The sequence below is a fragment of the Podarcis erhardii genome (genome assembly GCF_964252035.2).
Source record: "Podarcis erhardii genome assembly, chromosome: 2".
Lineage (NCBI taxonomy): Eukaryota > Metazoa > Chordata > Lepidosauria > Squamata > Lacertidae > Podarcis > Podarcis erhardii.
This window is the reverse complement of record NC_138498.1, coordinates 59,339,652-59,628,009: the sequence shown is the minus strand read 5'-3', so window position 1 is coordinate 59,628,009 and position 288,358 is coordinate 59,339,652. Positions and strand designations below refer to the sequence as shown.

At 42.2% G+C, this 288,358-nt stretch overlaps 8 protein-coding genes and 4 long non-coding RNA genes across 23 annotated transcripts; 4 read left to right on the top strand and 8 right to left on the bottom strand.

The window, feature by feature from the left end:
- Positions 1 to 15,028: 15,028 nt before the first annotated feature.
- PITX1 (paired like homeodomain 1) lies at positions 15,029 to 58,233 on the top strand. Of its 3 annotated transcripts, XM_081850429.1 has the most exons (5): positions 15,029 to 15,433; positions 18,387 to 18,440; positions 41,860 to 42,009; positions 47,181 to 47,386; positions 56,272 to 58,233. In XM_081850429.1, exons 2-5 carry the CDS (start codon positions 18,395 to 18,397, stop codon positions 56,803 to 56,805), a joined length of 936 nt encoding a protein of 311 aa, XP_081706555.1. In that variant the 5' UTR covers positions 15,029 to 15,433; positions 18,387 to 18,394; the 3' UTR covers positions 56,806 to 58,233. The 3 variants fall into 3 exon arrangements, with proteins under 3 accessions (XP_081706555.1, XP_081706557.1, XP_081706556.1); XM_081850431.1 differs by lacking the exon at positions 18,387 to 18,440; XM_081850430.1 differs by lacking the exons at positions 15,029 to 15,433; positions 18,387 to 18,440 and having other exon boundaries at positions 41,539 to 42,009.
- A 14,662-nt stretch (positions 58,234 to 72,895) lies between these two features.
- Positions 72,896 to 82,211, bottom strand: LOC309335416. The gene is made up of 3 exons (XR_014153488.1): positions 82,170 to 82,211; positions 74,330 to 74,526; positions 72,896 to 73,178 (listed from the first exon to the last, which is right to left on the bottom strand). It is a non-coding gene; the product is annotated as an uncharacterized lncRNA (long non-coding RNA).
- Positions 82,212 to 98,454: 16,243 nt separating this feature from the next.
- On the bottom strand, positions 98,455 to 120,661 carry CATSPER3 (cation channel sperm associated 3). Its single transcript, XM_081850397.1, has 8 exons — positions 120,521 to 120,661; positions 117,459 to 117,612; positions 113,912 to 114,151; positions 106,342 to 106,524; positions 104,590 to 104,730; positions 102,400 to 102,519; positions 100,157 to 100,314; positions 98,455 to 98,742 (listed from the first exon to the last, which is right to left on the bottom strand). The coding sequence occupies exons 1-8, from the start codon at positions 120,637 to 120,639 to the stop codon at positions 98,646 to 98,648; spliced, it is 1,212 nt and encodes a 403-aa protein (XP_081706523.1). The 5' UTR covers positions 120,640 to 120,661; the 3' UTR covers positions 98,455 to 98,645.
- A 118-nt stretch (positions 120,662 to 120,779) lies between these two features.
- Positions 120,780 to 123,167, top strand: LOC309335397. Its single transcript, XR_014153470.1, has 3 exons — positions 120,780 to 120,869; positions 121,546 to 121,653; positions 123,031 to 123,167. It is a non-coding gene; the product is annotated as an uncharacterized lncRNA (long non-coding RNA).
- Positions 122,120 to 158,944, bottom strand: PCBD2 (pterin-4 alpha-carbinolamine dehydratase 2). Its single transcript, XM_081850448.1, has 4 exons — positions 158,791 to 158,944; positions 152,433 to 152,564; positions 125,074 to 125,154; positions 122,120 to 123,122 (listed from the first exon to the last, which is right to left on the bottom strand). Exons 1-4 carry the CDS (start codon positions 158,884 to 158,886, stop codon positions 123,027 to 123,029), a joined length of 405 nt encoding a protein of 134 aa, XP_081706574.1. The 5' UTR covers positions 158,887 to 158,944; the 3' UTR covers positions 122,120 to 123,026.
- Positions 125,161 to 130,092, top strand: LOC309335410. Its single transcript, XR_014153483.1, has 3 exons — positions 125,161 to 127,099; positions 127,237 to 129,902; positions 129,989 to 130,092. It is a non-coding gene; the product is annotated as an uncharacterized lncRNA (long non-coding RNA).
- Positions 158,945 to 160,788: 1,844 nt separating the features above from the next.
- On the bottom strand, positions 160,789 to 167,287 carry TXNDC15 (thioredoxin domain containing 15). 3 transcript variants are annotated; one of them, XM_081850424.1, is made up of 6 exons: positions 167,014 to 167,152; positions 166,305 to 166,687; positions 164,933 to 165,420; positions 163,793 to 163,956; positions 163,072 to 163,202; positions 160,789 to 161,049 (listed from the first exon to the last, which is right to left on the bottom strand). In XM_081850424.1, the coding sequence occupies exons 2-6, from the start codon at positions 166,375 to 166,377 to the stop codon at positions 160,853 to 160,855; spliced, it is 1,053 nt and encodes a 350-aa protein (XP_081706550.1). In that variant the 5' UTR covers positions 166,378 to 166,687; positions 167,014 to 167,152; the 3' UTR covers positions 160,789 to 160,852. The 3 variants fall into 3 exon arrangements, with proteins under 3 accessions (XP_081706550.1, XP_081706549.1, XP_081706551.1); XM_081850423.1 differs by having other exon boundaries at positions 164,933 to 165,423; positions 167,014 to 167,150; XM_081850425.1 differs by lacking the exon at positions 166,305 to 166,687 and having other exon boundaries at positions 164,933 to 165,423; positions 167,014 to 167,287.
- A 6,122-nt stretch (positions 167,288 to 173,409) lies between these two features.
- LOC309335372 (UPF0461 protein C5orf24 homolog) lies at positions 173,410 to 186,244 on the bottom strand. Of its 4 annotated transcripts, XM_081850399.1 has the most exons (3): positions 185,952 to 186,244; positions 177,622 to 178,051; positions 173,410 to 175,781 (listed from the first exon to the last, which is right to left on the bottom strand). In XM_081850399.1, exons 2-3 carry the CDS (start codon positions 178,046 to 178,048, stop codon positions 175,741 to 175,743), a joined length of 468 nt encoding a protein of 155 aa, XP_081706525.1. In that variant the 5' UTR covers positions 178,049 to 178,051; positions 185,952 to 186,244; the 3' UTR covers positions 173,410 to 175,740. The 4 variants fall into 4 exon arrangements, with proteins under 4 accessions (XP_081706525.1, XP_081706524.1, XP_081706526.1 ...); XM_081850398.1 differs by having other exon boundaries at positions 173,410 to 178,051; positions 185,952 to 186,241; XM_081850400.1 differs by lacking the exon at positions 185,952 to 186,244 and adding an exon at positions 185,790 to 185,933 and having other exon boundaries at positions 173,410 to 178,051.
- A 6,880-nt stretch (positions 186,245 to 193,124) lies between these two features.
- Positions 193,125 to 230,407, bottom strand: DDX46 (DEAD-box helicase 46). 4 transcript variants are annotated; one of them, XM_081850312.1, is made up of 24 exons: positions 230,263 to 230,407; positions 227,881 to 227,913; positions 226,371 to 226,559; positions 225,927 to 226,094; positions 221,083 to 221,179; positions 220,400 to 220,565; positions 219,133 to 219,290; positions 218,872 to 218,985; positions 217,574 to 217,739; positions 216,892 to 217,012; positions 216,195 to 216,370; positions 215,003 to 215,124; positions 213,224 to 213,302; positions 210,804 to 210,886; positions 209,493 to 209,657; positions 208,719 to 208,881; positions 208,430 to 208,623; positions 206,878 to 207,015; positions 205,705 to 205,854; positions 204,475 to 204,675; positions 200,360 to 200,578; positions 199,416 to 199,560; positions 196,401 to 196,474; positions 193,125 to 194,767 (listed from the first exon to the last, which is right to left on the bottom strand). In XM_081850312.1, exons 1-24 carry the CDS (start codon positions 230,277 to 230,279, stop codon positions 194,720 to 194,722), a joined length of 3,186 nt encoding a protein of 1,061 aa, XP_081706438.1. In that variant the 5' UTR covers positions 230,280 to 230,407; the 3' UTR covers positions 193,125 to 194,719. The 4 variants fall into 4 exon arrangements, with proteins under 4 accessions (XP_081706438.1, XP_081706439.1, XP_081706440.1 ...); XM_081850313.1 differs by having other exon boundaries at positions 204,499 to 204,675; XM_081850314.1 differs by having other exon boundaries at positions 225,927 to 226,067.
- Positions 230,408 to 230,518: 111 nt separating this feature from the next.
- On the top strand, positions 230,519 to 234,909 carry LOC309335418. Its single transcript, XR_014153490.1, has 2 exons — positions 230,519 to 230,655; positions 232,656 to 234,909. It is a non-coding gene; the product is annotated as an uncharacterized lncRNA (long non-coding RNA).
- CAMLG (calcium modulating ligand) lies at positions 233,141 to 244,557 on the bottom strand. Its single transcript, XM_081850426.1, has 4 exons — positions 244,027 to 244,557; positions 239,959 to 240,410; positions 238,609 to 238,674; positions 233,141 to 236,394 (listed from the first exon to the last, which is right to left on the bottom strand). Exons 1-4 carry the CDS (start codon positions 244,337 to 244,339, stop codon positions 236,212 to 236,214), a joined length of 1,014 nt encoding a protein of 337 aa, XP_081706552.1. The 5' UTR covers positions 244,340 to 244,557; the 3' UTR covers positions 233,141 to 236,211.
- Positions 244,558 to 248,091: 3,534 nt separating this feature from the next.
- Positions 248,092 to 282,277, bottom strand: SEC24A (SEC24 homolog A, COPII coat complex component). 2 transcript variants are annotated; one of them, XM_081851165.1, is made up of 23 exons: positions 282,081 to 282,277; positions 272,180 to 272,698; positions 271,033 to 271,170; positions 269,598 to 269,675; positions 268,161 to 268,312; positions 267,459 to 267,631; positions 266,955 to 267,057; positions 265,357 to 265,483; positions 264,964 to 265,073; positions 262,857 to 262,969; positions 261,943 to 262,061; positions 260,999 to 261,054; positions 259,421 to 259,627; positions 259,090 to 259,210; positions 258,597 to 258,755; positions 256,948 to 257,121; positions 256,303 to 256,413; positions 255,777 to 255,952; positions 255,115 to 255,252; positions 254,272 to 254,376; positions 254,031 to 254,123; positions 252,603 to 252,706; positions 248,092 to 251,225 (listed from the first exon to the last, which is right to left on the bottom strand). In XM_081851165.1, the coding sequence occupies exons 1-23, from the start codon at positions 282,160 to 282,162 to the stop codon at positions 251,111 to 251,113; spliced, it is 3,273 nt and encodes a 1,090-aa protein (XP_081707291.1). In that variant the 5' UTR covers positions 282,163 to 282,277; the 3' UTR covers positions 248,092 to 251,110. The 2 variants fall into 2 exon arrangements, with proteins under 2 accessions (XP_081707291.1, XP_081707290.1); XM_081851164.1 differs by having other exon boundaries at positions 271,033 to 271,188; positions 282,081 to 282,276.
- Positions 282,278 to 288,358: the final 6,081 nt, after the last annotated feature.

Below are 288,358 nucleotides of genomic sequence, written 5' to 3'. Positions count from 1 at the left end.
GCAAAACTTTCCCCCCCCCATTTTATCTCCTGGAAATTGGAATAGTAAATGGAATATCGTTTGGGGAGGTAAATCCACAAATATCCAATCAGTCCTCTGCCATATATCTGTTTTAAAATATATAGATATCTGTAGGGGAAGGGTGAGGAACTTGTGGCCCTCCACAGGTTTTGGAATTATACTTCCAATCATCCCTGACCATTGTTCATGCTGGCTGGGACTGATGGGAGTTTGAATCCAGCAACATCTGAAAGGCCATGGACTTCCCCTGCTTTTAAAAAATCCTGAATGTTGCTTGATTAAAATATATTCTCATATATTTTACTTGTCTCGTTCTTTTCCCCTCATGGGACTTCACACAAATGACATCATAATTTGTACTCAAGTTTCATTTTCCAAAGTAAGGACATAATCATAGGAGGGGGATCTCATTCAGTTCATGCTCAGATATTTGGCAGAAATTTTTAATTGTATCCATTGTTTCTCTACAAGACAATACTGGATCTACAGCTGGGATTACCACATCATCAGCGTACAGAGTCGGTTTATGTCTGCCCTTAAATGTCTATCTCCTTTCCAAAAAGGCTGTTTATTTTAAAGAGGAATAGGTAAAGGCCCATTTCTGCAAAAATGATGTTATGCTCCTGAGGGTAATGAAATGTGGAGAAATCGAAAACAGACTAATGGGATAAAGATGCCGTAAACTTCTTTTGTTTAGTCAGGAATCACCATTCATATCCAAACTGTCTAATTTTCATAAAGTGCTCAAAAGAAATAAGGTTCAACTAAGTCCCGTACACCAGGGATTCCCAATCTGATCCATGAAGCACCATTGATCCACAAGCATCATTCAGAGTGTCTGTGGTGCATCTGTGGGTTTGTGGCTGAAGACAGGTGAGACAGCACCACCATCACATTAAATACAGGTGGCAACCATTTTAGGCTCATCCAACTGATGTGCAATTGCTTACGCGTGGGTCCTTTTGGATCCAGAAGAAGGCGGAACAGGGGTGGAACAGGGGGTGGAACAGGGTGGAATGGGGGCAGGGCAGGCAGTAATGGGGCAGGTGGAACTGATACCTGCTGTACTGACATGGGGGGGGGAATGGAACCCCTGAGTGAAATGGTTGCCACCTGTCTTCATACAGATTTTCATTATAATTTTATTTCTCCTATTATGTATTGTATTTCATTGTATTACAATTTGAGTTAAATTGAATTCAAACTATGATGCAATAAAATGCAATACTGTATATATGAAATATAAGAAACAATACAAATGCAATTAAAAATAACAAAGTATCTAGCACAATTGCTACCACAGGCAGAAATGGCATTAAGTTGTCTGGAGAGACCCTCAGCAATTTTCAAGTGGTCCATGGAAGGAAGAATTTCCCTACACCAGTGGTTCCCAAATTTGTGGGAGGGGGCACTCCCTTCCTTGGATTCATAAACTCATCCCCAGTGCCCCTTAAAAAGCTTAATTTTAAAAACAGTTTGCACAACCCACTAAGGAAAATGATAACACAATCACATTAAAAACAATTAATTGCACACATACTCAAAATCCAATTAAAACTACAGTGGTACCTTGGTTCTCAAACTTAATCCGTTCTGGAAATCTGTTCCCAAACCAAAGTGTTCCAAAATCAAGGCGTGCTTTCCAAAAGAAAGTAATGCAAAATGGACTAATCCATTCCAGACTTTTAAAATGAACCCCTAAAACAATAATATAACATGAATTTTACTATCTAACAAGACCATTGATCCATAAAATGAAAGCAATAAACAATGTACTACAGCCACACAATCAATCAATCAATCAATCAATAGCTGAACTGGGTTCCACACAGTCACAAAAACAAATGACAAAAAGAGCCGCAAAAACACAAAATAAATAGCAAAAACAGACAGACCTCAGTGTAACACTAAAACTGGAAGCATAACATTCAAAATTGAGCCTTTTCAGCTTCTGAAAAGAGTTTGCAAACCGGAATACTTACTTCCGGGTTTGCAGTGTTTGGGGTCCAAGGCGTTTGAGAACCAAGGCGTTTGAGAACCAAGGCACCACTGTATTTGGTTTAATTAACTCAACAAAATGGATGAACTTTATCCAGTGATACCAGCTTCTCAAAGTCTGATAGTCATTTACCTCCAGCATCCCCCTGCTGCCCTCTTGCCTCTTAATGCCCCTAGGACAACCCACTGCCCCCCAGAGGGTGGCACCGCCCACTTAGGGAGCCACTGTCATATCATGCTGAACTCCCTGAGCCTCCGCCTCCTTCTCTCCCTCCCAAGAACCAGCAGCATTGATGCTCAGTGTTTGGAAGGCAGGTGAGCAAGGCAGTCCTGCCGGTACCACGCCTGCTACTGATGCAGAGGAATCCAGAGGCCTCCCCCCACCCCACCCAAAACTGGAAACCTGAATAAATAAGGCTTGGCATACAGCACAATGATAAGACCTACAAATATCATTAGGATTAGGGGAGGCAGACAAAGGGATAACTCCTTTATTGCAAAATAGAGTTTATTTATATCTTGTTGGAATGAAAGAACGCAAGATGCCTTCAATCCTTAGGCTTCACTAGGGGAGATATAAAATTAGAAGCTGCCTGATTTATTTGCTGGAAACGTATTTATTTTGTTGGAAACCTCTTAAAAGGGTTTGAGTTTAAAGAACAAGATGAATTGTAAAAAGCAGTTTATATGCATACATACATATTTGTGTGTGCGCACGCGATACAGAAAATATAACTGTATTACACACATACACACATAAACTGTGTGTGTGTGTGTGTGTGTGTGTGAGAGAGAGAGAGAGAGAGAGAGAGAGAGAGAGAGAGAGAGAGAGAGAGAGAGAAAGCAAAATATAGCAGTAAAAACCATATCATTAAAGCAGCAAGAAACATCAGTATCAATTACAGTAGATGGAAATGCCAGGAACTGGTATTACAAGTCAGAAAAAGTTCAGGTAAAGAGGTATGCTCTGGTGTAGTGGTAGAGTGTTGGACTGTGACCTGGAAGATGAGGGTTCAAATCCCTATTTAGCCATGCAGGTGAGTGGTTGTCCTTGGGTCAGTCACCAACTGTTAGCCTAACCTCCCTCACAGGCTTGTTGTGAAGATAAAATGAAGAGGGGGCAGATTCATGCATGCTGCCTTGAGGTCCTTGGAGAGAAATTAAAAGTTAAATAAATCAAATGCATTGTTGGTATTCAAGTTTAAAAGGTATATTAAATATTTATATAAATATTTAATGTTATTGAATATTAAATGTAATAATAATTGTCAGCAGAAGCACCCAGCGATTCCTAAACCCATTATCTGGATGTAACTTCAAACATTTTTGGAAATCACACATGGGTTATGATCAGGATACTAACATCCTAGTAAGTACACAGCATTCAAGTAATACTAGCGTAAAACAACTGTGCTTTTGTGAATTGTTTTCATGACATTAATGCTTTTTGAAATGTACGGTGGTTGTTTTTACATGGTTATCAAATGTAATCAGGCCACTACTACGCACAGCATTTGAAAGTAAAGGAACTCTATATCCAAATGCTATGATATGACATTTTATATAGACAGATCAATGTCTACGCTTGACTACTTCAAGCGAATGCCCAAATCCCTCAAATCCTATTCTTTGTCAGAAAGTCAGAAGGAGACAGAGGTCTGAAAAGTTATTCCCAGCACGGCCCCTGGGATTGGTGGTGATGGGAAACTCTCCATTCCTGCTGCTAATAACCACGTATTAGTATATCACGCATTTCATGTGTTCAAAGTCTTTCACATAATTAGCTCAGTACTTTGAAGAAGGAAACCATTTAGGGAGGTAGACAAAACAGAAAATGCTATAATAATAGTTTGCTTCAAATACTTTACATTTACTGGGACCTTAATTGAGCAACAAACTGAAGCTGTATCTAGATGTTCCAAATGCGTGTGGTTTAGAACAGCCACAGAAGTGACACTTACCTTATTCCCAAACGGTGCCCAATAATTGGTTTAAGACATAAGAGTCACTGAACCACTCAGGAACAATAATCAGTGCTCTTAAATTCAACAAGGGCGTAGCATTTACTGCCAGCTTCCTCTTTATTTCCAGTTTTGCCCTTGTAGAACCCTCAGTGGGTCGAATGGAGGCAAAACTGGAATTAGTTGGGGCTGCCTGTGGCTAGCGCTGTTGTCCTGTCCAATTAGCCTCCCTCCCTCCCCCACTACCAATCCCAGTGGCCACTAGCCACCACTGCTCTGACTGCATGGGGGGGATTCCCCTGTGCCATGCCACACTGTACCTTCTTGGATGAATAACTTTATATCTTGGTATGGTAATGAATAGTCAAAGTTCAAAGTTTATTAAATTTGTGAGGTCCATGCCTTATTAAAAAGATAAACAGTAAAATTATAAAAATAAGCTAAAATTCATGCCATGCTGTCCCAGCAAAGGAAACTACTGGTAATGAGTCTGAGAGAGGGGAGAAAACATTTCATTCATTCATTCATTCATTCAATTTATAAGCCGCTGACTCATTAAAAAAAGATCACGGCAGTGTACATGCTATATTTTGATGCTCGTTCCTGTAAAAATTACCGTATTTTTTCGTCTATAAGACACTCCCATGTATAAGACGCCCCCTATTTTTGGGGACTCAGATTTAAGAAAATGGGGGGGGGAGATGTATCCGTGTATAAGAAGCCCCCTAATTTTTGACATTATTTTTTAGGAAAAAAGCCTAGTCTTATACAGGGAAAAATATGTCTATTTGGCCCAGCCTTGAAATATGCAAAGTACGTAATGGTTTAAAAAAGGAATTGCTAATATTGCCGCAGTACTTTTATTTCCCCTAACCACATCCAACCCCCAGATATCTGGGATTAAGGGGAGAAAGATCCCTAGGCAAAAGGTGTGCAGCCCAAGTAAGCCTTAGTTTACGCAAAGCAAGGTTTAATTTCTAAAGTGAACATATAACTTCTAAAATTACTTGAGTTCTCTCAGCTATAAATTCCAAGGTTTTTGGGTGAAGGCTATGATGACTAACCCATATTGTAGTTGCAAAGGCCACATGTCCTAAACTTTAACTAGCGCAAACATGGATATATACGAATGTGCTTGCAGATTTGATTAGGGTATGCTTGTACGCAGAGCTGTGTGTGCTCTGGCCAAAATCCAGAGGAACTTATTCATGCTTCACTCTCATTGAAACCAATGGAACACCTTGTTGGATAGCTTAAGATAATAATTGATTTTAATGGGGTTTGAATATGACTAAGTTTCCCTAGATTTTGGTATCTATGTGCTATGCTGCTGGGGATATAAATAAGTAAATTTTAAAGAAATTACAAGCCCACAGCCAGAGGTGGATCTACTATGAAACCAATGATGCTTAAGCTTCAGGGGCCCTAATCCTGGAGGGGCCTCAGAAGCGACTTTAGTCCACAATGCTTAAAAAAATTAGACCCAGTTTCATCATTCTATGATGCATCATGCATGTACATACCTAACTATCACCACCCCATAACTAGAAAACTGTAAGGCATATGATTTTTTTTTTTATTTACACCAGTGACTTTGGCATGTGAGATAATCCAGTACAATTTTAATCAAAATCTGAGATGTAGTAGTTAATTTTTATTTATTTTTTCAGTGTGGCAATCTGTTATGGAACAGCCCTGTTGAAGAAGATAACAGTGGTTTCCCGGACCTCACTGCTGCTTGCAAAGGGGGTCCCATAACAGTTCAAGCTTCAGGGGCCCCAAAATGTAGGTCCACTACAGTCCAAAGCTGTATATAATAGCAATGTTTAAGTGCAGTGTGTTGTGTTACATTCATATTAAGGGTCAACAGGTCTCCCGAGTTGTTTTCCCCACCCCATGTATATATCAAGCGCATGTACGCTGAGCACAAAACAACTTTAAAATAAGCAGATCTCAGGATGGAATCCTTAGAATGTAAGGCAGGAATTCTGCTGTTTAAATGGATATGCGGTTGCGATCTTGCCTTAGCTGTAGCACCAAGCACACCACACATTCCCCTTTTGGAAATGCACCTTAACAACCAATCATTAGGCTGGTCTTCCCTAGAGCTAATTTACGGAACTTCCCATGCAGCACGACTGAGACAAGAAAAGGCAAATTTTCCATGAGCCATTAAAGATCCTCAGGGGGGGAATGAGGATTACATCCCTCATTATAGACAAGGAGTAGGAGAGCAAGAAAAAAAGGGTTATTAAATGGAAGTGAAATACCCTGGTGTGGCATATTGTCTTCATTTTCACACTACCCTTAATTGTATCATCAAACCAAGCACATGTTAAGCAGGCAGGTTAGGAGATACATAGACTGCTCATCTTCTGAATCGCTCCAATGACTGTGTGGCAAATCTGAATCAGTGTGCTGAAAGAAGTATTTGCTTTGGTACGAAGAGTGTGGGTGGTTGGCCCTTTGCAGTGTAGGAAAACCGAGCTAAGGGGATTAATAGCTGTATAGATGGGATTAATCAGTTAATGTATACATTACAGAATTATCTGGTAAACAGCCATTAGAGCCACTGCCGACAAAAGAGGGTTCAACAGCAATACCAGGACGGCAAGACAGTACCTGTCTAAAATGTGGCATGCTGTGGAAAACACTGGAAACCTATCCACAGAGCCTGCAATGTCCAAGAGGATCTTTGGAGACATGACAGTTTGCCTGGCCTAACTGTCATGTCTCCAAACACGTATCAATCTAACTGAAAATTAATGGCTGGGGTCTGGCACTGACAACAATGCAGTAACAGAAGGCTAAGAAACCTGCATAGACCCCCATAGTGCATAGTAAGGTATGTAGGCTTGGTTTAGTAAATGCCTCCGTCCGAAACTTGTTTTACTTCAAGGCAAGGACCAATGTATATGGGGAGGCAGGGAGCAATCTTCTTTCTGGAATGGTAAGGTAAAGGGACCCCTGACCATTAGGTCCAGTCGTGACTGACTCTGGGGTTGTGGCACTCATCGTGCTTTACTGGCCGAGGGAGCCGGCATACAGCTTCCGGGTCATGTGGCCAGCATGACTAAGCCGCTTCTGGCAAACCAGAGCAGCACACGGAAATGCCGTTTACCTTCCTGCCAGAGTGGTACCTATTTATCTACTTGCATTTTGATGTGCTTTTGAACTGCTAGGTTGGCAGGAGCAGGGACTGAGCAACGGGAGCTCACCCTGTCGGGGGGATTCAAACCGCCAACCTTCTGATCAGCAAGTCCTAGGTTCTGTGGTTTAACCCACAGCGCCACCCGTGTCCCTGGAATGGTAAACTTTGCTAAATTTCACACAAATGTCTCCCCACAGGCAGCAGGACAGTATGGTTCCTCCCGCATCACCTACTGGTTAGCATCCACCTGTCTCAAGAGACAATGGAGTATGCCTACAGGGGTGAAGTCAAACAGCTGCATTAACAGCTCTGAAGTGACCTCTGCAAGACACAAGCCTGGGCAGTGTGTATGGAGGTCCTGGGCTGCCCAGATGACATGACACACACACCCAGCCTCACTGATATGGTCCAAAGGAAAGCAGAGCTTGGCTACAGGAGTTGCCGGAAGGAGGCGTACAAGGTGCCATCCAACCGCCTTAGGGAGTCCACTACAGATTTGTGTAGGGCAGAGCTTTTCAACTTTTTTGAGTCCCTTGACCAACTACATTATCTCAAGAGCGCAGTTACGTCACCCCTTGCCTGCAAAGCTGACAGCCTCTCACCTTTTTTCGAACACCTTCCCTTGTGAAGTATTCCCTCAGCCTCCTCTCCTCTCCCCCTCACCTTGGGAGTCCTCTGAGCAGCTAATACTGCTGTCCCTGGTCTTTGAACTGCCCCCCCCCCAAGAGAGGTACCTCCCAGAAGCACCATTCACCTGTGGAGCTTATGGCCAGGGATGCTGCAATAAACAGCTCTGCAAGCCTTTGGGAATCAGAGACGCGAGAGGGCATCAGAGGAGGGAGGGAAGGAAGGAAAGACGGCCAGTGTTGCCCACAGCACCTCATTCAAGGCACCCCAGGGTGCCATGGCACACTGGTTGAAAACCACTGGCGTAGGGTTTACTCCTTAGCCTTTTCTTCTCCTGAAGATGTCCCACAAGGCAGAGGAGGGTTAGGATCAGAGTTTTCCTTCTCCTAGATAAGCTACCTTCCCAGGTTGACAAGCCCCATCTGCCCCTCAATTCCCCCTACAGCGTGTGCAGAAACCACCTTCTCAATCCGCCAGAGCCTGTCTTGGCATTCAGGGGAAGTCCCTAAATCACCCCTCCCCTAACACCCCATACACCCCGCATCACCTATACAAACTCTGAAATACAGGTGTGAGTTGGCTCTGAATAACCTGGAATTTTGCAACAGTGGAACTTCCTCCTAAGTGTGCTTACAACTGACATCATAGCAGGGGTGAAGGGGAACTGAGCTAGACCACAGACCTCACTTAGATGCCTCAACAATCATCTCAATCTAAGTAAAGAGTGAAGGAGAAGAGGTGGGTACATGGGCTGTAATTATTGTTTTCTGCCTAACTTTCTGGGGTGTTTCTCTCCTGGTGGCTTTTCATTCTCACCACATTCCTAGGAATCCAACCCACACCAGGAAGTGCCCCCTTCTCCTTTTCCATTTGGAGGATGTCTGTGTATGATCCGTTTGAGGGGAGTTTAAAGAAAGGGGGGGAATAAAAGAAGACTTCCTAATAACACTCTATTAAGCACTGATTTAGGGACAGTCGCCTTTTGCTCTCTTTAATTTCACATCCCCTTTAAAACAGCTGCCACAGTGCAATGGAGACTCCCAGCCAAACAGGAAACACATTGTTAGTTGCCTGCATTAAACCAGTAAAATGCATTAATTTATGAGCTCCCCAATGAGTTTTTATGACCTTCATATCACCTTGTTGTATTGGGTAGACTCTTGTGCCAAAATGTCTCCCACGTGTGTGTGTGTGTGTGTGTGTGTGTCATCCCATATTAACCCCACCCTTCTAGTCCCTTTCAAAAGCTCAAGCAACCCATAAAATATTAACATTAATATTATCATACCATCTAAGAATCTTTTTTTTTTTTTTATAATAATTTTTATTGATTTTACAACATAAAGAAAAAACAAAACAAACATAATGCGACTTCCCCAAACCTCCCCTTCACTGCATCCAAATTTCAAAATTTTTAGCAATTCTTCATCCCATTTTTATATTTAATTCTCTTTATATTTAATTCTCATGCCAGGCGTTAGCCGATTCTTAGATGGTATGAGAATTAAAGAGCATACCATCTAAGAATCGGCTAACGCCTGGCATGTGAATTCCATTTACTCTTTCTCTGTTGAACAAATGGTGAGCGTGCAGTTGGACTGTTCCTCATTTAATGCTATTCATCTTTATGATCCTTTCCATATTGAATACTCTCATTTTGCTTTATATGCAGAACAAGAGGGAAGCTCAGGTCAGGTTTTCCCATGGACCTCAGTGATGTGCTTGAAAAACTCCAAAAGATGCCCTTTCTTGCATACAAACTGAAAAACTTACTCCCTCCTTGGGATATTAAGTGCCCAGGCACTTGAGTGGTGCTTGAGAAGGAAGGAAGCAGGGACATTGTTAGAAAGTGGTTGTGGGTGTCCAAGCCCTGTGTCCTTTCTGGTTTCGAATCTCCTGCCCTTCCTTAAAAAAAGAAAAAACCTTTGTTTAAAACATTTGCTTCTAGGTGGCTGATTAAATCCTAGCCACCCTTCTTCTTAATTTCCCAGGGGCAGCTACATATAAGAAACAGCATAAACAAACTATATGCAAATTTGTGAATATGAACTGAATCCTTTCAGCATCTAGCAACATCCTGGCTGGCTAGAAGGAAGAAGTAGTGGCAAATGTGAGTACTGAATGCTGCTTCTACAGTCTTGGAGACTGAGATCAATATTAAATTAATAAATAAAGGGCACAACTTGTTAAGCCTATTATTTCTGGATCATACTCTTCTTCTACTGGATAAACAGGCTCCAAGGAGCAGGCATCTTTTTCCTAACCCATCAATTCTATACACCTGGAATGGAGAACGTACTCATTCTGCTCTCCTTAGTTATACAACGGTATTTTAAAGCTGTCCAGAATTGGAACCTGGCCAATTTTCCCCTTGCTACGGCTGCACTGTAAGGAATTTTCCAGAAGTCCTGCTCATATTCTCCATAGGAAAGCACTGCCCAGTGATTGCATCATAACAGGACTCCCAGCTTAGCTAGGCCTTGGTTTATTTACCCTCTGAATTCCATAATGTATCTTGCGTAACTGTCAGATCCAGACCCAGTTCCGAGATTGTTTCACTGAAGTTGTATTCCACAATCAAAATGCAGAATTACAAGACAGCATGAAACTAAGGGACATAGGAAGTTGCCTTATATCAAGTCACACCATTGGTCCATCTAGCTTAGTATTGTCCACACTGATTGGCAGTGGCTCTCTATTATTTCAGATGGGAGTCTTCCTCAGCCCTATCAGGAGACAAGGATTGATTCTGGGACTGCTTACATGCACAGCTTGTGCTCTACTACTTTCCCCAAATCTGTACCCTTAGCTGTACACTAAATATGCTCCTGACCGTGCACTATAAATCTCTTCAAAATCTTCCTTACAAATCTCTGCCACTCTAATGGTGCAGTTCTCTTATTTGGAAGCAGCTCTCTTGCAAGCTCTAATGTCTAGATCTGATGGAAAGATGCAGTCATTAAGATATACATATAGATTTCAGAGACCAGAGTTCTCTGGGAATAGGGATTGTTAACACCACTCTGCGAACTGTAGCTTGGGTGGGGGGTGAATAGGGGTCTCTTAACAAAGCTCAACACTCTCCACAAACTACAATTCCCTGGAGTCTTTGGGGGAAGCCATGACTATTTAGTGTTATGATGCCGCTTTCAATGTGTAGTACAGATGGGGTCTGCCTCTCTTGTATCATAGTATCTCTCTACCACCTCTTTCTCGGAATTACTATTCAGTTAATGTACAGTATTACTTATTTCAGATAAAAGCCTTATCTTACTATATTAAAATAAGTAAGAAATCAAAGCCCAATTACACATACAAGCTTAATCCAATCATATTTACTTGGAAGTAACTCATGCATTGGACTGCAAGAAGATCAAACCTCTCCATTCTGAAGGAAATCAGCCCTGAGTGCTCACTGGAAGGACAGATCGTGAAGCTGAGACTCCAGTACTTTGGCCACCTCATGAGAAGAGAAGACTCCCTGGAAAAGACCCTGATGTTGGGAAAGATGGAGGGCACAAGGAGAAGGGGACAACAGAGGACGAGATGGTTGGATAGTGTTCTCGAAGCTACCAACATGAGTTTGACTAAACTGCGGAAGGCAGTGGAAGACAGGAGTGCCTGGCGTGCTCTGATCCATGGGGAAGAGTCAGACACGACTAAACAACTAAACAACAACAACTCGTGCATGTCTTCAATGGGACTTACTCCCAAGTAAATATGCATACTATTGCAGTCTTACTGTACAATCAACACATCAACTCAAAAGCAAGTCCCATTGACATCAATAATGTTTACTCACAGGTAAGTGAACAGAAGATTGCAGCCTTCCGTTTTTAGAAGTAAATTAAACTAGGCCTTCATCCTAAAGATTCAGCATAGCTTAGGCCTGCTTAACTAATTGATTTCAATGGGTTTATGTGTACCTAACTCTGTGTTGGATTGTGCCTATGATGTGCACTAACTCCTTCTTCTTTAAATGGGCCCACACTCCAGTGATTGGTACAGTCCAGTTTTTCCAATTTTAGTGAAGAGTGGATAGCTTGCACCTAGCATGGCAGCCCCACTAATTTCAACAAGTCTGACTTTAAATCCATATTTTGTTGAACAGAGGGCAAAGAAGAATAGAAGTAACAGCACTAACGCTCAATTCTCCTGAAGCTTGCATGGAAATAAATCCAGTTATGTCACTAGAGCCTGTCTCCACATAATGGATTCAGGGTTCTTTAATATAGGTATTTTAGTTTGCAATTAGTCCACTTAGACCACTACGAATTCTATGCTGTTTGGGGGGGGGCAGGGAATGAGAGAATTCCTGGATGCCAAAATCCAAGTTTGGAAAAATTACTGCTTCGTGAGAGAACCCCAGCAGAGATTTAAAGTCACAAAATATGCAGCAAGTAAAGTGTGGAAATATAGGGTGTTAGACCTTTAAACTATGTCCTTTCAAGTACTGTAAGTTCCCTTCCAGCAGCATAGGAAAAGACCACACGTTTGGTAAGTTAAAAATTGGTTTATTTACAAACTCTTCAAATATCTGGTTCGTGTACTTTTCCATACATCAGTCAGAAAACTTGCACAGGCAGTAAAACTTAGCTTAGTTACAAAGTGGTAAAAATTCCTAGATTATTGGTATAGGAACTCAAGAGTGGTTGGTGAGAGCCAAGCAGTTGAGCTGCATCAACCAGTTCAAAACTCCTCACACAGTGAGTTTCTCAGGTAGACTAGGGGCAATAGGAATGATTGCCTCTTTCCTCCCAAGATGAGGGGAAGTGACATAGCTATGCCTGGTGGGACTGCATACTCTATGGCATTAACCCCTTCGTGTATTAATTAGACTGGAGTATGTTGCTTGCTGGTTACTGGGGTGATATGATAGCCATGTTCAAATATCTAAAAGGATGTCACATAGAGGAGGGAGAAAGGTTGTTTTCTGCTGCTCCAGAGAAGCGGACACGGAGCAATGGTTCCAAACTACAAGAAAGAAGATTCCACCTAAACATTAGGAAGAACTTCCTGACAGTAAGAGCTGTTCACCAGTGGAATTTGCTGCCAAGGAGTGTGGTGGAGTCTCCTTCTTTGGAGGTCTTTAAGCAGAGGCTTGACAACCATATGTCAGAAGTGCTCTGATGGTGTTTCCTGCTTGGCAGGGGGTTGGACTCGATGGCCCTTGTGGTCTCTTCCAACTCTATGATTCTATGATTCTATGATTCTATGATTCTATGATTCTATGATTCTATGATTCTATGATTCTACCTCATTTTCAAAACATTTCTGCTGCCATGGCTTTCTGGAGGAATGCAGGCATCATGGTTGACACAACAAATTTGGGGATAAGGGTGTAATTGTTTTAAATCCATTTTTAATTAAGTAGCTAGTGAAGGAAACTAGTCCACCCATAATCCTAAACACGTTTACGCCAAGTCCTAAATTAAGGTTACCAGACGTCCCCATTTCCCTGAGGACACTTCCCGGATTTACAAATCAGCCCCCATACAAAATCCATTGAAGTTGAAAAGTGTCCCCAAATTCATTGAAAAAAATCTGGTAACCTTATCCTAAATTCATCTCGCAGAGTTCAATGGCACTACTTCCTAGCAAGTATCTTGAAGACTGTAGTGCATATTATGAACTGTATGTATTATGAACTATGTATTTTGATTGTAACCTGCCCTGAGGCCTAAGGTGAAAGGCAGGAAAATCATCATCATCATCATCTGCACTTAAAATGGTTTGGCACAAAAACTGCATTGTGCACACCTGTTCTTAAGAATCAGATTTGTGATGAATCCAGGTTCTCAACTGCAACAACTTTTCTAAACCACTGCCCCCCCCACACGACCCTGTTTTCCAAACAGGCCCCTAGCTCCTCTGCATCCCCCAGTTCAGGAGGGTCAGTCTTGACTTGACTGAAGTTGCCTTGCCTTAAATCTCACGAGACCAGGATATGTGATTTATGTACAAAACCTAGAATCTGGTGGTTCTTTGTATCATCAGCTCCAAAAGAGGGGAGTGGAAGACTCTTAGGCTTAAAGCCATTTTGTCAAGGCAGGCTAAGCTCCCCCCACCAACCCCCTGCCAACTTTACCAATCATTCTTAAGCTGCCTCCATAAAGTAAAAGGGAAACAAGGTATAGTTTTCTTCACCACTGCCCCCTTCAACCCAAGAAATAGGGGAGGTTGGGCCAAGTCTATGCAGAAGGAAGCTCTAATGTTTGTGATGGGTTATCCTCCCTAGCAAAGAGTTTAGGGTTGCTGCCTTGGCCACAATGGGATGATGGAGAGAGCTTGCTTGCTCTTTCTTCAATAAGGAAACAGCAAGCTAGCAACACTTCTTACGCACCCCCACCAATCCACCACGCCGACCCCCACCGGCCTATTAGTCCTTTCTTCGGCTGTGTGTTGCTGTATCCTGTTATTCAGCGATTTAATAAAAGGCCTTGCTAACTTGAGAAACTGGAGGATTAGGCCTAGCAAGAGAAGGGAGTCCTGCTCCTGTAAATCCCCAGGCAAAGACCTTGTTATCCACTGCCAGGGTGAGGGTCTCCATAATAATCATCCCCTAGAAGGCGAGGAAAGAAAAAGGAAAAAGGAAATGTTAATGTTGTCTGTCGCTGGCAGTGGCGAGTGAGGAACGAGCAGGAGGCTGGGGGTGGGGGCTGCAAGGGGTGGAAGGGGGCAATTTGAGAGAAGGAAACGAAGGCAGCCAATTTGTAGGCCCTGTGCCTCATCAGGGCCGCTCGGGGCCTCCGCGTTTTGCTCCTGATTGGGGAAAGGGGAATAGGCGAGGGGGGATCAAGGAGCCTTGCTGGAGGAGGGGGGCCGAATAACAAGCGATAAAGGAGGTCGCCTTTGCAAGAAGGAGGTCTTCTCTGACAAAGCGTGGCGAGGCAGGGTCTCCAGCCAAAGGTGGGCCAACAAACCTGCCCTCCTCTTTCCAGGATCTCCTAGCTTTCGCTCTCTCCATATATACATAAAGGCAGGGGGAGCTTTCTCCGTGGCCGCCTCCTGCCTCCTCGGCAACTGGCACCAGCCCTCTGCTAGGGCAGACACGCACCGGAAAGGGTGATCCCCTTCGGGAAGAGGGGGGTGGATTGGAAGGATCACGTTCTTCGAGGCCGCCGGCACTGCAGGAAGCGGGAGCCGGGGTCGGAGAGAGAAACCGAGGGCGCGGGGCAAGGTACACATACGCGGCGGAAGGCTCAGCTCTCCTCTGGAGGGGTCTCTCTCTCTCTCCCACCCCCCACCCCCCACCCCCCCCTCCTCGACCGTGTGTGCTGGTGGTGGGACCCTGGGTGACTGACGTCAGAAGGAGCCGGCGGGATCGCCGGGAGAAAACCTGCCAACCCCCCGGCTGCTCACAGCTCCCTGCTGGGCCCGGGGACCAGAGCAGGCGAGGGGCGGGAGGCGGAGGGCTGCTGCTGCTGCTGCTGCTGGGCCGGAGCGCCCTGAAGGGAAGGGAGGAAGGGCCTCCCTCCGACGGCTTCCCGCGAAAGGCTTGGAGAGCGGAGTCGACATGGACCCTGGCAGGACGCTGAGAGCGCGCTGAGGAGGAGCAGGAGGAGGCCGCCCCCGCCGCCGCCGCCGCCGCCGCCGCTGCTATCCTAATTTTAGCAGCCCGTTCTCTGCTGGGATAACATACGAGGCGCTCCAGAAGACCGGGGCGCGAGCAAGGGTAAGCGCCTCGCTACTCGGGTCGCGGGGGCGGGCCGGTGTCGCCGCTTTGCGGATTCCACAGAGCTCCTGGTCTCGGAGTCTGTTGTAGTCCAAGGGCAGCTCGAAGCCTCCTTCCCTCTATAGTTTTGGGAGACTCGGGGAAGGCTTCCCCTTTGCCCCCGCCCCCAACCCCACGTTGTTTATATACCCCCTTGATTCTCCTCCACCACCACTCTAGAGGGCAGTGCTTAAATCTGGAAAGGGGGCGGGGGGGCGGAATCTGGAGTTCCTAAGCCCACATCCAAGGGCATTTCTCTTGCGAATGAAAAAGCGAGGTTATCTGCTGGCCCGCAGAACGATCCGTCCGGCGGAGTCGCCTTGACGGATCGCCCGTCGGGTTTTGTCAGCCTGGAGGGATCCTGTCGCTCGCCGGGCAACCCCGGCCGGGCCCCGCCCTCTCTCTCCTTGGCTGCCTCGGCCTTTTCCCCCGTCGAAGTCGCCGCCGTCCCCGCGGCTTTCCTAATTGCAGCCTGGGCTTAGCCTTGAAGTTGCAAGTCCTTGACTTCTTTATACCTTGTATAAATTCTCGAGGGCTCCTGCGCTTCGTCAAATCTGACAAATATACCCGAAAATATAATTCCAAGGGGGTTACCTCATTTTGCATACTGTGAAGATGGAAATCAAACCAGAACTTTTTGCCAAGGGGAGACAGTTCTCGGGGCTGTCTAGTGTCAAGGCTGCAGGGACAATTTCGTCTCCTGCGCGTTGTGGATCAGCATGACAAGAAACACGTCGGAACGTCACTAATAAATGTTATATTTTTATGGAATTCGATTTTCTTTTTATAGCTGCAGCTACTTGATCCTGAAGTATTATTATAATATATATATGCAGTTGAAAAGGCTAACCTAATATTTCACAGGTGTATTTTTCTAGAGGTCATGTGACAAGAGCTTAAGGTCCAAATGATTTTTTCAGAGCGCTGATTTATCCGCCAGAACTCGAATAATTTGCCAAAAGTCTAGGAGGACTTTAGGAAGAACAAATAAAACTAAGAATGCATTACTCCAAAGAGAAATCAAGTAGGAAACCCGATGCCTTAAAAAGACGATGTCTTTTTTCTTTTCTTTTTTTACATAGACCGAAATAACTGTTGGTTCTAGTTATTAAACTGCAAACAAACGGTTTAATAAAATAAATAGGAATTCAAACTGTCCACATTCAAAACCTAAATGGAAGCTATTTTATTAAACTGGAAATATCCATTTAAATAAAAATATATACACGATCAAAACTGTCCTGACTTAAATCCTAAATGAGATTTGTGTTATTGATAATGAAGCATGTACCTTCATTTCCCGTCCATGTACAGTAATTGCTGCCCTAGTTAAACGCTGAATATAATCCTCAGTTCCTCTTACTAGAAATTAGTTCCTTGGCTTTCTTTGCACTCCTTGCACAGCTTAAGGCAGACTACTTGAGTTTATGTAAGTTTCCAAGTATTAAAACATAGAAGAGGCTACATTATTTAAACAGAACTGACATCCAAGTATGTTTGTTCAGGACTGGAGTTTTACTTGGAAGTAAGTTCTATTTCTATCAAGGCTGGTTACTTTTTAAAAAAATAAATCAAAATCTGGGTGCCAGTCCCATAATCATTTTAAACCCAAACAACACTGCGGTTTAAAATGGATTGTAGATTAGAGTAAAATAAAAATAAATAAAACAATCAGCCAAGCATTTGTCAACAGTTGTTGCCTTTGTGGTGAATAAGGCAGTAGCACCAAAAGAGAGAGAGAAGCTACCTGGTGTACACTTCTGTATATGTGTGTTCACACATCTGTGTCAAGGTTCTGAATCTGTTCCTGTCTAATTTGAGGTTAGACTAATATCTTTGGTTTCTTTGCATGTTATCCACCCTGGCAATTCTTGTTACTATTACAGTGAGGGGAGCCGGGAATAGATAGGTGTTGATTGTGTGGTTTTCATTTTAATCTACACACACTCCTGAGATACAGTCCTAAACATACTCTGGGAGATATATTCCATGGCACTTACTTATGAGTAAACATATTAAGATTGAGTGGCAAACTACTTCTGTTTAATAGTTCCAGTCTGGATAATACAGTACTATGTGGACGGGTGAAATTTTCTTTTATTTGGCTTTTTAAAAATTTAATTGCCTGCTAAGATAAGAAAGCGCCCAGCTGCAAATTCCCATAGTTTCCTAATCTTGTGTTTTCGCACTCCCGTTGCCCCCACCACCCCGCCCCATTCGGGAAACCTCGATCAGGTACGAGGAGCCCCGGGGAGAATCGGGAAAACGGGATATTCAGCTTCTGTGGTTTTGAATTTGGGGTTGGCATCGTGTCCAAGTCAGTAGGAAATCCACTCTTGGCTCTAGATTGCGCCAGTGCAACCCGACTCTGTATGTTTACTCGGAAGTAAATCACACCGTGTTCAGAGGGACACAGAATAAGTGGGAAATAGGACTGCATCCGCTGGCTTTATAAAATCTCCCTTTCCAGTTTGCGGGAAAGCAGCTTTTTGCTAAAATACAGCTTTCCATGAGTGACTGTCAAACACTTGCCGCTGCCATTTGATTTTCTGTTTGGAGGGGAGCTATATTAACATACATTGGGACAGAAGAGCCGACTTACCAATAAATCCCAGGCGTGATCCGCCAAACCTAATTCCTCCATTGATTTCCATTAAAGGGAGCTAAGCACGTGCCTAAACAGTGAAATCAGCGGGACCTAAGTGTCCCCTATTTGCAAGGGGTGGCTTGGGTATAGGCCCTTAAGAAAAGGCATTCAGCTGAAATATTGGGTGTGGATTTTTCCATTAAAAAATAATAATCGTGGTTTTTGTATAAATCTTATCTGTTTCACCCTTCCAGCATGCATGCATAGATACACACATACAAGCATCCCTATGCGATTCATTTACGGTGTGTTTTGTTGTCTACACAGATTGTATTATGGAACTGGGTCTGCCCAAGAGTATCCCTCCCTATGTGGATTTAGGTAAGACAGTGTCTATTCGCTAGAGAAATTCGGAATAGCAGGGAAGCGGGGGAGGGGAGAGGGGGGGGTCTTCCTGGGCATTAGGCTCCGCGTCGCTTTTAATACTCTAGTAAAGTCCATTGAGCCCTTTTTTAGTTGGGCGGATTTCTATAGGCACTAATTGAGGCGCGTTTCTTTTATTTACTCTTGCCTCGCTATCTCCAACTCTGCGTGTGCTGCTGATTAACTCGGCTCTCTCTCTGCCCCCCCCAAAAAAAAGACTTTAAGGGAATATTTGACACTCACCCCCCATCAAGTTGCTACTAGTGTTAAGATAAAGCGGGAGGTTTTTCCCCCCAAATACAACTGCAAAGGCATCACCAGCCTTATCTGAGCTATTCCTCTCCTACGTTGTTTGCTCTCTGGACCCCATGACTGCAGGGAAGATAATGGATGTTGCTGGCACACGCTGATAAGAACTTGGAAGTATAAAGTCCCGTGGCTTTCTGACTTCCAGAGAAACATGTTCAAGGTGGGGGTGCTGTTTGGGTGCTGCGATCCTGCAAGTACTTGATCTCAAGGGGGAGGGGGAATCCAGCGGGGTTTTCATCAGGGCCAATATGTGCAGGGTCGCCTTCTACGAGGCTCACTTTCCATAGAGTTTCGACTCGGGGAGAGTCAATGAAAACAGTTTTATAATGATGATTTGATTTTGATTTTTTTAAAAAAAAAAAAACTCCTATAAAACTTTCTAGAGTGAATATACATACGGATCCGCAGCCAAACTCAGAACCAGAAAGGATTTTAGCCGATGTCGTGGTTAGCTCCGCTTAGCTGACTTGAGGGTTGCACTTGTCTGGGTTCTGTTTTTCTTAATGGGGGTTTTATCGGGCTCGGACGAAGTTCTTGAAACGTTTATAATTACCATTATTAAATATTGGTCGTTGACCGTTCTCCTCAGCAGAGTCACCGGGTTGTCAATTTAGCTGTGTTTAAAGGCATCTTGGGTTTGTTGGTTCTCCACAAAGGGTAATTATTTGTCTGATTTTTTTGTCGTTTGAAACAGGAAACATTCCTGGCTGGGTTTGCTCTGAGCACATTAAAAAGCCCCGTGCGTTATTAGAATACTTCAGCCTTTCAGGAAATGTCCCGTTTGCTGGGGGGGGGGGTGTTGTTTTTTTTCTCTCTCTCTCCCCCTCCCTCCCCCCCCTCCCTTCCTCACCAAGCAAAATACTGCGAGCAATTAAGAGGCTTGCTCGAATGAAACAAGGACAAGGAGGGGGGGTTGGAATACATGTTGGAAACACAATCCCGAGTGGCTCCGATTGCAGCTTCTTTTCAGCTTGGGAAGGCTCCCTAACGAATGAGAGAGGCTAGTGGTTCCTGCGCTTTTGATTACACTGGATCAGAGGCATATTTTTTAATTCCGCCCTAAAGAAGAAGAAGGGGAAAAAGCACCAAGTTCAGATGAAGAGATGCCCTGAGTAATATGAGCAGCCTGGTTAACAAACTCCCCTGCCCTTTTCCTCCATCAATTAATCTGAAAAGCATGTTCCCAGAGGGAGCGAGCTAAGGAACGATATTATAGTTCCTTATCCTGCCCCTCCGGACGCTTCCGAAACTTCCCTTCTCTCCTGCTCTGAAGATAGTCAGAGCTATTAAAGAAGACAGCAACCCGCAGCTCGTGGACTCCAGGGCCCGCCTAAGATCAATAGATCTGCTCTGGTGTAAGTGCCCAGCGCAGCCTAACAGGGAAATTAGGTGCGCGTTTTATTTCCCCCTGGAAAGCGAATCCTATTCCGTGTCTTCAACATGCACAGGACCGGGCTGTAGCCGAAGTCGGAATGCAGCACGTTCTACTGCAACGAAGCATCTCGATTTTGCAGCAATAAAGTCCCAGGCCAGCCAAGGATTGAGTGGTCGCCTTGAAGTGCGACCTAGAGCCGAGATTCGGAGCGCGTCGACTCAGAAGCCACTGAGTCGGGCGGGGTCCCTGCTACGTGCCTTCAGCCTCACGGTGTCCAAAATGGGATTCAGTGTAATTGTCCCGAAAATGAAGTGCCAGGCTGTCACTGGTGTATTTCTGCCCCAAGGGCTGCTTCTTTTAGTAGAAACTGAAACTGGGGGACCTCTTTCTTTTTAAACGAATAGCAAGACAGACCACTATTGTCTACACCAAGGATGAGGAAACCGGTGGGACCTCCAGATGTCGCAGGAGTACAGCTGTCACCCTCCCCTGGCTGTCTGGACCCATCAACATCTGGAGGGCCAGAGGTTCCTCGTGGCTGGCCCGGCAGCGGCTCAGACAGGGGCTTTTGGCAGCCCTTGCCTGGCGATGGCGGGACTTGAACCCGGGACTGCATGCAAAGCAGATGCTCTGCCCGCTCTTACTATCTGATACTTCTTCCCACACGCGCTCTGCAATCCTCTCCTTTTCTCTTCCTCCTGGAAACGTCCAGGATCAGGGCTCAAGAGAGCCTCAGCATCCGAACAAGAGGCGGAGGCCCCCGGAGAGAGGCTCAGCCATTGCGCTCTGGCGGCCTGGGGGCCCCGCAGTCACCCAGGCGCGCCTTAGGCAGGCAGGCAGGCAGGCCGGCTGTCCCGGTGCCAAGCGGAAACCCAGCTCGCTTTGCTGTAGGGGGAGGGGGAGGGGGAAGGGCTTTTCTTTCTTCCCAGCTTTGGGAAGCATGTTCAAGCGGCGGGTGGAGGGGAGCGGGAGAGATCAGCGGCGGTTCCGGCAGCCAGTTGCTGCTCTTCGAAAAAGCCTTGGGGTGTCATTTGTATCTGTCAGGGAAAATTAAGCTTTCTGTTTTTTAGCCCGCGTTTTTGTCAGCTCTCCCAACGTTTAGTTCAGGGCCGCTGCCTTATTATTAAAGTCCCATCATCTGTTTGGACAGTAATATATTAAAGACGTTGCATCTGCGCAGCGCGCGATGCCTCATCCTATTACAGTCAGAGCTCCACACGAGTCCACACACACGCACGCACTCTCTCAAATCCGTGCAGGTAGATCCCTGATCTGGTGCTCCCACACTGGGTCCCAGTGCTCGCGAAAGAGCGCATTTGCCATGTCTGAAGAGAGAGGGTGGGGGGTGAGACAGAGAAAGTAGGTGGTCCTCGCCCATTTATTTAACTAATCTGGGTTTTCTAGCTTGAATTTATCCACTTCTGAAGCTTAAAGCTGGAATGTCACTTGAATAAATAGATCGCCCAGAGGCAAGTTTTGCAGACCAAGCTCCCGAGCAAATTCTTTTGTGTGGCTGTATGTCCCCCTTGCAATTTTTTTTAAAGGAGGAGAGTGGGATCCCGTCATGGAGCTAAAGGAGGGATTTTGCCCGAAGACAAGGATGACTGTGAATCAAATAACAAGGCAAAGCGAGAAGGTGGGGGGTCATGCACAGCCCCCCACCTCTCATGGATTGCAATAAGGCAGTGGTGGTAGTTGTGAGGGAGTTGCTGAACTCCACACAGCGGAGTGGATGTTGCTTGTAGGGCTGTACGTGTCAGGATGCGCTTTGATCAGCGAGGAGATTCATTTTTCTCTTCTTGTGCACCCCCAAGAGAGGGGGAAGTCCCTCAGTGCTTGGAGGGAGGAGGGCCTGTGGCTTATTGCTGTAGCCCCTGTAACTTTCCATTTCCTCCTCCTGGGCGACCCCCGCATGCCTGGGTTGGTCCTCGGATCTCTGGGACGCCTCTCCAAGTGCTGACGCTGCTTGGGCGCCGGTGTTGACCTGGCAGTGGTTTGTGTAAAGGGCCAGAAGTTGACCCAGTCCTGAGGGCCGCCATGCGCGAGGAAACGACCAGCCTGCTTGTTCTCCCAACACTCCCTTAATAAAAGCAGCCTCGCGCTTAAGTGCGTAAACGTCGTCGAGCCATGTCAAGCGCACACGGAGAGAGGGAGAGACTGTTTCTGGGGTCCTGAACCACCCCCCCCAAAAGTGCCTCCTTTTTCTTGAATGCTCCCCCTTTTCCTTCTTGCTGCGATCGCTTTCCAAGCCCAAAGCGCGTTGCCCTCCGCTTTGCATTGGCACCTCCGTCGTCGAGGGTGTTTTTATGTTGGCAAACGGCTCAGGGAGCTGTTTTATTGTCCCGTGTAAAATAAAAGGCTCTATAAAACCTGCCTCGCTCTGGATGGCTGCCACGGTGGTGGACGCTAGGGGCACCTGGAGCGGGGCAGGCGCCTTCTGCTCCTTCTCCGCCCTGGCTAGGACAGACCAGCCGGCGAAGGATCTGCCTGCGGGGCCCAAAAGCCACGGGTCCGCTTCCAAGGACAGGGCCGGTGTGATTCCCGCCCCCCCCCCCCCCCCGTGGCATCCTCCGGGTCACCACAAGCACACCACCACCGCAGAGACGGGGTGGCGGGGCTGCAGGCCCAATGCTGTTGGTGGAGGGCAGAGGCAGCTGAGCGGGCAGATCCGACGGCAACGCGGCGCGATCACGCTTCTATAACGCTTTGGGCAAGTGGGAGAAAGAGGCCTGGAGGAACCGCGCCCCTGGGACTCCATTAGCCTCGGGGAGGCGCGCAGGGACTCGCGGCTTTAAGAAGAAGCAGGCTGCTTGCAAATCCTAAGAGCCGCCGCTCCACCACAAGGGTTCCCCTTCCCTAGGCTTCGATTTCAGCCTATACTGTATCTACGTCCCCATCCTTAAATGCATTTATTTCCCCCAATAAAGGCGCTGGGCATTGGTTCAGTTGGCTTTGGTGGGACTCGCGCCCTCATCCGACCGAAACAAATGGTTTGGAAATACAGTAAGTCCCCGTGGAACTGGTTTTCTAGGGTCACCTATACCTCGCAGCACGTATGAGGTCGGGAATCGGAGAGCTGCCTCTTGTTTGGCGTGGCTCTGCAGTCCTCTCCAAGGGTAGCAGGGAATGAAGTCCCGCTTCACCCTCCCACGGGGACGGACTTCCAGATTTAAAAGGGCGCAAGATTTGGACCGACTTCGCCGATCTCCTTATGGAGCGCTCCTTGGCGGGGAAATGCAGGCAGATAATGATCCGCAGATAATGGGCGTCTTGAGCTGTCGCGGTGCTCGCATAAGTGTCTTTGTCTCCTGGGTTTGGTGGCGCGAGATGCGAACTTCTCCCCCCCCCCCCACGCGGGACAGATTAAGTTTCAGTGCGCGCAATGGAGAGTCTCGTGGCAATCCGTGGGGTTAGTTTCCTGCCTTTCGGGCTTCGGTGAGACGTGGCTGGCGCTCACCCTCCCCTGGGACGCAAGGTTTGAACTGTGTGCTTCGCATTTGAGCGAGGAACTGCATTTAAACCACGCGGAGGTCTTCCTTGGCGATTTAAGGCTTTAATAATTGATATTAGCTTTTGTCTGCTTTTTATGAATTCAACACGTACCAGTCGCGTCCTATCCTACGCCGTTAGTGTGCGCACCATTAAATGTTTTCCACCTCCCTCCTGGTTTCATTATTTGTGTTCTACAACTCTGAGCAGACAAACCAGTTAATCCGAATTCCTTGTGTACAAAGTGAATTGATCCCATGCACATTTACCTCGGAGTGAGCGCCGTTGAATTCAGTGAGACTTACTTCTGCATAAACAGACCTAGGATTGCGCTATTGGTAGGTTTCAAAGTCGAGGGTACAACCATTTAACCTCAAGCCAGCAGTGTGCTGTTTTATATTAATTTATGTAACTCTCAAATTAAAAAAAAAAATGCAGAAGCAGAAAATATTCCCCCCAAAACAGAATACGGTACTACTGATGCGAATCTTAGAATAGCACCCCCCCCCTTATAGATCAGAGAACGGTTATATGTAAACGGACAAAAAATGAGGAAGACCAGGAAAGGGACACAGCTACGTTGATGCCTTGCTTACAAGCTTTATCCTTCCTGCATTGGAGGGGGTTGGACTAGAGGGCACTTGGGTTCCTTCCAGCTCTGAGGTTCTATGACCCTAACCCCACCGGGCTTACTTCGAAGTCACGTGCACAAGAGTGGTCTGTTAGGGGCCTGTCTAATACTCTCTAGGGAAAAATAGAGGACTCAAAAGCGAGTCGTGTCCCATATTTTAAGATTATGAGTGCAATCGGAGAATAATTTACAACAGGTTTTTTCAGATTAGGTCATGGGCGTAGCCAGGATTTTTGTTGGCGGGGCGGGACTTGGTATGGGTGGGCAGGACTTTCGTTAGGGGGGCAGAGCCGACGTGATTGGTCAGTTAGTTAAGTATTTCTATTGTTTTACTTGATCTAGGGGGCAGCTGCCCCCCTGCCCCACCCTTGGCTGCACCCATGGATTATGTAAACGCACAGGTAAAATAAAGACTGCTGTCCTTAAGGAGTAAATTAAGGAGTAGCTCAATACATTTAGGAAGGCTTACTCCCATGCAAATATCCATAATTTTAGAAGGCTTCTCTTCCTTTTGCGCAGTTGTCTTCCTGCTGGCAAAATGGAGGTTGTAAGATCCTTGGGGCAGGAACCCTTTATTTAGGTATTTATTTTGTTTGTCGCTCTGTAAAATCATTAAAAATAACAAGCAAGCAAGCCTTAGTTTAAAAGTAAAAGGTGTGCCTTAATAGTGAACAGAATGATGTAGGCCAACTCAAGCGCAGCTTGAAGCTTTATTCTGCCTTTCGATTTTTTAGTATCTCCCTCCTCCCTCTCCTTCCAGCCATTTTCCGAGATGCACCTTCTTGTGCAGATAGAACTTATCTCTCCTGACGAGATAGAAATGGCCATTGTTCTTGTTTGTTGTCTGGAAGAGGAGAATGGGCACATCATTCAACGCCACCCGCAGTCTCATTGTCTTCTTGATAAAACAGTTACATATTTTCCTTAGAAATCTTGGGGCATATTTTGCTTTGGCAAGCAGCGCACATACAGCTGGTGAGTCTGAAATGAGGGGGCTCAAGTTGCATAAATAATAATAATAAAAAAAATGTTTCTCCCTAATTTCCTAACTCTCTGCTTCCTCCACGGGAGAGAGCACAGTTCCAAGGCAACCAACGTCCAAAAGTCTTCCTACGAGTTTTTTTTTGTCAGAACTTGCCATCCACGCGTACGTGTTTGTGTGCAATGAATTATACCGTAATAAGGATGCAATCCCGCTGGGAGAAAGTCCCATTAAACTCAGGGGGACTTACCTCTGAGTAGACATACATAGGCTTACCTTGTTATCCATTAACCAACTGTCCTCATTTGGAGACATATGCAACCAGAGCCTGTGCATTTAAAAAAAAAAAATGCACGGATGTTAAGTCGCACTGAACCCAATGAAATTTACTCCCCAGTAACTGTCCATAAAGCATAACAATTTGGACAAGTTCTGTCGAGAGTTACGTATCGCGCCCCCTCCCCCCTTTCTCCTTTCTTGGCTGGAAGCGTTTCTTACGGAACGCAGTTGGTCTTGGCAATGTCTTGGGCAACCCAACGCAACGCAATACTCCTGCCGGGAAGGGAAACGCCCGACCAGGGCACAGGATTGCTTGCCGGAGTGAACCGGCTCAAGGACCATTTAAAACCACCTGATTAACTTGCACGTGTGAATTCGTCAATCGATTGTATCAGCCAACGATTACTCTCAGCCCTGTTCCGGGCGCTTAGATTGTATCCAAACCAAAATCTCGCCCTTGAGGTTCATGCAGCCATCCAACGATTTGCCCTACTGAAAGCACGATGGACTTACTGAGAATATCAGTCAGTTAAAATATTGCTTGCTAAACGTCTGAGGAAATAAGGAGTTTTTATTGTTTTTAAAAACACAAAATAATATCCATGTCGTCCTAGGAGCGTTTGTGGAGCTTGTGCGTCAGAAGACTGCCTAATATATAAACTAGTAGTTCATTATAATAGGCTTTTCCTTGGAATTTGAGAGGAAACGGTGTCACTTACTCTTTAACGATTTTCAATAATTTATCGGCGAAACATGAGTCTGTTTAGCGCTAATAAACCTGCAGAAAATCGAGCGGGGGGTGGGGGAGGCGGAATTCCACATTTTTCTGCCAGGTGGCTTTTAAGTGAGTTCTAAGGGTTACTGTCCTGTGCATAATACCCTGTTTAGTAATCAGCTCTATATTATAACTTAACTGGTTTATGGATCGGGCTGTACAAGGTGGGCGGGGAGACTTTCTTTAAAAAGGAATCATCAAGTTTAAAAACACACACACACACACACACACATTGTGGGCTGCTAGTTTGAACATTAGAAAACAACTGAGAAATTAGCCGTCGCAAAACGACCAAGCGGCGGAGGGAAATCGCCCAGTCTGAACATTCATGGGATCCGAGTTAGACTTTATTGTAAAAACCCACAAATACATAGGCATACGGATCCAGAGCGCATAGGAGCTCCTGGACGTACAGATCCAGCTCAACAACTCTAGGTATTTTTCTTGTGCACAGATAGAGGGCGGGGGTCAGGCGGGGAAGCCTATTTGCAGCCTTCCACAATTTTGGCTCCAAGCAGCGCCATCCGGAAACCCCAAACCGCGTTTCACACGTACCACTTTTAAGCCACCGCGTCCCACCATTGGCAGGTGAACTATACAAATACCTTTGCACCGTGTTTTTAATTGATTGATGGCCAGGTAGGAAGCTTGATTTACAATCGCATTTCAGCCTTCTCGTGAGTGTGTTGTGATGAACTTTATGTCCGCAGCACATTTTTGTTCCCAGGGGAATGCAGGCATTTGGGAATAGCTTCTTGCGACGTTTAAACCTCCCTGTAGGAACGAGGCTTGTAGTAAAAAACGGTGCAGTCCCGTTGTCGCAAGACCAACATACTGCGTCCCAACCACACATTCCCTTGCATTTTCAGCCAAAGCAAACATGCTTGCAGCTTCGAAATTTAGGCTTAGATCCGGATTTATAGCCAGGTTTTAATTGGAGGAACTCCTTCTAGCCTGATCCCAGACTCGGGAAAGAAAACAAGTCGTGTAGAAGTTTACTGCGCAACTTTCTACATATCACTGATAAAGCAAGTCCCATTGTGTTCAGAGAGACTTGCTCCCTAATTTAAGGCCGCAGATTTGGGCCGCAATCCCTATACACCTTTTCCTGGGAGTAAGTCTCTTACCGAGCTCAATGGGACACTTCTGAGGAGGCGTGTATAAGATGTCAGGCCCGGGGTCCTGGTTCTGGACAGCATTGTTGCAGATGGGCCGTTGCAACCATTCTGACACCGGGACCCTCAACACATTGAAAGAAAACAGGTTTGTCGTCGTGGATTTACTTACTTCCACTTAAGCGCCTTGGCACTTTTCGTGAAAGGAAAGTTACCTGCCGGGAAAAAGGCCTTCAGATGTGTGGTCGCCGTGGGAAGCAAAGGGTTAATCGGTTCAGGGTAATTTCGGTCTTCAGTAGGAAGGTTGCTGGAATTCCTTGAGCGCAAACAAACCTCAGACCTTTCAGGAAAGCGAGAGCTGGGCTGCACTGACCTTTTAAAGCGCGGCTCTGGCCCACAATCTGGTTCAATTCGGACTGGTTTGTTCGGTTTATGCCGCCTTGGCTGGAACTGCGCAAGCCGAGTACTCCGGCTTAAGGGTTTCGCTGGTCGGTTCCCCTGTGCAGGCCGCCCTTGCTGCTGTTTCCCCTAGTCACCAAATCTGGATTTAATAATCACAAGAGAGATAAGTGAGAACTACACTGCGGCTGTTAACGCACAACCCTGCTTGCATCCCTGAATCAAATCCCATTTGCCTCTGGGAGGAAGACCCGCGCCGATTCCAACAGAATCTGCTTCTGCCCGATCAGAGTAAGGAACCCGTGTTGCCTTCAGGGCAGAGGTCTCGGGGCTCTAGAGGTCTAGGATCCCACTCGGCAGAATCAGTAGCAGGGCCCCCAAATGCAGCCTGACTGGCCTATCAAGTCAGGGAAGTGAAACACTCTGCCATCTGGGGGGGGGGGACAAGAACCCCAAAGCCGTTTAGGCTGCAACCCTGTACACTTCCCATTGAGTTCGGTGGAGTTTACTTCTGAAAAGTCATGTATGGAGTTTCACTGTCAATCCAGAGCCTGAAATTGCCTCACTGCGCCATTGAGCTGAGCCAATGGGAGAAAGATCCACGGTGTTCAATGACACGACTTCATGTTGGACTTGACTGCTCTGTCTAGCTATCCCCCACAAGTGATTTAGGATTGCTTCCCACGTCTTTCAGCCCGATCCTAAATCTACTGAGTGGGCCTAGGATTAATGTGGGGAATGGCAGGGCATCTGGTTTGCGTGCAGAAGAACCCAGGTTTAATTCTCAACATCTCCAGGTAGGGCTGCGGGAAGCCCCCGTCTGACATCCTGGAGAGCAGCTGCCAGCTGGTGCAGAGAATACTGAACCAGATAGGTCTGACCGTATCCTGTGTTCTTGTTAGTCTTGAAGGGAGAAAGTGCTACTGAAATACAAGCAGGTGGACCTTCTCCCCCCCCCCCTCTCTCCGCCCGCCAGGTTGGTTTGCTCCTGCCGTCTTCATTCACCCTCTATAGTACACCCTCAATGATGTGCAGGTTCTCATCTCTGACACCTGCCTTCCCATCTGTGTCCATCTTTCTCCTTTCTCCTTCTGGCTCACTCCCAACCTCTTGCCTCCTGTGTTTGGCCTTCCCAAACCTCTTCGACCTCTTTTGCTGGATATAGGCCCTGCATCTCTCGCCCCACCATATCCTCCTAAAATTGACTCTCTGTTCCCGAACAAGCCAACAACAACAAAAAGGCTTCCAACGAAGCTTTTAAGGGTTGCCATCTGTCCTCTATCTCCAGGACATGTCCTGTTTTTCATGGATATGTAAAATGAGAGTCGTCATTGCGATCCATAGTTAAGAGTAGGAGTCGCAAATGTTTTCTCTTTTTTGCTCTCCAAAATACGTGCATTGGAATTGCTCTTAGTTTTTTTTTTAAAAAAAAAAATGTTTTCGGGTGTTTTGATTGTTTTATGGTTTCTGTCTTTGCCGCCCTGGGCACCTTTAGGAGGGAGGGCGGAATATAAATTTAATAAATATATCTATAATAACATAAGAAAAAAAGCTCCGGTTTGGCACACCTTCCCATAAGGCGTCTAACGCATTCATAGGAGAATTTCCCCGTGGAAAATCGAGCTAGCCCCCTCAAGACGTCCTGACATAGGACGATCAGTGGACGCTATCGAGGGCGCCAAGTTGAGAGCCCTCTGGACCGGGATTAGTTGCAGCCTGTGACGTCATGCGCATGCATTAAAGGAGCTTGGTGACATCACCCTTCAGCTGCAGCTTCCAAATGATAGACACGTGGGGCAGAAAGAGCGTCTAATTAAATAAGAATTAAAAAATAACCTACTAGGATTAAAGAAGAAAACCCACTTTGAACATAAGTTTACCATTAATTGCGCGGCAAGATTAATTAAGCACAAACGTGAAATCTCTATATTCTACTGGCGAGTGGGTTAGATGTTTCTCGTGGACTCAAATAAGAGCACCAACAACCAGACAGGTCTCTGTAAGGCCTTTATTTCTGATATCCTACGTCCACACATGTTATACGGTCGCCATTCCAGATTGAAACGTATATCCTGCGTGAGTGTGCGTCCTTTGATGCTTCTGCTTTAAAAGGGGAAAAAGGCAAACCTATCAGAACCGTTTAACTAATGAAATCTTGCTCATCTGCCATCCTCTCCATCCATTTCTCCATTTGAACCGGCGCGCTTCTGTCATACCAACTAGTATGAGTGGGAAAACATATTACAAGAGATAAGGTCCATTACAGTGGTACCTCGGCTTAAGTACTTAATTCGTTCCGTAGGTCCCTTCTTAACCTGAAACTGTTCTTAACCTGAAGCACCACTTTAGCTAATGAGGCCTCCTGCTGCCGCCGCGCCGCTGAAGCCCGATTTCTGTTCTTATCCTGAAGCAAAGTTCTTAACCTGAAGCACTATTTCTGGGTTAGCGGAGTGTGTAACCTGAAGCGTATGTAACCCGAGGTACCACTGTACTTCACTGGACCCCCTTACTTTATACAGATGAAATGGCATGGGAGAATACAGGTTATGGGCTGTATCCAACAAAGAGTAGAGACATTAAAGTCAATGGAGGCAAATTAGTGGTGCTCATCCATAGTCTAGCAGGACTAGCACTGGTTAGCTACAACAAATTTCCTTCTAGAGGGTTTACAAATTCGTAAAAGAGACTGCCACTTGAGGAAATCCTGTAATCCTATTCATGCTGACCTGGAAGAAAAATCCCAAGGAAACCAATGGGAATAGCTTCCCAAATATGCTTAGGAATGCGTGTGAAACAAAGGCAGGACTTTTAAGCGCGCTTCCTTGCAAGCCCCATCGAAAGCTACGGACGGCCTCCAAAGCAAGGCAGACACATTTGGGATCGGCGGTCATGTTTTTAATAACGTGCGCCGCCTTTTACGACAACAACCCTGTAAGGTGGGCCAATATCTCCACTTTCCCTATTGGCTAGATATAACAAGCGTCGCTTGGTGAAATTCGAACCCGCCACCTCCTGGTTCCCAGCTCCGCCGCACCAAACTGCTCTTGGCTGGCGAGAGAGGCGAGACGGGTTGACATCGACCGCGGTGACAATCGCAGGCTGCCTCGGTAGTTTTTCCACTCGGCTAAGGCTGCTAACCAACCGACGGCGGTTGTTTGGTTGTTTGGCTTGGAAGATCCTCCAAGCCACAAACCCCGGAGGCTCCGCTGGGAGATTTCGTTGAAAGCCACGGGTGGGTCTCTCTCCTCTCTCTCTCTCTGCAATGGAAAAGGCTGGTGTAAGTTTTGACAGCTCAAAGAGGAGGGAAGCAGGAGCTCTGCTGGCACCAACCGGCTGCCTCCGGATGCCCCTCCGCGCTCGGAAAAGATGACAGGCCGACACGGATCTATTTGAAAGGCGCCAGGAGGGGAGAGCGAGCGCCTAGCACCGGCCGGGGACCCTTTGGGTTGCGGAGTCGCACCAGCCACTTGGCAGAGCCCAGCGCTGGGTGCCGCTCTTTTAAGGGATCGAGGGTTTATTTCAGACTTCTAGACCCCTCTACAGGAGCTGACGGGGGCGGGGGGACTAAACGCACCCAGTTTAAAATATCACTTTTACGCACTCGGAGATTCAATACCATTGCCCCTCTTACAGCTGATCTGTGCCTATGGACGTCTGTGTGGGGCGGGCCCACATCAAGGCAGCCCTCTTCCCACGTCCCCAAGTATGCATCTGCCTGCGCCCATCAGTTGCTTGCAGTTTGGGGTTTTCAGACACCACCAGGCCTTGTAGCTCACGCATCCAATCCCCTTCAGTGAAAAGAAACTGATTTCCAGAAGGGGATAATTGGGGATGAGGGGTTGCTTCTTTTGGAAACAACCCCCCTTAGCCCATGAGAACGTTTTCCTGGCCAGGAAACTCAGGCAGCCACACTCGATCGTGAGCATCGCTCCTTGAGAGTAAGCAACGCTGCACAGAATCAGTAGTGTTCCAAATAAATGTCTCCCCCCCCCCTCAAGGAGGGCTGAGGTGTTAAGCAGATGCTATTTCGAAACTGAGCAAAGAGTTTCATATCAAAGGGTCAGCTGGAAAATGGGTCAGGGAGGAAGAGAACAGAATAGTTAGAAGTCGATGGATCTTCCTCTTGGCGTTCAAACATCCTGCAGAACTTCGCATTCAAAGAGATGGTCCTGCAGTGGACTGTGGGGGCTGTACTTGTTCTGGTGGGACCAGCGCCCAGCCACTTTACAAGACTGCAATTCTCCAGGCCTCTTTGGACAGGCTATGATTTTGAAGCTGGTTTTAAATTGGCTGCAGGAGTGTCAACACTGAAAGGCAATTATGCCAGAAGACCCTGAGCTGTTGCATCTTTGGCACAGGAGGTCGTGGTTTCAAATAATTCTCTCTTAGCTTCTGAAAGTTAGTTCCTCTTGGTGGCTGCTTTGGCTACTGACTATGCCCTATTAAATAAAGGAGTCCAGTCGGTCCCTCTAACTACTGATTGTAACACTTAATACAGGGACTGGCGATTCTGATTTTAATTGTATTTTATATTCTCTCTGACACGGGCTGCTGTATTTAAAAATGTTGTGACCTGCCCTGAGGTTCCCATGTGATAAGGGACGGCATATCAATCCTATTAATAGATATGGTAAAAAGAAGTGACCTTAGGCAGACAAAAGTTCTGATTCCATGAGGACTGTCAGCCTTTCAGTAAGCCACCCAGAGTGGCTGGGGAAACCCAGCCAGATGGGTGGGGTATAATTAATAAAATGATGAAGGTGAAATAATGGTAGGAAGGGGAAGGGATGGAGCTCAGCAGCAGAGCAGCTGCTTTGCATGCAGAACTTCAGTCCCCAGCATCTCCAGGTATGGCTGAGAAAAGAATGCCATCTGAAACCCTGGAGAGCACCTCCAATCAGCATAGACAGCACTAAGCTAGATGGACCAATGGACTGACTTGGTGAAAGGCGGCTTCCTATGTTCCTAGGAAGACTTGCCTCTTCCACTGTTTACTTATTTCATTATTTATTTATTTATTGCATTTATATTCCATCTTTCCTCTAAAGAGCTCAATGTGGTGTATGTTGGAGCCCCCTGCTCATTTAATCCCCACAACAACCCTGCGAGGTACAAGACGGTAACTGGCCCAAGGTCAACCAGTGAGCTTCATGGCCAAGTGAGGATTTGAACCCCAGAGTCTGGCACTCTAACCACTGCACTATGCTGCTGCGCACGTTGTGGCATATTGCAATTTCAAAGTCCTCAGTTCTTCCCTGTGAAGATTTAAAATGCCCTAGAGATTTACATTTTCCTCTATGTTTTCTTGATTCTGTTATCTCTCTATGCTAGGAAATCTATTCCACTGGCATGGCTCCCCACCCCACAGCAGAAGTTGTCTTTCATTGAGTCACACCACTGGATAATCAAGCTCCTTGGGGGTGTGGAACCTGGTGCCCTCCCTAAGTTGTTGGGCTGCAACTTCTATCATATTTAACCATTAGTCATGCTGGCTGAGGCTTATGGGCCACTGGTTCTCCACCTTTTACCTGCTCTGTCCCCTAACATATCCACACGGCCTCAAAAACAGTATGCCACAGACTTGTTTCGTCCAGATACAGTGGTACCTTGGGTTACAGACGCTTCAGGTTACAGACTCCGCTAACCCAGAAATAGTACCTCGGGTTAAGAACTTTGCTTCAGGATGAGAACAGAAATCGTGCAGCGGCGGCAGCGGGAGGCCCCATTAGCTAAAGTGGTGCTTCAGGTCAAGAACAGTTTCAGGTTAAGAACGGACCTCCGGAACAAATTAAGTATGTAACCAGAGGTACCACTGTACTTGGGTTGGAAATGCTGGCAACTAAACCTAGGAATATATGCTCTACCACTGACCCCTCCACAGTGCCTATATTAGGATCTCTTAACCCTAAAAGGTCACAAACTTTCAAATTTAACAGAACTCTTTGTCAGGCTGTATGCCAAGCAAAAAAAAGGGGGGGTTGAGGAACATATCATGGTTAGAGAGCCCTAAGTTGTATGTTTAAAACACAAATTATGAACAGGGCCTTTTGCAAAACACCCTGCAACTTCTTATTTTCTCTTTTCCTCTGTTTCATTTATTCTTTTTTGCTTAACATCCAGCCCAAATAAGAGTTATGCTGAACTCAAACTCTTTCTCATTGCTTTCTGATGACATGGTTGAAAGGTAACATAGGATTCACAGTTACTTTTTGCAAAAGTTGCAGAGAGAGAGAGAGAGAGAGAGAGAGAGAGAGAGAGATAAAGCTTCCTTGTCCTTTGCACCTACCCAAATGCCATCTTCTGTGACTGTCACAGGCCCTGTCTCCCTTTGCCACAGCAGCTTCCCATATCAGGCTTTCTAACACAGACTGCAGCCTCCCTCCCTCCCAGTCCACTCAGCTGATCATTGAAGAAGAGATAAGGGCAATTCAGTCCCTTTGTGTTAACTTTCAGTGAAACAATGCAGAGGGAGTTCCTCAAGAAAATAAACTTCGAAGTCTCAGGTTGCTTGCCCTGAACATTTTCGGTGAAGTCTGTCGATGTTGATTTTGCAGCAAATGAGTTGCGACCCTCTGATTTCGACTGGAGACTTGTCATTTCCCCACCACAACATGCCATTTTTCTAAAAAAGAAAGGGGGGGGGAGTGGTTGATTCAATCATATTTCTACCGGCAAGCAAATTAAGAGAAAACATGGATTTTAACTGATTGATGCATTGTGCAGTGATAAACACAGACACTGGAAAATTATCCCCTTAGATTTCAGATGAATGCTCTTTACACTTTGATTGCCAATACCAGGGGACAGACTGTGGCTGAGGCGTCAAGAATCTGTCTTGCAGGCAAGAGGTCCCACCTTCAGTCCCTGGCTTCCCCAGGTACGACAGAGGAAAGAGCCAGCGTAGTGTAATGGTTGTAGTGCTGGACTAGGACCTGGGAAACCAGGGTTCAAATCCCTGCTCAGCCATGAAGCCATGGGTGACCTTGGGCCAGTCACTCGCTTTCAGCCTAACCTACCTCACAGGGTCGTTGTGAGGACAAAATGGGGAGAAGTATTGAGTTCCTTGGAGGAAAGGCGGGATATTAAAGAAGTAAGTAAAACTCCCACCTGAAACCCAATGTAGAGCCTGAAATCCAGGAGACTGCAGCCGACCAATACTGATTTAGGCAGACCAGTGGTGTGATGGCAGCTTCCTGTGTTTCTGTAACTTCCGTTTCCCAGCTCGTCCAACCAGCTCATGGGTAGTTGTCTCAATGGCACTTTGCCATAACCATGGAAGATCAGAAAGCGAGGGGATCCGCATCCCTTGGAACCAAGCAGTGCCTCGATCATCCCTTTGTAAAGCTAATATAAAATTTAAATTAAAAAGGGAATAAATGAGGGCTGGGGAGATTAGAACGTATTGTGTGTTTTTTTTATGCTGGATTTCATTTCCGAAACGAAATGAGCCTGCCTTGGAGGTTACATCCGCTGACCCTTAACTTGTAGGGGGGATGCGTGCGAAGCCAAAGACGCACCGAACATGGTTAGGGACCCCGTTGTGGCTTCACACAGGAGACAAGACAGCGCGCTAATTATGACACTGGATTATGTGCCGAATTCAATGCATGCCCTCGAAGAAACGAGTTCGTTTTCCAGGTGCCACAGCACTCTTGGTCTGTTGGCTGCTGCCGATTGATAAGCCTCATATGGGAGAAACCCAGCTGTGTTTTCTATTAGCTTCCGACGTGAATCAGGGGAGGAAGGGGGTTTCGAGACCTAGTTTGTTTGGGGAAATCGATGTTCTTGCTTTAGGGTGCATCCCTTCTGAGGGAAATTGGGATTTAGTGAAAGAAAGGGCAGGTTGCATTTGTGCAGCCGAAATCTCCAGGCTTGGTTTCACACCTTTCTCGCCCATGCGTTGCTGCTGGAGGGGCGATAAGAGGGGATTAACTCAAGGAGACGAAATTGCCGTGGACTTTGGGAGTTTCGGTTAAGCAAACTGACTTCTGGAGCGCTTGTCTTTTATTTTCTTTTGGAAAACTCCACTCCCAGTCCACACACACACACACACACACACACACACACCCCACAAAACAAACTGGGCTCCTTGTATCTGAAATCAGCACAGGCAAATATTTTGTCTCTTTAAAACACAGTCCAGAGGTCGTAGTTTTGGGACTGGACTCCGGGGGAGGAAGAGACGCAGATAATAAAAGAATAAATACCCCAGTGGGGTGTTTCTGAGAGCTCCATCCCAGAGCTCCGTTGCGCTTTGTCAACAGAAACCGTCATAACGATGGCAGAGAATGCGGGTCACTGGCGGTGCATTTGTTTAACAGATCACCCGCACCATTGCACCACTTAGGGAAGGGCCGTGGCTCAGGGGCAGAGCATCTGCTTCGCATTGCAACAGGTCCCGGGTTCAATCCCAGGTGGGGCTGGGAATGTCCTGTTCCTGAAACCCTCGAGACGCTGCTGGACTCATGGTCTGACTCAGTAAACGGCAGCATCCTATGTTCATGAAAAATTGTTTCAAAGCGGAGCCACGGAGGAGCTCAAATTTTGAGTTCCTTCACAGCCCATGATGCAGCTGGAGTTAAACTGCTGGGTCCTGTTGGCCTCAGGAACGGATGTCAAGAGAAAACACTCCGTATAGCTCAGGTTCTTACAGCATGGTGCTGATAACGCCAAGGTTGCGAGTTTGATCCCCATATGGGACAGCTGCATATTCCTGCACTGCAGGGGGTTGGACTAGATGATCCTCAGGGTTCCTTCCAACTCTACAGTTCTATGCTTCTATGGATGATTTATCCCCACCCGCCACTTCAGCTTGGTGGATCCGGCTTGCCAGCAGCCTCTGGTGACACAACCCCCGGGCAAGTCTCTTCTTGACACTCGAACCGCCTTTGGCACCTGATTCCGGAGTGATCCTGGTGTAGGCCACAGAGTTTGTTCAGAGGGCCTTGTAGAGCGCAGGAGTTTCCCCGGGCGATCGACGCAAGGTTGTCCCGGCCACCCTGGAAGTTTTTTGCCCCTGTGATTTGAAGCGCCTTTCTAAGCTGCGGGTTTAGGATCCGAGCCTAAAGCAGCTGAAAAACGCAGGGATGTTGGATTAAGGCTGGAATCCTAGGCGCACTTACTTACAAGTAGCTTCTAAGGAAATCGGCGCTTTCAGAGCAAGTGGGTGGGTCGGTGGTTTCAAGAGAAGTGAGAGTGAAACGCTGAAGGGCCATTTTAACCGGGGAGTGGTTCGGCGGCCCTGAGTCAGCGTTAGAGCTGTGCGCTCTGGGGTTGTCTAGGAAAAGTCTGTTCAAGACAGTTCTCCAGTCTTCCTTTCGCACATTGGTTGGGGAGGGTGCGATTAAAGAAGAAGAGAGCCCAGTATAGGAATTTAGGAGTTTCCTAAACAGAAACTGACCTCCTGGGGCTCTTTTCCCTTTTTAAAACTCCCTCCAGTGTCATTTCCCCGCAACATGGAGCATGAAGGTTAACCACAGATTTCTTCTTCTCTCTGAAAGTATTTTGGGCCGAATCGAACCTGTTTTGAACCTGGGAGCTGGGAAACGAAGACACCCTTTAGCTCAAGGGGGGAGGGAACCCAGGAACCTTCGGGTATTGTTGAACTATAGTTTCCAACAACCCTAGCCGGCATGACAATGGCAAGGGGTGATGAGGGCTGTTCCCCACTCTTGCTTTAGATAGTTGTCCATGATTCTATGTAACCCACACAGCCCTTTAAGACACACACATACGCACAGAGGTTTGTCTCTGATTTCAGTCTGTTGGGGAGACCATCCTTTCAGCATAGGCACTCGGCTTAGACCAGGGATGAAGGGAACCTGTGATCCTCCAGATGTTGCGAAACTCCAACTCCCATCAGCATCCCAGGCAGCCAATGGTCAGGCATGATGGGAATTGTAAGTCAAGCAACATCTGGAGGACCACAGTTTCATCAGCCCTGCGAAGCAAGCAAGATCTTGCAAGGAGTGGCCTTCTCGGCCCAAACCACCTCTATTTGGAACAAGGCCTCCTGATTGCTTTCAAGTGGAAAAGTTTCCAAGGAATTGTGCTTAGGCTTGCTGAAGCACTCCCGGTGTTCCTTTTTCCGGGGTTACAGGAAGGATTTGGGATGCTCCACAATGGGGGGGGGGGGGAGGAGGCTTCCTTAAACAGGACACAGGGAAAGGTCCGGCTTCGAAGCTGATCTCTTTGTGATGCGATTTCTTTCTTTAACATCCACACTCGGCATTCCTATCCAAAAAAATGCATATTCTGTCCGCAACAGACAAGTTGTAAAGAGGAAGAATGCTAAATAACATTATAGCCTGCATTTATTGTTTAGCGTGGGTGAAAGACAAGACAGAGTTGATAGGGGATGGGGAAAGATTCTGATCCTGAGCACTCTCCAGTGTATAGACGCGGAATCTATCCCCAGGCCCACATGCCTCAATCCCAGGTTTCTGCAAGAGCTCTTCCTAGGTGAAGGTGGAATTTAATATGCACCAACACTAAGAGTTATATACAGTGGTACCTCGGGTTACAGACGCTTCAGGTTACAGACTCCGCTAACCCAGAAATGGTACCTCGGGTTAAGAACTTTGCTTCAGGATGAGAACAGAAATCGCGCAGCGGTGGCAGCAGGAGGCCCCATTAGCTAAAGTGGTGCTTCAGGTTAAGAACAGTTTAGGTTAAGAACGGACCTCCGGAACGAATTAAGTTCTTAACCCGAGGTACCACTGTATATAGCCAACTAAAGGACTTATAAATGTAAGGAGATTCTATGAGAGGTATCAACTGGTTTATTGCTATCCGCTGATACCTTTAGTAATGGTGCATGTGCGAATGGTATTATAACTAGGTAGGCATCAAACCACAACCGAGCTACCGAGCCGGCCTCCTGGAGAGAAACATTTCAACATTGGTTGCCAGAGGATCTGAAAGTGGCGTTGTCTCTTTTTTAGTACTGAGTGGGAGGAGGGAGAGCCAGGCTTTATATTCTGCCCTTGAGTCCAGTTTGGAGAAGAGATTTCAAGGAGTAGGAATAGGAAGAGCCTCTCCCCCATTTGAAATGGGCTTGCAGTCGGATCCAGAAGTTGGCCTCTCGGGCTGAGATGTGTGTGTGAATTCAGGGTGGTCGACAGATCTGTAAACAACTCATTAGGGAGTCACCAAAATGTATACGCGCGCGCGCACGTGGCAGCTACGACCTTCCCATCATCATCCAACCTGCCCCAAAAGTGGCACCGGGCTCCAAAATGGGGCGAGATTAGGAGGCCAGTTTTAAGACAACCGAGAGGCGAGTTTTAAACCACATGAGCAAAAGGGATTATTATTCCAAACTGTAATCCACAACCAGTTTCCCAGGTAGTCCTCCCGAAGTTGCATGGAATGAGAGCCTCGCACGTTGAGGCAATCCCTAATGGGCCTCCCGGTTGACTTGAAGAACGAGAATCTCATGCACGTGGGCTGCGATCCAAATGCCACGGGAAGGTCGGGAGACATTCCACGGAACGCAAAGGCTGCATCCTGAAGCGGTACTGTTTTCGCCTCGCGAGGGAAAACTCCCCAAAGGCTCTACTTTTTAAAGAGATCAAAGGGTCTCAGAAATGAGTCCATCGCTCAGTTCAGCAACACTGGGGGCACCGCAACTTACCCAGGCAGGTGATGGTAGGATCCCGCCAGAAAAGCCTCTCTTTTAACCCAAATAAATCCGCATTAAGGAAATCTCCGGCTGGCCTTCAAGAATAACAATTGGGCAGATTCTTATTCAGCCTCACGGCAATGCGGGCTGGGGGGGCTGGGGCATGGATTCTTATACCTTCAGCCCAAAGGCTCCAGAAATGGCCAGGGGGGAAAGGCGTCGCCTTTCTTGCCGCATGAAAACAAATTATTTCCCGACTCCGCTCCCAGGTCGCCAGTTTACAGGCAGCTAGGCAAGTTCTTTCACTGATATATTTAAGGATAATATGTAACAAACTGAAAACTTTCCTATGTTCAACCTTTTCACGCCATCATTACAATGATACCGCGGGTTACAGACGCTTCAGGTTACAGACTCCGCTAACCCAGAAATAGTACCTCAGGTTAAGAACTTTGCTTCAGGATGAGAGCAGAAATCGTGGAGCGGCAGCGCGATGGCAGCAGGAGGCCCCATTAGCTAAAGTGGTGCTTCAGGTTAATAACAGTTTCAGGTTAAGAACGGACCTCCGGAACGAATTAAGTACGTAGCCAGAGGTACCGCTGTATAGCAGTCCCAGAGAGAGTGTTTGGCTGGGGTGCTTTATCCTGCAAAAGGGGTGCGGGTCCTAATTAAACCTTTAATTTGCTTTTTCTTTAAAATGTATTGAGTATCACTGTACTTGGATTTTTCGATGGGGATTTATATCCAGGGGTGAAATATGTTCTCCGTCGCTCTTAAATTGGTGGAGGGGCGCGGAGGGACCGCCAAACCCCTAGAAGAAGTTAGAACATCATGCCACCACCCTATCCGAAACCAGAGCAACTCGGCTGAATTCATTCTGTGCTCCCCCCCCCCCCCTTTGACCTTACACCATGAGCCCTAAGCAATAGCACACCCGTTTTGCACAACGCCATTTAATCCGAAAGATCTACACACCCCGGCTGGTTTTTGCGGCTTATGTCCTGTGCCTAAAAGTCGTTTAGGCTTGAGCAATCCTATCGGCACAGAAAGTTCTATTGGGAAGGTGAGACATAATAATCCCGAGCAAATCCCCACGTGAGCATCGAAATGGTGTTGGGAGCTCATCCCATGCCCCCACTTTTTTATCAGCAATCCTGTGCCGGTTTGCTCAGCAGCAAACCCTTTTGTCTTCAGTAGGGCTCACTCCCAAGTTTGGGGAAGGAAGCCTTAAGGATCAATTTGGACTATCCCATCCCCGCCGCCGCCCCCCCCCCCAAAAAGCCGCACAAGCCGATCCTATGGCCGGTTTACTGGCGGCTCAGCCTCTCGGTCTCCAACCAGCCTCGTTTACAGGTAAATTGGGACAGAAGTTCTTAGGAAGGAACTAATCCCCTTTGAAGTGGAGCATGCGCACATGCAACCAAACAGTGGGCGCCGTATGATGCCACTGAAGTGGGGTGGGAGGCTTCGTGGATTCCAATAGGATGTGGTTAAAAGCTCTGGCCGTTCCCTAGAGGAAAACCTCCTGGAGACTGGCGGGGGTGGGGTGGGGGCGATCTACCTTTCCCCAGCCCCTCTCCTCCTCCTCCTCCTCCTCCCTCTCCGGTGATGTCAATGCCAGAAGGTCCCCTTTGGCTGGAATGGGACCTTGGCTTGCGCCATAAATCCTGGCAGGAGGCAGGCGCTGATGGAGAGGCAAGAGGAGCCACCTGATTGGCTCCAGGCTGCTCCGGGGCCTCGGTTCTTTTAAAGCCAAGCGAGGGGAGGCGAGGCAAGAGAGCGAGAGCAGCGCCAAGCCACCCGGGAGAGAGGCGAGAGCGCTCCTTCCCCGGCGCGGTCTCTTTAAGAAATGCGCCCCGCCGCCAGCCCCCGAGAGCGCTCGCCTGGGCCGCCGGCTCGCAGGCAGCTCCCTTGAGGCCGGCCCAGCGTGGAAGGGAAGGCATCTCAGCGCGAGGAGGGACGGGGAGGTCTCGAACCTCGGCGAGGGAGGAGCTACGAGACAGCTTACAGACCTACGGGCGCGGGCAGCGCACTCGGAGCTCCCTCGCTCGCCACTGCGCTCTGCTGCTGCTGCTGCTGCTGCTGCTGCCGCCGCCGCCCTCGGCCCCCCTGCTCTCCATCGAAGGGGCTGGCTGGCGCGGGGGGCTGCTGCCACTGCCCCGCATATGCAGCCACAGCCCGTCGAGGCTTGGCGCCGCCTGTCCCGCAGCGAGCCAAGCCCAGCCCGGAGCCGAGTGGATTTAACCCGTCAAAATCAGAGCAAAACCCCAAAGCAGACTTCTCCTTTTGCAACCACTGTGGAATAACCCTCGCCCTGTCTTGGGAAAGCAGCGCGCGCGCCTCCCCGAAGGCACAGGCGGGCACAACTGAGTCTTCTTCTTGCTATGGATTCCTTTAAAGGTGGGATGAATTTGGAAAGGGTTCCCGACGGCTTGAGAGCTCCCCAGGCGCCCCACGACATGGCTTCCAGCTTCCATTTGCAGAGATCGTCCGAGGCCAGGGAAGCGATCGAGAATTCCGCCAGCGAATCGTCCGACACCGAAGTCCCAGGTAAGGGCTGACGTCCTACGAGTGGCGTCGTTCTTGGGGTTGTTTGCGTCACGTAAGAAAACAGGGCAAATGCCTGCTTTCCTTACTAAGGGAAGATACACCGGAGGACTTATGTCTTTTAACCAAATAGGTGAATGCAGAACTATGTTAATCACTGAAAGGGAAAGAGGCGCGGAGGGATTAAAACTTTCTAACATATAGTCGTATATTGCTCTCCACATCCAAGCGAACTATTGGCGTTGCACACGCACATAAATTTATGTGCTATAAATTTATTTGAGAGCTGCCATTCCGATTGCGGTTTTTGTAGAATGTTTCTGAAAGCATGTCAGCTCTGATGGGTTTATTTTCCATCCTGGAAACCGTACAACATGTAAAAATATCTCTCTGTCAAAATGGGTGAGCACCCATCAAAAATCAGGAGGGGGTGAAGGGTGGGAATACACGAGAGAAAGACTGAGAAATCCAGACATTCAGAATCTATATTATTCCATAGGCTGCCCATCACGTAAAACTTGGATTATGTTACAATACATCTTCGTAAAGGGAAAAATCATTTTTAGAAGATGCCAAAATAAGGGGACGGGTGTGTGGTTCTCTCTCTCTCTCTCTCTCTCTCTCTCTCTCTCTCTCTCTGTGTGTGTGTGTGTGTGTGTGTAGATGCTTATACTGAAACTTACTCTCAGGTAAACGTGCGTAGTATAATCGCAGCCTTAAAGTTAATGCTTAAAGTTATTTTAAGGAGACTTTCGGATTTCTTTTTCTCCCCGCTCCAAACTGTCTGCCTGTTTCAATTTTGGCGGATGTCCCGCATATAATAAGGCCCCTCCGCTGAAAAGGTTATCTTTTATTTCAACACAAAACAGAGTCACAGACACCCAGGCCGTGTCCCTCAAGTCGGTACATACGGCCCTATTCCTTGCCTTGCCATTTAATTTCCAGAGCTCTGTAGTTAAGATCCGGGAAACCCTAAACCACGATTAGAGGCCTCGATGACAGATTGTAACCTGGAAGTGAATGGGGAGGGTTGGAAGCTTAAAAGAGCACAGGAAGAGGTTATGGCTGGGATACTGCGTGCACTCTTGGAAGGGAGATCTACGGAAACCTTTGGGACTTACAGCCCAATTTCATACATATCTACTTGCGATCAAGGTTCATTGTGCAACACTTCTTTCTGCGTAAGAGTGCCCAGGATCGCAGCCTCGTTTACCAGGGCAATACATATATTGGCTTCATTTAAATTTAAGTATCTTTTTATAACTCTCGAACAACCTCCCCACCCCCCGTTCGTTTTCCTTTGCATAGACAGTTGTGACTTTCGACGTACGGATCTGTAAGACACACGCGCAGCCATCTACACAATATAGATATACCGAGAACGCATATACACTGCATAAGCTCCGTAGACAAAGGAAAATGGATCAAGAGAAGCAGGAAACTTAAAACAAACCTAATTTGTGTAACAAAAGCAGTAAAAAAAAACAGGGCTGGGAATGGTCATTATTGCCTCTAGATTTCCCCGCGGAAATCGATGATTCTGGGCGCTTTGACGAGGTCTTAAAATAATAGGGAGCTTCGGTTTTAGCAGCTCCAGTGTAAATGAGGCGCCTTAAATCCAAGTCACGGAATAAAGAAAGAAACCTCCTTTCCCCTTTTTGTTTTCCAAAGGCAGTTTGAAAGCGGCCGGGCCTAGGCTGAAAGGCCGATGTGTCTTGGTGCGGGGAGAGGGAGCTGTGGGAAAGAGGAGGGGGGGGGACCTCTCCCAGTGGTCGCTGTCCCCCTAAACTGTGGCTCATAAATCCCAAAGCGGTTCAGCGAGCAGGGCCCGCGCTAGTCCACGCCAAGGCACAAAGTACCTCTCACTTCTTCTAAGTGGAAAAATGTGCTAAGACCAATTAAGCCTAATGTGTGTTATGATTTGAAACTGTATCAGAGGCCCGTTGGAGAAGGCAGACCCCCCTTTTTTTCCTGTAATGAAACGGGCAAGAGGGATAAATCAAAGGCCAAGATCTCAATCGCCTTGATGGATGGCGGTTCCAAAGATTTATATATATATAATTTATATGTATATATAGTGTGTGTGTGTGTGTGTGTGTGTGTGTGTGTGTGTGTGTGTGTCGGAGGCAGCTCTCCTGCCCTCTACCAATTCGAGGAGGCGTCCCAAAGTGAAATCTTCTCCCTGTGCTGCTAGCCAGCCGGACCCTCTTTCCAGGGATGGCGAGCTGGAGGAGCCCAGCCGGGGCTGGAGTGGGTGGGATCTGGGTTGCGATGGGTTTCTGGCTTGAACACCACCAAGGAAACTTTTAACGAGGCGAGCGCGTTCCAGGCCTTGTTTGCTTTGCAAACCGCTTACTGGAAAGAGGGCTATCACAGGCTGCAATAAGGTCATTTACCACTTTGGGGTTTGAACCGTGTAACCGTTTGAACTCGCCTCTTTGCTTTCAGAGCTCCCAGATGGACGCAGGAGTCATTTTAAGCACAGCCAGAGCGGGGGATAGGCATTAATCGGTGACTTAAAGGGAATTGAGGGGTGTTGTTTTTTTGCAGGAGTAGATCTCGTTTATTTAGGATTTTCAGATCCTCACTGCCCGATACATAAAACGACGTTTCAAGGAAATTAATTCAGTACTAAGCATTGGATTTAGGATAAACATTCCAGATGCGAATTAAAGCGCATTCACTCTTGTTCGCGTGAGTCCTTGAGGTGTATGCGTGCGCGTGTTTGTATGTGTGCTGTGCGTGCCCTACACACACTGATACCAGCACACGGAATTCTTCTCGCTCTATAGAATGGCACATAGTTCCCGATCCAAACAAAGTGTGTGGGGGGAGATTCTGAAGCCCCCCACATCCCACTGATTAAAGTGTATGCTTTAATCTCACCTTTGAAATCAATGAGAGGAAAGAGGTTGCTGTTTGATGGATCCTGTGCTATGGTTTGGTTTGGTTTGTTAATTACATAAACACTGATGTGTTGTACATATATTTACGCACGGATTCAATTACAATTTGTGCGTTTCAATACATAGAGAAATTAGGTGACAATCCTAAGTCAATGCCATAGAACTGGGACTTCAAATAATGTTGTTATACATCAGCCTGTTTAAAAAAAAGCAAAGTTTTATGTACGTGAGAACAAAATCGCTCTCGTTCTGCACACACACACACAACAGCCTATGGCTGAGATCCATAGTCCCTTTGTTTTAAAACTTACTGTAATTATTTTGAGGATGTTACTTTTTTTAAAAGCGTTGTCGAGTAAAATGGGTGGTTTTCATAATATTTGCTTCGTTTGCATAGTCGATTATGTGTGGAGTACACATAATCCCACCTGAAAAGATTTGCATATGGACTCCTGTTTGCATACTACGATTGACACGCGCAACGCATCATCATCGGTTAACACACGTGTCTATTGCTATTGATAAAATACTTCGTAAAATATGAGTTTAAAAACCGGTTTGCAAGCCGGTAAAATTGGAGCGGCTCTGCAATGTATCGATGCAGAAAAACAGACCACTGGTAACCCAACCCTAAACGTTTCTACTCGGAAGAAAGTGGTTAATATTTGCTGCCAGGGATTGCAAGCTGAATAGCTTCAGTTAAGACGAAATGATTAGTGATCTCAAAGCATCACCTTAGGAGGCAACCCCTTGGGAGCAAGTCCCAGTAGGACTCTGAGATTTTCTCTTGAGTAAACAAGTAGAGGATCGTGCTGCATGATAGAAAAAGTTTGCCGGTCTGAAATATGTTTCTGCTACATATTGTTATGTAGTATGTTAGCACCGTAGTTCCGGTGAACCACGAAATTCACTGAAATCAAATTGCCCTGTCTAGGTATTTCCTCTTATATTGCTTTTAAAGAAGTAAGAAGCCATAGATTTCCCCGCCGCCGCCGCCCCCCCTCGCCCCATTGTAGAATGCATTGCTATAAAATGAACGTTGTATAATTTAAGTAGATATACTAATATTATTAAGCAGGAATAAAAATATGGAGACATCGAACCAGCAAAAGGCAATATATTTAATCACTGCCCAGGCAGCACGATCCTGTGCGTATTTATACGGAAGCGAGCCAATTGAAGGCGAGGATACTTGCACTCCAGGGTGCATACCTATGACATCTTGAAAGTGCTATGGATGTCAGGCAGAGTTCAGAATATGATTAAATTTTGCCCGTTGAAGTCAATGGTCCTCTTGCCCTCGATATCTTCCTTCATTGACTTCAGAGGGTCGTAGAGTGAAGCCCCGGTCTTGATGTAATGTGCCAATAGAAGCTTGTACCAGTTGTACATGCTGTACTGTAACTAACTAGCAGGTATTATGTGTTGCCTTAAATTGTGTGTGCACATGCACACATCTTGCACTTCGAAACTGAAAATAATTCATATAATTTCCATTTTTGAAACTTGTAGGTGGGATCAAATGTATTTTGTTTGTGCTGTTGTTGTTTTACTTTATTTAAGGAACCATAGAAAAATGAGGTTCTAAATTTTACCTAACTGAAAAATCATTTGACTGTCAAAATACAAATGCCCAAAGTAGAAATTTAATCCAGTTGTGTGAAAGGCTTCGTTTTCGGGTTAAGTAAATTCAAACTTTCTCCTTGTGGGGCGTATATTTTGTGTCCTGGTGCCTGCTAGGAAAATATCCAAAAACAACAACAACAAAATCGATGTGAATTCTTCATTGTTTTTAGAGACTTTTAAAAAGTGTCTAAAGAAATGGCTTGTAAAGGTGTCCCACGCCTTTTTAAGAAATGTTTTTCCCACCTTGAATCTCTTAAAGTCCATTATGAAAACAAAAACAAAAAAAATCTGTTGTCATTTGCGTAAAAGGAAGACTAGGTCAGGATCCGGGCTTGATTGGCCTTTGCTTTTGTAATGGAAAATCCTTCGTTCTGGGTTGTGTTTGATGAGGCTTTCTAAAACAGACGCGATGGTTCCAGTCCAGGAGCTCTCGTTGCTGTGCTGTGCAAAGATGCATTTGAGGAAGATTTGGGCCACAAATCCAGACCTCATTCAGATTCCCTTCCGAAGGAGAGTTTGGTGGCGCTGACTTAGGCTAGGGAGTTAGGAGAAGCAGTTTGGACATTTTTATCCCCCCCCCCCAACCTTTCTAATTGTAATTCTTTATTTCGCCTCGTTATGCCCGGCCCTTTGCCTTTGCAGAAAAGGAGCGAAGCGGCGTGCAGAAAAGCGACGACGGGAACGTGGATGACCCGGCGAAGAAGAAGAAGCAGAGGCGGCAAAGGACGCACTTCACCAGCCAGCAGCTGCAGGAGCTGGAAGCCACTTTCCAGAGGAACCGATACCCGGACATGAGCATGAGGGAGGAGATCGCGGTGTGGACCAACCTCACGGAGCCCCGAGTCCGGGTGAGCCACGCTCCGCGCTCTCCTCGGGCGCCCGCCTCCCAGGGTTAACCAACCCAGCCACTTCCCAGGCCTGCCTGAAGACAACTCCGAGGCAGCCCGTAAGAGCCCATCGCCAACTCCCCTGGGCCCTCCCGCCTCTTGGCCGGGCGCGGATGGAGCCCAGGTTGAGAAACAGCTTTTCTCGGAAGTAAGCCCCCCCATGTGCGCGTCCCAGGGGACGGACTGCCAAGTAATTTTGTTCCAGAGGTAGCGCGGCCTTCTCCTCCCGGGTAGGTGCGCCTGTGCGGAGAGGAGCGCAGCCTCGACCCTTATTTAGACACTGGTCTACCAAATAGAGGAGTCCCAGGTGAAATCCGAGGAGAGGGAGCCACTCGGGCAGGAGGCGGTTAAGAGGAAGCGCCCGTTGTTGGAAGATGAGGAAGAGAACCGGGGGATCTGGCGCTGGTGGGGCTGTCCAAGGGTGCTTTATTTTTACAGATCCTAAGCCATCTCTGGTCGATTTCACTTTATGCTAGGAAGATCTACAGAAAGAGAAGGGAAGTCCTATAGTTTGTAATTAGAATTAGCTCCTTCCTAGCGAAAAAAGAGAAAGTATTTCAGGAATGGGGGAATCAGCTTTACGCAGCAAAATGCATAATTTCATGCAGGTAAACAAGGCTGAGCTGGGCCTGACCTGCTCTGTGCTTGCCATCTCCTTAACCAAGGTAATTTTTGCAGCCCTATATTCCCACTTGCTCGGAAGGAAGTCCCACCGAGGACAGCGAGACTAGCTTCAGAATAAACGTGCACAGAATTGGGTTGCATGGAGGAGAAAGTCCCCGTCGAATGTCGTGTAGGAGCCGCGCAACTCATTCCTTAGACGCGCGCCTCGCTGCTTACTCCCAAGCAACGGGCTCGCACGCAAGCGGCCTCAGCTTTACTCGGGAGTAAGAAACCAAACGGGATTTACTTCTGAGTGGACTCGGCTAAGCTCCAGCTCCAAGCCTGCTTTAGGAAATTCGAGGAGGCACCCTATACGCCAATGGTTGTGGGGGTCGGGGAGGCTGCGATTTGGGGAGCAAAACCCGTACTTGGCGGATCGGGCCTCACTTGGGCGCCTGAGGACCAATGAATCCACGCGCAACAAACTTTGCGCGTCGGGCTCCCGGCGGAGGGGAAATCCCGGGGCGAGTTCAGGCCGCGACCACAGGGCTGGAGTCAGTTCCCTGGAGGCGCATCAGAGGTGATTTCCCGCAGAAAATCAGGATCCGCAGAGTGCAGGATCCAAGCAGCCCCGAGGCCTTCCGAGGCGTCTGGGGCCTCCCGGGCCCAGGGGTGGAGAAGGCGGCAGTGGAAAGGCGCCCTTCCTGGCACGTCGTTGGCCCTTTAAAGCCACTAGAGAGACAGGCCTCCAGAAACGCGGGCGAGGCTTTATTTAAAACAAAATCCCTGCTCCATTGCACTGCTGAAGGCGCAATCCTACGAACGTTGAGGAGCAAGCTGAACCGAGCAAGCATGCCCAGGATTGGGCCGTAAACAAATAATAATCTTGAAATCCTTGAGACCGCCCCAGATCATTGTCCTTTTCCGTAGCATGGGAAAAGCGGGTCTTGGCCAGGAGAGCCATCTTTCAGAATTTACTGTTCTCTCCTGCATTAATTAAATGCAGCCATTTAATACCAAGCAGGAAATCTATTTTCTCTTCGGGCGATTGCTGGGGGGGAGAGAGAGGGAGCCCAGGCATCCGGGTAGAAAGTCTTTATGAATGCGCTCTTTTTCATGGGGCCAGGAAAGGATCTTTCAAAACAAAACAAAAACAATTGTGCCGTCTGATCTAGAAGTGAGGAAGTTGTGGGTTTCTTTTTCTTCCCAGGGGAGTCTTGGCCCCGGCCGCTTTCATTGGGTGGTGCTTCGCTTGCGCGGCGTTTCCTTGGCGCATTTCCTTAGATGGTAGACTGCAGCTAACTTGGTCAGTGAGACCGGGAGACACGTCCAGGACAGAACCCTGCACTTCAGCTCTAAGTTTAAGCATATTTAAACAAACCGGAGGCGGGAAAGAATAGGAGACACCCTCTGAAATGCCTCGTTTCTTTAGCCCTCTGTATAGCGCCGGCCCACATTCTGGCGTCTACGCATTCTACGTAGGGGAGCGACCACACTGCTCCTTTAGCTAATGTAGGAGAAGGCAAGGGCAGCGCTCGTTTGCACGTGCTGGGCATTGTGAATGGCGCTGGCTGGACAGAACGTGGCATTTGTACTTAAATTACTGCAGAACGCAGAGATTTTAAATAAATTAAGAGGCTTGTCCTGGAGTGCCCTGGAGGAGAACACTGGACATGATCCAGCCCAAAATAAGCACTTCAGAAAGGTGCGTTGCTGTGGGTTCAGGTTCACCTGAGCTCACTGAGACTTAATTCCAAGCAACGATGCCCTGCTTTGGCCTGGAAGGTCACATTGAATTCAGCGGCCTAGCCAAGTACCTGCTTAACTCTCCCCAGGAAACATAATCCGCGAGGGTGAATTACATAGCGCTCAGTCGGACTTCTCAGTTAAACATAGCTAGGGTTTGTTGCTGGATGGTGCCCACTGGTGAAAGTAAATCCCGGTGAAATGAAATGCCATTTGATATGTTGCACTGAGGGTGCTCTGTGTGTGTTAGAGAGAGCTGTGCAAAATCCCTAAAACCAGCAGGGAACCATATATAAAAGGCCCCATTTCCTGTGCGGTTTGTTTTGTTTCGCTTTGTTTTGGCCACCCCTTCCTTATATTCGTGTACATATTGTTTGAACGCCAACAGCCTGATTCACAAAACTGGTTTGTTTTTTTTTAAGCGGATGGCTCTGTCTCCCTGACTGCGCGCAACCCGCTTTCGGTGAGAGTTCATTTCAAGCGCGTGGCCCTAAAACGCTAAATTCCCCTGGAATTAAAGAAACTACAATTTCAGTGTTCGGGATCGGAGTAACAATCCCATTGGTGTTGACTTTATATGGACTGGGCCTTGTGGGTGTGGGAATGTTGAGGGTGGCAGGAGAGGATATATTGATTATTAATATCTTTCCTAACTTGTAGCTCTAACACACCCCAAAGCACACTTTCGCTTCAAGAGATTTCGTTGAAATCAAAGGATCCGCGACTTCCAAGTCTGTGCGTAGGTCAGAATCTCTAGCGCAGCAAGGACAGGATCCGCCAAGTAAACTCGGCTACCAGGGCTAGTTGCATTGGGCTCCCAAGTCAACAAATCGTTATAGTCCTAAATCAGTACAGAAATGTTCTCTTACGCCTCTCTTGCCTACAGCTGAAGAGGCTGTTTCTGTTTGTTTGTTTGTTTGTTTGTTTGTTTGTTTGTTTGTTTGTTTGTTTGTTTGTTTGAAAAGTTTTTCCTGCCCCAACCGGTAGGAAAAAATATCTTGCCGTAGGGAGAGGATTAGTATTTTATTAGACTTTCTCTTTGCTTGTTTTTAACTTTGGATTTTTAGTTTATTGGACTTTTTTGGAGGTTCTCTCTCCGCCCTCTTTTCTTTCTCTGTTTCTCTTCTTCCACCCCCACCCCCAATTTATGAGCCCAGGATACTTCCTTACACTATAGGGAGACTGAATCCTCCTAGCGCCAGAGCTGCGGGTGCGTTTAATCCCCGCTGAGGACAGTTTGCGACATAACTACAGTGGGCGGAAGCGAATGTCGAGACGCTCATTCAGTTCAATGGTTATGCGTTGCATCCTCTTAAAACCGCGTCATCATGGGCTCCAGCTGGCGACCACCCCAAAGGGGCTTGTACACCGCAGTGGGGCAGGAGAAGCGATCGGGGAGTATATGCGTAAACTCAGATCGGGAAAACGTTAAGGGAACTGCTTTCTTCGATGGAGGTTAGCTTGGAGTAGTGGGGTTTTTGAAACCGCGGTGAAGCCGGATCCGATGCACTTTTACTCGGGGGTAAATCACACCAAGTCCGGAGTGACTCTCAAGTCACGCCTGCATGGGATCTCAGCCTCCTCCTCCTCAGTCTGCTTAAATCGCCCTGTTAGGCTGATATTCTGACCCCAAGTGGCACTTGCAAAGGAAGGAAGCCCCGCTAATTTATTTTCAAATAAATAAATAAATAAACGGGCACTTAACCGGCTTAGGGATCGGGCTATTAGAACTGGGAAATCCGCAGAGGTTTGATATTTATTTCAGAAAATGCAATTAGGCAAGCTCTATCTCCTCAAAAGTGAATCCCGGCTTAATCCCTGGGAACTGCGCACGAAATGGCAGCCCTCCTTGTGAAAAGCAAAAAAAAAGGGCTCTGGGACGTTTTTGCATTGAAGGAAATTTAAGCAGCAACCCCGAGGCTCAGTGACTTGAGAGGAAGTATCCCTGAGGTCAATGGGACGTGTGTCTGAAATAAAGCATGGGCAGGATCCGGGAATATGCTGCATTTTTGCAGGGATGCGTTTAGTCTAGTTTTGGCGCGATCCAGCCGAAGTGGGTCACCCGAGGATCACTAGAAGGCGAGGGACACCTTCCTATATTCTTGCCAAGGGGTGTCACTCCCCACGGGTTCTATTTCCCCCTAAGCGAGATGTAAGACTCTAGCCTCAAACTCTAGGAACTAGCCCCGTTTGTAGGACTTCATTCGGCTGGAATCGCCCCGTCCTTATTTCTGCCCAAATCTAAAAGAAAGGCCGTTTTCGGAAATCCCACTTTGGCCTTAGTAAATCACTGAGACCTGGACAAAACAAACCAATAAAAACGTCGCTTGCAGATGCCGCTTTTAACCTTTCAGGGGCAGCCAGAAAAATCAGGTTTCCTCCCAAGTAAATTTTGTGATTGCGCTTATACTTGTAAACAGCTCAGAAGCCACTTTGGCAAGTAAGAGGTAGATAAATCAATCAATAAATAATAATAGACGTGTCGGCAAGCTGAACATTTGGTGAGGAAAAATTTCGGGGAATTCATTCCCATTCGTTGCAATTCTTCTCCTCCTTCAGCCTTCTGTAGATAATACATATATATTTAGAAGCAGCCTTATAACTCAGTTTTGCCAATCCACCCTTAATTTGCTAAGAGGACCTTCCTTTAAAACGTCTAGAAGCCATCATTAAAACTATTAGCCTCATTTTCAGGAAATTCCTGTCTGGAAGCACCTTCTGAAAAATGAATTACAGGTTTTGAGTGTGTCGCCTTTCTTCCTTTCCTCTTTTATATTTACACCGGATCCTTCCTCCTCCCTGGTCCTTTTCCCCTCACAATTTGCCTTCCTGTTCTCAATGTAGCATTCCAGTTTGTTGCCCCTAAACTCAGACACTGGTGAGCATCAGCTACATGCATAATTTTGAAGTAGGTGGCTGAGTCTGAAAGGCCCCCTTGAATGACACAGCAACCATTCCACTCTTTGGAAGGACCTTACTTAAGGAAAACTGGCTTCTGTTAGAAGGAAGAGCTCACTTTCTAAGAGGCCAGGTGGATGTGATGTCGTCTCACATCTGCTTGCTTTCCCTGACTCTCCTTAGCCGGGACCTGTACAAAGACCACACAACCCACCAGTAACACAGGCAGTTCCGGAGGCCGATATTTTCCACCAAGGGAGGGGAAGATATTTTAACCTGTAGCAGAAACCACGTGGAAGACATACCTCCCCATTAGATCTGCCGTCTCTTAACAGGACGCTAAACCAGATCCGGCTGTGTCCTGCTTCAGGTTATGAGTTGGGTGTCTTTTCCTGTTCTCTGAGCCCTGGATTTTTATGAAAGGGAACTCAAAGCATTTCCCAAAGATGCACTTTCCACAAATCTGCATCAGATCCCTCCCCCCTCCTCTTTCACCGGTTTTTACATTAAACCCCAGGAGCAACCAGTCTCCTTTTGCTCTCCAGCAGCAAAGCTGTAAATTCTGAATATTAAACGCAAAGGCAGATGCTGCATCCATTGAAAGGCAAAGGATGTAGGGGGTGGTTGGCTCTGTGTTTACCTTAAACCTACTTGCCCAGTCCCACTTTTTATGATCTGTAAGGAGGGTGTTTTTGGTGTGCTTTTTGTTAAAAGCGTTAGCATTGGACAAAGCAGACCAGCCGCCATAGCCAGGGCCTGATCACAACAAGAGTATGGTCAAGGGTAGTTAATTCTCTGCAGAGAAAGGAAGCGAGGGTTTGAAATTTTGGAGATCATCGAGAGGAGAGAGATCGGATGCCCGTCCAAAGCAGCAGTCTGCAGGAAGGGATTTATGCAAGGACAAAAACAGCTTACATGTCTTATTGCATGGAACCTCAAAGACATCATGCTTGGGAGAGGGGTGGCAGATACAGAATTCCTTTCTGAGGAAGTGTGTTCTTCCTAAGACAACTTTCTCCAGGGCTTTTTAAAGGAGAGCAGGAAAAATTGATAAGGGAAATCTATAATCTGGCATAAGTTCAGACTGGGCACAAATAGATGGACAATGTATTTTCTTCAGTATCCCCAGAAAGGCACCTAGACTGAGGTTTCGGAAATTGGCATATTTATTTATATTTAATTCATTTGCTGATTAATCAATTAAAAGCCCTCTTAAAGCCAACGTTATTTAACTGGCTCACAGCCATAGTTTTAAGGATAATTGCTCCCCAGAGACAGGAACTGGACCCTAGCTGAGACCCAGAAACAAATTGTACTCTACTGGCTTCTTGGTTCTACTCAATTGACTTCAACTCCAGCTGTTCCTTTGGGAGGGCTGGGGGTGGAGGCGGAGGGAGGCTGAATGGCCTCTCTGGCATAATAGATTATCCACAAACAGCTTTCCCAGTGGAGTGGAGCAGCATGAATATGAGAAATATTGCAAGTGACAGTTCAGCTTTTAAAAAAATCCAGACCAGCAATCATGCTAGCTTGCAGCAAAAAAATGGTCAAAAGTACCATGGCCCCTTTTAAAGCCGGGACAGGGAACTCCTAAGGCCCTCAGATGTTGTTGGGTGCCACCAGCCCCAGCCAGCATAGCCAATGGTCAGGGATGATGGGAACTGTAATTCAGCAATATCTGGAGGGCCACAGGTCCCCACACCTGTTTTAAAGGCTGACATTGTTGTGCAATCTTTTAAAGGCAATAGCTTACTTTTATCAAATGCATAAGTTGGGCTGAGAAACTGGTAGGTGTCTATATAAAATGGAGGTGTCTACATACAGTGCCCATAGGTGTCTATATACAGTGGATAATTTTTTAAAAAACAAAACAGTTTAATGTGCTGATCCTGCATGTTTTTAACATTCCGGTCACCCTCTGCCATCCATTTTTTTAATTTATAAACAGTGTTTCGACACTATTGTATCATAAAACATCAAGGCAACATACACATGAAATACCGTTAAAAATAAATAAACGTCATGTTTCCATATCCACTTCAATAAACTTAAGAGGTGGCCCCAAACCTATTTTTAGTGCCAGGGTTATATTGCTAGATCAGGTGAGCAATGCATTTGGGTGCAATAAGCTAGTAGAATAACTCATAGATTTCTTTCATATTTGGAGGATTAAAGGAGAAAGAAATAGCAGAAATCTATTGAACATTGATGGCTCTTCTTTTAGAGAAAGAAAAGCTATTTTGAACATGCTCGAAGTGTTTCTCCCTTTACTTTGGTTGTCCCTTTTTTCCTTTCTAAATAGCTCAGAAGCAACTATTACTTTTAACCATGTTGCACCCTTGCAAAGCATTTGGCAGAATACTTCTACGGTAGTTTTCAGAAAATATCCATCCTGCTACATTTTAGCAAGGCCTCCAGAAATTCCACCAAGTGATTCCATAATCTGGCATGAAGATGCCACAACGGAGAGATAGTATATTAGCTGTTAACTAAACGGCATCTTTAGTCGAGCTTCAGTTGAGCGGAGACGCTTTCCGAAAGCATCGGGCTGGCCAGTACGCAACTAGCTCCGGCGTTGCCAGGGTCGTATCCTCCAGATATTGTCTACCCCCCGTCAGCCCCAGCCAGCATCAGCAAAGGCCAGGGATGATGGGAAGTGGACGCCCACGGCATCTTGAAGCGCACCCATCAGCTGGCCATCCCTGGAATCTGATGCTACCCTTCTTGGGTCCTTCAGTTTCATCTGTTGAGCGCTTCCCATTAAAAAGGCTCCGACCGCGTAGCGGCGGGGGCCACAGGGAGACGTACTTTAGGGCAGCAGGGCTGGCAGCCAACTCTGAAGCCCTCTATGCTATTATTATTATTATTATTATTAATTATTTTCTGTACCGCTTAATGGTGACATGTAATAAAGGGGGGGGGGCGCAGGGGAAATAAGGCCATTGAAATCAGAATCGTAAGAGCTGGAAGGGATCCCAGGGCATAGCTGTCAACTTTTCCCTTTTCTTGCGAGGAATCCTATTCGGAATAAGGGAATTTCCCTTTAAAAAAGGGAAACGTTGACAGTTATGTCCCAGGGTCATCTAGTCCAACCATAGGAGCCAACTTCTAGCCTTTTGCCCCCCCATAAAATATTTGAGGGAGCCCCCCCCCCCCCGTTGATGGGTCTTGCAATTCAAATGGCGTGTGCGCGCCACTTCATGTGATCATAGAATCATAGAGCTGGTTGTGAGCATTAAACGCCTGTTTGCAGATAGTAAACTCAAGGACCAATGCAGGACTATGCAACTGTTGCAACCTTGGCATTATCAGCCCCACGCTCTGACCAACTGAGCTATCCAGGCTCAATGATCAATTATGCGGGGTGTGACTTGCCTTCCTCCCCCCCCCCCCCCCCGGCCAATATTCAAGTTGGCATCCCCGAGTCCAACTCCTGGCACGCTGGAATATTTTGCCCTACCCCACGATCCTGAGATGACGATTCTCCTGCCTTGGCGAGGGTGGGTGGGTGGGTGCGTGGGGGAAAGGCGTGCCTGGCTTGGGCCGTCGCTGGAGTTGGGCCGCCCCCTGCTAAGCCCTGCTCTGTCCGCCCCTTGCAGGTGTGGTTCAAGAACCGTCGCGCCAAGTGGCGGAAGCGGGAGCGCAACCAGCAGATGGACCTGTGCAAGAGCGGCTACGTGCCGCAGTTCAGCGGCCTGATGCAGCCCTACGAGGAGGTGTACGCGGGCTACCCGTCCAACTACTGGCACGCCAAGAGCCTGGCGCCGGCGCCGCTCTCCTCCAAGAGCTTCACCTTCTTCAACTCCATGAGCCCGCTCTCGTCGGCGCAGTCCATGTTCTCGGCGCCCAGCACGCTGCCCTCCATGAGCATGCCGTCCTCCATGGGCCACTCGGCCGTGCCGGGCGTGCCCAACGCCGGCCTCAACAACCTGAGCGGCTCGTCGCTCAACACGGCCATGTCGTCGCCCGCCTGCCCCTACGGCCCGCCGGGCTCGCCCTACAGCGTCTACCGGGACACTTGCAACTCCAGCTTGGCCAGCCTGAGGCTCAAGTCCAAGCAGCACTCGAACTTCGGCTACAGCGGCCTGCAGAGCCCCGGCTCCACCCTCAACGCCTGCCAGTACAACAGCTGACGGGCCGGCGCCTCCGCACAGGGACCGCGGCGGCGGCGGCTGCGCCAAGGGAGCCCCGCAGGAGGAAGGGCGCGGCGGGGCGGCGACGACGGGAAAGGAGAGAGAGAAGGAGAGAGAGGCGGGGGTTCAGACGACGCCCCAGCCCGGCCCTGAAACACGGGGATGAGTTGCAATGTATTTCGTTCTCCTCTGGATGATGCGGGTTTTGTATGCGTGTTTACTTGAACTTGCACAGGACTTCCTCTTCTAAGCGTCCACTTTATTCGAGGAAATACGGCGGGGAGGAGAGGGGGCGGGGCGGGGGGAAAGAAACCGCGCCAGCGAAGAAATGCGCGGGTCGTGGGCGGGGCTTTTTGTGGTAGAGGGGGGGAGGGGGGAAGAGGCGTGGTTTCCGGGGTGGGGTTTTGCTTGCTTTTCCGGCCGCTTCAGGAGAAGGGGCGGGGACTCTGGCGAGAGGGGGCGGGGCTCCGGGTCAATGGAAAGATGGGAACTCTCCAGCGGAGCAAATGTCATCCTGACAAGGGTCAACCACTTCAGGGAGGGTCTGTTTGTCTTTTCGCCTTTCCCTGCGCTTGGCCGTCGGGTGGGCGGCGTTGCTTTCCACGTGCATGAGTGACTCTCGATGGGGATTTGTTTCTTTAGCTGAAAGCGGTGGAGAGCCGGCCATGCCGAGCACTAAGCGGCTGGAAAGGTTCCTACCTCTCTCTCGTTTATTCCCTCCCAAGACGGCAGTATCTCCCCCCCCCCCCAACATCCCTCTTTAAATCGCCTCCCTTTAAAAAGGAACTTTGCAAAACCCCAGCCCTTCCCCTTTGCAAAGTCTTACCCCTGATAATCAAATTATCGTTCATCCTTATTTAAATGGCTCTTTTTTTAATTAAGAAAGAATTCTCCTAGAGAATCTAGGGACAGAAATGTTTAAAATACGGAAAAGGACTATCCTGAAACGTCGATACTGCATCTTAAAAGGAAAGGAGTATAGTAATCTCGTGGTTGGGGGAAATGTTTGGAAAAAGTGACTTTGCTTTTCCAGCTCTGAACAAAAAGCAAGGAGCCCAAACAAGAAATCTTAAAAAGGTGTTATGATGTAAATGTAGATAATACTTAAAATGACTATGAAAATGATAAATATGATCTTTAACTATTAATACGCATTAAAAACGCATATGAAGTTTTCCTGCAGACATATTTGTTGCTTCTTTCTGTCAGTACTTATTACCTGTAGATGACAAAGAAACGTAATATAAAATGCACAAGGTACTTCTTTCCCAGTGTATTCCCACCTGTGGTAACCGTTACGCTGGATGTTTCAATAATGCTGTTGTGGAGGATGCAGTATATATATTGTTTTATAAGTTATGTTTTTGTGATTTTTTTTTTCAAAATTAAGAGCATGGGAATAATAATAATAAAAAAAACCTCTTCAAATGCTTTCGGTCTTCCTTTCTAGCTATATTAATGTCTAGATCCACTAATCTAAAGAAAATATCCCAGAGGATATTTTGAATATTACATTTAATACTTCAGTCTGGTAGTGGTGGGCTTTTCCTCCTTTGTCTTCTTATATAATGAGCCCCAAAATGTAAACATGCTATGAGACCAAGTGAAAGAGTGGCCTGTGCATAAAATGATCAAGTATCACTATAACTTTGATACTGAACATTGCAATTGAGTCCTGTGGACTTTACCGTGGGATTTGCCTCAAAGCCATTGAATTAGTCCCCTATATTAAGTGCAAAGATTCCAGTGATATTGTTTCCAAGATTGTGATCTCCGTGCTACAATATTAAATACAGTACACTTAACTTTGAAGTGACTACAATGAAATCAGTAAGAGATGATTTCCTGGTTGAAGTGATGGGGCTTGCCCTTAAAATCAGGGTCTTTCCCATATACAGAGAAAGTACATGGGAGAAAGTAGAAAGAGAAAGAAAAGGAACAGAGGGGCTTTTTGCTCCTTCCATTTCTGGAAAATGGAAAGGGTTGGGTTTTGTTTTTTTTACTCCTTGTTAATAGAAAGTAAGCTCTACAGTTTCCAAAGAGATGTTTCCAGCATCAGAGCTCCTGGCTGAAGCCTGCAGTTTTGGGTACAGACAGTCAGCAGGTTAATTAAGAGCGGAACATAGTTTTGATAAAGCCATCCCATTTTTTGGTGTCAACCTTTTTGGCCAAATAAATATTTGAAACAATCTGAGGCCAGTTTTCCAGAAAAAAAGTGAGAAGATTGTGGACCAGCACCATCCCTCTCTTGAACCTTTTCTGAGGGGGAGTAGAGGACACACTCCCTTTTCCAACCTAACTAACAATACTCCTGGTGTATACCCCATAGACTTCCAACAGCTTGATGGGAAAAAACGATACTGGAGAAAAAGCATGGTACAACAGTAGGTTTTTAATACTCCACTTTAGGCCAAGAACAGAACTGGAGTCCCTGACACCCCCAAATATAAACAGCTGAAAGCAAGCTTGCAATACTCAGGCAAATATTTAGCCATGATTACAAAAGAATCTTGTCAGAAATAAGTTCTGAGTTCTGAGTAGAACTTGAGCTCAATGGGCCTTGCTCTTAGGCTGCAATCCTAAACACACTTTCCTGACAGAGAGAACCTTTTATGGACTAGAATCCCCCTTTAAGTGTTAGTTTCAGTTGCTTGAGATGTACACAGCATGAATTCAAAGAGGGGTGATGGTACTGGAGGAGGGATAAGGTAAAGGGACCCCTGACCATTAGATCTAGTCGTGACCGACTCTGGGGTTGCGGCGCTCATCTCACTTTATTGGCCAAGGGAGCCGGCGTACAGCTTCAGGGTCATGTGGCCAGCATGACTAAGCCGCTTCTGGCGAACCAGAGCAGCACATGTTTACTTTCCCGCCAGAGCGGTACCTATTTATCTATTTGCACTTTGATGTGCTTTCGAACTGCTAGGTTGGTAGGAGCAGGGACCGAGCAACGGGAGCTCACCCCGTCGTGGGAATTCGAACCACCAACCTTCTGATCGACAAGTCCTAGGCTCTGTGGTTTAACCCACAGCGCCACCCACGCCCCAGGAGGAGGGATTGGGGGGGGGCAAATAGCCATGAAATACAAAGGTGGCTGTAGGTCTTTGGCTTTCCTGCACAGATCCCAAATCTATCCAAGATGAGAGTAAAGTGAGACATTCACAGGAACAGAAACGATAATTCTGATTCCTTCAATAGGGTTTGAAGTGCTCCCAATATATCTCTATAGCTTCATTTATTATTACATATCAAAGCCATGCAGAGAAGGATAACACTACTGAGACTGTTGCTGAGGGCATTGCTAGGGAAGAGGTTACATAAAGCCACTAACACCCCAAGCCTAAGAATACTTGGAAGCCCTTTTGAAAACAATTAGACTTTCCTAGTAAATGTGTTGGATTGTGAATTGAAAAGTAGAGGAGAATCAAATTGTCAAAGAAGGTCAAATTTGCGACTATACAGTAACTGTGAGGTTAGGTAAACATGAGCATCAGGAAACCCCCTTTCTGGAACAAAGGGGTTTATTTAATTATACATACATAAGCCTGGTGTGTTTGTTTCATGGCATACTATCTTACGGTAAAACTAGCTTTTCCCACGTGCTGTGTTTTTGGCATTCTTAAAAAAAACCCACCTAGTTCACTCCAACAACTGTATGAAAAAATTGGCTATTTTGGTGACTACGTGATTTGCGGTAGCCATTGGAACTATTTTCAGTCTCATATTTTGAACTTGATTGCTGGTTAAGGGGTGGGGAGGGAGAGAGAAATCACATGGGATGTGATATGTGGAGAACTGCCATATTTTCTGCATAAATCTGTGTCCAATATCCTAAGACTTCAGCCAAGTTGACAGATCCACAGCCAGGAAAGTGGCCTCAATGTACTATTTCTGTGCGAAGATGCTCAAATGATCTCTCCAAGAGCTCTTTTCGCTCCGTTTATCTGGCATTGTTGTTATGGTGAAGTCAAAGAAAGGCAGCCTGAGAATGAGGAGAGGAAAAGCTTCCTGACTCCAATAGGATACTAGCAAGGCATCAGATTAGGAAGTCAGCCCTGTCAACAGGGACTTACTTTTGAATAAATGCTCGCATAAACCAAGATATTAATACATATGTCCACTTCCGCCTTGAAGCCAATAAATTTAGATGCAGCCCTATAGCCATTTATGTGAGAGTACACCCATAGAACTCGATGGGATGTCAGGCAGATCCATACTACACATTAAAAGGACATTCAGAGGACATTTAAAGCCCATAACTACTCTCAAGGAATCCTGGGAAGTGTAGTTTGTTAATGGTGCTAGGAACTGTAGCTCTGTGGGGAACTATGGTTCCCACAATTCTTTGGGGAAAAGTCACGTACTTTTAATGTGCATTCTAATTTTATTATTGGCCCATTTATTTTCCTCTTACACTAGACTGGCCATTGAGTGAGTCTAGGATTTAGTCTTCCTCTTTATTGTCCCTGTATCATAACATTCTTATTCCTACTCAAAAGTATGGTAAGTCCCATTGAAATCAGAGGATTTTACTCTCAGGAATGCAGCCTAAATCATCTGGAGCTCGGTGTACAACTGTGTGTATTTTGATGCATATGGGAAGCCCAAAAGCAGGCAGGATCTGACATTATGCAAATTTGAATTTTTTTCATTATTTTGAGTAATTTACCTTGCCTCTGCTACATGTGGGCACAACTGTCTAATTAATTAAAAGTCTGCTGAGTCTTCCTCAGGACTGAGATGTCTCTGTTCATATACCTTCCAAGTTTCATCTTTACGTTAATTTGCTTTTTAAATGATTATATCCTCAGAGCACAAAGGCCACATGGTACTGTTTTTAGGTGCACTTCTAACGTTTTCCAAGGATACACCCAAATATGTAAAGTGTGAATGTGATGGATATGATATTTATTATTTATTTATGTAAACATTTATAGACCTCCCCATAGGTTTTATAGACTTTGCTATAGGCAAATATCTCAGGGTCAGTAACAGCAAATACAGCCTTAAAAATATAAATCCATAGCAATGTAAGAGCAGAACAAAAAACAATTACCCTAAAAAGAGGAAAAGAACATTAAACCAACACACCAGCTTAATATTAATAACTTCAAAGACTCTGAGTCAAGTTTAACCAGGGTTTTGGCTAGCATCTGAATGAAAAGAGAGTAAGGGGCCAGCCAAATTTCAGAGGGGAGAGAATTACAAAATCAATGTGCCACTATGGAGGCTGAGACCTGCATAGTATATAGCTCCTGATTAGGCCTGGGCGGCATATAGCTATATCACCCAGGACCGGAATGTGGGGACAGACCGCAATGACAGCTTCACTCAGTGGTATATTGCTGGTGAAACAGTCACCACACTTGAGTCCATCTGCCTCCAGCACCCAGCATGCTGAGGAAGAAACAAACTAGCTGGCACTGGAGGCAGAGGGACTCAAGTGGTGGCGGTTTCACCAGCAATATACTGGGAAGCTTCTGCTTCCCAGCTGAGAGTTCCCTGGCCTCACCTGGCTGCCTTCTCCTGCTACTGAGCCCTCCCTCCAGTGGAAGGCAGCCAGGCAGTGTAGAGGCTCTTTGATGATGGCAGCCCCAGCGCTTGCTAGCAGCCTCCATCAGCCCCTCTCTGGCACAGATAGGGTGGCTTTGCACCCTGTGTCTTGTGGACAGGAGGGTGGGCTGCATCGTTTCTCCTGGGGTGAAGGACCCCCCCCCACCAGAAGAAAGAGACAGCACACCTGAACATGGAGGAGGCAAAGGCAGTCAACCACACTGACAGGTTCCGTGCTCTTGGCTACTGCTGCTTTCAGGGAGTGTGGGTAAGTGCGTAAGGTAGGTTGCCCGCTCCCCATGCCAGCAAAGGCAGAGGGAGCTTGGCCAAGGAGCCCCAAGGTTCTTGCTGCTCCAGCATGAGCAGCAGGGGACTCGAGGCTGGCTCCTCTGGGCGCAGAAGCCTTTCCGCCCCCCAGCTGAGCAGCAGGCTGGGGCCAGCTGTATTGGTCATAGCCCACAAGGCACTAGGGCGAAAGCACCTCAGCTCCCACGATGAGAGCTGTGGCAGTTTCACCTGCCAGCTGGGGCCAATGCATCTTTTTTCAACACTGCGGTATATCACCAAACCACGGTGTGTGGCTGACGATACACCACAATGTTGAAAACCCAACACTGCCCAGCCCTATTCCTGATTGACAAGCATTAAAGAGAGTCCCTCTGGCAGATCTTAACACTCATGTGGGGATAGGGGAAAATTCAATTTGGTTCACACTGAAAGGTAAACATGCCTCATTTGTGCACACGAACTGAAACTTAGCCATCACGCAAAATTCATGCAATTTTGCAATGTAGCACTCCAGCCAAATAATATGTACAAAAATGCACATACTAGGGTAAAGTGTGCATGAAAATGCATCTTTGTTAAAATAACATTAAAATATGCATTCTATTGGGCAGATTACTTTTCAAAAATGTGTTTATTTTCATGTGAGTATCACAAACTGGAGAACTCAACTGTAAAATGAGGCACTAAGATAAATCAAAATTTCCCCATCCTTACACCCAGGCTGGTTTATATAGGGAGATGACTCATTCAAAGTCATTGAGGCATTTGGTATTTGGAAACTTGTCTATCCTACAGCAACACTCATTGGGGAGCTTGAATTCCCAAGAATTCCCAACTGAATGAAGACTTGGTGGCAAACTCAGGTATGTTGCTGTATAATGTGTCAAACATCTTTGAAGTTTCCACCTAATGCTACATTCTGCATTTACACAGACTCCCGTGCCTTAGACTGCAATCCTAACCCCACTCACAAGGGAGAGCTCCATTGAATTCTGAATAGACATGGTTAGGATGGCACTGTAAATCTGAAATTGCAGGGAGATGCATGTAGCATCACATACACCCAATCCCCTTTAAGTTACTGGTTTATCTATTAATCCAAATTTTGACTGGAAAGATCTGTGAAGTGGCTAGCTACATGTGTAAAAACTATAGAGCAGTTTTAAAAACAAAACCAGAGACAGACTAATCAAGCAAAAGAAACATCATAGCTAATCTGAGCAGTGTGGGGGGGCAGAATCAGTATAGACAACATTTAAAGTTCCACTCAAGCATTTAAAATAACCAAAGAGTTTCAAGGTCACCTTCTAGCTATCAGTATTCTGTGGGAGCAATTCAGCTGCATACTGGAAATTGAGGTGTGCAAAATTAAAGCGGATTAAAGTGGTCTGGCACAATAAATCCACATTTTTTAAAAAAAGAAATAGACTTTTGTCGTCAGGAAAGTTACATGGCAATGTACTTAAAAGAGGGATAAATGATTGATGGGAAGATGTATAAATTCCGCATAAGAACATCAGGATGCATGTCATTGTTGTATAACCTCCCACAAACAAATAAGGAAGAATGCTCAATAAAGAGCAGGCATCATATAACGTCTGTGTAAGCTTTGCACAAGCAAAGTGGGACAAGTGGCTGATAAAAAAGGTCACTGGAAATAGCCCTAAAAGTCCCACAAAAAGATCTATCCTTGCTTGCCCTCTGAAAGCTAGCAGAGAGGGTCTCAAAGAAGAATTGACTCTCAATCAATTCAGAAATTGTCGTAATTTAGCAAGTTAAATTAATTAAATAAATAAACTCGGGACCATTTTTGAAGCCCGCTCCTAGATAACCACTCTCTGTAACCTCAAGGTAGTGAGGAAGCCCAGAGCAGACCATCTGGAGAAGATTTTAATTGGTGAATAGGCTTATATGTGAGAAGGCAGGCCTTGAGGTATCCTAGCCTGGAACCATTTAGGGCTTTAAAGAAAACCAGAAATTGGAATTGGGCCTAGAAACCAACTGGGAGCCACAAAGTTGTCTTAAAATCAGCATCATATGTTCCCTCTGGCCTGTCCCAGATAACACACTGGAGGCTACATTCTGGACTAGCTGCAATTTGGGAACACAATAACCTGTATTATACCTGGCCAGGCTATTTGTCTATCTATCTCAAGGGTTGAGAACCTCAATCCAGCCCTCAGGACTCTCCTCAGACTACACTTCCTCCTCAGCCACACTTCGCACTCTCCTTGAGTATTTTTGCTTGGCTGGAATGTATTCACAATGTCCAATAATGCCTCTTGCTTGCCCATCCCCTCCAATATTTCTCGGATGAAAATAGGGACGTCCCATTCGATCATAATAATTTTACTATTTATAACCCACACATTTTACTGGGTTGCCCCAGCCACTCTGAGCAGCTTCCAACACATTCGAAAACATAATAGAACATTAAGAAAACTTCCTTATACAGGATTGCCTTCAGATGGCTCGGGGGTCAGATAATGCCATACCCGCCAACGTTTCTCCAGTGAAAATAGGGACATCCTAAGGAAAAGTGGTACATTCTGGGATCAAATCAGAAACCGGGGCAGCGTCTCTAAATCAGGGACATCCCTGGAAAATAGGGACACTTGGAGGGTTTGCTTGCCTGGATGGAAGATACAGAGGAGAGTGCAAGTATGTATAGAAACTAGCTGACTGTAAAAAGGTAAAGTTAACATTTGTTCCTCCACCCTCAGTCAAGCCCCTATTCTAACTAGCAACAGGTCTACAAGGTCCTGTCCTTTGCTATCACCAGTTTCTAAGGGCTCTTCTGTGGAGTGCATTATGGTTTGGTTGTTGTTGTTGTTGTTGTTGTTGTTAATTTGTATCCTGCCCTCCCCGGCCAAGGCCAGGCTCAGAGCGGCTAACATCATAAAAACAACACAATATGCATAAAAACAGACTTCAATTAATTTTAAAAATCTAAAAATTAATTCAGGCAAGTTAAAATTTGGCAGGTGGCAATTATCAGGTTGGAGTTGAGAGTGGTTAAAAGCCATTTCTAGATTGGGACTGGAGAAAGTGGAGGGGAACCCCTTTCAATGCTTACTATTTCCTCACATGCACCCCGGGCAGATTGTGTCCCTAGATTTTTCTAGAAACTCTTGGGATATGGCTGGCTATATCTGCAGGCATCTTTTGGCATTCTCCATTCCTGATTCCTGCTTGAGCAAGGCCACATTCTGGACTGTGAAAATTTATTTGAAGGAGGCAATATGTGAAGACTTCTGTTTTAGGGAGGTGTTTTTGATAACTTTTGGGTTCTTGTGGTTTTGTGAGTCACCTCAGAACAAAAAGAGCTATGAAAAAACCATTAGACCAGGCTGAGGAAGGCAAGAGAGTCTCCTTTAAAAAAGTGCCTGGGAATAAAAATGAGCAAAAATAAAAGAAAGTATACAATTTGGCAAGTTAAACATAAAAGTAAAATAACACGCCAAGAAGGAATTTGAGGAGCTACTAAATTAAAGACAGCAACACAAACAGCAACAATAAAGTTTCTTCCTCTCTCTCTCTCTCTCTCTGGTCAAAATAAATCACAACAAGGAAGTCTGCCAAAGAATCGCTATAGACCACCCAGGTGAGAGAGAAGTACTTAACTATACTCTCTCTGAGTATTCCTTAAGTGAATTCTTTGCTTCCGTCTTCACAAAAGAGGCTGCTGGGGAGATGCTTGTGTTGTCTAAGCCATTATTTTCGGTTGGTAGACCCAAATAATTGCCACAAATTGCCCATAAAATGGGTTTGAATTGCCCATAAAATGGATTTCAGTTTAGAGCGCATTGGTAGATTAAGCTATGCAAGTTGGCTTTTGCCAAAAATTGACTCTGATGTTACATAAGAAGTAGCAAATGTAGCAGCAATTTAAACAAAACAAAACACAATTCACATCCTAGAAGAAAGTAAACATGAATTCTGCAGCAGGCAAAATTGATAGAAATGAAAATAATAATAATATTATCTTCATGGACAAAAGCTGTCTAATCCTAGAGTGGATTTTTCCACCACAAAAGAGAGATCAAACCTTCCAAGTTCTTTTATTGATGATATTAATGTGGAGATGTAAAATCTTTGACTCAGTGGTTGATTCCCAACAAAGGAGATGGCCAAATTGAAAGCACTGTCCTCTAATCCTAGATGCTTGGTGGTGAGGATAGTTCTGAGGAAAAGGAACTCTGCACATGCATTGAGGATCTTCTGCATGCACAGCATGTGCTCTGCCATTGAACAATGGCATAAAAGTCTTTTGAACTTACTGACACCACGTATAGGCACAGTTTCAGCATCCCTGGCTTAATACATTCTACTTCCAGAAAACCTTGTTGCCACTGACTTGCATGCTGAGGATCCTCAGTGCAGGAGTTCACAGGGGTCCGATGGCAGACACAAACAGGGCCGTAGCTAGGGGATGTTGAGGTGGGCCCCCGCCAGGGGCGCAGGCAATGGAGGAGCACAAAGTTGGCTAAAAATATGTCCATAAATATAAATCTTGATTATTGCCACATAAGAAATTGTTTTAAATAGAGGGTGAATTGAATGAGTAGAAGGGCCCGGGGGGGGGGTTAGAGGAGAAGCAGAAAGAAGAGCTAATTTTCCATGGTTGGGGGGCGCAATCTGCACGGTTCTGCCAGGGGCGCAAGATCACCTAGCTACAGCTCTGGACACAAATGGTTCAGCACCTTCAGCTGTTTGTTCATAGGGGCACTAATCTGACTTGGTGGGGCTTCTTGTTTTGCATAAGCTGAGAAAGTTGGGGATAACATAGACAGAAATTCCCAGGTGTCAAAAAAGGCTATTTATGTCTGCCACTGCTGCGGCTTGTGTTTTGTTAGCCCCCAAATGGAAAACGAGCGAAGTCCCAACTAAAGAAGAATGGCAACTTAAACTGATGAAATATGCACAGCTTGAGGACCTAACATATAGAATAAGAGAACAAGAAGAACATACGTTTAAAGAAGACTGGAAAATTTTTATTGAATATGTAGAGGAAAATTGTGTATAACTGAAAACGTGGGCAGCATTAAGATAAATTCAACAGTGTAAATAATTTTTGATGGATGTTATAATGGAATGCTAAATTGTTTAATTTATATAAAATATGCAGGGATTTATGTTGTGCAAAATGAACCATAGAAAGAGAGGAAGGGAAGCTACTGATATTGTAAGGTTGTTTAACTGAATATTCTAAAATGTAAAACAGAAATCTAATAAAAATTATAATAATAAAAAAGAGATAATGTCAACACAACTCCCGATGCCTGCCTACTGTGAATGGAAGACACCTTTCACACGAGGGCACTTCCAGATCTAGTTCTTTTAAAGCAGTAATAACATCTTGCTCCAAAAGCAGCTGCAAGTTGGAAAAGATTAGGCTGGCGAATTAGACTTTTGCTGCTAACTGCAATGGCACCAGTTCTATTTTCAAATTATATAAGTCAAAATGGCTTTACTGATTAAAACAAGATTTTCTCTCTAGGTTGGCAAGCTGCATGTGAAACATGAGTTTGATACCTTCAAAGCAACTTGAGGTCCTGACTCCTAAATCAAGGTTTACTCATGTAGTTTTTGAAAATTAAATTACATGGTGATCTTGCAAACAAAAATGGTGTTTAGCAAACAACATTAGGACCAGCACTTCCTACACATGCTTCATATATCAGCGCATTAACGGAAGCATCTTAATCTTGGGCTGTTCCCAAACATTTCTCTTTTCACACCCTGAGAAGGCATTGAAAACAGCCTTGAGATGATAGAGAGATGATAGATAGATATAGATGATAGATAGATATAGATGATAGATAGATGATAGATAGATAGATAGATAGATAGATAGATAGATAGATAGATAGATAGATAGATAGATAAGAGAGAGAGAGAGAGAGAGATGATAGATAGATAGATAGATAGATAGATAGATAGATAGATAGATAGATAGATAGATAGATGATAGATGATAGATAGATGATAGATAGATTGATAGATGATTATAGATAGATAGATAGATAGATAGATGATAGATAGATAGATAGATAGATAGATAGATAGATAGATAGATAGATAGATAGATAGATGATAGAGATTTGAAAACTACTTTCAGTTAAGACAGCTGTAAAATAAAACAGCTTCAGCTGCATACCTCTCTTTGCTTTCCAGTCTTGCAAAAATGGCTAAAGGGGGGGTGTTATGTACTGAGTTGAATAGGATCCAAAATGCAGCAGTCTGATTGGTCCTAGAAAAATAGGATCCAAAATGCAGCAGTTTGACTGGTCCTAGAACAATAAGATTCAGAATGCAGCAGTATGATTGTTCTGATTGGTCCTAGAACAATGCAGCAGTATGATTGGTCTGCAGGAGCCACCCAATCCAGCTCCAGGTGGAAGTGAATCCACAACCTGATTGCCCTACAGGAGAATCCCAGAATTAGCCAATCACGTGCAGCCCATTGTGTAAATAATGTATATAAAGCAGATATTGTGGGGGAACTTCCATTCCTCCTCAGCACTATGAGCTGAATAAAGAGAATGAAAGCCACTCTCGACTCCGGGGGTTACACAGAGTTCTTTCCACATGGTCAGAAACTGTATATAAAGAATGTGTAGAGATGGAGCAGGATGCCTTGCTGCTCCTGTCCCAGATTCCAGGAATTAACTTATTCTGTGTGCAGAGGGCTTACATACATTCACCAGCTCTGTCCATACTCAGCGCAGCTCAAGGGCAGGGATGCTGGTATGAGCCTGGTCTCCCTCCACAGTTCCATTCTCCTTTTCTGGATGCCTCACAGTCTGCTGTCATCCCCACAAAGTACCCAGCTGCCTCAGGTGCTGTGGAGGATGCTCTCTTGTCCCAATTGTTGAAGCAAGACTCCATTGCAGAGCCAGTTGGCTTCTGTACATGGAATGAGAGTACCTCTAAACATTTTATTTAGAAAAAAGAAGAACTGTTTAGGAGTATGTGGCACTGGAACAGAGTCACTCTAATGCAGCTATGCGAAGGGGTTGCTTTTTTCGATTCTGAAAACCAACAATAATTTTTAAAAAGCAGGGGAGCAACTGCCACTTTTTTACATTTTAGGATAACCACCAGTAGCATTTTAAGGATTCGAAAAAGAGGCAGAGGATGACACTTTAAAGCATGGGTGTGAAACCTGTAGCCCTCCAGATGTCTCTGGGTTCTAGGATGGACACAAGGCCAGCCTAAGACCTTTTGCTCCCTGAGGCAAGAACAAGATGGCACTTCTCCCTATTTTGACTCAAGAAAACCACCATTTTACAGTTCAAATCGGGAAAAATAAATACAGCAAATGGACAACAGTACAAAGATCCACAAAACGTTTAGGGGTATGTGTACCCCTGCGTTCCCCCAGAAAAAAAGCACTGCTCCTAAGAAATTGCGTACATCTGGGTCATCTAGCTCAATGTCCTCTCTATGGCAACCGTCGGTGCCTGATAGTTCAGTCCAATGATGGAATAATCCATCCCTTTACATTTATTCATCTCTTTTACAAAGCAGACATTTCCAAATACTTGACTATGAAATTGCATCCCCCAGTCATCTTGGCTCTCTGCCAATGAAGGATTTAATCACGAAGAATTTGTTTAAATCTGTGTTGAATTGAACGATACAGCCTTGACAACATCTTTTGACAGTGGGTTCCCGAAGTGTTCACAGCACGGAAAGGTACCTAATTATATTAAACCCAATACATATTAATGTCATCCTGCCCTCTCTAGTTCTTGCTTTACAAAAAAGGAAAAATAAGAGTTCCTAATTCATGTCTTCCATACCGTTCTTGATCTTTTATTGCATTCTGTCAAATTTCCAAATTGATGAAGGCCCCTTGTAGGAAGACTCCTGAGACATGAAATTCAGCCCTATAAAACTGTATAATTTTATTCTGCATTCCCGTTACATGGTAGTGTAGCATATCCTACATAAATCCAGTCGCTGAATAATATAGATGCTTGCTAGAAATCTCTTAGGAGAAATCCCACAATGAATCTTTCTGCAAATGTTAATTGACTACAAAGAGTATAACCTTGAGAAGGTCAATTAAGATGTTTTGAGCACGCTGCAAGGTTAAATGTGTTGCATAGAGACAGTAGAAAGCAGAGAGCTAAGCAGTACCTCTTTCAATTAATATGCCTTCTATGTCAAGCGTGGGCAGAAGGTATATTGAGGTCAACCGGAAGATCTCTTGATGATTTGCAGTGCATTACCATAGGTCCTTGACTACAGTTGTTTACCATTAGCAATTATCTTTGATCAGAAGCCAGCAGCTGGGATAGGCAGTTTCAAGGAGAAAGACGAGGGAAAGAATCAAGAACATTCATTGCTTTCCCGCTTTAGGTCCCCTTCTCACTTTATACCTGTTCAGTGTCGTTCTTCTCAGAGTCCTTCATGTTCTGCATCGTCTAAAGAAACAGGGAAGTTTGAAAATACCCAAAGAGCTGTGACAAAAAGCAAATGCACCCCCCTCCTGCACCCTCAGCAGTCACCATGCATTGTGCCAATCAATAGTTTTGGTACCTGATGTAGAAAATAGAACAAGTATTTCTTCCTGAGAGTAAAAACACAACAATAATAAATGAAACAAGTATTTGCTGCCCTTTCATGACACCCCAAAACAGTTGCCAAAGACAATGCCACTCTATTTAATGGCTGGACTAGCCCTGAATCGAACAGTTTCTTTCAGTTTATGCAAAATCTCAATTTTCTGAATTATGTAATGTTCAAAGTGAAAGTTTGGAAATGGAAGCATTAAAGCTTGCACACACTGATCAGAGAAATAAGCGGGAGTGAAAATATATTTTAAAGAATACTGTTTATCGAGATAGAGTAGGATCTACTATGTATTTTGGGAAGCTGCTTGTCTGCGTTGCATTTGGACACCTCCTAAAATATAGTAACCAAATTTTGATTCATGAGACCAAGGAGCAGATTGCCATCTTTGTTTGGATACAATTGGACATCATTTGGAATCAAGATGATGGGCCGAGCCTTTCAAAACTGCACTGATTTTACCCATTGATTTTGAAACATTTTTTATTGTTGTTGTTCTTTTCCGAAACAGCCTTCTGCCAGTGGCAGCGCCAAGAAGAGGAGGAGCCACCGGCCACTGAGCCATATGGGCAGCATGTTCAGCTCTGCCCCCAGCTCCTCCCAATGTCCTGATGTCCTGTGCGGGATGTCGGGACGTCACACACACGACATTGCCCCTCCCTTCGCTCTTGCAAGTTGGTGCCTCTGCTGTACAGGATATTCAACACTGGCCATGGGGCCACATCCTCCAGCCAGTTGGTCCTTATCTTGTCTTTCATTTGTCTGTCATAAGAATGGTCTCAAGATCCGTATGTGGGATTAATCCATAACCAAGTTCCCAATGGGTGAACTCTTAATACAGTGGTACCTCGGATTACATACACTTCAGGTTACATACGCTTCAGGTTACACACTCCGCTAACCCAGAAATAGTGCTTCAGGTTAAGAACTTTGTTTCAGGATAAGAACAGAAATCATGCTCTGGTGGCGCGGCAGCAGCAGGAGGCCCCATTAGCTAAAGTGGTGCTTCAGGTTAAGAACAGTTTCAGGTTAAGAATGGACCTCCGGAACGAATTAAGTACTTAACCCGAGGTACCATTGTATGTCCTTTCTTCATAATGGTTAATTGCAATATTAATTCCAGCCCTTCGTCTCTCCTCCAACCAGCAGCAATAAAAGAAGCACTGGGATATAGTAGTACAGAGGGCTTAAGAATAGAAAAAATCCCTTTATTTTTACTGATAACATGCAGCCATTCAACACTATTTCAATGTTAAACAGAGATAGTGTTGTTGGAACTTACCAAAGAGATATTTGTTATTGCATGAATAGCCCTAACCTTGTGCATCAATAACTGTCATTGCAAAGGACCACGGCAAGGTCTGAGGTGGAAACGTCTATGTTGAGTCACGAATTTATGGCATTGGTCCAGAATCCATTTAAATCAATGGCAGGCCTCTGACTCGTAAGGCCATTAGTGCTTTGAAAAGTCAAACAGAAGAGAGAACACATGTTGTAGCACTTGCCAAACAGATATCACACATGTTGTCTTGGAACGGAGCTGGTGCCTTAGTGCTTCCCGTCACTTGCAAGTACAGTGTGTGCAAAACCCTGGCTCTTTATTGGTGATGTTATTGTAACAACAAGGAAAGCCCTCCAGTTTTCCAGAGTCTGCCTGTTGTGAGAACACTGCACCCATCAATTACCCTCATTACTCACAGTTTGGCATTTCAGGTGGTGCCGTAACCAACATTCTTCACGCAGAACTTGACCTTCACTCTGCGCAGAGAGCTTCGTTTTTGCCATTAGTATTAGTGTATTAAAAAATTATTATGGCTCAAACTCTTTCTAAGTCAGTGGGCTGGAGCCAAGTTCCATGAGCAGAGTTTCGCTCATATGATGGTGCCCTCAGAACAAAGAGTCTGCGCACAACTCCGTTCTTCTCTGCCCGTTTCATTTCTCTGCATGTTCTAGGAGAGCAGGGAAGAGGGTAGCTGGTTACAACTGGAGGGGTAGACCCCTTGGCTTCTTCCACAGCCAGCCTCTTTGCCTCCTGATCCCACTCCTCCCCAGCCCTGCTTCTGCCTCGGACTGCCCTCTACCTCCTCCTCCCAGTCTGCTCCTTCTTCTCCCTCTGACCACTCATCATCATCATCCCACCACCAGTCTCCTGGCTCTGAGCCTCCTCCCACTGGGAGTTCCCTAAGTGATTCCCTGGCTGGTGCCTACCACCCCCCTTCATCCAGCCAGTCCATGGCAGGTTGTGTTTAGATCCTCAAGTTGTTTTGGAAAATGCAAATTATGAAGCTCCCCTTTAAATGTGAACTGAATCAAATTCCTCCTCCCCTCCCTTGCTACAAGACCAGAAAAATAATACCCCACCTTTTTGTTGCCATTATCTAGCATCCACTAAGCTGTGGGTTAAACCACAGAGCCTAGGACATGCCAATCAGAAGGTCGGCGGTTCGAATCCCCACGACGGGGTGAGCTCCCATTGCTTGGTCCCAGCTCCTGTCAACCTAGCAGTTTGAAAGCATGTCAAAGTGCAAGTAGAAAAATAGGTACCGCTCCGGCGGGAAGGTAAACGGCGTTTCTGTGTGCTGCTCGGAAGCAGCTTAGTCATGCTGGCCACATGACCCGGAAGCTGTACGCCGGCTCCCTTGGCCGGTAAAGCGAGATGAGTGCCGCAACCCCAGAGTCAGTCACGACTGGACCTGATGGTCAGGGGCCCCTTTACCTTTAAGCTCATGTAAACATCACAGAACCATTATTGCTCAGTATAAATGAGACATGTGCATGAGCTATGACCCTCCATTTCCTGCTTCTGTTTTTCAGTTTTCAGTTTTTCCTCTTTTCCAGGCCAAAGAATTCTGTTTGCTAATTTTTTATTATTTTTTTGCCTACATATGCAGGGGTGAGGGGATTAGAAAAAACACCCAAACCCTGCATTTGAAAAGTGTCATAAAACTGAAAATAAACCCTAAAAGCTTTTGGACCAATGAAGTATCAAGAGGCCAAGCAGCTCAGGTAATTCATCACACAATGAATAGCTGCTGATTCAGTTGCTATAACACCAAATGTAAAAGGGCAAAGAACAGCCTGTAGAATTCCTATCGCTTACCCGCGTTTGGAAGGATGGAGCTGGAGAGAAATCCTATGGGAAACACTTAGGAAAGGATCATAAATTCTTCTTGGGATACATCTAAAGGTAGCAGAGCCTACGACATACATGGCTGTTTAGGGTTCACAATCAGAACCGTGTGTGAAACTTGGCTTGCCAGTCAGGTTGATGCCCGAGCTAAACTTCACTGCTATAAGCTGAAACAGAAACCAGAAACAAGGTCCTTGTTGTCAACAGCAACAGAAAGATGACTACTTAGTGAAAAATCTCAAAGCTATCGATTGTCTGTTTAGAGTAGTGGACTTTGAAAGCTCTGCTCTTAGTGCACTTATGTGAATTGGATTCTGGGGGCTCTCCCCTTAAATTGAAAGGAGTTTTACCACCTTGGGAGTGGTGGAGAGGTGAACCTCTTCCTTCCCTGTTCCCCACATCCAAAGCCTGAGGCTCAAAGCTTGGTGTGTGTGTGTGTGTGTGTGTGTGTGTGTGTGTAGATTGAATTTCAGCTTGCAGGATTACAGAGAAGACTTTTAGGGGCTCTTTCTGGGGGCAAAAACAAAGCAAAGCAGCTGGGAGGGATTAGGCCAAGCCGGTGTCTACATTTCCAAACTGATCCACATCTTTGCTCCACAAGATATTGTATCTGAGCCATTCTGAAACCTATTCAAAGCAAACGATTTTCATTTTGCAATGAGACAAGTGTTCAAGGTCTATTTATAGCGTGTTTGAGAGATCATTTCTGAAAAACCAAAAAATGCATATTCTGACACCCCCCCCCCCCGAAAAAGCTTGGATTCTACAATTGGAGGCATCAGGAACAGACACTTTCCAAAGAGGTATGTGTTTCATTGTATAGTAGGCTTAATTTTTAAAATGCATGCCTTGTTTCAAGTTGGAAAAAAAATAAGTGAAATTCACACTCTTAGGCTGGCTGAGCACAGCTCTATTAGCTCAGAGGAAATTTCCTCCCTTTGGATTCAAGTTAAAGGTTGGTCCTATTTTTAAGGTGGAAACATGGAGGCAGCAGTGAGCCACACACAAAAAACAAACAAACCCAAAAGGCATATTGCATTTTGCAACATCCCCCCAAAACCTTTTCATCCCCAAAGCTTTCACTGCTTACTTTTTTAAAAATAATTTTTATTATTGAAATAATTCAACATTAATACATATATGTTACAAATATACAAACATACATTTCATACAATCCTTAAGAATATTCAGACATACCCACACTCAGTCCCACAAGTACTTCATTTTCCCACCACCATCCCTCACCCCTCACCCCATCGTGTTGCAAGCTTTCACTGCTTACAGTTTGCAGCTCTGGTGGGGACTTCCAGGTCCATAGTTCAGGCTTTTAGCCACTATGCTGCATTAGCTATATTAACTACCGTGTCCTCATATTTGGTGTAGACTCTAGGAAAAGGGAAAATTAATCAAATGTGTTCCCTCACTCAATACTTCATTAATAAGGGATTGCAGTAAGATCTAAAGAGCTGTTTGACACCCATGGTTTACCTCAGAATGTCTGACCCGCAATCTCACCTCAAACATCATCTGAACACAGAGGCATTATGTGGTGACTTAAAAATAAAAAGAAGCCAGTATGAATTGAATGTAAAGGCAATGAGTGGAGCAAGCAATGCCCACCAATTCTACTTTAGCCTCAGAAATAATACACTCATACTCTACCACCTCCATATTCAACAATCTGCTTGTTACAAAATGTCGTGGCTTGAGCATCAACCTGGACAGAGCCGTGTATGAGTCAGGCCTGACATTTAACACCGACAGCTGGCTGCTAACAGGGCAAAATGAAGGAAACAAGCGCTCTCTGTCTGAAGAAGAGTGAAAGTGAGTGAAGAGAGATCAAATAATGTTTTTAAGCTAGTCAGTCAGGTAATTCATGAGCTGAGCCCTAGGAAGGGCGAAGGACAGTAAGTCATTGATAGAGGACATGTGTTGCATTCAAGAGGTACAAGGTTCATTCAGTCCCTGGTATTTCCAGATAAGAGATGGGAAAGGCAGGTTACTGTCAGTCAGCGTAGACAACACTGAGCTAGATAAATCAACAATACGACTTGATATAAGGCAGTTTCCTGTGCTCCTAAAAAGAGGCCTGTGTAGCTAGGCAGGATGGGTGCATTTGGGGGAAAAGTTCAGAGTTGTGAGCAGTTCCAGAGATTCACTGTGACCATCGCTCATATTTCTGTGGCTGAGCTTAGAGTACTAAAGAACTGCTAGAGTGTACCAACTGGCCATTTTAGGTTAAGGGCAGAAGAATCAATCCTGTGCTCATTTGTTTACTTTATTCAGGTTTCCCTTAAAAGAAGCACTGCCTCTGAAGATAAGAGAGAGGCTGCCTGCATGTGTGGACACACTCTGTGGCAGACTGAAGTTGCTCACATGTTTGAAATTTGGGAGCTTTATAAACATTATAAGCCAGCAAGCTCCTCTCCCCACAACATCCACAACCCTTCTACCCCTTTGAGAGGGAAGAACTGTATCCCACAGTGCACCGTATGTCTAGTATGGAGCACATGAAGACATAACAGCATTGCTGAATTTCAACTGTGTGAATCAGGCTTTGATGAGGCAGAAGGTGGCAGTCTCAACCTTTATTTTACTTTACAATCATTACCGCGGAGAAGTTGTCACTGCTGAAAGTGAACAAAGTTAGGAAGAACATTTTTTTGTAAGTCTTACGAATACCATCAAATTCAAATGGATGATTAATCGGATAACGCAGTCTCGTCAGTAGTTTTCCTTGTTAGAGTTTTTTAAAAAAAGAAGTTTGTATAATGGTTTTGATCAAGTTCAGCGGACGTCTTTTTCTGGGTCTGATGTAAGCCCCAATTTAAATTTAGGCAAATAACTAAAACTCCTGTTATGGTTAAACTCATATCTGATTTAATAGGGAGGGATCTCCCTCTAACTGCTTGTTTTCAAGTCTTCCCAGACATTTTGTGCGAGACATTTTGTTTGTTTAATAACAGCACGATAGTAGATTTGACTGCTGAATGGCTCCATAAGGAATTAATGTGGTTTAACTATACATTTTAAACATGTCAAATAACACTCGTAGGTAGACAGGAGTTAACACATATTTAAACATGAATTAGTTTACTTTGACCATACTTCTTACATAGGATAAGCCTACATCACTCTCGTACATCCCAGCTAGGGGACTTCCATGCAAATACCTGTCGCTGGATGAAAAACTATGTGCACAAAGGGGTGCTGTGTGTATAGTCCCTGCCCTGATTCAGCTGCCAGGACACAGCCTTGGCCATAAAATAAGTGACACTGTTGATCAGCTGTTAGGGAGTGGGAAACAGAAGGCTGGATTTAGTCCCCTACCCCAGAACAGCTGATCAGGGCTCTTGCCAATTATTTGACTAGAAACAGGCACATAGACCCATCAGCTGTGCATGCATTTTACTAGTTCAGTGTGCATCACTGGTAAATGAATACATGTTTACTATATCATATCACTTCAGACAAGCTCAAAGATTCTGGCAATCTTGCTCCCCACCTTAGATGGGAAAGTCTGGGGTTTTAAAATATATATTTCTATCAATTTGGAGGAGAAAATGTAGGGTGTTTGGAGTGAAATTTGGAACCGTATTCACTTACGATGAAAAACAACAACCCCTCAATGGATTTTCCCCATGACCAATATTTGCTATCTAACAGACCATTGCTCACTCTGGAACTAGAATTCTTGGGTTTTGTAGTGTTATGATTTGCGGAGGGTGGGGGGTAGGTTATATACCAAGACTTTTCTAATTCCTGGAATAGCCAAACTGCTGCAGAAAACCGGAGAACTCAATTTAAGATTGGAAAATTAGAAACTGACAGAACTGAAATTAACAGATTCTTTGTTCCCTACTTAGGGGCCATCCTATCAACAGTGTTTTCCATCTCTTCATTCCATAGTGAGGTCAGAGCCTTGATGGGAGCATCAGACATGCAACCAGAAAATCTCCGGAGCACACAGGAATCCTTGGGATCCCATTAATTTCTAGGGGCTGACCGCAGTCATCGGTCCTCCACCCCAACAGGAAAAGATGCTATCATCAGATGAAATCTCACCAAGGGAAAATGTTACATGTAACCAGGGCTTTTCTTCAGCTGGAACTCACAGGAACTCAGTTCCAGCACCTCTCAGATGGGTGTCATTGCCATTCGAAGAGAATGAGGGAGGTGTTAATGGTGAGTTCCAGCACCTCTTTTTCTAGAATAGCACTAAAGTAACGTATGATTGCTATTATACTGACATAGCAACAGAATAATAGAATCACAGAACTGGAAGAATAGCTACAGAGAAGACATGTGCTTAGCTCTATCAGCCCAGGGTTCAAGGGGACAATTTTATTATGCTAAGCATGGCCATTGTCTCAAACAAATCATTAAGATCTATCTATGAACAAAGACCAGTGCTGTTAGATGAAAGTAAGGATGGGATAACTGGCCTTTATCTGAAGGACAGGTAAGATAAGAAAAAGAATATCCCTTGATTATGAAAGGGGCGATGAACTTAGTCCATACAAGCATGTATTTTAAATTGTAGATGGCTGGGCCGCTTATTTGACAAGCATTGTGTTGCCGCAACAGCTGAGACAAAGAATCAAGGGTAGAGACTTCATAAAGAGATAGCAGATAAGGCATTTAAGGCTTGTTTAAAGGTTTTGTAATTTAGATACAAGTTATTACTAATACTTGGTATGTTTCTAGCACTTTCCCAAGGCGTTCAAAGAGCATCCCAGTTGGTTGGAGTGTGGTACTGATAACACCAGGGTTGCAGGTTTGATTCCCATAAGGGACAGCTGCATATTCCTGCATTGCAGGAGGTTGGACTAGATGACCCTCAGGGTCCCTTCCAACTCTATGATTCTAGGATACTTAGGCCTTCAGCTGGTGTGACTGCTGTGGCTGCTCCAAGGGTTGGGATAGTTTGACCGCAGATTTCCAAATTCATGGCACACATTTTTAGCAACTGCCAAAACAGCTACAGTAGTTCTTCCTAAATTAACATAATTTAGTTTTACAGAGGAAGATTAAAAAGCAGTGAGTATTTGGATAATGGAGATAGTTGCAGAATATGCAGAGTTGCACATAGATCCCCAGCCGCTCTGGGGTTGCGGCACTCATCTTGCTTTATTGGCCGAGGGAGCCAGCATACAGCTTCCGGGTCATGTGGCCAGCATGACTAAGCTGCTTCTGGAAAACCAGAGCAGGAAACGGAAACGCCGTTTACCTTCCCGCCAGAGCGGTACCTATTTATCTACTTGCACATTGAGGTGCTTTCGAACTGCTAGGTTGGCAGGAGCAGGGACCGAGCAACAGGAGCTCACCCCATCACGGGGATTCGAACTGCCAACCTTCTGATTGGCAAGTCCTAGGCTCTGTGGTTTAACCCACAGTGCCACCCACTATTCATCACAAACAACAGCATAGAATAAAACCTTGTATCCAAAATGAGAGATGGTATTGGAGCAGGTTCTGTGAGCCCCGGGGTATTGTTAAGGTTAAGGTAAAAGGTGAATGACTCCTGGATGGAACCACTGAGCCTCTTGGGCTTGCTGATAGGAAGGTCGTTGGTTCGAATCTGTGTGACAGGGTGAGCTGCTGTTGCTCTGTCCCAGCTCCTGCCAACCTAGCAGTTCAAAAGCACACCAGTGCAAATAGATAAATAGGTACTGCTGTGGCGGGGAGGTAAACGGTATTGTTAACACCACATGTTTAAACATCATATCTCAGGCTTTCAAATATCATGAGAGTAGTTACAGCAGTACACAGAATTTTCAAAACTAATAAACTCATTCCCTCCCTTCAAATTTACCTTATGATTTTTAACAACTTTTAGAGGACCCTGAAGCCACGTTTATAAGCTTTTCTCGGAAAATATGGTGGTTAAATGAGCATTTGGAAGAAAATTTCAAGTCCTCTCTACATAGGCAGATGGGATTCTAAAGATAGTTGCTAAGCCCAGCGCCAACTTCTCCTTCTCCTCCTCCTCTGCCTCCTCCTTCTTCATCCATGGCAGCCACAAGATCGGAAGTGCAGATCCCAAAGGACCAGACTGATGGAAGAAGACATAACTACTGAACCTCAGATTCCCTGTCCCAAATCTATCAACAGCTAGGGAGAAACACACACCCTTACATTAGGGGACTAGATCTAAAGGGTGTGGGGTTTGGTAAAGTTAATTAACAGTATAAGCCTAACCATGCCTATTTGGAAGTCAGTTCAGAAGCACTGGGGATTAATCCCAGGTAAGTGGGGTACCAAGTAAGTAACTTCTGCATATGTGGGAGATGGTTTACTACTAAGCTACAACTCTACCCTTGAATGTCACTTAAACAAGACATAGTAAGGGAGAGATTGGCACATCAGAAGCAGTTGTGAGGCTGGGGGCAGAGCTGTGGGAGGGAAGGGAAGGGAAGCAAAACTTGTTCTTGTAAAAGGTTTATAAACTACTAGGTAATGCTTACGTGCAAACTATGAGCACCCCTGAGCACCCATGCACAGAGCTTTTATCCATGCATCTGCAGTGCAGATCTGAGCATGCAAGGCACACTGCAGCCCCCTAATAAAGGCAGGCGCTTTTATATGGAAAAGCACTGGAACAAAGGACAAGCTCAGCTTAAAAAGATGATGACAGAAGGCATAAGCTCCGCCATGTTCCCTTTCAGTTGCAGGGGAAAATACAGTAAAGCAATTTAATGAAAACACTTAAATAAGCAAACAGGGACGTTAATTGAACCCATATGTATGAGGAAGGAAATCTAAAGTATACTGATTCATTAAGTTTTATATAACTGTAAACCCTCATACCTAAGAAAGTGCAAGAAGCCATGATGAACTGCCAGCTAGGCTACCAAACTCTCTCCAAGCTGGTTTGTTTTGACAAAAACAAGTGGTTTTAATGAGTACTGCAAGCAATAGATTCACCACCATTTTCAGATGCTTAGATCTGGAGAAAATGTGTATTTGTTCCCACAAAAGTGAACAACAAACACGAATTGAGGAATATAGGGCATGTGTTAAACAGATAAAATGTGAGGAAATTTCTCCACCTCCCCCCAAGTAAGCTTTTAATTCTGCCCAGTTTATATGCTTTTCATGTTCTTCTCTAGAATGTGTGATTAGGATTTCTTTTAAGGAAAATCTATGCCTACACAACCCATATGGCTTTATTATACTTGAATGCCCCAACATTTCTCGGATGAAGGCTGCCTTCACATGTCTTCCAAAGGTTGTATAGTTACTCATCTCCTTGACTTGGGGTGTTGTATAACTCCATACCCTCCAACACTTCTGCGATGAAAAAAGGGACGTCCTAGGGAAAAGTGGGACATTCCAGGAACAAATCTGTAAATCTAGGACTGACCCAGGAAAATAGGGACACTTGGAAAGTCTGTTAGATATTCCAGATTTTCAACTTCACTGGCGCCAACTATAGGGAGCTCTAGGTGCTCAGGCACTCACAAAATTTTTGTTGTGGGTGCTTGGCATTTGCCCCATGGGGCCTCAGACGTGACTTCCAGGTCCTTGCACAGCACAGGAAGTCGTGTCTGAGGCCTCACGGGGCCTTGGACGTAGCCTCGGATGTGGCTTCTGGGGCTCCCAAGTGCCACTGGGCAGCCATAATCTGGGGTCCCACTCAGTGCCCCATTCAAGTTATTGTGTGCTGGCTTAGGGTAGGGGCAGGAAATGCAGAAATGAAGGGAAGAAATCTTCCAGGGCTTTGGAAGGCATTTTGGCTAGGCTGCAGGAGTAGACATCAGGCAAGGCCCAGGCTGCCTGTTTATTTTAAAGGGTTAGCCCTATTTACTTAGTTATTATATTTGGGGTCTCTCAAATCCATATTGAGGGAACGGCATCCTTAACATTAATTTGTGTGTCTTTAATTTTACTGTTTATAGAATTTAATAGGGCTGTGAGTCAGGAATGCCATTTTCCATCAGGCTGTCTTGTGAGGACTTTCCTAGTAATACTACCTTTTGGGTTAGGAGGGTTGGAGAAGAAAATGGAGGTTCAAGGTCCTGGATGGAAGAACACTTCAGCTTGGGGAAGTCTGTGGTTCTTTCAGTTAGAATTTTAAAAGCCTGCATTGAAAGACATTGGGACTTTGATCCAGATAGGTGCCCTACTTTTTTGATACTCCAATCTGGGAGACCATACTAAATTTCAGCTTTTGGAGTATCAGTCCTTTGCATGCTTTGGTTTGTCATTGCCACACAAGATAAATTCCTGTCTAACCTGACAACCACCACCATGCTATAGCTATAGTGTGTGTGTGTGTGTGTGTGTGTGTGTGTGTGTGTGTGTGTGTGTGTTCTACTAGCCACCTAGGGCACTCTTCCATCTACGAAACAGTATTATATAAAGCCATTCTCCCTATAGCTACCTGTGGTTCCCTTCAAGCACATTATGCACTACAGTGGTACCTTGGGTTAAGAACTTAATTTGTTCTGGAGGTCTGTTATTAACCTGAAACTGTTCTTAACCTGAGGTACTACTTTAGCTAATGGGGCCTCAGGCTAATTTCTGTTCTCACCCTGAAGCAAAGTTCTTAACCCGAGGTACTATTTCTGGGTTAGCGGAGTCTGTAACCTGAAGCGAATGTAACCTGAAAAGTCTATAACTTGAGGTACCACTGTATAGGAATTAGGATAATACATTCTGTCATGTGTCATTGACACAAACTCTTATCATTCAGCAGACAATGCATTTCTCTGTTTAATTTAATCTCTTGAAGGTAGATGTGGCTTACATCTTGTCTATATCTTCAGATATAAGTCTTCAAAAGTGAAGAGCTACAGATATTCTATAGATAGAGTGAAAATATCTGTATTTATCATGGTTCATCCATTTTAAAGTGGTATTTGCTACTAAGCAAAGATACTACAGTCTAAGTATTAATGCTCTGCTTGCCTCCAACCTTGATAATTGGTCTGCATGGCCCTGTGAGAATGCTTGCCAAGAATGACAGGCCACAGCTTAAAGCCGAATTACTCTAAGCAAGTCCTCATCAGGATTTGATTGGTAAACATTTAACAAGAGAACTCCCTATCCTCTCCTGGTACATATTAAACTAATGCCTTTATTTTAACAAGGGAAACAGTTTCCTCAGGCCCCTGCTCGGTCTGCGCCCTGTGAACAGCTAAACGAGAGAGGCTTCCTGGAGTGTTGTAATTCACTGGGACAAAAACAAGAAATGACTATGAGCCGAGAGGTTGAAGCAGTTTGAATTTGATGAGGACCTCCCTCAGGCTCAAGTCACACAAATTTGGACCCTCCACCAACCCATGATAGACCAATGCAAAGCAATATCTGTCATGGCTAAGTCATTTCTGACCCATAGCTTCTCCCCACTCTCCCCATTGTCCCTGTGGGCTAGACCTGCTATCATCATGAGATGTCTGCTACATGAGGCACACTAACCTGTCAAGAGTATGCAATTTTGCACCTATCCAATCACAAGTATATCCACTTCACCAGGACGCCAGTTGAGAATCAGGCAAATGTTCACATATTGTGAGTTTTGGAACTGTGCTATCTGGCAAAATCCAAGTGTACAAAACAGAAATCTTGCCTCAAAGTTTACAACTAATATAGTAATAGGAATGACCACTCAAAACAGCCAAATGATGTGGGTTTCTTTCCCATAATTGTTATGGGACAGGGAGTCCCTCCCGATAAGGTTGTTGCAATTTAGTTCAGCCGCAACTAACTTGAGATGACTGACAGCAGGTCAAGGGCCATTAAAGAATGTTTAACCTTTAAACAGCTAAATTACACATGAGCATTCCCAGATCAGCGCTTGTTCTGTAGCATTCCACACAATGCCCCCGTGCTCTCTTCACTTATTCTGCCTCAGCCTGCTTGTCAGAAGCTGTCTGCCTTCTTTTGGAAGTGATTTTGGATAATGACCAGTCCGACAAACACCTTCGTATCAAGGGGCAGCTCTCTGACTCTAGAACAATATGGTCCAGGTGCCTTTCATGGCTCATTGGACACGGTACACTGGCCTGGGATTCACCTGTTCCACCTGCTGTTGCCCATTAACCACACAGTTGCAGTTCCTGCCTGTAGCTCATCAACGTTAAAAATGCATTAACTATTCATCACTTTGCAAGGACTCCTTCCTCTCTGCTAAGCCTCTGATTTTCATCCAGCATGTGGCTTGTAAAAATTCTGCCACCTCTCCCTTATTTCCCAATCACACTTCACACAGGTCCCATGCTTCAAAGCCAGAGGAACACACACCACCCCTAAATATCAGGGATGTGATAGAACATCCTCAACTGACTCTGGCAGAGTGAAATTGTTGTGGGTTTTGAAGGGTTCCCGTGGTGGAGAGAGCCTGGAAGGTCCTTCTCTTCTTGCTGTTGAGCATGTAAAACCCCTTAAGCAATTCTCAGAATCTCACCGAAGGGAACAGCAACACAACATCTGTTTTTCTTACACTGTTTGATGGAACAATGTCAACATCATGAATGAAGACAATGATCATTGTTTATAAGAGGGGTGGGGAACCTGTGGCCCTCCAGGTGCTATTAGAATCCATCTCCCATCAACCTATCCAGTGATCAGGGATTATTGGAATTGTAGTCCAAGAACATCTGTGAGAGCCACAGGTTCCCCATCTCTGGTTTAAAGCCTTGACCTGACTTTGCTACCCATGAGGTGCTGCAGGATCCAAAATTATTAGTCGGACTGATCTTAACACTAATTAAACAAGCTTTTTCTATTCATAACATGACCTGAAAGCAGACACACCTCTCACACTGTTACCAGGCAACTCTAGGCATTTTTAGAAGCCATTATTGGGATCCATCTCAACCTGGCACACTTCTGCTCCCGAAATAGTCTTGGCCATTCTGATGGAGGATGATCCGTACTGTAGTAACATCCAGATGGTGCTATTGCAGTGTAGGGCGCAGGTGGTCTGCTTCTGAGCACAATTTAAAGTGTTGTTTTTATCTTGAAAACTTAATGTATATTTAACAAACTAAGCCTACAATCCTATAACAATTTACCTGGAAATAAGCCCCATTGTGGTGGTGGGCACCCACAATCTTGAGGGCGAGATGGCACGCTGAAAGTTTCCCCACTACAGCTGAGCCTTGCTAATTCATGACAGACCAGTATCCATGGACCAGCCCTGACCAACATGGAATGTGGCAAAGCTACAAAATGTCCGTAACCCTAGGAGCAGCAGAAGGTGGTGTGTATTCTACTGTGCCTATGCATGAATAGTGGTCGCTCCATTAGTTTTAAGACATATGAGGATTTGATTTTGCATGGGGGCAAGAAATGAAGCTGTGCATAGTATACACCAGTGCTCAATGCTCCCCTCTATAAAACTAAATCCACAACTGAATGCCTGATTGGGAATAAGATTGCATTTGTTGCACCACTGGTATATAACACTGTTTATGAAATTTCACAACACCTGGTCTAATTTTATTTCATATGCTACCACCCAGAACATGGTAACAGGCTGTCAAAAACCCATAGGAATCTATGCACTGATGTTTTCATGTCACTTGAAAGTCACCTTTTTTCTTCTTCTTTTGTATGCATTTGTATCAATGGGCTAAGTTTGAGTTTTGCAAGGGGAGAAGGGGAAAGGGGGGACTCAAGTCATGTCAATGTTTGTAATATCTTTCCTCTTTTTCCAGGAAACATCCTCTTTTTCATGGGTGAGTCCTCATAGCGCTCCATAGTTGAAAGTAGAAGTTGGAAAAGGTAACCTCTTTTTTGCTCTTCAAAATACAGCAACCTCATGTTTGCTGTATTATTCTTCTAAAACTAATGTACATTTTTAAAAAAAAATCACTATGCTATTATGAATGAAATCTATTTAATCCTAGCTGAGTTTATGTAATGTGTGTTTTGAAGCTGTTGTTCTATGTACTGTTATATACTTGTATGGATTAAGATTGTTCATTGGCATATTAAACTATTTACGTGTGTGTGTGTGTGTGTGTGTGTTAAAAAAACCTAAGCTTCTATTTATGCTCATTGCATAAATAAATAAATATACAACTTTCTTATTTACTTATTTGTAACCGGATCTATGCTTCGCTATGTAACCTGATATATTAATGCCAAATGCAAAATAAATACAGAACCAGAAAGATATACACTCCATTAAAATGGCATGTTATCAGCTTTGGAAAACAAAAAAATTATTCATCCAGCACTGAAAAGACTATTAAACTAGTGCCAGATCATTCTCCCCAAGAAAGGCATTCTAAAGATTGGGCAACTGATGCCATCACTACCAAAAAAAAAACCCGTCTGGAGGTCACCATCCATCTTACCTCCAAAACAAGGGGACCTAAAGAAGGGCTTCTGAGGCAGATCTCTGCACCTTAGTAGGTTCATATGGGAAGAAGTGTCCTTCAGCAACACTAGTCCTAAGCCACAAAGGGCTTCAAGTGGTCAGTACCAGCACTGTGAGTTTTATTTACCGTATTTTTCACTCTATAGGACGCACCTTTTCCCCTCCAAAAATTAAGGGGAAATGTGTGTGCGTCCTATAGGGCGAATGCAGGCTGCGCGGCTAAGCCCAAAGCCAGGAAACAGGGAGACGGAGCGCTGCGGAGTGCTCCGTCTCACTGTTCTAGCTTGGGGGTGGCTGCGCGCAAAGCCTCTGCAGGGCAGCGGGGTGCCTTCACCCCGCTGCCCTGCAGAGGCTACAAAGGCTGTCCCCGAAGCCAGAACAGCGAGACGGTCTCGCTGTTCTAGCTTGGGGGTGGTAGCCACCTAAAGCCTCCAGAGCACAGTGGGAACTCCCGCTGTGCTCTGGAGGCTTTGGGTGAATGCACCTTGAACGCACCTTGATTTAGAGGGAGAGAACAAGGGGGGGAAATTTCCTCCTGTTCTCTCCCTTCTATGGTCAGGTGCATCCTATGAGCCGGTGTGTCGTATAGAGCGAAAAATACAGTATTTAAAATGTCTACCCACTCCACTTAGGGGGGCTTTCAACAGTTTTAAATCACAATACAATAAAATATATCAAAGCACAAAATATTTTAAAAATGCATAAATATACAACATATGTGTCTGGAAGTGAACCAGGAACTAGTGCAACTGCTTCAGAACTGGCAAGACCCCAATCTGAACCTGCCCAATCCCAGCCAGCAATTGAGGAACAGTATTTATTTTTTGCACCAACTGAAGCTTCTGAGCAGGTTTCAAAGGCAGCCCCATATGCAACACATTATAGTAATCCAAATGGGATGTTACCAGAGCAAGGATAACTGTGGACAGGCTATATAAGTAATACGATGCTTAGAAATCAGGGGGTGGTTTCTGGTAATTTTATATAATTATGGGTAGCATTGTGCAGGCACCTGTAGCTAAAATAGCTTTCTGTGTATGCAAGGTATTGGTTCGTATGCTCTATTTTATCTATTTATGCCTCACTTTTCAGATCCTTAGTGGAGCCTCTAAGACCCCTAACAACAGTAACAAAACCTATTTAAAATAACAATTCATCAAAAGCTGAAACTCACCTAAAAAGCACAGGCAGTGCATAGTGGCAATAACACCATTAAAAACAGAAAACAACCATTATGACCCCTAATAAAACAAATCATTGGAAGGTGTACCTAAAAAAGAATGTTTTTAATTGGGGGCTAAAAGCAGGAGGAAGGGGCTACCCCAATTTCTTGAGGCAAGACGCTCCAGAACTTTTGGGCACCATGACTGAGAAAACCCTACCCCTTGTTGCTCACCAACTGCAGCTTAGATGGAGACGGGATATGTAACAGGGGGCAGGGGCCAAACTTCCTCTGAAGAGAAAAAAACATGACAGCTGAAGCAGTCATTCAGGTATCTAGGTCCCAAATCATTTATGGGAAGCTGTGCCCCGCCCTCCGGATGTTGCTGGACTACAAACCTCAACACCCATGACCATTGTCTGTGTTGAACACAAAGACCACAGCCTCCCCTATTCTGTTTGTAAAGGCTAAGACAAGCACTTAGAATGAGGCCCAGAAGCAAATTGGAAGCCAAATGGAAGTTGGTACAACCTGTTACATGAACCTGAATATGAACTCCTATTGCAGTCTAGCAACTATGATTTTTGTCAGCAAAGGTTTCTAGAGTCTTTTCAAAGACAGCTCCACAAAGAATAACTTTCATTACTATAACCTGTAGGTAGCTATGACACACATAACTGTGGCCAGATCTGCCTTTACCAGGAAAGGATTCTGTTGATGCACTAGCCACAGCTGTGAAGAAGAACAACAGCAGCATCATTCCTGGATAGAGTGACCCCCTTTTATTGAGGAGCAAACATGACCAAGCAGCACTACCAAATTATGGATTGTTCCTTATAGGGGAGTGAAAACCTACCCTGAACTGGCTGAATACCTATTCCCAGACTGTCCTCATGCCATCCCAACATAATCTCCATTTTGTCTGGCTGAAGTCTGAAAGAGGGTTTAAAACTAGAAGGCTGGGTTTCTCCGCATAAGCATTTAATTACATTCTAATGGCACATAATTACACTGCAGTGAAATGTTTTGTAGTCTCTTATGTTAATTATCTCTTCCAGCTGAGGAAATATGGAAAGTCATGATTTCACAGGTGTAATGGCCTGGATCCAAGAGGTATGGAATCTAGAATTAATCATGCACAAGTTACTTGCTCCGCAGGTTCCATTCAGATTGAGGCTGGATGCAGAGCATCGTCTGTTTTGGAGTCACTTTTTTTGAGACACAGTTGAAGGCAATTTGAAAGCAAGGCCACTGCTCAAGGTATGTGTAGCTATCTCACTTTTGACTCTGATAAACAGGTTTTCCAGATTTTTGATGTCGTTTCAAAGCTTGATTTACCAGAGGCTGAGCCTTCATCTTCTTCCATCTCAATGTCCTTCTGTTTCAACAGCATCTCACTTTATACATTTATTTCTGCTTTATTTAGTTCTTTGGATATTGTACACTCCCACCTTCTCTGAATGTGGGAGTACCCAGGGCTGTTTGGTTTGTTCAAAGCAGCAAACAACAATGCTACCTTGAGCCCACATTCATAATGCAGATTTGTTATCATGCCAATTAGCTCTAGGACTCATGTTAGCATGAATATAATGATGGAAATAAAACATGAGGTTTAATCTAGAGAAGATAACAGATGAACCCAAGGCATCCAGCCATTGACAGAGAAGACTGTTGTTGCCCATGTGCTCCATCATTCTGTTCTCACTGTGACCAAACGGATGCCTATGGGAGCCCATAAGAATGAAAGAAGTTCAATAGTACTCTCATAAAAACAGGAAGCACAATTCATTTGTGACACTTCTTAGAATATTTGGGGCTATTTTCCAACCTGCACTGATTATGCCAACAACTTTTCCCACACACATTTCTATTCTAATGGCAGATATCATATTCCTCTTCCAGCAGGACATTTTAGCCTTATAAAGCCTCTAATAAAACTCCTTTCTGTATCACTTATCATTGGATCTATTTGTAACTCATAAAAATATACTCTGTTTTTCAATGTTTGAGATAAAGTGCTTTATGTGGGTTTGTAGTGTTTCTTATTAGTTCTGAGTTCTTTTCTTTTCTTTTCTTTCTACATGTTGAATAGCCAGGGATGAGCTACAGCCTATAACTATTAGACATCAAATAAATATTTGCCCATTTGGGAAGACTGATGTATTTCATATCCCAAGTGAATATTTCCTCTTAAATTGCTTTCTCCCCCACCTCACATTTTGGCTTAAAAAAACCCAAAACCTTTGTCATTTTGCATTCACTTTGTAAACACAGAGTAACAACAAACTTATTTCAGTTGGATCAAATATAACAGTAACCTACAATAATGCTTACCATCCAGTAATGCCAGAATGCCTTCAATCATCTACATAATCTGCTGTGTAAATCTGACATAGTAACGCTAACTGTTGCACTGAATGGACATGTTTCAAGGAATATCAGTGTTCTGATTTATTTTTCATATTCCTTTTGACTGGGAAATCAATAGATCTTTGACACTAAGTAGAATAATATTTTTGAAGGAAGGCCTCCAAGGAAAACTCAGGATGCCCTAGGAACTGAAGTCAGTGCTTAAGCAGGTAACACCTGTCACTCTGTTAGCACACAGCACCATTAATGAAACCAGGTGGCAGATTTGAACAGACACCTGAAACCACTGTTAGAAGCTCCCGTAGAGCATAAGCAAATGGAATTAGAAACGTCTCAACTGTGAGGAATGGAAAATTACTTGGTACTGAGAATTTGTGGGAACTTTTTTTTTATTCTCAAGAGCTGCAGAGAGAGGCAGTATGTGACACAGGAGGAGGGAGGAAGACATTTGTTTCACATTAACAAGTGATACCACTTACTATGGGAAACGGATGGTGGACTCTGCCAAATAATTTTTTTAAAATAGTCATTTCAGAATATATTCTTTCATGATCCATACAGGGGTTCCCAAAGTGTGGTCTATGGACCATAAGTGGTCCATGAGCTTTATTCAGGTGGTCCATGACTCTGTGGAGTGGCGGGTACAGAGGGGTTATGTGTGTTTGAAGAACAGTGTTCACAGCAACTGCTCCATCATTCTTACGACTCAGGGGTCTGCCCAAAAGGTGAACAGGACCAACCAAATGTGTTGATGGAGGATGAGACTCTGCCTTGTTTAGAGGAATAAATTTGGTGCTGGCAGTAAGATGGGAGAAGGTCGTGAGTGGGGGAAAGAGGCTGAAAAGGTACTTCAGTGAAGTGGAGAATCAATGCATGGGAATGAAGGAAGCAGTGAGAAAAGGAGGAAGAAGCTAAGAGACAGAGCATGCGAAAGAGTGACTCAGGGTGGGAGTTGTTGTCAGTTTATAAAAAAGGAGAGTAGTCCACATCGAAAAATATTCACATTTATTTTTAATTATATTTTTATTGCAAGCTTTGTTTCTTAATGTATTACACTGTATTAAAATTAGAATTCATCTATATATAACCTAATACGGCACATTACGATTGCTGAACACTAGGCAGAGAAACCATGAAGTGGTCTGCCAAGACATTCAGCCATTTTCAAATGGTCTGATGGGGGGCGGGGAGGTAGCGGACTTTGGGAGCCACTGCAGTAGAAAGTTTAAAGGTTGCAGCCTTTTACAGGGGCAGCTTCCTTTTGAAGGAAAGTATTGGTGTATCTGTGATGACACTTTATTTGCAATTACAAGTCACTGCTGAATTAGAAGCAAGCTCATGTCCCCAGTAGCAAACAGTAGCCTTGAAGGTGCTGCCTTTTTTCCCCAAGGACCCTGCCAAGCGGGTGTGGTGCATCAAACCCAGCAGCCACCTGAAATCAAAAGTCATTGGAGAACATCTGCTGTCCATTAATGCCTTTTAAGGAAACCTCCTCAGCCATTAGACTAGATAAAAGTTTGTACATGACAACCGAACATCTCTCTACAGTTCTCTGCATGCATTTTGACATTACAGTGTCGTAAATGTACGTGTGTTTTATCACACTTCATCTCGTGCCTCAAATATGAATATTTTCAGCATTTGAAAATTCTGCACACACTCGCAATTTACATCATTATGGATTTCTCACACCGGTCTATCTTAATAGGCAAGTGTCATGGGCAAGGAAACTGCTATTATGTACAACAGACCTATGGCCTCCAGATATTGTTAGACTTCCCATTGGTCATACTGGCTGGGGCTGATGGGAGTTGGAGTCAAACATCTGGAGGGCCACAGGCTCCCTGCCTCTGGACTAAAGCAAGCTCATCAACCTCTGGCTATTCAAAACCCTTACTTGAATGCACAGTTTAATCAACTCTTAAGGTAGGGCATGGAAGCTTAGTGAGACATGTGGTCTTTGGGAAGGAGTGTAGCTCAGTGGGATGCATGCAGAAGATCCTAGGTTCAGCCCCTGGCATTTCCAGGTAGGGCTGTGATAGACTAGGGTTACCAGACATCCCTGGTTCCCGGGGACAGTCCCCGGATTTGCAAATCTGTCCCCGGACAAAATCTGTCCCCAGAATGTCCCAGATTTCCAAATCTGTCTCCGGGAAACATGGCAGCGGCAGCCTCAGCAGCCTGGAGACAGCCTGTTAGAGCAGTTGGGTTTGGCTGGCTTCAGGAGCTGCTCACTGCCGTGGAGCCCACCATTTTTCCTGCACCACGCCAGCGAGCAGCTCCTGAAGCCAGCCAGAGCCAACTGCACTACCAGGCTGGCCCCTCCTGGGCAACGGCCACCCGCCCGTGACTCCCGAGCCTCCCCTGATCTGTCAAAACAAAGGGGGAAGGAGATCAGGGAAAGTTCAGGAGTCACAGGCGCAGGGCACACCATTGCCCAGTCTCTGCGCATTTATGTTTCAGAGGGTGCAAAAGAAGGGCTTTGCACCTTTATACAATATGCATGTATCCCCAATACTGACTCCCTGTTGCTACTCAGCTTCAAAAAAAGTGTCCCCAGATTCATTGGGGGGGGGAATCTGGTAACCATATGATAGACCCCTGTCTGAAATGCTGGAGAGCTACTGCCAATCAGTGTACACAACACTGAGCTAGAAGGACCAATAGTGTCACTTGATATAAGGCAGCTTCCTATGTTGAAGTCATGGCCCTTCCTTCCATACAGATGGGTGAATAAATAGCCTTATTCTTGCAAGGACTGGAGATGCTGAGAACATCTGTTCTCCAGGAAAGTTATTAAGCACACTTAAAAGCTGGTCCATCCGTCCCCATCTTATATGTCCCTTAACCTTTCTGCTTTTCAGCATATTCATTTATATTTTTTATATCTGGAGGTTCAGGATCCAAGGGTATAAGAGCATACTTCAAAATATTAACACTTCTGCTAAGAAAGTCCCCCAATCGGTCACTTGCCTGGATAGAAAGGGCTTGCATATATAACATCTAAAGGCATCCCACCTCCACCCCAAAAGGTATGGAAAGTAGACTGACAAAACCAACATTACCTTGCTAAGTAACTTTGGAAGTAATTAAGAGCTGCTTTATAAGTACAAGAACCTGCTGTGCAACAGAGTAGTAAAACTGGTTTTGAGTCTTCTGATCAAGGTGTGCACAAATGCTTGTAACAGATGGCCATACAAGCTGGGGCGGGCAGGGAGTTAATATTCATCCAGTTGAAAAGATCTGGGTTCTGGTTCCCCTTTCCTATCTCCTAGTTTCAAACTATTTTTGATCTACCCTGTCTGAAACAGGAAGCCTTTTGTTTCCATGGAGGCTCCCTCCACTTTTTAGTACCCTGCACTTGTTCCCATTCCCCCTCCCCCTCTCCCCACCATGATCCAGTCCCCTAATGGAAATGCAACACAGGGCTATTGTGAAAGTAATGTCTAGACCAGATCTCAGACATCAGACACATATTTTTTTTGTAGTTTGTCTTTTTATCTCGCAGGAACATATTAGCTGGAGGGCATGCTTACTCCTAGTCTTTTATCTCCCAGAATTTGATAGGCATCTTCTAATTTTTCTCTGACACTACATAAGCGATGAATATTTAATTCCAGGTATAACATTTTCCTCTGCAGAGGAGTATTTGTGGAGAATTTTCTAAGAAGAACTGTTGTAGAATTTCACCTATTGCCATCTAATCACACACACCCCATTTTACCTCCCAATTTTGGGAGTACATTTCTGTTCAGCCCTGTACAACACAATCCTACTCAGAAGTAAGTTCCACTGAGTCCACCGGGTCTTTTTTCCAGGCATACTTAAATTGGACCCAACTAGGGTTCCATGTCAAACTCATATAACAGAGTGTGTATCTGAAGAAGTGTGCATGCACACGAAAGCTCATACCTAGAACTAACTTAGTTGGTCTTTAAGGTGCTACTGGAAGGAATTTTTTGTTTTGACTATGGCAGACCAACACGGCTACCTATCTGTAACACATATAACAGAGGTTAGGCAAATCTGTTCTAAAAGAACTGCATTGTTTGCCACTTCATTCTGGGCCTAATTTAAGGTGCTCAGACTATCTGAGAAACCACCTCTTTCCCTACAGATTCTCTTGGTTGGTAAAATTAGCAGAACGGCCCCACTTGATAGTTCCACCACCCTCAGATGTTTAGTTATCCATGCTCTGGCAAACTCCAAAGTAGTCAACAATCAACACAAACTAGGCAATACAATAATTTAACACTAGTCCAAATAAGACCACTGCAGATGGTGACAGCAGTCATGAAATTAAAAGATGCCTGCTTCTTGGGAGAAAAGCAATGGCAAACCTAGACAGCATCTTAAAAAGCAGAGACATCACCCTGCCAACAAAGGTCCGGATTGTTAAAGCTATGGTTTTCCCAGTAGTGATGTATGGAAGTGAGAGCTGAACCATAAAGAAGGCTGATCGCTGAAGAATTGATGCTTTTGAATTATGGTGCTGGAGGAGACTCTTGAGAGTCCCATGGACTGCAAGAAGATCAAACCTATCCATTCTTAAGGATATCAGCCCTGAGTGCTCACTGGAAGGACAGATCCTGAAGCTGAGGCTCCAATACTTTGGCCACCTCATGAGAAGAGAAGACTCCCTGGAAAAGACCCTGATGTTGGGAAAGATTGAGGGCACAAGGAGAAGGGGACGACAGAGGATGATATGGTTGGACAGTGTTCTCGAAGCTACCAACATGACTTTGACCAAACTGTGGGAGGCAGTGGAAGACAGGAGTGCCTGGCGTGCTCTGGTCCATGGGGTCACAAAGAGTCAGACACGACTAAACAACTAAACAACAACAGTCCAAATACAACATAATTTATCTCATTTGTTGCATATTTCTTATTATTTCACATAATTAAAAATTATTAAATCATAAATTATTCCATCTAGCATGTACATGGCCACAGTAAAAGTGAGAAGTTCTATGCTTAATAGTATTCTTTCCCATTTGTTAAGTCTCGCTGAAATGTGGCCCATATAACTGTCAACAGGGAAAAAATGAGGTTTTGATATAATCTCTCCATGAAAACGGTCACATATTGTCTTCTAGATCCACATATGTTTTCATTATGCTGCGGAAGTTTGAGGAAGTGTTCTTCGTAAAACATTACATTGCTACAAATGACAACATGAAAACCAAATTTAGTAGGAACTTGTATGGTTGGTTCCGCTCTAGGGCTTTTATGAGGAGCTTCTGTTTGCAGTTGGAAATGTCTATCTAAAAGTAAATGGTAGGGAATGGGCACATGCAGATGGATTTGTCCTTAAAACCTTTGAAGTTGAAAAGTTCTACAGAATGACACTGTAGGTCTGACCCAGCAAAGGAGATCTGTGTGTTGGAGAACAGGCTCCCATTTATCGGGCCACTTGCATATAAAGAGATGCTGCAAGGGGTAAACGACAGGTACCCACTAAATACCTGTGCTCAGTGCTGTTAAGGACAGTTCTGTTCACCTCTCCTGAGGTAAGGAAACTGATTCCAGTCACCTCATTTCTGTACACACAAGTGAGCGAGCTCTGTCAATGCTGGTGTTGCCAACCATCTTTTCAGCAGAAAGATTCTCAAATACCAGAAGCTACTACTTGCACAGGGTTTTGTTGTTGTTTAGGACCTTTTACGTGTATGCATATTGGCTTTCAACACACTTCAAGCTCTCATTGGATGTTGTTGCATGCTGCTGCTCTTTGTTTATAATTTTTATGGTGTTCATTTTTTATTATTGTCTTTTTGTGTTTAGTTTTATGATTGTATAGATTCTAAGGGTATGTCACTTCGAAAATAGCCTGCTCTGTGCATCAGGATTGAGACGTGTGTGGTGTGTGTGTGTGTATGTGGAGAGAGAGAGAGAGAGAGAGAGAGAGAGAGAGAGAGAGAGTCCATCACCAATGAAAAGAAAAAAATCCATTAAAAATTATCAAAGACTAGGAAAAATGTTGCTGAAATTCTCAAGGGTGGTGTGCAAGGTTTGGGTTGTTTCTATATCTTACTTAGGGGCTGTGATCAAAAGCAATGCAAATAATTGTACTGAGTGATTAGGCTACATTCTCCAGTGGAATTCAGACACTTTAATGCCTACTCTCCAATGCAAACTGTGTGTGTGTAGCTAATACATAACACAAAATATGTTCACTGTGTGATACTGATATATGAAATAGCCTCTCAAAACTAATGGTCCATGGAGAGGAATTTGTTGTTGACAATGGAAGAACTAGCCCCGAAATGATTTAGCTGTGTGTGCAAACCAATACCCAGTCTGGTGGAGTGAGTTGTACTCAGAAAAATAACTGCAGAAGGATAACTCAACTTGCTCTGTTATATATATTTAAAGTCAGCCCATATCTCTCTCAGAAAGTGTCAATAGTTTTTCTTTATGAGCATCATTTTTCAAACATTTTTGAGCCTAGAATTAGATACTGTACACGTCTGTTTCTAATTTATTTTACTACTAAAAAGGCATAGGGTGACCCAGTCTAACCACTTACTATTATAAAGGACATTTTTCAAGTGGTTCTTTTTGTAATATTATACACCAATCCACTACATATAATCATAAAGTGCTTTGCAGCTGTAAAATAAAAATGATACGCGAGTCAGAAAACTCAGCACCAAATATTATCACCTTTTCCCCCCTTGGGAGGGAAATTCCATCCATGAAATTCTCAAAATACTTCAAGAACGGAACAGTTCTCCATCCAACAGTGTCTCTAGGCTGTTTCTCATAGTTTGGGGCTAATTCAAGAAGGGCATATGCTCACCATCTGATACATCCTTTGTGTGAATGGGCTTTGTGTCCCATGGCTCCAAAATAATGGACTTAATCACTAAAGAGAATCTTTTCCATCTTGTCCAAAATGGCTAAGTGTATAATCCCAAGCATGTGTTTCAGTGGATTCCCTTCCAAGTATAGCATTGCCTCTCAAGATAGCTGGGAAGTCACAGTATATCAGCTAGACTCTTTCTCTGCAGTAGCGCTTGCTGTAACCCAGGGGAAGCACAACTTGGTGCCCTCCAGATATTATGGATGACAACTCCCATAATTTCTGACTATAGACCATGCTGGCTGGAGCTGATGAGAGTTGGGAGTTCAATAGCATCTGCAAAGTATCACATTGACCATCCCCGCTCTAAATATGCTGTGCACATTTTCCTTGTGGGATAAAGGATACGTTTGGAATAGATATGGTATAGGCCCCTGTGTATATACACTACATTAAGACTGAGTTGCTTCCACCAGCCTCCAAGGAAACAGAATTCTCTTGTATAAACAAACACAAAGGATCCCAGCCTTTACAGAATCTTACAACATAAGCTGTTGTTTCTGAAGCATGAAATCTTCATTAGTAATCAGATGCAAAGTATGGAGATTTGAGATATTGGAAACCCAAGACTGGCTGTTATTTGAGTAATAACCTGATAAAGTTGAAATGGATGTATATGTGTGTATGCGTGTTTTCCCTTTAAATGAATGTGAATATATCCACAGAATTATTTACCTTGAAAGTTCCAGAAAATATACATGTATGTTGAGGAAGTCACAGAAACGAAGCATCTCACCTTGAGGGCAATTCATGGCTCCAACTGTGTTGACATAATCATCTCCATTGTGGCACCAAGAATCCAGAATGTAACCATTCACATCAGTGCCCAACCCATGTCAGCTGGGCAAATAGTAAATCAAATGCGCTCCAGCTTAAGTGAAGTTTCAGGAGACAACATGCATTCAGGAACCCAGATTCTACCATGCATTCCAATTGTTCAAATGTGTCCTTTAAGTTGAGTAAGTCTTCCCCATCCTGGTGCCTTCCAGATGTTTTGGACTACAAGTCCCACCATCCCTGACTGTGACCCATGCTGACTGGAGCTGATGGGACTTGTAGTCCAAAACATCTGGAAGGCACTAGATGTTGGAGAAGGCTGCTATAGGTGGTGGTCATGGCCCAGGCCATTGTTTGAGCTCTGTGCTGTGAGAAACAAAATTGCACACAATCATGGGATCCTTCCCCTTCCCCATAGCAACCAAAAAACTCTCCTACACACACAGAATGACTCCATTAGTTTGCAACCCATCTGGGTTTACCAGTTAAAAGCTACCACATGGCCTCAGGAAAAATCACACGATATGATCTAACAGTTTGACCTAAGCCTATAAAGATGGAAAGAGATACAGCCGCAAACACAAGGATGCATTAGCAAAGCAGCCAAATTACGTTTATATTTCCTAAGATGTGAATACAAATGAAGTAAAACTCTAGCTCTGCTGGAAGTTCGTGGAAGTTCTTCCATTCATTTTGCTAATTGCTAAGGAGCGTGCACGAGATTTTTTCAAATGGGAAAAAAAACACTTTTTCGTTAGGTAGCAGGAAACTCAGGTCTTCACCTATGAGTCTGCAGGCTCTGCAAAGGCTTTTCGTCTGATTCTTGCAGCATATTAGTCAAAACGGCAACGATTTCATAATACAATTTTTGCAGCCTGGAATGAGAAAACAAGCAAAACACGTGCAATGATCATTTCATGATGCTACAACAGGTCTTGAGAACATAAGAACAGCCTGCTGGCCCATCTAATCCAGCATCTTGTTCTCACAGTGGCCAACCAGGTGCCTGTGTTGAAACCCGCGGAGTCTGAAACCTGAAACATATGTAACCCAAGGTACCACTGTACTCAATTTGGAGAGGGCATTTGGGAACTCTTCACATTGGTCCATGTTTTTTGGTACGGTCTACATTGACTGGCAATGGCTTTTGGGGGTTTCAGACAGGAATGTTTCCCAGTCCTACCTAGAGATCCCAGGGATGGAACCTTAGACCTTCTGCATACAAAGCAGATGTATTGTATGGATGGTGTGGGTTTATATATTGATCCCCTCAATCTAAAATTTTATTTATTGCTTCTTTCTGCTGCTTTGAGTTATAGTATTGTTGTTTTTAGCAAGTCAGTTGATGCATTTTCTTAAATATAAAAGCAGCTTAGAATTATTTTAAAATTAAGAACAATATAGCATTCATCACACAGAGATTTACACGATCACAGATTTTTGGATCCTGGAAGCAATGTTTCCAAGGTGCAAGAAACAGCCCCAGTGGCTTCTTACATTCAGCCTCTAAAGTCTCTTCCAAAGGCCTGCCACATTTTCATCAGTAGGAACAAATTATCACAAGAACCACATGTATCAGTTGGCAAAACAGAGTTTAAAATGTGACTAAATATTCAAGCGTGATCTTTAATCATTTCCAAAGCTTCATTCTTCTAATTCTAAATGGCCACCATTTAGGTATTTTTGTAGGGCTTATTCAGGAAGCTGTGCCTTCTATACTGTTCATGCACTAGTTAGGAACAAGAGTCTACAATGCAGTTTTTCCTTCATTCCTTGTTTTGAACAGAAATTCCCTAACTGGGAAGCTTCTGTTCTTGCAATTTTTACATGTTTGAAATGGTCCTGACATTGCAAAGCTGTTAAACATGGTTTTCTCTCAGAGTGCTGATCCAAACACAAAAAAACCAATGTTTTACACCTCTCCTAAGGCAAGACCATTTCAAACATTAGACTGCCTTCCATTTCAAAAATTCCTTGCATTTGGAAAGATTGGGAACATTATCCCAGAACCCATCTTCTTGAAGTTCTAGCTTTCTACATGCAAGGAATGCTTTTGCCCCCTTGGAAGCATTCAATCATACCATTGCCCACCAACATTCAGAATTCCTTAACTTCACAGTATTTAGGAAACAATGCCACACACTTAAAAAAAACATTTCTGTTAGATCTCAGTACAAACAGCACAGGAGTGTTAAGGATTTAAAATAATTAGCGTTGGCTGCAATGAAATAACTATTAATATGAACATGATCTAACCCTTATACGGTTGACTTAGGAAGTGTTGCATACTTATAAATTGTGCGGTCCTGACGATCCAAAGATGACAAATATAGATCGATGAACGGCAGGCTGCAACAAAAATCTTCTAAGATCATGGGATCTGTGTGAAGCAGGGTTTTCTTGAAGCTTTCCACCATTTCATCAAAGGTTCTATATTCTGTTGATTTCTGGTGTGAAAAGACAGGCAACCGGTTTAATGCCAGTGCTACAATGCCACATTCGGCTTCACAGAGCTGGTTATACTCCCAGCAACTTCCACAAAAGGCAAATAAGCAACATTGGAAAGGGGGTGAGTTTTTTATGCTTTAAAGCTGGCAGAGGTGTAGGGGTGGGACATTTTTTAGCCCAGGGGACAACCTTCTGGTACCCATGTGACAGTGATGGGCAGGGCCAGAGAGGAAAGGAGGTAGAGCAACAAATGTGAATGCTTACCTTTGAATGGGAGGCGAGTTTCTACACACACTCACAGATCCCCTATATGTCCTCCATAGAGACAAGCACGAGGCATTATCAGAGTTCAAGAGCACATACTAGTCAGGCACAAGCATTCAGGATACAAAAGGTGGCCTGGGAGGAGTGTGGCCTGGAGAATGTTCTGAGGGCCAGATAGTGATAACTTGAGGGCTGCATGTGGCCCTCAGTCTTGAGGTGCCCCACCTATGTTTTAAAGTAACAGAAGTCACATCCAGATCAGGACTGGTCCATCTTATCCTTGAATTTCTGGGAGAAGTTTTGTGGGATTTAAAAAGGGCACCATATGGGTAGCCCTTTAGAAACTGTATGAAGTTTGTCCATATTCCATTACTGAGACTGTTTGGGTTTTGTCAGGGAGGAGTCATAGACATCTAGGAAGTTGCTGAGCACCATGTTTCCCAAGGAGCTCCTCGCATCCCTGCATGGCCCCCTTTCTGCATGCCTTCCAAAATCTGTAGGATCTGTGCTTTTTCTCTAGAAAAAGGTGCCTGGATGCATGCTTCCCTTGTTCTCTTATTAACGGCAATGGTGCCCACCTGAGAGGTGCCAGAACTGAGCTCCGGTTGGGGGAAAAAAGCCCTGTGTAGGATCCTTCAGATTTCAAAAAGGGTCAACGGAACTCTGTTGCATATGAGTGAATGTGTGAGTAAGGGATGTGTATGTATAAATTATAAGAAAGCTTAAGAAATACACTTCCCAATTTATGGAACTTGATTCTAAGTGAGGCAAGTTCTATCCACGGGCATCTGCAGGAATGTTTCATGTGTGGGGCAGGGGATAAATAAACATATATAATTAGCATGAGATAACAGGTCTACCATTTCTGGTAGTTCTGGAGACTTAATGGTGGTAGCTAGCCTTCTCTTTGTCTAATTGTCTAGATCTGGTTTCTTAAATGTCACTGCTATGACTTCATTCATTGGCCAAAAACCCCTAGAGGTGGGAGCAGGTTAGTTTCTCACAAAACAAAGGAAAACACATGTTGCATCACATCTCGGGTTTTACAGATGCCTGAAACAGGAAAAAATAAAAATAAAAGCTGGGAATTGGATACTACAGTTCATCCAACGGCAGAGGGGACTTGCCTTCCTTGCTCTCTGCCACAGATGCCCAAGGCTCCATCCCTTGTTAATTTTAAACAGGCCTTAATAACCATTTTCAAATCTAGGATAATGAATGCTGTTTTTCAGAGTTAGGTAAGCCCCTTCTTTTCTGGTCTGCAAACTAGTATATTTTGGGAATAGAACTGGATATCTGCATTGTTTTAAATAGTTTTGTTCTTGGGTTTTATGGATATGTAGTTGTATATCTGCTTTGGGATGCAATATTGCCTTAAAAGCGGTCAAAAAGCCTATTAACTAAAATTAATAAGCCACAGCTAGTTCATTCAGGGGATGTAACAATCCCAGCCCTAACCAGCTACAAGACTAACACTTGAATATGCTCGGACAATTTCAATAGTCTATTTAGATTTTATAGCTTGAAAGGTAGGTATAATGTTCTCTCTGGACCCAATATTCTGTACAGCGTTGGGCTCTGTGGCCCACAGAGTGGAGCACAGCTGTGGCTTTTCCACTTTATAAGCTAAATGAACAACTTCAGTCTGAGCATTAAATGACGTGAAAATCTACAACTTGGTTTACTTTTAAAATTCTCCACAAGTGGGTTATTTTCTTGGTCGGTTATTCATTCATTTTGAATTAATGGAGACTAACTGAAGGGGAATCATCTACTAAAAAGTATGCCCTTATTGCAATGTAACATTATGATGTGCTAACCTGCTGATTCAGTAATGCCTTTATTTCGTCCTGTTGTCTTTTCAGAATGGACTGCTTTTTTGCCATCAGAGCAGCATGCCTGTCTGCTTTAAGCTTTTGCTCATATTCATCAGTTGTCCCCTGGTTGTATCAAAACAAAGGGTGATAGAATATCTTGAGACAAAGCTCCTGTTCATTTACTACATCGTCAGGAAATTTTATTTTCTCAACCAGTAAAAGAATAAGGTATGTGTAATCCCTCTCCTTACACCCTTCCCTGCCTCCTTAAGTACAGAGCCAAGGTGATCCTCTGCCTTGGATATCCCATTAATCAGCATTTATTACTGGTAGACAAACTGTTCTAGAAACTTTGTATAGTAGAGCAGCCCAGTTCATAACCATATCCCTTGTACTTCATGCCAAAGTAGTGATATATCATTCTGCAGAAGTAACAGCATCAATATATTTGAAGTAATTGTTTATACAGTCATACCTTGGATCCTGAATGCCTTTGTACTCGGACATTTTGGCTCTCGAACGCTGGAAACCTGGAAGTGAGTGTTCTGGTTTGCAAACGATCTTTGGAAGCCGAACATCCAGTGGGGCTTCTGTGGCTTCTGATTGGCTGCAGGAGCTTCCTGCAGCCAATCAAAAGCCACGCTTTGGTTTCTGAATGTGTTGGAAATCGAAGAAACTTCTGGAACGGATTCCATTCAACTTCCAAGGTACGACTGTATACACTTTTGGTGTTAATGTTCATCCCACAAGACTTTTCAGCTTGCAGTAGGACTATGACAGATCTAACAGATCTAACAGAACAGTGCTGGGGGCACTGTTATACGGTGGTTCCGCTCCTTTCTCCTGGGCTGTGTCCAGAAAGTGGTGGGGGGGGATGAGTGTTCAGACCCCTGGGCTCTCACTTGTGGGGTGCCTCAGGGTTCCTTCCTCTCCCCCATGCTTTTTAATATCTATATGAAGCCGCTGGGAGAGATCACCAGGGGGGTATATGGCTGGGTGTTCATCAGTATGCAGATGACACCCAGCTCTACCTCTCCTTTAAATCAGAACCAGTGAAGGCGGTGAAGGTCCTGTGTGAGTGCCTGGAGGCAGTTGGAGGATGGATGGCGGCTAACAGGTTGAGGTTGAATCCTGACAAGACAGAAGTACTGTTTTTGGGGGACAGGGAGCAGATGGGTGTGGGGGATTCCCTGGTCCTGAATGGGGTAACTGGGAGTCATTTTGGACTCACAGCTGTCCATGGAGGCACAGGTTAATTCTGTGTCCAGGGCAGCTGTCTACCAGCTCCACCTGGTACGCAGGCTAAGACCCTACCTGCCCGTGAACTGTCTCGCCAGAGTGGTGCATGCTCTAGTTATCTCCCGCTTGGACTACTGCAAAGCGCTCTACGTGGGGCTACCTTTGAAGGTGACCTGGAAACTGCAATTAATCCAGAATGTGGCAGCTAGACTGGTGACTGGGAGTGGCCGCCGGGACCACATAACACCGGTTCTGAGAGATCTGCATTGGCTCCCAGTATGTTTCCGAGCACGATTCAAAGTGTTGGTGCTGACCTTTAAAGCCCTAAACGGCCTCGGTCCTGTATACCTGAAGGAGCGTCTCCACCCCCATCATTCAGCCCGGACACTGAGATCCAGTGCCAAGGGCCTTCTGGCGGTTCCCTCATTGCGAGAAGTGAGGTTACAGGGAACCAGACAGAGGAACTTCTCGGTAGTGGCACTCGCCCTGTGGAACGCCCTCCCATCAGATGTCAAAGAAATAAACAACTACCTGACATTCAGAAGACATCTTAAGGCACCCCTGTTCAGGGAAGTTTTTAATATGTAACGCTGTACTGTTTTTAACACTTGATTGGGAGCCACCCAGAGTGGCTGGGGAAACTCAGCCAGATGGGTGGGGTATAAATAAATTATTATTATTATTATTATTATTATTATTATTAATCACGTGTGTCACTATACACATTTTGCAGTATATAGATAAAAGATATGCCTAAATTGGATGAAAATTAGACATAGGATTTAGACTAAAATTCACTAATCAGAGCAGACTTTCAGGCACAAATAGTTCACATGCATAGCAGTTTTGTGGGAACTCAGTAAGTGCTGGTTATCAAACAAATCAATTTATACAGAGATAAATGAATTTATACAGAGATAAAATTGCTATCTCTGCCACACAAAGGCAAGTTACCTGAATATCCATGATAACAACTGCAATAAACATGTTGAAAAACACAAAAAATCCCAGGAGAATGAACACTATTGTGAATGTCCGGCTTGAAACAAATTTTTTGGCATCCAGTTCATCCTGCAAGTCTGTCCAGCCATCAACCTGAAAGGTCATCAGATCAATGATTAAACTCTAAAGAAGAATCAACCAAGTTTCATATAGATCATAGTGATTTAATTTGGGGTTTTAAGACTCCGATTGTAAAACAGTTGCTTAGTGTTGGAGGCTTTTCTGGACAAGAGGGGTAAAAGTTCTGAATAATGTTAAATGTGCGCGGGGAAGCTCTGCACAGAGGAACCTGGCAATTATGGAAGATAGAAACTTAACCAGGAATCTTCTCTCCTTCCAATTGGCTAAAAGATTGGGAAGAGGCGTGAAAATATTGTGCATAAGTTGAGTTGGAAAATAGCGTAGTTAACTGAAGAGATGATAAGATGAGATGAGATAGAGATTTGAGAGCAAAAAGGCTGAAACACTAACAGTACTGGAACACTAGAAAATGTTTGGCAGCTCAAAGGGTCACTACAACAAAACGAGTCAGCATATGAGGAACCTATATAAGCAGGGGGGTACAGATTCATAAGCATTGGCTTGGTTGGGGAAACAGTCTAGAACAGGTACATTTATCTCAGGTGCATTTATCTCTCTCTATATATATTTTAAAAATCTAAAATTATTTCCTCACAAGCTGTTTAATGTTGCTTTACTAAAACCTTAATTAAAGGTTGGGGGGGTCAGTGAGCTTGTTATTCACCCCAAGCTAAGTGCCAAACCACTCTATGGTAGAGGGGAAAGCTTAGGAGGCTGTTTAGTGCAGGCGGCTGAGGGCCCGTGGTGGTAGAAGATATTGACCTGGTGGCAGCAATGAAATTAACAAGACTGAAGGCTTGGTTTGGTTGGTTTTTTTGCCTTTCTGCCTTCCTCAGTGCAATACATTCTTCCCAACGCACACACACACAAGCTGACCCATGCCTATACTTTCAGATTTAAAACAACTGCTCTTACTAATTAATAGTAATTTCATAGAATCAGAAGATCCTTTGGCGGTAATCAGCCCAACCCACTGCTTCATGCAGGAATTGTTTGAGGCAATCAATATTGTCTCTGAGATCTTGATCATGCTGTTGTCCTTGTCCCATTTCACATTATTATCCCTCTTTGTTCTGGGGCCCATCTTGGTGTGTTTGCACTATATGTGCACAAAGATAAACATTGGGGTGGGGAACAATTGATTATGGGGGGAGGGAAGCCACAAAACTGTTCTCAGTGTTTGTCCAGATATTGTGGGGAGCATTGAAGGAAAATTAGGTTCATTGGCAAAATACTTATCTGGGATAACGATGGGGATGAGATGCAAACTGTACCCACTCTACAGTCTTCTGAAAAATAGCTGGACTGAAGACACACTCAAGTGTTCAATGGCACAGTGTGATACCAGCATGTTTTGCTTTATGGGGCAAACAGCATCTCTAGGGATGATTTTTGAATGAGTGAAACAATGGCAAGGGGAAACTTAAACAACCATCCCAAGAACCATGTTCCTCATCTTAAGTAGACCACTCCCTGAAACTACCTTTGTCCTTAAAATAAGAAAAAACCTTGAAACATAACAGATCTAGACCTAGTTACACCCTGAAATAGTTTCTATTCAAATTGATTTTGCCATTATATAAAAGCAATGTGGGACAGAGCTAACCGAGAATGGATAATTACCGTCACTAAACTGAAAAGAGTGAAAAAGGCAGCTGCTAGGGTGCCCCAGTTACGTGTGTCTCCGTGGTCAGGGTCTCCATACAAACCCTGACCCAGAATTGCAAAGATAAACATGAGCAGGAACAACAGCACGAGAACGTAGATCACATTTTTGGCAGTTTCGGCCAGGGCTGCCACCAGGACCTGGGCAGAGTGGAAAGAGAGAGAAAAGAAAAGCAAGTGAATCTAAATTTACATTATGTGAAGAAAAAAGTTTTTTAAAAAATAATCAGGTAGGAAGTAGGGTTGGGGATCTTCCTTTCCATTTCAATCAGGGCTTCTGTTTCATGGAGTGAAGTCATCAGTGGCAGGGCATGGGTGGATACACTCAAAAAGAACCAGCAGTCCTAAAATTTATTACAGGCCTTTCGTCCCCTTTTGCATTTGATAACTGATTCCAGAGGAACAAAATAGCAGCACACATAGCATCATTTGTGAATGACTTCCACTCATCTAATGGGGTAGCTTTTGCTTGACCCATTTCCAGATACTGACCACAGCTTGGATCCTAACTAGGCTTCTGCAACGGAAGAGATCCTTTCATTCATGGATGGGACCAAGATCCAGCAAAGGATCTCACCAATGGGAAGATCCAAAGTCTCACCAGCATTGCCCTTCCGCTGCAACCCTCTGTGCTGTTTTCTCCTGCTGCTCTGGAGGTGTCCCCCAGTCCCCCTGAACAGAGCTTTGGGGCCACAAGAGCTGCAGGGAAACAAGAGAAGAGCCCAGCCTTTCTTTATTTGCTAGGCAAAAGTGACAAAATTCATCCATGGGGATCATTCGTAAATGACGCCACATACTTGTGTTTTGTACTGAAGAATGGGTTCCCAGGTACAGCGTTCTGAGTCTGAGACACGGCTGCATCTGGAGTTACTGACACCAGTTACAAGTCCTTCTACTAGGCATGGGAACTGCCAAACTGACTATAGCCTTGATCTAACGGCACAAAGCAAATTCCTTTGCCACGCAAGAGAGGCAGATGAGCATCTTATTCTGGCTTTGCACAAACCCACTAACCAGGAACTGACACCTGAACAGACCAACAAATGGATTTGGGATCTGAAGTATGAGACAGTGTTGGCAGTCACAGATGTTTGTCTTAAAAGGACCAGCAGATTATATAAGAACCCCTTTGGCATTTGTATTTGGCATCGGTATGCTTTCTGTAGTGAAAGGAAGGCAGCCAGCCCATTCTTTAGTCAGTCTCTGGAGTAATATAATACTCAAGCAGTGCAGAGTCTTCTGTAGTTTTGAGTTAATAGAAATGTTTGTGATCTTGGCCAAGATCCATGACCAACAGTCTGACTCAAGCGGTATTCCCAAGTCAGTATTCCCATCCGTTCCTCAGAGAGTCTAGTGTACATTCTGATGTAATTTGTAGCACTTTATATGAGTTCATTCTGTTTAGAGTTCTTACCCAGTGACCCTGTGCTTTTCGGTGCTTCCTCTAGGGGCATATTAAGCAGGAGTTCTCGTAGTGCAAAAGACCAACAAGACCCACATCTGCTTCATAATAAACATTACTGATGCATGCAGTCAACAGTACTGTAGTGGCTTTGTTAGGGAAGGAAGGTTCCTTGAGAAGTAACTACTTCCCTTTTGATTGTGACAACTCTATGTGGGATTGAGAAGTTATTACTTCCCTTCTTACTGTGACAAGCCTACACGGGGTTAGTAATTCAGGTTAGGGAAGCATCAGTTACTCCAGCTATACTGCTGGTGCTAAGCATGACACCTTTCTTTCAGAGAACCGCAAGCAGATTTCTGCTTGCATAATGGGCCTTGCCTTTCCCACCTCCGTTGTGTTGATTGTGCCGAAATCTACCTATGAGGGTTCGGTGACTTTCAGGAACAGTTCATGAAGTGGTGTAGTGAGAGGGGGGATTATCAGAAATTGCACAAACAGAATTGTCTTCCACTCATGCCAGTGTGTCTTTTAGATTCAAGCCACTCTATAAAATATTGGCTACCTCCACACAATGGATTATTTAGATTATATTCACACTCCCGGTAACTGATGGCCAAGGTGAAGGGAGCTAATGTCTCCCACTTTCAAGCTGTTGTTGGTCTAGCCATTTATTACTCTAGATCAGTGTTTCCCAAACTTGGGTCGCCAGATGGTTTTTTTTGGACTACAACTCCCATCACCCCTAGCTAGCAAGACCAGTGGTCAGGGGTGATGGGAATTGTAGTCCAAAAGAATCCATAATGCTGGACTGGTGTAGTGACCAAGGGTATGGGCGCAGGAGAAAGTTCTCTCTACCTGGACACAGGATCAATGCAGGGAAGGATAATGGCTTTAAAAGTGATATGCAAATAAATAAATAAATAAATGCCCCCACAAAAAGGAAGGGGGGCTTAGCACCTTGCACGATCAGGCTCTTAATCATGGCAATAGAACTGGCCCTCAAAATGAGAAGGAACAAACCCATTTACACTCCACAGCATGGGACATTTTTATAAAGCGATGTAATGGTGCTCCAGTCAATCAGGGATTTGGATACAATCTTTAAAAAATCAGCCTCCCTTAAGGAGAGCTGTAAAATGCCGGTGGTAGCAACAGGCCAGCAAGCACCCCTTGAATACCGGCATCCAATAACTTTGCTACCCTCACATCCATCTTTACATTCCTCATCTACGCCTTCAAAAATTCACAGCGGTTCCTGTCGTTAAGAAGAGGCTTTGTGCCTCTCAATCTTGTAAACTGCATGGAGATTAATCCTCAGTACATCGTCCTAAAAGGTCGTTTTCAGAACTGGGCATTCTAAACGTTTAATTTCAAACCAAAAGGCAGATAAACGGAGCATGCATCCTCATCAGGATTGTTTCTTAACATAACTTCTCAGTGTGAAATACCAATGAGGAAATTATATCCTCAAGGTGGAAATTTATTGCACCAAGGTGGGAGGCAGAAAATTGTAATGAGTTTGGTGGTTGTTGTTGTTGTTTTAATTAATAAAAGGGAACCAAACTAAGAAGGTGTTGCGTGCTTTTCATGCCTTAAATTCCATTTCTTTGCTAAGAAGTAATTTTCGCAGCAGTTAATAAACTATAATGCACACACAGATATATGCAACCTCCTACATCTTCCGGGGCAGGGGCAGTATTGGTAAAACACAAATATTTTTTTGGGGGGGGGGATGACTGCTTTCCTTAGCAACACAGGGAATTGTCACACTACTTTGGGCGAAAATCCCAAGTCTAATATTTTACCTGTGTTGTGGTCAAAGGCAGAGGATACAGAGGACCTTACAAAGAACCTCTAATGATTCCTCAAAAGAGGAATCTTTAAGCACTTGGGGGGTTGCCTGGGCCTAAGGTATGAGTGGTCTGCTGTTGCATTTATAGAGTCACAGGTTACATGTCTACTCAGAGAAGTAAATCCTATTGACTTCAATGGGGCTTACGTCAAGGTAAGTGTACACAGAATTGTAGCCTTAATGTGTCTATTCCCCCCAAATACTAACTTGACTTCAAGGTTATACAATTCTGTATGCTCAGATATGCATCAATGAAGTGGCTGTTTACTTCTTTATAAAAGTATTTGTATTGTGCCATCTCATGTTAACTATCGAGGTGGTATACAATATGCACAAATGCAATGTACAGTGTCAATTCAACATGGAAAAAAGAGGCTTCCACCAGTTAATTATACACTGCATTAAATCAGTTTTCTCTCTTCCCAATTTTATATGGGGTATCCCTTTCTTCTAGTATTATTAGCAAAGATAAATGGAAATGCCTGATTTACCTTCTATAAATTGCTGGTAGTTTTATATACCCCCGTCCCAACCTTGTCCCCCAGAAACACTGGATAATTAGCATATAAAAACCTGGTGATAACTGAAGTCCAAGATCAAAAGTAGAGGGATAAAGGCTCAAAAGTGATCATTATAAGAGCTTTGTGCCTATAAATGTCCCACTTCTTCCAGCCAATTAATGACAAGCAGAAACTTGCGGCTGAGCAGCCACTACACACATTAGCTCCCCCCTGAAAACTAAACCTCCAAGGTTGCCAGAGAAAACCATGAGTCAACAGTATTTAGGCACACAGTGTGTTAGAATTTATGTGCCTATATATAAGCATATATGTGCACTCCTGCATACATTTATAATGGCTAAATATTGCAGATTTGTAAGTAAACAAATTTATGGATTATTTATTTATGATTATATCAATACGCAAAAAGGGACGGGCAAAGTTGATTCGGTTTTTTATTCTGACCTAATTTGCTCCCCCAAAAACTATACGCAAACCAAAGTCCTTCAATTCACCACTTCTCTGAATTTTGTGATCCCGTTATCTAACCAAAAAACGGGCACATAAATGCATATATTAGGGGGAAATAAACATGCAAATATTTCAGTGAAAATAACTTACAATAATTGCTTGGGGAAATTTGTACATTAGGCTAAATTGCATAAAAATGTATGTATTAGGAAAATGCACACTAAAACTCCCAACAAATTTTCATGATGTAGAAATGTGGTGAGCCAAACCTAATGTTGGAAAAGACGAAACAAGAAGAGAAACCAAATTTAGAGCCAATCTTTACTACACATTTTTAAAAGTACAGTGGTACCTTGGGTTAAGAACTTAATTCGTTCCAGAGGTCCGCTCTTAACCTGAAACTGTTCTTAACCTGAAGACCACTTTAGCTAATGGGGCCTCCTGCTGCTGCCATGCTGCTGCTGCGCAATTTCTGTTCTCATCCTGAAGCAAAGTTCTTAACCCGAGGTAGTATTTCTGGGTTAGCAGAGTCTGTAACCTGAAGCGTCTGTAACCTGAAGCATATTTAACCTGAGATACCACTGTATCATACTTCTTTAAACAGTCATTGCTTCCCCAAAATAATCCTGGGAGTTGAAATTTGTTAAGGGTAATGAGAATTGTTAGAATATCCCTCTTCCCTCATAGAGCTCAGAATTCCTTGGGAAGGGGAGCTGATTGTTAAACCATTCTGAAAAGAGTAGCTCTTTGAGGAACATAGAGATCGCCTTTTTTGGCCAAATTACGTTGCAAAAATTAAGGTGCACATTATATTCGATGGCACATTTACTGTACATACGCCAGCAAATACTTTTTTTGGTTTCAAGGATCTGAAAATTGAGGTGCACATTAGATTCAACAGCACATGAGAGTCGAGTAAATACGGTAGTTGTGTAGAAAACTGCATGATCAGAGGGTTTAAATCCACAGGCACAATAATACACAGTGCAGCAGAAAAAAACAGGGCTCACAAAAGACGCATGACTCACTTAGCTTGTAAATATAAAAAGAAGTTTTGAAATCTGACTTTAAAACCCCAGACTTCATTTATTAAAAGAAACTATACACACACACAGAATTGCAGGTCTTGGGAAATTAAAGTCTATTTCACATTTTTAAGACCTTGGAGGTAAGTGACCTCATAAGACCTCACCATGTTAATCAGAACAAATCAACAAAAAGAAGGAAGTTTCCCCTAGTTGCAAACTCTAAGTGAAAATTTATCTGCCAAGCTTAATCTGAGTCCTGACTGCCTTTCACTAGCTTTGCTTCCCGCCCTTCTGTACAATGTTGATTGATCCATGTCAAGAGAGGGTGAGTTGCTGTCATCCTTTCTCTCTTCCCTGACAGCATGAGAACCCACTGGTGATGTAAAGCCATCAAGGTTGTTCGGGAGGGGAGGAGGCAAGGCTTGTGAACAATGCTGATTGATCCGCATCCCCAGAGGTTCTCATGCTGTCAGGAATGAATGAATGAATCTTTATTTGCGTCAGCCATCAGCCATAGCAAAAAGAAATAAAAAGTCAATTATATAAAATACATTTTAGGGTTTTGAATCAGTAGTCAAATACAATGGTACCTCTGGATGTGAACGGGATCTGTTCACATCCTGAAGCGAACGCAACCCACATCTGTGAGTCGCAATTCGCCGCTTCTGCGCATGCGGTGACGTCATTTTGAGCATCTGTGCATGCACGAGTGGCAAAACCTGGAAGTAATACGTTCCGTTACTTCCAGGTCGCCACGGAGCGCAACCCAAAAACGCTCAACATGAAGCAACTACAACCCGAGATCTGACTGTAGTGGATCTTATTCTGATTGCGCCAGCTAAAAACCTTGCAACCTTTGCTGTCACCTGCTCATCTTGATCAGTCAAGAGAAAGGACACTGTGGCAGTGGTTAGGCAACCCAGAATGGACAATAAAAGAGGGGTGATGATCTCATTCCTCAAGTCTCTATAAAGAGGGCAAGACAGAAGGGCATGCGCCACCGATTCGTTACTGCCATCTCCACAGGGACATAAGTGTTTTTCGTGTGGAAACTGTTGGAATTGCCCCTCAAGTACAGCTGAGGGCAGTACATTCAATCTTGCAAGAGTAAAAGTTCTCATGCTGTCGGGATAGAAAGGATGGCAACAAGCCACCCCCTGGTGACATGGATCAATCAACACATAAGGGCAAGAGGACATGCTTGCAAAGAGCCAATCAGAGCTCAGGCTGAGGTTGACAGATCTGCTTTCACTTAAGTGTTTGCAACCTCAAGGCATTTCATTTTGTTCAAGAGCGATTCAAGGGAGGGTTCTGCCAAGTAACATCTCAGTAGCATTTTAAATGCTAAAAACACAAGGCCAGACAAGCAGAATCCACAAAACAGGCTCCCTCTACATGGCAAACACAATTCAGGCAGGAGAAGGGAACACACAGTTCATACCATCTCCTAGAATCCTTTGCCAATGGATTTTAACATCTTTTGTAAAATGAAAGCTGGTCATGTGGTATTAATAACAGCCATTACAGATTCTGTGTCTTGACATCATTAAACTACAGATAAATGTTATGCTATTATTGAAAATTTGCATTGCCTTTGTGAAAAAATGAAACCAAAAGAATGCAACACTTCATGATAATTAATTCCTTTTCCAAATCTTCCTTGCATATTTTTAGAGTTTCAGCTGTAAAAAGGACAATCCCCATTCGTTGAATTTACTTGCACAGGTTAACCATGTTAATAACTAGGAATATTGCCTGATCCTGACAACAGATGTCAGCAGTGAGTATAGCACACAGTCCAGAACAATTTGAGCTCAATGGGGCTTACTTCCGAGTAGAGATGTAAAGGACTGTGCTGTTACTCTGAAACAGAGACTATTTGTTTCCTTCCCTGCTGATGAAACTTGGGGCTAGTTTAAATGTATGAGAATTAACATAAGCTTCCCCACGTTTAAAATAAGTGAATAAATCCCTGTAATGGAAAATTGGCATTTAATAGGGCAAATAAAATAAAATTCATGGTAATATTCGGGGGGGGGGAGGTGTTCAAAAGCAAAAACACTGGGGAGCATTCAGAAATGCAGCCTGAGATGGTCCAATTCAGGAAGAACTCCTTCCTGTGTGCTTTTCACACATTTGAATCACCCTCTGAGCAAAAGAGAATGGAATTAATCCTCAGCGGGGGAAGGAGATGGCAGTTTGGAAGAGGAAAAATCAAGCTGTATTTACAGCTGACATCTTTTTCACCGCTCATGAAACCACATCCACTTACCATCATCCCTGGGCTGTAGAAGAGGAGTTTGAGAACCCGGAGTGACTGGAATCCTTTGAGCATCATTGCAGTATGGTGCATTTGCGGGTTGCTTCTATTAATGGTGTATGGGAGGTAAGAAATGAAAAGGACAGTCGCATCAAATCGCTTATAACCATCCTTCCAGTAATTAATGGGATCCAGGTAAAGGTTCATCAGAAACTCTGCTGTATACATGGCCACAATAATCAGATCTGCTACCTGAAAAGGGAACAAAGGTGCATTGTTAGGAGGAGTTACGGTATTTTGGTGATTGAACCACAAGGGAAGGTGTAGTTGCTGCTGAAATGGCTTTTGCTAGGTAGACCACAGGCTCATTCTTACAGAAATAAAGAACTTCAGATACATGGCCATCATCAGGCTTAATCTTATGTAGGGCCATGCTGAATATTTCCCAACAAGCATTTTCAGTATGAAATATTATTTTGAATTGAATTGAATTGCTGCCTCTCCACCAAAGGCACAGTACAGAGGCCTAGGATGTCAGAAAGATAAGGGACAGGGAAATCACATTTGCCCTAAAAGATTACCCATGGGGTGTGGTCTATTTACCGCATGGGAAAAGTACATGTTTGAAATTTATTTTGGGATGATGCATAAGTAATAATAATAATAATAATAATAATAATAATAATAATTTATTTATACCCCACCCATCTAGCTGGGTTTCCCCAGCCACTCTGGGCGGCTTCACATGAATGTGAAGATGATAACAGGCAAAAGGATCAGCCGAAAGGGGAACATAATAGCAAAGACACATTGACATTGGTTTTAAGGCTGCTGTTTCATATATGGTGTAAACAATGTCTTTCTTTTGGGAATGTAGCACAAGTAGGATAATTAAAGTGCAAAATGCGTGCCCATCTCCCACAATGCCCAAGGTGCAGGTAGGGCATGCAAACTTATTGATGTCCATTCTCAAAACCTTGACATTAGAAGGGGGAAAATGTTTCTAAGTGCTGAATGGACTTCTTGACAGTAGCCAGACTTCTCTTTCTGCTACCACGTCACAGGGATATATAATTAAAGCCCAGAGTTTGTGTACAGTAGCTAACTTGACTTCATGTAAGTTAAGACATCCAAGGTGTGTGAAAAATAAGTGTTTCTCAAGAGGACATCTAAATCATGAGAGAGCAATTATTAACCGTGTGCTCACTTCAAGTTCAAAATGTTATTCAGCCTCAATTGTAAAAGAAGAGTCCTACAAATGCAATCAAAACATCAGCAGGTGGGCAGATCACGAGCAATACCGAATACCAGTGTGGGCAAAAGTAGTTGTCAGATAAAAGGTGCTTCCATCATACTAAATGTGAAGTATATTCTAGAAGCAGCTTTAGGGCTATGTGAGATTTGTGATATCAATGAAGAGGAAAGAGAGTATGACAGAGAGACATACAGCACATGGTTAACTTATGGAATTTGCCACCAGAATATATAGTGATAACTACCAACATGGACAACTTTAAAGGGGATTAGAGAAATTAATGGAGGATAAGGCTATCAGTGGTACTAGTCATGATGGGGTGTGTGTGTGTGTGTGTGTGTGTAGCTTCTAGTGTTAGCTAGATGCAGTATGGCTCTGATTACCAGTTGCTAGGATCATGAGTGTTAGTGTGGTTATGTCCAGTTTGTGGGTTTCCCATAGTATCCTGGTTGGCCACTGTGAGAACAAAATGGTGGACTAGATAGGTCTTTGTTTTGATCCAGCAGGGCTCTTACGATGTTCTTATGACACAATGAACATGTCAGGATTGGATAGTATCAGGTGACTTGGCAAGGCAGTATCATTGGCAAGAAGCCAGCTATTCCAATTGCACACCCAATGTGATAAGTCCTGTCGTTGAACTATGATGCCCTTTGACGGTCTATCTAGAAATCCCAGGTCTTGCAAAGGTATACATACTGCATGTGCATGGTTGCATTTATAGCTACTCATAGATTTCCTCTGTCAGATAGTGCTGATAGTAAATTCAAATATTTGGTAAAGACAATATATATTTGTAAATACACATACATTTGGCAATCAGTTGCATTTCATGAGCTCATATAAACCTTCTGACAAATGTCCCTAGCTATTTTACAGACAGGAGATATCTTGAACCACATGTGCAAAATGTTTAAACTTTCAATGTATTAGAATGGGTGCAGGATAGTTTTATCAGTATTTATAGTATAGGCTCAGACTTGCTCCATTACATCACCATTAAGTTTTGAAACCATGTTGATAGGGCATTTGTGACTATTCTAAGTTAGATTCTTCTCCCAACATAAACAAGATTTTTCAGTAATGTAAAATATTAAAGCAGCCAAAGCCAGCACAGGAATATTTTGGAATTCACAAACAAGGACAGCAATAATAATAATAATAATAATAATATTTCTACGCCACCTATCTGGCTGGGTTGCCCCAGCCACTCTGGGCGGCTTTCAACAGAACATTAAAAACAGAATAAAACTTCAAACATTAAAAACTTCCCTAAACAGGGCTGCCTTCAGACATCTTCTAAAAGTCGGATAGTTGTTTATTTCCTTGACATCTGATGGGAGGGCGTTCCACAGGGCGGGTGCCACTACCAAGAAGGCCCTCTGCAGGGTGAAAGGCCAGGCTGGAAATATTATTGTGTAATAACCTTATTGTTATTTTTTAATATTTTCGACTCTTGCACTCATTTGTTATTCCTTATTCTCTGTTTTGTCCTCTCCCTTCAACCTCTTCTCGACTTACCAGTAAGCTCTCTGAGCAGTGAATGTGTCACTTCTGTGTTCAATGCTAGGGTCAAATAGTTGCAGCAGAAATGATGGTAATGAGAGTAAAAAAGCTGACATAATATAGTGGTTAAGTGCATGAATGGAAAATCTATGACTCAGATCGATCTGAGGAGCATTAGAGAAACTATTATCTGAGAACCATCAGTGTTTAGGGATAATAATATTGGCCTACCATAAAGGGTATTGTAAATATTGTTGAGATTACGTATGTGAAATGTTTTGAGTACTGAGACCCTGATTCAGCTGGTCATGACTAACAGTGAAATTCTGTAGGGTTCAATGGTACGTACTCACAGGTATAAAGTTCTTTCAACATTTGAAACTCTTAGTCACCGCTGACTTGAGGCTTTCGTTTGAGCTCTAACACAACAAACGTAAGCTAAATTTTGGCCTTAGTATTTATCCTACACTTTCTCCAATTCATACTTTATGGAGCAATACTAATAGTGGACCTATTCCTAAATTCAAGCTCGTGTCAGGTATAGTGAATAAGGTATTCCATCCATTTAATGCTTTTGCTTGACAAGAGCATAATATAAGGCATTACTCATAACTTGACTAGAAGTCAAGAAGAAAAGGAGAAAGGAATGAGAGAGCCAGGTAAACTCTGTACTTGACTCTCCCCCTGCCCCCTGCCCCTGCCCCCGCCCGTTTATTCCTTTCTTCTTCTGGAAGAGAGAAAGTGGCTTTAGAACAATAGAGAAAAATGAAAAGTTCAGGCAATCAAGAGTCTTGTTACCTCCAGGAAAAAGTGTGACTCATAGCGAACTTTGTAATCTGTTTCTATGGCCAAAAATATTGCATTGATTGTGATGGTGCTGATCATAACTGATTTGAACAGAGGATGGTAGAATAATGTTTCAACGAACTCATATAGCTCTGTGTCTTTTCTCCTGGAAAGAGAATGACAAATTTGTAAAACAGAACATTCTAAGTTATCCAAACTTAAACCGAGCCTGCTGGATCAAGCCAGTGGCCAATCTACTCCAGCATCATGTTCTCACAATGGTCCCCAGGACGCTTCTGATAAAATCTCAAGCAGGACCCAAGTACAAGAGCACCCTCCCCTCCTGTGGTTTTCCAGCAATTGGTATTCAGAAGCATTACTGCCTCTGGCTGTCACAGCATAGCAACCATTGCTAGTAGCCACGGATAGAGCCTCTCCTCCTTCCAGAGGGGAGGGGTTTTGAGCGGGACCAGAACCCCGCGTCATGCAAGGGGCATTCTGCTCCCTGCCCTGCCATCATCGCTGGCGCGCCACGCCTCCCAGCTGGGCACCCAATCGGGAGACACTGCGGGGGGGCGTGGTTTAGCCGCTCAAATGCGGCCGCGCCAGCTCCCCCCGCCATTGCGCTGCCAATTTTCGCGAGTCACCCACCCGCCACTCCCTCTAGTGCGCAGCTTCTCGCTTGACCTTGCTATGGACCCATGGTTGGTCATCCTGGTTGCCCAGGGGGCAGGATAGTTTTTTTCCAATTGGCAAATTGGCACCGGCCTCTTGGTTTTTTTCACCTACCTCATAGCAATCATCACAACTTTCCTGGTATTTGGCGGTTAGGCATTGGAATGTGTTGTTGGTGTTATGGAAGGGCAAGGTCTGGCCATCGCCTACCCCTTCACTTATGGGTATTCTGTTAAAGGAATCCCGTGGTCGTGGATCCTGTCCGAAGTCCTGTGTGGCAGGGGGCCATGGCACAACCTCCGGTGACATCAGGGGAGAGCTTATAGTTGTATTGGCATCAACAGGCTCCCCCTACTGGTAGTTAACTCCTCGTCACTCACCCCTCTCCGAGTGGGTGGAGTCAAATTTGCTCATCCAATGCCTAAGCCAATACCTTCTCACATGCTGTAATCAATAAAGTTGTGGCCTTTTCTAGCCCATTAACCCAATATACCGTGTCCACGCGTCTTTATTAACCCAAAGCGGGTGACAGGTACTCGAATCACAACTTTATCCTCCATAGGTTTTTCTGTTTGTCTTTTAAAGCTATCCATGTTGATGGCCATCCTTGCCTCCCGAGAGGAGTCCCTTAGTTTAACTATGCACTAAATGAATGAATACTTTCATCTGTCCTGAATCTTCCTACATTCAGCTTCATTAGATACCTATAAGTTCTGGTGTTCTGAGGGAGAAAAACTTTTCTCTATCTGCTTTCTCCATGTCATGCATAATTTTATAAGCTTTTATCATGTCACCTCTTATTCACTTTTTCTGTAAACTGAAAAGTCCCAAACGCTACGCTACTCTATCCCCATGATCAGTTTGGTTGTCCTTTTCCAATCCTTTCCCAACTCTTCAATATCCTTCTTGAGGGGAGGTGACCAGAACTGCAAACAGTATCCCACCATCGATTTGCGTAACAGCATTATGACATCAAGAGTTTTGATTTTCTATTCATTCCCTGATAGCATGGAATTTGCCTTTTCTTTTTACAGCTGTACACTAGGTTGACATCTTCATCGAGCTATCTGCTATGACCCCAAGGTGTAAGCAGTCCAAGAGATGTTAAAACCACTTGCTCATTTCAACAAGCAATATCTAAACTAGTTGTTCATACCATGCCCCAGTAGTACCTATGAGAAATCCATTGGATTTAGACAGGATTGCTGGAACATTGCTGGCCATTGGATAGGGAGAGATATCAAAGCTATGTCCTGAGCAGGGCAAGATTTGTCGGATTGTTGTTTTATTGGGTTGACCCAACAAGTTTGGTAATAATATTTCATGTTTGCATTGCTCAGATGAGCATCTGTAACAATAGTTTTATAGATCATCTCCGTCCCTTCCTCCAAAAGTAAAGCCACTTCCGGAGAGAACTCAGAAGTGGCAAAGGTGATTTGAATCCCATGTAACATAGAAGGGGTGTTAAGCACCTCCATACACTTCTCCGCCCTTTTTTCTCTCTAAAAAGGGAGGTGATCACTGCATACATTTAACAAGTAATTTGGCCTTTAAGAGCTCATGCAGATAAAATGCATGTTTTCTCGCAGCAGTCGCACCCCACACTTGGCAACAGACCCCCATCACTGGCCTTAACCTCTCAACACAGCTTACACCTCCAGTGTTCATCCATGAACACTGGCCTTGCTGACAGCAGCTGGTGGGAATTGTATTCCACCACAGGTTTCTCCACCCTTGAATTAAAGCCTCCTGCGAGCCCAAAGTACCCCCACACAGAAGAAGCTGTCCCAGTATGATTTACTGTTCTGGCCTTGTCTCCTTTCAGTAAGTCTTCTTCGAGGCATGTGATTCAATGTCTCTTTCTACTGGGTGCGATTGGGTCATTCAATGTTCCAAATTCCAAGTACAACAGAACAACCTGGCCCCAGAAGAGCTGTCCTGCTGTGCTTGGGGGAGAAGCCACGCAGCTCAGTGGTTGAGAACATGCCTCCAAGTTCAATCCCTGCCATCTCCGCTTCAAAGGATCCCGTAAGTAAGAGATGGTGCCCAAGATTCTGGAAAGCCACTGCCAGCCAGAGGCGGCAGTATTTGGCCAGATTACATGCTTCAACATTTGTGGAACCTCTTCTGAAGAAAAAGCAGCATGTGAACCTTGGGTTACTGACGCTTCAGGTTACAGACTCCACTAACCGAGAAATAGTAGCTTGGGTTAAGAACTTTGCTTCAGGATGAGAACAGAAATAGTGCAGCAGCGGTGCAGCAGCAGCAGGAGGCCCCATTAGCTAAAGTGGTGCTTCGGGTTAAGAACAGTTTCATGTTAAGAACGGACCTCCGGAACGAATTAAGTATTTAACCCGAGGTACCACTGTACAGCTAAAAGGAACCAACTGAAATCTTACCTGAATCCCCACACATAGTGTTTCACATCAACGTCAGATTTGGACTTAAAATACTCGTAAGATAGCTCGTCAATAAGCTGATGTTCTTCAGGCAACTCTACAGCCATCTTTTCAGCCATCTTTGTAGGTGCTGTTAATCCCCCTGCCCCTTAAGGAGCACTGGAGATTTGAACAAGAAAGTCTAGTGGAAAAAGAATGAAATGTTCTATGTGGACTCACTCCCTTTATGAGATCACATACAGTAAACAGTTCTAGAATGGCATGTGCAAGATCTGGAATATGCGGTCCCATTTGAAACAGATGTAGGGAACAAATTTATGAACTAGGAGAAAACTACCACTTGAAACAGGTGAGGAACAATAAGATGAATCCAAACATTTTGGATCCAAACAATTCAGAAATCCTAAGCACTGTTACCTATAAGTCCCAGCTTGCTCAGAGTCAGGACAAATACTTCCCCGCATTCAGGGAATGATTGGAGGAAATTTAGCTCAAATGTACTAGAACTGTTTCCTACTGAGAGCCTGGCTCTATTCTGCTAGAGAACAGGATGTTGTCCACTTAGTTGAACTGCGCCAGAAATTGGCATATTTACTGAAATACATAGGAGCATAGTGTCACATTAGATCATTTAAGGTAGTGGAGTGCCCTAATTAGGTACTCAGGGGGCAACAGAGACTGGCAAGAGGGTTGCCCCCTGCTCACCAGGTGTACCCTCTTGAAAGTTTGACTCCCTGCCAGTGGAGAGGTGTTGTTGTTGCTGTTTAGTCGTTTAGTCGTGTCCGACTCTTCGTGACTCCACGGACCCCCTTCCTCCATACAGAGAAGTAACTTATCGTGAAAAGAGCCAACATTTGCTTTTCTTCCCAATCTCTCACCTTCTACTGAACACCAGTGTGGTTTGCAACAATGTCCTCATAACATATGCAACAATGGCACCTGAGATGCAACTATTTAGTTCGCACCCAATTCTTGTGACTGTAATTGGTTCTAAACTGATTTTAATATTGTATTTTATTGTGAAGGGGCAGGTAAACAACTGAAATGATGATGATGATGATACCCACTGAGCACAATTGGGCTTCCACAGTGACATAATAGTTTTGAAGATCAGAGACAAAGCCTTAATTCAGGTGCATTAGGTGTTTGCATACTTTCATCTTCTATTAGTTTTCATAGTAAGTAAATGGCTTACTTTATCATGGGAGGCAATAACATCTCAGTTATGTATTCTTTCTGGACAATCTAGTTTGTCTTCCTGTATCTTCAAAAACTAAGAAGTGGCAATCCCGAATGTGCATATTCACTTTGTACTCCCCACATACCCACCTATTATATATTAAGCCATATTATCTATGTAGTTATTGCTGCTTATTTCTCACTGGATGAAACATAAAACAGTCTCATGCTAAAAGCAAATAGCCCCAAGGCTGTAAAATATGGGACATCTGGCAACAATACCATAGGAATTTGTTTTAGGCAGACATATATAAAGATGAACATTATAAATCCAAGAATTTCCAATAAGAATATACAGTTTATGCTAAAGCACTTTGTTACTATCACAATTATACAGAATAAAAACTACACAGAAACAAATTACAGAAGAACTCCATTTACTCATTCCAAATGTTCACATGATTTTTGCCTTTCATAACACAAGTTGTCTTTTTCGGTCCCCCACCCCCCTGAAAAATACTTTACTGCAATGCCCTGCTTAAAAACCACACAAATGCCTTAAATACCTAACAGGTCTTTTAAGAAAGTCATCTCAGACTGCAGTCCCATCCAGGGAGTAAGCCCCAATGAACAAAGTGGGACACACTTCCAAACTCTGCCAGCATAGCATGAGACTCTTAATCTCAGGGTGGTGGGTACAAGTCCCACATTGGGCAAAAAGATGCAATCAACGTGACTTAAAGGAACTTAACCCTAAGTGGATTGTGGCCACAATTCTTTAAGTCCATAAACCATTATGATTTTCAAGAATGCAACATGACCTTTGAGCACAGAATTAGGTCATGTGTAATGGCTGGTATCCAACAGTCCCATGCATGAGGATGGTGAGTCTTCTTTTTGGTGGGGTGAGGGGGGTGTCATGAGGAGCTACAGTGTGAAACGGGTGAGCCTGAAAAGCATCAGGATTTCCATAGAAATTGCAACGGGCCTTTTAATCTCTCAGCCTTTGATGCGCAAGTTACTACAGGTCAGTTATCAAGCAAAAGCTGCAGTTACAAATAAAGCTTATCACCATTCAATGCAGTATCAGAAATTTGGGCTGCAGTTCTCAGGCTGATCTGTGTCTTCTCCATTACAGGATATGAGGATATGCCTAAGGAATCTCTCTTTCCTTACTCTTCAGCCCCGGAAGCAATGGAGAAATTTGAAATCAATTTTCAAAAAGAAAGAGAGAGAGGCGTGGGAGACTGAACAAGCATCTCATAACAATGCAAAGAAAAATATTTTGAAGGAAATGCTATTTTGTGATGATTTCGGCATTCATTTGTTAGACAGATGCAGCAGCTTTGTCAATAAACTGAGCCAGCTTGACATCTCGCTTCGTCAGTCCACCACAGTCATGGGAAATAAGAGTTATCTGGACCTGTTTTAACAAGAGAAGAGGAAAATACATATAATTTGCCAGCCCATGTGGTCTAATGCAGACTGACCAGATCCGGATTCAGCCTGAAACTCTTTTACACACATCTTGATTTGTATATTTACAAACAGTTGGTTTAAATAAATAAAAAAAGACCTGTCTGATTGTAAATTGGAATGGCACGTCTTTTTCAAATAAAAAGGCATCACATAACACAGCTGTCAGGTGAGCAGCCTTGAGAGAACTTGGAGACTAACCAAAGAGAGCTCCAGCGCAGAGCACAGAGAACACTTTAGGGTTAGGATTCTTGGGATTCTTCCAGAAAGAGGTGTCCAATTAAGTTACTCAGTTTGGGGGGGGGGGAGTTGCACAGATTGATTTCAGAAGTCATTGACTCAACTGCAAATGCTAAGTTGTGCGACTCAAACCAGAATCCTAACGGTGAAGTGCTGGCAATACTTTGCAGATCAGCCCTGGAAGGGAAAACAAACAAGATCGGTCCTTTAATGGTAAAATACAGCTGCCTGCAAGGAATTATTGACACCTCCAGAATGGAATACTACATGCTACTTTGCTAAATTTCTGTTAGCCAAAAAAAAAAAAAAAAAAGTGGAGGGAGGTAAGTGATAGAGCCTTTATGATTTTTGTCTAACTCTCAGATATGAAAACTGTGCTGGAAACATGTTTAACTCAGACTTCTTGCTTTCCAGTACTACTGATTATCAATTTTCAATACAAATATAGGAGCCTGTTATTATCAGAAATGATGCTGTGCATATTGCACTCATACAAGTCACCCTCAGATTTGGTTTAAAATGGGTTATATTTATCTGCAAGCAAACCTTTCTCACAGTGCAATGTGAACACTTAGCAAACAGTATTTATAATGCCCAAATCATAAGCACATAAGTTTAATATCCTTCTCTGAGACTTTCATTTCAAGATTCCTGCCCCCTTCACAAGTTTCCTATCCCTCATTTCAGAGCTAAGAGGCATGTTTTGGTTGTAAGTTGCTTTGGGTTGCCCTGGGCAAATTTAATAAATAATACTAATTGTGATTCTAATATCCTAAGAGTCTGAATTTCTGATTTCTTAATTTGTCATTAGATTTGGAAAATTTGAAAGCAAAGAGGTCTTAATTTTCTTTTACTTTTAAGAGGTCTAAAGAGAAACCAATTTTAGAGATCTACTTTGGAAGATGGATTGCAGCTCATGGTGTGTTGTAGGGTCATCCTAAACTCATGTATGGCAAAACAGGTTTTGAGTTGCTTTCTTCAGTTTTTAAAAAAGCTGCACAACCTGTCTGACCCAAAGTAACAGTGAGACAAAGGAAATAGGTCCGTACAACTTGGGTGAGGAATCTCTGGAACTCCAGATGTGGTTGGTCTTCAGTTCTTAGCAGCCCCAGCAACACAGCCAATGGTCAGCACCATCCAACATCAGGAAACTCACAGGCTCCTCACTCCTGATGTATGTTATGGGGGGAAAGGCCTCTCTCAAACGTCCAGCTCTCAAAACCACCATCTGTTTCCAACATTAGATACTTAATGATGTTGTTTAGTCGTTTAGTCGTGTCCAACTCTTCGTGACCCCATGGACCAGAGCACGCCAGGCACTTCTGTCTTCAGATACTTAATACATTTACACAAATGTCTTCCTCAGTGTGCCATACATGATTTTTATAAACATGGAGTTAATATCTCTCAAGCAGCCCTAGAAGTACTGGCACCTTAAAATCAGCGAAATATAGTCTCGCTGCTGGGAGGTTAACAGAAGCATGCAAGACTCTGAAATACTCTGTTGTGAATGGAGGAAGCACCTTTCAGGAAGGTGAGAGCAAGCGTAGGATAGCAGAAACAACAAATAAGGCCAAGATTCTCTACTCACATTTCCAGGCTGTTTTTCAAGTATGACCAGCCAATGAAAATAAGTATATTATGATGCAGTTCATTACCTTATTGTATACATTAAACCACTCAGGGTGGTGATTCATCTTCTCGGCCTGAAGAGCAACGCGAGTCATAAAGCCAAAAGCCTGTGTTAAGAAGAAGAAAAATATTTAAAGGTATTATATGCTTTGTTGATGTTTCCCTCCTTATGGGAAAACTTAAAAACAACAAAACAACAACCCTGCATTAAAAAAACAGTTGTAAAAATAGCCTGGCTGGATCAGGCCAGTGGTCCATCTTGTCCAGCATCCTGTTCTCACAGTGGCCAACCAGATGCCAGTGGAGTGGGAAACCCAAAGTGATGACCTGAGTACAACAACATTCTTCTGTCCTGCGGCTTCCAGCATACTGCCTCCGACTGTGGAGCCACTGTGGATGATAGGCACGGATAGCCTTATTCTCCATGAGCGTGTCTAATCTTCTTTCAAAGCCATCCAGGTTGGTGACCATCACAGTCTCCTGCGGAAATGGGCCTGCATAATTTAACTGCGCACTGAATGAAGAAATCTTTTATTTTACCAGTCCTGAATCCCCACTGGATCTCCACAATCCACTTTCCCCCATGTCATGCATAATTTTATACACTCCTATCATGTCTACTCTTTTTTTTTTTAACATATATATGCCACTTTTAACTTGTGCAAGAATAGTAGAAGGGAAGGGCAAGGACAAAACAAGGAAGATGCTGAGAAAAGGCCTGCAGTGGTTCCAATGCAAACAAAACCCAGCATAACTTCACTTGAGGAATATAAGTGTTAGCTAAGAATTAATTCTCAATGGCCATACAATATTTGACGGTGAGGTGGAAAAACATATCAAGCCCATCCATATAATAATAATAAATTTCTCAAGTTGCATTCAACATTAGTTATACTTAGGGTAAACCCATTGAAACTAATGGACATGATTAGCTTAAGACCATTAATTTCAATGAGTTTACACTGAGTATGACTAACATTGAACATAGGAAATATACTTTAGGGGTTGCATTCAAAGTGCTTCAAATGGATTGTGTTGTAGATAATGAAATTTTTTGCACATAGAACAACTTCTGCAAGAGCAATGGAACTTCGCCATCCAATCTGCTCTGGGGGATCTGCCCAACCCTCTGGAGAATATTTGAGAACGGTTGGAGGGGGGCATGCAGGGGGAGGGAGGGGAAATTTCATTTTATGTGTACAATGATTTGGTTTGATACGTTACCTCAGCGATTCTTACAAAAGCTCTATAAAAGTAGAGCATTACTGCTACTACTACTACTGTTGCTGGTAGCAGGGAAACGAAGACAATATTATTTGGCTTATTGACCACCTAGTGAGTTTGTGGCTGTTGTGAGATTTGAGTCAGATGCTTCCACATACAAACTCTTATCTGCTAGGCTATACCAGCTTGGCTTTGTGTGAATCTAACTCTGTAACTTGACTTCCAATACTGAAGTCAAAAGTACTACTAATAACCTAGTGTAAAGATTATTTTAAAATAAATTTATCTATGATGTATTAAATATGTTCTTTAAAAATATATCTTTATAAATTTACTATCTAACCATAAATCTAACTGAAATCTCATTACAAAGGGGCCTGCATAGAAATATGTTCAATCCTACAGCAGCAATTTTGAACGAACATATAATCAAGAAACAGCATAATGGCTGGTAATAGTTCCAGTATTTTTTTTTCCTCCGCCACTGGTGACTGAATGAAGTATGGCTTTGCAAACCATTTTGTCAGCAAGATGAATGCAGTCATTACAATCAGGGCAAATTATTCCAATGAAGTTTTTCATTTACAAATCACCAAACTGTCAGCAATTGAAACGGTCAGGAGCATTCCAATACGGGTTTCCTTGACAGTCTTGTTTCGTCGCAGCCTCAACCTATCCATGTTTACCCGAATTAATCACCACTCAGTTCTACAGGACGTTTTCTAGTAAACGTGAACAGAAGTGCAGTCTTTATTTCGCTTGCACTAAATGGTAATGTTTTCAAAACTTTGTAAAAAGCAGTTTTGAAACCTTTGTGTATCTGAAGAAGTGTGCATGCACACGAAAGCTCATACCAAGAACTGACTTAGTTGGTCTTTAAGGTGCTACTGGAAGGAATTTTTTTTGTTTTGACTATGGCAGACCAACACGGCTACCTATCTGTAACTGTTTGTGAATAATGTAAGCGCTCAGCAGTAATTTATGCAAAAGGCTTCCATAACTATGTTTAAATACCAACTGTACAAGTATTTTAATTTAATATTTGCTTTCTTCAACATATGGCTGGCTGTTGTATATGGTCAACTTCCTATGTTTTTATAAGCAGGCCAGGGCAAGCAAATCAGAGGGTAAATGTTAGTTGGTAGCCATCCCGTAGGGAATAATTCAGCCATTAGAATGCAGGCTAAACTTCACCGGACATAATCTAGGGAAAGTTAAGCACAGGCAAGTCTCATTCAAATAAAAAAAGTAATATTAATCAACTTGAAGTGCATTTGTAAGACCTCTTGGGCTTCAAAGGTTATATGGCACATTTTAAGTAAATAAATGATTTGTTCCTCTTGTAAGGACTGCTGATTTGCACATATGTAGTGTGGAATATTGGAGTCTTCTGATCAGGTTTACATGGACATGCAAGAGGCACAAATCTTGGTTACAGTCCATTTTAAACACGTACAGCCATCCCCCTATTGCATACATTTTGTACCATGAAAATGAGAAGCAGGTCTGTTGAAGTAATTTCAGCAGAGCAATCTCCATTAAGCCCCCTAAATACTTCCCTTGCTAATTAAATGAAATTAGAACTTTATTGTTTATGGATCACCTTTTGTATCTGTAGGCCTGTAACCTTCCTTTTATAAAATACAATTGGCAGTGGAGGGAGAAGCTATTTAGGATTGATTATATATGAAAACATTATTACATAATCAGTTTGGACATTTCTTCACGTCTTGAAACATAATCAGTAATTGGGTGTAATTGGTGATCAAGGAAACTATCTGGTGATCAATTAAAGTAATTACCAGATTCCGGCATCACGGCCAATCTTAATTTGAGCTGGAGTCTGCACTTCTTCAACTTTAATTTAAAAGAATGAATATTATTAAGCAGTCTGCGAGCCAAGATCATGGTCAAGCATACGTGATATGGCAGTAGTGTCAGATTCGTTTTGGTGAGTTTTGTTTGCCAGCAAGCCGCTTCATGTTGGAAAGTGTTTTGTTTATTCTGAAAAATACCACCATGGCCTTGACCTTCATTCCAGCACCATAAGTATTCTAGTTCACCACAATGGGAGTATTTTCATATCTGGATTTTTAAATCATTCATCAGTTTTAAAAAGCAACTCAGTGGAAAACAAAAATTAGCACTGTGATTCTTTTAATAATGAGAGCCCTTTTAAGGCCAAGGTGTCTCCTTATCCCACTGATTGAAAGTGAAAAATAAACCCTGAAAAGGTTTGTTAGGGATGAAAGGCAATATAAAAATAGTTTAAAAAATAAATAAATAAGGAAGGAAGGAAGGAACCAAGCTAAAACTTCCTAAAAAATAGGTAAAATGAAGCCAAGGTAGAAACATTTGAGCAAACTACTCATACACATCACAAGCCTTGGGCCAGGAAGACTAGAAGTGTGCAGAATCATGCAGACTTATGTCATCCATGAGGTAAGTGGAAAAGTCATGAAAGGTCATTGGCTTCTACTGTGATCTGGCACTTGCTAGGATGAAGAAGAAGTTGTGTGTGTGTGTGTGTGTGTGTGTGTGTGTGTGTGTGTTTAATTTATGAATTGTTTCCTAAATATACAATAGTCCAGGATTTCAACTCCACGCCTTATCAACAGAACTGACCCAAAGGATAAAGAGGAGAGGGAGAAAAGTTCTTGTCTCTCTCAGTAAATGCACACAATGCCTTTCTAAGGAAGCCAATATGAGATATGTTCAGATACAAATGTCTGATATGTCTGATTTTTCACAGAGAATTTCTCATCATCCTCAACATGATCCAACTAGGTTTTTTTAGTTGCAACTCCAGGAAACTATGACACATTACACAAAACCGTATTTTTTTATATAGCATATGCAGTGCACAATCCCTAAACATCAGTAGACCTGATACCTGAATGGGGTTAGCATATTCATTCATTCATTCATTTATATTTAGGAAATTGATGTCCACTGCTTACTAATGTAATTAAGTGGTGTAAGAAACATTGCAGCCTACATTACAATTCCTCCCTCCTTCCCATATCACAACTGGGTGCCACTTCTTGATTCCTGAAGAGGGTTAGATACTTGTTTATCAGAAAGCAGCTTTGAGAAGGCCTTGTGCCTTGAAAAGTCAGATAAATAAATAGCCAGTTCCAAAGGTTTCATCAACATCATACTTCTGATCATGATAACTACAGTGATTTGGCTAGAATTGTTCTAAAGTGTTTTGTTTTTAAAGCACAAGCACAAAAATACAGGCATTAAAATGTTCTATCACATCTTTAAGAAGCAAAAAAAAATTAAGTAAGCAGCTAGAAATGCATCCTTAAAAACCATAAGCAATAGTCTGCATTTACAAAAAGATGGCCTTGATAATCTAGTATTCCCAATAAAACTGAGCTGAAACTTCTCTGAAATGACAGCAAATTCCTCTGTTATGGGCAAATACAGGTAGTTCCATAAATGTGGGATCCTAAACATGTTGTGTTGAACTCAACAGGACTTGCTTTCTCATAATGAACATACTCTAAGAAAAACAATCAGGGGATGCCAGAAAACTGTTTGTATATGGGCCAGATATATGAAACATACAACATCCATATGCTGTGGCAATGTTTTTATGCAATCTGCATTTGATGACATCATTGTGATAAATCTGTCCAAACAGAAATAAATGAAAGGACATTTTGTGCTACTTTCTTTGCGCTCAAAATCACCAAATATCTATCAGAGGAGGACACTGTGTCTGGGGTAATTTGCTATTACTCACTCATAGATCAGGAAAGAAAACTATTTCAAGACTTTTTTAAACTCAATGACTCCAAAGATGCTAGCAGAAAAACCTCTTCCCCTCATGGAAGGACTGCTTCCAACCTAACAGAAGACAAGTCATTCTGCACAAAATTGTGCGAGATAACGATCTTGATAGCTTGATCGTTGAGCCGTGTACTCAGACAGCTTTACGATCTCAATCAGTCATTTGCAGCGTCCGGCACGCTTCCTTCTAGCTGCGCACCAAAGTCTGCTGTCTCTTTGGCCACGGCTCAGCAGAGTGGCTTACAGCGGTGTAAAAACAGTCTTTTTCTCCCTTGCTCCATGCAAGCATACACAGACAGATTCGTCTATTTACAGCTTTTATTCAAACATTTGTCCATCACTGCTTGCAGCCATGTCGAAAACATGTCCGTCTCTCTCAAGACACACAGAGAGAACAACAAGATACAGTCTCCTCCCAGACTCCTCCCAGCTTCTACAGCTGACGTCACATCAGAAAGTGACGCACAGCTCAGAACACTTAACCAGTTAAGTTCTGAACTCCCACACACCCCCTTGCGTTGCTTTCTGACAAGACCTGTGTAACATCTTCAGCCACACCCTGTGAGATCAATCCCTTCCCCAATGCCTTGCGCCCTACCTTGGCGCGCCTGTTGGGCATCTGTGGAATCACCTCACAACTCTCAGAATCGCACTGTGCGAAACTTACCCACGTACCTGTGGCCTGGTACTTCTCAGGTGGAATACCCTTGGTTGTGCGACTGGATCGCCTAGGCACAAACTCTGGTGTTTCCTCTGGCTCACTGTCACCAGCAGGTGTGTCCTCTGCATCACAGGATTCCCCCTCTGACTTAAAGCGTCTTCGAATCCTTTCCATTACACTCACAGGAGAACTAGGCTCACTCTTGGGCTGTCCTTTTCTAACAACTTGTGGAGACGCCCCACCCTGCTCCTGACCCTGGTCCGTGACCTGGTCGTCATCAGCAGACTCAGCCTCTTCTTCCTCTGCCTCATCAGAACTGTCTTCTGGGTCAGAGAGACATTCTGAAAGAACATCACGCCTGACAGGAGTCTTTGACTTTACATCCTCCTGACAGAAATCAGCGTGTTTACTGATCAGCACCTTACTCTGATCACCTGACGGATATGCAAATCTCCATGCATGAGCATCTGGCTCATACCCACAGAAGATCATTTTCTGGACTTTGGCTCCATCTGGCCCTTGCAAAGCCTTAGGCACAGGGACAACCGCAGGAGATCCAAACTTGCGCAGAAAGTGAACCTGGGGTTTGCGGCCATTTAACAACGAGTACGGTGTGTCACCTACCAGTGAGTTGTAGACACGATTCCAGGTAAATGACACACATCGGATTCCCTCCAGCCAAAACTTTGGAGGTAACCTGGCGTCTTTCAGCATCACCTGTCCAGCCTTAACCAGAGCTTCACTTCTCAGCTCTGCCACCCCCCTCTTACTGGGTGAAGTAACTGTGTGACGTATCCCTCTTCTGTGAAAGAACTGCTGCAAAGCAGAACCAGTGTACCTAGCATTTCTGTCACTAATGATCGCTTGAACCCTGGTGGAGAATCTCTGTTCCACCCCCTCAATCCAGCTCTTGATCAGCTGTGCTGCATCCTCCCTGGATTTGAGGCCGTGGGTCCAGGTGCTCTGCGAAAAATCATCCAAAAAAGTTAGCAGAAACCTGGCCCCTCCCAGACTTGGTTCCTTGACAGGACTGGCCAAATCTATGTGAACCAGCTCAAAAGGTTTAGTGGTTACCCGTTCCACCTTTGGGTAACTGCACCCTTTCACCTTTGCTTGCTTGCAAGTGTCACAGTTAATGGCACTTCTGCAATCTCGAATCTTACAACCTGTGGAAACCTCGGGTAGAACCTGCAAGTCTTCTACAGAACCATGAATGGTTCTCCCATGCCAAACACAAGCACATGACACATGAGCGGGAATTGTAGCACGCTGGTCGGGAACTGTAGCACGCTGCGCCTGTGCTCTCTCAACCTTCCCCTCACCCCCAAGAGACGTCTTAAGAATGAAAAGATCATTCTGCCCCTTCTTAACCTCGGCAAGTACCCTCTCCCCTCTGGAGATTGTGCAGACATCATTTTCAAAACAAACTTTGAACCCCTTACTTAACAAATAAGGCACAGATAACAAACAATGATCCCCCTCTGGGATAACACAAAACTGCAGCGTCTCCTGCAAAACAGAAAGGAAAACGTTAGTGACAGTTTTAATCTGGGTTCTCTGTCCATTTGCGAACATAACAGTTTGTCCGGCCGGAATTGCCGTGCAATTCCCCATCTTGACTGCAGATGTCTCTGGAACCATGTTGCGGTTAGCTGCTGAGTCAAGAACAAAGGCCATTTCAAAACTTTCCATCCTGCCGTCTTCGAACAATGCCATACTCGCAGAGACTTGATAAGTCTCTTCCTGTTGTTCACCACGACCACCTGGCTCAGTTCCACGCCTGCCTGTCTTCCCAGGCCTGTTACCATGGAAACCCGGCTGATTCCCATGAGAATTGTCCTTGAAAACATCCTGCATCGGCTCTCTGCTCCGGTGGGGGCAACTGCCATGCAGACGTTGTACTCCAGTGGAAAAACACTGCCCGGGGCTCCTCCCAGCTGGCCTGGCCTTCCTCCTTCTGGAACGGCACCTCCCACCAGCCTGGCCCCCCTTGAAGCTGCTCTCCGCTTCAGCAACAGTGGAAAGTTTCTTAAACTTGCCTTTGGAACTCTTCGCCCCCCCGATCTGCCCAACAGTGCTCCTTGAGACTGAAGTACCGGGAACTGGGGCCGCAGCCATCTTGGGGCTCTCCATTTCTTCTCCAGGGCCCTGGCCTCCTGCTGCAGTTTCACACAAACTTCGCAGCACCTTCCAGGCAGCCCCTGGTGTCTGTACACCTTCTAAATGAGGTCTCAGTGAAGCATCAACGCATGCTCTGAGCATATTCAGCTCTTGTTGCATTCTCTGCTTGCCATCTCCAGGCACCGCAGATTCACAGCCTGCTTCAGCTGGCTCTGACTGGCTTCCTTCCCAAAGCCCAGTGACCAAGAACCAACCCCTGACTCTTCTGCTCCAGGTTGCCCAACTTGTTAAAGTGAGCTTTTCCACCGGCATATCCTGGCTCTCTGCCATTTTCTTCCCGTTCTCCCAAGGGGGCCCAAGCTTACTTACGATCAGGTACAGCTTCTCTGCCTCACCCTTCCGTGGAGAAACGACAGCAGCTGCGTCTCAGCTTTTAGCTCCAGCCAGCTTTCTGTATCAGAAGCTCTCACTGTCTCTCGGAAGCAGGCAAAAACTCCCTCTGCTTCCCGGCATTAGGCTAGACTCAAGGAATGCAGCTTCCAACCTCCGGCTAGCTTCCGTGCCGACTTCAAAGCGTTCCTGGAGCTCACACCGACTGTTTTACGAGCGTTTACTGACCTTCCATAACCTGTGCGAGATAACGATCTTGATAGCTTGATCGTTGAGCCGTGTACTCAGACAGCTTTACGATCTCAATCAGTCATTTGCAGCGTCCGGCACGCTTCCTTCTAGCTGCGCACCAAAGTCTGCTGTCTCTTTGGCCACGGCTCAGCAGAGTGGCTTACAGCGGTGTAAAAACAGTCTTTTTCTCCCTTGCTCCATGCAAGCATACACAGACAGATTCGTCTATTTACAGCTTTTATTCAAACATTTGTCCATCACTGCTTGCAGCCATGTCGAAAACATGTCCGTCTCTCTCAAGACACACAGAGAGAACAACAAGATACAGTCTCCTCCCAGACTCCTCCCAGCTTCTACAGCTGACGTCACATCAGAAAGTGACGCACAGCTCAGAACACTTAACCAGTTAAGTTCTGAACTCCCACAAAAATTGTCACAAGGTTTTTCTCAAGGCCTTCTATAGCTCACTATATTTTATATACTACAGCCTACACCTCCCCTATTCACCATGTTTCTCATACTGTAATGCAATTCACCAGGACATTGTGGTAGTATACTACAAGTCATACTCCTCTAGCTTGCAGAACAACTCTTATGCATTTTCTCCATCCACCTGGTTCTTGGGATCCAAGCCAATGATTTTGGAAAATGTTTATAAAACTTATTAAGCAATTTATCCAAGCAATGTAAAGTGCTATGGGTTGTTTGGATTAGTTTTACATGCAAACTCAGTTTGTTTCACTCCAAACAATGAGATAAAGCGAAGGTTTGTTATTGGCTTAACACTCATGATTTATTTGGAGAAGGCAAATCATGAGCCCTGAATTACCATTACTTTGCTCCAGGTAAGAGAAATGAAGTGGATGTGATTTTCTATCTATGCACCAGCACACTTCCTCATTCATCTTTTGCCCTAGTTTGGGTGCAAGCAAGGGCAATATTGACACATAAGTCCACCACAGCCTTTCGTATTGCTCAGATACATTACCAAGCTTGATAAGCATTTCTTGACATGTAGGTAGATTACCCTTCCAACTCTGCAACTCTATGATCCTATGTTTGCTTTTATGTCATAAAACGATTTCTGCAGCACACATCCTATAACATTACTGCAGCAAACCATTATTCTGGTCCCATTTTGCAACACATATGCATACTATTCACTTTTAAGGATTCATACAATTTCTTTGGGAAATGGAACAAAATTACTGAAGGCCATGCTATGTTTAGAAAGCTATACACTTCTTAATTATCTTTTACTTAGCTTTGACTAGCTTCATAATATTCTCTTCTTGTGCCAGTGACAATTACTATGTCCAACACACACAGCCAAAATCAATACGACAGTTTTTTAAGTAACTGGGTATAAAATGGATCGGGAATGGATGTGTTATATAGGTCTCCATTCTACTTTCTACAAATAATTTATCAGCAAATCCAAGTTACGTGCTTCAGTGCCACTCATCAACATTGCACGCCACTTCCTACATATTGCTGGATCAGAACAAATGACCAGCTAAACCAGCATTTTGTTCTGAACAGTGGCCAACCAAATATTTATCACAATCAGGGCATGAAGGCAACAGGCACTAGAGTTGTCTATCCACAAACAGAGGATGTGAGCGGATTTCATGCAAACTGTACACTGTTTAATCCTTGGGTTTCCTTTTTCTGGTATCAGATCCATCATACCAATAAAGTTTCATCACAATGAAGATGGATCCGAAATTTGTTTAAACAAACTATGATATACTGACACTTCCTAAAAATTACACTCAGTTATGATTAATTCCTCTTTTCTCTGCAAATGACTCCTACTGGGTTACCTTGGTTTACATTTATATACACAGAGTTGATTCTGTATATAACATCATATTTGGAGAGACATGCTGCCTGCTTGCCCTAGTAACACTGAAGAAAGAGGGAAACTGCAATAGTCTGGACAACTAGCCTCCTCTAGGAGCCTACCACATCCTAGGAGGAGGGGGGGGCGTCAGGGCATTCATGAAGATAAAAATCAGAATGTTTGCACTTCTGAAAAATACAAAAGTACAGTTATAGCTGTATGGCATCAACATGCAACTTTCACTTCATTTGCACACTAATTCATGTTGGGCTCCAAATTTAGATTCTTCCAGTAGGGCAAAAAACAAGGCATGCCACACTGGAACCTACATAACTTCTGGTATCTGCCTCATCACAACTTATTCATATAAAACAGAGACTTTGTTCTTTTTATGCTCAAGGGCAGGTTAGAGACCAGTGTTCAGAGACTGAGCTCTACACCTCAACTCTGTATTTTTCTAAGAAAATTAGAAGAACTTTAAAGAAAATATATGGGACTTTGCCCTTTTTACTAGGATTGTAGACTGCTCCATAGCTTCCACACTTGTTTACAATTATGCTGGTGAAGAAACTAGCTAGCCAGCTCTATATCAAACATTTTGACAGCAAAAGCACAAACACTGATCTATTTTAAGTAGTTTGCCACTCTGTGTAATCTTGTAAAAGCCATTCTTGCCTTTGATATTTAGACTGTTTACACTAAGTATGTTATTCAAACAATGTTTTACATATTAACAAATAATGTGAACAAAACTTCACGTTATAGCAAATTCTTTAACAACTGTCCTGCCAAAATGCTGTGATTTTCCTATAAAATTATTCCTATTTGTTGATCTTACATTGGATGAAACATACTGTAACAATCTTCATAATTTATGTCCTGTTGGGACACCATGATTTAAAGTAACATAATACAGACCAGCACCACTGCTAATCTAAACCACCTGACCAGATAAACAACAGCTTCCCCCTCTCTCTTCACTGAGGGCATTTCTGTTTATTGTCATATGATTTGCTAATTTTCAGGACATGAAGAATAAATTCAGCCAAATCGAGCTGTGGGTAAAAGTAATGGCCAGTTACACAGTATTTTCACATGCAGGTATTAGCACAATGTCAAGAGCTGGAAGAGTGGGTAGGAGATATATAGAGAAAAGATTAGTTTAAATCAGTACGCTTTAATTCTTAAGTAGTTTTGGAAGCTATGTATTTTCCAAATAAATAGAGGTAAAGACTAGGTCCAGCAGCAAGCAAAGGAGTGGGAGAAACTGGTCAGAAAACAGGTGGAAATGTATTATTTACACACCACTGATATTAAGTAGGTGTGCAAATGAGCGGCCCTTATACTCTGTTACAGTAGTGAGGAACTAAGAGTTAAAGAATATTTTACCATTATGTTTTTTATTACTGTGTCCTATCTTGGAGGTCTTTTCATGTCAATTCTCTTATTGATAAAGAAATAACTAGCAACCTCGATTCTCTTATTGATAAAGAAATAACTAGCAAGAATTAAGCCCACACTTAATTCCACAGGTGAACCCTGATTTCCACTGACTAAAGATGCATTCACTTCTTACATAACTATGCAAATGCCCAGCTTTGAGGTGTTTTACACAATCATGCGGTGTATTAAATTTTGTGAAATAAATGAAGTAAGTAACAATAAACAAAATAAGTAACAATAAATTTACATTCAAAAGCAACTTGCAATTATAAAGCATGAACAAAATTCAGCTAAGAGGCAAACTTGGATTCTATAGCCAGGATCCAATGAACCATGCAACAGAGCCCAGAGGGTCTCAAATTTGTTTCTCTCAAACATTCCTTCCCCACACCCTGTCCAATGCCAAATGACAAACTGCCTTTGATCTGAAGGGAATTTTTAAAAAACCATTTTGATATAGCATGAAGGTCAGCTGTTTGGGAGGGTGGGATTGAAAGTTCCATGCACAAGCTTTTAAGTGAGCAGAAAGTAGCTATTTGGACCCTCGCCCACATTTCTGGCAAAGAGACTCAGAAATCATGCTAAACAGGTAGGAGCCTTGATCGTTAAACATACTGCACAGATGCTGCTTTATAAAGCCATATTTGGGGGGGGGGTTATATTTCTTCATAACATAACACAAGTTTTTACAGCATTCTCCAGCTTCACAAAAAGGTTTGAAAGTGATGTTTTTCTTTTTATTGCTTTTTATTTGTAGTATTGTCAAAAAAAAAAAATGTGTCGAAGGAAACAGCAAAGAAGAAAGGATGTAAGATGTTCCATGTGTTACCACAGGGTAAATATCACTTACCAGCTGACATCCCACTACCATCTCCTTTCCCCAGGTTAGTTATCATGCTTTGTGCTCAATAAGCAGCGGGGTGGGAGAAAGATGTCACTTGTATTAGGAAATATGCCTGTGTGGTCATGGAGTGTTTTGTTCTTTGTTTTAAGTAAATGGACTTCCAGCACTCAGCCAAAATATTCTGTTATTCTATAAGCTCTAGCAGCAAAACACCTGCTAAAGCAATCATTGGCTTTAAATAATAAAGTCTCTGTGTACAATTCAAAAGGACAGAAAGTTCATTTGTTCAAATACACTCAAAGTACTACCTTATTGCACCTCTCAAAGAAAACTAGACATTTCGGGCCCTTCTTAAAGTCGTTCTGATTAGAATATGTACTTTTAAACTGTCAGCTCACGTGATTTTTATTCACCTGCAATTTCTGAATATTACACAGCAAACTTCACAGCTGTGTCAAGCAGAGCATGTCTGAAATTGTAAACTCAAGGAAAAGTGCAGTAAGATTATAAACCCAAGCATCTTGCTCACAGAAATGCCCCTTCCCCACAAAGGAGGGCATGAAAGCACAATGGTGTGTGGCAACAAAGATCCTAAAACAAGAAAGAAGTATCCACACAGAAATCCATGCATTTATGAGCAAAGAAATCCAAAGAGGGTGGGAGAAGTACGGGATGTGTATGTTCCCCTTTTCCTTTGCTTTGCCAGAATTAGGACAGTAACACAGGAACCTTACACCGAGCCAACCAATTGGTCCATCTAGCTCAATATTGTCTACAGCGTCTGGCAGTGGCTGCAGGGTTTCAACAGGGGACATTCACAGTCCTACCTGGAGACTTTCTCCATGCAAAATAGATTATTTGCCTCTGGGTTACGGCCCTTCCCCAGAAGAGTGGGAGATGTGTAGGCTACAATTCTCCTCTTTCTTTTTTGTCCTGTTCAAGCTTAAAAGAAAAATGGGAGGGGGATTTTCCTAACCTTTATTGTAAAGTGAGGGCTGGCGCAGCTCCTACTCTATTCAGGGGTCAACCAGTTTCTCCCAACACACTGGCAGGCCTCCTTTTGGCCCACACTGATGGAGGAGCACCAACTGCAGAACTTTCTCCATCCTCACAGAGCAGGCACAGGGAGTCAGATCCTCCTCTACAAGGCCTCTGTCCCTGCCCTTGGAGAAGAGAGATCCAAAAAACCCCTCCGAGGTTAAACATATTTCCTTACATAGAAGCCTCCTGTCCTGCTGCCACTGCCGCCAGACAATTTTGGGAGAGTAGAAGGGAGTGTTAGGGCAGGGCTCTGGAGCCCACAGTGGGAGGTTCCAAGCAGCTCACAGGTGGCCTCACTGAGCTCCTAATGGCAATTCTGGGTCTCTGAAAGAAACAAAGCAAGGCCAATTTCAAATCGAAAGGAGTTCTCCCATTACTAAATAAATGGTTTTTTGAAAAATTAGTAGCACTGACAGCATATGCAAAACATGCCTTCTTGAAGGTAAGAGCCCAATGGCTGGTCTCCTACTGGTTTACAGCTCACAAATATCACAAAGTAATATTTTCTTTTTACTTAAAATCAAGGACAAAAAAAAAAGAATATGCATGGCTAAAAAATTGCCTTGGAAATCATTACTCTAAACACTAATAAATAAATGACCATTATCTGACCAATTTATTCATCTGCTTTCCAACATAAATCAACGTCAATGAAAAAGCATTATCATTTATACTTTAAAACTAATTTGAAATTGGCAGTAATATTATATAAAGCAACAGTTAGTGTCAGACTTAAAGCCTACCTCAACTTTCGATCTGGTTCAGAGGCAGCCTGAGGAGTACAAGACTACAAGGGAGAACTGTAGGATACCTGCCGGTATGGACCCCCCTCATACACAAGCCCACTCTGGCCCAGATCCTCCAGACAATCCATTCAGAATTACATAGAAGAAGCAGCCTAGATGGCAGCATCCCCTGCTGAGAAGTATGGAGGTGTGTCACTCCCGTACCAGAGATAACATAAATCTGGCACACTGGCCCTTGGGAGCTGCATGTAAATGTTCATGGCAATTAGCACTAGATTCATTTGAGAGTGTAGAATCCTCCAGACTCTCTGTGCCAAATGCAAATCCCAAAGACTGGTTTGTGAACAATGTTTTTAATGTCTGTGCACAAATGACAATTTTCCATATTTTATGTCTTAATATAAAGGAGACTTTGGATCCAAGCTAAAATAAGGAAGAAGGAAACGTGAAAATTATACCTAGCCAGCTTTCATTATGCAGTTTCCTTTTTATGAGAGAGAGGTTTAAATTGTTTAATGGAAATTTTTTATACACAACATACCAAGGCCTATCTTCTGCTTTTAGCACTTAAAACAATATGTTGTGTGTGTGTGTGTATGTAAGAAAAGGCATGCTGGATTATAAAATTGTTATTAAGGGTTAGGTAAAATGTCTGAATTATACTGAAAGAATGGCAACGAAGAAGCCTGCTTTGATTTTATTATGGTTGCAAATTTCAATGGGTTTGATTAGTCAACTAAATCATTAGACTATAATCCTATACTCACTTATATTGAAGTAAGTTCAGAGGGACTTACTTCTGTGTAGACATGGCTAGGATTGCACTGCTAATCAAGTTCCCTGCCCCTGAATTGTGACCCTTAAAAAGTACCATGTATTCCACCATGTTGCAGCATTTCTTCTTTGTCCTTTCTGATGAAAAGGAAAGTAAAGATGACAGTCTCTATCTAAAGCCAGCAGTTAGTTTGAACTTGCTTGTACTTCACACTTAAGAGAAACTGGTTTTTTTTAAGGAATCTCAAAAAAAATCTTCCTTGAGATTCTGGAACATACATGCTTACTGAAATGCAATAAATTGATAGATAAATCCTTTATACACACACACAAAATGGTATGTGTAATATAAATCCAGAAGATGGTCCTTTGCATGAAGAATCTACTCTAATTCAATTCTAGTTCTTCTACTGCCATCTTCATCAAGAAAATAAAACCAAATCACAAGAAAATAATCCCTACCTTCCCTTTTACAATTCAAAATACTGTATTACAAGAAACTTTCGTCAATCAACAATGTCAGAGTTTGCTAAACACAAAAATCAAGTTAATGTAGGTTCACCAACACCTTGTAAGATCTAGATGCAACAATAAAACTCTGAATTGAAATTCTCAGTTTCTAAAGGGGGGGAATCACCTGTACATCTAGAATTTTAGACACATTCACGCTACTTTAATGTACTGACCAGTTAACTTTCTTGGCCCAGCCAGAACAAAATTCCAAAACAGCGCAAGCAGAGGAAAAAAACTAAAAATAGAGCCCCAGCAAGTCAGGCTGATTTACAGCTTTATGAAAAGACAAAATGAAAAACTGTACTTGATCCCAACTGATAAACTGTGGAGCTGCCAGTGGTTTTTCAGAGCAGATGTAACATTTTAGCAAATGTGATTGTTTGTGAAAGAAATAATTCTGATCAAAAACGAAATTGCAGCCAGCACAAGCTCTGCACTTTGTCATTGTAATCCACTCTGACAGGAAGCAGTAAGTGGAGATTCCTACTGTGAAAGGAGCAGATGTGAAAGGTCAGCCTTGGCCTGGAACTTCAAAACCGTTAACGTGTAAAACAGTGTGCATTAAAGCCTGAAACAGCTAACCACTGGATTAACGGATGTCCGCTAAGTGGGTTTGATGTTCTTTTGGCAAGTAATGGTTAATTTTTAAAATAGGTATAATTGTAGTTTTTCTCTCCCACCCCCTTTATACCTTTTTACCAGCCAGAGTCAATTTTAATTACAGAGTATAATTTTTTTTAATGCTTTTAGAAAGAACGAAAAGAACACACAATTTTTATGAACTTGTTCACGGCCGCAATTTCAAAGTAGGTGAAGGCTGTTAAAGAGATTTGGATAGATGTAACCTCTGCACTAAATATTACATCCAAGACACCAAATATTTATCCAAAAGTGTTCATGAAATCTACAAGACAAAATGTTTATTAACATTTTAAAAATGAATGTCCAGCAGAGATCTTGTTGGAAGACGGAGGCGATACAAAGCTAAAGACTTGCACAACTGAAACAAAGCAGCTGAAAACAATACATGGTGCAGATTGAATGAATAGTGATGGGTTTTTCAGACATGGCAGAACTCCAAATTTTAGTTAATCAAGCCATCTTACAAGTATTCGGCAGCTCAAATTAAGAATAAATAGCTGCCTTCCTTCTGCAGTTGACCCAACCATATGTTCCTCTCCTTTTGAACGTAATGAGGAATCATGAATTCACAAAGCTAGTAACTATGTGAAACTTCTGGATTTGGTACAGCTAATCTTGTGGCCCTGTTATCCACTGAAAGATGGGCTATAAAATAAATGTCTATGTTAAAACCAGAACATTTAATTCATTATCTATAAATACACCTCTTTTCATCCTTTCAAATTAGCTGACAAAGACAATTGCCACTATGGCTTGAGATATCTAGTGGTGTTTTTATCCTCTTTCCTTCAAACAACCATAAAGTTTCAAAATCAGCAGGAGACACGAGGTGAGGGCTGCTATTCAGTTAATTTTTGTTTCTTACATTTACAACAGATCTTTTATCCAAGAAGGTAAATGCAATATATATAGTTGTCCTCTCCATTTTATCCTCACACCAAACCTATCAGGCTATGAGAGAATTACCGGCACAAATTAACCCAATAAGCTTCATGGTAGAGTCAGGATTTAAAACTGGGACTCCCCAGTCCTAGTGCAACACTCCAACTACACTGCTTCTTAAAAGCGCCAGGATTTTTTTAAAAAAAAACTTTTTAAAAGTGTAAAGTCTCTCTGAGAAGCTAAGACAGTCACACAGTTGTTTGGATTACGGCCAGTGTTTTCACACATACTTAAGATTCACTGTAGAATAATTATTATAGCATATAATAGTTAATAAATCTATACTACTTTCAAAAGATTTGTTTTCATAAGAACCAACTGTATGGAACTTCCTGGCTCTATTTATTTTGGATAGGCCAGGATGAACATACCTAAAACTGTATTGCAATAATCACAGTAAATTCTAGAAGAGCATCTCCATTCAAGACAAAGAGAGAGAATACACACACACACACACACACACACACACACACACACACACGTGGTGCAGACTGTTGGGCTTGGACATGAAAACCACAGGTTCAAATCCCTACGCAGGCTTGAAGCTTTGGGGCAAGTCACTATCTCTCAACGTAATCTAATATACAGGTCTTTTATGAGTGCAAGCATCACTCTGAGGTGCTTGGAGGAAGTGATGGGTAAATTATTTCACAGAAGAATAACAGAATCATAGTGTTGATTATTCACTTGTAACAAGTTAAATAACCTCACAACACCACTTAAAGAAAAGCCACAGCTAAATCTTGCCGATAATAATATGCACCATGCCAGAAGTGTGGGGAAGGGCTACCGCATCTACCTTAGTGGCAGAAAGTTCCAGGTTCAGTTCCTGACATCTCCAGGTAGGGCTGGGAATACCTCCTACCTGAAGTTCTGGGAAAGTCATTGCCAGACAGTGTAGGCAACACTGAACTAGATTGGCCAGTGGTCTGACTTAGTATAAGGCAGCTTCCTATACTCCTATGTGCAGCTAGAATCCGATTTTTATCAGCATAGCACACTAGCTCTTTTGGGCAGTTCATAGAAGGCAGACTATAATAGCCCCAGCCACCGTTTCTCAATTTCTATCCTTCATAGTTCAACATGGCATTTTCTGTGCCCAATCAAATTGCCAGTCTCATTCTAAAAACACAGTCAAACGGTCCCCAAACACATCTGCAATGGTTTAATTATTAGCAATAGCTGTGCCTCCTGATACTGACCATTTATTATTTGGGCATTAAAGCTCACAATAGCTAAACATGAACAAAATAATACTTGGCATTTCTGCAGAATTCCACCCCGCAACCAAGCACTCACCGGACTAACAACTGCTCCCTACCAAAACAGAGGTGAGCTCTGATTCCTGTGCGAGCCATCACTGTCTTTATGACGCAATGGAATACAAAGGCAACGACCTAATTGGATGTCTTCTGATAAACAGTACCCCAAAAAAATTGGTTTACCAAAGGACCAACCCCATAGTAAGAAGGCAGAATGAATGAAGATAGTTAAGAGAGCCCAACTTCCTAAAGTTGATAAATGTGGTGAAAAATAATATATGGCAACAGTGCTAATTTCTCTTCCATAAGCATGTTGCCGTTTACAATGGCACTGTATTTTGAAATGAAATCTTGAGAAAGTATGCAACTTTGGAATCTGTCACCGGTGGAACAACTACAGACAGAAAGAATGGGACTCACATGGGGTAGTTCCACACCTGCCCTCTCACTCAGAAGTGGTTTGCTGCAATAGCTGCATTAGCGCTAAAGCTCTGCTCTTCTGTACGAGCTGCACTGCCAACACCAACTCGGTTCATTCCACTGCATTCAGACCCACTGAGATGAAGTAGGTTTCTGCTGGTGCAAGCACACCCTTATGAAAATAGAGCTACCAATGTAGCGTGAAAGTTCTATTGTTTAAATTGGGGGGTGGGGGGAGCTGATATTGTTTTTAAACTAACTGCACCTAGGGATGAATGTTGCCTTGACCTTAGGTCTTTTAACAGACTCAAGCATTTTTAGTGATGCTTTTGACTACCATTGACACTCTGAATGCTGTGAAGTTAAGCATTTGAATGCAGACAACTGCAACAACCTGTGGAACTTCATAAATTCTCCTATTACAAGGAAAAACAATGTCAAATTTCATAATAATTTTAAAAAAACTAAAAAACCCCACGTTGATCAGGTTTACCAGTTTCCTAGTCTTTTTCTCAAGACAGAAGAAATGATAAATGGTTAATTTTAAAGTTCACTTAATCATCACCCAGAAAATTAGCTTTTGGCACTAGCAGCATGTTAAAATTACGAATGGATGGAAAGCTTCCAGGTCTCACAGCTAAACCTTTGCCCTGCAATCTTTTGAGTCTGATACAAGAGTGTTATTTACTCACCCCATGCGAAGTTATAAACCAAAAGAGAATCTGGTCACGTCAGAACTACTTGTTTTTCATATATATATGCTTAGAATTGTATTACCAGTCTACTCTTGCACTAAGGTTTTGATACTTTTGCACCTGTGAATTGATATCTTTGAGTCCTGGAAATTTTACCACCAGCTTTTCATAAAAGAAATAACCTCAAACAGGTACAGAAACCAGAAGTTCAATATTCAACCACCATTTTCAAATACAGAGGTTTTTCTCCGCTTTCAAACACTGCTCGTAAATAACCTTGATTTATAGCAAATCGGCTATTTTATCCCTATATACAGGGAGGCTACCCATCAACCTAACTACCCAAAGAATTACTGTTATAAACTTTGCAGGTGTGCAAATCACAGCATATGGCAGAGGACTCAGGATAATGGGAAATGAGGCGGCTCAGGAAAAAACATATGAAAAACACAGGCCCAACGTAGGTGGATATAAAACTCATTCAAAAGGTAATCAAGTGCAACAGTATAAAATGGGAGCAACTAAGACAATGAATCTACAGAAAGCCATGAAAATGAACTTGGCTTTTGAATGGTCAACCTATCAGATCTTCAGTGCTCTTCTTTAGAAAAGAAGCACATCCGACACAAGCTACACCCAAAAGCAATCACTGGTGTGACTCCAATAAGATTCACGCAAAAGGGCTAAATTTGTCACAAATGCTTTTGTTTCCGATCCTAATAGAGCCAAGTTGCATTACTCTGACCTCCATTTAACAAATCAACTTAATGGGTGCTGGGAGTGCCGTAAAAACCTTAACAGTGGAGTGATTTTTAAAACTTTAAAAAATATAGTTATGAAGCAAAATGTTAGGAGAACCCCTTCAATACTGGAAATCAAATTAAATCTAGACATTTCTAACAGTCTTGACAGATATAATCCTGGTTACCATGTAAATTTATGGTAAGCTGCTGTGATATTAGCCACAGGTGCTACTTTTAATATATGGGCCGCATCTGGCTGGGAATAAAGTTTCTCAGAGGACTAGAAATGACCTCACTATCAGACAATGGAGGGGAGGGAAACACAAGGCCACTGTGGCATATAAAAAGCAAGAGATGTGGCCCACAACTGAATATTTGACATAAAATTCATTTTAAGTTTGCAGGTTGTAGGCTAAAAGATATTATGTTTTCAGTACATAAAAAGGCGTAGACATTTTTCAGTCAAAGAGCCAAAGGATTAAGTATTGCAAGACAGCTATGAAATATTCGGACTATGCCCATAAAAACAACTTGACTCGACTTTGATCAACAGAGAAGACAAAGGGATGTGATGAGAAAGTTACAGAGTGGCGGGGTAGGGGAAGAATGTATCCAAATTCAAGTAAGTTCCCAAGGACTTAATTGTTTTATACAGCAAGCTGACCTACATTTAAGGAATAGCTGACTCCAGGAAGCTGCCAATTGATTAAAAACCTATGCCAAAGAATTCTAGTACCACAGACTAAGAGAAGTATTCCCTTCATGGTACTTAATTAAGTAGAGATAAAAATAAATAAATAAAACCCAGCACCTTATGCCAAGAAGCCATCACCACATATGAAGAATACCATGTCTAGAGACCAGTCCATCTAGGTCTCCCCTAGTGCTCCGTTTATAAGCAGAGCTGGTTGTCCCTTAGCTGAAAAGTTTCAAGTTCCACGTGGAGAGAATTAAATTCTTCAACTTGCGCTCTGTGCTCCGAAGTATTCACATTTTATAAAGCATGCATAACTGCAATAGCTGTGGTTTTGCAGAATTCAAAGGCCAAGATCAAAGAGCCCCAAGAACATAAAGAGGGGTTGCCAACTTGTGGCTGTGTTGACACTGAATGTCGTCATGGTGGGGAGCTGTCTCCTGACTTTCAGAAGCAGCTTTGGCAAGAGAGGTTCCAAGGGTGGGGATAAGGGGGCCTAAAAAGCCCTGGTGCACACACAGAATGCCATGCACAGTCTGCCAAAGCAATTCTATTTTGGTGGTAGTTAGCAAAGGAACAGGTGCTAGCAGCTATTAACAAGGAAATCTTACAAAAAAGTAAGTCCCACTGTGTTCAATGGAGCTTATTTCCAGCTAAGTACGAATGGCATTGTAGACTGTGTAGCAATGAGCTATCTATTATTACTACTATGTAATGACCTACCCTTCATCAGCGGGTCCCCAGGGCAGGTGACAACAAATTACAAATCAGTATTAAAAACAGCTAAAACAAATTGCAGTCATAAGGTGGGTGCTGAAAACACGTCTCGGATGGTAAAGGCCAGAATAAAGAGGTGCATGTTCAGCATTCAACGAAAGCTGTACAGTGAAGACACCAGACCCACATCTGTGGGGAGGGAATTGCACAACTCACAGGCTGCCACAAAGAATGCCTTCCCCTGAGTCAACACCACTCAAAACTTAAAAGCATGGTGGAACTATTAAGAGGGTCCCCTCTGCTGATCCTAACACCCAAGAGGGTCTGTAGGACAGGAGATGTTCTCTAACATTTGGGCTTTAACATTTAGAGCTTTAAACACTAGTGTGAGCACCTTAAATTGGAACCAGAAATGAACTGGCAGCCACTGTAGAACAAGGCTTTTATGGGTTCTAAAGGCAACCCCTGCCAATAATCTGGCTACGGCATTTCAAAAGAGCTGAAGTTTCTGAGTTGTCTTCAAGGGCAGCCTAATGGGGAGCACATTGCAATAATCCAGTTCGGAAGTTACCAGAGCATGGGGCAATGTGGCCAAGTCATCTCTATCCAAAAGGAGCCAGGTCTGGTGAACTAACCGTTGCTGCAAATAGGTACTCCTAGCTACCAAGGCCACCTGGATCTCAAGTGACAATATGGGATCCAGGAGTATGGACCTGATCCTTCCAGGAGAATGCAACTCTGCCTGAAACAAGCAATCTACCCACTTCCTTGAGAACTTGGAACACACAACAACTGTGTCTTTTCAGGGTTCAGCTTCAATTTATTGGCCCATATGAAGCCCGTTACTGTTTCCAAATACCTGTCTAGCACCTCAGCCATCTGACCACTGGTTTTCAATTAGTGGGCTGGGAGAGACCCATTATTGGGTTGTGGTTTAATCCAAGAGGGGTCTGCAACAGCAGCACTACCACCATACAACTGTTTTAAGAAAATTTAAGAAATAGGCCCCCAAGTGCATGTTGATCGTGAGCCCCAGGTCTGAAGAGATTGGAGACAACTAATCTAGTGCCTTGAACATAGCTGTCAACTTTTCCCTTTTCTTGCGAGGAATCCTATTTGGAATAAGGGAATTTCCCTTTAAAAAGGGAAACATTGACAGCTATGGCCCTGAATCTTCCCCCCCCCCCCAAAAAAAACTCAGCCGAAAGCCCTGTTGGGTTTTTGAGCCACCACCAGCATAAGTACCCCCAAAAAACATAGAGCTACTATAAGGACTCGACTCTTGCAAATAATGATGGGATGGGAATGGGTAGAAAAAGATCCAAACCAGGAAGTCTGTCAATTAACAAACAAATCAACACATATCAGCCATCTTATACATCATATTAAATTCTACTTTTTGAGTGTCAGGCTGTGGCTTTCCCCTTTGCATTCTTTGGTTCAGTGGTGCAAACCAAGATAAATTCCTATCCAACATCCTTCAGGTCCCAAACTGAGAGACATGCTGGGAGCTTGACAACCACAACAAGTGTCTATACAATCTGCTGCTGTGTTCACAAGGCAATCTGCTGCTGTGTCCCAAGGCAACTGCCTTGTGTGTGGAATCTCTCCTAACAACATTCAGGTGCTAGCCTGGAAAGGGTCCTCATGCTTTCCTTTTTCCTTACTCCACCCACTCAACAGCTAATGGAAGCTACTGTGTGGGGTGAAGCTTTTCAGTGATACATTATTGAGAGGATTTGGAGGCAATTCCCTCTCCTTCAATTGTTGCACTGTACACAAAGAGCAGGACTCTTGCCCGCACCCCATGTGTGATGTGTCTCTACAGCAAATCCATGCATGGAAACCTATTTCTACGTGCAGATTGCTGTTGCTGGACTGAAACATTCACCTGCATTATCTCAAACATTTCTCCAAAACTATGAGAATTATATACTAGCAATCCATGCTAAATAAGAAAATATTAATTATAAATCTCAGTTAGAGAAGAGTATCATTTAATAGGCCCAAGGACACCTACAAATGTGCAAAAAAATACCCTAATAGGATACAGGCAACTGAGAGAAACCTGTATGCTTTCAGAAATTACTAAACTTACTGGAGTTAAGGAATTGACAGTTAATAAAACTTCAGTACCAAAACTACTATTTAGTTTGCTCTGCATACTGCTCAAGCCTTTATACAAATATATGACAAGAAATCTTATAAAGGGATATCCACTATGATTCTTATGGTTCAGGATTGTGAAATACAGTCACTGCAGATGAAGTCAAGAACCCTGAAAAATCTTCTCCAGAAAACTCAATTCAGCTCAGCGAGATTCCTGAAACATATTTCTTTGTACAACTGAATTGGCGACCTGCCTGCAGCCTACTTCCATTAGATTATTCATGTATCTAACAAGACTGAAATAGAACCTAGTCATGCATCTTAAAAATCAGACTAGAAGTCTTCAAACAGGAATACCACCCTGTTAAAACATATTAACTACAGTCCTGACACTCACAGGGTTTACTTTCTCACATCAGTTATAGGACGCAAAAAAGTGGTACCAAAAGCTAAATGAAGTCTTTAACTTGAAGCCTTTATTTAATAAACATAGTAGTTTTTTGTAAACTGCCTTCAAGTATCCCAGCCAGTCCTGCGTATCTTCGACATGTGCCCCTTTTTCTAAATATCCTTCTCCCTTCTATTGCCGTTTGGCCAAAATAAACAGGAAACTTGGCTGACAATACGGGAGAAAGGAAGAAACTCCGTAACTACTTCCAAACTCAAGGAACGCCGTTTCCTCTACCCTTTCAACTGTAATCATATTCTATGCTACCTACAAAACACACACACACAAAATAAAACTCAGGGAAGAATCTTTCCAGTCAAACACATGATTTTGAAGGGTATTCCTTTTGTGATGAAATCCAGCCTTGTGATGATGGCCCTTTTCAAGAGACAGACTGGGATGCAATCAGAAACAAACAAGAGGTGATGCAAAGCAGAGACGTCTCATCTCCAAACATCTGGTAAACTGACCTTCTCTGGTCTAGATGTTTGCAAGACTTTTGTTATGCACGCTGAGAGGAAATAGGGTTAATGAATGCTGCACTGCAGAATTCTGATACATAATGAATTAGGTTTTAATTGATAACTGCATGTGTTTTGTACTTTTAAAAAAATCCACAAGAGACGACGAATTCAAGTTATAGCTGTAATTTTCAGCGAAGCTTACTGATCTGCCTACATATTAAACAGGAAAGTAACAGATAGTCATTTCTCCCAAATCCCCAATTTTTCTGTTCTTTTTTAAAAAAGAAAAAAATATAGACAAAAAAAGGAAGTGTAAAGAGCTTCTTTCTGTTTGGATGTATATAATCAGCTCTTCAACAGCCATATTTCCTGGCTCAAATAAAGAGCTAGCTTTCCTAGCTCAACCTTTTTTTTTGCCATCCCCACCTAAGCATCTCTAAAATCCTGATGCCACCCCCTTATTATTCAAAAAGTGAACTCCTATTCACTTGGAAGAAGCCTAAAAGGCCATTAACTGTTAATAACTAATTCTCGAATTGCCCCCTTTAAAAATCAAATTGCCCCCCTGTGGGGGGTGTGCCCACCCAGCTCTAGAGACTGGGTTTTCACTATGGGCTATGCATAAATACAGAACTCTTTTGGGTAGTAGTTGAGACCAAGTTATGAATCAAGAACTCTCTGGTTGAACTCTTATGTCACCCATGAACTTAAGCAAGCTACTCTCTCACAGCCTCAGTCCTGGGTTGTATGGATTAAAAATGGACAACTAAGAGTGCTATATAAATATTAAGTAACATATATTATTATGGTTTTACTATCAGATTTATATGTACCTGCAAGAATCCTATTCACGTTGATCATTCCTCTCCCCACAGATGAAAAGGATATGGTCACATGAGCAAATTTAAGATAAAAGACCATGTTTGCATTGTTCAGAAACAACATCAAAGGCAATATAATGGTAAGTATAATCTAAAAGCAATGAAAGAAAAGGAAAAAAAATGAGTTCCTATTCCACCTTTTTCTTCTTCACCTATGGTCCAAGCATAAGCCAATAGGTCTTACGTATTTAAAAGCATTTTTATGTCTTCTTCCTTCAGCCCAAAAGGCTCCCTGACTAGCTTTTGTAAGATAAAGAAAAAACAGATAGTCCCTGCCTATAGGCTGACTTTCTAAAATACATGACACAAAGGAAAAAAGGAGGGGGGGGGAGATGTTATACCATATTTACAACTTGGTAGAAGATATAGAGATTGTCAGAATTCTAAAGCATGGTATTTTAGAACAATTCCGTAAATCCATAACTTGACAGCTTGTCAGTGAAAACTTTTACCAAGTAAACTACCTCTGACCCATATTTACCCTGATTTGCAAAGAATCTGTCCATTCTTCCTCTGCTGGATGTAATACACAAAATAATAGATATTCCTATGGGCTTACAAAACTTTGGCAATAAGGTACGTTAACATCTGTTGATATACAGTCTTCAAAACCTGGAATGAATAAAGAGTTTTCTAAGCATCATATGTCATTTGTGTTATCTGTGAAAGCAATAAAAATTCAATGAACAGATCAATCAACTCAATATCATGTGCAACAAATAAATCTGAAATGCCTTTTATGTCATTTCAACTTGTCAGCTTTTTACACACCTGATTTTATGCCATCTGCAAAGGGCAAAGTGAAGCTCACTGAGGAAATTATACTTCTTGGCTGTCTGACTTTTGTTAAATAGTTGTATTATGTTCTGTAAACTGAAGATTTACTGACTTGAGGAAGAATATGGTAGTTTACAGCCTGACCTTAAACTATACTGACTGATACATAGCTGAGTTTTAGGCATAGGTTGTGTTAGATGTATTAGATCTGCTCTCTCTGTGTGTGTGCACAAACCCAAGCTTTGGGAAGTTTCTATAAATTAAAAGCATTGGGGTACTAGTAAATATTATCAACAGCATGCAACTGAAATTGTAAAGAGTTATATCTATCTCCAAAAGCAAAAAAAAAATGATCATTTTAACCCACATTAAGTCAAAAGAATTATATGTCACAAGTTACTTCCTAGTACCATTTCAGTGCCTAACTAAACATGATGGTCGGACTACTTGTGTGCTAGAATATGGGTCATACTAAATGGGTACACAGCAGTGAGAGTAATTTAAATCAGAGAATTGGTGGGCAGAATGGGGTTACTTAATCTTCCCTTGTTCAAACTAATCCTTCTGAAACCAAGCATGCTTTTCTGATGGTGAAACTTACTTTCCAGAATCCCACTAGCACAGGAAAAAAGCAGCAGGAAGTATGCAAATTCTTTCTGAAAATCAGACAACATGAACTGAAGTAAAGCTAAGTTTAATTAGCTTCAAATCAGGTGTGGCATCAATAAATATCCAGAGCTACAAATGGCCTGCCCCAGTCATTCAAGTATAGACTGGCTCATTCATTGTAACAAGGATTTAACACTAAAGAACTGAAATGGTATCTATGGAACCCAGATCAGGATTTCGCCAATACTTTTAAAGTGATAATATTTTGAAGAACAGATTCCAGTAGCTAAGAAGTAAAAATAATAGCTAAATGCATTTCCTTAAAATAGCAATAATGAAGTATTTACCTGGTTGAAAGTTCTGAAGATGAATTCTTTGTATATGGCATCCCTTTCAGTCAGCTCCGACCATCCTGAAGCTTTGAGCTCGTGTAAAACTTGGTTCCTTTCTTCCGTAGTCAACCAGTGAAGCTGTGAAGACTATCAAGGTAAACAAAGGGGGGGGGAATGGATTTCAAAACCATGGTTTCCAAGTTCTGCTCCTTTTCAAAAGCTGTAATGTGTTTTTTGTCATACTGCTTTGTGGTCACAGTGAAAATACTGCAGAACATTAACAGAAAATTATATGAGGTCATTATGTTTGTATCAGACAAACCATTTCCATCCACTTACATACAGCACCTAGGTCAGTGATGGCCAAACTTGGCCATCCAGCTGTTTTGGGACTACAACTCCCATCATCCCTAGCTAACGGGACCAGTGGTCAGGGATGATGGGAACTGTAGTCCCAAAACAGCTGGAGGGCCAAGTTTGGCCATCACTGACTTAGGCCAAGGCCACAATGGCTCTGTGCTACCTCCCAAGTTTGGACGCAGTATGACTACCAGCTGTTGGGGAACAAGTGAAGAAAGTGCTCTTGCACTCATGTCCTGCTAACAGGCTTCCCATGAGCACCTAGTTGGCCACTGTAAGAACGGGATGTTGGACCATGGCAGCTCCTTTGTCTGCCCACGTGTTGCTTTTAAATTAACATGTATCTTAGGTAGAATCCTAAACACTCTCAACTAGGGAGTAAATGCCATTGAATATAGTGATATTTGCTTCCAAATAAACATGTACATATGCTATTAGTGTTCTAAAGCTGACACTATGAGAAGCTGTGTGCATGATCCTGCCAAAGTTAAACACTTTTTAAATCCCACTTGTTTGAATGGACTATATAAAAATATGCTTAACTCTCTCACTCTAAAAACAATACAACTCAACAGACGTAAGTGTTTTAAATTATACCGAATTAAGTATGTAGTCAAAAGTGTTTTTGTCTTACAGTATTATTATAATTGTCTGAGTGATCTGAAAACTATACAAGTCCTGAAGTAACCAAAGAATCCTGTGAGTTCAACTATTTTCACTCATTCTGAAAAAGCCATCTTTGAAAAGTTAGTAACCATGTACTTCAATGACATATGGCAAAGATGGTTACACATATTGACTTATAGCAGGCATAGGCAAACTTGGCCCTCCAGATGTTTTTGAGACTACAACTCCCAACATCCCTAGCTAACAAGACCAATGGTCAGGGATGATGGGAGTTGTAGTCCCAAAACATCTGGAGGGCCAAGTTTGCCTATGCCTGACTTATAGTCAATTAAATTCTGCTCAGAGTACACTCACTGAAATTAATACATTTTAGTCATACCCATTCAAGTCAGTAGGTGTATTCTGAGAAAACCAATGAGGTATTTTTAAATGTTCCGAGAGATGCAAGTGACAGCTGCCCATAGAACTTAATAGATGTATGCTAGATTTTAATATATCTGGTGCTGAGCATCAGTGTGTTCACACAAACATCAAAACCACCCAATGAGCATGTTCTGTGCCCACAGAATGCTGAGTGAATGGAAAACTGAGTGGAAATGGAATGGAACAGTGAAGATCTTGAACAGAAGCATCCCACACTGTTAAACTGGGGATGAAAAATGTTCTGATATCCAAATTCAGAATTTTCTCAGAATATGCATTACTTCTGAGTAGACACAGTTGGGGTTGCACTATAAGCCTCCAGTTTTATACCCATGTACCTGGAAGTCCCGATGAAGTAAATGAGACTTACTTCTGAGAAGACATGTATAAGATCACACTGTAAACCTCAAAATTCAACCTCATACTCATATATATTTCAACCATGGACAATTTTTAAAAATGAATCCTTTATCTGAGCAGCTAGATTTGCTGCATGAAAATTTAAGCTTACCCACTAGATGGCACTGTATTATTTCAAGTCTCAATAGTGATTCACGATAATATAAAGCAAAACAGGCTGTTAAAATTTTCCTTTATTACAAAACATTTTGTAGACACCAAAATAAATGTAAACAAATAAGTACGAAACAAATAAGTACGAAACATTACTTAACATGAAAGAGAGAAAAAAATCCCTCACAAAACAAATAATCTATAGTTAACATAATTGTGCAGCAAAAAATAACCCCTCCCTTTAGCTCGATTAAATGATTTCTTGTTAGCAAGAATATGCTTTCACTGGTTCTATAAAAAGAATTATAGATATTCCTCATTTATACGTTCAATTATCTTTCCAGCATCGCTCATGCGCACAAGATGAAACAAGTGAAACTGATTATGGAATGGCCATTGCATTACATTAACTATCAAGATGATAGTATTGTATTTCTCATGTCCTTAAAATATTCAGAGTCCAATATTTATGTATGTGTTTGTTTGTTTATTTATTGCAGTTAGGATTACTTTTGAAGTTTTAGAAATCACTTATTCAACCTTTAAAAATTAATCAAATTAACTGCATATTTTAATCAAATTAACTACATATTTTAATCAAATTAACTGCATATTAAATGGTTGGTAGTAATTACAAATTTTGGAAGCCTAATGACTGGTTACAAATTTTATATCTAGCCTGTTAATAATTACTATTCAAATTTAATGTGAAAGGATTTGTTGGTGAGATAGTTATTCTCAAAATATAAATTATATTTAGGGGGGAAAGTGCTTCTTTTTTATTTTGGAATCTTAATTGATATTTAATATAGTTAGGCTACAATCCACTTACATGAAAGTAAGACCCATTTAACTTAATGGGGCTTACATCTATGTAGACATGCATAAGACTGCAGCGATATTATATTTTTCAAGCTTGTGTTTTGTCTCTCTGTGTATATTTTTGGTATAAAAATAATAAAAAAATTATCACTTCCAATTACACAGGGGTTTTTTAAAAAAACAACCTGAACAATACTTTAATATAATAAGCACATGTGAAGAATATGAGGATAAACAGGGCAAGGGGATCATGATTTTAAGCCTCAGACAGAGGTTTCAAACGCTTTCATGGAGTCTGAACCAAAGGGCACTGTTATCAAATAAGTGGTCATCCTTCCATTCTTTTCTGACATCACTCTGATACCTGAATTACTGATATAGGAGGTCCGGTGGATGTCATACTCTAGCTTCCCAGATTATTTATAAGTGATCACTTTTATTTGCTGACCATCTTTAAAGCAGTTATGAGGTAGGCTGCAATGACAAGATCACGGGGTCAAGTATGGCTGTTTCAGTTGCTTGTCCAATATTGACAATTCAATGTCCACATACTGTTTGCTTTTGATGTTACAAAATTCCATGCCCTTCTTCAGCAGTTTTGCACAGGAAAACCATGTCTGGGTAGTTTGTCACACTAGTCTATTTGAAAGTGTCTCCTATGTATTTGTGGAAGCCAGCAGTTTATTTAGATCTCTAACTTGTCTGTGACATAGGAAGGCAGTATTTTTTTTCTTTGTACAAAGAAGGAACCTGAGGTACCACTCTGTCACATGACTCACTTAAGCACACAGGGCACATTTCTGGCAGTCAAGGCTAAATCCCAGGTCTTCAATTTGTACACCTATGTATATTTTACTACAGAGTGTAACCCAAACCAACACTGGGTAGTATCTGAATAAGCTCTACTCAGAGGAAACCCAATGCTCATTATTTTTAAGGGGGACTAAGTACCGTAATTATCTAAGTAGGACTAACATTGTAAAGTTGAAAAAGACCACAAGGATACAACCTATTGCAATTTTTACTCAGACCCAACTTTCTTCTAACCAATTCCAAATCCAAGTTTACTAATTAAAACATTCAAATGACTCCTACAATAAAATGATTTTTTAAGAAAATTAAAAGTGGTTGTTATTTTTGGCAGTGGCGCCCTTCCCGTGGAACTCCTTCCCATCAGATCTCAAGGAGATAAAGAACTACACAACTTTTAGAAGATATCTGAAGGCAGTCCTGCATCAGGAAGTTTTATTATGTTTTTATTATTTCATTATATTAATGTTTTATTATGTTTTTATATGTGCTTGAAGCTGCCCAAAGTGGCAGGGGAAACCCAGCCAGATGGGCAGAATGTTGTGAGCCACTTTGGGTACAATTTTGTGGATTGTGGTATGGAAAGAAATTGATGATGATCACAAGTACTTGCTAACAGAAATCTACTTTGATCATAAAGAAAGCTGAGGAGGGATTAAAACCACTGGAATGCTCAGGCTTCTTAGGGCTGCATGGCTCCCTCATATAAACCCAGAGGTCCGTTGCCTACCCCCCCAACCGGCAATATTTAATTGTAGTGGACTTACTCATTCTGAATTTACATTCTCAAATGAAGCTTTCAAGACTCTGTGGAAGATCTACATAGACAAAAATCAGCTGAAACTGGAGAGGCTGATCCCAAACCCACATTTCTCAGGTCCTATTTGTGGGCTGCATATATCTTGAACTACATATTTTTATTAGCTAATAAAATTCTCTGTCTAGTTGTTATATAATGTACTCAGTATATATTTAAGGCATGTTATGCAAAATAACCATACACAAATTTGTGTTTACCAACAATTGCCCCCACATTTTCAAGTCCCACTTGCCAAAAATTATGGCCAGAAACATATTTGGTGTCCCCTCACTGCCATTTAAACAAATGCTGAAGTTTTCAGACTGCTGAATTTTGCACCATGTATAATTGTGCTGAACTCACATCCCCATAAATTACTCCGTTAAGGAGGGAAATTTGTACCAAAGAGAACTGACAGAAAGAATATGCAATTGATTTTTCTGCTTCTTATGCAAGTACAAGTCAATATTATTCAGACACAAATCCTTAATTATATGCCTGATTTCATCTATTCTATTCTTCTGTTTCAATTACTACTGCAAATGGTAAGCTCTCCGTATTTTGAGGCACCAGGCATTTCCCTAGAGCAAAATAAATGTTTAAAAGTGCTTCTACAGTCACAGGTGTCTCTGCTCACCCATGAAGCGCTCTGGGTGAATTTAAGTCAGTCACTTACTCGGCCTAAGTACCTAAGGCTATAATAATAAAATGGGGAAATGTTTTTTTTCCCATTCTGAGCTCAGTGGAGGAAAGGCGAGATACAAACGAGTTAAATTTTGAGGAATTCTTACCTTTAAACATAATCTACCATGCATTGTGTAATAGCGATAGGTTCCTAGTGTTTCTTATTTCATTATACTATATCTCTGCATTGCTCAAAATGTGCCTTATCTTTATCCCTTAATATTATTCAGTACTGATGAGCCTGCAACTAACATACAGGCTCCCTGCCAATTTAAATAAGTTTGCCATTTGTACTTCTGAATTCAAGGATGTGAGTTTTACCTCTGAGTAAACAAACAGGCACCAGGCCACTAATATGTTGCATTGGTGAAAATTCCCTGCTTCTTCCTACAGAAGGGCTGACTGATACATCTTCACTGCTTACTGTGTTCAGCATCCGGTGTTCACACTAATGTGTGGAAAGAACCCATTACAAAAAAAATTATTTTCAGTTATATTGGCTATTTTCTAAGCACCTGCATTTATTCTGATTTGTTTCAAGAGAGATATGAAGTTGAATCGAGCAACTCTTATTCTATATTTTTCCAGTGTAAAATTATTGGGGGGGGGGGGTGTTGAGCAGGCTCGTTGCACAAGATCAATGTTAACTGTGCAACATGAATTTACAGATACAGTATGTGGCTGTATCCTACTCAAAAGTAGTGACAGTCTGGAAGTGCCCCAAGCGATGCAGCCTAATTGTCATTAAGGTGGTTATGGTAAACCTGTGTCTGAGCTGCACAAATTGAGGCAGGAGGTGGACTTGAACTCACTGGACATGAACACAGAAAAGGAAACGTCAGTGTGCCAAGACTTCTAAACCTGCTGTTCTCCCTGACCTGCATTCCTTCGCGTGAATCCCCCTCCCAAATCTTAAATGGCACAATCCAGACACTGGGTTTTGCACCTCAGTGAGCATCTGGTAGGAAATGTTACCAAACACAGGAGACCTATTTGAATGCACTTGCTCTCCAAAGGAAGGCTCGTGCTTTCCGAATCCAAAACGTGAGAAGAGCAAAAGTTGGTGCAAGCCTCCCTCGCTGGGTCGGAAAGTGGGGCGCGGGAAAGCCCGATGAATCACTCTAGATGCTTGTCGGAGGAATCCCATTATGAATGAATGCACGGGCGGATATAAACCAAAAGGTCCCCGGGACCCACTTTGCGCGGGAGGGGAAGCCGAGAAGTCGGGGGGGGGGGTTAAGAAACGAAACCCAACGCCGCCCAAGTGACGCTGCTGCCCGGGCGAGGAGAGTCCCTCCGAGGTCCCCTTCCCTTCTTTGCCGCCCAACCTCTCACCATAGCGGAGCACTCCCTTCTGCCGCTGCCTCGTCCTGCCACGGACGTCAGCCCCGCTCGCAGCCACCTCAGGCCGGCCCAGGCGCCGCCTCGCATGGCTCCGGCGTGGCTTCTCCGCCCGCCCACCTGCCGCCTCCCACGGGGAAGCGCATGCGCCGCCCACTCCCCCTCCCCCCGGCTGAGGGAGAGGCGGGATGGAAGGCAAACCTCCAGCGCGAGAAGCCGTCGCTCTCCCCGCCCACTTTACTTTCCTTATGCCCTGCAGCCTTTCTCAAGCTGTGCGTCCTCAGATGTTGAACTACAACTCCCATCACCCCAGCTAGCAAAGTCAGAGCTGAGGGATGATGGGAGTTGTAGTTCAACATCATCTGGAGACCCACAGGTTGAGAACCGCTGCAAGCGCATCTAGCCCCTTGGCCTTCTTCTGCACTGCTGCTACCCCAGCCTGAGTCAGCCTCCATGGGGGGAAGGGGGTCGCTTGGAGACCGCCTGGCCTGAGCTCTCACAGCATAACAATTTTTAGAAGAGCAAAAGTGTTGGGGTGAAATCTTCTGCCAGAGGTTTGAGCCACCGGCCGTGTCCTTTGTGAGGCGCAGAAAACAGCCGCCTGTTTTCCCACAACAGCTGCCACCTTTCTCAGCACCTGGCTCTGTCCCTACTGCCTAGGGCTTCTTGAAAGGAAAACAGACTTTCTTATTGTACTTGCCCATCTTCATTACCCTCAGCAGACAACTCACAAGTTTACCTGACCACAGAGGAAGTCTGCTGCCACTGCAGGATTGCAGGGCAATAGCTACGCCACAAATGCATGGCTAATTCTTCCACCTGCACATTTGAAGGATGCAAAGGATCCAGCAACTTGTACACCCAACTCCCAGCTTGATGAATACACCTGAACTTCAACCGATGTGGACAGAAGACAGCGACCACAGCCATCTCCAGAGCTGAATGTAACCTACAGTTGCTTCGTTAGGTATTTCTTGGTTTCTGGTGCCTTGTGTGATTAAAGCATTTTAGTATTCTGCACTGAAAACCATGCAAAGACCACCACTGAAGATGCCCAAAAGGATATTTGGATGTTAATGGATTTATTATGATACAGAAATCTCTAAAATGCCATAGAACTTTGGTGCTGCTGTAGTACAGAATGTGGAATGCAGCTAGCTTCATTGGATTGGATTGGCTACCCTTAAAAAGTCATACTAATTTATATAACACATCAAAATAAGAACAGTAACATGAACAAGTAGAGATACACCCTTTCAAGGTTATCTAAGTTCACAATAGCGCTTAAATTACATTAACATTGCAAAACATGGAATATGGGGTGAAAAGTATGTTTATTATCATGTATGTGTATTCCTCCCATTCGTGTTTTCTGACCCTTTAGAACGCTAAAACATAATTCCCAGTTCAGCCGTAAATAAATGTCAAGTTTGTGTATCAGTAGTCAGTGCAACCTTACTAAAAGCTCTGACATGTTAGCAGCAGAACTGTCATCCAAATACTGTGATCATAGCACCACATGTGTGACAGCATCAAATTGACAAGAGAGCCAATTCTTACAAATTCCCTACTTTGTAGGGAAAACATGGGAGTCAATTGTTGCAGCTCCAAATCTAGCATAGTTAAAATGACCATCTAGGGTGGCTCAGGAAACTTTCTAAAAGCTGCATCTTAAACCTATACCTGATCTTTTCCTATTAGAACTGTCTGCATCTGCAACAGTTTTCACAGATGATAAGCATCCTTGTTTTTTAAATAGAAAGCAGCAATCCATTTGTATTACTAGAGATCATCAGATGTCCCCCAAAAGACACCACACAGTTCCTAAAACTTAAGCATATCAGATAGGTATAGATATTTTTGTCATTCCCTCATAACAACTTTATGAACAATTTCCAGCTGTGCATTTTCATATTTGTATCACAAGGAATTTCTGCTGAGTGGTGTATGATTAACAATACAGGGTCCTGCCTAACAAGAAATCACAAAGAGTCGATCCACCATTTAATTTAATGTTGTTTAGCTTGTTCTGAAAACAAAGTTCTCAGTTCACATATCATTCCTGATGTTCCTGATCTTGACCAGGTATTAGCCACCGGATGCTCTCTGTCCGGACCGTGGCATACATGATAAAGCTGATGAGGAACAATAAAGAAAATAAAAGAAGCCAGTCTATGCCTCTAGTCAGTGTGCTAGGCAGGGGACCATCCTGATCTTCCTCAGTTACCACCACATCAGACTTGGGCTCTATTCCTGAAAAAAAGTATTCATTATTAGTGTGGCGCAAGATTGAACAGAATCAACATTATGTATAGATATTTGCACAAAACACCTATAATTTTAAATTTAGGACTAAGCAATTTAAACTACCAGCTGCTAGAACATCATCAGAGCTCTGTAATTTTTGAATTATAGCCTTCTGGTGCATTAAATAAATAGGTATTTCTAACTGTAACGTAAAATATGACTCTCTCAAACTGAAGTATTTTAGTGTCATTTGGAAACAGCTCTAATTCCACCTCTCCCTGAAAATGTACCAGTACGAAAGCTTACAACTCCTATTTTAATAACAGCTTTTTAATTAGCCAACTACAGTTTCAGTTGTATGTTCTTCAGCTTCCCAGGGGAAAAGCAACAGAAACTCTATTGACAAGTTCCCTTTTATGCCCAGATAAAGATCTGTAAACACACCGGTAGAGGGAAAAGTTTATTGTTTTCTCTCATGAGTCAGTGGTGACCAGAGCTTGCTTATGTAAGTCTATTTCTATCTTCATTTTCTTTATTATTCACTGCAGCATGTAAGGAAGAAATAAAAGTGTATCCCAACTTACTATCCCATCTTCTGTAGAACACATAAGACATTGGGTTTCCTCCACTGCTAACATAGGTAAGAAGAGATAACTGTTGAAACAGTTACCCTTCTCCTCTTGCATTCTCCCCATGTATCACCTACATTCTCCAGGCGATACCTATCATATTCCCAACTCTTGCTACCACACAAGAGCTGAAGGATTCTTAATCCACCTTACCAAATAGGACAGGATTTGGCTGTAATAACATACTCAGGTGCTGAGTTGATGGCTACTCAGAGCTACTAGAAAGAAAAGGGAGAGATTGGAATGCCTGGGGGTCCTCCAATAATTGGAAAAAAGAGTGGAAAATGGGAGAGGGCTGGAGAGAGAGAACGGAACAGAATGTCCTCTGAAACAAGGTATGGCCGGCTTGCTGTAACACCAAACAGAAGCACTCCAGATCACATTTTATTGCAGGTCCCACATGCATATTTTTACTCAGAAGCATCCCTACTGTGCTCAATAGTCCTTAGTCCCAAATCAATTTGTACCTGGGACATGGAGCCTTATTCTGTATTGCCCCAAAATTTCACACCTTGATTAAGGCTGAAATTTTAACTCAATGTTCCTGGAGATCATACAATAAACATCTTAAAACTAGCTGTAGGTGGGAGTTGGAATCACAAACAGGGAGAGTACTGTTGGATTTGGTTCCTCCCTTCAGGCTTCCCATAGGCATCTGGTTGGCCACTGTAAAACAAGGATGGTGGACTAGATGGGCCTTTGGACTTATCCAGCAAGGCATGTGGCTATCAGACTACAAAATCTGTTAAATGTCTTGGTTACATCCTGTTTGGACTACTGTAACAAACTCCATATGGGTCTACCTTTGAAAAGTGTTCAGAAGCTTCATCTGGCCCAGAATGCTGCAACCAGACTGCTGACTGGTGCTGGTTCCAGGGAGCATGTTACCCCATTGTTAAAACAACTTTACTAGCTACTGGTTTGTTCCCAGTCACAATTCAAAGTGATGGCTATAAAGCCATATATGGCTTGAGCTCAGGCTACCCGAAATATCCCTGTATGAACCTGCCTGGCTTCTAAGACGCTTGGGTCAGTACCTCCTCTTGGTCCCATCAACATCAGAAACATGATTGGTGGTAACATGAGTAAGTGTTTTCTGCGACTCCTCCCAAATTGTGGAATCCCCTCCTAAGAGAGATGAGATTAGCTTCCCTTCAGACAAACCTTTGGAAACTAAGGTACAGAAGATGCTGATCACTTGGCTGCTGTCAGGACAAATTGTATTTTAATTGTTGGTTTTAAATACGCTGAAGTGCATTTTAATTATTGTCAATGAGTTTCTTTTTATTATTCTGTATTATATAACTGATGTTTTTAAATGTTGTAAGCTGCCTTGAATCCCAACTTGGGAGGAAGGTGGAATATAAATATATTAAATAAATGAGTAAATAAATCCTACCTGTCTGATTAAAAATGAAAGATTTCAGTGTTTCCAAGGTTCGATCTGTATGGTTAAATCTTGCCATTGGCTTAGCTCCTTGAAAAAGAAGGATGTTGGGAACAGCCACAGTTCCAAACCTGGTTGATAAACTGTGAAGACATAAGATAACAAATAAAGAATTAGCTTTGATAAATATGTCTTGCATTTAACCCCATGATAAAATAACTGAGCGTTTTTCAATACAAAATTGGAACCATAGCTAATTTCAGCAGAAGAAATATATTCATTTGGTCACAACACACTTTAGACTCAAACAGGTGCTCTAGAAAATTGATAGTATTGTTAATCAATTGCCTCCCACATATGGCCAAAGGCAATGTACAAAGTATAATAAAAACAGCTAAAAACAGTTGAAAACAGAAGTTGAGTTTAAAAACAAGACAAAGTAGACAACCTTAGCAGAGACATATTCATCCAGCTGGGAAACTTTGTGGGAACAAAAATGTCTTCAGTTGTTTCTGCTAAGTGCTGATAATGGGCACGTGGATTAGTGTGAACTGGGCAGAATGTATGCAATTAAAACAGCCTAAATTTTGGAAAATAAATTTATAGACAAAGTATCATTAAATTAATATGCACTTTTCAAGAAAAAGTCCTCTTCTGCACATTTGCTTAACCCTGATTTAAAAAACATGAAGATGGTACAGTAGTCCTGAAAAGAGAGGGATATAAAAATTACCTGCTGTGCTGAGAGGCATCCAATGCCAAGAAATGAAGAGTTGGGAATGCTCGGGGCAAAGAATTAAAATGAGGAGCCAGATTGGCAGAGAAACGGCACCAAGGAGTATAAAACAGGACTAAGGTACAGTCACTGCCATTTGGATTTAAGAACTCCATTAAATCCTGAAAGAGAAGGAGAAAGGTGACTTTTTAAAGTCATAATGGGAACTTATTTAACCTAGTATTGCTCATGTTAATTATCCTGATCTCAACAAGGCGGTGAAGTACTTCTACATGTAAGGTGAACTTGGTCAATTCAGGTTAAAAAAACTTATTACCTGCCCAACAGTTTTTAAATGACTTAGGGAGCTTTTAACTTACATTGCAACCATGAAGTTCAGGAGATATTTTGACATTCACCTACTTGCCACCATCAGCAGAGACACAACCCACAACCTCATCCCAGACATAGGCCAAATTTGGCTGGCCAGGTTAATTTGGAGGACCCACACCTGCTCACCCATACACCCACCCTCCACCCAATGTCATACTGGTTAGAGTGGGGCTTCCAAAGGAGCAACCAACAGCTTAAAGCAACCTCGGTTATTTCTTTACTGGAGCAAGGCATATTTCTTTGCTGGAGTAAGGCAGCAGCTGATAAGCAATAGGAACGCACCTTGCTCAAGGAGGAAGAAGCATTTTCCATGAAATAGAAATTGCCTCTCCCTCCTAGGACTGCTCTTTGAAGCAGCCCCCATAGTCCCTTTCAACTTCCAAAATCAGAAGTTGAAAGGAGCAGTGTGTGGCAGTTTGCAGAGAGTCCAGTATGGCTATGCACAACTGTTCCCACACCCACCTGCCAAATTTGGCCCACTAGAGGGTAGGGAGATAACTATCTGTCCTGCCAGCCAGAAAAAGTGAGGTGGTCTAAAGTGAGATGTAAGGGAAGTAGTATAAGATGCAGCCTTCAGGCTTGAGGAAAACAAATACAGAATATACATAGAATCCATCCTTTTTCTTCCTGAATAATTTTATTCAAGCAAGTTATGCCATCCACATTTATACAAAGAATTCTGATAATAAGAAGACAAATGAAAAAACTCTTAAATTAAAATAATTTAAATATATATAAAAATCAATTAGAGTGCTTTCCACTTACTTGTGAAATATTCAAGATTTGTAATGTGAAGTTTGTTATCCCTGTAATGTTTCTTTCCTCACAATTCACTTTTGGGGTTTTCATACCATCTGTGCTATTAGAGTCCTCTCCTGATGAAGGATGCACTGCTTCCAGAACTACAGGTGAATCTATTACTTGCTCTTGTATAGGAGACCCAGGTTGAGATAAAAATGAAACAATACCCTGCGTACTGCATTCACCATCAACGGCTGCATCACAGGTGCCGGTGTCATGCTCCAAGACATGTCTCTCCTTGGACTCACCTGGAACAACTGACAGAACTACAGGCTCAGCTGCAGGTATGCTGCTACCCATCATAGCATCAGCTATCTCTGCAGTCCTGTACTGTACCGATTCTTTAGGCCCATCGCTGCTTGCAGGTACAGAACTGCTTTTCACAGCGAATGGTACAGCAGTTTCACTTAACTTTTCAGATGGCGCGTCAGTGGTTTCTTCCATTTCAGCTACTGCTACAAAAAATGCAAGAACATATAACATCTTTAGTGCTGAACAATAGGAGTACATCTATCTTTATGCAACGCAACAACGCAGCAGTGGGTGGAACTTACAATCCAATGTGTGAAGTGAGGGGGCTCAAAGAAAGCAAACCGTTCAAGTGAGGCTCACACACTGCAGCAACCGCTGCCACCCTCACCTCACCATAAATACCAGCATGGCATGAAATATTCAGTGTTGTTGACCAAAGCCCAGTGTCATTTTTTATGAAGTCTTTCTTTGTACTGTAGAAAACAGACCCCATCCAAGATATGTACAGAAAAGAAACATACAGCAAAAAAATAGAATCTTGCCACCCAAGAATGCAAGTTCAACTTTGGCTACCACTCCACAGATTCTACTACAGCAGGAGTGGGCAACTTCAGAATTGTATGGTCTGCTTCCCCCCACCCCCAAATCCCCTAGGACCCGCAAGCACATTTCAAGCTTATAAACAAGAGTACACAACACTAGATATTTCACTTAGGCATCTGCTCCCGAGCATGCATGCAGCCTAGCTAAAGCAGCGCTTGGTTTGCTGGATCAAACGAAGTCGCACGTAGGCCCGCAAGTTTCCCAACCCAAGCGCAAGACTACATTTTATCTTCTGCCCTATCTTGTTTGATCTCCAGAGAGAGAACAGGAGACTCAGGAGTTGCTTCCTACTTCTCCAAAGCATTTAAAAAAGCAGCAGCAGCAGCAGCAAGGGGTGGCGACGCGAGCCTAGCTGGCTCGGCCCCCCCCCCGCCCCCATTCCCCACAGGTGCACGAAGGAGGCGCGCCGCCTGTCCTCAGCATCTCCGCTCAGCTGCCCCTTCCCCTGGCGGTGCTACCATAGCAACCGAGCCCTCCTTACCTGCAAGAAGACTTGCCAGCAGCCAGGCCAGCCAGAGGCCCCGCCCCCGCCCGCGCGAGGACAAGACCATCATCCTCGCAAGGGAGGGGGGAGCTGGGAGAGGGGGGCAAGAAAAAGACCCGGCGGATCAACCGGAAAACAAGGTCCAGTCCAACAACAGCCGCTTCCGCTCTCCCCTCTCTTCCGTTTCCGGGGCACCACGAAAACAAACAAACTCTATGGAGCCTGAACAATCCTTTTGTCCGCTGGCGGACCGGATGTCCTGACTGTTTCTCTCGAGGGCCCGACTGTGCCTCGTTCGGCGGCAGGCGGCAGTGCAGAAACCCGAGACCTTGCCCTTGTCATGATTTGCCAGCACTGTGTCTGTCTACCCCGTTTTCTAACTGTTGCGCAAGAAGAAATAAAGTGCCTGTTATTATTATCGCCGTATTGCAGATTGGGATGGCTGGGGAAACCCAGCCGGATGGGCGGAGTATATTATTATTATTATTATTATTATTATTATTATTATTAGTTCAGTTTATCTGCCACCAACTTACGAGGGTGGGAAGAGAGCTCGAGTGAGGCAGGGTGCTCTGTGACAATCCTGGCCTTGGTACTTTTGTCTCTCCGCCACAGATCTAAACTAAGGAGAGCTCAGATAAAAATCGGGATTTTCCTTCCCTGTGGCAATCCCCATAGAGATCCCCGATGCGGCTGCCATCTTTACCGTGGGAGGAGCCTTTGTCATTATCGATTTGCCTGTGGCTGCCACCTTGGGTCTGTCCGGAAACGGAATCCAAACCAGACGAGGGGCCGTCTAAAAGGGACAGCTCGAAACCGGGCGTCTCCCAGAAACATGAGGCAGCCTGAAAGGAAAAGGAGGCATAGAACTGCGCAGTTCTGGCTGCATGGGCAATGCAGCCTGTAGCGGTCGCTATAGGGCTGCTAAATGCATAGGGAGGAAAAAGAACAATACCCACTGCCGACGCCAAGCAATAACAATGAATTTACGATAGTTGGCGCAAATTGAAAGTGTTTAAAGCATTAAACCAAAATCGATTCCGCAGCACTCTGCAACCCGAGGCGGCAACATTGTTTACAACCCGCAGAATACTTTGCCCAGCCTCCAGGCGAGTATTCTGCTGCAGAGGCAACTATTTATTTACGGTAATATACTATATTACCTATATTATTCTACTGATTCGACGGAAGCTGATGTTAGTTTGATCTAGCTTGAACGCCTCCCCCTAATTAAGACACAGGCAATAACATCTTCATACAGTTTGGGGCTCTGTAAATGGGTTGCAGTATCAGTGTCGTAGAAGAGTAGAAGTTCCTAAAGTTGGGTTCATTACAGCAGCAGCAGCAAAACAAACAAAACACCTGCTGTAAGGAGATTCAATTTCTGCACCCAGACAACAGCAGTAAACATTTCGGATACTGAGTGTGCTGGCAGGCAATGGTAACGTGGTCTCCTCCTAAAACATACGACTGCAATAATACAGATCTTTCGGAATGTGATAAAGCAGAAGAAACTATGACCAGTGGTTACCTGACACAGCTTATGCCTTTAGGTAGGCAAGTAGAGCTCTTTAGTAGAGATGTTAAAATGAACTTTTTACATGCAAAATATGTTCCCTTTCAGTGAACTAGGAGCTTTGTCTCTTAGAAGGGACACTAAGCATACACACCATACATTTAAATCACATTTAGCACACACTGCCTCCCCCCCCAAAAAAATCCTGGGAACTATAGTTTATCCCTCAAAGAGCTAGCATTCCCAGCACTCTTAACAAACTAAAGTTCCCAGAATTCTTTGAGTGAAATAATCTGCTTTAAATGTATGGCTATTTTGGTGCTTTGACAATATTGTCCTCAGTATTATTATGAAAGAAAAATAACTTCTAAGAAATACTGTTGTGATAATATTAAGGAAGCCAATTTATTTGGTTATTTCTACCACACATTATACCATGGCTGTCAACTTACAGATTTGAAAATAAGGGACCAGCAGCCAAAATAAGGGACCTGCAGCCTCACCTGTTCCAGGCACTCCAGTCTTCCTGTCCTCCTGCAGTCTGGTCAAACTCATGCTGGGTAGCTTCAAGAACACTGTCCAACCAACTTTGTAACCAGAGGTTCAACTGAATAGAATCTGAATCACATGCACCACAAGGCCTATGCAGCCTCAACTTAAGATGGCTCCCCAGCCTGGCTTTGCACTGCAAAGTTTGCAGCAGCATGTGCAACAAAATGGCGCCCAGCATTCAAAACCCCGCTCAGCTTGCATTAACTAGCCACACACAAGGCATGCAAGCTCCACCCCCCAGTCGTTCTTAGACTTCTTATTGGGTGAGCAACACAGCCAAGCAACACAGCAGGGAGGAAGGGAGAGGAGCTGCTTCCTTTGAAATTTAAGGGACATCATTTAAGGGACATCCATCAATAAGGGACAGCAGGGGGACATGGCGCTGGAATAAGGGACTGTCCCTTCAAATAAGGGACACTTGACAGCTATGCATTATACTGGCTAGGATCTGACCAACAGTGGCCACACTTAACCTGTAAAATGCTCAGTTATTCCAACATGGAGCTAGCAGAACCAATTTGATTCTAATGTTTGAAGCTGCTGTAGTCCTCACATGTAAGCAATATTCTAGAGTGACATGACCAAAGGACCCCTAGATTATCCCAAAGATTCACCCACTGTGTTGTGCTGATATCTATGCTAATTAGCCTTTATTCTAATTATATTACCGTAATAGCCCGAATATAAGCTGCACCTTTAAAATTCAAGGGGGGGGGAGAGAGAAAAGACAATATCCAAATATAAGCTGCTCCCTTAAAATTCCGCTGGCACTCACACCCGTTCCATTTTACTGTATGTGTTTCAGCAGTGATACTGTAAAAGCCAGTTTTTGTAAGGTCACGAATTTAAGCCACTCTTTAACTTTTCATGGTCGGAATTTGGGAAAGAAGTGAGGCTTATATTCAGGCCAATACAGTACATAGAAATAACTTCCAATGGAAGACTGTGAGGCACAATATAGGAACTTATTTTACAGACATTTGAAGATCATAACTTTGTGGTACAGGCTTACAGCATCTACATTACATGCAGAAGATCCCAGGTTCAGTCCTCAGCATCTCCAGGTACGAGTTGGGGAAGAACCCTGCCTGAAATCCAGCTAGTGTAAACAATGCTGAGCTACATAGACCCATGGTCTGATTCAGCATAAGATAGTTTTCCATATGCCTATGATAATTCCAAAGCCTGCATACAAAAATGATTATCATAGAATCATAGAGTTGGAAGTGACCCTGAGGGTCATGCAGGAATCCTGCCCACAGCTGTCCCTGTGTAGGCTCAAACCACCAACCTTCTGTTTAACAGCCCGACACATTAAAGTTAAACCATTTGTGCTACCTCAAGTGGTTTGTCTGGTCTATGTGCTCATGTGTGGGCATGCTGCTGCATATTGCTCTGCAGTCGGAGTAGGGAAAGTTTGGCCCTCCAGATGTTACTGACAGCTAATCAAATGGGACTACAGGACAAACTAGAAACAAACTAAAAACATCAACAATATGAAGATGGCCTACCTTGCAGGGGAAATATCTAATTACTGAGATACTGTGACTTTCAATACTTTATATCACTGCAGAGTTATGTATTATAGACAAGTTGTCACAATCATTGGCCTTAGGTTAATTAAATTCCATTTTCAAAAAATATTCATTAAAAACAAAAAGCTATTTTAGGATCAAAATGCTTTTCTAAGTAAGTACAACATAAGAGCTTGTAGAATGCATTTTTCTGCAAGCATGACTCGTTAGTTAGGGTAGAGTGGCTTAACTTGCAATTGCCTTGCTTTTGGCACATGAATTAAATTCCTAAGCGTGTAAAATTTTCTCTTAAACCAAAGTTTGTTTGATTGTTTTATCCAATAACAAATATAATGGGAGAGATGCAGCAAAGGAACATGAATAGTCCATAGATTATTGTTTATCTAGGGAAGCATATGAAACAACCTACTTTGGCACTGTTGGATAACAAGACTCTCATACATCATCTCTTTCTTTTCATAGCTACCCAGCAGACTTGATATGGCCCAAATTCAGTGCACTTTAATGTAAAATTTATGAGAATTCCGAAACAGAATAGAGTTGCCCGCACACTGTTTGCAATTGTATGTTCCAAATAAACTAGGTTTTGTATTTATTTCTACCATGACAAAAAGTATTAACTTATTCATTAGATGGATATTATGCCAAAGAAGCCAGAAAGTGGTACAGAAAGATACCCATCTGCCTTTAGACACTGTTAACAATCTAAAGTGCTCTCATTTGCAAGTTATATTTTGCTTTTAATCTTTGGAAGATTTTACAATGACATAACTTACAACAAACTTAGAACGTAGGTTACTGTAGATGAAAAAAACTCTGAGTCTATAGAATATCCTTTTGGGGTTACTTAAACATAAAGAAGAACCCTGGAAAAATGCAAAAGAAAACATGCCTTAGAAAAAGAAAAGGCCCTTTTATCCAGGCACTTGATCCTGGAAATTATAGGTTTGTTTAAGGCAGGTTTGGTTAGCAGTTGTATCTTGCAGTTTATTTGAAAATTAGTCTGCTTCATTGGGATCAGAAACTCAAAGGTGATAATTGCCAATAACGTGAACAATTGAAAGGGATATTTAAGATCATGAGTGGGGAGCTTGTGGCCCTCCAGATGTTGCTGAGCTCCAAATCCCATCAACCCCAGGCAGCATGTTGCTCTTAAATACTTTCAATTGTTCACATTATTGGCAATTTGCTTTTCAGACACGAAGCACACATAATTATCTTTTATCTGCTGTGTGTCTCTGTCCCACCATGAAATGCAGTGCTTGGGACCAAAAAAGATGTTCAGTTTTGATCCACACTCTTACATGTCCATGCATAAATGATATACTTTGTGAATGCCTTCCCATCTTACATTGGAGATGGGACCCATATGGGATTGGATCTTCTGTTGAAGTAAGTTCATTTGGATTCAATTCATGGTGTTTATGGAATATTAAGTAACTTATCCTGAAACAGTTAACTAACAGCTGTGATTTGCATAAAAAAGTGGGGGCTGCTTTCTGCTATTTTAAAAAAAATCATAGAATGGTTTCTGCCCCCACCCTATGTACCTGAATGACAACTTAAGGTGCAGTTTTTGACATTTTTTTCTGTCTTGTTATCAGTAAATACTCAGCGGTGTGTAGACCACCAAGGTGGTCAATTGTTTAAATATAGCTGTTCGGATAAAAGCCTCTTACTGACCCATAATTACCATAGCCAACAGGAACAATGCTAAATTTTGATAGTTCAGATTTCCCCCTAATTATTATTGATATTGGTACTTTGCCACATCACAGTGATAAATAGGAATGCCGAAATCTTTAAAGAGGACTACTCATAACAACATATCTAGCAATACATCAGATATAACCCTGCATATTCTAAATTTTAAGCAAAATTGTATCAAGTGTCTTACATAAAATGGCATGAGCAGCACTATAGTATAGCACCATTGTTAGCTGGGTGTCTCTAAAATTTTGAATGCAAGAGGAGTAAGAATCTAGAATAAGAAGAGGATTAAGAATCTGGTATTAGCTCACAATTATCTACACTGGGTGACATGCAACATAATAAAATATTCTAAATTGCTTTGGGATGCCTCGTGGGAAGTGATTCATAGATGAAATAAATAATAGCCGCTGTAGGTCCTCCTCCCTTCTGCAGCCGCCCCCCCCCCAATTTCCTCTGTAGGGTGGGGTGGGGAAGAAGTCCATTCACATGACACTATATATCACCTATTGACTAACAGCAGCTCTCCAGGATTGCAGACACAAGTCTTTCCCAATCCAACTTGGAGACGCTAAGGTAGAAACTTGGACATTCTGCATGCAAAGCACTGAACTACATCCCCTTTCTCTTTATCAGGATGGGAAGCATCCAACACACAAGACAAATTAGGCCCACCAGGATCCCAATTTTAACCTACAAGGCTGTATTCTCCAAGCCACACTCACCTGCCTCACACCTGACTTCTTATGGTAACAGGTGTGCGGCAGGTAAAGTCACAACTGCAAAGAAACCACCAGGAGTCTTAAAGTGTGCTCTGCATTGTTCCTTGGCAAGCAAGACTTGCATTTAGTGCTTTTAAATGCAAAGACCACTGGGGTCAGCTCCACTCAGGAGCTCCCAATCAGAGCACCCAAGTGGAGCTGATCCCTGTCAAAACAGGATGTACAATTAGCACTGCTTTCTGCTAGAGTCTTTGCGGCAGCAGTAGCAGCTTCAATTCAAGCTAAGGCTACAAAGGAAGAAGGGAAGTCTCAGGAGCGCACTTGAGCGTGCTGCTGATTCCTCCTTTTGGAGTTTGAATAAATGGCTGTCACATGACATCTGCCAGTCAAAAGGGGTCAGCAGAGGGTGGCTCAGATATGGATGCAGCCTGCTGATCTGATCCAGTTCCCCACCCCTCCTCTATATGTAATACCACTGTAAAAATGTTTTCCTTGTCAAATTGCAGAGCAAGTCTGTTGATGTAAGTTGAAAACATACATATAATAAATTAAGTTCAGATAAATGAAAAACCTGAAGTCACTCAAACCAAGGTTTGAACTGTCACTAAAATTAATGCAAGGTGGTCTTATAACATTTCTGAAAGTCTTTCAAGAAATAGTGGGGCTGCAGTATTGCTGTTTACGGCCACTAAGACTATCTGCATTGCCCAGTATCCTAATTATGATGGGTAAGCTGGCCTGGAGATAACAACAAGCAGGAAGGGAGTAAGTAATCCCTATATGGTGGGCCCAATCCCTAATACTTTCAGAAAATAAAGTGGGGGAGAGAAAGGAGTTGGGAATTATTTTTGTTTGGAAAATATATCCATCACCAGAAAAGAACAAGCGACGGAAAGCATATAAAAAAGTAATTCAAAACCTTCCATTTCTTATTATGCGTAACAATTGAAGAGTTGCTTCATTCATCTGCAAAGCTGGTTAATTTAACAGGTGTTTGCTGGGTTTCAACTTATACTGTATGGGGGTGGGGGTGGGGTGGCAAGAATATAAAACATACAGTAATAAAGTTATTTGGTGTTTAAAGCAATTACTTTATTAATAAATATACATCCATATGATGACGTAAATACAGATCATGAACACTACTCCATTCCCATACAGACAATTGCACACGAGTAGCTGAAGTTCATGGACATAAGAACATACACAGTATCTAATCAGACTTTTTACAGCAGAAGACAGGGTGATAATTAATGAGCAACTGTTTCCACCAAAATAACCCATCCCATCAGAAAAGCAAACAGTGAAAGATGAGAATCTTAAAATGGCCCATTTAAGCAGATTTCTGAAAAATTTCATAAAATTACTATAACTTTCAAGATGAAATAGATTACACATCGCAGAACCTAGATTTATCTATCTGGAAAAAAATCAGAAGGAAAGGCCGCTCTAGTATTTTCTTACATGTATAATAATGTTTGAACTATGTTAAATATATGTATAATAATAAAACATAATGTGAATATAAGTGGAATCCAAGAACTTTGATTACAATAAACTGTTTTGTATTTAATAAATTGATTGATGCTGCTCTATACATACAGTAATAAAAACCAGAATGACAACTTAGGAAAAAGCTGTAAAGTTATCTCTACTACTCTGTCTTTCAAAAGAAGGCAAAAGTTAATGCTCTGATATTAACTGCCTTCTGTATTGTAGATCAGGGAATATCTCATCCCATATGCATTATCCTGACTTGCTGGGTTTGTCCCAAGACCAAAAGCAACTTCAAAACATAATTGAAATGGACCACTGCAAAACAGAAATGCCAGATGAGTCCTGACCAGGAAGTTCTATTCTCAAAACTTGCAAAACATGAATGCATTTAAGAAAATTACCAGTCTTTTTTAAAATGCTACCTTCACAATAGTTATCCCCTAATTAAACTTACAGCAGTGTGTGTGTGTGTGTGTGTATGTGTGTGTGTGTAAAGATTTTGAAAATATCCAGTGCAAGACTTCAAAAATAGAAGTAAAATTATTTGGTTCTACAGTTTAAGTAAATTTCACCAGAAAGTGAACAGCAATTTCTGTAAGTGTTTAAAATAGCGGCTGTAGTATAGATCTCTCTTAATGCTTAATTATGCTAACTGCTTTATCAAAAGGTGAAAAAGGTTATTTTTAAATCAAAAGAAAAGTGAACACAAGTTTGACATGTAGATTTTCTGAACAGTGCCAATACATATCAACAATCCTAGCTTATGAAGAGCAGAATTAAGGTATATAATATAAAATTATCAATTTGCTTTACAAATCATGTATTAATACTACAAGAAGAAAGGGACATTCCTCCTCCCCATCTCCAATAATATCAAAGTATAGGAATTAACATGCTGTTTCAGTGTTTGTCATGACAAGAGACAGTGTTACAAAAAAAGAAAAGAAAAAGAAAAACACAATGTATTCTGGAGATTATATACAGGAGTAGCAAAAATATTTGAATATACCATTCAAACATCTCAAGTTCTTGACTTCTGTTTTCCCCCACAGCATGGCACTTGTAAACCGCAGTAGAGGATAAAATGAACTGGAATCAAGAAATGCCCAACAGTGTTTTTCTGGCCTCATTAACAAATCCAGGCGTTAAACTGCCCTTTAGAGAAATGAAAGAGGATTTTTCTGGCCCCCCCTCCCAACTTACAATATTAAGTTATTTTAATGGGTAAGTTTTCCATATGATATAATTAATAAGCACTATAAATGAACATAAATTGCTTAGATGAGTTCATTATTTTCTCAGCATATGTGAATACAAAATTCATTATACTAGAGCAATAATGCATCTGCGTTGTCTCCCAACACACTGCACGACACCATTGAGGAGATGCACACGTGAGAAATAAAAGGGTAGCTTTAAAAAACAGGAGGAGGTAAGTAGAGTTACTCAAAGGTACATTGGTGACATGCAACTTGCTCCTTGCCAGTAAGGTGTGCCGTTCTTGTAGTTTTTACATTCAGCTGCTTTCCTAGAGAGAGTTCAGAAAGGGTCTGAAGCAGCCTCTGGGTTGGAAAAAAAAGAACCATCTAACAAAACAGCCAACACAATATATGTCCTGAGGGTGAACTAACTCACATTAGCACTGTGTGTGTCAGAAGTTGCACCACTGTGGGGAAAATTAATAAGAGTTTCATATTCCGAAGTTTCTTGAGGAAATATATAATGGACTTCATAGCTTCAGCAAAAAAGTATTTTACCAGCATTTAGCTGCCATTAGTTTACATGACTAAAGAGCCTTCCAGTACTGTTGAGGTTCAAGGTTGCCAGTGCATACAAAGTCCCCCCAAAACAATTCAACACACCTATTATAAAATACAGGATAAAGTCCAGCTCATTATGAGTTAGGCATCACTGGAACACCTGAAGGCTTGCTGCTTTTTTCCTGATAAAAAAGGCATGAAATGACATCCATTTCTTAAGTTGTCATTACTAAAATCAGAGTTGTCATCAAAATGTCAGCAGGCCACAATATTTATCTTACAAAGGAAAAGAATCAATACTGTTCATTTTCATCTCTCTAATTAACCTGAAAGAAGTCTGTCCCCATGAATTTGCAAATATTTATCTATAACCTCTCTCTTGCGTATTTGAAGATACAAATTTAAATTTTTAATCTATAACTATATGTAAACTTATTTTCAGAATAGCTTTAGTTCTAAAGAAATATTTGGAATATATTCAATATTGAGAGTTTATTCAGTTACAACGTAATGTGTGTATTATACATTGTCTCTCTCTCACACATACACATTTTAAAAAATAACAACACATACCCAATTCAATGCAGAACATTTATTTTAGGTGCACAAAATGTCAAAATGTATGTATAGTTCTGCACCTCCATGCATAGATGTATTCCAATAGTTTGTTATATATCTGGGGTCTATAAACACATCAAACTGCAACTTGCTTGTGCATCAACTGTATCATTTCCAATTATGATCCATGAAATGTCATCCTTTGGTAGATATACGCTCTCTTAGCTACAGTATGTGTGATAAATAAGACTTCCACTGGCAAAATTATTAAACATGACAAGATTATCTATCTGAAAGGTATAATTTTCAACCACACCAAATATTTGAAATCCTAAAAAACTGCTGCCATCTATGCAGATATTGCAGTCACTTAAAATGTGTATATTTATTGACAGATCTGAGAACAAAGGGCAAATCTCACATATATCTGTGTATGCCAAATGTCACTGAAATGGACTGGATTTAGGAGCACACAAATGTGCAGAATCTCAGCCACAACTTTTACTACACCTGTACATTATTTGCATATTTGATAGCACTTTTTAGAAGTTAAATTATAAAATATTTCAAATATTTAATTCTTTTTGATTTGGTATGTGTAGTCTTAGGCTTTTATAAATTGTAAGTCAGTGTCCAACAGTTAGCATATGCAGGAGAGCTACCATACTTTAATGGAAAAATAGCACTTTGGATATATATCAGGTGCTACATAGGACTTTTTTTTAATGTTTGGATTACTTGAAACTGATAGCACTTTAATGCAATGACTGCCTGGAATGACCACTTTTTAAAAAATATAGTTTTGAAATTTTGAAGTATCTACAAATATTGAGGTCCGTGTTAAGTTCCAGCCATTGTGGAAAATTTAGTTCTTTTTCTACTTCCTCCTATTAACAAAAAGAAAAAGAAAAAAGAGACATACACTGCAAACTTTACAGAACTATTCCTGGTAAAGCTGTCCTGAATAATTGGTTTCTATTAGTTTACTTCTGGTTACTTGTTGAACAAGTCTTTATTTTGACTATAAATAACCTAGGATGCAGAATTCTGCTATTGAATTGCTAACCACATAACTAAAATGGCCAGACAATAACTTTGACACTTAGAATATTAGTAATTATTTTCTGGAAATAGACAAGGGCACCATTGAGGAGTCCGCTTGTGAACGTAAGAAACATTAAGTGATTATGATATGACATCTTTAAAAAAATAAAATGTAGGAAAGTAAGTTATGGAAATGTTACAAAAGAAGTGAAAAAAACATGCCACAACTCAGATAATTTAAAAAGAATTACTGAGGAAATGTTACTTAATTCCTCGTTTTTCACTCAGCGGGCTGCTTGATTTTGCTACTTGTTTCACCAGCAGCATGCACTCCTCTGTTATGTACCACAGCATAGGGAAATGCTGCGCTGCTACAAGTATAACTTAGATTTGCAAGCCGTGATAGAGCTTTAATGCTACCTGGAGGTCTCCCTGGGCTGACTTTGTATCCTGCAGCTTTAGTTGTACCCAAGGGTCTACCTGGACTTGTCTTAAATCCAGCTGCTTTGGTGGTCCCCAGCGGTCTACCTGTGCTCGTTCTGTAGCCCGCTGATTTTGTGGTCCCAGAAGGTCTTCCACGTTTACCAGATCTGTTGAGGTTTTTCTTTTTCTTTATATCATCTTTCGTCTCTATACTCCTGCCACTTGTGGTCTGCAAATGTGGTTCATTTAACGCATCTTGTCTCTGGCATGGTATTGGCTTGTGGCTGACTGTGTGGCTATACTTGGTTTGTTGTGTGGAATACAAATCAAACTGATCAGTGGGGGTCACGTTGTCATCATTAAGGCAAGAACTCTTCCCAGACCCACAGAAAGGGGAGTTACCGCTGGCAACAGGATGCATCATTTTCTACCGAGAGAGAGAGAGAGAGAGAGGGAGAGAGGGAGAGAGGGAGAGAGGGAGAGATGAAAAAAAAATAAGGTAACATTCAGCAGGGAAATATTTGCAATGCCCTCCAAAATTAGACAAATCAGCACAGGGCACAAACCAACACCTAAACAAGACATCTTGAGTATCAACAGACTCATTAATCAAATACTACTCCAAAACACTATCAATATATTACAGCATGGGTTTCTGCTAATTTTACATTTTTGCATTAATCTTTGATTTAGCACAAATAAATCTTACACAGAGTTTCAGCACTGCAATGATTGGTGCTTTAAAAAAATCACAGTGAACCAAAAGTTCCTTTTTAAATTAATTTTTATTGGTTTCATAATCATAAAACTTACAGGAACATAAAAAATAATGTTTCAGGGGCTATTATGTATAGATAGGATTCTACTGACTGTATTTTTTCATATTTTTCTTCTTAGTTCTTTTCAGGTATATCTGACATGACCAAGAATTGAAAAAGCCATTCCAGTAAGTGTATTCTGACATTTTATTTTATTTCTATTTCTTAAATTTTTATACTACCCTTCATCTGAAGATCACGAGCAGTTCACAACATAAAGATACAAAATGAGAACACGAAATATATAATAAAAACAAGAACAAGAACAAACCAATAACCTCCCTTCCAACAAACACATTTAAAAGGACATAGATATTTTATGGTGGTACTCCATTGTTTATATTGTGTGTGTGAATATAAATAATAAAATCAAACCATTCCAAAAATAATTTGGCCCCCCCATGCTCAGCTTGTGTTAGCTTCTCTGACATAATACTGCACATTTTGCATACTCTCTTGTGGCTCCTTTTATAGTCTTTTTTCAAAACCAGACTGTCAATAGTAGATACAAAATCAGAGCTTTACTTTTAATATCTGTCATTTTAGAAGCACTATTCAGAAGTGCTAACTGGGAGTCAATGTTTATTTGTTGCTTTGTGATTAGTTCCTGGAAAAATAAAGACCAGAAAGTGTTTGCACAAGTGGCAGCACATTACTTTGGCCACACAACCCTGCCATAAATTGAGGGTAATGGTTTTAATACAGTTTATATTGTGCATCTGGAAACTGGTTTTAAGAGTGGATAGTCTACAGTGAATTCTGGACTGCTGCGATTTCTCTGCCACAATCAATTTCCATGTTTTCCTATATACTAGAGACCAGTCCTCTCTCAACTGTATTCATATTCTCTATTCTAAGATAGTTAAGGATGCAGGGTCAGCTCTCATATTTTAGCTTTCATTAAGAAAGTGTTTCTGCATCCATAGGAAATTAAACTATCTTCCCCATTCCAAGGCATATATCATTATAGAATAATAATAATAATAATTTATTATTTATACCCTGCCCATCTGGCTGAGTTTCCCCAGCCACTCTGGGTGGCTTCCAATCAAGTGTTAAAAACAATACAGCATTAAATATTAAAAACTTCCCTAAACAGGGCTGCCTTCAGATGTCTTTTAAAAAGAAGATAGTTGCTATTTCCTTCACATCTGAAGGGAGGGCGTTCAACAGGGCGGGTGCCACTACTGAGAAGACCCTCTGTCTGGTTCCCTGTAACCTCACTTCTCGCAATGAGGGAACCGCCAGAAGGCTCTCAGTGCTGGATCTCAGTGTCTTCTAATATTTTTTTCTCTTTAATGCCCCAAATTTACAGTGCCTGCCTATATTTGCAAACTCAGGATGGGAGGCCAGTAGAATCAATTATGAAGTACCAGACATTGTTTGTTTCTTTCCTGCTTTTCAGCATAGGTATGATGAATTTGTTATGAAGCAGCTCTCCTATTCATTCATAGATAGAGAGATATGACATCTCCCATGTAAATCCTTCTGGTTTTGATGAGGATTCAATCAAACCAAAGGTTTGATGTGACCCATTGTTTATCAGTCTCTTAAAAGCCTCTTAACTCCTTGGTCTCATAATATGGGCTCAGTAGTGGTGTAATTCTTTCTCTCTTTACTGATTGTTTGTATAGCTGCTTCTTGTTTATTCTAGGTCTCTTTCCTTCAAAGATGATGCTCTAGTCTACATTTCCAAAATACTAACTGTGGTCTTGGTATCCAGATTGAAAACAAAATGGAAGTTTCTAAATGAATGTAAGCTTTGAAATATTTATCTATTTTAGAGAATATTTGAATATATACCAAAAGTAAATCAGTATAATGTCAACTCCAATCTTAAGAAGAGCTCATTCATTAAACAGGTGTATTATTATGAAAGGATTCTTTTCCCAGATTGTTTCAAAAGCAATGGCATCAATGGATTTTTTATGGAAATGTTGTTATTAAACTTGGCCTAGAAAGAATTAGGTAATATGGCACACAAATCTACTTATGTTGTAATTGTTTGGCAATCTGTGAAAACCACATTGTTGCTTAGAAAGATGACACTGAACTATTTAATTCAATAATTTCTCCATCCAAGCTTAACTTTCCCCCAAAAAACTTACATCAATTTTCAACACCTGACCTGTCTGCTGAAGAACATTTTAGAAAGGTGGGTAAACTAGAGGTGCTAATGGTATACCAGTCAACATGTAATCTGGCCTTCGATGTGGTGTTGAAATACAGTGTCTTAGCAAGAGGTCATCCAATTAGGAAACAATGATCAACCATTTGATGCACAAGCCCTTTTATTATCAATGACCTTGTCAATGTGACAGTTTAGGATCATCTATCCTCAAAGTGTCATGGTGCTCACTGGAGACCCCACTGTCTGTGAAGGATTTCTCCACTAACCTCAGCAGCAGTTATGCCAGGGGCTTTGTTGTAATGTAGATTGATCGAGGCCACTTATAAACTGGCTTCCAGATAGCTTTTCATGCAGTGCTGCTTCATGTACAACAAGCTTCCTATGCTGAAGTGAATTCAAAGTAAGGAGTTGCATGAATCCCACATGCACCTGGTCATTCAGTATACCTGAAGTAGGGTCTCTACCCCCATAGTTCAGCCTGGACACTGAGGTCCAGTGCCGAGGGCCTTCTGGCAGTTCTCTCCCTACAAGAAGTGAGGTTACAGGGAATGAGGCAGAGGGCCTTCTCAGTAGTGGCACCCGCCCTGTGGAACGCCCTCCCATCAGATGTCAAGGAAATAAACAACTATCTGACTTTTAGAAGACATCTGAAGGCAGCCCTGTTTCAAGAAGTTTTTAATGTTTGAAGTTTTATTTTGTTTTTAGTGTTTTGTTGGGAGCCGCCCAGAAACCCAGCCAGATGGGCGGGGTATGTATGTATAAATAAATAAATAAATAAATCAAAACATGTTGTATAATACACACCATAGGAAGCTGGCATCTATCAATGCTTCCTACCAAGTATATACATGACAATGCAGAATGTGTGTATTATAAATACATATTATATATAACTTCCAAGTAGGGCATTTGTCTTGCATGCAGTCATGGTGTGCAGCAGGCATACTTCCAATGTTTTACTTTTAGCCAGAAGCATGTGAGGACACCATGTATATTCCATCATCATCATCATCATTTACTTTAATAATTTAATTCTACTTAAAAACATTGAATTATGGGCGGTTCACAAAAATGATAAAATAAAATGTAACAAAAATATGTAACAACTTGCTATTAAATATCCAGGAAAAATAATGAAACCAAGTTACAGTGGTACCTCGGGTTAAGTATGTAATTCGTTCCGGAGGTCCGTTCCTAACCTGAAACTGTTCTTAACCTGAAGCACCACTTTGGCTAATGGGGCCTCCTGCTGCCGCCGCGCCGCCGGAGCAAAATTTCTGTTCTTATCCTGAAGCAAAGTTCTTAACCTGAAGCACTATTTCTAGGTTAGCGGAGTCTGTAACCTGAAGCGTATGTAACCTGAAGCGTATGTAACCCGAGGTACCACTGTACTGAAAAAAATCACAACACTCAAGAGTGGTTTAGTATAAAACACTTAATTTCACACAGGTTTGTTGTTGTTGTTGTTGTTGCTGCTGCTGCTGCTGCTGCTGCTGCTGCTGCTGCTGCTGCTAAGGGCAACACATGGTCCTAGAATGGCCATAAAGAAGGTGCCAGTTGATCCTCTCTAGGAAGGGCATTGAACAGTTGAGGAGCTAGCACAAAAAAGACCTGGTAGCCACTGTCTTACTTCACTTGGCAAGGGCAACTGAAGCAGGCCTCTGAAGGGGATCTCAATGTTCAGTTAAGTGTATGTGAGAAAATGTGATCTTTCAGTTATCCTGCTTCAAAGCAATTAAGCGCTTTAAAGATTAAAATCAGCACTTTGAACTAGGTCCTCACATAGGACATGGGGCTGATGCAATATTATTCTACTATTCTTTGTGGATAAACAATTTATTGTTGCAGGGACAAATGGGGGAAAGAGATGGATACAGGAGAAAGTTATACAGGCTATTAATAGAAGGAAAGGTGTATATGCAACTTCCTCTAGTTAAAAATATCCCAAACAATGGAAATGTTAGATTAGCTTTATGCTACTATTTGCTTCATGCTAGTGATAAGAAGCAGCAGTGAATCAGGTTCAGTATCTTGAATTGAACATTATTTTAACAAAATGGCAGGCCATACATGATTAAATAAAGAAGCTACAATGTTTAATCAGTTTTAACAACTTTTACAGTGCAATCTTACATGTGTCTAAGTCTTATGAATATATCATTATCCCCACTTAATTCATTTATTTGGAAGGAAACTGCAAATAAGTCAATGGGACTTACTTCCAAGTAGGTACATATAGAATTGAACTGTTAATTGGCCGAAAAGGTTACCTGGATTAATCAGACAGCATATTTTTAAGCAAAATATTTTATAAAAGTCACAAAACTGCAAATAGCAAGTATTTTAAAAGGTGTTCCCCCTTTCATGTAACATAGGAATGTCTCTTATAAAGTACACATACAACATATGTGAGTATGCATTAACAACACAGAAATTACTCATCTTGTTTCCATTCTATTGTTTTTACCATATGGAAATGTACTCTGTTAACTGACAAAAGACTCGTACAATTAATCAATTGATATCTCTTTAATCCGGTAACAACTCTATTATCAATCCTAAAATTGCTATCTGGTCAAGGATAGAACTCTTCCACCTTGTCCCAGTAAGTTTGTATGCTGCTCTTGGCAGTTCCTGTAGCAAAGAGCAGAACAAGCATTATAATAAAACAATTATAACATTTGGTATCCTGCCTTTCTTCCATTACTCAGAGAGGAGGATACAGGTGATTTTCCATCTGGGTACTGACCAGAGCCAGAGGGTGCTACCCCATGTAGCCACAAAAGATGCCTTAGGTCAGGAATGGAAAGTCTTTGGCCCTTCAAGAGCATGGACTGCAATTCCCATCATTCCTGTTCATTCAGGAGGGAGATTGATGGAAATGGGTCCCACCAAAGTAGTCTGGTAAATAAGCACTCCAGCCTGCTGTGTCAAAATGAAGCTGGAATGGTTTCTCACAGGAACTCCTCTAATAGAGAGGGCATTTGTGCAAGCAGATATCTTCTGGCCTAATCAACTTCACTCCTAAGGGACCGGGGGGGGGGGCAGTTGGCATGCTGCTTTTCTGGCTTTTACCATTAAACAAAAAACATTGCAACTGGAATTCTCATATTGTAATGGCTTTTGGAGATAAAATCAGTCTGATGTACATTCTTAGGCAAATTTAATAGCTTCCACTGGGATCTTGACATATGCTCAAATGTCTAATTCTATCCTCCAAATAAAAATCTGAGGATGCAAATAAAGACACTATCAATAGCAGAAGAACATGCTAGAGACTGTACTTTACCATGCTCTTCACTAGTTTTGCAAAGACTGTGCTGAAGCCTAAGATGTTCAACAAACATTTTCTTAGATCTGCATGAGCAGAAAGATTTCTCCTAAACATCTACCATAAAATAAACATCTAATCTTAAAATATGTACAAGCTAAATGCATGAGAACAATAATAGTGCAATCAAAAGTAAACCACACAAGAATCTGGGAGCTACTTCCAGATAAGTGTGTATAGGATTGCAGCCTAAGGGAGCAATCCTACCTCTGGATGGGAAACAGCAGGGCAAAATGGAGTGATAGAACCACTGGTGTCTCCAAAGCCCTCCTACTTGCATCAGCTAGATTGGAAGATGGGGAGATTGAAATCACAATTTTTGCTGCAGACTGGTGCAGCAGAGGCACCAAATTTGGACCCCTCTCTGGGAAGTGGACCAGCTTAGGATATAGAGGATCCTTGTTACTCCAATTCTACCCCAAACACCTTGGTATGGGGGTCCTCCAGCAGCTCCATCACCAATAATACATTTGCATCTGCCATCCCTCCTGTGCTGCAGTGAGATACTCTGTAGCACCAGAAGTACCAGATACCCTGCAAGTGTAAAGAACAGTGTACGGGAATATGCGTTGGCTCCTACTCCCCTCCAGAAGCATGGATTGGGGGTTAGGATTGCATTTTAAATGTTTACAAGCATAAACTTAGATCCCATAAAACAATTCTAAAGCACACACTAATGCTATACATGTAATGGTCTAATGAGATGCACTTAAGCAGCAGGTCTTAATAAATGTGGGTAGCACTAATCAATATAATATTTAAGTAACTAGCAATGCAAATATTTGTCAGTCCCATATATTAAAGGTATGCTTACACATATGTACAAAATACAGGGACAGGCATTGTTTTTCATTAAACATATAGTTGGTTAGATATAAACAAGAAATCACACACAAAGAGAACAGCTCAAAGTGCCTTTGTTAACTAACAGGACACTTAACAAGACAAATTCTAAAGAGATACTGTTATAAAAACCACAAAATGTATCTCTTTCCCTGCTACTGAGTGACCATAGCAGTTCAGGAATAGAGGGCAGACTGACAGAAGCTTATCCCTGCTTTCCCCTCCAACCCCACACTGGAGCATAATTGTCCTTCCTGGGACATTCAGAGGGAACACACAGTCGTTCTGTGTCTGTATTAGATGGTGCCTCATTATCAGCACTGGGGGAAATTAAATAGGTCTTGGGGCATGGGAATGATAACCTTTTCCATCATTCCACTTGGGCCAAAAAGCTGTTAAGACTCCGCATCTGCCTTACTCTGGCTAGTTAAATAAGTTAGCCTTTAATATGCTCTCTCACCTACATAGCCCTTTTGTTCACACTTGGATGATAGGCAGAAGCCGAGGAGAGGAGAGGCTTCCCTCCGTTTTCCCCCCTAGGTTTTTTAGCATTCGGGTTTTTTTTGTTTCAATTTAGTTATATTTATGTGACGCGGCACAACTAAGGGTGGCTGCGGCGATGTTGCAAATTTAGACGGCTTCAACCACCACAAAAAGTCGTAGTTTTAATTTTGTGAGGGCCTTTGAAGAGAACAAATGAAATAAGGTGGAGGAAGCTGTGTGTGTGTGTGTGTGTGTGTGTGTGTGTGTGTGTTTTGCAGACCAAGCCACCCACCCCGTCTCGCCTACATGGAGGGGAGGAAAAAGAGGGGGGGGGAAGGCTGTCCAGATCTAGTTCAACCTATTGCTGCCCTGTCTGGCTGTCTATTCTCCGGGCACCCGGCGAAAGAAGGGTCCTTCAATTCCACCCACCTAATTGTACAATTGGATACAGAAACGGCGGGGGGGGGGCGGGTAGAGGAAGCGGCGGAAATGGTGCCACCCCGCTAAACCCCACGGGCACCCCGGGGTGCAAGGAGGAGGGAGGCGCAGGGGGTGCTGCCTTCCGCCGACTGCGCCCGAAAGGCGCCAGGAGAGAGAAAGGCGCTCTCCTGCCTGCCTGCCTGCCTGCCTTTCTTTGGAGCCAGCTGGGTGAGGCTCCATCTTGCGCGGCGGAGAACAGGAGAGAAGCGGGCGGCACTCTCAGGCCCGGGGCGGCTCCTACCTGAGGGATTCTTGGCAGGGCGGAGGGGGAGGGGAGGGGACAAGGCGGCGGCGGTTGGTGGCTCGGTCCGCGAGGCGCGAGCTCGACGAGGGTTGTCGTCGTCGTCGTCGTCGTCGGGACGCGTCGCGGGGCGCTGGGGCCCCTCCCCGCCGGCTTCCTTCGTCGCAGGCGGCCGGGCGAGAGAGAGAGAGAGACCGGCGGGGGAGAAGCGGAGACGGCGGGGCGGGCCGCGAGAGCAGGGCCGGAGCAGCTGCAGGGAGCCGTGGCGGCGACGTGCGCGCTCCTGGTCTGGGCCAACGCGCCGCGGGAGCGAGCGGGAGAGGCAGAGGCCGACGGGAGGGGAGGGGGAGGGGAGGCGGCTGGTCTGTGAGGAGGAGGAGGAGGAAGGGAGCGGCAGGCGGACGCCTGAGAGGAAGGGGCCGCTCGCCGGGGGAGCAGCTCAGGGCCTGGCTCGGCCGCGGCGGAGGTGCCGCCTGCTCTGAGGCGGAAGAGGAGGAATGAGGGAGAGACGTGGGTCCACAAAGAGCCCCGCGAAGGCGAGCGGGTGCGGTATTGTTGTGGCATAAGCTCATCACCCCGCCCCCCATGAAAGGTTAGCCCCCATTTGGCAGACGTCTAAAACACACACACACACACACACACACACACACACACACACACACACACACGGGTGTGGATAGGGAAAATGTAAACAGTGGAGTCGAATTGCAGTGAAACGGGAAAAGTGCAGCCCGCGAGCATTCAGCTGAAAGATTAAATGACTGCAAAAGATAAGCAAGAGGAGCCCCGGTAAGAGGGCCCTCCTAAACCCAATTGCCAGAGAGAGGGAACACATCAAACTTGATGGGACTTGCCTCTGCCTAGCCGTGCATGCATATAGGAATATCGCCTCAACTTTCTCTTAAGAAAGTGCTTAGTGCTCTTTACTGTAAGAATAGTAGTTCTAGTAGCCTTTCCATATTAAGCAGCTGCCTTAATGTTGAGTAATATTAGAATTCACTCATGATTAATGTAGGTTTGGGTAGAACGCATGCCAAGTTTGGAAACATTTTGGTCACTTGGACTGGACTTTTTTCATTTTAAAAAACGGAATGTGCTGGAGGAATAATTTAAGGCAGCTATGCTATCATCCTCAGGCGGTGAAGGCTCGCCGCAAGAGCGCGTGTGTTAAGGAGGAGGGGTGGGAAGGGGATGCTCACAGATGTGAGAGGTGGATTGGGGAGAAAGAGAAGTGTGAGACCGAAGGTAGAGAAGATGGGGGGGGGGGACACATGGCCAAGAGGGAAGAGATGAGGGACTGAGGAGAGAACAAGAGGTTAGAATTTACCAGCCAAAGCATCTTAATCAGTTTTGGCAACAATGAGTCATGAGCTGTGGAACTTTAAATGCATTTTTTTTTTAATTGCAGCTGGATCCTCTCAACTTGGGTTTAAGCTGTCATAATGGCAAAAGTTGCATGAGCATCCAGTGCAAGGCAAGCAAAATGGAGTTATAGCTCTCTGCCCCACATTTCTCAAGCCTCTTCCGATGCTCTTGACATAGTTATGTGCAAGCTCTGACACTGGCTCACTGTTGTCAACAATGACAGGCAGTAGTTAAGGATTTTAGACAGGGATGTGGACCAGCCTTACCTGGTGATCGGACCTGGGATCTTGTGCATGTAAAGCAGATGCTCTACCACTGAGTTACAGCCCTTCCTTGTAGCTTTGATGTCATAACAGAAGGATCATGGAAAGTTTTTTATCTATCTATCCTTATAGAAAGATCTAGGATGATCCTTCTGTTATGACATCAAAGCTGCAATCCTAAACACACTTACCTAGGAGTAAATGCCTTTCAATGCAGTGACTTTTATTTCTCAATAAATACTGATAGGACTGTACTGTAAGTGATACAGGAGATCTTAGCTTCATTCTGTGGGTGATTTCTATACCTACACATGCTACACAATATTAGAAATATTAAATTGAATTAATATTTGCATATTCTTAGATAAGTTTTATAAAATGCTATTCTACTTGACAAAAGCTTTCATAAGTTACATCTGATAAAGTGGGCTCTTGCCCAAAGCAGCTTATGCCACAATACATTTGCTAATCTTTAGGGTGTCACCACCAAGACTCTGATGTTTTTAAATTATCTTCTGATGTGGGCATGTGAAGGGTTAGTATCAATGGCATATCTGCCTCAAAACTAAATTTATTTTACAGCATTCCCTTCAAAAGGGCCACCTTACTTCCTTTACACACACACACAGTATAAATAAGCATTAGATTTAAAGACTATTTTTAAGGAAGACATTGTGTGGATTAAAAAAACACAAAACCTTGTGTTATTTTGAACAGGGAAGACAGCTGCTACCCTGCTGCCACACATTACCCATAAGTAGCTGGGTACATGCAGCATGAGGCAGCAGAGTCTTTGCAGCAGCAAACAAACAATTAAATATTAATCTACTGCACTCTTCATAACGCTTGCAAGCGGAATGGAGCCAGAGTGCAGTTCCCTTGCTGGCTCTTTCCTTAGAAAGGCTTGCTATAAAATGGACTCCTTTTAGAATATGAGCTGAAGCACAGAATCCGTGAATGCTGGACCCTTCATCCCAATATCAAAACCAAGGGTTACGGAAACATAAACCTTCATAGTTTATCTGCACATATTCATGGTGGCACAAACATCAGTTATTCTTGTTGACAACATATTCATTCTTCCTTCAGTTAAAACAGGTCCTACTTTTGTGTTACAATAGTGTAAACTCCTCTGCCACCACATTGATGTACAAATGTATCCACATAAATGCATGTTAAACATGAATGGAATTTCTGTGTGATTTATAAACTCATAGGATGGCCATAGTTGGTTGCAGGCAAACCCCACTGAAAACTATTAGCTTGTATCTCTAGTAACTAGATTCTGTGAGCTACCAGACTAGCACATAATTTTGTCTAGTCTAAGGACCAAACAATTGTAAAAGACAAAACTGATGCCCCACCCCCATGAGTGCTATTTCCTTGTAACATCTAACAAAAATATGTGAACCCTTAAACAACCTGAAATCAGGCTACCTAAGGGAGTGCTTTGTTATGTGTTGGCCTGAACTGTCATTAAGGTCTACTGATGAGGCCTTCCTGGTTGTGCAGCAGCCTAGAGACATGACAAGCAGAATGAGAGCCTTTTCTGTTGTGGCACCATCTCTGTAGACTCATCTCCTCTCAGAATTAAGGCAAGCACCACCATGCCACTTCATATTTTCTCCCTCTTAACGCGTCTAGTTCCCTGCCCCTCTCAGCAGCAGAATCGTTAAACCACGTCTGCTACCTTCCTCCTAGGTAGGTAAGGGACTCTGCTTCACATTTCACATAACAGCCCACAGCATTACTACACTGGGGGATACTAGGGTTGAATTACCACTCATTGTTCAGTGCTAGTTAGAACATATTCTTACGAATGAGTTGCCTGTATTTCTATTTAAACTGGATTATATTTTCACCTGGAATTACTGGGATTGGCAAGAAGGCATCTATTATGTCAGATTATTACTTAATGAATTACTGCCATGCGTTTCCAAAGAGGTAATAAACTGTTGCAGCAAAAACAGCAGTGTTGCTGCAACTTTAAAGACTAAGCAATTAATTATAGTCGCTTTCATGGACTAGAGCCCACTTCAGCAGATGAATGGAAAATTATCCCAAGTTGGCAGGTGTAAAAATATATACATTATAAATATATATACAATGTTAGCTGTGTGGTCAGATTCACCATCTTCTGTACTGCTGCCACAGTGGTAGACCAACTAGGTTGGGTGTCCTTCTGAATTTTGGGAAACGAATGAATTCCAGTATACTTAAGAACTGTTCCATTGATGGGCTGGTGGACCTCAAACATTGACATAGTGGAAAGCAAACATGATGTCCTCCTGCTGCTGGCTCAGGTTTCTGATACAAGGGGAAGCTAAGGATATTGAATGATAAACAAACTACTGTGGAAAGTTTATGTACTATCAGGTTGATATGCTTAAAAAACACATGTACCACAGCATTCTATCAATACATGAAAATGCACATTGTGTACTTTAAATCACTTCCTTACATCTCCATAATGTATTCATTACAGTAGTGGGTGAAAGCCAAAGTAGTTGGGTGACATCCAATTGTGGCAGCCTACTAGCACATATATTCTGCTATCAGGAGCACCATTCTTCATATAGCACAACAGCCAAATTCAGAGAGGGGGCTTAGGCCTGTAGGAGAGTTGTGCTTAGTTTTTTAGGTGCTGTTACATTACATCTGCTTGCACACTACCACCAACTCTCCTACTCCTTGCACGAACATGTTGGAAAATAAAATACCCTGTAAAGAGCAAGGTTGGTAAATGTGCTAGAATAATATGCCAGGGCAAACGGAATGAGGTAGCCTGAGAAACAAGGTGCCCTTTAAATCTTGGGTTCAGCAGATGCTGCCTACACGCACGTGTAATATTTTCACCACAAGAGGTCTGTATTATTATAGACACACCACAGAATTTCCTCAGGAAACCCATATTTTCTACCAGACTAAATAGGCTGTTTGGCTGTGCTTTTCAACAAGAATGTGGCTTTAAAAAAAATGGACATGACCTTCCCCTCTTGGGTTATGCGATGGCCTTTGTTCTCTAGCTCAGATAGGATTGTTAAAAATATTTCAGACCTTTGGAATAAAAGCAGCTGCAGAAATGAGTAATTTATCTTACCTCAAACCAAAGCCTTGATCTTGGGAAGAATTAGAAAGGGCTGAAGTAACAGTAGTATGAGTTTTTGCATGTTTACAGAACACTAAGTAGCAGGAAGAAGTAGCAGAGAAACCTTTTCAGTCAAACCAGCTTTTGTGCTCCATAATGATTTTGTTAATTATGTATGAGACTTATTTCTGCCTCACTGATTTTAATCTTATCTGTGGCCTCCCTAGAAGTCTGCAGCAAAAAAGCAGAGATCGCATCAAGTCATATTTGTAAGACATAGAAGACATCCCTTAAAGTATCGAGTTTTTCTCCATATACAGCTTTACATAGCTTGAATAGTTTTTCTGACTAAACCTCTTCTTCCTTTTACTACTCCAATGTAGAGGTGGAGGGGGTTAATCTTTTTTCAGTCAGTGGTAGGAAAAGTAGATATTTTATTTATATATCACTGAATTACAGTCCTCTCTAACCTGCGTAAAGAAACTCAACATAACAAAAAATGAGTAGTGTGTGCATCTGCAGAAGACACCATCAATCCTTAGCCTTGCAAATTGCAAACTATTTTTTCTGATTCCCAGGGCAGTCAGTCATGTCCTTTCCCTGCACCCCTATAATTTCCTCTATATTGATCAATAGCTACCTTCACAGTAGTAATTTATTTTAAAGCATGCTTTCTAAACAAAGAAGTTACTAAAGCCTAAAATTAAGGCTGCAATCCTGCACTCCCTTCCCCAGGAATAAGTCCCATTGGGACTTACTTCTGACTAGATAAATACAGGACTGCACAGTAAGTTATCTTTAAACAGTTTTAAAAATATTAATTTTAAGGTTGATCTATGGATTTTACATTTTTCAGTCAAGAGTGCTGAGCAAAAATGCATTTTTCCTGTCCTAAACCAGGGGCAGAATTTCTTCTATTCTAGCCTTTAAGAACACAAACTTGTTTAAGCAGATACCATATTTGGAAGAGATCTTGGTCAAGAAAAATAATCATAGGAGCAGCACATTCCTTTTCAGTCATGTGACTGGAAAAGCAAGCAAATAAACGTGCCCTAAAAGGCGGGGTAGAAATATATTAAATAAACGTGCATGCACACGCAGGAACACTCTCCCCATTATGTTAACATAAAATGTTACCAACAGATGATAGCAAGTTGCAAGTGGTATAAGATTTGCAAAGCATCTTTCAAGACTAAATACATTACATAAGAAGACAAAAGGTTTTGCCATCAGAGCTTAAATCATAGGCAAGACACAGCAGGGGAGGGAAGTGAAAGGAAAGGGGTAGATGTTTGAGAACAGTTAGAAGATGCTAGTATAAAGAGGTACATTTTTTAAATCAGGAACTGTTATTTTTAAATACATGTACCCCACCCTTCTCATACATCAGTATCAGTTAAGCTTACAATAAAAAACATTGATATATAAAAATAAAAAAGCTTAAAACCGGAAACAGGCTCAGCAGATAAAAATATTATAAACAAATAAAAGGAAGGAGCCAGCCAGATGTCAGGTGGTAAAGAATTCCAGTGACAGGGAGCAGCAAGCAAGAAGAGGCAAACTCAGGATATGAAGGATATAATCCTGTGGACATTACAGGAGCGAAGAGTGTGTGGAGCAGCAGATATATAATTTCTTCTATATATAGAAGAAATGTAAGTAGAATATGAAAATAATTAGCCAATATAAAAAGCAGAAACAAGCAGGAAACATAGCTATAGGGACAAGTTGAACAGATTATGAAAAATCAAAGGAAGAAAAAGAGAGAATATATGGGGAGCAAAGCAAAAGCAAGCTTACAAGTTGATGGCTCATCAATACCTAAAACTCAAGTTGTCAAAACGTATTTCATTTTCATGCACAGCTTCATTATTATTAATTTCAATTTTATAACACTACACATTTTAAAGAATAAAATATCAAAGCAGTTAACAGCCTACAAACTTTATACAAATTATACACGTAAAAGGAAGTGTTGCATAAAATAGTTTAGTAAGCAGATGATATGGTATTATTCAGGATGCGAAAAGTCAACGCAGACTTCAAAGATTTCCAGTGGGAAACAGGATGGACTTTTTGTCTGATCCCTTTCTATGTCAATTTCCACAGAAGTAGCAAATGTTTTTAGTGTATGTACTGACGAAAACACCTCCTATATTTGACATAGCACCCACTATGTCTACAAATATGCACATACTTTTCTTTCAGCAGAAGCTGGCTGAGTCAAGAAAACATCCATGTCTCAAACCAAAATAAGCTCAGATCCAGATGAGAAAAAAATCAACCTTAGTTTTAAAGCATTTCAATGTTTCTAGATTTGAAACTGTAGTTCTTGTGACCTGTTGCTTATCACAGAGAGCTCCCGACATTTAACCTTCCTTTTAAAAATGTAGCTGAACTGCTCGAGTGAAATACCAAGTCTGAGCCAAGTAAGGAAAAAACCTTAGCTATTCAATATTTTCAGAAAAGGAATACACAATGACGTTTTATTTTATTTTATGAGGAAGTTAGAAAACACACATATAATGAAATTGTTCTTTACAAAGACCTTGTATTCATTCTAAAACTGAAAATTACAGGTATAGAAAGAATTAAGTATCTTCTCAAATGAAATGTTTCCAATATCATGGCTTCTCAAAGTAGTTCCCATCGCAAAGTATTTAACAGCATAATCATGCCCCTGCTAATCTCCTCACCTTCCCATGAATTCTTACAGCCCAGTGAAAGTGTTTTAGATTTTCTTTTAAAAACAAAACAGCTACAGTCCTACCACATGGCAAGTCAAAGCTGTTGAAAAGTGAAACATAAAATCAGCACAACACATGTCATTAATCTGGCAAAATATTTTGGGAAGTCCAACACAGTTAAAGGCAATTCATGCTTTGAAAAACACATGAGCTTGTTTTGGTGTTCCAGTTTATTAAATTTAGAGCCTGATTTATTTAGATCAATGTACATTTTACATATTAAAATTAGATTTTGCCCCATAGCATCACACCCTTCTACAAGACAGACATTTCAAAACTGGACAAATTTTCAGCTCCAATTATTACTGCCATTGTTTACACAGATACCACCAGTGATGCAATAATAAAGGCAAAATTACAAGAATTTGAGAAAAGTTCTCTCATAAATGTTAATGTGATAAGAAGTGGAAAACAGAACAGCTTTGGAACCAGGGAGAGTTAGACTATGTTCTCAGTTAAGTGTCTATAGGTCAGAGACTGTCTCAAGTAGGCTACCATATTCTGATACAATCGCCACCAACATTGGAGGTGACTGACAAACTATTTTCTCATATGCCGACACAGAAAAATGGGGGGAAATAATTAAAGAATATATATACACACACATTCACAATAAGCTTGACTAATTCTGTACTTCCCTAATGGAAAAGATTTCTCATGTAATGGAAGTATGATTTCTCTCATTAAATAATAAGTTCAATTTTTTAAAAAAACCTTTTTTGCTAATTCCTAAAACCAGACATATATAGAAAACTTATTTAAATCTTCCAAATTTCTCATTTTGCAGGAAAATATACAGACACTACTTTTGTTATCCTTATGCATCAAAGTCCATTAGGAGTTTAAGTACTCATGATTTCCAGGCCATTTATATGGTTCTAGAAGTTCATATGCCTCTCACTGATCTAACTCGGAATGGGAGGAAGATGGGCAAGGGAGGTTTTTTCTATGCAAGGTGGGAAACTTCAACCTTTGTTGAAGTACAACTACCACTCCCTGTTCAAGATTTTTCAAGCTGAGCTTATACTAGTTGTCCATAAAAGTTGTAACTGATTTTATTCTGTATACTTAGAAGTATACAGCACACAATTTTTTTTTTAAAAAAAAACTTTAATTATGCCCTCCTGAAACTGTTGTAATCTGTTCAGAAAAGGACCCCCTCACAAAAGTAATTTTGATCTTTAAAAAAATCCAGCATGACTACATTAAAAAATGTAATTTACAATAAGCAGTGTAAATAGCAAAGATAAACAGAAATGACAAGTTTCACAAATGAAAACTGGCAGACATATTTACTCCAAATATTTATAAAACTTTGTATCTTCCTTTGTTGGTTGGTTGGTATGAATTTTGCTGTAAGAGAAGAAAGCAGTATACGATTAATCAGACATGTAGTTAGCATACTTTCTAAGCCAACTCAACTATAAAAACAGTAACAAAAGTATATTACAGTGTAGCAAAACAAGAGTGTCTAAGGGCAAGGAAACACATAATGGAAAGCTCAATAAAGCATTTGATTGTGAGCTTAAGTGTCTGAAGTCAGCTCACCATGGAATAAACAAAGATTCCCAAATCCAAATCCAAAAGAAACATGATACAGAGCAGAAAATTATTAACACTGGTTTTGAAAAAAAGAAAGCTTCAATTTACAAAAGGAAATAAATCAGTTGTCTTCTATGGAAAGGTAAGAGATGTTTCCAAAGAAGCACATATGCAACCCTCTTAATTTTTTAATGTACAAGGATAGGTTTGTTAACCCCTTGGGGAGATGTCTCTAACAGCAAAATCCTCACAATATTCTGTCTCTATCTGTTGCTATAACAGACTAGCAAGAACACTGGGGGGCTGACTGGTCCAGTATTTCTGGATTTGAGGTATTAAGTATAAATAGCTTAAGGAAGCAATCCTATGCTTCTGTGGAGGGCGCCTGGGAGGCTGCTGAATAACTTGAACCTTCCTCTCCATGACTAGAAAGGGAGGACCATGATCAGAGGCCTCACTGGTTCGGCAGCACCAAGCCCTGCTGCCACAGCTTATTTGTCCTCTGCTCAGAAGGCAGGAAAACAAAGCGAGTCATTACAGGAGCATGTCAGGGCAGATTGGGGGAGGCACTGGCTCTCCTGGATCCAAAGCTCCTCCATTTCCCAGAAATGCCTCGAGAACACAGGAGTAACTATACCAGTTCTGGAGCTGGTATAGGTTATTTCCCCTCCCACTGGAAACAATGGGAGGGTTTTTCAAACAAAGGAATTGGTGAGGAAAAAAGAGGGAGGATTAGGTAAAAAGCCACCCACACAACTATATTTTGCCCTGTCTGGCATAAACCTGGTAGGGCTTTGGAAATGGAGGCTACTTCACCCATGAGTCTCCCCCACCCTCCATGAATTTTGTAGGATTAATCTGTCCAGAGTGTATTGCGGAAATATAGCACAAGTGGCAAACTGCATCTGGCTAATCCAGAATTCCTTCATGCTCCTTGAGCAGTTTCTACACATGGGTGGGGCTGCCCACCTGTCATATGACATCAGGTGATTTTCCTTTGAATCTCTAAGCGTGCTCCTGATTTTTCCTTTGCAGCTCTAGCTTAATACACTTCTAAGATCAAAAGGAAAACCCCAGAATTCAAGTTGTTGCTGCAAAAGAAGAAATGCATTCTTCATTTAATCTGGTGCTTTTTAAAATTTGGCAGGGCAACAGAAAAAGATACCAAAGTGCCAAATTTTATCAGTGGCTGGAAAGGATGAATTGACTGCTCTCCTATTTATTCCTTTACATTTTAACCATGTGAATTTACCTGTCCCTCACCTGCTGTCACATGATGTCAGGTGTTGGACAGGTGGGCGTGGTTTAGACCAAACTCATGCCACATGTCAAAAGGAGAAGCCTGAAAGGCCTAATTAAGCCCGTGGGTGAGCTGCTCCCCACTGCTGACAAGTGCTATGAAATACCTGGAATTTCAGACAAAAATTATGACTATTTCACCTACCAGTCTGATAAGCTCTTCTTTGATAAGCCTGGTGATTTCTGCCTTTGCTTTCTGCACAGCCAATTCATTGGCACCTGAAAGCAGAAAGTAAACAAAAATTAAATCATCAAGGACGAAGCAAGCAAACAGAAGAATCACATTGTGTTGGTAGCCATGAAAGTGCTTCAGTAATCCAATAATTCGTATATTGTGACATTAAACCTACATTAAGTTTCATAATGTTATACACATACATATTCACATTACCAAGAAATTCAGCAAAAACAGCAAGAAGAAATTAGTGAACAATGGAACAAGCACCCTCATGTCACCTTAAATCCATGGGGCTTGCATGGAGTTCCCACCAAAATTAATAACAAGGATATACGTATGGGAACGTGCTTGCCAGGGTTACATATTTAGTGAGTTTTGTATGTCTGAATAGCTACACAGGAGTGATGCATTTCTCTCTTTCTATAACATTACACCAAATTTAAAAGCCATTAAAATAGTTTAGGTCTATAACAGTGGCTTCCCATATGAATCTGCCTGCACACTTTGATTAAATAAGGGGAACCCTGCTCCATGTCCTGCTCCCAGCAGACACTGTGGGTGGTGATCTGAAAGGAGGCCTTCTCGATGATGGGCTGCAAAGCCCCCCCCCCCCCAAAAAGTGAGATGTGCCTGTAACTAAGAATTCAACATCCTGAAGTTACACTGGCAGCATCTTATGGCTATGGCCGACGGTGGTTAGATAAGAGGTAGGAAAAGAGGCTTGTAGAATCTTTTTTACCATCTTCCTTAAAAAATAAAAAAAGGTAAAGGATCCCTGACAGTTAAGTCCAGTCGCGAATGACTCTGGGGTTGCGGCACTCATCTCACTTTACTGGCCGAGGGAGCCGACATTTATCCGCAAACAGTTTTTCCGGGTCATGTGGCCAGCATGACTAAGCCGCTTTTGGCGAAACCAGAGCAGCACACGGAAACACCATTTACCTTCCCACCTATTTATCTATTTGCACTTTGACGTGCTTTTGAACTGCTAGGTTGGCAGGAGCTGGGACCGTCGCAGGGATTCAAACCGCCGACCTTCTGATCAGCAAGCCCAAGGCTCAGTGGTTTAGACCACAGCGCCACCCACATCCCTTACCATCCTCCTAGCTGGAGCCAAAAGTAAAATGGTGGCTGATGTGCAGAGGCAATTACCTGCTGCATCCCAAGAGCCCCATTTGCTGAGATGACCTATACATGCAAGATGTGATACAAATTTGTATATGCCTTAGAGCTTGTTAAGTTCTGGCCCTAATGTGGCTCCCCTCCCCATCACATGGAAACATCTGACAATATGGAAGATTCCTGCTCCAATAACTGAGGCTGCCAGGAGTGTCTGGTGTTGGTCTTAGAACTAGAACAATGCTGTTGAGTGTGCTCACCCCCTTCAGTTGAGAGAAAGACAGGGAACAGGCCCTGTCTACCACTGACATTTCATCCTGCTACTGTATGTGCATTTCCGGTTGGGGAGGACAAACCTGAATCTACTCTGGTGTGTTACCCTGGTCAAGTCTGGGTACTTGTTTTGCTCCAGCTTAAAAATGCCACCGCTAGAAGCCCTGCACTTCCCCTTGCTTTTGACAAATCATTGCAAATATCTTTAGAAGGTCAAGTCGCTGGCTGGTTGATGGGAAAAGTGGCTTGTAATGAACTGACAGCTTGTTTGAACTCCATGCTCCATGTAACCACTGTAACCAGAACACACATCCATTGTCCTTCATCTCCAGGTGAACCAATGGGAAGTCCAGATGGCAGTATTTAAAAATGTAAAAGCTACTATTGTTCAACTTGCTCCTTTAGACACTCTGGTCAACAGTGAGCCCTCTGCTGGTGTGGGCACACAGGGAAATGTCAGACCATGTTGACTCCTGAAACTGCTCAGTATTGCAGGTTTTCCACACCTCGTTGCAGATGTACTCTCCTGAATACTGGCTTGTGTCAAATCGACTATCTGGTTAATCACTACAGCCAATATTTGTGTCAAGCACTTCTCCCACCTCACTGAGAACAGCAGCACATATCACCTGCTGTGCCAACTTTTCTAGAACAAGGCAGAATTCCTTTTTTTTGCCCTTTAAGACAGCAACAATAGATGTGTCTGGGTATCTTTTCACAGGACCACAAGTCACTTGACTTTCAATAATAATAATAATAATAATAATAATAATAATAATAATAATAATAATAATAATTTATTTATACCCCGCCCATTTGGCTGGGTTTCCCCAGGCACTCTGGGCGGCTTCCAACAAAATATTAAATACAGTAGTCTATTAAACATTAAAAGCTTCCCTAAACAGGGCTGCCTTCAGATGTCTTCTAAAAGTCTGGTAGTTGTTTTTCTCTTTGACATCTGGTGGGAGGCGTTCCACAGGGTGGGTGCCACTACCGAGAAGGTTCTTTGCCTGGTTCCCTGTAACTTGGCTTCTCGCAGTGAGAGAACCGCCAGAAGGCCCTTGGTGCTGGACCTCAGTGTCTGGGTACAACGATGGGGGTGGAGACGCTCCTTCAGGTATACTGGACCGAGGCCGTTTAGGGCTTTAAAGGTCAGCACCAACACTTTGAATTGTGGTGGGAGCCAATGTAGGTCTTTCAAGACCGGCATTATGTGGTCTCGGCGGCCGCTCCCAGTCACCAGTCTACCTGCTGCATTCTGGATTAGTTGTAGTTTCCGGGTCACCTTCAAAGGTAGCCCCACATAGAGCGCATTGCAGTAGTCCAAGCGAGAGACAACTAGAGCATGCACAACTCTGGCAAGACAGTCCGCGGGCAGATAGAGTCTCAGCCTGCATACCAGATGGAGCTGGTAAACAGCTGCCCTGGACACGGAATTGTTAGCCTAGTTAGCTGCAATGCTTGCTAAAAACACGCCCTATGTGGCATTCATTTTACATTCACCAGACGGCTGTAATGGGAGTTTTCCCATAACAATTGTTAGACTGTACTAAATATATTGTTTTAGTGGAAATGATTAGCAATACTCACTCTCAATGGCCAAGTAAATTTTTCGTTCTCCCTCTTTGGGCTCTTTGCCTGGAGGAAAGTATGTTCCTCTGATTGTAATGGCAGCTTCAGAATATTCACTTATTCTGTGCAGAGCTTCCTTTGATGTTACTTTCCACCTGGCAGTCTGTAAAACAAAAGAAGCAAAGAAAAGGAAAGATGCTAAGTATTAAATCTAAAAAGGCTAAGTGGAATTCTAAACAAAGGGACTTCACAGTAAGTAGCATAACAGAATGACCGGAAACCAGAAATGGGGAGATAGTGTAAGTGATTAATGCTTTGATATTTAAAAAAATATTATAAATAACATTTTATTAAAAATACAAGCACCATTTAATAGTTCTTTTCTCTCATCACTATGCAGGACAATTGTAAAAAGCTAAACACTTCTTAATGTATCAGAAATAGTCTATATAAAACATTATCAGAAGACAGCTATATATATGTGCAAGCTTTCCTCAGATAATCTCTTATTTAAAAACCACCCTGGTGAAAGTGTAGTTTTGTTCATGAATGAAGTCTCTGCAGTGAGCTTCTGAAGTGCCTTTATGAGTTGGAAAGAAAAATTATTTGGCAGAATGTCAATGGATTATTAAATGTGAATATAGTCGACATATTTTTAAAGTAATTTTCAAGACAACAAAAAATATATTGGTCAGAAAACAAAAAGTAAGGAAATCGTATTCAGTGGAAGAATATCTTTTTCAGTGTGAAAGTTTCAATCCTTCATTAAACCACAAATGCTGCTGACTAGTGAGAAAGTCCATAGTTGCACAAGCAGCAGTTAAACAGTTGATAATATTAAGGATGGATAGGGCAATTAAGAACCTATGCTAGCAAGAAACTGTCTACTAGATTCCCAGCTAGAGCCCTGAGCTATCCAGCCACCATTGCAATATGAAGAATCCACCACCACAAAATCTTGCCTGTGGGAAATCATTGATCTCCAGTTCTTCCTCATATCTTTTAAAAGATTCATTTTGTCCGCCTTCCTGTTTTTCCTCCTCTTGTTTCTCTATGGGCACGTAATTCAGCTTGGCATTGATCTTCTCAGCCAGTTGTTCTGCAATGGTCTTTGCAGATACGGTTGGAGCCTGAATGGTGCCACCCCTCAGGATAGCATTTGTAGCTTGCTGCATCACATCCTGTAATAAGGTATTTTTTTAATAAAACAAAACAAAACAAATTTCAGAAACATACCACAGCACAAGGTAGTACAAGAATTTTATCAGCATATGAATGTTGTTTCATAACCATCTGTGCATATATATTCTAAACCTGCACAAATGAAACATCCCTATCACTGACTAATCCCAAGCCCCCTTGGATGTACAAACAAAACAAATGTTGAACTGAAACAAAGACAATATTATCCCAGGATAACTAATCATATAAATTCCCAGATGGGTAGCCATGCGAGCCTGTTGCAGCAAAAGCAGTTAAAAAGACTGGAAACAAAAATGCTTGTGGTACCTTAAAGGCTAACCAATTTATTATTGAATAAGCTTTCATGGATGATGAACCATAAAAGTCTATGTCATAATAAATTTCTTAATTTTTAAAGTGCCATAAACTGCTATTTTTAATCATAAAAACGGGCCTTCAGACAGTCTTTGCATTCTAGTAGCAACTATATATATAAGCACAGCACACCTCACATAAAAAATTGAAACAATTATGAGCAGAACCATGCGGTCTTGGTGTTCAAAGTTAAGCCTGAAATCAAACACAGAGTGGTCAGAAATGCACTAGCTATAATCCAGGTCATAGCAGATGTGACGTGCCCTGGTTTTGGAAGGAACTGCCAGAATAAATAATGCAGGCTAGGGCCACTGCTGTGACAATCTACAGATCTGCAATACTGGATATATCTTTTATTTAGATAATAAACAACACAGTGTATTTTCCAAGAGTGATCTTGTTCATATATTGTTAGACCCTGAAATTTTAACAGTGGAGCTGCTCTCATTACAAACTCTTCAATTCATTATCAACTGGGTAGGTCAGCTATGGGCCAAATTATAAGTGACTGGAGCAGCTATGAAGCAGAACATCTGTCCTTTTTGAATTTTTATTTTATTTTATTTTTTGCACCTAGGCGTATATGCCAGTGAGGAGAGCTATTCTTTCCTTGGCCCGAAACGGCTGGCTTCCTCTGCTGCAAGCGTTTTTCTCTCCACTTCAGATATTAGAGTTGGCTGGGAGTGTTTTGAAGCAGTGGAGCACAAGGCAAAGTAAGGGATGGCCTAGCTTCCCTCATCCATGTACTCTTTTTTATGTCTGCCCAATTAAGGCATGAAAGTGAGACATATTCCTAAATAAACATGGCTGCCCCATCACATCAAGTTTGGCCTAACAAAACTAAAACAGCATTTTGCTACCAATTATGCTTTTAAATGAAAATGCTGAAAAGCGTTAGCAGGCTCTTGTCCAATTTTGCACGGGTTTACATACAGGTATGTCTATAAACATGGCCTAAACTGTATTGTGTTGGCTTGTTTGCAGAATGAGCTTGGACTAACAGCTTTATAATAAGAGGAAAAGAATCTGGAACAGGATTAAGCACTTTCTCAAAACAGCTGCCCCCAAGTTATGACTCCCTTTCCTAGGTTGCAACTCTATATAAGCAACCAAGTGGTGGAGATCCCAAAAGCCCAAGGGTTTCAGGATGCTTTTGTTATACAAAAGAAAACAATGCTAGGCAAAAAACTGTATTTGTAACTCCTCTGTTCCAAACACTGCTGTTCCAGAAATCCACACCTGCATTTTCTGCATGCAATTAGTTGCATGCATCTTTGGATTCTGGCCTAAGTTTGGAATGGGGTTTTGCCCTAGTACAGTGGTACCTTGGGTTAAGAACTTAATTCGTTCTGGAGGTCCATTCTTAACCTGAAACTGTTCTTAACCTGAAGTACAACTTTAGCTAATGGGGCCTCCTGCCGCCGGCGCCGCACAATTTCTGTTCTCTTCCTGAAGCAAAGTTTTTAACCCAAGGTACTATTTCTGGGTTAGAGGAGTCTGTAAACTGAAGCGTCTGTAACCCGAGGTACCACTGTACCATGAAATACCTTCTATGAGAAAAACCCTCCGCTTCTTAGCAAAATGAACTCACCCCAAACATAAAATCCTAGGACCAATAGAATTGAAGAGATTACACCCAAAAGTAATATAAAATTAGTATGGTGATGTCTTTTACCAGCTAGTGATAATCTGACTGGCATGCTATTTATTCTCTGAATGATCCCAACCAGTCACTGATCATTCAACTAGCTGTTATAACTGGTTGCTCTTTTTTTTTTTCTGTGACAGGAGGCTTTTCATATGTTTTTATTGCTCTGCTGCATTTATTTATTTATGATTGTAACTAAATTTTTACTGTTTAGTTTTATGTTATGACTGTTAGTTGCTCTGAGAGTCTGTGCTGAAAGAGCAGCAAATAAATTCTGTAGCATTTTAATGCCTCTGGTTACCAAGACAACTGAGCCAACACACTCTCTTGCAGTGCAGTGAAATTACCTCAGCATGCCAAGATAGGAAAAAGTGACTGAGGTGCTTCAGCAATGGGAATGCTCCCGATTTTACTGCACTGTGGCAGTTTCACTGCCACACAGCAAGGCAGGGAGCGTCCGCACAGCTGCCTCAGCAACCAGGGCATGTGTCATACACCCCTCCCTGATAGTACTGTGGTGGCATGGCCAACACTGGCCATTATAGTATGATTCCCTCTATGTTCCTAGATCGGTTAGAGTAAGTCAGAGAAGATAGCTCAGACCAAAAAAGTAAGTGTCAAAATATTGTTGCAGAGAAAAGAGATCCTGTTTAAGGTTTTCCGGGAACTTTGCATTAACTCATGATTCTGGCATGTTCTCCACATTGCACACAAATAGTGGGCAAAATACTGCTGACCTAGGAAGTAGCTCATGCAGAGCAAAAAGTATATGAACAGTAACCCATTTTCAGATTAAAAAATTCCTTCCAGTAGCACCTTAAGAGACCAACTAAGTTTATTATTGGTACGAGCTTTCGTGTGCATGCACAGTTCTTCAGATACACTGAAGCAAAAGTCACCACACCCTTATATTTTCAGATATTAACTTTATGGCTGAAATAAGTTGGGCCTGTTTAGTATTAGAACATACATATTTATAGTACTGGTGCACTTTTTTCTTATCTTTTCTTTTCCCTTTTCTATTTCCCTTGTTTTTTGGTCAACAAACATATTACTTAATTTTATTTAATGTCCTCTGGGACTAAATAGGCACCTATTTTTTGCTATCTATCCCAAACTGGGACTGAAGCGTTCATGAAAAAAATGAGAATGACAAAAATGAGAAAATTCTTATTCAGTAATCACTGTTACTGAGCATGCTAACAGCCAACCACAAAAAAACTGTTCATGCAGAAATACCATTCTACAAAGAACTTTTGTTAAAAAAGGCATATTTGCATATCAAATATGGGTAATGACTTTTTTTTAGGGACCTTGAAAAATTATTAAGGTATTTATAACTTTCATAGTTGGCCCAGTTACTGGCACTAATACTTTGAATTTCTGCATCAACAGTCACATCAAAAACACTTCAAATATTGCCAACATATATGCAGTGGAACTTTTGGTTATCTGGACCTCCCATATATGAATTCCTTTTCATGCCCTGTGCCCTCTGCTCTGCTAACCAGGCCATCAAATTCCTAGACTGCCCAGCAACATCTGGTTCTTCATCCCTGCTGTAGCAGCTATTCAAAATAAATACTTCACTCCTCACTTCTGGGATAGTTTCATATATAGAACCACAGAAAGGCATTAAAAGGGAATGTGAATTTTTTGCTTAACTTGGACTGTATGGTTTTGTGTCAATCAAAACTGAGCATTTTTTAATACAGAACTCTGTAAACAATGTCTACACCATTTTTTACCCCAGTGTAAATGTGTGTGTCTCTTAGGGTTGTCCAGATAATGAGAATTCTACTGGATGCAGTTGGCAACATATAACATATTCAATAAAAGTTTAGAAATGTTTGCTTTGTAAAGGAGGGTGACCTTAAATTGAAAAGAGACCAATACTTGTGCCTCGGCTCCAAGATTCTTCTGTGCATTGATTCTCAATGCCAATCTCTTAGCAATTTCTAACTTTTCTGCATTTCCTGCTGTTGGGGCAGGAACATTAGATGTCCCACCAGATGATGCCATGTCCTTTACTCTTTTCTTTGAATTGAACATACTTTCAATCTGCTCGTCAATCTATTGAAAAAGAAAAAAAAAAACAATGTAATTTCAAGTTTCTGGAAATTATGGTCAACTCTGTCAGTGGAAGCCCAGTGCAAAGGCTTTTCCTTTTGTAATGGGGCTTCTCCCATCTCCTCCCCCTGTGTGACCCCCACAATTGGCTCTGGGGGAGGTCAGAACCCCCCAGAAAAGCACAGTGTAGGCAGGATTGTTCCATCTGATGTGTGCAACGCCAAATTCCACCTATTATATGAATAAAAGCAAAAATCAGTCTCTGAAATAATTCAGCCTGGGGTATTGACAGTCTCATTTTGAGTGAAAGGCAATAGAAAAATCATCAAAACTTGAAAACCATGCCTGACCTTCATTATAAACAGTTTCAAGAAAGGCAGATAAATTAGTTCACTGCAGAAAAAAACAATGAGGAGCCTTGTGACTCATTGAAGGGTATCAAATTTCTTATGATATACAGCTGTCATGGACCAAAATCTACTCCATCAAATGTATCTGATGAAGTGGACTGGACTTTAGCCCACAAAAGTTTACATATAATAAATCTGTTAGTCTTCAAGGTCTCACAAGGTTCTTTGTTATAAACAGCGGGTAACATCCAGTGATGTCTGCCCATCTCTGCAAGGGACTTCACTTGTGTAACATGACTTCCCTTCCTTTCCTCAACCCTGAAGCCCCCCACATGTCCCCAAATCTGATCCAGCCGATCTGACAATCTTTTGGAGTGAAGCCTGGGAGCTCCCAGGGGCCTACAAAAGGTGAAGACAGGAAACTCCTGCTGCATGAGGGGATGTCCACTTGTGCAAGGTTGGATGCCATCCAGTATTCAGTTTCCATTTAATGTAAAGAGTATGAAGCATCTGAATGCCAAAAATCCTTTTAATTGTATATTAAAAGGAAATTCAGCTAAAAAGCAACCATGTTTTTGTGAAATCAATCTGAACAGAAGCAGAAAGAGCAAGTCACAATTCTGTAGTTACTATGTATATATATGAAAAAATGCTATACTAAAAAGTAAATTTAAATACTTACTGAAACTGCCGTATCTTCATCATCTGAATCTTGCAAGCCAAGTGCAGCTTTTTGTAATTTCTTCCGCTCATTAGCCAAAGCCTCCTCAGTTTCATCAAACTTGAATCCTTTCCCAGAAAACCCGCTGCTCTTCTTAATTGTTTTCCCCTCCTAAAAGGCAAATCTCCTTGTTCAGAAGTCACTTCCACAATATAAAAATTCCAACTTAGCTTTTAACATGTCTGTTGCAAATATTTCTATACTTGTTTATGTTAATGAATGGGGGAGCTGATCCTGCTAAAGTGCTGCTAAGCACTCACAACACATAATGCAGGTAGAAAAATTCCATATGCAGAAAAAGTCCAAATGTAGAAACAAAAAAGCAGATTTAACAGGTATCACACATAAAATAGAAATATATTTCACCTTAAAAAATAACTACATGGCACCTGTGGAACAAAAAGAACAAATCCACTGAACCCTTATTCTTTTTTAGATATTTCCATGCACACCCAAGCAGCATTTTAACGAAAAACTAAAAAATGAAACTGCAATGCTTTTCAGCCTATAAATCGAGGCATGATGTACATATGCAGCAAAATGGAAGGGACAATAGATAACACCACTTCAAGCTGCAGGTAGGGGGTGGGTGCTATTTTTTTATTGCTCCTTATGTATGAAACGTCCTAGAAGTAAAAACTAAAACACAAACACAGAGCACCCCCTTTTCTAGGTTTCTACTAGTGAGAAGTTGTTGCACAAAAAAGCACTCAAAAATGCCATCACTAAACCAGCAGTCTGAAGTAAACTACATTCTTTTACCCCCTTCTCATTATATTATTACCAAGCCTAACTCTACAGCATGGCCGCCAAACTTTAAAAGTACAGCTTGGATTCAAAAAGCAAAAGGAACAAAGCTCCTGCAAACAAGGACACACAGTGCTCAAACAGGCAGGCTCTATGGCAAGCCTCAAGCTACTGTTTGCTTTCTCAGAAAAACATATTTGGATTAGTTTCACTTTTCTCTCCCAACACTCAAAGTGGGAGGTGTTCTTGAGCAGAAGACACTTTGGCTCCAGCCCCATAAAAGCCACATTAAAACTATGTCCCAACAAGTGCCCATCTGAAGCCTATTTAACAATTGTTTTGTCTTTGCACAAACATTATCAGACAACGGAAAAGTGGATTACTTACAGCCTTCTGCTGATCTTTGAAGTCGGTCCAAAGCTTCTCCAGCTCAGGAGGAACTGGATTACTTGACAATTCCAAAGCTTTAATTATATCACCAGCATACCGTGCTTGATCTTCAGTAATGAAGGTATAGGCATAACCCTGTTAATAAAATATTATGTATAAACTTTGGGGGCAGTTATATTTTAGGACACAACAACCCACCAAGCTAATGTGAAGAACTTAATTCACTGTTTGGGGGGCAACCAAATATATAACAAATAGGGTGACAGATAAGAAGAGCAATCACAAGACACCAGTCTGTTTTAATCTTGTGGTGACTTCTTGACCCACAGGTGAATCAATGGGAATGTAGTCACTGACTTCCGTGGTATCACAGTTCTTTTGCTAATGTTTCCACAGGACCTGACAACATTCCAGGATTGACTTTTAGCTTTTTTTAAAAGCAAGAGACGGGGGCAGCATCCAACAAGTCAACCTCACTGATGCAAGAAACCTTTGTGTGTTCAACAGCCCACTCATCAAGTCCAGACAGTTGGGGGGGACTCTAGAGAAGATTGGGGGGGGCAGAAGATCTGTTGCACGAGCAGAATCCCACTAGCATAGCACTGGAAGCAACCTAGAATTTACATTTTTAAGTCTTAATTTTATCTTTCTACATTTCAGTTATAAAAAGGTCTTCTTTAAAAAATAACCTCATTTAAAAAGAAACTAGAACAATGCAAACATATGCTGTACATAGACATTATCCATAGTTCAGTGCAACATGAATTAGCATGCTAATTTGTTCCAGGACTGCAGTGATCTTACTGTACCTGCATATGAATATGGTTGCCTTGAAGCAGACATAATTCTACAGTACAAAACTGGTGTGGGATGCATGGCCAAAAGAATCTGAATTATGCCTTGAGGTTACACAATGGCTTTATATAGTTACAAACCAATACAAGATTATTATCATTATCATCTTCTGATCTAACTGAGTGATCAGTTAGAACGCATGCTTGTTCAGAAAACATGAATGTCAAAATGAACGTCCTGCTGATTTAAATCATAACTTAGATCAGATTTAATATAGGTAAAGGGACCCCTGACCGTTAGGTCCAGTCATGGCCGACTCTGAGGTTGCATGCTCATCTCGCTCTATAGGCCAAGAGAACCGGCGTTTGTCCGCAGACAGCTTCCGGGTCATGTGGCCAACATGACTAAGCTGCTTCTGGCGAACCAGAGCAGTGCACGGAAACGCCGTTTACCTTCCTGCCAGAGCGGTACCTATTTATCTACTTGCACTTTGACGTGCTTTCGAACTGCTAGGTTGGCAGGAGCTGGGACTGAGCAATGGGAGCTCACCCTGTCGTGGGGATTCAAACCGCCGACCTTCTGATTGGCAAGTCCTAGGCTCTGTGGTTTAACCCACAGCGCCACCCGCAACCCTAGATTTAAAATAGCCTTTATTTAAAACTGATCCACCTGCAGTGTTCTACAAATTCTCTACCTCATCTTTATCAGAGTACCATTTTTAGCAGTTTATTTATAAAAAATATTGCATACATACTTTGTTGCCTGCTCGTCCAGTTCTGCCTGCTCTGTGCACATAATCCTCATAATGATTGGGGCAGCTGTAGTTGACTACAAGCATAAGATGTTTTACATCAAGACCTCGGGCTGCCACGGATGTGGCCACAAGAAGCTTGCACACTCCACTCTTAAAATCATTGATTATGCTATCTCTGTCATACTGGTCAATACCTGTGGAGGACACATAATACAATGTTGAGAAATGACATTATTCAGGTTTCATTACTCTAGTTATATAGATGTAATGACTGAATAATGTCCATTACCTCCATGAAGAGACAGGCAGGGATAAGAGGCTCTCATTAAGTCTTTCAGCAATCCATCAGCATGTTCTTGTTTATCTACAAATATAATGACAGCTCCTTGTTCCTGATAATGTCCCAATAATTCGAGTAACTTCAAAAACTTGTTCTCCTCCTCTATGACAATCTGAAAGAACAACATAGTTTAAGGAGACAGCATCTCAAGGGTAATTGCTTAAATTGGCTTCCAGTGATACTGGAAGTAAAAATCAAGTATGTCAATATACAGTTCTCTTCCATCTCAACTCTATGATTCTCGCTTTAATTTTGATAGTGCAAATTGCTAAATTTTGCAAGAAAAACTACAGCTGCATCTAAGGAAGTGGGTCAAGGGTCTTCTCTTGCTTTTGGGAGTTGGGGAGTCACCCTGCTATGAAAGAAGTACAAGAAAGAGCTGTGCTGCTAGGAAGCTCCCATTATATATAAGCTTCCTGGCACAACAGTTCATAGACTGTGGATACAAATAGTAACATTGGTCAAAGGAAAAATAAATAATATCCCTGGTATAACGAAAAATAAATCTCACTACTGTAAGATATTTTTGTTACTAGCCAAAGCCATGTAAGACAAGGATAAACATAATCACTATTCCCTACTTTGTAAAGTGAATGTATTTTAGAGGTCTATTTTTTTCAAAACAATCCAGAGCTGAAGCCTTCTTGGATGTATAGTTTTGTATGTACAACTGAGTTTTGAGCAGTTTGTTGCAAATGCAGCAGATGTATTCCTGAAACTTACCACTTTTTGTTCCACATCAGAGCAGACGACGCTTCTACCACCAACTTGGACTTCTATTGGCTTGCTTAATATTCGACGAGCTAAAGCCTCCATGGCTCTAGGGAAGGTAGCAGAGAACATAACAGTCTGGCGATCAGGTCTCACATTGTCTACAATGCGCATAACCTAAAGCAAGTTCAAAGGGAAGGTCAACACCACAATTCTCCAAATCAAATTACTTGCATCTTAGCTCATGCAATACAATGCAAAACCTTACATAGACAGTTCTGGGAAACATTTTAGTAACGAAACATTTTTGCAAAAGCCTATGGAACATAGCAGGCATAGGCAAACTCAGCCCTCCAGATGTTTTGGAACTACAACTCCCATGATCACTAGCTAACAAGATCAGTGGTCAGGGATGATGGGAATTGTAGTCCCAAAACATCTGGAGGGCTGAGTTTGCCTATGCCTGGTTTACCCCAACACTTTACATTGGTTGTACAAATACTCAAATAGCAATATGCTCTCAGTGCTTTTTCATTTACTGAAAAAAAATTGTAATTGGAAAGCAAGTGAATATTGGGGACATTGTTTACTGTTGGGCATGGGACAATCTCCTATAAGGATTATTTTTGCAGGTCTACTTCTGTACAAATTCTGCACCAAAAAGTGCAGAACAACCCTCCTGCATTCTACAGGAAAGAAACTTCAGTGTCTACATTAGTGGTGGCTAATCTTTCTGATAAGTTTGCCACAAGCATAAGCCTTCTAGAGTTTCTTAAATACATCTCTTTTGTTGTTGCCTGATGCTATTTTGTATATAGTCTACTGAACTGGGGAGCAGGCAGCACTATAGGGCTACGTATGTGCCAGCCAAGCCTGTGAACTTTCCAGGCACCCATTTCAGATTAATCAAGTATGTTCTAAACAATGGATGGAAGAACTATTTTTGTCTTGGGAGCTGAAATTACTTTTAGGCATCTTTCAGAGGCCACATGGGCAAGGGCAGAGGTAACGATGGGCAAAACAAATATTAATTTTGCTTTGTACAGCAAACTAGTTTCTACACCTGTTTACACATCCTTCTCTATCTTCCATCCAGCCAAGCAAGTAGCATTATTAGTGTTCAAGGACAAACTGACACTAGGCAAAACACTCAAGGATGGTGCAAAGCAGAGCCAGGATGTGGTTTAGGGAGAGTTCCAAGGACCAGATAGAAAGACCTGGAGGGTTGCAATGTGGCCCAAGGTCTGAACTAAAAAGACACACATAACTTCTTCCAACTCCTACAATACAATTATCCTAAGTCTAGTAGTTTCCCATTCTCACCTGAGGCTCAAAGCCCATGTCAAACATTCTATCAGCTTCATCAAGGACAACATATGTCACTCTCCGCAGATTTGTCACTCGACCTATGAAAAGGCGAGAGAAAAATAAAGAGAAACAAGAATAAATCTAAAGGCCATTTTTCTTCAACAGCAAACGTAAATAAAATGGTACATATTCTGACTACTGGCTAAACAAACATTAAATGTTATATTTATTTTAGAAAAGCAATTTGCTAAATGCCTTATCTCTTGCTCCACTGACATTTTGGCAATTGTGTACTGATGCACAAGGCCCATTATTTTGTCAAACTCCTCTCTTGCATACCAGTACAGGGCCAGAAGAACCTGTAAAATTCAGAAAACAGCCCTCACCAAAACACATCATAAAACTAAGACTGAGGTGAAGCAACGAGCCACATCAGCCACTATCTGTGAGCGCCACCTAGAAAAAAACATATTAGAGATTACAGCGCATGTGTGGAAGGCAAAGTTCAAGAGCTAACTGAAGAAGCCCCACAAAAGCCTCTACATAGATTATTATTTGAAATATTTAGGATGGGTGAAAGTAACCACAAAGAAGACAAGAGTTTTGTCATTGTTTTTCTTCGTCAGAAGCAGCACCTCTCACACTGATTTGAAGATAAGGAGAATCATCTAGACAGCAGCTAACAACAAGAATTGTATAAGCCCAATTTCCCATACCTTCAGACACACCTTAACACTTATAATTCAGTCTTTAAAAAGCTACCCCAATTGTAGTGGCAAATGGGTCTATGCATAGTATGTCTTTTGTCTTATTTTATGGTCTAAACTCAAAGAATTTGTCTTTAAAAATAAATCACAACAGATTCTTTCAGAAGTGCCAATACAAAAGGCACTTGAAACTAAATTAAATGTTGTACACAGTAGCAATTCTACATTATATCATTGAACTGAAGAACCCCCATATGTAAGTAGAACACACTGCCCTACACACATTGCATATGCAATTTGTGGGTTCCCCCCTCCATTAGCAGCAACATCTAAAGCCCTCCCCCGACCACACTAGGGGCTCATGAATCAGTGTGAAGCACAGGGTGTGGATGAAAAAATAAGGGGTGGGGTCAGAAGAACACATACACACCCTGCATTTGTGGTAGTGCTGTCCACTTGGGATTTTAGGATCTAATCTCATGTGATTCGGAATTACATGAGAGCAGATTGAGTTTTAACAACAAAACCCCTAAACACTTAAAACTAGGGAAGAATTGAAATGTCTAAAACCTGCTGGTATTGCTGCTTCTATATGCTGTAAAGGGAATGGGTAAGGCAGGAAAAACCCTACCCAACCTCCTCTGAACAAGGGAAGAGCAGAACCCTGACATGAAGTTTGGGGTACATTAAAATCTAAGAAAGCATGGAACTTTCTCCACAGCATAGGGGTCATGCACTCCACCACAAGCTCCCTTCCAGGTGATTCTTTCATTCTGCAGATCCCTAGGTTACTTCCACCTCAATCATCAATTATGATCCGAATTTCTCAACTACCTATTTGGATGCTGGACTGAGTTACACACAAGGGGAGGAACACACAATTTAGCTATTTTGAAGCAAGGATATTGCTTTAAAGAAAAGCTGTTTTAAAGTGGCTTTTAAGGTAGCTAACTTAAAGCGGATAAAAGGTAAATCTCCTTCTTCAGGACTAAATACATATGTTATTATCCCATTTTAATTGGCAGAATTTTCATTATTTATTCAGCTCCTAAAAGTGTACATTGCTTGGGAACTGCAATGATGTACCTACCTTTGATGGCTTAAGTCTTGGAAGCCCAGTTCTATAATTCTTGAAGGAACTTTTCCCACAGAAGTCAAATGTCAACAGTTTAGTAGAGGTTTTGAAGTACAATATTTAAGCAAATCAAACATTATTTGACAAGCATGCAATACGGAAATAAAAAGCATTTTAAAGCTGCAATATCTCTGTTTAGTATATTGATTTGTACTAAGACGAAAAACTTACGATATATGAGAGAAATTTCATGTTTTTGTTGAAAATGAATTGTGGATTTACTTCAATTTAGAAATGTGCAGCTATATTTCCTTCAACTAAAGTTAATTACTATGTTGCATTAATGTCAACAAGCATCAGACAGGCAGCATAACTTCAAATTAAGAAACAGTAATCCTAAGTAAGCCAATTTTGAAGTTGATATATAAATCTAAAATGCATGTACTTGTTCTAAGAAATTCTTAAGAGTTACTGTCCTTCACTTATAAGACCCACATCTAAAAGTTATTGGAAAGAACCATTTTTATAACTGTATTCACAATATCTGATATCACAGCTTCAAGAAATACATAACTTCCAGAATTCCATTTATGAATAAAATGTTCCATTTATTTATCATTAAAGAAAATCATTAAATGAAAGTCTCTTCTTACCATTGTTAGCTGCCAACATGTCAATCATGCGGCCAGGTGTGCAAACGATTATTTCAGCACCCCTTTTCAGTTCAGCAATCTGGTTATAAAATAAGTTGAGGAAAATTAAAATATATAACACTTATGGTATTATCAGCAACCCTTAAGCAATTTATTCTACTCATCAGTGATTTAGTACCCATTCCCTCAGCTGTAAACATTAAAGGTTGGGGGGTACTATTCCCCTGCAACATCTGACTGGCTCATTTTTTGTCAGTTAAAACAAATCAAAACATAGTAAGATGCTTGCAAACACCTTACTTACTATGGTGTCCCACAAAGATTAATCTGCAGTTGGCTAGCTCAGGGCGGCCTTTTGTTTATAGAAGGCAAAGTCTGCATCCAACCTATTGTAATTTAAATTGCCTTGGGTGGTATCCAGCTTTTACTGTAGAACCAGTGAAATTAATGGAGCTAACTTCGCCATGTTGATTAATTTCAATGGGTCTATTCCAAATAAAACTTAGTTGAATACTATGCTCTTGTTATGCGGCAGAGTTTAGACTCAATACATTCCATTTCTTGTGAATTATTAAGTGTGGAATGTCCCAAATATGCAGCTGGGAAACTCCCAATTACTATCTACCATATTTTCCGTCCCATAGGACTCTCTGTCCCAAAGGACGCACCTAGTTTTTTTGGGGGGAAATAAAGGGAAAAAAAAATTTCCTTTATTTCTCCCCCAAAACCAGGTCAGGGAAACCGAACCAGGTCGAGGAACAGCGGGATGGCAGCGCTGCGCCTCCCTGCTGTCGCCCGAGCTTGTGGGGCTGGCTGATGTCTGCCCGGCGCGCGGGGCGCTCTGCTTCAGCGCGCGTCGTCCGCCGGGCGGCAAGCTGCTATCTGCAGTGTGGGGAGCCCTGTGGGAACTCCCGCAGGGCTGCCTAGGTTGCGGATGTGTTCCCGAAGCACCGGGCGCTCTGCTTTCAGCGTGCCCGGCGCTCCAGGAAACAAGCTGCTATCCGCAGCCTAGACAGCCCTGCGGGCTGCCTAGGCTGCGGATGTCTTCCTGAAGCCTGGAGAGCGAGAAGGGTCGGTGCGCACCGACCCTTCTCGCTCTCCAAGCTTCAGCGAAAGCCTGCATTCGCCCCACAGGACGCACCCAGATTTCCCCTTCATTTTTGGAGGGGGAAAAGTGCGTCCTATAGGACGAAAAATACGGTAAATTGTGAAAGCAACTCTGCAGTCAAAACAACAGCTGTGGGTTCAACAACAAAACTGAAAGTTCATAAAATTTTACCAGAATAGGAACATATTCAGTTTCATAGATCTGTAGAGTTGGCAGAGACCACAAAGGTCATCTAGTCCAACCCCCTGCAATCAACGCAAGAATCTTTTGCCCAATCTTTTGCTTGAACCCATGACCCAGAGATTAAGAGTCTCATGTTCTACCTACTGAGCTACTAAGATGGTGATTTTGAAATCCTTCAGCAAAAAGCCCCCTTTGCTAATGTATGCATCAGAGAAGAAACAGGAAACCCTCCCCCCGCCCCGGTGGGTGTCCTGTCCCTCTTGGGGTGGGTGTAGTGTGGAATAGCCATGGAAGGCTGCTGCAAGAGCAGAGCCCAGCTCATGCCTCTATGGAACCAAAATAGTAACCTTCGTATTCTCTCTAAATTAAACAACTGTTACAGAGAAGCAACTTGAAACCTAAAAAAGAAAAAGGATTCCAAACAAGTTATGCACCGATAGCAACACAAATCAAGACACTATGAATAGAGAGACAAGATTTATATGTACCTGTTCACTTATTCCTGTTCCTCCATATACGCATACAACTCTAACCCCAAGTGTCTTTGAGAACTTCTTACACTCCTTTGTAATTTGTAAAGCCAGCTCTCGAGTAGGAGTCATAATAACAGCTGAAAAGAACAAAGCAGTGTAATCACAAAAATCCTGACTCTTTACTCATAAATAAATCTCACCATTTTCAGCACCTTACTTCCAACACATGCTTAGAAGGTAGCGAGATTTCCTTCCACAAAAGAAATCCAATTTCTAGAATGACACAATTTTCTTTTGTGAGAGAATATGTCATAGTACAGTGGTGTCCCGCAAGACGAATGCGTCGCAAGACGAAAGAGTTTTCCGTCTTTTGAAGTGCTTCGCAAGACGAATTTCCCCATGGGCTTGCTTCGCAAGACGAAAACGTCTTGCGAGTGTTTTCCCTCCCCCCCCCTTTTCTAAGCCGCTAAGCCGCTAATAGCCGCTAATAGGGGTGCTTCACAAGACGAAAAAACCGCAAGACGAAGAGACTCGCGGAACGAATTAATTTCGTCTTGCGAGGCACCACTGTAATAGGTATTTTATAGATGTATAGGATTTTATGTACAATATAAAAGTGTGTAAAGAAACAAGGTAAATATGAATTTCATCCAATTTCTTCCCATTAAGCCATGAACTTGCTTTTTTTTAGATAACAAATTGGCAAAGCTCTAGCTTGGTGGCTTACAGGCACATTCAGACAACCATCCTTTGCATTTTGTTTCAGTTTTGTTCCTCATTTTGCTGCACATTTCCTGCTGTGCTCCATTCTCCTTTGAACTGCAACCTGGTGCTTTTCCTTAGTAAATCCTGAAGTTGCTTAGTAGCACCCAGTACCTCAATATATATGAGGCGGTGTTTGGGAAGAAAGATTAGGGAGGGAAGGAAACTTGAGGATTGCTCCATAAACTAATCCACACATATTCTGCTAGAAGAAATTAACATTTAAGAAACACCTGCAACACAGAAACAAAGCATATCCTGTATTGTCTTCCCCTCCGCCTGACAAGGAGAACAGTTACCAAATTTAATAGTGAAATTATAACTATATAGCACAAGCAGGCATTTCCTTTCATAGTTCACTTCCAGTTCATGGTTGATCCATTAAATTAATTATTAATCTGCACACAAACAGCATGGCATTAAAAAGAATGTTGCTATCATGTACCTATTGGACCTTCTCCTTCTTCTAGTGGTCTCTGATCCATTATGTGCCTGAACATGGGCAACAGAAAAGCAATAGTCTTTCCACTTCCTGTTTTAGCAATGCCAATTAAATCACGTCCACCCATAATTGCAGGTATAGCCTGGGCTTGGATAGGGGTGGGCTTCTCATAGCCATGCCTTAAAGGAAATCAGAGATTGTATGTTAAGATACTGAACTTTCTATTATGCACATTTTAAAAAAAAATTACAGAGTCAAAATTATTAATTGAAATTAAAATACATCACAACATATATATGATTAGTGAACAAGTGACACTAAATAATTAAGTTACCTGTAGCTACCCTGAAATCTTGAATTTGCATGGCTTTGTTAGATAATTTCTTTTACACAGACCCACATGGTAACTGCGTGCTGCAAACAAATAACTACCAGACTTTTAGAAGACATCTGAAGGCAGCCCTGTTTAGGGAAGCTTTTAATGTTTAATAGGTTATTGTATTTTAGTGTTTTCTTGGAAGCCGCCCAGAGTGGCTGGGGAAACCCAGCCAGATGGGCGGGGTATAAATAAATTATTATTATTATTATTATTATTATTATTATTATTATTATTAACAGCACAAGTCAGAAAGCAAAGACACAAGGAGAGTTCATATACACTTCAAGACATGCATGCTTCATTTTGCTGTTGTTCACTTACTTTTTCATGGAACTCAGGATTTTCATAGAAATACCACACTGTACCCAGGTTTTAATTGGCTTAGGACATCCTTTACCCTTGACTATAATTCCTTCCATTTCCAGCCTATATGCATTCACCTCTGAAACACAATCCAGATTAGCATACTGATTAACTTATCCACATAAATCAATGCCCTCTTGTAAGATATTCTCTGCACATGTGATATTATTGACCTCTGCAGCAATGTTTTTGATAAAGCATATTGAGATTTCCAATAAGCTTTCTATGTTGTAAGCATGACTACAAAAGACAGTGTTATACATTAATATAGGCATTAATATATGTTGATGACTCTCTTTTCCTAACACAGTAAGCCCACAACTTATGCGTAATTAACTTGTGTACATTCAGCTTTAAGCACTTGGAGAAAAAGAAAAAAATTTAAAGGGGGGGAAGGGTGTGGGTGTTCAGGAGAAAAGAATTTGGCAATCCCACCAACACTGTACCCAATGCGTTTAGACTATATACAAAATTGGCTATATATGCACTATATACAAAATAGTGCAATCCCCAGAATGTAGCCCCCACGTAAGCATGAATGCTTACTGTATGCCAGGTATCTCCCTATTTTTATCCATGGTCATCTGAAATGCAACAGCTCTGAAACTAGAGTTACTACTACTTTGTCAGTTGTTATTACCTTCCTGAGTCATCTTAGCCAGCTCTGGGACTTCAACATAGAAGTTTTTCCTGTAGGGCTCATATTCAATCTTCCCATGATCCACTGGTTCCAGCAATTTCCTATGTTTGGTCTGGTACCCTGTCAGTGCAGTCTGGAGATCTACTTCCTCCTCTTCAGAAGAATACTGTTGAGTTATAAAATCACAAAAGCCAAACATTCAGGCAAAGTAATATTCAGGCAAAATCTGCTTTCTGCAGAGCATGTTTACCTTACCTTGCTAACTGAAAGTTATACTAAGAGCAGTCTAGGGCTGGGCAATAACTGCTTTCCAATACAGCAATATATCACCAGCTAAACATCGTGGTATATCACAATATCTGAAATAAGGAAATATGCAGAAGTGAACAGGACAGTGTCCTAGCAACTGCTACTACTTACAGGTCTAAAACTGATAAATGATGATATTATCAATCACCTCATGGCCACTTTCAGCAGCAGGAAAGCCAAAATTCATCCCAATTTTTGGTTTGGGACTTGGCAAATGATGGTACTCAGGACAATCCAAAGTATGGTGATGAGTCATAGTGAAAAGAAATAATCTGGGACTGCCAGACTGCCAGCAGGCCTTCTAGGCGGCAGAGGCAGCAGCCTGGCAGTGGCAAAATCAACAACCGGGGGGGGGGGCAGTAGCCACGGCAGCCTGGCAGCAGTGGCACAATAATCAGCAGCCTGAGAAGCCTTGTCATGGCAGTGGGCAGCAGCAGCGACAGCAGCCTGTGAGGCCTTGTCGAGGTGGCGTCAGTAGCCTGTGAGGCCTTGCAGTGGTGGCAGGAGACGCTAGCAGAAGCAGAGGTGGCCTGCAAGGCCTTGCTGAGGCAGGCTGCCACAGCTTCTACCACCACCTCCCACTACCGCCAGGAGGATTTGCAGGCCGCCACCTCTTCTTTCCACCATGGCGAGGCCTCGTAAGCCCCCACTACTATTGCTGCCCTCTTCTGTTGCCACCATAAGGCCTCGCAAGATGCTTATCCTAATCCTTCTTACTTCTAATTATTATCAGTGACTCTGCAGTTCTGAAAGTATAAATCTCAAAAGGAAGGTATTAAGACTTAAGTATAGGCAAATGCCATTATATTTCACAATGCCTATGGCAACTCTTCATTTTTCCTGTGGGAAATATACAGTTTCGCATATAGATTGGTGAACACCACAAAACTGGGTTACATACATGGTTAAAACAAACTGTTTTCTAAAATCTATAAACTTGATAGGGGATTTCATATGGCAAAATAAACAATTTGGCCTGTTGTAATTACCTCCATTGCATCTTGGTCATTCACCATAAGTTCTCCTTTCTTCTTTTCTGTTTCTGGAGATGCTTTTTTGGTTTTCACCACTGTCACTACTTTAGTAACTGTTGGCCCAGATTTCTTTAAAAAGAAAAGGTCATAAACATTAGAAATTTTACAAGCCATCCTACTAGCAAACCCTATAGGGTACTAGTTTTGATCTCATATATTTCAGATTTAATGCACATATACTATTTTAAGACCTGAACATGATTTTTTAAAATTTACCTTTTCACTTCCACCTCCACCTCCACCTTTTACACTTCTCATATTGAACTTCTTAACCTCTTCTTTCACTTCTTCCATATATGCATCTAATGGATCAAGTTCTTCATCTTCAATCTCGTTACCTTCCTTTTCCCCTTCTGCAGTTTCTTCATCATCATCTAATGCAAAAAGAGATTTTAACAGTATTTAATACTATTCTGAGATACAAGAAGCTTGTACAATTACAATTCATGCTTTCATAAACAAATGAATCAAATTGTTTCTTCTTGCCAAACAACTTGGAAAACTCTTAACACTTGCATGCATCCATTTATCATCATCATTATAATATTTGTATACTGTATTCATCCAAAGATCACAGAGTGGTTGACAACATAAAAATAGAAAATGAGAACACAAATACATAAATATAATAAAAACAAATCCCCTCCCACAAACATGTTTAAGAGGCCATAGAATATTTAATCAGGCAAAGGCCTACTTATAGAGAAACATTTACACCTGGTACCTAAAGATATGTAATGAAGGCACCAGGCAAGCTGCCCTTGGGACAGCATTCCACAAACAGGGATACACCACAAAATAGGCCCATTCTTATGTTGCCACTCTCTGGACCTCCCATGGAGGGGGCACACAAAGGATGATGATCACAGGGTCTGGGTCAGTTCATATAGGCTCAGAAGCTTAACATGGGCCCAACCCAATGGCCTGGGTTTGCACATCACTGTAAACCAATGAATGATTTATCATGACAATGCAAAAATGCTGGTTCCCAACAAGGAGCGTGCACCTATTTTGCTCCTCCCCAGCATGGGATGGCAGCTAAGCCAAGGTTTGGCTTAGTGTGTCATCCGAATATAGGATTGTGGCTAATGTCTCCCCTATCTAACTAGGACCCGTAACTGCAAACCTTGGCTACATATAATAGTTCAGGAGAGACCTCAACCATGATCCTGGGTTCAGACAACACACTGAACCAAACCTCAGCTTAGCTGCTACACAGTAGCAAACTAAGAAGTCTGGGAAGGAGTAAAGCGGGTGTTATTTCCTCCTTGGGAGTTTGCATATTTGCATACTATCGGCCATGGTTTGGGCTTAGCATGACATGCAAATGCAGCCCATATCTTCCCCTCTCCCTTAACCACTTTGAATGCAAAAAAGTAAAGTACATATGACATTGTACAGCACATGATTTTCCACATCTGCACATGTTCAACAGCAACAAAAAGGCTTCCTCCCCACAGTTAGTTACATAAGAAGTTAATACCATCATCATCTTCTAAGCTCCATTTTTTCCCCTGCTTCATTTCTTCAATTTCTTTCTTTAGTTCTCCTATATTTTCCATAGCTTTTTTGCGCTGTTCTTCTCTCCATTTCTCTACTCTTTCTTTTCGCTTCCTCATTTCCTCTTCTAGTTTGTTCTGATCGAAATTCTGAGGGAGAAAAAGCAACCATATGCAGTTACTGATCACTGACATGAACTCTGTTTTTCTAAAAGGAGATGCAAGACATTGCCAGTCACATCCAACATAAAATCTTGGGAAACTCATGTGTAACAATACAAGTCTACTCTCTTGGAGAATTAAGTACTGCCATTCTGTGCCTTGGACAGCTACTGTGTTTCATTCACTAATGAAGCAAAACAAGCAGCAGAACATAGGAAAAAGCAAGCAGGTTCCAGCTGCAAAACTGTAATTACAAGAAACTGTTGTTACAGCAGCAGTAAGTAAATGCCCACAGTCACAACACAAATGTAGCTTATGTTCTACTTGTTATAAGTCCTCTATTGAGCCACTACATTCTGTCCAGAAGGATGATTTAGAACAGATGTTTGTGCTACGTGCAGAGAAACAAGACTTTATACAGCATTAGAAACACTATGAAGTCGATAAACTACAGTATTGTGCCCATTATTGAACAATGAAACTTTTCAATAGTTAATATACATACATTTACATCTTGACCCTTTTCTTCTTCTTTGTCCTCTTTCTCTTTTTTCTTTTCTTTGTTAACTTCCACACCTTCTACCTTTTCTTTTGATCGTGATCTGAAAGACAGTATCAAGAGTTGCATATGACTGATGGTGAATGTCAGCTTCCCTTAAGAAGCTTTAGGTGTAGTGAAGGAAACAAAAATGGTATCGCACATAAGTAATAATAAACTATGGAAAATTATTATTTAACACTGGAATCCCCAACATGGCACCCACAAACACAGTCTTTGCACCTGTCAAGGCCCCCTGCCTCTCTCAATTTTTGCTGGGTGTGAGCTGACTGCTACTTTCCTGTGCATTCTGTTTGTTTTGGCATATGTGCAGGTGCTTTGCCCACACTGAGAGGGGGTTCGGAGCACTGCCTTTTTTTCTTACATGAAGTGGGATACTGAATTTTGTGCTGAAAGTAATAGTTTTAGTTTCCTAAATGTGCTCTGGAACGCAAAAGGTTTGGGAATAATGTTATTGCACTCACAGAATGACTTCCATTCACGTAACAGAAATTCCCATCCCTCTCTTTTCCCAGATTAGGAGATTTGCACTGTAGAATCCTAAGAGCTGATTTGGAGGGGCACACAGGGGGAAAAGAGGGAGAAGTTCCATTGAACAAGTAGAATTTGTTCAATAAGCATGCTTATTTCGATAGATACAAACCTGTTTATTAAAAAATAAGACTATCATGTTCAACAGGATTCACACCCAAGTAAATGTGCAAAACATTACAGCCATAAAATATAATCTAAAGCACCATCCCCCAACCTTGAGTCCCCAAAAATTGATGGACTAGAACCCCATCATCCCTAACTACTGTCATGCTGGCTGGAGAGGATTTATTACTTATTTGGTGCATTTATTACCTGCCCTACACCACAAGGTTACAGAACTGGCTACACAGCAAAAAAGACAGTACAATATAAAATAATGACAGCTAAACTCAGTTCAACATAACCAGTATACAATCACAAACAACCAAACACTCCCAAAAGCTGGAGTAAAAAGCTGTACCTTAGCATGACTTCAAAATATATGTAGAGCTGCCATTGGACACACATCTAAAAACAGGTGTTTCCAAAATGTGGAAGCTCCCACTGAAAAGGCCCTACTGCATACCACTGCCCCACACACTAGTGCTTTTTAACTTGTTCATAAGCAATCTAGAGTACAAGTATAAAGTGATGCATTTCACATATATGCTCCTGGGGTCTGAACTAGCAGCGACTGACCAGGAATGAGACCTTGGGGTTATAGTGGATAGTTCAATTAAGGTGTTGATCCAGTGTGTGGCAGCTGTAAGGTTCATTAGGAAAGAAGCTGGAAATAAAACTACTGATATCATAACAGCATTACACAAAGCTATTGGTATGAAGACATTAGGAACACTGTGTACAGTTCTAGTGACCACACATCAAAAAGAATAATTTAGAGTTGGATAGGGTTCAGAAAACGGCAACCAAAATGATCAAGAGGATGGAAAAACTCCCCTATAAGGAAAAGTTGAAGTATTTGGATTTTTTTTTAATTCAGAGAAATAGCAAGTAAGAGGAGGCCTGACAGAAGTTTATAAAAGTATGCATATCATGAAGAAAGTGGATAGACAAATTTTTCTTTCTGTCTCATAACCCCCAATGAAGCTGAATTTTGGAATATTCAAGATACAATAAAGTGTCTTCCTTACACAGTTCAACTATGGAATTTGCTTTCACAGGAAGGTGTAACGGCCACCAACTTGGATGATTCTGAAAGAAGCTTAGACAAATTCATGGAAGTAAAAAATAAAAACAACCATTGGCTACTAACCATGATGGCTATGCTTTGCCTTCACAATTACAGGCAGTATGCTTTGGAATATCAGTTACTAGACACCGTAGGAGGGAAGAGTGCTCTTGCACATGCCCTGCTTGTGGGCTTCCCATAGGCATATGGCTGCTACGGTGAGAGCAGGACACTGAACAAGATGGCCTGATCCACCAGGCCCTTCTTATGCCAATGTGACTCAAGGGGCTTCAAAAGGAAAAAGAAAACTGTCTGCAGTGCTCTGTATTTGCCTCTTTAGATCCTGGCCTTAATCTCATCATGCACATAATTTCAGACATTTACAATTTATAGGCATATACCAAGTGTTAGGCTCCATTTTGATCTTTTTTTCTTTTTCTCTCTTTCTTTCTTTTTGAAAGCAAACACTTATTGAAAATTTAATTTCCAGAATACCTACGCGTAACTAATAGTCCCAGTGTTTATTTTACACCTCCTTGAAGGAAACAGCTTGTGCAAATCAACTAAAAACGAATGCTTGTTTCACTAAGTGATTTAGCACTTGCTTTGGAAGTGTTAGTGTCCTCCAAGGAGTCACTGCTGGCTAAAATGAATGTTTTAAAACACACACCTTACCTCAGAATCTGACAGACTTGGCTTCAATATGAAAGCCATTTATCATGTTTATTATGGATTTTTATTATTCCCACCTCTTCTCCCACAAAAAGGACAAATCCAATTCAAACATGTGCTAACCCTTGGCTATAAATGTAGAAATCATTTTGGTTGGTAAAATCTTATAAAGTTCTCTTTAGAGCCCATTGAAAGGTTTTAACAAAAACCATATGCTTATCTTAAACAACAGTTTATGTCACTGAACTTTCAAGACATTATCTTTGTGACTTTAGAATAAGGTTGATAAAGCTAGATGGATATATTTCTGAAATGGCTTACATATTTTTATTGTATACCTTGACCACATGCTTGCTCAATACTTTTCATTTAACACACCTGTTTTTAATTTTGAGAAAGCAGATCTGTAGAACAAAGAGGACTCCTTCAGGTTTTCTAAACGTAGTGATAGCAGCACAGAGGCCCCAAAGGAACAAGTTATAAAGAATGGTTTGATTTTCTGAGAGGCCAGAGAATCACCAATGCCATTTTCTTGCAGCCCAGCATACCAAAACAGCAGATAAACACAGTGCCCAGCAACGAGAGCACCAAGATCAATAACTAGGTGGAGCAGGCACACAACTCTCTCTATAAAGAGCAGCTACTCAACAAACAAGTAACAGAACTAAATCTTTTCTTACATAGTATTATTTACAGAAAAATAAAAATAAAGGGCTCCCTATCATAATGGCTGGGGACGAGGGTGGCACTGTGGGTTAAATAACAGAGCCTAGGACTTGCCAATCATAAGGTCGCCGGTTCGAATCCTCGCAACAGGGTGAGCTCCCGTTGCTCGGTCCCTGCTCCTGCCAACCTAGCAGTTCGAAAGCACGTCAAAGTGCAAGTAGATAAATAGGTACCGCTCTGGCGGGAAGGTAAACGGTGTTTCCGTGCACTGCTCTGGTTCGCCAGAAGCGGCTTAGTCATGTTAGCCACATGACCCGGAAGCTGTATGCCGGCTCCCTCGGCCAATAAAACGAGATGAGCGCTTTATTGAGATGAGCCAAGACTGGACCTAATGATCAGGGGTCCCTTTACCTTTATCATAATGGTACAGGTAACAACACCGGAGTACACAGATTAGAGTGTATGCAACACCAACCCCGTCAGGAAGGATGAAGGGAGGTTTTTGGATACAAGTTAAGAACCTCAACAAGAAGAAATGGTTTCCTCATTATGAAGCCAGATACAAAAAGTACTCTGCATTACATGTCCCTCACAATACTCAACATTTCCTGTTTTGTGTCTTTGCTGACTCTCTGCAATGCTGTGTACATAAACACTGCCCATACATGCTGTTTTTATTGGGATTGCTTTAAAAATGTGTAGATACAGCTTAGGAATTGGGGGGGGGGGAGAGAGAGAGAGAGGGAGAGAATACAGAACTGAAGTGCCTGAGGTAAATAAAAGTTCTAAAAGGAGAAAGTCCACCAAAGTGGAACAGCAGGTCAAACCCAAGAAGAAGGCAAATGCAAAACATCTGTCCTGGATCTCAGCAAAATTTTAAGGTTGTTATTATCATGATAGTTTCTGCTGCAATCATGCCAAGTTCAGATGAGGCAAACGTATGTTTAAAAATGTGGGGCTCTTCCTTTTTGGCACTGTGGTGGTGGTGAAGTAGATTTCAAAGCAGTCAAATGAAATATTGTAATAAAACTTGTTAAAGGAAAGGACTCTATAATGTAGTATTTCCCAACAATTAATCTTCTAATGTCAGACTCTGAATTTTCAGAAACTTGGCATTTCATCTCTAGCGCTAATGGTTGCAGCAAAAGCATTAGAAATTTACTTGCAGTTCACACCAGGACAGAGGGAAGGGAGAAAAGAACTTATTAACTGGATACCATACAGAAGCAATTAGGCATATTTCCCCAATGCTCTTCCCTAATCACTTCATTTTCTCACTTGTTTCTTCATATTCAATCTCTTGTCCCTATTCCTCACAAACTCAATACAATCCTCCTTATTTTTTATTCTACCATGCTTATCTCCATGCCTTCCTATATGTTGCTCTCTACCCAGGGACATTCTTCTTCTCTCATTGGTATTTATCAAAGTGTTTTTTTTCCCTTCCCAAAGTCACAGAAAAGGTAGCTCTAACTCCCTCATCACATTATCAGAGATGCTCCAATGTCACCATCACTACTTCACAGCACACACAATGAAACACTCCCCCCCCCCCGGATTTTTTTCCTAATCTTCAAATGAGCTGTACTGATGGCAAGTTCCCTCTCTGTGTATATGCTTAATTCATGGTTATCCAGAGTAAGTTCAAACTTTCTTATGACTTGTCTATAGAAAGTTGACCATAATTACAGCTATTCTATTAAAGTATTCAAATATTTAACAAAATGGCATGCATTAGTATGTCAATTACCTGTTTTCTACTTTCTTGTTCTTGCCAGGGCTAGAAGATCGGGACCGTCGCCCTCTACTTCGGCTTCTGGATCTTCTTCTCTCTCGACTGCGTGATCGTCTCCTCTCTCTGCTCCGTTCCCGCTCTCTGCTTCGTGAACGCCTACGCACAAGCAGATTTTGGGTAATACTGTGTAAACAAAATATTATTTCTAGTTTAATCATTAAAAAGAGAGATAGTAGAAAATATTCATTAGTAATCTAAAAAGATTTCATTAGTAATCTAAAAAGAAAACAGGACAAGCATTAATACCAATGATTACAGCTTTTCAAGGAAAATGACCAACTGAGAACACTTCCTACTGAACACATCATCTAGTTAGAGGCAACCTCTTTCACCAGAAAACACCCAGTATCTCCCAGGGGAGGAATGTTTTAATAAGTTATTCAATTTTCCATTGCTTACCTCACACGCTTTCGATCACGTGACCGAGATCTCCTCTTGTCCCTGCTCCGTGATCTTTCACGCCTGCGTTCTCTGTCCCTGCTTCTAGAACGTCTATCATCTCCACGTTTTGCTCTTTTGTCAGATGGAGAGCGACTCTTAGAACGGCTACCAGAACGCCCTCGTGATGAGGAGCGCTTCCGATAATGCCTGTGGTAGCAACAGAATGGTCAAGACACAACACCAAAATTGGAGTTTAGCATACACAACCACAGATGTTTTCAAAGAATACAAGCTTTAGAGCTTTTAAAAAGGTTAAAAATTAGCTCTTGACTTATCTTCACATGCTGGACAAGGACTGAGGAGGCACAGCTACAAATCCCACTCAACCATGCGTGGGCTGGTCTCTCTTAGTCTAATCTACTTTACAGGCAGGTGAGTGATTGTTGGTTCCCCCCCCCCCAAAAAGCTCAATAAGTCTGGGCAATACCCCCCCTCAATTTGGAGTCTCAAAAAATAGGGGTCGTCTTATACACTGAGCGTGTTATACACAGAAAAGTACGTTAAATAAGATAAAATTCAGAACTCATAAGAGGGGCTGACAATAATAGAGTTCTTCGAGCTCTATTATTTTGTATGTAAAGTATTTCCTTTTCAAATGGAAGCATGGCTCAAGGCAAAGAAGCATAACAATAACAGAAGGAAAGCAGTTTAGGAATTAATAAAACAGTGAGTAAAAGCAAAAATAAATGATAAACTAACATCCTTTGAACCATTTCCAGGCAACTAACTATTAACACTGTTAATTTCTAGGGCTGTAATGTCATGTAGATTATAAATCAGGTCAGAAGATAACATTATCCGTTTGTTGGCAGCTTGATCAAGCAATCCAATCTCTGGATAATTGTATACTCAGCCCCTAAATTACAATGGGACAGCCATTCATGTCAGCATTGCCTATTATTTAATTTTGAGATGGGGTAGAGAGAAATAATGCAGTAGAAACAGTAGTATTTTTATGCCCAAAATGTTAAAATTTGTACTTTCCCTCTACCATATATCATAAATTAGAAGTATTGGGTTAATATCCAAAATACATGCCAAACATTCTCAAGAGCCACTAGCACCCTATAACACAGTTAAGGCTGCTAAGCAAACCATACCAAGAAAATCAAACATAGGGTGAAAAGAGTAAAGTATTACTTAAAACACTGCAACCTAAATAAATATCTTGCTAAAACCTTTTGTGGAACTGAAAATATAGAAAAACTAAAGAACTGTATCTTGTAGTACTATGAAAAACCGGCAGGTCCCAGCACTGTTTTCTTCCTTTGCAACAAGTGCACTTCATCTTGAGCAGGAAGAACCCACAGACGTTAGAAAAGAATAGGGGCCCTGTGAATATCTAAATTGGGCCCCGTACAGGTATACTGAAAAAGGATGAGAACTTTATTAACACAATCATTAACATAGTAATCTGAGCTTAGAAAGTGTGAGATCAAAAACTATTATTTTAAATAGGGTAACTCACTGTTTTTGTTTGGACACCTGTTGCTTTGTTGATCTAAGGAAATGAGAGAGATTAAGATAAGCAAGGTGAAACCTTCTACTAAACCAGCATGAAACCTTTCACACTATGTGACATAAATGGTCCAGACTCATGCCATGCAATACTGGGATTTTCCCTAATGTCATGAAACCATGTGTTACTGTGAAAGTCATTACAAGCTTATTACATAAGTCTTCAAACCATGTTCCATGCCAGTCAAGAGTTTTCTTCCATTTGGTCCAAGAAGCATTACATTGGCTTTTAAGAAATGGCTAATATGGGAATCCATTTGCCTTGAGGCCAGGCTTCACCTGTACAAGACAACCAATCTGCAGAAGTTGTTCCAACAGTATTAGTAATTTCCAGGGCAAACCATAGCGATGTTGGAAAAGTCAGAGGTCCAAATATTATAAGAATTGTCAGTAATCAGCTATGAATTCCCAAGCACAAAATACACACATTGTCCATTAAAACATATACATATAAAAATACACACACTATTTCATTTCAACATACATGCAGGTAGAGACACAATCACCTGGTTGTATGTATTTTTAGTATGGATCACAGTTAAAAACACACACATGCACAATTCATACTTGTTGGATAATGTGCATTTTAAACTCACGGAGTGGGATTGACCTAATGAGGCTTCCCCCTGCACCCCCCCCCAATTAGCTTAAGGGGAGTCAGGAGAACCTTCAGAACAGTGTGCAGGTGAAAGAAGGGAGATCATTCTGTCTGGTGATGGTTGTGCAGATGGAACATTTGTCATAGTACAACACTGAATTTTACTTATGTATTCGTGTCCATGTACTACAACAAAAATCATAAGAAGCAGCCTTGTGTTATTGTTACTGGTTCAGTGAACAGTCTGAGAGCCTCCAAGGATGTAATGATGTTAAGCAGGGATGGATTAGATCAGTGCCTGACAGACTACTGTGGGCCCCACAAAAGTTGCCCTGAGCTTCCTCTAAAATAAGAATGAGATATAACCGAGAAAAATAAAAATACGCAATCTGCCAAGTCACTATTAAGGCTCTCTCTACAAATTATTTTGGCTCAGGTATGCTACAACCATTCATTGCTAGCCTTGGTTCAGCCTAACTACCATAAACCTGCAAATCTGTTTCATCCCAATATTGATTAACAGCAGTAACACAGTGGCAGCTAATGACATATTGAACTTCTAAAAATGAACAAAGTTGACCTTGCCAGAGGGTCTTCTCAGTAGTGGCGCCCACCCTGTGGAACGCCCTCCCATCAGATGTCAAAGAAATGAACATTTAGAAGACATCTGAAGGCAACCCTGTTTAGGGAAGTTTTTAATGACTGATGTTTTCATGTATTTTTAATATTTTGTTGGAAGCAGCCCAGAGTGGGTGGGGAAACCCAGCCAGATGGGCAGGGTAGAAATAATAAAATTGTTATTCACAGGTCATCCCAATTTACAGAGGATTATGGCCAGTCTGGATAACTAATGGCCTGGTAAAGGTGAGAAGCAGCAACAAATTAGAAATTAATAAGCAGAGAGGGGGTTTCATTTTGCATACAGTGGTACCTCGGGTTACACACACTTCAGGTTACAGACGCTTCAGGTTACAGACTCCGCTAACCCAGAAATAGTACCTCAGGTTATGAACTTAGCTTCAGGATAAGAGCAGAAATCGTGCTCCAGCGGCACGGCGGCAGCAGGAGGCCCCATTAGCTAAAGTGGTGCTTCAGGTTAAGAACAGTTTCAGGTTAAGAACGGACCTCCGGAACGAATTAAGTACTTAACCCGAGGTACCACTGTATTTTATTACAATTGAGTAGAACTGATCTCATGGACACCAAAATTAATCCAACCTTGCATGGGAAATATGTGGCATTGCCCTTTCTGGATGAAATTCATATTTAGAAAACCATCCTGTTGGGTCGTTGAAGCTACTGCTATCGACCCCTGGCCTGGGGATGAGGTGGGTTCAAACCCAGGGACAGAAACATTCCTGTCCGGGGGTGGGGCGGGGAGAAGGCCGGCCATCAGCCGCCTCAAACACATAACAGAGAAGCAGAGCGAAAAACTGCCCTGATGATGCCCCGTCTAAAGTTGTAAATCACTATAATATAGACGGACTTATTATTTCAGACGGACTCTATGAAAGTGTCTGAAATAAAGTCCCGGCTCGTTTGGCAGTTGCGACACTCCCGACGGCGAGAAGCTCGTGGAGAACCTCGCGACCCCCGAAGGGCCTTCCTCCCGCGCGGCTCCCCCTGACGCGGCCCCGCGAAGGGCCTCCCCGAGGGGCCGGCCACTTTTGTCCCTGACGGAAAGGCCAACGCGGGCAGGGCCCGACCCGCTCCCGCAAAGGCCTCCCGGCTCACCTGGACTCGCGACCCATCGCGGCCTCTTCCTCCTCCTTCCTGACTTGATCCCTCAAGGCTTAGCGGCGGCGGCAGCAGCGGCAGCCATTTCCGAAGGAATAAGTGAAGCGGAAATGAACCGCGCTACGCAGAAAGCGGAAGGAAGGGGCCGTCACCCGCTTTTCCGCCAGCCGGACACAGCGACCCCTAGCGTCCGGAGGCCGAGCTTTCACGGGCTCTGGCCGGGACCTTGCTCTCTCCTGCGTGTTTGTGTGGAAGAGGCGGCAGGTGATGAGATCGCAAGCAGAGCCCATTCTGGATGGGTCCCAAAGCCCATCTAGTCCAACATCTCGTTCTCATAGTGACCAGACGGATGTCCATGGCAAGCTGATGTTCAACCTATGGATTGCAATTGTAATTGAGCAAGCTGTAATCTCTTCTGTAATGGACGGTGCTGAGCTAGGAGACACGTTCCATTTATCGGCTGCTTCTTAATGTTTGCATTTAATACTGACTTGTTTGTGATTCCGTTCTGATTTCTAAGCCACCTTGATATAAAATAAAATTCACCAATTCTCTTTTTAGCTACAATACGGTTTGATGCCAGAGACAGAAAATGCGGGCGTTACCTCCAGGAGAACAGAAAAGTAATACACCCAATAAATTTATAATGTATTTAATGCATTGGTCTTCAACTGGTGGGGAGGGACACACTAACATGGCCTGATCTAAGTTGGTTTGCAAAAGCAGCACTACCACCCCAGAAATTAAGAAATTGTTCCCCAAAATGTATGCCTGGGTGCTGGGTTGGAAAAAGCTGGAGGCAATTGCTTCAATGCCCTGTGTACAACCATCTAGTATTAATATTAACATACACAAATACCCAAAACTAGCTAATATGATGCAATAGCAAATACTTCCTACTTACAACTTGGATTCATGTCTAACACAGACCAGGTATGCAACTATTTATCTTAATGGAGATGGTAGAGTATTGCTATAGGATTGGGTGGCTGGTTTGGCTAATGCCTGTGGATCCCAACCAGTCTGTGATATTTTTTTAATCTATAAAACTGTAGTCTGTGGTAGAAGGAACTGCTGAACTGGCCAAAGCAGTTTTTTTGTTTTTTAAGTTAACAGCCCTAGCTGGGCTGCTAAGCACCTTTTTTGTTACAAGAATAGAGAGTTGGCCATGTTGCAATAGGAACAAGAAGCTAATGGTGCTTCCAGGAAGAGATGACATATTGTAGGTAGGAGACTAGCCAAGAGCTAGTCACAATTTTTAGTCTGGGCTGAAGCTGCCAAAAGACAGGAGGCCTGACTTTCTCTGTGTGCTTAATCCATAGCTTTGGGTTTGGAGAAGCTTAATGGGGAAGCAAGATCTATTCAAGTGTTAATGTCATTTAGTGAAGTTTTTAATGTTTGATGTTTTATTGTGCTTTTGATTCTCTTAGGAGCCGCCCAGAGTGGCTGGGGAAACCCAGCCAAGTCGGAGGGATTTACAGTATATAATAATAATTTTTTGTTGTTGTTATTTTGTTATACTAAATCATAAAATCACCAGTGAATCGTGACCTTCACTGCAAGGAAACTGAATTGAGGTGTGTGCAACAGTATTACAGTGAGCAGAATCATGGGATAAGGAGACCTGGGATAGCAAGTTCTTTAATTGTATGGAATTATTGCTACTTGGGGGACGTGGGTGGCGCTGTGGGTAAAACCTCAGTGCCTAGGGCTTGCCAATCGTATGGTCGGCGGTTCGAATCCCCGCGGCTGGGTGAGCTCCCGTCTTTCGGTCCCAGCTCCTGCCCACCTAGCAGTTCGAAAGCACTCTTAAGTGCAAGTAGATAAATAGGTACCGCTTTATAGCGGGAAGGTAAACGGCGTTTCCATGTGCTGCGCTGGTGCTGGCTCGCCAGAGCAGCTTCGTCACGCTGGCCACGTGACCCGGAAGTGTCTCCGGACAGCGCTGGCTCCTGGCCTCTTGAGTGAGATGGGCGCACAACCCTAGAGTCGGACACGACTGGGTACCTTTACCTTTACCTTTACTATTGCTACTTCATGCTGCTTTCAATGACTTTAAATGCGGATATATGCTACACTATCAATCTGCTTTAATTCGTGTGTATATATACTTTTTTAACATAGTCACTGCCTAAGCATCTTACAAATATGCTAACATGCTCCAGTACACCATGTGACTAACGATGTAGATATAAATAAATAAAACTAACCACCAGGAGAGGAGACTGGACAACTGTTGACCTAGTAGTAGTGCATTGGTATAGCCTACAGTAAAAAGCTACTTCGTGGTCGTGATGGAACTGGGTGGGTGAGACGGGAGCAGGATCTGCAGAGAAGCATGCTCAGTTTCTTAGTATGACAAAGGGTGAAATAATCTTCCTTTTTTACAGATGTCCAAACACAGTGTTCCGTAGTTCTCCAGATGTTCTTTCAGGATGGAATTGCATAGTACAGTACCACAGTTTACATTTTTCACAATTGTAAATAGAAATATGACATTTCTTTAATTCTCTCATTAGTTTCTGTGTTAATTTTTCTAGAAGGGTGACATGCAATGCTGTTCAGCATAACTCCCATCCTGCTCTTTCTACACATTATTGTCCTTGTTCAAGTGGCAGGTGGCAGGTTGCTATTGTGGTGTGTAAACAGATTCAACTGCAGTGTTTAATTCTTTACTTTCTAAATCTTGCTTGTCCATAAGTTACATGAACATATATTCTATAGTTGGAAATGAAAATAACATTGGAAATATATTAGTAAAACACTTGACAACCCAAGTAGTCTTTAAAAATGAATTACAAAGGCATGCCAACAAATAAATGGTTAACAGACTTCATAGAAGCAGTCTAGAAATAATTACACCAGAGGACATACATGACCACATGAGGTTTATTAGATTTTGCAAAATGAGGTTTTTGCAAAAGGAACCACATACAAAACACCTTTTTACTATTCACCTGCTATCCCACCCTATACATCACTTTTCATAGCGGAAGTGGGCAATATGGGAAAATTCTATGTTCTACCCATTAAATTTTAGACTTGATACTGATTTGTCACTGTTGAAAAGTCCAGCTTGGCAAATATGAATTAAAGAAATTCAGAAACACCAGCTGAAAGCTGTTTTAATGGTTAAGTCTATCAGCTTTCTGAAACTATTAGTTGGGAATGATGAAAACTTCAAAGCATTTTGAAGGTGTGACACAGATACAGTATTTCTGCAACAGTCACTCCTTACAGATAGAATTATTAATGCCAGCTCAATTTCAGCCCTCACCTGCAAAGCAATTGTTCTGAATCTTTTGTATTACATCCATTAGCTTCAAATAGAACCTTTCAACATGTCGACAGAGATATAGTCAGACCTTAACATATACAATTAGATGCTGAGAGTTTATCGTAGTGCAAAGTCTACTGAACACAACAGAATATATCATGGCCCGATTCTAGAGAGGAAAGAAATACATGCCCAGGAAAAAACTCAGATACAAACAGGGCTTTGCTTGCTGTTTTTGCCACAACAGTTCCTACTACTAAAGAGTAAAGTTGGTTTTTTAAACTGAGCAGAATCATGTCTTCAGCGCGGGGAACTGCCACGGCAAACACCTCAATCCAAGTGCACAGATGTCTCCAGTGCATCTATATTTACTCTAAAAACTCTTTTCTTCATGTAACAGATACAATTAGAACAATGAAACTTGGGTCAATGAATGCAGTATTAAAACTATAACGGAGGAAAGAAGCAAAATAAGGAAAACAGCTTCTTTTGATTATCCAAAACAAAAACAAAAAAGTGACCGCCTCTAAAAAGAGAAGCGACATTCGCCTCTATAATCACAGAATGATTTCAGTAACTTAGGGGATCACAACTACATGGGTAACACCTATCGTTTACGATGGCCACTGTACCTCCAGAACATTTATTCCCATTAATTCTTAAGGTCCCAGGCAAATATCCACTCATCCTTCAGCATAAAGGGAACTATTACATAATTTCTCCCAGCCTAATTTCTCACTGAATACCTAAGCCTGGTGCCAATTACTTGTCAGGGTGGCAGGTTCAGAAGTGAACCAGGGATGGCAAACATTGCACACAGCACTGAAGCAGAGCAGAGAAAGATGGGGAGGGCGAAAGGAAGGTTGGGTGTGCATGCTCTGTTAATCTGGGCTTCCTCTGAACCAGCCTTTAAATATTATAGGGTTCTTAATTTATTTGTATTTATTTTTTAGTAATAAAATCTGTTTTTAATGGTAAACAACAACTGTGATTTACTGAAGGAACTTAACTCTAAATAAATAAATAAATATGAAGGACCACCAGCTAAAACCAAGTAAAGACTTGTTTTATGGTACTGACCAATAGAACGGAATCTTTCGGAAATGAACCAATCAAGAGCATTTACCTAGAATTGCCCTAATGGTTTCGATGGAAGACGCTTGAAGTATCTGTTTCAGATGGGTTATAAAAACTTACTTGTGAGTCAGCATTCCCATGTGAAATGAACATGTAAGCAACTGTACAAACTAATAATTTGATTAAAATTATGGTTAAAATCTGGTCTGTACTCTTACAAGTCACATTTCCCCCCTGCTACTGATAAATGTAATGATCCCTTGAATGTCCAGACAGAAGAGGCTGGACTCCACATGCAATATTCTTGCAATGGAAGATATAGGAAATAGGAAGCAGAAACCTGTGTTAGTTTACACTACAATGAACAAAAAAAAAAGCACTTGTCAAGTCAGAGGAATGAGCAAAACTTGTGACATTTTTAGGTACGAAAGTATAGTTACTCAAGAGAGCAGCTTTTAAATCTGCACTAATGCTGTATATTGCATTAGATCATGTAAACACAAGTAATTAAGATTCCTAGTCAGGTAAAAAAAAGATAACAGGCAATATCCAATGGAAGTCAAACTCAAGAGTAGGCTAACTGAAATGAAGGACTAAAATTCACTGATTTTAATGAGTCTACTTTGAGTATGATTAATGTTTGATATCACCCAGTGAATGCTTAATGGGAACACATAAAGTTGAATTTCACTGCTTCGTCTTAGCTCTTGCATTCACATCCTAAAATCAAACCTCGCTAACTACAAGAAAACAAAGAGAATACTACCCCATTTAAGGAAGACATAAAATGATGATTATATCCAGCCTAATTCTATTGTAGAATCAATCTTGGCGCTGACCATATTTTGGTAAGACTATCCTGACTGCTAAAATGCATGAATTGAGGGATATAAGCTAATAAAATAGGATATTCCTATGATAAGCTTGTATTCAGAGCATTCCTTCCATGAACAGAAAGTTCCATTTGGAGGAAAAACAGAGACCCATCAGAGACTCCTGCTGGGAAAAGGGAGAGGGTAACAATTTTTCTGATCTCCATTTCCTCCTGTGCCACCCCCGCAAGTTCTGGAGAATCCCCAGCCCTCTGGTATAGGAGGAACACAAAAATCACCTCCCCCAACTTTCCTCCAGCAGGAGCGTCTGATGAGTTGAGTTTTGCTCATGGAATCCTTGGATTCACCCATAAAGACTAACATAATTCTATTCAAGTAGGAGACCTCAGCTGCACTGTGCTCTCAAATCATAGAGCCAAAGGGAAAGGTTACAGTTTCAGGGTGATTCCTTTTAATTGGGGTGGTGGACAGAAAGGACACATTTCAGTTTTACAGAAAAGTGTGTCATTGGACCATTGACCAATATTTGCATTTGACCATCCATATCTGAGATCACTCTGCACTGTACTCAAAATCTACCAATTCAGCTTCAAAGCCGGGACTTCAAAGCTCTTCCCTATCAAAGTATGTTTAAGCTGCACCGAACCAAGTATTGGATATAGGGTTAACACTGTTTATATATCCAGAGGCATGTATGAAATCAAGAGTGACGCAGTCCAGCTGAAGTATTACACCAGGTTCCACAGCTATCATGGCACTTCAGGAACCAAAAAACACAAGCAGTTCATGGCAGAAGATGAAAGTAAAGAAATAGACACAAAGGTCTGTAAAAACATCCCCCATTTTGCTGTAAGTGTCCATGGAACGACTAATCACTTCTGCAGGGATCCCAGACAGTAAAAGAGCAGCAGTCAATACCGTGGTCTTCGTTTTCTTTTCACTCTGTATAAGAAATAAAAATTACTTCCTTTTTCACAGCTTTCATCTTTAAGCACCTTATCAGAGCTTTAATACATTAATTTTTATTTTTATTAGGCATTTTGTGGTTTTATATCTTGATTTTATTCTGTGAACTGCCCTGAGACCCCAGGGTATAGGGAGGTATATAAATTCAATTAATAATAATAATAATAATACATTTCATAAGGTTACCTAATATTTTACCATACACTTCTCAAAGTGCATTTAAAAATGCCTCTCAAAGGTATTTTCCTGTAATCTTGGTTGCTTGTTTCTATTATGATGAGCTCTTTCTGTTCACAAATAGCAGGTGGTGCTATTCTCTTACATTCATCAGGCAAGGGCAGAGGCTACAGTGATGAAGTAATGACTTTGGGACCTGGAAACGGTGTTATCACACTGGAAATGGTTCCTTTCTTCAAAGTTCCATTACATTCGCTTGCCAGTTGCCTATACTAAAAGGGATTTTTGTCCACTAATTGTTACTTAATAAGTCCTTTGTCACCCACATTTGGTAATTCTCATGTTTCACTCAATACAACTCTCACAAAAACAATGATGACAGCAAAGGAAGGTTAGCTGAAAATGTCACCAGTTTGAAAGAAAAGTCAGATATTTGATCAATACACTAAAAGGTGAGAAGACGACATGAGGCTGTGCATCAATCCCTGGGCAAAAATGTAAAGCAAAGGGGGCAGAAACCTCATGCCCAGGGTCTCAAATGCAGCCTCCTGCAAGGCTTTTAAATTCAGCCCTCATGAGTCCTGATCTCTCAAGAGCTTCTGCCTAGCTAGAATGTGTCCTTGGACTGCAATGATGCACCTTGCTTGCCTGGATGGAAGATGGAGAGAGGTGTGTGTAATTAGAAACATCTGGCTGTTGTGTGTGGCTGGAATGTCACCTTCCGTACAAAGGTACATACCATGTCTGTTTCTCTGCCCACTTTTGGCATCTGGAAGGCTGCCAACACAGGAATGTGGCGCTCAGGCTGAAAAGGGTTCCCTGCCCCTGATATACATCAAGAAGGCCAACATCTCCCACAAAAGTTATTCAAAAGTAATCTGCAGAAAAGTGATTAGTTCACTGGATTCACAGTCGCAAAACATGGTGGGGGAGAGATAACGCTCAAGTAAACATTGTGCTCTTTTACATCCAGCTGCAATCCTACATACACCAACAGGAATGAGACCTATTCAATCAAGGGGAATTTTCTACCCACTTAGAATTCAGATGATCAGTCTATCACATAAATATTATTGTCAATGCCATAAGAAAATCTCAAGATGAAAATACATGGCCTATGCTACAAAAAGCCTCTGAGAAATCTGCCACAATATGTGGCCTGGTCAGTGTTAGAAACTGGGATATGAAAGCTAGGAGCTAAGTGGCACCTTAAATCTATGTTATGGGCACAACAACGGAATGTCTAGGCATGCTTTTTTATAACAAGAATACAAATATTATGTTCATTTATCACATGGTCTAGTCCTTCCTCTGCCCATCCCCCTAATATTCTTAAGAGGGTCTTTTCTCTAGTCTTCAGAGAGTAGCTGGAAGTGGGGAGGCAGAAAAAGGTCCTCCTTTCCTTCCACTCTGCAGTTTTAATCGAAATCTTAGGCGCAGTATTGCGCCCAGAGCTCAGAAAACTGCTCGTGCTAATGAAATTCCCTGTCGCAATATGCACCTAGAAGAATGGGAGTTTGGAACCCTGGGACTGAAGTCTGATAAAGGCTACTTTACAACAATGATGCCACCAAGCTTATGAATGGTGACTTCCAGGAAGGGCAAGATCAACCGATTAGCTCATCTTACAGGGCATTCCTGTATTTTCCTATTCAGAAGTAAGCTACATGGAGTTCAGAGAGTGGCTCCCAGGTAAGCGTGCCTAGAATCACAACCTTAGAGTGCAGTCCAAAACACGTTTACTCAGAAGGTATTCTAAATTTGAATGTAACTTACACCCATGAAGATCCTCAGTACTGCCTCTTGCCTCTGTAGCTGACTACTCTCAAGTATTCAAAATGTACATACACAAAATGCAAACAATTGCTGATCAACCTAAATTAGCATTGTATTGTCATTATCTGCTATGCTGCATAAAAGCTAAGAAAATTCTAACACGGTGCTTTCTCTGTCAAATCTTTTTTTAAGTTTAGACATATTGATAATCCATTTATCCTAAAAAAAAGGTCTTACCTTTGGGAAATACTTCGACAACCCCATGTATGCAAGCTGTAAGGTAAGAAATGGAGCAAATATTGACTGTGGGGGGAAAAAACAAAAAAGTTAAATGAAACAGAAAGTAGTAACGAGAAATTCACATTGCTACATTATTTCAAGGAAATAGTCTATGAAGTGTTTCAGCCAATTGATTAGAAAATATAGAGAAGAGAACCAAATTTCAAAGCACCACTGTCAAAACAGACTGAATTTATATTTAAGGAAAATCCAGAGAAGTCACTAACAAATATTTAACGTAATGGTACAGACTAATAGGGTTAGAGTGCTATAGTAATGTCTAGGAACGTGTCCATTCAAAAAGTCCCCAAGGAAAACTTTCAGAAGAATCATTCAGTCAATAATCAACCTTGCACATAATTAAACAATAACATTCAAATTTACTTTTGAATAATTTAAAGCAACTTGATAGTAGCAATGATTAGGCACTGCACTTTATATAGTTAGGAAATGCTTTTCTGCTTGATTATCCAGTTCCCATAAAAACGAGCCTGGGAATCTCGAAATGGTTTTGATAGTTTTGTATGATTTTTGACAAATGATTAAGTAATTTAAGATAGCAGTCTTCTTCATTTTTGATGTCTAGGAATTTGTGTCCATATCTTGCCAACTTGACCTCAGTCCTAAAATTAGATGGTTACATCTTCCTTAAGGGTTCTGATGGCAAGAAAACTTTAGCCCAATTGCTTTGGAGAGGCTGCTTCATGTGATTAGCTCACAACAGGATTAAGACAAGGTGAAACCTAGGCATATTTTGTAGTTAAGCTTCATGCATAAGGCCACGTTTGTTCCACTATTAAATGTTAACACTAGCTAGTAAATTGTCAGCTGTGTTTTAGCACCATTTGCATAGACTGGAACAGCACTTGGCACAGCCTGAAAAGCAAACAACACTGCTGGCAGTCCTGGGCTTCCAGGACTACCCATAGCTTAATTATTGTCAATACAGAAGAGCACCAAAGTACAGTAATTTCTTGATGCTTTTGCTAGGCCAGGGCTTACAATTTCTTGTGGTTCTGATCCTCTTGCCAAACACCATGTGTCTTAAAATAATCATTGCTCAATCATCACTACTTAGGACAAGCCACTGTTGAAGAGCGGATAGAATTATGGATTTGGGCCTAAATCCAAATCTCTACTCAGCTATGAACTTGATGGGTGGGCCTAGGGAAAGTTGTTACTTTTCTCCGCATAAATTCCTTATCTGTCAAATGCAAATTCCACTGTCAAACTTTCTGGGCTAATCAGTAAGGCAACCAGGTCAAATAAACAAGAAGAACTAAGTTACTAAGACTTTTCTTTACTCACCAAGTATTTGCAGACAAAAGCTCTAACTCCAATAGCAAGTAGCGCACACCCCACTAATCTAAAAATGCGGAAGGAATCAAATTCCTCCACCACATTTCCATTTTCCTGGCTTGGCTTCTCACTGATAAGTTGGTTTCTTAGCTTCATCGCTTCATCAAACCTCGAGAGATACTGGTCTAACCCGTGGCGAGGTGCTCTCTGCGGAACCTCCATCAGATCCCCTCTGCTGCGCTGTCGGAGCTCGCCAGTGCCATTATTTCCAACCTCGGGAGTTATGCTAAACAAGTCCTTTTTCTCTCCCTTGTGCTCTATTGCACTGCTTGCGTGGTCGGCTGTTCCTGCCAAACTGCAAACAGTGTCACCTAGCACAACCCGTTTGGAAACCGGAGTGGGAAGAGTGCTTGGTTTATCTTGTTCCAGCTGAAGTTTTGATTCTGAATGGCTGTCATCATCTAAAGAGGAGGCAAAAAAGAAAGGAGTCACTATGCTAAATATTGTAGGTTACTCTACAAGACCTAGGCTAGTAGTCTTCCATGTTTTCAAACCTGGGACCCACTTTAAACCAAAACATGCATCTGTGGAACATTTTATTCTTTTTTTTTTTTAACCATATATTTGTACAGCGGTAGGGCTGCTGTTGTGACCATCTGAGATCAGGTCATAAACTGATAGTGGATTCCTACAGACTAAGGTCCTAGGCCATGCAGCTGTGGAACTAAGCACTGTAAGGAAAACAGGGGTCAAACAAGAATGGCATATACTTTTCACATTGAGCCTAATAACACTCCTCCTTCCTGCCCCAGCTAAATACCTGCTGTTTCTTTCATGTCTTTGCGCATTAAGGAAGTGGTCTGTGCAGTGATACACTAACAGATAGCCAAGGCTTTAGTTATTTATACTGATTGTTTTATGAGTTTGAAGTACTGGTTGCTTTATGTGTTTTATTGCAGTAACCTGTCCTGGAGAGTCATAGGGCAAAGGGGAAGGGCATAATTTTATTAACTAAATAAAAATGAAGCATAATACCATTTCAAAAAGATACTAAGAGTTGGTGCCCTTTCCCTTGCAGACCTCAGCCTACAAAACAGCTCACTTCAAAAGGACACAGGACAGGTTACTTGCTGGCTTTTGAAAGAAACACAAGGACTAGGTGTTCAGTGGTAATTTTAAAAAGGATTGCACTGCTTGCGTTTTATTGCTGGTTTAATTTTCATACTATGTGGACAGCAGGAGAATTTTTTAAAAAGTCAGATAGAAGCCAACTTTCACAATCAGAGCTCATGTCTCCACCTAATTTGGGGGGATCCCCTCTCCCACCTTCATCCCCCTGCACTACAGCCCACTCCAACCAAAAGTATTCCCTAATCCTCAAGAGCAGATTTTCATGAAGCTAGAGTGGTTACTTCTACCAACTCCATTCCATGTGCTTTCCTCTGGTTCCATTCCAATTACAGTAGTTTATCGAGGCCAAATAACCAAATAATAAATTTTCCACACATATTTTTTTCCTGAGTCAAATAGATTGATTGCAGAGAGACTTTTTGCCAAAGCTCTTTAAATAACTCATTTTGCATATAACAGTGGTTTGGAGAGAAACAAGTCATACCAAGAAGGATTTGTGACTACAAACTAGAAAGAACAAAAGTACAAACCAGAAATGCGATCTTTAATCTTTTAAATGTATAAACATTTCATGCCTATTTTTTCCAAGAACTGTGACAGAATAATTAAAAACACCATTCTACAGGCTTTCCAAAACTGCTTTATAGCACACATATGAAAAGTCACAAAGCCTGCCAAGGAGAAAGCTGACCATAATGGGTTAGTTTGGACAGAACACTAACCCACAGTTTAGCGTTGCGAAAGCAAGTCTATCTTTCTCCCAGGCTCACATGCTTTCACCCAACCTCTCCCAGAGCTTTCCATTTTTTATTAGTCACAGCTTCTCATGTCATCTAAGCTCAGTCAAACTGTGTTAAGATAGTTAACCATAGTTAAGATTAGCCATAGTTCAGGGTTTGGACAACAAACTAAACTGGTTAATCTAAAATGAAGCATCTGTTCCCCTTAGTGTTGGCCAGGAAGAAGAGAAGGAAGGAGGGCATGTTTGTGGGGAAGAAGCAGTGCTAAACCCTTATTTAGCACAGGGGTGGCTGCCACCCAGGCCAGCTTTGGGTGTTCCTGCAACTCTTTTTCTAGAAAAAAAGTACTGGTAATGGTGCTGCAATGATAGAAAGCTGTAAACCTGATGGGGATGAAAATCACCCTCTCCCTGGCCTTCAGACCAATACAGTGGTGCCTCACAAGACGAAAAGAATCCGTTCCGCGAGGTTTTTTCGTCTTGCGAAGCAACCCTATTAGCGGCTTAGCGGATTAGCGCTATTAGCGGCTATTAGCGGCTTAGAAAAAGGGAGAAAAAAGCGGAAAAAAGTGCAAGACTCGCAAGACGTTTTCGTCTTGCGAAGCAAGCCCATAGGGAAATTCGTCTTGCGAAGCACCTCGAAAAACGGAAAACCCTTTCATCTAGCGGGTTTTTCGTCTTGCGGGGCATTCGTCTTGCGGGGCACCACTGTACTTTGATGATCCTCAGCTAATCTCCACAAATCAGCTGAGGGCAAAGTACACACATGCAAGTGTGCATGAGTGAGGGTATGGGGTGCCCACACCCAGTGCTGACCTGTAGCCTCTAGAGGTTTGGCCAATACTGAATGTGACCCATGGGACAAAAAATCTTTAGCAACACCTGGTTCAGGGACTCTTAAGTGCTTCAAGTTGTCATCTTTCTTCAGAGGATTACTAGCACCCTTAAACTAAAAAGAAACAATTTCAATCTCCAATATTTCAAACACACTAGAAGGATGAGCATGGCACCAATACATACTATGGAATCTCAGCTCTGAAAATATTAGAGAGTACTGGAAGGACCCAGAAAGAATCAAAGCACGTAAACACCTGCAAGCTCTAATGATTTCCACAACTCTCTTCCTCCTCTTCTTGACCAAAAAGTACTAAAAGCAGGAGCTACTGTACAGCTTCCCCACCTAAGTGTTAAGTTACATTCTCTGCTTTTAAATGCAGCCAGAAGCACAGCACATTAATAAAACTATCTACATATTCAATAGGAAATCAAGGAACATGACAAAGATTTATTATGCAAGCAGTAGGCAAATCATCTTGGTCTCAGTTCCAAATTTAAAAATGGCAACACAAGGCAAACAAGTGTTACAAGTTATACTGTGAACTGGAAACATTATCTAAATGATAAATAATAGGAGAGAGACCAGTCAGCGTGTTATACTGCTGAGGGTTAAAGGAGTAGATTCAAATTCCTGTACTCTCGAAGTTCTCTCACATAAAGCTTTTGCGCAGTCAGACCTTCAAGCTTATTGCAAGGATACACCCACCCAGGGCTTCTTGGTGGTAATAGCTGTTTTAAACCCATATGTCATCCAAAAAAACTAATAAATTGAGTGAATAAATAAGCAACAGGTGAGATAAAAATGATTCAGAGAATAGAACTATGAAAAAAATTGTTGATTTCATTCAGTAATAAGTATTGAAATAATTCAGCATGGTTTGTTGGCACTTTCCCCTCAAATATAAGAGCGTTCAGCTTTCTCCATTGCAAATGGGAACACAAATCCTGAACGAAACACACTGTAATTTATAAATTGTGCATGATCCGTTCTTCCCAAAGGACGTAGAGGCAGGTGTGACCATTTTCAATGCTGAAACAGACATCCTTGGATAGCATGAAAGAACTTGATTTATCTTCAAACAAAGCACCTTTACTGAAAAGGAGGGGGGGGGAGCACCTCAAATAAGACGAATGCGATATATCGCTCGGGGAGGAGGGGCAGCGTCATTTTGAGCGATCAGATTAGCTCGTTAATATACGGACTATGTTATCCCATTGTTCGGGAAGGACTTGACGGGGAAAGAGGGGCGCGTGTTGAGCTCCCACCCCCGGCAAGGAAGGAAGGAGGTCATTCATAAGCGCCCTGGCAAGGCAGGGGATGCCCAGCGCAGTCAAAAACCGCCCCCCCCAAAGCCACGCCCCGTCCTCACCCGCCTTTGGCCGGTGGAAGCCCATGATCCGGTTGATCCGATCCTCCGAGTTCATCAGCAGTTTCCTCCGGCGAATCTCGGCCCGGCGCTGAGAGGCCGTGAGTGCGGGGGCCGTGGCCGAAGTCGTCTTAGGCCCCTCATGGCCGCCGCCGTCTCCTTCCAGAGGCTCCGTTTCCATCCCTAGCAGCACCGAGGCGGCGGCGGCAGCAGCAGCAGCAGCAGCAGCGAAAAGCCCTCGAGCTTCCTCTCCGCAGCAGGCACACAATGGGGGAACGGCCAGGCCCCGCTCTGACAACCCTTCGCTAACGCGCATGCGCCGCCGCCGCCGCCATTTTAGGTACCGCCTCCAGCCGGTGGCACGAGCGGCGCCATCTTGGATGCGGGTTGTGAGGACAGGCTTTTACTTGTAACCGCGAGAGCTTATGGCAAACCCCCTCGACGGGCTCGTAACCTGAGGCTGTTTTCGCTGGAGGATGGCGCCCTTCGCAAAGATGGCGAAAGCAGCCTCGCGAAGAAGTGCTTGCGCATGCGCGCTGGAGGGAGAGGCATTGATAGCGCCGGGGCGGGGATGAGGCGTATGCAATGACCTCATACAGCAAGGGTGGGTGGGTGTCACAATCGCTCCACGCTGTAGCATTTGTCCTAATGCAGGAGATGGTGGCATCTTCAAACCTGACTCTACAAATGTATTTGGGGGAGTGACACAGAAAAATACGACAGTTACTCGAGGAAATGTAGTCTGCAAATCCTATGCACTTGGGAGTAAGCACCAGAAGTCCGCAATCGGATTTATTTTTGGAGTTAACATTTATTAGCCCAGCATCCAAGCTGAATAGCCTGATCTCAATTTATGAACGAACAACTGCCAACAGCTATTGCATATCGATTTTTACTTTTGCCTTTCTCATATTGAAACACAAATTTTAGTGTTTATTTTTTTCGTTTTTTAAACAGCCTTTTGGTTTCTTTAAAGAAAAATTATCACGCACCCATTTTGCTCCTTTAAAACTAATATACCCTTTTAAGAAATTTTGAGCAACGTGCACCTTTATCTGAGGAAATACAGATAACTTGCCCATATTTTAAGGATTTGTCTCATTCAGATCCCGTTTTCATAGCTCTTAGCGTTTTTATTTGGTCTTCGAGAAAATGCCTGCTAATCACATCTCTCATGGAAGCTTGTGGTATTTTGTGGAAACATATATTAAACAGAGCAGCAAGTACACACATACAAGGTTTTGTCTCCCTCTCCTATCATGAGTGTCTAAAAACACCTGGATGCCTGGGGGTCAGGGATGTCCAAGATAAAAGCAGGAAGAGCTGTATTTAGTTAAGAAATCTAAGATTGTTCCAAGGCTCAAAGTGTAAACTGACTCAGCTATGCAATGCATACAAAGATGTTTCTCATGCATAAAATTACAAAATATACATTAATCTCTTTACTCTTTCACAACCCTAACAAAATCTAAAGCAGACCCTCCAGAATTTGACATGTGAAATCATAAACACCAGCACTTAAAATATAATAAAGTGTTCCTTACTATGGAGTGTTAAAAATGACACTGTTAGAATTAAACCATGCTTTCTGTCATCTTGCTTGGAGTTCCAAACCTAAGAGCTGTTTTGCAGATAGACAAAGTCCTCTGATGGCAAGAGCTGTTTGACAGTGGAACAGACTACCTGGGAAGGTGGTAGACCAAAACCTCAAATGTAGTGGCCATCTGTCAGGAATTCTTTAGCAGTGATTCCTGCATTGCAGGGAGCTGAACTCAATGACCCTTTGTGTCCCTTCCGACTCTACAATTCTATACAGCCGCACCTCGGTTTAAGAACAGCCCTGTTTACGAACTATTCAGTTTATAAACTCCGCAAAACCGGAAGTAGTGTCCCAGTTTGCAAACTTTACCTCGGTCTAAGAATGGAATCCGAACGGTGGAAGGGCACCAGCAGCGGGAGGCCTCATTAGGGAAAGCGCACCTCGGTTTAAGAACAGACTTCTGGAACAGATTAAGTGCGTAAACCGAAGTACCACTGTACTAATAAACTTACTACAGCATCAGTCTTCCTAGTACTGTTAGGAGAAATATTTTTCTATGGTTCATATTCTCCCTCCTCAGGCAGAACCATGAATGCCCTCTGCTTACAAAAAGACTAGCACATACACATTTACAGGAACACTTAACTAGAACAGTGAAGTCATTTACAGACAGTGTCGTCATATGGATAAAAAAAAAAGTCTAGCAGGTGAGATCATTTGGTCCAGCTAATAACTTAGAAGTTAAAATTAAAATATTAGTGCCCATTTCAAAACCCTACTGTTGCAATAAAACATGTCACACTTAGCCACCTCTTCTGTGGCTTAAATTTGTTTTGTCACACCTTTGTAATTGCAATATTTTGATTTAGAGATCACCATATTTTTGTCTGAATATAAAAGGGACTGCACCATTCTTACTGGAATTCTTGAAGGGTGATTTTAGAAGTTCTAAAGCCTTGTCAAGTAATTTGAGAAAGCGACTGTGTCATTGTGTTAATGTGTTCCAAAGATAACACAAAAAGACATACTCAGGCACCTTCCATTTAATTCCATGTGTTCCCATTCTACTTTCTTTCCACTGCTCTCTAGATCCTCAAAACCAATTAGGGGTTGTTTTTCTTTGCTGCACTCACCACCCCCACCAGCAATCTCTGCATAAACATGCAAGTCTTCTACTCACACTTCTATGGTTACACAAGTAAGGAATGCTGTCCCATCCTGCTATGCTATTATAGACTGGTTGTTTCCTAAATGTAGAAATCCTTACAGCTAGAGGATAACATTCATAAATTGCATTAAACCTATGTTTTTCAATTAAACAAAAAACAGCAATAGAGTCAATATACAAATGGGTGCCAAGGATGTCATGACATGTCTTTTGTGGGGGTTGTGCATACCTGATAGTTTCTGGTTGTTTTTAAAGTTTTGGTGAAATATACATTGCCATTGTAAATGCTCTTTTCTGAGATTTTGTAAAATCCATGCACCCCCAAATCTTACGCATGTTTACATTATATTCAGTGGCTGTAATCCAAACAAGCAAGCATAGGATTGCAGCATTAACATTTGTACAACATATGAAGCAATTACGGTTTTACTTGCTCGTTTTTTATCCTTCATTCCTCCCCTCCTTCTAAATAAGTGTTGTGCCAATGCCCATACCACCCCCTAAACAAACTTTTAGTTTTTCCTGGTGTGTGTGTGTGTGTGTGTGTGTGTGTGTGTTATATAATGAAGACATTTGCTTTTAAGCTCCTTTATGTGCACTAATGACTCTCTACTTGTAACTTTTTGTGAATAGGGTGGTTGGCAGTATCCTCGTGGGTACACTAAGTCCAACTAAGGCATCTGGAGCACTGGATAACTTTATTGCAACCTAAGGGTGTGGGCAAGCTGTTTAGAGAAGTGTAGCTGACCACAGGTCTCATTGTCCCTTGTCGATTATGGCTTCTTAGAGCTAGCTCAGGGAGTTGATTAGGTGGGTTCAGGAAGTGATTAATTCTTCAATAGAGAGTGAGGAGTACCATCTGTCATAGAGGAGGCAGTGACACATCTCCTCAAGAAAACCTACTTGGACCCAGAAGTGTTAATCTATTGCACAATGGTGAATATTTCCTTTTGGGGTAAGGTGGCCAGGAAGGTGATGGCAGTCCAGCTTCAGGCATACAATGGTACCTCGGGTTACAGATGCTTCAGTTTATAGACGCTTCAGGTTAGACTCCGCTAACCCAGAAATAGTACCTCAAGGTTAAGCACTTTGCTTCAGGATGAGAACAGAAATTGTGCGGTGGTGGTGCAGTGGCAGTGGGAGGCCCCATTAGCTAAAGTGGTACCTCAGGTTAAGAACAGTTTCAGGTTAAGAATGGACCTCCAGAACGAATTAAGTACTTAACCCGAGGTACCACTGTACTTGGTAGGAAACTGATTCCTTTGATCCATTCCAGTCTGGCTTCAAGCCTGGCTATGGCACTAACACTGCCAAGTTTCCTGTGGCGTCCAACTTCTGTTTGTAAAAAGGACTGATGAAGTTCTGTGTGAGCTCTTTCAATTAATTTTATTGAGTAGCCAAATTTGATAAATTAGCACAGCTAAAATAAGCATTTGCATGTGTTACAAATGACTTTATACAGGAATAAAACAGTGAAAATTACAAACTGTAAAAAGGGGAACAAGTAAAACCTTGCCTCCAATTTCAGAAGAGCATGGTTTACAATTTCACACCGAATATCAATGTCTGAGTTCAGAAAACAAGGATTAATATTACAATATTTTACACTACTTTACAAAATCAAATTTACTATGTAAGGATTTAATCTGTAACAGGTGGACAGAAGCTTTATGTCACATTTGATGGTCCCTTCACATTCTGTATGATTATATATTCTTTTAAATTAATTTTGAATAAAAATAAACCTCATCATTATTGCAAATTATGAAATTACAGAAATGTAAAGGCTAATTAAAATGGATGGTTTTGATGCTGACTGAATTTAACATATCCATCAATCATACTAAATTGTTTAAAAATCTTAAAACTAGAAAAATAGAGAACATCTGTTGTGAACTGCCATGCTAAGATGGAAGCATCAGGGCCATTCTTGCCTAGTTAAGTTGTGACAGATCTTAAAAGAGACAGTTGTAAGTAAAAGTATAGCATAGGCAATTTTACACATGGGTCTGCCCTGCAATCCCTATTATTAAAAAAGGAGTACAACTTGAAGCAGATGTAGTTTTGTCCATCATGAGGAAAATTAGAAAATTCAATATTGCAAAAAAGAGTATGAACATTCTAAAAAGCATTCCTATCCAGACAGTATAATGTGCTCACCATCCTTTTTATTTTTGTTAAAGAGGTGGAGATTAGGGATTTATTCTTGAAATCATTTTCTCCCTCAGGTAGGCTAGTTCAGTCAAGGCCTATCATCCTGTCTTACAGGAAGTGAAACCACGTTTGAAATACACACACTCCACGACACACTCTTCAAACAAAGTATCTTTGTGCACAGGAGATAGCTGGGCATGGTGCTACATTTAAGGGCTCCCACCACCCCGAGGAGTGCAATCAAGCCTGGTGACACCAGTTATCTGTTCAAAATATTATGCGTGCAGTATATGGAGCAGTTATTCACCCAAGGGGTGCTGGATGCATTTGTTATCCATCCACAGTACCTGTGCCTGAGCCAGAAAAATAATCTAAGCACACAATCTATGCACAAATTGTTCTTGGTATATTTTGTACACTTTTGTTTAGAAGAGTCAATGGAACTATGGTCAAAATAATAATATTCAGGTTTTGATTTCCAGTACTCACAAGCACGCACTGCATTATGATCACATGCTGAAAATGTGCATATCATTCTTGATAGCAACCTCCATAACTGGATTACTACTATAAAAAAAAGAATGACACCAGCAATAAGGAACTTCTCTTTTGCAGATTTCAACAGGTATTTTAATCCCTTTTGAAGAGGGAGATTCACCCCCACCTGTAACATGAAAGTAAACAATTCTATAAGCAACCTTTTATAGACCACTCTGACACACTGGATAGATTAGCAGACAATGTTGTTAGAAGTAGATAAGAGTTGGTATTCCGATTCGAAATGCTGGTTTATAAACACTACAGTTCTTTAGAGAACTTTAGTGGCTTTTTGTGCATGTAATGCTTACCCATGCCCGTCACTGAGGACATTTCAGTTAATCTTCTATAACTGAACAAAAGCAACGGTCTGAAAAAATGGCTGCAAAGTATCATTCCACAAAAGGAACACCAAGGAAGAAGTGCAATGGAAATATATTTCCGATCCACTTTTCTTGGGAGAGGAGAAGAGGTGTGAGAGAAAATAGAAATCCAAGACAGCTACAAGTTGAAGTTCTACCATGGATGAAGGATGATACCAATGCTGGCTGCTTGTATGGTAATCTACATAAAAACACTAATGCTGTTTGCCATGATTTATTTCACAGTAGTTTCCTGGGTATGAGTAAAACTAACGTTTATTATTCTTGCTTATACTATGCAGAAAATGGGATTCTTGCCTATTAAGCGGGATTTCTGAAATCTTTTTCCATTAAAGCCACAAAAATTCTTCCCTGCATTTTTTCAATTTTAAATGGCAGCATGTTAGATGCTCATCTGGATTTTAGACAAGTTACTCAACACTGTTTTTAACGTGATGATTATGGCTTAGTGTCACCATTAAGCACTCGTATTAAAAATCTTAACTGAATATAAAAATGTGACTTTATATTTAATCAAATGCAATCCATGACTTTTGGTTGGACAGTCTGTTCCCCTATTTACTTTCAATTAATGAATTAAGACTTACACACATCATGTTACTATCGAAGACAAGAATCCATGGTCACCATTTTTGTAGCCAATTCAGGCCATGTGATTATAATTCTCAATGGACATAGTGCAAGTTCATGGTTCTTTCAGGTACTAGAATACTGGTGCATCTTAAAGCTTTTTAAATGAATTGTTTCATATTCATTTAAATCCAGCCAGATCCCTTCACGTTTACTCTGCCTTGCTTATCATAATCCATTTTGAAAAGCACTAGAAACTAAGTTCATTAAATATTTTGTTCACCACGAATTGTTTCATTGCTTCTTTAAAAATGTATTTTTTAAAAAATTAGTGATACATATTGTATAAATCAAGACAATATAGTTTCCCTGCAACTCAGTCTTGGGAGGTTTGAAATATAGCAGCAAAACAAAGCAGAAAAACCAAAACAAAAAGTTAGAAACATAGTATTTTGAACAAAAAAAATCTTGTATAAAGGTTCAGCTCTTCAATATTGCCTTTATAATGCTACTTACAGTGAAACATTCTGCAGCAAATTAAAAAGGCATCCAACATATTCAAATGGATTTTAATTGTTTGAAGTACAAGATTTGGTGGTCCTTTTATTTGCTTTGTTTTTCCTTTCTTTCTGAAAATCACAGTGAGATTCTCATCAACTGCATCAGGCCAAAAACTTTATAGGAGCATTACAAGCACAAGTGTTCTGTATGCAGGAACGGTCCTTTGAAAGGGGCTCATTTATTCACTTGCTGCTGAATATGCAAAAGGAACTCATAGTACGATAATGCAGATTCTGTTCTGTCTTCTATCATATTTTGCAGGAAACTTGGTTTCCATGGACTTTCATCCCTTAAAAATAAAAGCAAACAGAATTTCATGAGCGTCAAGACTTTTTAATGCTTTATTCCTAGAAAATATTTACAATGTGAATTGTCTGATAAAAGCAAAATCTGTTTTGTTAAAACCACTTTCGACATAAGTAGGAGGTGGAGTTGCGGGCTCACGCCCCCAACAACCACGCGGGGCTGTCTTCAGCCCGCGCGACCTGGGGAATCCTCGGGCCGTGTCAGCCCCAGGGGGCGTGGCCTGGGTCACTTAAGGTCGGCACAGCCCCGGGATCTCCCCTTTTCGTCCTCACAGCAGCTGCGGTTTCCCACCCACCCACCCACCCTCTAGGTTTTCCCTCTGACCTTGCTATGGACTTCAGTTGGTCGCCGAAAGGGGCCTGGTAGGAATTTTTCCACTTGGCAAATTGGCACTGGCCATTTGGTTTCTTCGCCTACCTCGTAGCAAATTGTCACAACGTCCTTGGTTTGGCGGTTAGGCATTGGTAGGGGTATTATTATTATGCAGATGAGTTGGAGGGGAGGAGCGCCATCACCTCCCCAAATATTTAAGGGTAGTCCAGTAAAGGATTCCAGAGGGCGTTGCCTCGTCTGAAACCTATGGAGGCTAGGGCCTAAAGTGCGCCCCTGAGTGGTGACCCCTCGGGGAGTGCCTAGGGATGTGCATCTCAGGGCCTCCCCTTGCTGGTGTTAACCCTTTCCGGTTTCATGCCGGATAGTCTGATAGGACCAATGCCTAAAGCCAATACCGCTCTTACCTGTAACCAATAAAGTTGTGGCCATTTTTTGCCCATTAACCTAAAATAACGGTGTCCTGTGTCTTCATTTATTCCAACTGGTGGGAGGCAGGAATCGCCATGCAACATGTCGGGAATCTACAGCATTAAAGATGCTCATGCTGTTTGCATGGGCACAAACTCTGATACATACATGGATAGGAGGAAGCAAATACTTCTTCATTCATGGCAGTACTTGGGACAGCCCTGTAGCTGTTCTTGCTATTGAAATGGAAGGGAACTACTGGCTTGTGTGCGAATTCCATGCATGCCACAACATGGCCATTTCAGGTAAGTACTTAAGGGTCTGAGCATCCCTCCATTTGTACACCCCTTAACACTCCCCATATGCCACCAAATATCAGTGTTGCTACCCCTTTTTACTTTCATTGAATGTGGTCTCACTCTATCTCTGCCAGAAGCAAGCAGGCAAAGAATGTTCCTCTCTTTAATAGGCGGGGTGCATGCAACAGAGGAAGTTTGTAACTAAGCTGTCCGCAGAGAGCCAGTTGCTACTTGCCCCAGGTGAGCAGCAAGCTGCACGGCTACCAGGTCTGTATGCTGATGATGCTGATGTAGTCTTCTCATATAAAAATGCCACTTACCTTAAAATATACAATATAGGAAAGAAGGGCCTTTGCTCCCTCAGCCAAGAGATAAAAGCAAGCATTCTAGAAGACTCAGCCGTATCAAGTTCTGGAAGTTGTGTCTGTCACAAAAAGAGCTACTGTGAATGCCAGTCAAAAATAATATCTAAAGTACTCAGGTTATTTATATTCAGATATATTCAGGTTGATACTGGCCCCCCTATACCTGCAAGAATATGCGTGACCCTCATTTGTTTGAAGGAGGCAAAAACTGTTCCCACTGCATTTTTTCAGGCACTGCTGCTCAAGTAAACCAGCGTTGTGCAAAATGCCATTAGCAGTCTGTCAGCAACCCACTATCAATCAACCATGGTGAAAGAGCAGCCCTTCTGAAACTTAGTCAGCAGTAGGATTAGATTTAGATTTAGCCAGCAGTAGGATTCACTCTCTGCACCGTTCTTTAGCTTCAACTCCTGGCTAATTGGTAGTGAACAAGGTATATACTTCAACAAAGAGGCATTCAATGGTGTTCACTTGCATGTGCAATAGAAATTTGCTTGTGCAACAGGATTCCCCACCCCCACGCTCTGGAAGCTCCTCCAACTCTCCAGCGCAAGTTTTGGGGTGCATGGGACAGGAGGAGAGGGCAATGCTGCAGTGCACACCAGCTTGCACTCCATTGGATCCTATCCCAAATGTCTCCTTCAGGACTGGAAGTGGATCCCTCAACCACCTGACACCATTGTGACATCATGTGACAATGTCAAAGGGACTTGCCTCTAAAGTCCCTATCCAAGCAATTTCTGTACCATCCACTTGCAAACAGCCTTAAAAATGATGGCAGCTCACACAGTCTGGAGATTCCCCACCCTCAGGCCTACATAGTGGAAAATCTTTGAGGAAACATTTTTGTTCCCCTAAATAAGGAAATACAGGGTGTATTCAACATTGTGTTAAGCGGATCATTCTATCAGTGTAAGGGTTTCTCCTCATGCAATGGAACCATCTCCCCTTCTCCTCTGCCTGCACAACCCTTAAATCTGCTCTGGGGGCTTTCTCAACTCTTTGGAGCCAATCTGGAGGAATCCTAGAGGAAAGACATCCCTCTGCACTAGTGCAACTATTTCACTGAATGCTGCCCGTAAATTCAGACACTTGTGAGGGATATCAAAAAATTAGAACAGGTGAAGTGAGCTGCCTGTAAGCCAATCCTTAAAAATACTGCAGTTTGCACAGCAGGAATTTTAATTGTGTAGCTTAACTTTTTCACGTAGTTCTAAGGAGCCAGAAGTTCTTCTGAATTACAGAGGAATCCTCAATTACATGGGGGTTCCATTCTGGGATGTGCAGAAGTCCATTCTGACCCTGTTCTGCCCCCGCACCCTTTCGGCACTGTGCACCCTTGTGCACAGTTTTGCGAGTTGGGAGTTGCCTGCACATTCTTACCATATTGTGTGGTATTGATGCATAGTGTTGAACTCCAAGGACACGGCTGATAAAGTTCTGTCCACAATTCTTTCCAACCCACAAAAACATCACCTGTAAAGACAGACATGGATAACCAGAAAACATTACTCTGTGCATTTTACTCCTCTCATACACTTTCTGGCAAATGACAGCTATGAAGCTTCAAAGAGAGTGAGCCACATTTTGCACACAATACGAATATTAGCAGAATGTAACTTACAGAGCCAGCATCCATAAGGTAGGCACCATCTCTATTTATCTTCTCCACAGACAGCTGGAGAATGGGAGGCTGAGGTATTGTTTTGTCATTGACATTGAGTGCTCCCTAAAGAAATATGCATATAATTGGTAAGATATGAAGAGGCTACAGGTCAGATCTTGATTAACAATAGGAATAGAGACCTTATCATGTAAAAAGGCACAATGTACCGACCCGTATGTTGCAACTGCATTTTACCCTTCATTATGATTAACCTTAAAGGACGAGGTTGGCGCTGTGGGTGAAACCACAGAGCCTGGGGCTTGTCGATCAGAAGGTTGGTGGTTTGGATCCCTGCGACAGGGTGAGCTCCCGTTGCTTGGTCCCTGCTCCTGCCAACCTAGCAGTTCAAAAGCACGTCAAAGTGCAAGTAGATAATTTTGATTTTAATTCATTTTAATCCATTTTTATAATGTTTTATAATGTTGTACTGTTTTAGTGTTGTTAGCCGCCCTGAGCCCGGCTTCGGCTGGGGAGGGCGGGATATAAATAAAATTTATTATTATTATTATTATTATTATAAATAGGTACCGCTCCGGCAGGAAGGTAAACAGTGTTTCCGTGTGCTGCTCTGGCTCGCCAGAAGCGGCTTAGTCATGCTAGCCACATGACCTGGAAGCTTTACACCGGCTCCCTCGGCCAATAAAGCAAGATGAGCGGCGCAACCCCAGAGTCGTCCACGACTAGACCTAATGGTCAGGGGTCCCTTTACCTTTACCTATGATTAACCTTAATCATGGCAAAACCTTATCGAGGCCTAAGAGGTAGTGTTTACAGGCACAATTTAGAGGAAAATGATCATACCTCGTCTGTGAGATTGTCAATTCGGTATAAATTAGGATGCATCATAAGCATGAGGTACACTAAAGGTTGGTTCTTCACTTGACACATGGTAAAGATGCGATCATCTAAACGTATGTTTGTCCCGGTTTGGAATGCTTTCTGTGAATAAAAGTAGCATCATTACCACATCCATTTCTCAGGAAGTAAACATACACAGCATAGCATACAATTTATATCCCATTTGGTAATAATGTAAGAGAGGAAGATGAAAGGACATCTCAGAGGGCAACACACCAAGATCTATCTGTGTTCTGCTTATTTGTTTGTATAAAATTCATGTTGTTTGAAAAAGTCTGATTTTAATACAGTTAATAAATTTGAAAGTGCAACAGCAACAAACACTAATCAATCTAGAAGGAAGGATTCATTAGTCTAAATCCAGAGGGCCAGTTTCTCCTCACACACCAGGACTTGAGGAACAACTTCCTATCATAACCTGCTGTCAAAAAGCTTTAACCACAACTTGTAAAGTTTCAGGGAAGCCAAAATGGAACACTGAAAAACCACTGGAGCTGCAGTGGACAGAGGAAATGGTAAAAGCCAGTGTTTCCATGTATTTTGGTGCACATCTCGGGACCTTCATATCCTGGATATTATGTTTTCAAATTTACTTTTGTCCTTACCTGCTTTAAGAGAGCCAGCACATACAATGGGAAGAGACGTAATGAAATTGGAGCCATGAGTCCAGGCTGCTGAATGGTTAGGACAGAGGACCGGTACGCAGACAGAGAATCTATTACAGCATTCACCAGTGCATCTCGAGCATCACTCAGGCTAGCAGTAACTGACCGGTCAACAGCTAAAGAAAAAAAGTACATACTGATTTTGGCTACTAAGTTAGGCGTTCTTGATGATCTATGGTTCTACAGTTGCTTAAGACTCTCCCTCTCTCTCTCTCTCTCTCTCTCACACACACAAACAAAAAGCTAGGAAGAATGCAAACCAGAGATGGCAGAATGTCAGCCCTTCACACAGTGAGTCATTGTTCCAGCCACTTGAACTCACACAGCTATAGCAGAATGCCAAAAACATTCACCACCACCTTCAGTATCTCAAGAGCAATATGGTGGTAATAAAATAATAATTGTTCAGACATTATTATTCAAAACTACAAATACCTTACTTTCAAAAAACAACCAAAGCACTTACCCATATTGGCTAGCAGCCCGGTAATTGCTTGCACGTCAGCTCCCAAATAAACATCACTCAGCTGGCTAACAACTGGTAAGCACAAAGTGTGAACACGAATCCTCCTTTCACCTGTACAGGGAAATCCATAACATCAGAGCTGCATCTAACAAATGTGTCCAGGTGATGCTTCAGAAACTTTCACAGATGTAGCCCAACATTATAATTAATAGTTCCCCCCCCCCCCGCTGCCTTAATGTAGTTCTTCACATAAGTCAAACACAGGTTGCAGTTTTTCAACCAAACTTCCACCAGAGACACTTTAGAAGAAAAATCATAGAATTGTAGATTTGGAAAGGACTCCAAGCGTCATCTAGTCCAACCCCCTGCAATGCAGGAATCTCAACACAGAATCATAGAACTGTAAATACTACAAATGTCCATCTTCAGCTAAGCAGTCGTTCTATTTAATAATGTGCATTCTGGCCTGGAGTTCATTAATGCAGTAATGAAAAAACTACAAACAAGCTAGTGTGTGCTAATTAGTCAGATCTATGAAGACTCAAGACCAATTAATCTTATCTTCACAAAAAATGTAGATCAACAAGCATGTATATATATTTTATCAGATACTACTAGTGGCAATAGATGCCATGACATCCTTACCTTTACTAGACGTATAGAGGAGAGCTGACTGAAAGCAGACAACCTGCATGTCTGTGAGATTCTCCTCTACTGACATCTGTACGGCATATCCTGCATCAGGGTTCACATTGGGTAAAGACAACAGATCTGTTGACCGTACAAAGAAGTTGCCATGGAAGGTATGAATCGAAAGGCCTATGGAAGAGAAAAGTGTTTCAGGAATACTATTTCAACTCAAATCTTGCACAATCACTTTGACTGCATTGTCTCCTTGCAAAGAAAGTCATAAGCACGTCTGAAAGCTGCTGAAGTTCAGTAATTTATCCAGTTCTCCAGCATCAGACCAGCCTTAGGCAGTGCCACTAAACACCTATTTACTGGGTGTCCTCTATTCAGAGAACTTGTATAAGGTAATGGCCGAGATCCAAAGGGCCATATGTGATATTCCATGGACCTACTGACGCTGCTAGCACCCATTTCCATTACAAACTCTCGCATTGCTGGAAAGCTTTATTAGAGAAATATTTAACATAAGTGCAAAGGGCAACAATCCTCCTGTGCTGATGTGGAAGCTATTTTGGCACATGTAGAGGGCACTTTGGACCAAGCCAATGTCTCAAAGTCTCAGTCTCAGTGACTAAACAGATAAGTAGCACAATACCTTAAGGAATAATTACACACATGTATTACCACTTGCATTTTCACAGGGAGTCAGTCAAGTCCTGTAAGGGGGACTAAGGAAAATAAAATAATGCTCTCAAAATAAAAGACATAGAAGCAACTCCATTACTATTTCACCTGATCTTGATTTAAAGATTAACACTCGGGGGATGGTCTCACTTTATTAACAATTTTTTCCACTGGCAGAACTGTCTGAAGGTTATTTTTAGCAAGACTTGGTAGACTCTATAGGTAAATCCAGGGCAAGCTCACACAAACAAACATTTACCTTTCCCAAGGCTAGTTAATTCAAGAATATTCTCTCTCTCTTTAATTTTGTTTTAGCTCCCGTTGTTCGGTCCCTGCTCCTGCCAACCTAGCAGTTCGAAAGCACGTCAAAGTGCAAGTAGATAAATAGGTACCGCTCCGGCGGGAAGGTAAACGGCGCTTCCGTGCGCTGCTCTGGTTCGCCAGAAGCAGCTTAGTCATGCTGGCCACATGACCCGGAAGCTGTATGCCAGCTCCCTCAGCCAATAAAGTGAGATGAGCGCCACAACCCCAGAGTCAGTCACAACTGGACCTAATGGTCAGGGGTCCCTTTACCTTTATTTATTTTTAAAAGTAAAGAACAAATAGACAAAAGTGCTATTTTTTGTATAAGGAAAGATTTAAAGACCTGTATCCATTAAAACTGAAGAAGCAGAAATCCAGCTCTAGGGATGTGGGAACTGCTTCCTGACTCCAAATTCAACTAACCCAAGTCTTTTCTTTTTGGAAACAGCCTGGCCTACTCATCGACAGAAAGAAGAACCACCCAGTATTCTGGACTACTGGATCACAACACACTGGGAGAATCTAATACATTCACAGATGCATGTTCACTGTTCTAAATATTCTAAATTCACGATGCTAAGCTTTTAAATATTTGCATGTGCGCTTCTGCCAATTACTTATTTAGGCACTTATGGAAGCACTGCTCTGCTTAACATTAGCAAATTAAATTGTCTGACCTTTCGTACACCTTATTCGCATGACAGCCTCAAAACCAATCTTCCGAGTCAAGTATCGTTTCAGCTCTTTTTGTAGTTTCTCCACCAGAAGAGGATTGTGTTGTTGATGGTAAGATTGATAGTAATAGACACTACCAGCTGAATACCTCGATATACAACCTAAAAATAAAAATCCAAGGATAAATTGAAGGAACAAACTACAGTCAACACAATAAATACAATCTAACATTGATAGTATTGGGAGATGCACTAACAGTATTGGGAGAAAGTATGTGCCAGGGTATTTTAAAATATTGTAGAAATGTTACAGTAAGCCCACAACTTATGCACATTTAACTTGTGCGCATTCAGCTTATTGTATTAAAATTTAACTTTCTATACTCCAACTGGAACCCAGCATTAAGATTCAGTTTTTACTATTTAAAACATATTGTTAAAACTATCATGCTGATTTCTTTTCCTTTTCACACAAATGTGAAAATACCTTACTCACCTAATGAAGCCAAGTCAGAGTACTGCCCGCTAAGGAGGAACAGGTCAACTGCAACCTGCTGTCCAGAACAGTCCAAGGCCAACTTTTTATAGAAGTCAGTAGATGGTGTAAGATGGATATCCTGGTGAAAAAGTAAAAATGATAGAACTTCAAAATACACATTTCTGCTGTTCTCCATAAACCCGCGTGGACTGAAGCAGTAGCTCAACTTATCCGTAAAAGAGACTGGGCATGGGTTCAAAACGGTGTTTTGAGGGATGCAGTTGCAGCCAATAAGACAAGTTAAATTGAGGGTTACTTAAAGAATACATAGAAAGCAGCTTTTGCTAACCTTTGCAGCAGCTTTTTGGTTAGGCTCTTCCCGAGGTTTGAGAGCACCCACTCCTACAGTTGGAAGTTGTGTCTGGAAGACAGAAATCCGACCACCAGTGGGGGACATCAATTTAAAGGCAGCCTGTAGTGCAGGTCCCAGAGCACTCTGAGTTTCCAGGGAGTTAGTAAACATTTGAGGCAAAGTTTTCAATAAATCTTGAATTAGCTGGGGGGGAAATAAGAGCATTAGAATATTCAAAAGACATGTCTCCCATAGAATTCAAAATTTCATTAGAAGCATTCATAAAAGACATTTTGTTAGCAAATAGTAAGCCTTGCCATTTTATAGCAACTGGTCTCTGAAGATTCCCAACCCACCCAACCCCTTCCAAGATACACATTCTTTCAAAATCAGACATAACCCCACAAATTCAATGAACTGTTCTTTCTATCTTTCACATACTTGTCCAAAAATGTGGTCCCAAACTCCAGCCCACTGCCATCCTCGCCTCCCTGAATATAATTTCAAGATAGACTAAAAGAAGCTTCAATATCTGCAACACAGGTGGGCACTTGGATAAACAGAATTTGGGATTCTTTTTTTGCGGGGGGGGGGGGGGAGAGACCTTAGTTATTGTGCCTATAGCGTGTTCACCAAGGGTATGAGCTTAAAAGTAATGCTAAATTCCTGAAGTGGAATCTCATATAGAAACACTTCAATAAGGATTTAAAGTCCTCTTGATTAGTATTACAAAGTATCTGTGCTTTAAAACAGCCTTGCAACTCCAGTAATATGCATTATATCCTACCTATTCACATGCAAGCACACATGGAACTTTGCTTTGCTTCAGACTACAGTGATACCTTGGGTTACATCCGCTTCAGGTTACAGACTCCACTAACCCAGAAATAGTACCTCGAGTTAAGAACTTTCCTTCAGAATGAGAACAGAAATCATGCTCTGGTGGTGTGGCAGCAGCAGGAGGCCCCATTAGCTAAAGTGCTGCTTCAGGTTAAGAACAGTTTCAGGTTAAGAATGGACCTCTGGAACGAATTAAGTACTTAACCCGAGGTACCACTGTATATGGCAGCATAATCTAATAAAACTGAAGACTTGGATATTTTGGGAAACACTAATACCAAATGATTTGATAATTTGGGAAGCACCTGTTTATACCATATTTGGTTTCTTCTAGAAAGAGGGAATCTATACCAAATACACATGAAGCATAAAGGAAATATTTTTTAAAAAACATTACTTTGAATATAAAGATTGGACACCACTGATTTAAAAGGATTTCAAATTGAACATGTTCAAGTATAACTGTTAAAGTTTCAGAAGTCAGCTCCCCCCCCCACTCCCTCAAATTCAGATTAGCGGTTTTATCATTTATTCTGTTCTCAGAAGAGATGTCGCCTAGTCAGTTGGCAAAGAACTTTGCACTGTACATATTTGCGCAACCAATCAACTAGAGTGGGCAAAAAACTTTAGCTCATAGCCTTATATGGGCTAGGGGGAAATGATCAAAAGGACAGAGTTAAATGACATCTGTTTTAAACATATACTTGCATAATGACTTCATAGTATTACTCTTACCTCTTTACTTTCATTTAAGTTTACTAGTAGGTTTTCCGGCATTGGAATAAACACTTCTGCAAGAAAAACAAAAATGCGATGAAAGCTCTCTGAATCGGTTTGACTTTAAGAAGTATTCTTAAATATTCCCCACATCTACGAAATGCATTAAGTGCTTGTAAAGCATTCTCTTCATAATAGTCCAGGCAGGTGGGAAGGAGATAACAGATTCTTTCACAGCAACAGACACTTCAGTCAAGGATATGGTATGCAACTGGACATCTTTAGACTGTCCACTGAGCAAAATGCTTTAGAAGAACTGGTTGGTTTAGCTGCTTTAGCAATTTTCCTACACACCCACCCACCCACTCACACACACAATGGCACCTCTGCAAGAAAATGAAAAGTTGGTTTTACTGCCAAGTTCCATTCTTGTATGTCAGCAGGAAACAGTTAACCCATTCTCCAGTCAAAGGCAAGACCAACAACTTTGATGTCCCTTCCAAGAGGAATGAATGACCCCAACAATTAGAAAGCCCAGGTAAAAAGTTGTTTAAAGAACACAGAAATGGATAAAAATGAAGATGCAAAAGCCTTGAGAGTGGCAAGTGAGGTGCTCCATCCCATTCTTGTCAAAAAGGTGGTTTGACCCATACTGAAAAAGGCAGCTTCTGAGGTGGCAATGGCACAAGGATGTCCCATGTGCTGACTCAGGCAGCCTTTTCAGGAAGCAGCAGTGCCTCAATTTTCCCTTTATTGGGGTAGACAAATGACAGGAGAGAGTCAATAAAGTTGCCCTTTCTTTTGAAAGGGGCTGTAATATCTGAGAAACCAAGTGAATGAGCAGCCTTCCTGCACCTCTACAGCGGCAAGTCTACTACACCAGTTCTGATTCTAGGAATCACAAAGCATACTTCATAAAAGCATACTTCATAAATCTAATGCTACAGATTATTTCTACTTACCTTCAATATCTGAAACTATCAACATCTGGGGCTGAGAGAGACCTTCCTGAAGGCTATAGAAATGGATTGTGCTGTCAAATGTTATAAAGCCTATTTTTGTTCTAGTGTTTCCTGGAAGTCTGAAAATTAAACATAGAAACTTGGTATCATGTTTAATAAGGCCCTAAGTGCACATTCATGTCAGATAGATGTATTTTCTGTGGGAATAAATGTTTGTAATGCATTACCCTTTGGTTAATGCTTCATTTTTCTTGCAAACAGCTATCAAAATGTCATTCAGGGTGGCAGCATTCAATGTAGTAGATTAAAACCTTATGCTGATTTTATTAAGGTAACAAAAACATATCACCATGCAATGCTCCATGTTAAGGAAAAATAACCTTGCAAGAAGAAAAAATCTGGAATGGGTTGGATCTAGGTTAGGGTTATTTCAAGCATATCTCAAATGCACTGTAGGTTCTATAAAGATTTCATCTGTTACACCAATATATTTACATTTGTTTACTGAAAAAAACAATACAAAAGCACAATGTTCCTAATCAGAATGCCTCTACAAAGTACCTGCATTCGTTATTTGCGTGAATGTGATTCTTGAATATATTCTTTTGAAATCCAGTACAGTACCACAAGAAACTAAAGTCCTTTAGTTGCTTTAATGAAAAGAAATACAGTGCAGCAAATTGGGAGTTTCAATACAATGAGCTTGAGAATGTAAATTGTTTCGGTGATGAATACAAATTTGGTACCTGAAATTCACAGTAAGTGCGTAGGGTGCATATTATGAAAATGGCAGCTTGAAAGAACATCAATTGATTTTTTTCCAGGTTTGGCACATGAAAGGATTGGACCAAACATGACAATGACATGAACATTAAAAACTATATGGACAGAGTGAAAAGATGTGCAGGACTTACAAATCTAGATTGTCCAACACGGTCTTGCATACAGTGTTCAAGTATCCTGTTTCTATTGCATTATGTGACACATCAAACACAAAAAGGTACACAGGAGGCTGAGGTGGACGTAGCTGAAAAACAAACAGTTACCTTAGTTTAAATTTCTAAACCTTGTCACAACACTACTCCTAGTTGATTTTAAATTAAAATTAGAAGCACAATTGGAAAAGGTAGGTTTTTGCTGGGGGGGGGGAACAAACTGAGAACAACCAGGCATTGTGTGTTTTCATCCATCACTTGAAATATACATGCCAGGAATGGAATGTGGGAGAGGAAACCAAATTTCTCACACATTTGGAATACTCATTATCCCATGTCCTGTCCCAATCATGTCCAAGGTTTCAAATATGTTTTGAAATTCTGAGGCTAGTCTCAAGGAACAACAAGCAGTTGTTCTTTCAAGAAAATATATTATGGATCATCTTTTCCTTGGAAGGCACAATACACATGGCTTGTCTTCCTAACTCATCGCTGGGTTAAGTTCATTATGTGACAATGAGGGATAGAGCCTTCCCTGTTGTGGTACCAGATCTCTGGAATGTCAGAGTCAATACACATTTACCGAGGCTTTTTGAAGTTTTAAAGTTGATTAGTATCCAACCTGTTCTGCTTGCCATTGTTTTTATGTACAAATTTGTTGTTTTATCCTTCACTGCATTATAATGAATTTGCTTTATTTTGTCTTTGTATGACACCCTGTTATCTCAATTGCTGAAGGGTGGTCTGGAAGCATTTTAAAATATGTAATGTTGGGGTGTCTTGGGTGTTTTCTCTACTAAAAATTAACATCTTTATTTGAGAGGATTTTCATTCTTTTTCTTGGTGTCATATTAAGGCAGAGAAAGGCTATGCCTGATAACCAAGCCAGATACACTTATGGGTCACAATTCTATTATGGAAGTTTAACAGAGTAAATACAACCAGTCTATTGCATTTATAGGCAATAGGCTTGTAATTTTACAAAAAAAGCTGTATTCAGTGGGCAGCATCCATGGGATAGATTTGGTGTGCTGCACGTTCTCCAGGGCTTATCTGTGCTCCCTTCTGCACACACACACGGATGGGGGGAGCCGTTCCTGATGGCAAGGACACCACCAGGGAATAGCATTCAACATGGTGTGAATGCTATAGTCAAACAAAAATGGGTAGTCCCTCATTACTGAAAACATAAGCACTTATGCTTATGCTTGGCACTGGGAGGATCACAGCCATTTCTCCTAGACTAATACAGTGCAATATAATCAAAATGAGAACTATATTAAGATAGCAACTTTTTCCTAAAGCAGTACACTTACCTTGATTTACTTTTGTATTTTTATTATTTATAAATTGCATTTTACATGTTTTGCCAGATCATTTACATGCAAAACAGCTATTTTTAAAAATAAAAAAATACAACCCCCACCCACCCCTTAAGGGATGCGGATGGTGCTGTGGATTAAACTACAGAGCCTAGGACTTGCCAATCAGAATGTCGGTGGTTCGAATCCCCATGACGGGGTGAGCTCCTGTTGCTCGGTCCTTGCTCCTGCCAACCTAGCAGTTTGAAAGCACGTCAAAGTGCAAGTAGATAAATAGGTACCGCTCCAGCGGGAAGGTAAACGGTGTTTCTGTGTGCTGCTCTGGTTCGCCAGAAGTAGCTCAGTCATGCTGGCCACATGACCTGGAAGCTGTACCCCAGCTCCCTTGGCCAATAAAGCGAGATGAGCGTCGCAACCCCAGAGTCGGTCACGACTGGACCTAATGGTCAGGGGTCCCTTTACCTTTACCTACCCCTTGAAGACAGGTGTTCCCTTGATTTGTTTTTAAACCCAAGGCAGTCGCCTTTTCATCCATCTGGAAAAGGCTGTCATATCAAAAATGTCTTCAGTTGACTCCCAAAGTACAGATAGTGGACACCTGTTGTACCTTAACAAGGATGCTATTCCACAGAACAGGGGTAGTCACTTTGAAAGCCCTGCTTTGCAGGTAAATGACAGGGAAGGGAATAAGGTCTTCTACTGAACAGAAGCTGTTTTTTATTGGGTTATTATAGCAGGCAGCTAGCTTGGGTAAAGGACCTCACCATATATTCAGAAGGAGCCATAAACTCAATTGTGGCATTTTGAACTTCAGGTCTTTTATGAGGTTCTCCATAAACTCTTGTCACAGGATTGTACATAAATTCTTCAGGAACTGCAAGAGGGGGAAAAATATAGTGCTTTACTACAAGATACAAGCATTCTAGGGATTGAATATTCTAGATATAGTCGTACACCTAGCATTCCCAGGGGTTATCCCATAAAATTTATCCCCCTAACATGTTACATCCTCAAGCACTAAACCCTTGAAAGAGCTAGCAATTGATACAATTATGTCCCACTGGAATCAGGTAGCATATTAACATACAGCAGGTATCTGATATCAATACAGTTGATGCTTTTAGTGGATTTATGCTCATTTGACAAAGAAAACTCACCATCATTCACTCTGTAACATAAATTGCACTTCCATCTCCTTTGGTCAAGAAAGCTGACAAAAGGATTGATGTATGTCCTACAGCTACGACACCTCACAATTGTACTGGAGGTTACCACAGGCAATTGCTGCAAAAGAGGAATGCTTTTGTAAGTCATGTGTTGGGAATGCACTAGCCACCTTGAGTAATTTGGGTGCCTACCTCTGGCCCAGATGTAAACAGATATGGTACAATGGTCTAAGCACTAGCGTCTCTGTCAGCTGAAGGTGGGTTTCCACATGTGTGATAACAATAATTATTTTAACTGCGGCCCAGTGTTTTATTTGACACTGAGACATACATGAATCATGCTCTGTGGTGGGAAATGGTTTTGCAAGACCACCATATTATGTTAAATCACCAGTTTTACAAGCAAAAGATTATCTTAAGTGACAATGCACAAATTTTATTGCTGCAGTAAAATGGAAGCAGAAGGACTACTAGGGTTGTTCCTAATGGTACAACTTAGCTTGTCCCACAAAACTTCCTTTCCCTCTCCTTCCTTACCCCCCATCAACTGCTGCAGAGGGTTTGAAAAACCCCAGAGCAAACTGGGGCAGTTGTAGGAGGAGGAGAGGGAAGGGAAATTCCATTGCAAGAGGATGTTGTTCCACTGGTGCAATGACTTTGCAGGATACAATCAAAATTGCTTCTAAATAACTTTTATCAGGAAGTGTTGTTTAGTTGAGGCCACTAGTCCCCTTACCAGCATATTCTTAAACTGGAGTATTAAACTTAATCCTGTAAGGTCACATTCAAATGTACATTTACATAAAAAGTAAACCCATTATAATAAAACAGGGTAGAGTGGCTGTCTACAATGATAACAACCGATGCCACAATCATTTCCCACTAGGATCAAGTAGTTATTCCCCAGCCTAGAAACCCTCTACCTATTTGCAAACAGCAACCTATTCACAGCACGTTAAAAATCAGGGAAAGGCAGATTTTGAATGCACTCTTTGATTTAAAGATTAGCAACTGAAATATCTGTTAAGAATAAACCTAACACGATACGGCTTTTGAAGGCTTCAGTACTGAATGATGCACAAAGTTACTACCACAAGGGTATAGATAAGATGTTGAAGAATGGGAAGTTCTCCATTAACAAAGCTCCTTTCAAGTGGGGCTCTGAAATGTCATCTTGCAGGAAATGTTATTTTTCTAGGGCAAGGCTAACAAAACTGTTTATACTGGCTGCAGTCATATGATCTTCTAAAACAATGGTTTGGGGAATTTTGACCACACTCTTCCTTCCCTTGTACATAGGGTCTAATTCCTTACTTTCTGTATTGAACCAAACCACAAGCTGCAGTGCCACCCAAACCACTCAACTGTCGCTTTGGGTGATATTGCGTAAAAGGATCTATCCTGGTTTGCAATCCCGATTTGTAGGTACTGGCCACACCATTTGATTCAAGCCCTACAGAAGAAATGGGATGTGGGGGGAATGCATGTGCTCACACTCCATCCTCCAAATATTGTTTGGAGGATTATTTGAATGCTTTCTTCTGAAAGCCAACTCCCCAGCACTCAGAGTTTTACATAATGTATCATACCGATAGGTCTTTGAAAGGATGAAGCAGGAGCCCCAAAGGAAGTTTGGCTTTGTTCAGTAAGGCCTGAGTTTGAGGAATGTTAGTCAAGGTACATCGGAATAACCTACATGAGGGACAAACGGTGAAAGTCACTATTAATTGCATGCATCACCCCTTCCTGATCAGGACAGATAGTTTTCCTTATGACCCTCTCTTATGTAAAGTTTCAGTCAAGCAATAAGCTCAGATTCAGTTTTATGCGGTGTGACAACCACCAACAAATGCAAAATCTAAATATAGTTTATAATACCCCAGGTGAAAACTACAGGGACACACTCTGAAGAGGGTATCTACAGAAGTGTTCTTCTGTTTACTATTAATCCTACTTGAAAAGCAATCACAGGCTACATGCCAGCTATCGACTTAAGCTCCCAACAGAAGACAGACACACCTTCAGGACATATGAAAGTGAAGAGTCTTCCTTCCCCCAACCCTCAAAATAAATAATTTTTAAATTGGCCTTACTCTGGATTACAGTTGACCTTCTGGATATCTTCGTGCAAGTTCGGAATAGGTGCTTGCAAAGGGGTTGCAGGGAGAATATTTCTGTCTTGAAGAAGATTAATAGGTCTTAATCCTTCTGGTTGAAGGCTCAGTCCACCCATAGATGCAGCTAAGGAATTTGCTCCCAGGCCAGGCTAATGAAAACAGAATTGCAAGGTTAGCCGTTTGAATCACCTTTAAAATTCATTCATATCAACTGGATGGAAGAATGCTATGTTTGCAGACCACTTGCACTAGAGCATTTAAGTAGAAGTTGATCTTGCCTAAAATGCTGTTTGAACTAAGAGCCAAACTGGACATAAAAAGCCTCATCTGATCTCTTTGTACTTTAAATAAATTTTGGAACACATATTTCAGACAATATTCTTTTACAATATCAAGCAACAATGCTTGATTGTTGATTATTAGAAAGGAATGCAGAAAAGACTGGTGGAAAAATAATGTACCCAGAATTCTCAATTGGTATAGATACTGGACTCACTAAAGCTCTCTGGAATAAAGAAGGCTGACTTTCAAAGTCAGCAATGTCTTTATGTAAATGTATTTATTAGTTAATTTTTTATTCTGTGTCCCCCCCCCCCAACAAATAGTGCTCAAGACAGCTCAATGAACTCCCAAGACAACTTACATAGTTAACATTTTAGTAAGATTTTAAAGATTTACTTGAGGAAACTGTGGTGATCCACCTGGATACTGCATTCTTGGTCCTGCAGATGGAGATGCATTCTGGTAGCCTGGTGGCAAGGTGGGATAAGCACTCCCAACATGTCTGTTTGTTTTAAGATTCTGAGGAGCAGAAGGGGGATGTGCAGTTGCTAAAAGAAGAATGTACTCATTAAAATGCAAGCAATAACACTAACATTCCAGTCGTAACAAGGTGGAACTCTCTTCATATTTTTTTCTATATAGCAACCAATATGCACACCACTTTACACGTTCTTTAAAACTCTAGCTCAGTAATGAGGAACCTGCGACTGTGAGTCCAGATTTTGCTGGACTACAACTCCCGCCAGTTCCAGTCAGTATGGCCAATGGTCAAGGATGAGATACCCCCCAGTCCAGCAACATCTGGAGGGCCACAAGCTCCCAATAATCAATACAATCCATACACTGCTGTGATTGAAGTAAAAACACTTTCTGAGTGAACAACTCTGCAGGATATGTGGTTTAAAGAAGACCTAAGGCTTGCATTGCAGCATGCACTTGGATAGATCATACAGCAGCAACAATATCATTACAATCTAACATTAAACAGAACTGAAGTATTTCCATTTCTAACTTGCTAGTCTTAATTTAGGAATACTGTATATGGCCAGAGGGTTTTCATTAATTAGCCAATCAGGAAAAGGAAACATGTTTCAGCTCCTGATTGGCCAACAGCAGCTTAATGACTGTAGTTCTACAAGTGTCAACTGATTCCATTTGCCTGTTTGTCTTCATGCTTTGTGTTTGACCAATTATGTCCTCAAGCAGCACTAGGAGGTCTTAACTGTAATTTGCAATTTCCCCCTTTATCAACTTGCCCAATATAGCATGAGTTCAGTGAGTGACTTAATACTTTCAGGAATATTAATCTTACCTGTTAAATAATTAAAGGTTATTAAAATTAAAAGGAAGTCATTCAACTTAAAGTGGGCTTAGCTTTATACAATGTATAATCTACATATGTTATGTTCACTTTTTAGCTCTGGAAAATAAAAATGTATTCATAATATTTCTTACTGCCCTTCACCATAAGATCCCAAGGCAGATTACAATATAATCCAACAAGCCCAGTGGTTTCTACCATTATAAAAACAAGTAAAACAATTCCAAACAAAAGCAGCACAGTGTTCATTAAAAAATAGGCATGGCTAAAGAGCAGAGGCCAAACTATTACAGACTTCAGTCTCTTGCACCAGAAGGCTTATACATTTTTTCACCCAAAGTCTTACCTGTCACACCATTGCATGGATATTAAACAGGCCCATGTGTTTAGGTTCAGAATGTTTGAAACAGTTAACTCTCCATATATTTACATTTAAGCAATGGAAGAGGCAGGAAGCTGCTGTCATGAAGTAGAAATGTGATGGCTGATAAATTGAAGAAAGTATGTCTTACCCAAGAAGCCTCCTCCTTCTATTGTATCATAATTGTTCTGGACCAACAATCCATCACTGGCAGTGGATGCAGGATCACCTGCCAAGAAAGGCATCTGTTAAAAGCAAATGCTTAAATCTGGTACTTGTGTAGTTCTTGCTTGTTGGTCATTTACCACTAAAAACAATTCTGGATGATATGCAAAGGTTAAATGTTGTTAAGGTTAAATAACCCCCATTATGTACAGCTTTTTCTCAGTCTGGAAAATAATTCTTCAGTCACCCTACATGACAATTCTACCCATTCAAACAGTACAATATCCACAATTCATCAGGCTACCTTTCTGCAGCATGCTTACATGAATGATGAGAGAAGGGATGTGTAGAAGTCACCTTTAACAGACTCTTTCTAAATGCACTTTCTGGTACAGAAACATGTAAATATAGAAATACACAGCCTGATAAAATTGGTGGCTACCCCATGGCCTCTGTCGTACAGTACTGCAGAAGTAAGGTTAACAGTAGTCCTATAAATCCAGTAAGGCATAAGCTTTTTGGCACATAAAATAACACCCTGAGTTTAAGTCAGATCCTAAGGGATAACTATTTGAAAAGCAAAGCTGCTTAAGAGTATTCAAAGATACTTGCAGCCAGGATTTCATTATTCTGGCCTATTTTGAAAACAAAGGTGGCCTGTTCTTCCCTCCAGATTCCTTTGATTAGACTTGAACCAGATGAATATTTCTTATTTTAGAAAAATAAGAGTGAATTGGAAGTTATGAATGGATAAAGACTGCCACCTCAAGTTTACGATAAATCAATGCAATCCTATGCATGGTAACTCAATAGGGCTTACTCCCTAGTAACCATTTAGGATTTCAGAATCTTGCATAGATTTCCTTCCATATAATAATATTTTAATACATAAGCAACAACATCCAAGTTATAACATTCAAGATATAACAAGAGCTGAAAGAGGGTAGGGCAAGGCTATGGACAACATTAAAAGTAGAGATACCCAACCCTGATTTCTGCTGATTCCTTCCTCCCATGCCATGTGGGAGGGTCCCCTGACTGCTGTTGTCAATGGTCACTCCAGAGGTTGTTGAACTATAACGCCCATCAATCCCAGCCAACATGACCAATAGTAAGGGATTAGAGGAGCTGTAGTTTAACAACATCTGGAGGGCACGAGGTTGAGGAAAGCTAATTTATGTTCTAATTGAATTGCTAAGACTATACAGTACTTTTAGATTTTTAATGCCATCTTTAATCCCACCCATCCCCTACACACCTCTGGATCAATACACTTGCCTTTAAGAGCTTATACCTGTATAAATATATTATGGTGCAACAAGACTCTTGTTTTTGCTGTTTAATAGAGCAACACTGATACCCTACTAATCCTTAGCAATAACATTAAATAACATTTCCTTATTACAGGATAAATTCCTTACCTCCTTGTGTATTTGATGAATTCTGTAAAGCTTGGGGTGCCATGCTTGTTGGAGGAGCCATGGGCCATGTAGAGGCTGGAGTGCTAACTGGAGGAGATCCTAAAGGAGGTCTAACTGGCGAATATGTTAACTGATTACCTGGAAGAGGAACAGAACCTGCAAGAATCATCAGAACATAGAGTCAACATTGCTTCTGATTTGTTTTATTTTTGTACAGAACCAACCAAGAGGGTTTAATAAGTGCATTAAATTTCTTCTACATGAGGGATATTTCAGGTGAACTTAATAAAATTAAAAGCCAAACTCATTCTACTCCCCTTTTCAATAGAATCTGCATATTGATCCAAAGAGCAGGTGTAGGAATATGCACAGAAGTCTTCATTGGGCAGAATGGCCAGGGATGATGATGATGATAATAATAATAATAATAATATAGTAATAATATATCACTCACAATGCAATCATGTCATACAAAACTGCTAAGACAGGTTGAGGGAGTTCACTTAGAATATTGGTGCTAATTAGTGTAGCGTGAATATTGTGAAATGCATTTGGCTACCCACACCACCAGGTTTAGCCCTGTTCATTTTGTTTCATACAAGTGTAACAAATCACTCTGTAGGTAAGAGCTACACATGGTGTAACCCCCATCCATATGAAACATTCTGTCTATAATGCCACAAGGTACAACATATACAATGATGTAGCAGGGATAAAATGTTCTCCCCACCCACCTTTTTCTCATACCAGCAACAATGAAGCATCTACTTGTCTGTTGCAAAATGCTTGCACTACTGGAACCATTAGCACAATGTTGAATTTCACCCAGTGCTTTTTATCTTAAACAATGTTTAGGGGTACGCTCATTTTCCTACTCATATTGAAATACTGCCCCTCCATGAGGCCAAACTTAGATACACAAAATGTTTAGAGGTATGTGTATCCCTGCCTCCCCCCCCCAAAAAAAGCACTGATTTCCACCCACATGAGAACACATGAGAACATTTATTCGTTTTTCCAGAATTGATTGCTTTTAAGTACATCATTATTTCAAAAGTCTGGACTCAAGAATGCTCAAGATGAATGACAGTCAATATTCTTTGCTACTCCAGTTGCAGAAATATATTGGGAGAATTTATTTTCTTACCTGGCTTTGTATAGCTGTTTTGAACTGGAGGACCTCCAGCAGAAGAAATATGATAGCTTGCTGATGGATTTGTATTCCCTGATGAAGGTAACAATGGCTGAGTTGCCCCTGCATGAGCAAAATGGTTTGGCTGAGAGCCCATTGCTGGCTGAATTGAAGGAGCCTGTCCGTACTGCCAGTTTGAGTGTGCTGGGAGATTAACTCCAGAATGAAAGCTACCTGCAGAGCTTGATGCAGCAGCTGAGTTCTGCGATAGAGGAGGCATCTGGGCAACAGGTCCCTGTTGTGCTGTTGCTAGAGAAGCAGATCCAATAGGTGGCCGATTAAGAGTCTGCCCAGGTCCCTGATAATTACTAAAAGGTGAAGCGTTCTGAGGTGCACCATAGTTATAGGGTCCAGAAGATGTATTCACCAGGTTCTTTGCAGGCGCTTGCTGAGAATACATGCCTGGGACAAAAGAATTGTATCCCTGTCCACCTGGTAAGCGTGATGAATTCACCATTGGGTTTTGTACAGGACCTGGGGAAGGAGGAAAATCATTGAATGAATGCTATATATTCTTGCCATTGAGGAATGCAAACGTTTCAGGAACAGAAACTAAATTTTCCTGAAGATACAAGTTAAAGGCAGAGAGAAAGCCACCAGGAAAAGCAGTAACTATATGCAATTTTTGCCGATTTGCTTCACATTAATTATAAAGCCCCCATATCATTGTTCACAATGGGGTATAATTCCATAAAAAGAACTACCGTATTTTTCGCTCTATAACACGCACTCGACCATAACACACACGTAGTTTTTAGAGGAGGAAAATCCGTAGGCATGCCACCCGTAGGCATTCCCTCCATAACACACAAAGACATTTCCCCTTACTTTTTAGGAGGAAAAAAGTGAGTGTTATGGTGCAAAAAATACGGTAACATGTTTAAGATTTTGCACAAACAAAAAGGTATGCAATCACTACTGCACAAAAAGTGCTTGGTTGCACAAAAAGAAGGGAAGCTTACACCAAGGCAATTCACAACCCACTGCTCCTCACTATATTTCCCTGTGACCTTAAAAATCTTCTCCAAAGGTTCAAAGAACCCTTAGTAAAGGCCTTTGGTGTGAGATGGGGAGCTACCAGCGGAGACAGGAAATAGCCCCAAATCAAGCAGATACCCTTTCCATTAGCACTGTAGCATTATAGCAAGCTGATTGGCACATGGTTACACAAGGGAATGGAATTACTGGTAAGTCATGTTAACTCCCTGAATCACCAACCTAGGTGTCATGCAGGAGACATGTGAAGCAGGTCTGTAGTTGGGATAAGGGAGATTGCCCCCCAAATTCTCTGCACCCCCTAACTTTTAATGAACTGATAATTAAAATTATTTTAGAAAATGAACATGACAACCTTTGTTTTTCTTCTTAAATATGCTCTTATTTGGGATGGTACTGGAGCAGAATCTGCCTACCATTAAACATCACGTGACAAGGGTAAGATACATTAAAATGGAAAGACGGAAGATTGACAGAGCTGGTCAATTTTTTCTTAAGTATCTAAATTCACCAATTAGGTGAGTTATTGACCACTGCACTCATAAATCAAAAAACACATTCAAGGAGACATACAATACTGTTATATCTGTAGCTTGCAAACATTTGCTCAAGCACTGAATGAGGACAATTTGAATCCACTCGTTGGAATACTGAAACACAACCCACAACTACTTGAAATCAGAGCTTGAGTTGGTAAAATCCTTTACTGAAGAATGTCCATCGTTGGTGCAATCTGCATACGAGCTCACAAAATATGGAACAGCATTTCCAGGACATGGTCTTTTCATTAAGACTGCACTGACTATTCTAAGCAGTATGTCAACAGCTGAAAACTGCTTTCCTAATTTAACACTAGTTTTAGGTTCATAAGGGACGCAGGTGGCGCTGTGGTCTAAAGCACTGAGCCTTGGGCTTGCCAATTGGAAGGTCAGCGGTTCAAATCCCCATGACGGGGTGAGCTCCCGTTGCTCAGTCCCAGCTCCTGCCAACCTAGCAGTTCAAAAGCACATCAAAGTGCAAGTAGATAAATAGATACCACTCCGGCAGGAAGGTAAACAGCATTTCCATGCACTGCTCTGGTTTCACCAGAAGCGGCTTACTCATGCTGGCCACATGACCCGGAAAAACTGTCTGCGGACAACCGTCGGCTCCCTCGGCCAGTTAAGCGAGATGAGCGCCGCAACCCCAGAGTCATTCATGACTGGACTTAACTGTCAGGGGTCCTTTACCCCCTTTTTTTTAAGGTTCACAGCTATTGCCAGTACTGTAATAATGTAAAGCAGAGCTTGCTCTTTTAAGCAGTAACGTCATGACGATAGCATTGGTCTTAGATTCACTACATTCTGCAGCATCGAAAACAATAAAACTTTTGTTATAAATTGTAAGAATACTGCTGAAGCTCATTCTTGACTTTCTACAAGTAGTTTGTCTTGTTTTTTTTACCTTTTTTGTTAATTGATTGCAAGAAAAGTAGCAATTGTCGAAGTTGCTTAGTGAAATATTTTGAATGTACACAAGCTGAAGTACAGTTAAAGGTTAAATAAAAACAGTTTACAATTTTGTCTTTAAAAGTCCTACAGACCAGATAAATGCCCTATTGCTTTTTTGGTGCCCCTTCCCAAAATGTTTAGGCTTCCTATGGGCATGATATGGAATGTATCACAACAGTTTTGATTGATACTTTAATGCAGCCACAGAGAGCTCCATGTTTGATCAGAGAAGTGGGAAGGGGATGCTTAGCCCTAAAAAAAATCCAACTCTCCCATCCAGGATATTTTTCTCCCCAAAGAGGAAATATTAAGTTGACCTGATGTCGCCCCTACAAAGGTGAAAGAAGAAGGGGGCATGACCATCCCAAACTACTGCTTTGATCAAATTTAGAACCTGCTGCAACTGCATTAAACTGAAAACAGAACAGGAGCTGTCAGCAGATGTTCCCCATGTATGCTGTGTCACATCTGGTTTGGCTCCAAGCCGCCATGAGGCAGTAAGAGAGGGGACCATGGTATAGTTAATTTGCTTCAGCCACAGGCCATACACAAACAAATGCAGGCATAAAACAAAAACACAAAACAGGCAGAAACAGATAAGATGAAAGAACAAATAACTGCAGGAGTCTTTCCTGTTATTGAAGAGTCACAGCAAATACCACGACCCTGATCCAAGTAACAGATCAAGAGCATCAGGCTCAAAAAGAATTTTGCCAAGGAAGATGTGGTGACTGTGCAGTCTGCTTATTTTCATTATAAAAGGACTTGTTTTGTAGATTTTACCAAATTTATCAGCTGGAGGACAAATATATTTCCAATACTTGCAGTTGATGAATAACTAAGCAAGTAACGAATAATGCCGTCAAAGGTGACACAAAGGTGCAAACTGAAGGGGATTTCCAATATTTCTAATGCAGAACTGCATGTGGTATTTTGTAGAATGTGAGAATGATAAACACTTGGGTTGCTCAACACAACTGTTAATATCAGTTAAATAATTTCCAGCGACATTTTAGTACATAAACACAACATGCGGCCATCTTCATGTAGCCCATCCATCCCACTAAGACAGAATTATTGCATTTAAGTCCCAGCATTACAAAGGATGCTCAAAATTGAGAAAACTCATGAACAAAAATCCACAAAACATCACTGCAAAACTCTTGTATCATATGACTAACTGGTAGGTTGAGCTGAGTACATTCTGTACAACAGATTTTGGGGAGTCTGCTTTGGATCTATTGGCAATATAACTCTATACTTGAAAAGGTTCAAATGCACGTACAATTCTACCCCAAGTATTACTTCACTTCAGAGAAAATACTCATGGAGAGCTGGGGTGCCTAGAATAGTTCTTAAAAACTTTTCTGAAAAAATTCAGTATCAGAAAGCCCATCATTCTCTCAAATTGTAGCTTAAGACCAGAGGCATAATTTGGACAATAATCTTTAATAAAGGGCAATCTGCCAAAATAGTTCCCTCAAAAAGTTTGGGCATGAAATGCTGACTATCTTTTAATTTTTAATTTTTAGATAGGTTATCTTGAAACAGATGTTTATTTGTTCAGTTTCATGGCTGGTGCACAAATATAAGTTTAGTTTCGTCATCAGTAATGTTCAGCAAAATACAATCTGTTTCTAAAAAATTAACTTGGTTTTTTAAAAACAAAATGCTAAGATCTATGAGAAATAAGTTCCACATCTTCTATTTTACCACCACTGTGCCCTAGGTCTCTATGATGGTGCGATCCGAAAAATGGGTGTGAGGGACCTAGTTTTAGATAGGTAACAGAGTAAATAACTAAATACAACAAGTGATAATCTGACCAGTACAGAGTAATTTTTACAGAGCTGTACCCAAGGGAACAGACATTTTGACTAGCCATCATTCAGAAGGCTGGCAGCGTCTCTAAAATACATTTTGCTGAGGTTTCATGGGCCTCTGAATCTTAATGTGACTGCAGGGCCAAGTCTACCTCCTTTCATGGGAAAGACTGGAATCAAAGGTCCACAATGTCATTGCTACAAAGCATGTTCGTTATTCTGGCAGGAACTCTTCTCACCCTTCTCTGGAGAAGGAAAGGGGCTTGGGAAATCTCTCATCTATGCTGGGTTTTGGATGCAGTAAGGAATCGTTTTACTTCCAAGTGTCACCGACAGCCAGAATAAGGTGACAAACATCATGCCCTCTCTCCACCCCCTCCCCAATGCTTACCTCAGTAAAAGCTCTGCTCAACAGTAGTGGGCAGATATTTGTGTATAATCTGAACAAGTACAAATCAAATCTATATTGTGGAATAAAGATATTAAATAATACCTACCACACAGCATAATTTTTACTGGGAAAATCATTCCCCATGCATGCAAATGCCCTAGCCATTAAAATAATTTGGTAGCCAATATAATTTTTAAGGTGTGTATTCTATGTATAGTGTAACTGCCAAACATAAGTAGTCTAAGATACTCTTTCGTATTTGATTTTCAGTTTCAAGATGACAACTCATCAATTCAGTCAATTCTCAAACTGATCTGTACTTCCTGTTTTTCAGAAAACAGCAAGATCCCACACTTTTGAACAGTCAAGTGAGCTCTCATTGATTTCTGATTCCTCAAGCCAGATTTCATGAAGATCAGTAAATTTAGGAATGCACTTTCCCTTCCCATCCCCAGCTAATATCCTGCAGTTGTTCCAGGACAGGACTGTAAGGGAACTGCAATCCACATAATTTTGAAAAGTAATCAAATGACACAGAGTATGTGAAGTTGCCATAAGACAAAATTACCTGTGGAAGGACCAAACTTATGGGTGCTATGAACAGGGGTATACCAGAATAGAATTGCACCTGTATACACTTCAAAGCTGGAGTTCAAAGCTGAATTCTGCTCTTCCATTCTTTAGAGCTTGCCACTCTTCTCTTACAACATATACAAGTGTTGTAAGCATTCTTTGTTAAGAAGATCTGCATCGAGCCAGATGTGTTCTGGAGAATATCCAGATATCCTTGTAATACTTAGGTTAAGTATTTAGGTTAGGTTAACCTAAATACTTAGGTTAAGGAGAAATAAAAACACTTCCCAATACAAAACAAATATACAGTCAACCTTTGGTTCCCGAATCCTCCTCTTTGGAACGTATCGGCTCCCAAATGGCAAAAACACGTAAGTAAATGCTTCAGTATTCGAATGTTTTTTGGAAACTGAACATCTGACACGGCTTCCGCTTGAGTGCAAAAAGCTCTTGCAACCAATCGGAAGCTGTGCCTCGGTTGTGAAACATTTCGGAAGTTGAACGGTCTTCTGGAATGGATTATGTTCAGCAACTGAGGTTTGACTGTACCACAAAAGTATAATAAATAAAATAAATGAATTGAAACAATACTAGACAGCAAAATTACAAAATTCAAATCAAGATACAGGATTGGTATCAGTATAAGGCAGGTGTGGGGAACTGGGCATTCATCATGATGGATCCCCAATTCCCCACCCACCCGGGCAGGGTTACTTTGACAGGTGAGAGAGACCACCTACCTGTCATAACATAAGGATACAGATGGGAAGCACACCTTCAAACAGGTTTGCTATAACCGTTCCTCCAAACTGCATTTCCCCCTCTGCATGCATCTGCAGAAGGATCAATGCACTATTTGGAAGAAGTGGTCTGAATTCAAAGCTTGCTCCAAACACATATAGTCCCCCTCAACTACACTATTTTGGTCAAAGAACTCCCTAGTATAGCCAGTCGGAATGGGACTCCCTGCCAGTAGCTATCAATTGGCACTGGCAGGGAGCACCACTTCCAAAAGAATGATCAGGACCTCAGCCCTCATTTGTTCCTTTGTAGCCAAATCCATACCTGTCTCACACCTGATACCACTAATTACATGAGATGTGGGGCAAGTGGATGTGCTTTGTGGATAAAGGCCTCAAAAACCAAATTGGGACTCATGGCAGGCTTAATTAGGCCCACAGGCTGGAAGTTTCCCACTGCTAGAATATGTTGTCCCAGGAGTCATGAGAATAAATGAGAACAGCAAAAGTGAGAACATCAAGAGATGCAAAGTATCAAGGGTAAGTCCAATGAGAATTCTCTGGGAATGAAATGAATCACTAGAGTATAAAGGATGTGGAGGAATAAATACGTGTGTCATGTAAGGCCGGAACAGGCACGTTTTGCTGGAATCTCAGGTCTGCTCAGAAGCTCACAAACTGAAAGACCTGGGAAGTTCTACAACTACATTCATCCTTACACACAGTCTTTAGATTTTGGGGTCCTATTCAGACAATTAAACATGGCCTTCCAGACAGCAAACCACAACATCAGCTCACACAATGACTGGGGCTATGCTGCTGGCCTTGCACAGTGGTGGTATGGGTGTTAAAGGGATGTGGGCCAGCAGTATGCCTGACAGGTGTAAAGGATGGGTATTTATTTACTCTGCCAAAACGTTCCTTTAAGACAGTGTTTCCCAACCTTGTGCCTCCAGCTGTTTTTGAACTACAATTCCCATCATCCCTTGCCACTGGTCTTGCTAGTCAGGGATGATGGGCGTTGTAGTTCAAAAACAGCTGGAGGCACAAGGTTGGGAAACACTGCTTTAAGATGTTGTTGCTGTTTAGTCATTTAGTCGTGTCCGACTCTTCATGACCCCATGGATCAGAGCACGCCAGGCACTTCTGTCTTCCACTTCCTTCCGCAGTTTGGTCAAACTCATGTTAGTAGCTTTGAGCACACTGTCCAACCATCTCGTCCTCTGTCGTCCCCTTCTCCTTGTTCCCTCAATCTTTCCCAACATCAGGGTCTTTTCCAGACAGTCTTTTCATCTTATGAGGTGACCAAACCAATTCCTAATTCCACAAGAAAAGAACTCTCCCATTATCGGGAAGCATCACACTAGCCTGATATTTTGCTCCTTTCCCTCACATATTCCAGTGGCCTCAGGGCCTCTCTAGGCATAACTAGAAACCTTGGTTTTCTGCTAAACAAATCTCCTCCAATTATGCATATAAATAAATAAATGAAGGGCAGGAGGAGCTCGTTCATGTTTCCCATTATGTCTGATCCAGGCCACTGGTTTCCCTGTTTCAGCTTGTTCTAAACTTACTTCTTCTTTATTCCATCTATACTTACACATAATTAAATTCATTTGTTCAGAACTGTGCATTTTTAACAGCAGCACTTTTTTGGCAACCTACTCTCTGCTTGTAGATTGTTCTATTTAGAGTACAAGTTGTTCAGAAGAAGGGCTGTCTTTATGCTATATGAGCCATTCATGATTTTGGCAAAACACAAGCCACATTCAAGTATCCAAACTTTACTTAGAATCTCTTATGAGACAAATAATTAAATGATTTTATAAAACAACAATCTTTTAAAGCTAGCCATTTCAACTGCAGATATTCAAGTATAAATGTGCAGCTATTTAAGCGTAGGAGCCGTACTTCGGGGGGGGGGGGCAATCAAGATCCTCCAATCACCACATAAACATAGTGCCACATAGGCAAACCAAGTTCAAAATGGTGACTGAGGCCTCAAGGATATTTCAGCTAAGTGAAGATATTCCAAAATGCCACACTGAATCTGTAACCTTATTTCCTCACTTGATTCCAAAACAAGAAATGTTCCTTTTTAAGGTGCTACACAGATTTCAGATACTGTTTAGAAATATGATCAAGAGTGAGCAACTTGATTTTATGTGAACTTAATGTGCAGCACTCTGCTGCTACATAGAGGCAGCATTGGGTCATATAGGCAGAACTGTTCAGAGCTTTATATGCCATGGTTTACAAAACTCAAGACACGACACGTCTCAGCAATAATTCCTTGGTTTGATGTTTGCTTGCAAACCAGGATGACTGGCATTAAGTTAGTGTTTCCCAGTTGGTATGTAATGGGAACTCTGGCTTAACAGAAGACAGAATGTTTTTGCTATAGGTAGCATGCAACAGGAAGAGGAGGGATAGGGAAGAACATACTGTACTTCCATGGTGTATGTCTATGGTTTTCCATGGTTGTCCATGGCTTATGAAACTGTAGATAATCCAAATGTTGCCACCAGCCATAGCATTTTATTATTCCAAATAATGAAGTTCTGTGGTCATTCCCATAAATCCTGTAATTACTAAGGACTGGTGAAATCAGTAAGAAAAGTCTCTTTCAGACAACAGAAATCCTGAAACTGGGGTGCATAAGAAGGGCCTGCTGGATCAGGCCAATGACCCATCTAGTCTAGCATCCTATTCTCACAGTGATTACCTATGAGAAACCAGCAAACAGGATTCAAGCACAAGAGCACTCTCCCCTCCTATGTTTTCCAGCAAGTACAATTTAAAGATATATAGCAAATGCTTTCTATCGGCCCCATCCAACCGCATAAATGCACAGTGGACCAGATCTAAAGGTTACGAATTGTGTTGCTTAACCCAGAAACATCTGTAGATGTACCTGTGGGTGAAGGGGCATAGTTCAGACATGTATCCACCCAGTCTCAGATTATAGTTATGCTCAGCAGTAAAAGCAGACTTGAGCAATCAGTCAGATAAAAGAGATCTGATGTTATACTTTGTATCCAAATACTTACACCAGCAGTTCTTGGTCATGATCCACCTAGATTCTTTGTAGCAGATGAAGAACACAAACTAAAGCTACTACCACACTGCATGCAGCCCTCCTCAAGTCAAGCCCTTCATTCTTACAAAAAAACTCTGGGGCGGTTATACCGAAGAAGCAACTTATCATTGACCAAGTGATTGTGAAATAGAGAAACTACCTTTAAAAGGTTACATGAGCAGCTGGCTGTACAGAGCAGTCACTCGACACTTTCTCCTTTTGTTCTGCATTAAGAAGGAACGTTTCGCTCTTAAGGGTGCCACCAGGGCTCCGAACCCACGCCATTCACAAGCCTCCTAGCAGGAAAACACTAAGGTCTGCCATGAAGCCAAAACCGGATATCAAATCAAGCCTGAACAATAAGAAGAAGAGTGCTACTGCTCAAAGCACTTCCCCATTAGTGACTCGCTACTAGAGAAGCCGCGACTGTGACTTAGGGAGCCGGTCAGGAAACGAAGCCGGAAAGGTCTGGGTCAGGGTTAAGCAGTAGAAACCCTCCCAGGCTCCCAAAGCCGTGTGAGTCGTCTAGCCCTTATTTCTAGCAGCAAGGCGGGCTAACAAACGAGAAGGAAAACCCAGCGCTCCTCATTAGACACATCTAGACAAACACACCCCCCCCCCTAGCTTTGCTGGTGGCGCTCCCTCGCCTTGCGCCCCGTCCCAAGGGCCCTTCCAGGCGCCAGCGCCGGCATGTTGGGGTCCTCCGCGCAGTCCGTGCGCTGCCCCCACCCGACCCCACCCGGACGCGGCCGGGCCTCACTCACCGTTGCTGTACGGCTGCTGCTGCGGCGGCTGCCCAGCTCCGTTCTGGCTGCTGTAGGCGGCTGGTCTCCCCGGCTGGGCCATGGTGGCGGCGGCGGCGGCGGCAGGAGGGTCGTCGGTGCGCGGGCTCCCGTGACTGCGCGCCCGGCCCCAGCGCCAAGCCCAGAGTGGGAGGGCGGGGAGGCGCTCACCCTCCTCACACCGGAAGGGACCGGACGCAGCCGCGCAAGCGCACTTCGTACACGTGGCACTTCCGGGGACAGAGTGAGCGAGAGGGGTCGTGGGCGGGGCTTATGGCTGAAGAGCAGCGGCCCGGGAGAGATGGAGGCGGGGGTACTTAAAGGGGCAGGACGGCGAGCGCGCTGCCCCGGACTTTTGCTTGTTGTTCTAGTCAACCTCGGCCCTCCAGATGTTTTTTTGGCCTACAACTCCCATGATCCCTAGCCAGCAGGACCAGTGGTCAGGGATGATGGGAATTGTAGTCTCAAAAACATCTGGAGAGCCGAGGTTGAGGAAGCTTGTCTATTCTGTATCAGTTCGTTGCAACCGAGCTCGCCAGTGTCTATTTTCAATGCAAGACCTGACCCACAGTAATTCTGCGCGACGAACAAATATTAGGGTATCTCTGAGGATGTGCAGAGTGAGCTTTCTTCGCCGTCGAATAACCACCACCAGCCAGACCCAGCGTGTTTGGGCTTGGGCCGTGGGCGGGGTGGGGGTGTTCTTGTTGCTGCTTGTTTTATAGACACTGGTGTTTGAATGTACTGTATTTCTTTTAGATAGTTATCTAAATGTTGAGGGTATGGTTGCTTATGAGTTATTTTGCATTCTGCAGGCAAAACGGTCACTTCCAAATCATTCTACATTATCTTTTAAGAAACCTTTAGATCGTGTGGAAATAACTACTTACTCCCTGTTACATACACTATATTATTTTGGGAGTGCAGGCTTTGGGACTTGCCTGTTGGTATAAGTTGAAATGTTCATTACTGTATACAGAATCGTCGATGAGTTAAAAGTTATTTTCTCCCCTCCAGTGAGCTGAAACAAAGTTGAAAACTTTTTTCAGGCCACTCCTCATATAGTGGCACCAACATGACAGTGATAGGTTCCCCCATCAGCCAGAGGATTCAGGTTTTCAGATATAAGGGCACTCCACCACATTCTACTCTTTTTTTGCTGAAAAATAAATAAATATAAACAAGTATGTCAAAAGTGCTATCAAGTGGCTTTTATTTTCATTATATTTAAAAAGGAAACCAAGATACTACACATCTGTGGTCTTTTTTTAACCATTTGACTAATCGTATCATTTATTGAAAGAATTCAACCACTATGATGTATTTAAATATGTGCCTCAATCTAGTATTTCTATTATAAATTAACATAAATCATTATAATAGTTTCAGGTAGGTAGCCGTGTTGGTCTGACGCAGTCGATATATATATATATATCTCCAGTAGCACCTTAAGACAGTGTTTTTCAACCTTTTTTGGGCAAAGGCACACTTGTTTCATGAAAAAAATCACGAGGCACACCACCATTAGAAAATGTTAAAAAATTTAACTCTGTGCCTATATTGACTATAAAGTAATTCTCTTGAATAGGAACCAAATAAACACAAAAAAGTATTTTATAATTACTTTATTATGAAATAGTAAGTAAACAGAAATATGAAAAATTATAAAATACTTTATTTTAAAATCTTTCGAATTTTTCAATTTTTCCCACGGCACACCAGGCAACATCTCGCGGCACACTAGTGTGCTGCGGAACAGTGGTTGAAAAACACTGCTTTAAGAGACCAACTAAGTTTGTTCTTGGTACGTATAAGCTTTTGTGTGCATGCACACTTCTTCAGATACCTAGTAGTGTTAATGCATTAGTTCCTTCCTCAGAGTCATGGCATTACACAGAAAAGTATAAAAGCTTTTTATGTCTTCATCAAATAATGACTGCCACCCATTATCTTCTTGTAAAGTAATGTCAGCCTTCACTTCTACAATGATGTGAATTCTCCACTCTCTTCTAATTTATGTATCAATAGAAGTATAATAAGCATGGTGCTAAGTCTGATTATTTTCCTGTCTGGGAAATACTTTTTCAGGGAGGGTGGTTTCTAGTAATATTTTGTCCATGTTTTCTGGAGAAAGTACAGTGGTAGGGAACCTCTGCATCAGCAGGATTTGACTTGGAAGACCATTTTCACACCAAACTGCTCTACATCTCAATTGTGGTCTCAAAGCAATTTTGCAGGCTCTGCTAATCAAATGTACCTCAGTGTTTGCCAAATCCCTGTGCCAGTGGCGTAGCGTGGGGGGTGCAGGGGGGGCCGGCCGGACCGGGCGCAACTTCTGGGGGGGCGCGCTCGCTGCCTCCGGAGTCGTCGAGGAGCCGCTGCCTGCCATGCCGCCCTGGCTGCTTCAGCCACATCCGACAGCCGGCTCGAGGCTCCTTCCGGCCGGGTCTCCCGACGGGGCGCTGCGGGCGGAGGCTCCGGCACCAAGCGCCACGCGGCCCGGCTCGGGTCGCTGTCTGGACGCGCGCAGCCCGCCAAACGCGCCACCGGCGGCGAATGAAGCGCCCAGCCGGAGCCGCCTGCGCGCCAAGACCGCCCACCCGCCCCGACGGGGCCTGCCCACCCGCGACGGAGGCCGGCCGACGCACTGACCCCAGAGCCGCCCCTCCCCGCGCCAGAAAGAAGCCGCGTTGGGGCTAGCTGGGCCGGGGAGGGAGACCAAGAAGGCTGCGCCGCGACGCCCAAAGACGCGCGTCTTGGCGCAAAGGGGCCCGCGGCACCCAGACGCGGAAGGGACCCTCTCCCCCTGACCCGCCACTGAACTGCAATTCCCATCTCCCTTGGCAAATCCCAGTCCCCAATCCCCAAGATGCTTTATTTGAGGCAGGGGTCCTTTAATTGCAAAAACAACACCATGGAGGGCAGTAGTCACCACGAAGTTTGCCTCAGAGTAGAGCCGTCAGTATTAATGACCATGGTTAGGGGTTAGGGGGCGCAAATTACTTGCCTTGCCCCGGGTTAGGGGGCGCAAATTACTTGCCTTGCCCCAGGTGCTGACAACCCACGCTACGCCGCTGCCCTGTGCCTATGCTAATTGTGTTTTGATTTGTAATTTAAATGCAATAGATACATTTGTGCTGCGTTTCCCTCCTAGAAACAACTGTTAGCAGTTGGGAGGATGACAGTCCATGGACTCTACAGTATTCCAGCCCAGCCTCCTTTTTATAGATATATGGAATGGAATGTAAATGCACCCCATGTTCTGCATCTGCCATCCAAATTGTGATTTAAGCCAGTTTGAAGGTAAGCATATACAGTGGACGCTCAGGTTACGAATGTGATCCGTGTGGGATGCACGTTTGCAACCTGCAGCGTTTGCAACCCGCAGCCGTGCGCCTGCGCACACGAGTTGCGATTCAGCGCTTCTGTGCATGTGCAAAGCATGATTTAGCGCTTCTGCGCATGCGCAACCCCCAAAACCTGGAAGCAACCCGTTTTGGTACTTCCAGGTTTCAGCGGGTCCATAACCTGAAAAAACGCAACCTGAAGCGTCTGTAATCCGAGATATGACTGTACATAAGTATTGCTACACACTACCCCAATCTCTGCGTGGTGCAAGATTCCAGGGGTTTCTAGGTGCTTACCCAGGGTTCATGTTTCATTCAGGAAATGAGGGGTAGCAGAGACTGTAGTGTCTTTATGATATATGGTTTATTTACACATATATACAACCTGGGACTACAATGGAAAGGTTCTCATCATCACACTCCAAGAGGATCTAGCTTCCTCCATAGCTGCAGCCTTGGATTCAAACAGAAATCCAACATGCTCTCAAACATGGCTGTGACCCTCTCTCCAACTTGCTGCATTTTACAGACTGCAACATTGCTGCAAAAACCCAATCCTAAAGTCACCTCTAAAACTCTACCTCAAAACTCTCCTTTGTCTTCCAAACTAAATCTGGGTTGAGGAACGGACCCCTCCCATTTTCTGACTGGCAAAAAGTGCCCTCTGTCTGGCTTTCCTAATGGCCCATTACCTTCCCTTTGTCTTTAGTTAATGGCTAATCTCCCAGGAGATTTCCTGAAAATAGGAAGCTAGTTTGGTCAGTATTTTAACTTTGCTAAATTTTGTGTCTGGCAACCAAATTTAACACCCCAAACACTGATTAAATTTTAACACCTATCAGACCCAAGATTTTAGGGGAATCTTGTACCCACAACTCATAACACTATTATTACAAAGACAGTAGCAAATAATGACTGTTAGTGCACACTAGAGGCAAAAACATTCCTCTTCTTCCAGGCCTTTTGCTAATAAAACAATCTATGGCCTTTTAAACTCTGGGGGTTGGTTTTTTATTGTTGCTACTGTTATGTATTTTTGTGGTTTTAATATTTAAAATGGCCCAGTGATCCTCAGATGAAGGGTAAATAAATTAAATAAAATAAAAGTAGCTCGCTGGTAGGCTTGAATTTATGCAGTTCTTGTGTCAATTTTTTTATTTTTTTTTAGATTAAACTCTGTCACAAGAAGTAAATTCTCAGCTTCAGAGAGTCCCAATACATCCCTTACCTGGGTGGGGATGGAAAGGGTGGGGTTGGAAAATAGGTTTTACAAGGTAATGAAATCAACAAGATTCATTCTGGCTTTTACTGTACACCAAAAAGCGTCCTTAGCAAGTGACTTGTGAAAGAAGACGTTTCCATGATGCAATCTTTCTATCGTGGAGGAAGGCCACAATCATTTTTTGTGTTTAATGGAGGGAGTGTTTAATGACGTGAGAAGAACATGGTTGGTAGATTCCTATGACCGATATCCTGACAATGTTTCTGATGAACGTGGCACATTGGCATGTTGAATTTTCTACAGATGGGCCATTCCCCTGACACAAGGCCACACTGACTAAGCTTTATCCCTATCCCATTAATTAGTCAAGTCTTATTTACCTTGTATTTTCAGGTTTTTTTCTGAAAGGGGAGAAACCAAGCACGAAACTCCAAACCACATTAATTTTACTTATAATTGCCCTGAACAATACAAATGTTACCTAACCCTTTTAAATATTTGCCTAGTAAAGCATTTTCTAATCACAGAACTATTTTACTTTCTAAAATTATTTGGAATGATATTAGTAGAATGATATAGGTTAGTTTAGTGCATTCCATTCTTGGCCCCAGTTACAAAGTTACATGTAAGGATGCCAACCGCTTGAGTTACTTGAGTACAGAAGACATTTGTTGATCAAATACTGAAAACTTAAACTATGCAACAGCTGAAAGTTAAGGAAATATTATACAATGGGAAGAAACAAGGTAATCAGGCATTCTTTTTCTCATGCTGCAAACAATACTTTGCAAAATAAGACTACCAGATTATTTACCAAGACTTCCTGAATGCAGCATTTCAGTGCCCAGATTATTATCTTTACATCCAGCTAATATACCATGCTTACAAAGAAGAACCTAGCAATTGGACCTTACTTATATTCACATCCTAACCACAATTCAGCACACAATTAAGATGATCTAATGAAATCAGTGGGCTTAAGGCTATGATCCTTTGCAGAGTTGCTAACAATCCCTTTGCATCCTGGAAATCTACCTAATTTGATGTTTGACTGAAGTGTCCCAGGGTGTAAGATTAGCTTTCTAAAAAACAATGCATGACCAAAACCAGATATATAATTATATAATGCTAGCAAAATGTTTAACATTTCAACAAGTGAGTCACTTCGAGGAAAGGCTTGTACCAGTATATTAAAGGGTAGCAGGGGCACCCCACTTCACCAACTACCTCACCCCAATGTTGCCCGATAAGCTATCTTTACCAGGTAGCATCCTAACAGAGCTAAATGCCCAATGGCCTCTACCCTCTGCTTTTCCCCCTTCTTCCCATCTCTCCCGCCCCCATCTCCAAATTATCGCTTCATGTACCCTGGCAACAATGTGCACCCTTCTTGTGCACCCTGAGAGCCTGTTCCTTCAGTCCAGAGGATCTGAATGAGGAAGGGCTATTGTGTCTGAGCTTTTCAAGTTCCCTGCTCCCTACTGAAAGTCCCATTCTGAGGGCAGCTGAAGCCAGATCATAACAGTGTTAGGCAAAGGGATTCCTACTTCCCACACCCTGGCAACAAACATACAAACACATGTGGCAATATCAAAGTCCTTATTGCATAGCATCTGGGGTGGAGGAGATCCTGAAAGGGAAAGGCACAGACTGTGTGGCAAACCAGCCATCATCATTGGTTATTTTCTGTA

Coding starts and splice junctions, on each gene's coding strand:
- PITX1 (XM_081850429.1), top strand. CDS start 18,395: ATGGAACTGGGTCTGCCCAAGAGTATCCCTCCCTATGTGGATTTAG. Junction 18,441..41,859: donor CCCTCCCTATGTGGATTTAG/GTAAGACAGTGT, acceptor ATTCCTTTAAAG/GTGGGATGAATTTGGAAAGG. Junction 47,387..56,271: donor TCACGGAGCCCCGAGTCCGG/GTGAGCCACGCT, acceptor CGCCCCTTGCAG/GTGTGGTTCAAGAACCGTCG.
- CATSPER3 (XM_081850397.1), bottom strand. CDS start 120,639: ATGGCTGAAAAGATGGCTGTAGAGTTGCCTGAAGAACATCAGCTTATT. Junction 114,152..117,458: donor AGTCACACTTTTTCCTGGAG/GTAACAAGACTC, acceptor TTCCCTTTTCAG/GTAGCAGATCTGATTATTGT. Junction 102,520..104,589: donor TTGTTATCATGGATATTCAG/GTAACTTGCCTT, acceptor TGATACAACCAG/GGGACAACTGATGAATATGA.
- PCBD2 (XM_081850448.1), bottom strand. CDS start 158,886: ATGCGAGGCGGCGCCTGGGCCGGCCTGAGGTGGCTGCGAGCGGGGCTG. Junction 152,565..158,790: donor GAAGGGAGTGCTCCGCTATG/GTGAGAGGTTGG, acceptor TTACCTTGATAG/TCTTCACAGCTTCACTGGTT. Junction 125,155..152,432: donor TCTTCAGAACTTTCAACCAG/GTAAATACTTCA, acceptor TTCTTAACACAG/GCTTTTGGCTTTATGACTCG.
- TXNDC15 (XM_081850423.1), bottom strand. CDS start 166,377: ATGATGGTCTTGTCCTCGCGCGGGCGGGGGCGGGGCCTCTGGCTGGCC. Junction 165,424..166,304: donor GCTGGCAAGTCTTCTTGCAG/GTAAGGAGGGCT, acceptor CATTTTTTGTAG/CAGTAGCTGAAATGGAAGAA. Junction 161,050..163,071: donor TTTCATTTTTAATCAGACAG/GTAGGATTTATT, acceptor ACTTTTTTTCAG/GAATAGAGCCCAAGTCTGAT.
- LOC309335372 (XM_081850398.1), bottom strand. CDS start 178,048: ATGATGCATCCTGTTGCCAGCGGTAACTCCCCTTTCTGTGGGTCTGGG.
- DDX46 (XM_081850312.1), bottom strand. Junction 221,180..225,926: donor AACAAGAAAGTAGAAAACAG/GTAATTGACATA, acceptor ACTGTCTTTCAG/ATCACGATCAAAAGAAAAGG. Junction 217,740..218,871: donor ATGACCAAGATGCAATGGAG/GTAATTACAACA, acceptor ATAACTCAACAG/TATTCTTCTGAAGAGGAGGA.
- CAMLG (XM_081850426.1), bottom strand. CDS start 244,339: ATGCGCGTTAGCGAAGGGTTGTCAGAGCGGGGCCTGGCCGTTCCCCCA. Junction 240,411..244,026: donor CTTCCACCGGCCAAAGGCGG/GTGAGGACGGGG, acceptor CCTCCTCTTTAG/ATGATGACAGCCATTCAGAA. Junction 236,395..238,608: donor TGTCGAAGTATTTCCCAAAG/GTAAGACCTTTT, acceptor TTTCTTATACAG/AGTGAAAAGAAAACGAAGAC.
- SEC24A (XM_081851164.1), bottom strand. CDS start 282,162: ATGGCCCAGCCGGGGAGACCAGCCGCCTACAGCAGCCAGAACGGAGCT. Junction 269,676..271,032: donor TTCATCAAATACACAAGGAG/GTAAGGAATTTA, acceptor CTTTCTTGGCAG/GTGATCCTGCATCCACTGCC. Junction 251,226..252,602: donor CCTATATTGTATATTTTAAG/GTAAGTGGCATT, acceptor TTTATTTTTAAG/GGATGAAAGTCCATGGAAAC.